Source organism: Xiphias gladius, chromosome 22 (genome assembly GCF_016859285.1).
Source record: "Xiphias gladius isolate SHS-SW01 ecotype Sanya breed wild chromosome 22, ASM1685928v1, whole genome shotgun sequence".
NCBI lineage: Eukaryota > Metazoa > Chordata > Actinopteri > Istiophoriformes > Xiphiidae > Xiphias > Xiphias gladius.
In genome coordinates, this window is record NC_053421.1 from 12,835,797 (window position 1) to 13,112,055 (window position 276,259).

General features: G+C 39.3%; 11 protein-coding genes across 20 annotated transcripts; 7 read left to right on the forward strand and 4 right to left on the reverse strand.

Annotated features, from left to right (window-relative positions):
- Positions 1-8,057: 8,057 nt before the first annotated feature.
- LOC120784690 (tumor necrosis factor receptor superfamily member 11B-like) lies at positions 8,058-28,496 on the forward strand. The gene is made up of 6 exons (XM_040118688.1): positions 8,058-8,131; positions 17,322-17,546; positions 19,054-19,198; positions 24,432-24,647; positions 26,795-27,019; positions 27,109-28,496. The coding sequence occupies exons 1-6, from the start codon at positions 8,084-8,086 to the stop codon at positions 27,501-27,503; spliced, it is 1,254 nt and encodes a 417-aa protein (XP_039974622.1). The 5' UTR covers positions 8,058-8,083; the 3' UTR covers positions 27,504-28,496.
- Positions 28,497-31,362: 2,866 nt separating this feature from the next.
- Positions 31,363-34,146, forward strand: LOC120783962 (tumor necrosis factor receptor superfamily member 6B-like). The gene is made up of 5 exons (XM_040117369.1): positions 31,363-31,380; positions 32,347-32,737; positions 32,982-33,161; positions 33,324-33,405; positions 33,561-34,146. The coding sequence occupies exons 1-5, from the start codon at positions 31,363-31,365 to the stop codon at positions 33,784-33,786; spliced, it is 897 nt and encodes a 298-aa protein (XP_039973303.1). The 3' UTR covers positions 33,787-34,146.
- A 2,373-nt stretch (positions 34,147-36,519) lies between these two features.
- Positions 36,520-105,761, forward strand: LOC120784309 (F-actin-uncapping protein LRRC16A-like). 2 transcript variants are annotated; one of them, XM_040118008.1, is made up of 38 exons: positions 36,520-36,998; positions 41,705-41,802; positions 63,355-63,405; positions 69,602-69,661; positions 71,614-71,735; positions 72,285-72,382; positions 72,632-72,702; positions 73,061-73,134; positions 73,341-73,416; positions 77,430-77,518; positions 78,344-78,438; positions 79,603-79,689; positions 81,340-81,443; positions 82,525-82,602; positions 83,209-83,285; positions 84,687-84,791; positions 85,209-85,278; positions 87,032-87,113; positions 87,277-87,376; positions 87,704-87,758; positions 91,566-91,738; positions 92,735-92,803; positions 94,519-94,612; positions 94,771-94,869; positions 95,270-95,398; positions 95,700-95,831; positions 96,168-96,343; positions 96,576-96,663; positions 97,091-97,231; positions 98,855-98,921; positions 99,159-99,385; positions 99,643-99,752; positions 99,920-100,165; positions 100,257-100,467; positions 103,269-103,305; positions 103,580-103,831; positions 104,142-104,291; positions 105,073-105,761. In XM_040118008.1, exons 1-38 carry the CDS (start codon positions 36,959-36,961, stop codon positions 105,243-105,245), a joined length of 4,206 nt encoding a protein of 1,401 aa, XP_039973942.1. In that variant the 5' UTR covers positions 36,520-36,958; the 3' UTR covers positions 105,246-105,761. The 2 variants fall into 2 exon arrangements, with proteins under 2 accessions (XP_039973942.1, XP_039973943.1); XM_040118009.1 differs by having other exon boundaries at positions 103,583-103,831.
- Positions 105,762-108,651: 2,890 nt separating this feature from the next.
- On the forward strand, positions 108,652-123,217 carry LOC120783698 (secretagogin-like). Its single transcript, XM_040116844.1, has 11 exons — positions 108,652-108,819; positions 109,170-109,240; positions 112,682-112,774; positions 116,287-116,376; positions 117,009-117,065; positions 117,497-117,574; positions 118,491-118,546; positions 119,189-119,234; positions 119,386-119,445; positions 120,588-120,656; positions 122,577-123,217. Exons 1-11 carry the CDS (start codon positions 108,750-108,752, stop codon positions 122,703-122,705), a joined length of 819 nt encoding a protein of 272 aa, XP_039972778.1. The 5' UTR covers positions 108,652-108,749; the 3' UTR covers positions 122,706-123,217.
- Positions 123,218-137,828: 14,611 nt separating this feature from the next.
- On the forward strand, positions 137,829-141,803 carry LOC120783626 (CCN family member 3-like). Its single transcript, XM_040116716.1, has 5 exons — positions 137,829-138,017; positions 138,530-138,758; positions 138,903-139,157; positions 139,552-139,781; positions 139,926-141,803. The coding sequence occupies exons 1-5, from the start codon at positions 137,961-137,963 to the stop codon at positions 140,217-140,219; spliced, it is 1,065 nt and encodes a 354-aa protein (XP_039972650.1). The 5' UTR covers positions 137,829-137,960; the 3' UTR covers positions 140,220-141,803.
- A 1,682-nt stretch (positions 141,804-143,485) lies between these two features.
- LOC120784668 (E3 ubiquitin-protein ligase TRIM21-like) lies at positions 143,486-147,119 on the reverse strand. The gene is made up of 2 exons (XM_040118645.1): positions 146,997-147,119; positions 143,486-146,769 (listed from the first exon to the last, which is right to left on the reverse strand). The coding sequence occupies exon 2, from the start codon at positions 146,765-146,767 to the stop codon at positions 144,965-144,967; it is 1,803 nt and encodes a 600-aa protein (XP_039974579.1). The 5' UTR covers positions 146,768-146,769; positions 146,997-147,119; the 3' UTR covers positions 143,486-144,964.
- Positions 147,120-153,537: 6,418 nt separating this feature from the next.
- On the forward strand, positions 153,538-185,594 carry sntb1 (syntrophin, basic 1). The gene is made up of 8 exons (XM_040118491.1): positions 153,538-154,150; positions 163,514-163,757; positions 171,151-171,268; positions 171,429-171,518; positions 175,809-175,945; positions 176,751-176,947; positions 182,390-182,619; positions 185,126-185,594. Exons 1-8 carry the CDS (start codon positions 153,604-153,606, stop codon positions 185,216-185,218), a joined length of 1,656 nt encoding a protein of 551 aa, XP_039974425.1. The 5' UTR covers positions 153,538-153,603; the 3' UTR covers positions 185,219-185,594.
- A 17,285-nt stretch (positions 185,595-202,879) lies between these two features.
- LOC120784641 (MDM2 binding protein) lies at positions 202,880-233,374 on the reverse strand. Its single transcript, XM_040118608.1, has 23 exons — positions 233,136-233,374; positions 232,773-232,856; positions 232,609-232,682; positions 231,242-231,390; positions 230,860-230,918; positions 229,895-230,039; positions 229,191-229,305; positions 225,648-225,764; positions 219,485-219,579; positions 219,059-219,125; positions 218,723-218,840; positions 217,961-218,140; positions 215,460-215,573; positions 213,614-213,772; positions 211,093-211,186; positions 210,828-210,986; positions 210,162-210,257; positions 209,739-210,002; positions 209,294-209,457; positions 208,013-208,125; positions 204,986-205,099; positions 203,616-203,681; positions 202,880-203,529 (listed from the first exon to the last, which is right to left on the reverse strand). Exons 1-23 carry the CDS (start codon positions 233,197-233,199, stop codon positions 203,491-203,493), a joined length of 2,649 nt encoding a protein of 882 aa, XP_039974542.1. The 5' UTR covers positions 233,200-233,374; the 3' UTR covers positions 202,880-203,490.
- Positions 233,375-234,065: 691 nt separating this feature from the next.
- Positions 234,066-247,203, reverse strand: LOC120784693 (zinc finger protein ZFAT-like). 4 transcript variants are annotated; one of them, XM_040118695.1, is made up of 25 exons: positions 247,112-247,203; positions 246,980-247,008; positions 245,567-245,725; positions 244,935-245,102; positions 244,285-244,413; positions 243,904-244,020; positions 243,434-243,556; positions 243,250-243,323; positions 242,549-242,637; positions 242,132-242,260; positions 241,704-241,852; positions 241,497-241,588; positions 240,959-241,107; positions 239,949-240,867; positions 239,359-239,485; positions 238,953-239,185; positions 238,381-238,462; positions 237,609-237,728; positions 236,543-236,716; positions 236,236-236,324; positions 235,575-235,713; positions 235,264-235,370; positions 234,870-234,957; positions 234,583-234,680; positions 234,066-234,505 (listed from the first exon to the last, which is right to left on the reverse strand). In XM_040118695.1, exons 2-25 carry the CDS (start codon positions 246,996-246,998, stop codon positions 234,305-234,307), a joined length of 3,774 nt encoding a protein of 1,257 aa, XP_039974629.1. In that variant the 5' UTR covers positions 246,999-247,008; positions 247,112-247,203; the 3' UTR covers positions 234,066-234,304. The 4 variants fall into 4 exon arrangements, with proteins under 4 accessions (XP_039974629.1, XP_039974628.1, XP_039974627.1 ...); XM_040118694.1 differs by having other exon boundaries at positions 234,066-234,499; positions 246,980-247,185; XM_040118693.1 differs by having other exon boundaries at positions 242,549-242,634; positions 246,980-247,184.
- A 1,607-nt stretch (positions 247,204-248,810) lies between these two features.
- Positions 248,811-258,780, reverse strand: LOC120784812 (protein tyrosine phosphatase type IVA 3). 4 transcript variants are annotated; one of them, XM_040118917.1, is made up of 8 exons: positions 258,423-258,780; positions 257,531-257,600; positions 254,965-255,465; positions 252,936-253,073; positions 252,717-252,809; positions 252,505-252,635; positions 252,253-252,327; positions 248,811-250,838 (listed from the first exon to the last, which is right to left on the reverse strand). In XM_040118917.1, exons 4-8 carry the CDS (start codon positions 253,029-253,031, stop codon positions 250,721-250,723), a joined length of 513 nt encoding a protein of 170 aa, XP_039974851.1. In that variant the 5' UTR covers positions 253,032-253,073; positions 254,965-255,465; positions 257,531-257,600; positions 258,423-258,780; the 3' UTR covers positions 248,811-250,720. The 4 variants fall into 4 exon arrangements, with proteins under 4 accessions (XP_039974851.1, XP_039974852.1, XP_039974850.1 ...); XM_040118918.1 differs by lacking the exon at positions 258,423-258,780 and adding an exon at positions 257,875-257,909; XM_040118916.1 differs by lacking the exon at positions 257,531-257,600.
- Positions 258,781-264,382: 5,602 nt separating this feature from the next.
- Positions 264,383-273,071, forward strand: LOC120784344 (protein NDRG1-like). 3 transcript variants are annotated; one of them, XM_040118082.1, is made up of 13 exons: positions 264,439-264,479; positions 267,869-267,921; positions 268,496-268,601; positions 269,077-269,197; positions 269,343-269,405; positions 269,548-269,608; positions 270,145-270,231; positions 270,489-270,545; positions 270,638-270,804; positions 271,116-271,215; positions 271,479-271,514; positions 271,621-271,672; positions 272,039-273,071. In XM_040118082.1, the coding sequence occupies exons 2-13, from the start codon at positions 267,871-267,873 to the stop codon at positions 272,269-272,271; spliced, it is 1,134 nt and encodes a 377-aa protein (XP_039974016.1). In that variant the 5' UTR covers positions 264,439-264,479; positions 267,869-267,870; the 3' UTR covers positions 272,272-273,071. The 3 variants fall into 3 exon arrangements, with proteins under 3 accessions (XP_039974017.1, XP_039974016.1, XP_039974015.1); XM_040118081.1 differs by lacking the exon at positions 264,439-264,479 and adding an exon at positions 265,421-265,473; XM_040118083.1 differs by lacking the exon at positions 267,869-267,921 and having other exon boundaries at positions 264,383-264,479.
- Positions 273,072-276,259: the final 3,188 nt, after the last annotated feature.

The window sequence follows — 276,259 nt, forward strand, 5'->3', positions numbered from 1 at the left end:
TATGTACTGTTTAACTATCTCCACCCCACCATCCTGTGTCCCATCATGTTCACAGTCATAGTGATTATAGGAATATTAAGCTTTGGATTGCTTTGTGCATAGCGCAATGTCATTATACTGTAATGTTTTCTCAGGGATTGTAAAGGGATGTTTAGGAATGCAGGAGTATGCAGTCCCTTCATTCAGTGAGCAAGACCTGTATGCAATTTTTTTTTAAATCTTTGACAAGAGGTGAAGGGTCAAAGAAAATACAAATGAGGGTTAAAAATGTGGGCTAAAGTCGCCTTCTCTGGCACACGTGCCCACCCGCACACTCCCCGACACACATTTCCTTGCAGACGGTCAGACAGGCAGGCAGGCCAATCCTTTGAGCAGAGCTAAGTGCTTGGTGCTGGGAAGGCCTAGTGGCCTGCATGCCAGTGGCATCCTGGTGAGAGAGCAGGAAAACATGCTGCTGTTTCAGAGGCCGCTGGCCTGTTTGTCATCTTTTCCAAGGTAACCAGAGACTGCAGGAGATTAGCCCAGTGGAAAATACTCACAGAGATAATGATGGAAAAAGACAACAAAGCGAAAATGTACGACTCAAGTGGAAACCCCGTTGTCAAGTCTTGATTATGTCATTTTTGAATAAGCCTACTTCACATATTGTGTAAAATAATGGGGTGATAGTAGGTCTGAGATAGCAAGAAAAAGAAAGCATAGCAAAAATGAAGAGTAAGACACATGGAAACCCCATCTTCAAATCAGGTCATTTTTAAATAAGCGTACATTTTTTTAGCACTGCTAGCGGCATGGTTCTAGGGCTGTAAATGCTGGTCCGTCAGTCGCTCGGTCAGGCTACCACTTTGGTCCAGACTGTTATATCTCAACAGCTACTTGATGGGTTGCCATGAAATTTGACACACATATTCAGAAACGCACAATTAACCTTGTTAATAAAGGTGCTATATCCTATTGTCACTTACTACTGGCTTAAGTAGTAAAGCTTCTTACAATTTATTAAGGCTCCAAAAATCCTCTACATATTTTTCCTCCCCCTGGGAATATCTGGTTTGGCTGTGGAGAATATTAAATATTTACTAATGAAACAGAAATATTTCAAAATTATGCGTGAGATTAGAGGCTTGAAGCCAAAATCTACTTCCTCTTTCTTTATAGTATCTGTTTTATTTTTACTCTGGCTATTTTATGGAGGTGTGACTGAGGTCACCAGGGGTGAAGCCCTTGTAAGCAGACAGTGTAAGTACAGTAGTTGCACAGTAAGCCTATCTTTACTTTGGGTCCCTGCCACTGTAGATTGTGGCTGGTGAGTAAGAACTTCTTTGCCACGCGCTCGTTTTGGGCGGTAAACATTAGGCACAAACACACACATTCAGCGCTACTCTCATGAAACAAATTTGACAAACAGGGAAGCAAGCTGCTGCATCTTGTCTGTTGACTTTCCCTGACCGTCACTTTTCCCTCCTGGTGGCAAAATAATTAAAATACTGTAAAATACGTCCTTGTAATTAAACTCTGAGTTTATTTGAGATTCACTTTACAATATCCCAGCAAGGAATTGTCTGTAAAATAATTAATTCATTCTTAAAAATGAAAACACTGCAGTCTTCTCTCAGTTCTTTCTGAAAACTGTAATGCTACAGTGCACCTGACTTTATGGACCCCATGAATATGACTGCTTTTAACTTGAATCGAAATTCCTCTTGGTGCATAGTCCACGGTCTAGTTCACAGCAAAGTTTATAATGGACAGGAGGAGATTCAATATCACATTTCCCATTTAAAACAATACATGTGTTGTTCCAGCAGCGTCAACTTCAAACTCCTCTAATCACGCAATCTCTTTCTCTCTCTGTATCTGTAGCTCTTTTGCCCGATAAGACGAGATTCTTAATAACACACTGTTGGCAATCAAATTGTTTAATATATTGCACTGCCAGAAAGCATTTATTAGCTTGTCAACCAGTGGCGGGAATGTGAAATATTTCTTATTTTGCACTTTACTTCAGTAAGGTACTGGAATGTCAAGGACAACTGGAAACAGCAGAAACACTGAACTGAAGTCCATTCATTTGAATATATGGTACACATGCAGCATTTAGTGGGAAGCCACTGCTAAACAGTAGGCATGTTTTTAACATGAAGATTATAGTTAACAGTAGTGTAAAGTTATAACTGCCTCCTTTTTATTTTTTAGGAGTTTTCCTTGTAGCAGTTATGGCAGCCTGATGCTGCTGAATTATATAAAGAGTCACTATGTTTCTGGATATGAATACAGATGCGCTGTCTCAAGTTACAATCTGCACATCAAGTGAAGCTAATTATTTGATCAATGTTAGCAGCAGTTAATTTATCATCGAATCCAAGGTAATTTAAATATATAGCCTTTGGATTGGTTTTAGGGGATCTGTCATACCGGACTTTCCAGTTTATTGATTGTGTTTGTTAAAATCACAAGGTGACGATCGGTACAGAAATATCACTTGTGATGATATTAAGGGGCAAACAAATACTTTCATTTCCAATAAATGATGAAGTGATCTTTCTGCTAATAAAAGAACACGACTAATAGCTTACAGCCATGCTAGCTACTCCCTGAGAAGGCAGCATAGCTTTATGTCAGATGCTAACATTAGCATTCTAACATGCTCACAATGACAATGCTAACATGCTGATGCCAAGCAGTTATAATGTTTACCATGTTCACCATCTTAGCTTAGTGTGTTACAGTGCTAGCATTTGCTAAGTATTTAGTATTTAGTCACAAACCAAAGTACTGAACAGATTAAATTTTGACCCAATGCTGGCACCAGAGGAAAACTCAGGCGGTCACCAAAGTCTTTAGGATTCATTGTTTTGGGAACATGAATGTCTTTACAAACTTGCATGGCAATCCATCCACTGCTTGAGATATTTTAGTAAAGCAAAGTGGTGGACTGACGACTTTGCTATTGCTATAGCCATGCTGCTAGTATGGTCGTAGGGAATGCTAATTTTCAACCACAAAGACGTTGTCTTGGTTCTGACTTATTTGGTACTTTAAAGACTAGCCCAAAATACAAAAATACCACACTATCTGCATGGAAGTAAGAAAGTATAATTTTTTTTCTTTTTTTGTTTTTGTTTTTTGGAGGCGCTTCTTTCTGTTGTTCCTTTTTTTGTTTTTTTGCACCTAAAACTAGTCCATAAACTCACATGCTGTAGCTTTTGGTTGGAATAAAAACCTCCATGCTGTAAACCTTACTGGATTAAGATGATCCTGAGCGTGCTCTGAAAACTTCTCTGTCAGACAAGCATGCAAACATCTCCTGTGAATGAGCCTTGTTGTATGCGTCACTCTCGACAACACGCAGTCCATAAGCCCCGAAGAGTTTCCTCTAAATCATTTTCAGAAACCTCACCAGAGAAAACAAGGTGACCACATTGGCTGCCGTGGAAGTCCAGGGATCCCTCTGCTGTTATTTCTTCTCTCAAGGTCATGAGTGACTCACTGCTTTGACTGGCAAGATTTCTAATGCTGGGCACAAGGTCCGCTGGATCCCTCACCGTTTTTTCATGCCTTCACTGTTTCTCTCTGCTACTGCTTCCCTTCCCCTCTTCACACTCTCTCAATGGCTTTTCACAGGTCTCCTTCAGATACACTCCTACATCATTCTCACTGTGTTTTTACTCCACCAATCTGCCTCCTTCCTCCATGCATCCACATTTCTTTCTAGGTATCTTTGCCCCACATTGATTATCTCAATATCCTGTTGAGGCTTTTTTCATCAGTTAGTAAAATAAAGACTTGTCCATTGTGATTTACATCTGAGGGGCCCGGGCAGTGCGAAATATAAAATATCCTGAAACAAGAACTCTGAGGCGGACCGCAGTAAGGCAGAGAGGAGAATATGAGAAGATCAAGAACCTTAACAAGGCAACATGTTTCTTCTCTGTCTGTAAAACAACATAGATTAAAGTGGCGTGGCCTTGGTTTCTTGTAAAACCTTTGGCACTAAGGTCACCTTACCCCACTGACTTACAGTAGATCTAAATGACCTTAAATAAAACAACACATGAAGTGTAGAGTTTATTCGGATAATGTCTGTTGCATGTCTGAACACCGCTGTTTCACAGTTGCCATTAGCATTAAACATTTAATATAGCCGATAAAGGAGATCAGAAGGCACAGCTGATATCATAAACCTGTGTTTAAGCTGAGTTTATTGGAGAAAGTTACAAAATAATGATTTTTATCAGCTCCTTACCAGATGTTGGCTGTGATACAGTTTTGTTGTTTACCAAGTGAAAAGAGGGCGAAGAAGAGATTTAGCTGGTTTACTGCTGACAGAGGTCTATAGAAAAACAACCTGAAAATGTTAGATGCAAATTATTTTCACATAAAAACTGTTTTGAAATGTATTCACTTTTATGTAACCAAAGTCTCAGTGTTCTAAAATATGAATATCATACAACACTCTCTGTCCTTAAACACTTAATATAGACAAGGAAAAAACCTCCACAGAAATAACCTTTATGACAGGCAAGGGATGGCAAAACCTCAAGCAGAGCAACAGCGAGAGGGTTCCTTTGAACAGACGTGCAATAGGTGCAAGGAAACGCTATATGTAACTTTAATCAACAATTCAAATGAAGCATGGTGCCTGATTAAGACGTAATAAAATGTGAATTGAAGCTTCTATGAGCTAAAAAAAATATGCTTCCACAAGCATTATGAACAATACAGAAGTGTGAAATCTTCCACGGTAACTGCACTAAAAAGGTTCAGGAATAGTGGCAACAGTAACCATTGACATTGATTAAAAATTAGACGTTTCAGTCATGTACCAAGGATGTAATGCAAATCAAGGTCTTTGCCACATCATTACTTGGAGATACACGGCAGTCAAAAGTCTTTCAGAACCAAATCCAACCTGATCGGGTCAGCGAACCATGGGGGGAACAACAAAACCTTTTTTAAACCTTTTACTTTTGAGCTGCTACTATAATATGATCGCCCTAATGAAGTACATTGCACAGGAAGTTTTTTTTTGGATGTTTGGACCAATATTTGTCCTGTTTTGTCTCCTTCTCTCTCTGAAGTTTACTTACAAATATACCATATTTGCATGAATAAGGTACAAGACAAGTTCAAAAAGTTATCTCTGTGTCTTTCACCTTTCATTGTCTCAGGTCACTATCAACACAGAAACAGTTATCAGTTCCCTTTTCCATATATTCGTTTTTTGAGATCTGTTATGGAAATGAGAGGAACTCAGATGGAACCAGACAACACTAAACACACACATACACAGAATTCTCCATGCATCTGAAAAATAATCGCATATGATAGTGGGAGATCTACTATTTGCCTGTAGTATGCAAACAAGATGGCAGAAGCACTACAAAGAAATAACCTCAGCATCTTTGCAGCTGAATTTAAATCAGAAATTATTTATCACACGTTTGCGCTCACCTTTGGAGTCCCTATGCTGTGACCGCATTACCATGTAATAAGTGGGGTATTGTGTTTAGGCTGCGGGGGCAAAACTTTAATACATTTTGACAGACTAAATAAGAAAGTAGTACAATTGTTGACAGGCCAAAACCAGCCAACAATTTATGGACATAAGGCATGTCAGCAAGTAGCTTTGTTTTGATTTAAATGCCAGCCTGTGTGTGTGTGTGTGTTTGTGTGTGGAATGGTCATACTGCAGTTGCATCTGGCTCACCTCGTAACACCCACGTTTATTCCTGCTCGTACACTACAGACCTCACCACCACCTAACACGTCAGGAGGGCTCGCTGTGAACGTGTTTTAAAGTGTATGTGTATTCTTCGGTGCTTTCGTATTTGTGTGTGTCTGTGTGTGTGTTCAGTCATCCTGTGGTGAGCTGTGACCTCACCACTAAGATTTCCCTCGCATGCCTCGGAGACTTGTCGGTGGGTGAGTGTGTATTTTCTGTATTTTCTCTGATTACGCCGAAACTTTGTGCTTCTACGTCATCGGGCTGTGACATTTTGTCATGCCTCTGTATGGGCTGGACAGTGGAAAAGCAGCTTTGTTTTTAGGACCTTTTGTGTCAAAGGTCTTGTATCAGCATCATGCGTTCAGATCACAGTGTGGGAGTGCCCTGTTGGGTTTACTACGTGAGTTGTCCGGTATCTATGATGTATTTTGGCCTCTGCGGGAGTTCTCCTCTTGGTTGAAACCTTGATGAAGCTATTTAAATCTCTTGCATGGAGCATGATTCATTTAAATGTCTTTGAAATACGTATCACTAAGATAATAAACAGACTACTGGAGACAAAGAAGACTGAAGTTTGAACAAGTTTCAAACCTGAAATTTCCGGTAAATGTTACTGGATTGCCTCACTGATATACATCTATCATAAGACTTCAGTATGTATAAATCAGTGTGTGTGTTTTTCTTTCAGAAAATGGAGAATGTTCTCTTGATTGAATTCATTTTACACAGAGCACACATATTTTTGTCCATTTGGAAAAGTTATTTTTAAGTCACTCAGTTACTGAGTCAATCGAGTCAGGTGTGAAAAGTTCATGACCCGGGAAAAACTCAAGGTCCACTTACTAGCTTTTTCAGGAGCTTTCAACCACATCTCCTGGTCACAATAAATAAATTTTCCCCGCTAGATGTGAAGAACAACTTTATGTTATCAATACAGTTTATTTAGCACATACACATTATTTTAAAAGTAATAAATTGGTCTAATGTAGAATGTTACATTCAACTGGCACAAGACACCCTGCTACATGCAGTTGTGCCATTAAGGTTTTGCTTGGTGCGCAAAAATATTCAAAGAAACATCTGTCAATGTTTTATTTTTCAGAATTGTCTCAATCTCTGGAGTGTGATTTTAAAAGGAATAAAACATTGTAGTGTGTCATTGTTACATTCTCCAAACAAAATGAATTTCCCCTCATGAGTCCAGCTTACAACACAGCAGAGGGGGGGGGGTGCTAATTCTGGTTGGGGAAAAGTGGCAGCTTCCAGATGTTAATGTGTGTAGCTGAAAAAATAGCCTGGCTCCGGGTGCAGCTTCCCTGGGTGATTAAACAGTTAAGAAAAATAGCGAGTGAAATAAGTTGATGGCTACATAATTCTAAAACATGCAGGAGAATTTTTGTTGGAATATTATAAAACACACCTGGAGCGTTTGTGGGCCACCTTACAGTTTTAAGACGGACAATATTTTGATCTTTGATTCTTAGATCTCAAGGCTTCAACAGCCCTTCTCTGCACATGTTGTCCATCCACACTGAGACAACATTTCCAAGGTCCTTCAGCGGATGTTCAAATAAGCAGAACCCATCTTATTAAATGACTTTGGCTAGTCCAAATAAACAGCTGTCAATCCCTGTATTTACATCCTGTCAAAGCAGGAGTCACAACATTTATCCTGGAGAACGTTTCTTTATTCACACTAGTTAAAGCACCTTTTTTTTTTTTTTTACTTTGACACACTAAATGTAATACAAGACTGGCTGTCATCTAAAAACCACCATTGTAGAATTAACATATGGAAAGAGTTACTTTCGACTTTCACTTCACCACCGCATTATTCTGTCACAGTGTTTCAGTAGTCAGGGAATACGCCAAGCAAATAAGTTATTGCCTTTCTTTTTCTTTAATGTTTTCTATACAAAACCTTTAAATTTGGGATTGATTTTCTTATTCCTAGACACTATTTGTGAGGGTAAGGGGTCACATGTTTGCATAGCCTAGACATGTGCCGGGTTTATTATGGATTTCTTTTGAAATGTTTGTGTTTGTAGTCGAGTCCATCTGATTTGATTCATGAATGAACGATGACCGCCGGGATCCGCTCTGGTGTCGCCAACAACACCACTCACTACTTTGCGTAATCGCACAGCCCAACTCCTGAGGATGCAACAATTTATTTTTAGGACTGACGGGAGAGAAGCAAACACACAATCCGGCAGAGAGAAGCTTTAACAGCGAGGTGGGTGGGCACATGCTTCTCTCTCTCTCTCTCTCTCTCTCTCTCTCTCTCTCTGAACTGTATAAGTAGATCTGTGATGGAGATCCCATCACACCGCAGTTCTCTTTTACGCAGTGGAGATGAGCGCCCGGATAGCGAACTCCAACCCGGCCATGAAACTGATAGTGGTGAGTAACCAGAGTCTCCGCTGCTCTTCTGCGCGGTTCGCTGGCCCGATCCGATCTGCTGGATGGCAGCGACACTTCTTACTGAAGGAATAACCGAACCTATACTTAAGTTCTGTCGTCCGGAGGGATAATTGCGACACATGGATTATTGTTGCGCTACGCTCGTTTTTCGCAGTTCGTTGTGTGAGTCAGTTGGGTACGGGCTGCCGCATTAGTCCAGATGTATTCGCGGTCAAGGATAATACAGGATAGGTGCTCTATAGGCATGTTGCCTCTGTACAGCGTGCGTCCGTGCAGGCGGTGTGATGGTGTCTCACTTACCCCAGGGGGCCAAAAAGTCGCGGTGCCCCCCTCCCCACCGAGCTGCAGTCTAGTTTTCTGAAATTTGACGTTCCGGTCGGCTGTCGACGTCACGGTCGGTCTCGTTTTACGCCATCGCTGGTTTTGAGGAGAGACGCGGTCCCTCGCAGTTTTAGACATGAAGCCACGTGAGCCTTCCTTGGGTCCGTACTCAGACAGCACGCGTTCTCCTTGCCCCAAAATGGCATGCACGCGTGACGCACCTAAAAGCTCAAGGTAACACTCCTCCACTGTAGTGGGCCACCGGATCTGTGTAGTAGCCTGTACTTGCATGACGCTCTCGCCGGGCGCAGGGGAAACCCTCTCTCGCCGGGGCAGATTTTCTGCTGTGAAACGCCAGCAGGGAATGGAGGGGGGGATATACACCGAAACCCAGTTGGCTGGGGCTGGCGGGAATCGTCGTGATGTAGGGCACGGGGACTGAAACAACACCTGGCAATATAATGCGGTTCCACGAAGCGGCCCTGCAATACGCACCGCCCGCGCACGTCATATCCAGCTGATGCTGAGGCCGTTTCAGAGACTCGGTTCAACTTTAACCGCTGAGGATGGGATGCGTCTAGCTGGTGCAAGAGCTTGTATAATATTCTAAGGTTTGCCTCTGTAGGCGTGTGGCACAAATGAGAGCAAGTGTCGAATGTAGAGTGTTTCTCAGTGTTTAATGGTTGTGAGATCTTTTCAAAGAAAATTCAGTGTTTGGAAATAAGTGGTGCTTTGTTTGTATTGGAGGTTGTTTGCCCTTTTATTCACTGCTGTGAACGCTCACCGACAAACAAGACCTCTGATTTAAGTCAATGAATGAACGTTTACTCTGGGTCACATTTCATTGTGTTTACTGCAGCATGTTTGAAATGAATGAAACTTTACGCTCTCAAAATAGAGTAATGTGGTGTGTTGCCAGCAGATGGTGTTTGCTGTAGGTCTGTCCTTACACTAATTCGTTCTGCCAAGCCTCTCAAGGGGTTTTTAAATGTGCGCCTCAGGGCTAGGAGCAGTTATTTCCTTTGGTGTGTTTTGCATGTTGTGCTGCATTGGGGCCTTTGCAGGTTTTGCATATGTTCACCTACAGATGCTTATCAGGGCAGAAAGAGATTATACATGGTAGATACAACACACTGGACCCACTATCTAGCCTGGACTGCATGTGTGCTTGTCTGTGTGTGAGTGAGAGGGAGAGAGATCCTATTTTGTGCCGCACATGGTTAGTTAGTAATGTGGGCAATAGATGTGTTTGGATAGTAGGTGTGCAAGGCAGTGAAATCTAAATGAGTGTGTGTGTGCACATGTACTTTCTCTCACCATTTAATGTGCTACCATCCGTACAAATTATTTCCTCTACCCCGCTGCAGTCGGCACTCTACAATTTACCTAAAATGGTCATATATTTCGTTGTTACATTTGTGACCTTGTGTTCATTCGTCCTTCAGTTAGTCAGGCAGTCATTTGGCCAGCCAGGCAAGCATCTATTCAGACAACGAGCGAGTCAGTCGTCCAACCACGTAGTCAGTCTTGACTGTCAACATCAATAAGTACATCAATAAGCCAATAAGTCAGTCTTCACCCCTCTGGATCCCCCATCCCTTTGCACCTCTTTTTCTGCCTGTCAAACACACACCAACTCAGTCTGTCTGTATGTAATTCTGCATTAAAGGGACACTGCGATTTTGTGTCCAAAATATTGTTTTGGCTCAGAAGTCCAGCGGAAAATGCACCTCGTACATGTGTGGGCTCTTCCTGTCCCCCTGCATGCTCCTGACACGTGGTTGTTCTGTCTGCTGAGAACACACACCTTTTTGTTTGGGTGGTCTCGCAGGACGATGTCAGTGGAACAGACATCTAAATTAGTAGTTGATGTGGCCGGTCTTTTTGTTTTTGCATAGACACATTTCATGCGATTTGTGGTGGAAAAGCGAGGCTCTGACGAACTTATGTTTTGTACTTCTCTACTTGTTTTGCCAGCCAATCTGACAGTTAGGTAGCCTGCCTGGCATCAGTCCATTATCTTTATGCCTCCTCTCCTTTACTCTCTGTGTTGGCCGTTGGCATCGGCCGCCAACTTCCCTAAACCTAGGGCCAAGTTCACATGCAGACAGGCGAAGCTACGGAGAGGTCACTTTCCCAAACCGGCTCAAAATGATTTCTTCTTTTTTTTTTTTTTTGTAGACAAACACTGGAGAAAAGAGGGTGTGTAAAGGTACAGGATCAACATGTTTTAAACAAACAAGTACAAACGTTTATTCAGAAAGCAATGATTACCTCTGGAAGTTGCTTCCGCACACATAACTTCCCCTTTTCCATCAACAGTAGTACTGATAGCAGACGTGTGTGTGGGCGTGTGTGTGTATGTGCGATTAAAAGACACAAAGAGTAGACAGAGATAGGCAAAAGAGATACAGCTGTTGTATTAATGTTGTGGGCAAACACCTTCCTTCATCTTTGCTTTATCTTACTCCTGTATGAGTCACATTAAAAAAAACATGACTGATGAGATGCAAATGTCCCAGGTGAAAGTTTATCTGAAACTAAGTATATCAGAACATGGGGAGAGTTTGATTTATTTTGATTTAAATTTATTTTGAAAGCCAGAAAATATGACTCTGAAGTCCTTCTTTTTAAATGTGTAAAGTATTCTGATAAGTGCAGCCACTGTTTTTTTTTCCATATCAATATCTGTTTGACAAATCAGTCCAAAATATCGTCCTGTATAGAAGTACTCAAATCCTTCACTTAAGTGAAAGTATCGAAAACATGCTGTAAAAATACTCCCATTATTACAAGTAAAAGTCCTGCATTTAAAATCTTACTTAAGTAAATGTACTGAAGCATTATCAGCTAATTGAAACTAAGTTTTCAAAAGTAAAAGTACTTGTTACACAGCAGAATGGCTCAGTTGTAGCTACTTTGAATGGCTTTATATACAGTTAGGTAGTTTGGGTTGTGGTTCCCAACCTGGGGGTTCGGGCCCCCTCCAGCGGGTCACAAGATAAATCTAAAGGGTCTGGGGATGATTAATGGTTCTGCCACACAAAGCCATATTCATTTTTGGATAGTTGCTTTTTTTTTAAACATTGGATAAGTTTTTTTCAGTGAAACCATCAAAGAAGTTTAAAGGTCAAATGTCTCTTTGGTGGAACTGCTAGCAACTCCTTCCATCTTCCAACTAGACGCTGCTTTTTTGTAAGGCATCACTCTGGCTTTCATCTTAAAGATTGCATTGTGTTTTATGAGCTTATCACGTTTTCTTCCTTTTTTTTAATCTTAATCTGTAAAGTAATTCATATATATAGCTGTCAAATAAATCTAGTGGAGTAAAAAGCATTTCCCACTGAAGTGTAGTGGAGTAGAAGTATAAAGTAGCATTGAATATACTTAAGTACAGTACTTGAGTTACATTCCACTAATGGTTATACTCATGTGACACTGGAGGATTTTTCTGTATTTGTTTCAAAAGAGTCATTGGTCTGAATCCCTGGTCCAAGGGAGAGGAACTAAAAAATCTTTCTGTTTATAAAAATCGAGGACTGAAACCCATGATTATTTTCTCTATTAAATTATCAATCATTTGTTGTATAAAATGTCAAGAAATATCAGGAACAAAACAAACAAAAGCCCAAATGGACATATTCAGATTGCTTGTTTTTTCCGACCAACAGCCCAAAACCCAAAGATATTCAGTTTAATATCTTAGAAAAGAAACAGAATGAGAAAATATCACATTTGAGTAATATTTAATCAATTTTTGCACTGATCGATTACTCAATTAATTGACGTTTTATCTCCAATGGACATGACATATACATTATACATGAGAAAACAGAATTGAAAAATGTGTTCACAGATTCAACTTCCTTTGCAATATACTGGCAGATTGTCTGGGTTTAGTTAAATTACCAAACAGTCATAAAACCTTTTTAATTTTCATTTTATGTTTCATGTTGTTCACACACATAAATTAGATTTTTGCAGCAAATTAAAAATGAGAAGCACTTTTGGTTTGAGGTAATGGGATGAGTCTATAGAGTGAACATTGCTTGGATTATTGATATAGTCAATGTTGAATTTCATCAAAGATTATCAATAACTGTGTGATAATAGACTTAACACGATATATCACGGCACCATGTCCCATAGTCTCTGACTGTCTCTGTATGAGTGAAAAAAGACCATATCCCATATTCACATGAACCAACGCACACACACACACACGCAGACACACACTTCCAAGAGTTGGAATCCCCCCTCAGACCACCTGCGTTCTACAGTTAACTGAAGCCATGTGCCTAGTGGATAAGCTGGTGTCCTGTGGTTTGGACCCTTTGTGCGATGGCTCTTCTCCTCATGCCATGAATTTAAAGCTGACCTCAGGCAAGCCAAACCGGGACTCTCTTCTGTCTTTAAATTTCAGTGTGCTTCACATTCAGTGTGTAACCCTGAGCCTTAACCCTGTCTGCTGGAAGTTAGTTAAATACTGTGGCTGATTTCCTCTGGATGCATTTTTCAATATTTCCACTGCTGACACAAGTGAGGGCATGTTTACTGTTTCAAAATGTAATTGTGATTTACTGAATTACAAAAAGTTGTTATATGCTATTTTTTGAGTTTTTTGCCGACTGCTAAACATCTGTATCATATTTATCTAATTACCATTTGTATCACATGAAAACAAATCAGAACGTGTTTGGCAAAGATAAGACACTGATATTATGCATTATTGAGCTGCCTGGCCTGTGGTTTTTAGCACAGTATTTAGTGTATCGTCAGCGCAAAGCTTCCAGTGAAAAACATTTCAGCTCCAATTTATATTTATTAATTAATTCAATGAGGTTTTGCAGATGTGTAAAATCAATAAGCACACTACCACCTACTATGTGTAGATGCTGCTCTCTTTACAAGCTCATATGGAAAGAATGTGTGATCATTCTTAAGGCTATTTTTGTCAGGTATCTGAACTCTGTAGTTATGCCGCTACCGCCCATCTGTCAGCATTATAAATCACTGCAGAGATTATATTGAACAAAAACCCTCCTGAGTCTTAAAAACCCTGTCTTGCGAAACCAGAGATATTAAATGTGTTGCTGGTCCAAGTATATTTATATAGATAGACACATACTGCAGAAGCAGTGGATTGGCTGGATTTCTCCGCGTCTCGCGTGTGTTGCCTGATGCGGGAAGCGTGGTCCATCTCCTTGTTCCAGAACCACACTTCCAGGCTGGAATACACTTGTGCTGTTGTTTGTTTCATTCAAGTGGATAACATCTGTGAAATAACACATGTTCTTTGTTAAAGAACTGGTAAAATGGTCTTTGCTCTGCAAAAGACACAAGGTTGTCCCTCAACTCGGCTCAAATGGGATTTACTGGCATAGATTACATAACCAAACTGTATCAGATGAAAATAAGGATGATTTAACCAGTATAAATATATAGTGTTTTTATTTTAACCATTATTTATCTGGGAAAAGGCAACTGAGTGAGCCTGCTTTTTCCAACAAACAGCTTTGCATCCAGATCTAATCAGTTACAATCATTTACATAACAGCTGCTGTGCCTTGCTCAAGGGCATCTTCACGGTAGTTGCTCAGGGAAGGTAAGACTGTATCTTTACCTTCATCCTTTTATCGATCCTTTCCTCTTCGTTGGCCGTGCTGCATGTAGGATATGCCTCTTGCAGAGCTTCTCTCTGATGATGCTAACAGTATAATTATGGCTGTCAGTGGCCCCTAGCTGCTTTGTAATTTGGGTTTCCAGCGGTCATCCATGCCATGTCGTCACATGGCAGCTTCTGAGGCGACAAGGAGGGTGAAAAGTTCGATATCTCTTTTAGCTGCTGAGAGATGGACTCTCACACACCACAGGACATCTTCCCACTAAGTTCATTCTTAAAAAGTTGACGGTTTCTCTTGTCCTCTGTTGCAGAAAGTTACTGTGCTGGCTGGTTTTGTAAAAGTGTGTTTCTGTGACATGACCAGATAACAAATAAATTCTACTTAAGAAATTAAACATTTCCCAGGTTTTTCAATGGAAATTTTCAACGTGTATGTCATATAACCTTAGATTTAAAATCTAGCTTGACCTGAGTTTGACTCGATCACCCAGTGTGGACAACAGAGCAGAAATTATTCACGTAAAAGCCTCTTGCTTGTCTCGATTATAAATGGGTTCAATTTCACTAGATGGGACATGTCAGTTGAATATCCTCCTAAGAGCTAGGTGTAGAATGTAGAGGCTAATTGATGCCAGACTACACTGGTATTCAGTGTGAGTCTTTTTTATTTTTATTTTAGCAGTGCACTACCTTTACTTTGTCGCACAGGTTTAACGGGGCATGAAATCAGAAAATATAAAAGAGTGAATAACAAGCAGCAAAGACTGTGCACTGGACATACTGTGTAATGTACGATGTGTGAGGGTGAGTTGAGCCATCGTGTGTTTTTCATTTTTTAAAAGGGATTTCTCAGATCTGATCATAAACATCCCTGAGCATGTATATGTGCTTTCATTTTTTAACTTACATTACTCTTACTTACTCTTTCCCTTAATTGCTTTGCTCTATATGTTGTAGCTGAAGTCAAGGCCAGACTACTGTGTTGTATGAAGGCTTTGAAAAATAATACGAACCTGACCACTTCCACATGTGCCCAGGCTCACTGGCTCTGGTGACAGAGGAGGATCCACTTCTGCCGGTAAACTCATCCTGATTCGAACTAAAACCCAGGTGACCCTCTGTCAGTCCCTCAGTGCGCTCCATCCTCCGGATGTTGCCGAACTGATTGGATGTGTACGGCTTAATAGGGTGTACATACACTTCTTAATTTGAAAAGCAAGACTATGATTATGCGTTTGATTCCTGCTGGGGCCACCCATGCTACAAACAAACATGCAGTCAGGGTACTGAACAGCGAGTCGCTGTGGATGAAAGCTTCAACCAAAAGTTGCGCTCAGAGGTCAATATGTTTTGCCGGGAAAACCGCTGCGCTCGCCAGGCTGTTTGAAGCTTGGGTTTCTATTATGGTGTGCAAAACCCATTCGTCTATTTTTACTATCTTTTTTTATGACCTCCATTGAAAACGGAAACAAAAAAAGAAGAACTCAAAGTAAACCTACACATTTTTTTCTTTTTGGTGTTTTTGAATCATTTCAGGCTGATAACTCCTTAAGAATGAACAGTGCTCAAAACAGGAATATATCAACATGGCAGACAGGGAAGACACAGCTGCACTGCACACTGTCTCTTCTACACACACACACACACACACACACACACACACACACACTCATATAAACACGCGTACATTTTGGATGAAATGTTTCGCAAACTCGTTCACATAATGTAGTAGATAGTGTTTTGTGGTTGCAAGTTATGTACTTTAAGGTAAATGGGATGAGCACAAATACACACAAGCAGGAAGGAGATAAAAGTTGTGCGGTAGGGGTAAACTGTAGAACAGAGTGGGTGAGTGTTTTGTATACTGGTGGTGAATTGGGAAAGCCCAGTAACCTCCAACAGTTCTCTTTATGAACAGCAGCCAGGAGAGGAGACCGCAGAGCACACAGATCAACACTGAGGAAGACGGTAATTGAACATGAACACAGACAAACATACACAAACACACATACACAGATGCAACAACACAGTCATTCTCGCATGCGTTTTGTATGGATTCATTTGTTTTTGAAGATGCACACACACAAACATGGTGGAAAGCAGAAAACCACATTCACACACACAAACACACACACACGAACACTCATACACATCGACAAAAAACAATGCAAGGACAGCCTATCGTTAGTTTGTTATCCTGGCCAACGGGAAAGTCCAGAGAATCAATCGCTGCGGGCCTTCAGATGGAAGGAGCCTGTTGTGTGACATCTGGTCTGCATGTGTCCTCGACCAGCTGCACGGCTGCATGTCAAACATGCCCACCAACTGATATCTTAGATTTTAGGTTTAGCCAAAGCTCTTCAGTTCCTGCTCAGGTGATGATACATTGGCTTGTTTTTGAGGGAAAGAGCTACATATGTCCATCTCAGAGGCCCTCTAGCTGCCACCCACTGTACAGCATGTCCATATGGATGGGTTGCTTTTGGAGGGGGGGGGTATATGGGTGTGGTGAGCTCTTGCCCCAGGGCGTTATTAAAGTGCTGTCTCGAATCAGCCTTGAATCACGTCAGATGCTTTTTCAACTACAAATCAGTCTATCTTGCAGAGCTGCTGACACTGGTGAGGTCAGAGAACACAGGGCTGCACAATTAATGTCTATAATCCGCTTTTTATTTTAATTTAATATGTGCAGAATGCTGGCACAACTGAAACATCTGAATTCAGTTAAAAGCTTTGGAAAACCATTAAAATGTCGAGAAAAGATGCCAAAAGTGGAAGAAAATAAATTTGAAACCCTAATCAGGTCTAATAAAATCATGGATAAAATCATGCTCACAGCTTTTTGCAAAGTAATCATTATGCTTTGAGGCAATAGAAAGGGTCGACATTGCCTCCAGCAAATTGTGCTGTCATTACTGTTTAAAAGGCTGGTCCTGTGCAGTTATCCGTGTCCGTGAAACTGCTGCTGAAATTCTCCTCTGATTTCCTGAACTGCTCTCTGTAAAGCAGAGGAAATCACTTTAGCACTGTGTGTCCACCAGAAGCTTTAACTTTAAAGTTCTGACCTTCCTTTCAACTCTTCCTTACTGGAAGCTTTGGGTTGGCGGGTGCTCCAAAATATAAAAATATCTGAACCTTTAGCCAAAGAAGAGCTGTGCACGAGATGGGCTTCATTAGAGATTTTGTCACTGCTGTTGACTCATTGCCGCGTTCTTTCTCTTGCAGCTCTTCACAGCCTCCCTATCATGGGCCTTCCAGCAGCAGGCCTTACCGCCAAAGTACCAGTACCGCGACCCTGTGACATCTGACCTCCTGTGTGACCAGTGCCCTCCGGGCACAGCGGTGAAACGACACTGCACCGCTGACGCACCCACAGAGTGCCAGCCCTGTCCTGAGAGGCATTTTGCTGAGAACTGGCACTGGGGGGATAAGTGCCAATACTGCACCTCGGTATGTATGAGGCAAACATTTTTACACATGATCTCAACACTTAGTTTTCTGTTTTTCTTTTTAATAGACCCCCCAAGCTGCACTTTTTTATTCAGGCACTTTGCCCACTAAGTAGTGAGACTGACACTACTTAATAGTTTTCATGAGAAACGCCTGTTTTTGTGTATCCACTCACACTTGAGTGAATCAACCAAATCTGAAGTCGCAGCACATCACGGTCAGGAACTCTGCTAAAGTTCAATATCCTTTTAATGTTTTTATCCTACTGCTTGTCCTTTATGCTACTCATCTGTGGGTTTTCTGGTGTCTTTTCCTTAGATGCATGACCATACTGTTTGTTTACATTTTAGTACGGCATCTGTCATTTTTTGAAACCAGTGGTTTCACTTCAGTTGTTGTTACTAAAAATAAAGTCTGAATGGGCTGATTTTGGTACAGTGATCTTCCCCCAGAGTTTAGATGTTTTCCTCTGTTTTTTCCACTCTGGATAAATGATGCAATATGACAACTGGTCAGCTCTATATGTTGCTATTTCCTGTTTTTTAATTCCTGTTATAGTAAGCCCCTCATATTATTTGTCAAGATACTATACACTACCGGTCACAAGCTTTAGAACACCCCCATTTTTCCAGTTTTTATTGAAATTTCAGCAGTTCAAGTCCGGTGAATAAACTGAAATGGTACAAATTTTTAGGTCACCAAAAACTGAAACAGGGATCATTCTTTCCGGGATTAAGGATTGGTGAATTTAGATCTTTCCTGCAGCAATGGAAGTAAATGTTGCAGTGTTGCAACAAACTGTGTGACTACACCCTCTGATGCATTATTAGGTCAATACTGTACTGCAGCAAGTAGTACTGTATATTGCTTTCAGAATGGTGAGAAAAAGGAAAGTAACAAAGGGAAGACAGACTGGTTGGTCAGGGGTTCATACTGCAGCAAGATAATGACCCAATACATTAGATGAAAAGAACCAGATGGTGGCTTCTCGTGATGGAAGACCAGCGTAGTCTCCAGACTTAAACCCCATGGGGCTGGTTTGGGATGAACTGGACAGGAGGTGAAAGCAAAGCAACCTAAAAGAGCAACACATTTATGGGAACTTCTGCAACAGTGTTGGGAAAAACTCTCATAACAATGTTTCATTTCCATCATAGAAATTCCACTTTTTTTTAAAATCTTTATTATTTAGTCTTTCCCTGCTTTAATTTCAGAAACACTGAAACACTGCACCATGTAAATTCCAGCCTCAACTGGATAAATAGAGGTGTTCTAAAACTTTTGATAGGCAGTGTTTGTATCCTAACTATGTGTTCAGGGAGACGACTTGTGAAGCAGCACCATAATACTCACCATGACCTGTTCCTTGTCTTACAAATCATTACCGTGCACGTTTGCTGTGCGTATATGTACATATTAATTGTGTGCTCTACCATATGTTCGGCACCCATCGGTGTTAATAGGTTTGTAGTGTGTGACAGTGCCCCTCTGTGTTTGTTGTGTTTAGGTGTGTAAGGAGAGGCAGCTAGTGAAGCAGCAGTGCAACAGCACTCACGACCAGCTGTGTGAGTGTGCTCCAGGGTTCCACCTAGTGGTGGAGTTCTGCATCACACACAGTACCTGTCCACCTGGCTACGGAGTGACAGCTTTAGGTAAGACTCCGATTAACATTATGATTATTAATAACAGATAAAGTCACGTGTGCTGGCAGACTGCATTCGTTTTACATAGGATATTTGATTCACAAGACACTCGGTTATTTTGTGGGTTTTCTGTCCATCTGGTCAGCATATAAATGAGAGTTCAGTCGGAAAGACCAATGAATAAAAGCAGGTACAGTATCTGTGCTGCACCAGAGAAAATTAGGAATTCAGTCAGCACACAGCCTGGGAGGAAGCACTGGTTTAGTTTGGTGAAAAAATGTCCCACTGCCTCATTGTTATGTCTTAAATGTGAAAAAGGGGCAGTGCAGGTGTGTGTTTGTGGGGATAAATGTGGATCTGTGAGAATGAGAGTTTGTGACCATATGTACACGTCTATATACAGTTCCATGTGTACTGTATTTGTTTTCAGTACTTTGAGTAGAAACCCAGCGTTGTTTGTTTTTTGTCTCTCCTTTAATCCTCTCATCTGCTTTACTCTTCCACTGTTTCAAGTCAGTTCAGTTCCAAATATGCTGGATTTATCTCACATTAAGCTGTCCTGTTCCTTGTATCACTGGAAGCCCTTCTGTCGCTTTCGCCTTCCTCTGTGAATCAGATCTGTTCCAAATGCTGACATCTCTGTTCCAACCCCGACTCTTTCTTAGAAAAGCAGAAAAGCTCTCTGTCTGCCAGCTAATAGTCTATTTTTTATTTGATCTACCCCCCAACACACATCCAGCATTTTCTAGCAGAAAAATCTTTTATGCATTTGCCTGATAAGAAGAAGCAACGAGATGGTGATTTTGAGTTTGTTTGTGTTTGTGAGAATGTTAAACACATGCATCCATTTCTTTATTGCGTTTCCACACCTGGCCTTCTCTGCGACAGGGCAGTTTTGCTTAAAAATTGTGTGACATACTATATATTCTAGCTCTAGACAAGCTCACTGGATGTGTAGTACTCAAGTACACTAGGTCCAGTTAAAGCTGTAATAGATGTTTTTCAGTTCTGTTGTGTCAAGTTCTATAAAGTGATGTAACGCCTCGCTTGATTTGTGATATTATGTCATTGGAACTGAGTTAGAGTACTGGGCATGATTCAGTGAGAGATAAATTAAATTTTAATGGGCTCTGAATGGACCTTGGTCCAAAGAGAAAAAAACTAGTTTGGAGGAAATGTTCAAAAAGTAATGAGTGATGTGAAGATGATATATCAACATGATGATGTAGGTAGGCTGAAAGGTGGGCTTCATGAAGTAGCTGTGGAAATAAAAAAGTCATCCTCCCGTTAGTCATGTATGGAGACCTCTTGATATTTTCCATGCCCTCGCAAATACACCCTTCCGTGTGTGTTAACTGTGTCATGTTAGTAATTGTAATGCAGCATCATTTAATTCCATTGAGGTACAACTTCTATTTTTGTAACAACCATGTGATGAATATTAGTCTGAGCTGGCTCAAACTCAGCACTCCCATGCTGTCATAGCTCCTCATATCATAAGGGCGCATATGCACACGGGACATTAATAATGAATTTTTTTTCACCTGTGTGTAATGTGTGTCCGATGAATTAGAATGATTTTATGTGTTGCTCCATTGACTCCGTTGAAGCCTTACTTCCTCATAGCACTGTACGTACGTGGGTTTATCTGTCGAACTTGAGTAAATCTCGTGTTTGATTTAAGGCGAGTTTATCTGAGTTAAGGAAGTTGACTAATTCTTATTTCTTTATATGGGATCTTTAAATAATGTACAGTTATATATTAGTAATGTGAGCGCAATTCACATCTGGCATAAATGTATTGACCACAATATCTTATTCTAATAAATCATAAATTGTGGGTTCTACCTGAGGTAATGCTAAATATCGGATATGTTCTGCAACAGTAAGATGTGTGTCAGCCTTAAATAAATGTAAACTCAATCCTGAAATTGTAAAATCCTTGGGAGAAGTTTAGCTTATCTTTAAAAGTCACGCTCAGTTCCCTTGAATTCTCAAGTTCCTGTCTGCAGGAGTATCAGTGATGGTGATATATACAGTGGAACAGGTGTTTGGCTATGATGTTATTCATTCATCAGTTGAAAGGGATGACCATCTGTCTAATCAATGTTAGCTGTTATAGAAATAGTGCTGTATAACTTGTTCCTCTTCATAAATCATTATGTATATTTTACAGCATAATTAAAGAGGAACCTTTAAAGACCCACATTATCAGTTTATTTTTTTGTCTCAATAAAATGACATAACCTTTCCCTTACATTCCTGAAGCTTCCTCTTAGATTTCACTGAAGCCAGGCTTAACCTGAACAGATTCGAATTTATTGTTTACCGGAAAGATTTCGTTGCAGTCATTTCGGGGAAAGATCTGTCATTGAGATCTCAGATCGCTGCAGATCCTTTTGAGCTATCTCATTTCAGTACTTTATTATCTGCATATACTGTATATACATTAAATGATTTTCTCTTTCTGAGAAAATTGAATTTAACCGACAAGAATATTTGAGTAATGTTTGTCATTTGTTGCATCCTGTGCAGGAATCAAAGGTTCTCTGTTGTGGTGTCAACGTCAACGTCAGTCATTACATTTTCCCCATTTTCCCTCACAATACATCACCAATTACTGTCTTAGCTAATTATTAAGCAAGGTGAAACAAAGGATGTCAATACCATGGTGGATATCTGAGCCGGTATTCCTTGCAGATTATCTCCTTGGTGGCATCACTAGTAACTGTGGGCAACATAAAGACAGGCTGATGCTGAATTTCAACATTCCAGTGAACAGAAGGATTTTTCTACTGGAACACGCAGCTTTTCCATGGATGCTGGTTATTATCTGACCCCTGTAGCGCTGACACCGCTCAGAGATGACACAACATTTTCCATAAATTCCTCTAACATGGATCTACAATCGGACTTGAAAGTCTAATGAGATTCTGCAGACATTAGACAGCATTTCAGGGGATTCCCCTCCTTGATGCTGAAGGACTTATTATGTAATGCCTTGAGTTGTGGTTAAGATCTTTAAACCACAGGATATTAGAAAACCCACGGTTCAGTCTTCCAATGACACATGCCATTTATGACGCGATTTCTTCATCTCCTAATTTGTCTTTTTCTAGTGTTGATCCTTGCTCTTTCTTGGTGCAGGACTTTAAGTCTTTCTAGCTGGTTTATCTTGTTTTTGGAAACTGTTTTTTTTTTTTTTTATTGAGCAGTAGCATAGACTGGTCTATTAAAAAATGCACATCAATACCCCCTATCAATACCCATGTAATCTTATTAAATAGCTTGTTTTGTCCAAGAAATCCAAAGATATTTATTTATTTATTTATTTATTATTATTATATATTTAATTTTTATTAGACAGGTTCAGCCCCATTAGGGTTGGACACCTGTTTTGAAAGGGATACCTGGAAAAGACGGCAGCACAAAAAGTTGCAGACAAAACAATACAAAATTAGACAACAGATGGAAGAAGACTAAAACAGATAATGATAATAAAGTAATACTAAAAGTAGGCAGAATTTGGCCAGGGATCTGGAGTCATCAGGTTTTCATTAAGTTTACTATTTCATAAAACAAAGAAACACAGCAAATCCCCACAGCTGAGAAGCTGAAAATGGGGTATTTTTAAAAAATAATTTTTGCTTAAAAAATTATTTACATGATTCATCAGTGAACAAAATAGATGCTAAATAACTTTCTTCAGTTGGCTAGTAGATTAATAGACTAAGCATTTCAACTCTTCTTTATATATGGATGTTTTTTAATCTATGCATCCAATTTAGTTAATTGATATACCCCTCATCATATAGGCAGTAGAGCAAGCGTCACTGCTTTTGATGACGTCTGAAGCTGTTTCTTCTTATAGTAAAGTGCTAGCATGCTGATTTTGTATAGACGGGGGAAATTCTAAGAAAGAAAACGAAAAAAAGGTTAGTGCCAGCATATGAAACTATGTCACCGGTACGCTGACACATTCTTAGACCTGTACTGTACATCCTTTCTCATCCCCGGGGAACAAAAAATTAGCACTTTGCTTTATGCATATCAGTTGGTGGTTTCATGTTCTAATGTTAAATGGTGAAATGTTTTCAAGAAAGAACACACTGCATCAAAATAGCGGAAACTATTCAAAGGTTAAATCTGAGATAAGCACAACTCCTCCTCCCACAACGCTTTCGCTTCAACACTTCTGAGATAAAAATAAAATGGGGATGTGACCCACTACATGGGTTGTCATATCATCATGCATGCTGTACATCATAAACCAGAAGTTCTTTTGGTTTACTGTAAATTCGTCATGGTCCCTACTGAATAATGGCGTAACTTGCGAAAATATTATATAGTATAGTATCATTTACTGGGTTAAAATCACATTATTACACCAGTTGGGAAGGATTTAGTGATGTTGAAATAAACAAAGGAAACTAATAATGAAAGATATATATAGTGAAATATATTACAGTAAATTCTTCTTATTTGATTCAGATATTATTTGTGAATAATATAACTTTATTACTACATATATTATGAAGTTAGTCATTAGAATGTGATAATGTTATACAATTATTCAAGATTTTTTCCTCTGAATCAATTTAGATTGACATTTAGCTTTCATATTTTAATGCCGTTATATTTTGATAAATTTGTACATATGTTATACATTATTGCACATAATATTCAAGCTAAAGGCCTGAGAAGTGTTTCACTTATTTTTTACCGTATTTTAAAGTAGGTATTTTTACAAAAAATTAATTAATTAATGTTGGGGGGTTTTGTTACTTTTCCTGTCAGTCAATCTAAAAATCTGCTGACAAATCACACTGCGGTGCGGTTTAAATTGCATGTCGTTAATAGTAACTGTACTCATGTTGCATGTGCTACATCAGCCAAGTTTGTGGTTTGAAAACAAGATATAGAAACTACAGAGGTTTAGTAGTGAGTAAGACCAATGCTAGTCATTCTCAGAATCACCAGTCTGATGGGTTGTCACGTTACCGTCATTATAGTTCTTGGAATCACATCGTCCTGTTTGATGAGCTAAATGTTGCATATCATGTTCACACACTGAAAAATGCTGAATTGTATAAGATGAAACTTTTGATAGTACAGATGAAAAAATTCTGCATTTTTTCATGCTTTAAAATATGACACAAAAAATTTTAAACTCTATTAATTCTTTCACAATCATATTTTCATTCATAAAATTAATAGACCGTCCTGTGGGTATCTCCTCCAGGTACACCAGTGAGTGACACGGTTTGTGAGCATTGTCCCGCTGGTCATTTCTCCGCCGGCGGCTCCTCCACCGAGCCATGTCGGCCCCACGGAAACTGTTCCGATTTGGGCCTGAAGACACTGAGATGGGGCACGTCCACTTCAGACAGCCTCTGTGGCAGTCAGGACAAGACGGCAGCACTGGAGTGCTCTCGGCATCACACTTCGTGTCACACTGGTGAGAACATACTATACTGTAGAGTACAACTTGCTGCGGTAGGGCTCAATCACTAATAGTAATCGTATGAGAGGTTTTAGGACCAAAGCACGCTGGAATCAGGGTAAAGAGAGAGTACAGTGTATACACAACACACACATACACACATGTGATAATGATTCCGAGGAAACCTCAATTGTCAACAACTTGAAATCAGTCAGAACTGAATTGTTTCAGACATGTGGTCATTTTCATTCTTGAAGGCAGGGGATTTCCTTGGTCAGGTTTGTTGTCCGGATTCAATTCTTTTCCAAATTCTTGCGTGCCTGAAAACCAACACAAGAGAGGAAAGCCAGACTAAAGGGTTGGACGGGGTGTTTATAGCACTACTGTCATAATGACCCATAATGGATCAATTACCCCTTTAACTGCCACATCCTCAAACTGCAATAATAGAGGAAACCGGGTCAAGCAGGAATGAGACGAGAGATGAGCTGGTTAGCCTTTGTTACTCAGGGCTTCACTATGACAAATGCTAGTGATTAATTTTAGAGGAGAAGCCTCATATGTGACACTGAATTCCCACGGTCTGAGCAACCACAGTCGCTGAAGGACACACACATACAGATGTACAGGCCCACGCACACTCATGCATATCGTATACCAAACTTAGAAGAAATCAAACAGAGCTGTTATCCCTCAGGGAGGGTGATGCTGTCCTCAAACATTCATTCACAAAATGTCTTCCTGCAGACTACACAACCACAGATTTTCTGCAGTAAATCATGGAACAGTTTAGCAGGCTTTATGAGCAAAAATACAAAAATTGAAAGCAGTTGGGAATCCCAAAGTTGCTACATGATTTGGAGTAACCACCAGAGTGTCAGTGTCGATTATAGACCAAGCCACACTTAAAACATCCAGACATCCGAGAAACAAGCCTAATATCCTCTTCGCATTAAACTCAATCATACTACACTACAACATCGGTTTTACTAACCTTTTTATTTCTTCATGTTTACTGGTGTCCCTCAGGTTCTGCAAGCCAATCAGAAAATATTTTCACACATGCATGAATACAGAAATGTTTTGTAATTGTATGATAGTTGCAGTTTCATCGTCTTCGGCTTTGAAAGTCCTGGAAATATAACTGATGTCAAGTTGGGATTGTCTATAATGAGAGCAGGTACGGCTAAGGTTTCCCCGATATCAAAAAAAGAAATAGAAAAGAAAACGGTGTTCTTCAAAAAAAAAAACTTTTAGCTTATAAGGAGGGCTCAGGAGATCTTGGCTTGCAGAGATCTTATACACGTAATCATGAAATGTTGTAGGCGTACGTTTGATGCAACTCGGCAGAAAAAAGCACAGCAAATTTCAGGGCAGCTCACTTCAGTTTGCTTCACGAGACCATGGTCTCGTTACAAGGCATCACGCTAAACATACACACAGACAACAAATCCAGACATATAATAGGCTGATGGGACTCTGTGGAGACCAAACCATGTAATCAGAATCTAGTCTAAAACCTGTGTCCCATGAAGGAAACCTGTCAAGAAAAATGTTTGATTGAATGGGTCATTGGTCCAATTGTATAATGTGCCCTCTGCTATGAAGCTACCATCCACTAAGCGTACCTTTAAGTTGAATAGAATAAACAGTAAAAGCACATTCACTTTTTCATCCCCGTTTTCCACTCATCCTCATGTACTAAGGCCACAGTCGGAAAAGATTGAAGTGAGACTCCGTAGCTTTTCCTTTACAGCAGTCACTGTGGCCACAGGTTACAAATGCTGGATAATGGTAAATGTATTGTCAGTGACACAGTAATATCTATTTAAAGTTTGCTATCATTAGCTGATGGTCATACCAGACCAAGTGAGAGTGTCTCAACAAAACCAGAGTGTGCTGAACTGACCAGAGTTGCATTTCATTGCTTACGAATTCAACTTTTTATTTGTAAGAGTAAGAATATTGTATGTTATCTTTTCTTGCTTTAAGCTGTCAGATGTCCAGCAGCTCCACCAGTTTGTTGCAACATTTTTTCATGGAATATGTATCGACATGATCATATTTTACTGTATGTTGTAATAATAAATGATAATAAAGTAAAAATCTAAAAATGTTTTTAAAGCCCACTCTCCCTGTCTGTCTCTTTCAATTTATTCCAGATGTTACACTGTGTGAGGAGGCAGTCTTCCAGTCTTTAGCCTCGCTGCGACTGTCCTCGGTGCCCCTGGAGCGACTGTTGGAGAGTCTTCCGGGCCGGAGGGTGGATCGTAAGAGCCTGGAGAGGCTGAAGAAGGCCTGCTCACCTCAGCAGCAGGTCCTTCACCTGCTGCGACTGTGGAGGGAGCAGAACAAAGACCAGGACAAACTCTACGGCATCATACAAGGTACAAACAAAATCTGCACTTTTTAGTTAAAGCCTGTTCTTGTTCAAGCGCCGCAATTGTGTATCAATGTTTGTATCCTGTCCCTCCAGGTGTGAACCACTGTGAAAGGAAGGTCTCCCGCTGCAATGGCCTGAAGAACCTGACCCTAGATGACCTCCTGAAGGTCACGGACAGCCTGCCAGGGGTGAAAGTTCAGCAGGAGGACATCCGGGCCGTGGTCTCTACCTGCCTGCCCAGGCAGTACATCCTGCAGCTTCTTCACCTCTGGAAGACAGCAAACTTCGAACTGGATCTAGTCAAAGGTCTGTCTCACAGTCTGAGGGTGCTGCGCAGTCAGGGGGCACCACGCTATCTGCTGAAAGGCCTGAAGAAGATCAGCCGCATCATAGGAACCACCTCCGCGCACAAGATGTATGAAAAGATGTTTGTCAGTATGCTTCAGGATGAGTTGTGTTTTAAAGCTCATAAGCCACTAAATGAGTAAGGAAATGGGAGGTACATTTGCATATTTGCAATCAAAAGCATAAACAGACACTAATGCTTTGTCAAATAGTGAACACACAAACACAAAAAGATACACACACAGTGAGCAGGAGGATAAATGTATGTGAAAGAGTAACAGACATGGGTCACATGATAATGTCAGGTCTTTACGATATCACCACATGATATCAAGCTATGCGCAATGTGCTTAGAGGTATTTTGTCATAAAGGCAAGATGGGAAGGTAAATTCCTCTTTCCATCTCTGATTTTCCATCAAGAACCTATGCCAAAATAAGGAGGTTAAAAGGGATGCTAACAGCTTCCCCCTGAGTGTACAGTATCTGTCTGCAGTTATGAATCTAATAAGCCTTAAAATAAAGAAAAACACCATCACCATCATATCTGTGTACTCCAGGCAGACCAAAAAAAAAATTAAGAAAAAAAAAAGTTTCCTGGAAACTTTTTGACCAGAGTCTGTGAAAAAAAAACTATTTAAGATGTAAATAGCACACTATTTTATGGATGATGGGCTGGCAGATTTTGTGTTTTTATTATTGTTGCTTTCTCGCTGTTTTGAGAGGAAGGATTTGGTTTCATAATGAAATACATGTATTTTCTACAGTTTTCCTTTGTTTGTTGGTTTGTTCTGGACTGCTGGCAAGTAAAGCTCATCCGATTTTTTTTTTTTTTTTTTTTTTTTTTTTTAAATTGTCAGCTTTATGAATGTACAAAGGAGTGCAATTGTTTTCTATTTAAAAAAGTTTTACTTTCTGAATATGTAAAGGCTTGTTTTTATTACTTCATCAGAAATACTGGATTCCAAATGCTGCAAGTTCATGAGGTGATATTTGTTTTATATTTTGTTTTATCACTTTTATATTATTAAATGTATGATCTGTATTGTATATATGCTCGACTGGTCCTCTTTAAGCTCGTGTAACTTGTGAACACTAATGTCAAATGATTTGATTTGATTAAAATCAGTTTGTAAAAGTGCATTGTCTTCATAAATTGGCAACTGGCAGACAGATGAATGGTTGACTTTGGTCTTTTTTTCCAAAAACCTGAACAAAAAAAGCTAAACAACTGAAATTTCCTTCTTTAATGTTTTAATTTTGTATTGTAATGTTGTTTCATGTTATAAACAATATCAGCTAAAAGGACTCTGGCACACTACCACCAGCCGCTTGTCAGGAACTAATAAATCTTTATCCACTTTACTAAACACTTCCATGTGTAACCACACGTCACTTGGAACTACTTTGTTCTTTCAAAAGACACATTTTTCTGAAAATATTTGAACAAGTTCCTGATGAATCAACAGTATCACCTGGTGGTCCGTTTAGTTTCGTCCTCTGATGGCGACTATCCTGAGATGGAGGGAAACCAACCTGCTGATTTGAATCAAAGGACTGACTCTTTGCATGAGTCATGAGTAGGGAGCTGTCAGAGTCACTCACAGGCAGTTTGACTGGGATACATCCATGGCTGCAGTACAGCGATGAAGACAGAAATGTTTCTGTTGCCACAGAAATGTGTTGTGCACTCCGCACCGTTTGAAACACTGAGACACATTTAATTTTAATGTTTGTATTATGTAAAAGAAAAAGTTACATCCATCATGTTGTTCAAAGTGACATACGAGATAAATTAACTTAAAACAGATTTTCAGACTCTTTTCTTGTCTTGCCAGAATATAAACATCTATTAATTACCCAACATGGGTGTGCCAATCGATTTTAAACACTTTCAGTCCGAGCATAATAAACACATAACACATAAAACATTCAACGATGCTTTGCTGAGCCGCTTTACCTCACACTGGTACAACTTTGCCAACATGTTAGTGTGTATTCCTTTCAAACAAAATCTCAGCAGCAGTCCATCTATCAGACCTTTATGGGAGAGTGGCTAGACAGACCTCACTTTGAGTAAATATGGCTGCATTTAAATGACTAAGATCATAAGTAAAAAGATACTCTGGTTTGATGAGACAAAAATTGAACCCCGTTGGGCAGAACTCCAAACACTATGTCTGGTGAACATCAGGCCCTGCTCATCACCTGACTATTACCCTCCCTACGGTGAAGCATGGGTGTGACAGACTTCTCAGCAGCAGGGACAGGGAGACTGGTCAGAACTGAGGGAAGGATGTATGCAGCCAAATCCAGAGACGTCCTTGATGAAAAGCTTCTCCAGGGTGCAGGAGATCTGAGACTGGGGCAGTGGTTCACCTTTGAGCTCAGCGGTGTCCCACAGCATACAACCACGAAAACGATGGACTTAAACCCCACAGGACGTATGTGGAGAGACCCGAAGATGGAAGTTCACAGGCGCTTCCCAAACGACCTGACAGAGCTTGAGAGGATCTGCCGGGAAGAATGAGAGAAACTGCCCAAATCCACGTGAGCAAAGTTTGTGGAGACTTACCCAAGAAGACTGGAAGCTTTAATTAAGGCCCAAGTGGATTCTATAAAGTCCTGAATTAAGGGTCTGAATACCTTTGTTCAAGCTTTTGATTTTTAATAGATTTTCAAATATTTCTACAAACATGTTTTCAATTTATCAATGTGGGTTTTTGAGTGTAGATTAATGGGCAAAAATGACAATTTTATCAATTTAAAGTTAAATCTACAACGCAAAAAAGTGAAGGGGTCTGAATACTTTCTGAAGCCACTATACTTCCTAATTTAAATAGTAATTTCTTATATTATACATTTAGTACTTATTACATATTTATTTTATTCAGGCAAAGTTCTTGTACAACTCCTTTCTGTGAAGAAGAAACTAAGCACTGATACATCTGAGAAGTTTGGATTATTTTCTTAGACAGACGAAGGGGTTTGGTAGAAAAACATTTTTGTATTCCTATTATGAAGAGTCAAAGTTTTGTTTTGCTATTGGTACCAAAAAGCATTGTTTAGACACCAGTATTGAAGAGTTTCAAACAATACCCATTTTACTCTAAACACACCCTAATATGATTGTATGATGTTCTCATATTCTGTGGAAACAGGAGGAAATGAGAGACATGTAGATACTTGTTTGACTCATAACAGTACTTTAAAACAATTCTCCTCGTTTGCTTAATCAGGACATAATCATAATGTACATAACCGTGAGTGACTCACTGACACCTATTTCACAAGAAGAAGGTGACTTTTTGGCCTGCTCATGCACTTTTTTAGGCTGTCTCACTGATGAGCACGGGGAAGGTCAGCAAATTTCGTATTTTGTGTTCTTCTCAATATCACCAATTGTAAAATCGTGACGAATAACATGCCAATGCAAATGGCAACCAAGAGATCTTCAATGGAAAGTTTTGAATGTCATTTTCAAGTGGTTGTGCAAAAAGAGACATTTCCCTAAAACATTTTTCATTAACTGTGTCAAAACTTCTGAGTCATGGGCCCTACTACATCACTATAGCATGGAACCGGGAAAGGCCTAGGAAAAGGATTGGTCTTACCAAAAGAAAACACATAAAGGGAAATGAAAACATTATCATAGACCATATACTGTGGCAATGATCTTCGGATTGTTATTTTTTGAAATCTTTTTTGAGGACATTTTTCCTTTTACTTGACAGTAAATAGTAGAGTGGGACAGAAAACGTCAGGAGAGAGAGCAAGAGGAAGAATTGTTGGATTTACATAGTTATAATTGAATTGTTAGACCTCTAAGCCACAACTTAGCCAGTTCAGGTTCCCTGTTTGAAGGAATTAAAACTGGACCTTTTCAATAGAGGCTTTCCTCCATCCTAAATCACACACGCCCACACATATGAACAGTTCCTGTACGAACACTATAAGAATGACACTGATCCTGTCATCAAACCATCTTCGACAGAAGTGACAACATGAACATCATCAACATGGTGAGTGTTCTGTATAACAGTATCTCTTTTTAAGCTTAAAATGATAAAGTCCAGCGAAGGCAGAGACAGATGTGACGATTAGTGATGCTTTCATTGATGTTTGATTTTTTTTTTTAAGCCAAATTATCATCACCTATAGAGGCAGTCAAGATTTTGAGCTCCATTTCTTAAGGGAATTTCTAATCAGAATAATATTAATAAGAAGAAAAGAATTGTAAAAGAATCTGAGGCTTTTTGTTTTATTGGAAATTACCAGATTGATCTAATGGGAAATGGACTAAAACATCATCAACCTAATCAGGGGCTGTTTTTAACGTATACAGATATAAAAGGTTAATCTTTTTAGGAATTTATTGGAATTTAGAGTCTAATTCAGTCGCCTTTGGCTGCAATAATATGTCCTTAAATAGATATATTTAGGTCTCCAGTGGACACTGAACAGTCACTTTGGGGGGCAAATATTTGAGTGAAAAAAAATCAGGCAGACGTATCACATGTGATAACAAGTCTAAACAGTGGCAACATCAATTATAAGACAAATTTTGCTGCTGTCAAATTATGTCCGCTTCAGGTAGGACAATAATAAATTACAGTGATGACGATCGAGGCAATTGCCATTAACTAAAATGAATTTTAAAAAATCACAAACACTTTTCAAGTGCACTCGTTTTTTATTTGCATGACATCGCTGAGATCCACCACCCCCCCCCCAAAAAAAAAAAAAAAAAAAAAAAGAATGTGTGAAATGTGACAGGGTAGTTACAGTAACACTGGACAAATAAGGTCTGACCAAAATATGTATCAAATGACAGCTACGAGGATGATGAGGCAGGAAAAAACTCAAAGTACTACAAGAAGATCAACTGGTCTGAGTGATGCCATGGTTTAATTTTGCAGTAGATGTAGTAATAGTAGTAGGAGTAGTAGTAATACTTGTAGGAGCAGTAACCGTGGTCCTTTCCTCAGCTCTACCCACCGGTGCTGTTCTTGCTCTCGGGCGCCGTCCGCGGTGCCTGGGCGACGGAGTCCGTTCCCACCTTTGAGCACGCAAATCCGTTCACGGGGGAAAACCTCACCTGCGCCAAGTGTCCCCCGGGCACGTACATGACCGCGCACTGCACCGCCACCGAGCCCACCCAGTGCTCGCAGTGCAGGGGTGACCATTACACGGAGCTGTGGAACTACCTGCCCCGGTGTCTGTACTGCGACAACTTCTGCGCCGAGAACCAGGAAGTGGAGAAGGAATGCTCGCCGTACAGCAACAGGGTCTGCCGGTGCAAAGAAGGCTTTTACGGGACCACCGACTTCTGTAGCAGACACGCAGAGTGCGAGCCCGGACGCGGTGTTCAAACGAAAGGTATGTATCTGGCCAAACAGCGTTTCTTCTTTTACTTTGAACTTTCTGTTGTTGCTGAAATTAACACGGTTCCGGGCAATGTTCTGATTTAGTAGGATTGATTTAATTTGACATGTTTGTCGTGCATATGCATCCTGGGCGCGCATCAGTGGACAAAACACTGTAGCGCGCACGATCACTTGAGCTCTCCAGCTGCGGCTTACGACATTATAATGACCCCGAGTGCATTGCTGTCTTATTATAGGCACGTCGCAAATGAACACTGTTTGTGAAACGTGTTCAGACGGCTACTTCTCCGGCTCCTCTTCTGCTCTGGAAACCTGCGTAAAACACCAGGAATGCGCAAGGGGACAGATTGAGCTCCTCCCCGGCACAATTACCCAGGACAAGTTGTGTGGCTCCTGCGGGGACCTTGCCAATGGAAGTGTGTATTTTTTCTTTTTTTTTACAGTTCATTTTTACTGCCAGACACTCATTTATGATATTTATGAAAGAATTTGGGGTCAGCAAGGTAATAAGGTAAATTTTGTGGTACGACTAAACAAATTGTATTTCAAACTCATGTCAAACTCACTTTGTTTCTTAGATGAGACGCTCAGGACAATCCTCTCAGGGTTCTTGGGTATGCACAGGATTCGTGTGTCAAAAATGAAGAAATTTGTCACCAGGTGAGCACACACTGTGTTTCCAAATCTCTCCAAAAGCCGCTTTTCTTTGGACTCCGCGCTTCCTTCTTTTGCCTTGCGCCTTTTCAACCACCCCATTCACCTCCCTAATTGACTGAACACACAGACAATACTAAACCATCATCTCCCTCTAACAGGTACATTAATAAGCCAGTCCCCAGACAGAGAGGTCCTCTCCTGCATCAAATCAGGGCGTGGCTGTCCCAGGCTACGGAGGAGCAGCTGAAAAAGCTGCCACAGATGCTGAAGGCTTCACAGCTCAACTCCATTGCAGAGAAACTAGACAGGAGACTTCTGGAGATTCAGCAGCTGAGCCACAACTGCAGCTTGCAACTCTCTGAGGTAGCTACTCTAAAAGACTGAGCGTCCATGGTACATGTAGGAGTATAACATATCTCTTTCTCTGGATTTACAATGTGATACAGTAGCAATTTTTTTTTTTGTGGCATTTTTTTCCATTTGAAAAATAGTTTTTATCATGATTTTCATTTGTCGGTTGATTTAGGAGAGCGTGTATTGCCTCAAAGGTTGACCTGGGGATGTTTCATAGAAATAATGTTTTTTTTTTTCATTGTTTTAAAAACTGTGAGATGTTAGGTATTTGGACGGGGACACCATTTTTGTAATTGTGTCTCCGTACACCACCACAGTGGATTTGAAATGAAGCCATCAGGATGTGACTGAAGAGTGGACTTTCAGCTTTAATTTAGGGGGGGGCAGTAACATTTTAGGAATTTCAGCCATTTTTATACATAGACCCTAATTTTCAGTGGCTCAAAGGTAATTGGACAATTGACTGACAGTCAGTTTCATGGCCAGGTGTTATTTCATGACAAATTAAGCAGATATGTGTGTTGACTTTGCATTTGTTAGCTGTTCATGGGAGCTCTCGATATTTGTACCAATGAGTTGTTGATGCAAATGAAGGAGGCCATCATTAGGCTGAAAAAACAAAACAAACCTATCAGACAGATGGCAGAAACTTGAGGAGTGGCCAAATCAACAATTTGGTACATTCTTAGAAGGAATGAACTGGAGAGCAACACCAAAAGGCCTGGAAAAATCAGATTACACTTTTTTTAGAAAACATCTAAAAAATCCTGCCCAGTTCTGGAACAAGGTTATTTGGAAAAAGATGAAAACAAGATGAACTTGTCCCAGGATGATGGGAAGAGAAGAGTATGGAGAAGGAAAGGAACGGTTCATGATCCAAAGCACCACATCATCTGTCAGACATGATGGAGGCAGTGGTACGGCATGGGCATGCCATAACACTGCCTCCACCATGTCTGTCTGTTTATTGATGATGTGACTGCTGATAGAAGTAGCAGGATGAATTCTGAAGTGTACAGGGCTAAACTATCTGCTCAGATTCAGCCAAATGCGGCAAAACTGATAGGATGGTGCTTCACAGTACAGATGGATAATGACCCAAAACATACTTCAAAAGAAACCCAAGACAAAGAAATGGAATATTCTTCAATTACCAACTCAGTCACCTGACCTCCAGCCAACTAAGCGTGCCTTTTCGCTTACTGAAGACAAATTGACCGCAAAAGATTTGCAGCCAAGTATTAAAAATAATCCTTATATTTATAAATATATTGGTTTGTCCGATTTGAGCCTCTGAAAATGAAGGACTATGTATAAAAATGGCTGTAATTTCTAAATGGTTAATGTGATATTTTTGTTGAACCCCTTGAATTAAAGATGAAAGTCTACATTTCCATCACATCTTGAAGGCTTCGTTTTGAATCCATTGTGCTGGCGCACATAGGTAAAATGATGACAAATGTGTCACTATCCAAATACTGATGTACCTACCTGTATATGAGAGACACGTGAGCAGCATGATGATGGACTGTTTATTGAAAATGAGCCATGAGTAAAGTAAGAGTCATTATAGAAATGTACAACATTCTGTAAAATTGTGACATCAAATTGAAACCCTTTTTACTGACAGGAGCAGCAGCTAAATAATGTTGTAATCTAAAATGTTTCTAACCATCGTGGCAGCCTGCAGTATTAATCAAGCCTGGCTGCAACTTAACCAAATCACCACAAGGTGTCGCCCACCTCCCATTTTAACTTTGGTCATTGTAGAGTAAAATATTTTAACACAGGATATTTACTGATTTTTTTTATTTTTTTTTTAAACATTTTTTAATATATACATATATATAAACCGTATCAGAGACGGTGAACTGAGTTATTGAAACATGTTGTCTTCAAAATGGCCTACTGTACGCACCATACCTGTCTCTCATTGACCCTTTGACTATTAGGACCAGATCGTGGTCCTGCTGTAGTTTTCTCAATAAAAGCATTTCAAAATAAAGAACAAGATTTTAAACATTTTTAAATGATGTGTTTATTTTGAATGTCCAGGGTTCCAAATAAATCCAAGGCCAGGCATGCCTTAGTTTAATAAGGCTGCTGGCAATCCTAACAAAATAAATAAATAAATAAAAATAAGATGTTATTTAATTGTCAGTTATGGTTTGGCTTTACAGGCTACATGTGTCTTTAATTTATAATGGAAGTGGAACGTCTTGATAAAACTTATTCTGAACACATTTCGTTCTGAAATTTTCTTAACTTTGTTAACAAAAGTGATTCTTCTAATATTCCTTCCAAGACTTACTTTTCTGATATTCAGTGCATTTGTGAGAGGGCATTTTGTCATTTTGTTTTTTGCTTTGTTTGTTTTTTTTGGAGTAGACCTCTTTGCAGACTCATAATAAAATTCTGATGATATTCCCTGAGTCATTTAGTCATTTAGAGTGTATTTCTACTCTTAGTGGTGACTTTATAGTGACCTTATTATGGGCTATAGTTATAATAGGCTATATTTGGGCTATATTATCTATCAGAAGTTGTGTTGGTAATATACTATTTAGGCACGTAGCGCCCTCTTCATAGGCTACTGGTGCAATACAAGAATGAGACTGGGACCCCGTGGGCCCCCCCTTAAGAACCGCTCGTTGTCCCCGGCTCGCAGCTTGGGCACCCCTGGTGCAGCCTGCTCATTAATTTCGGGCTGACACCACCGCCACCGCCCCCTCCTGCCACGCCACACCGCCCGGGCATCGCATCGTCTCCCAGGCTGCCGCATCACCGCGCGGGGAGGGGCCCCGGTTTCCACTATTGGCTGGTGCTGGATCACCGACAAGCTTTACGGTAGGGCCGCGGCCAGAGAGGATGTACGTGCGCGGTGGTCTTCTCATCTCCCCGAGGCGCAGACTGTGCTGAGTTTCAACATGATTTCAGCACGATCGTAGCGGGTTGTTCTTCGCCTCCAAAACCTCGTGCCGCTTAAACCGAAAAGAGATGCGCCCGGATAGACGCGGATACATTGTCCGGACACCGCGAGAGGAGGAGAGGAGCATGTAAACGGGAGAAACGCACCGGCGGCGGCGTCGGCGGCGGCACCACCTGACACTTCTCCCCCCAGCTCCCGGTTTCCTCAGTATTTGAGGCGTCTCGATGTGTTGACTGAACTCTTGTCGTTGTTTCGGATATTCTCTTCAGCAAAATGAGCGAGGAGGTGCCAGAGATCCCCAAAGAGCTTCTGGGTAAGAGCAGACACGGATCGGTTGTAGCCATGTGTCCAGTCTGGAACAATCACTGATCCTGCCTCTATCATAGTCCTCTGACCAACTCACAGTGTGCATGTGCTCCTCTCTGATCGCAAGTTTTGTTAGTTTGTTAGTGACCTGACTGTATCCATATAATATGTTACATTCCTGTAATACAAGCACAGGTATTGTGCTGACAAAACAATAATAGTGTTATTGTCGTAAGGATATTACCAATGTCCCACCGTTATCTCTAATGGGCCAGTTTTTATTGAGGTAATTAGTATCCCTGTCCTTTTTTTTTTTTTTTTTTAATAGGGTTTCCAAAACACATTTCTCCAAAACAGACTTTATGCCTGATACACATTCTGTAGATTAATTCTGCAGGCATCTTCACTGAGACTGTGAATGCCTCAGCTGCAGTAAAGCCTGAAGCTGTTTATACATGCAGCGCTAGTGTGGATAATCCAGGTGCAGTGAATGTAACGTGGACATTCAGGAAGAAAAGCCAAATAGTGTAGATGTGCGTGGTCAGCCTGTCAACCCTGAGCACATAACTTAGAGGATTATTTTCCCCACAGTGACCGTGGTCCACTCTCCCATCTCTAGCCCGGAGCTTCAACATGCCTGGTAGCCTCACCACCCCAGTCCCGTTGGCAAAAGTCTGCCATGTTTCTCTTGACTTACTGTATTTGTACAGATTGTGGACAAAGCTCACAGTCCTGCGGGCTGTTTGGCTGAAGCTCAGGGTCTCTTTGTTTGGCAATGTAGCTCGGTTTTTGACACCTCAGTGCAATGTTGGTCAAGCACAAGCTCTATCTCTCTCTTCATCCCTCGCACACGAGCGCGTATGTTCCTCTGGTTCCATTTCTCCCTTGTAAGAGATTTAAAGACCGTGCATTCAGTAGATGAGGCTCATAGGAAAATGTTGCTGGGTCATGTAGTCACTTGGTCAGGCAGGCATTTACTCACTGAGTCACAGAATATTTCAGCCAGGCAGTCACGCATTTTACCCTATCAAAGTGTCTGTGGTATAATTTATTTCGTTGCACACTCATTCAGCTATCATACGTTGGTTTCTGTGTTATCCAGTCTGTTTTTTGAGCTCTTATTGCAGTTAGGATTAGGAACAGAAGAGGACTAAAGTATGTCGGTTTTATGTAGGAATTTCCCCCCCTTGATGTTAAAGTGTAGCATAGTTTCATGCTTAACCTCTTAACATTCAGTTTCCACCCTTTTGGTCCCCCTTAAGTAGCTTAAGGGTGATTTTAAAATCATCTTATTCCACTATATCTGACGGTATCAGTATCATATAATGTATATTCTCCATCAGTTTGTTCCAGCTCTTCATTTAAGCTATGCAATGTTTACACACTGAAATATGCTAGATGTGTTGTGCATCATTACCCTAAAATTCAGCCTGACATATTTGATATCATTAGACATTTTGGGATCTGAACTAGAATTTAAAATGACAGTGGGAGTTTATAGGTTAATGTGGTAAGAATTGCCTGTCCTCCGACTGAGCCCTCTGTCTTCTGAAAAGTACTTTGGATGCGCACATCTTTTCTTTTTAATGGCTTTGTACAGACCATCTTGGTGGTCAGTGGAAACGCTTTTAGTCTCTATATAACAAATGATATAGATGATGGGGTGCCTAACGTGTTTCTCTTACCATAGAAAGATCATGATCTTTTCCAAGACAAGAAACGCAGATTTCTTGTAGTCCAACTTCCACTCAGGCCTCTAGTGACCAAGTTCTCTATCTTCCTCCCCTCTCTTCAAGAATTTTTCCTGATACTGCCTGACTCAGTTGCCCAACACTGCACACTTAACGTAAGGAATTTGGTTTGGCATGATCCTATTGTCATGTGGTGTTGTCTGGATGACTATATAACCAGACATTGTTTAAAATATTCCCTGGTGCTGGTGATTCACCATCATGCAACAAACAAACAAAACCAATCAAATAGCAGATTTCCAGGAACCAACATGGAGCATTGAGGTGCCCACATTCAGAAACTGTGTGCTAAAAGATATTTTACGGAAAAAAATGTGATATCTGAGAAACATTTTCCATTAGGTGACAAGGCAAAGAACTTAGGTTACCGATCAGAGTTAGTTTGCTTTTTCCTAGCGGTGAACTAGATTGTGTCTGTAAGAGAGATGGCTTAAAGCTAGAGGGACCTTTTGAGGAAAAGAGTGTCAGACAGAGGAAGAGGAGAGAGCAAAGCTGATACTACTGTTCAGTTTGTTCATCTCTGTGATGTTGGGAGTGCTTGTCATTGAGCTCTGACTTATGTACAAAAGAACAAGCAGATGTTAGCCACCGTTAAATGCAAAAACCCAGAATGTGTTTTCTATCAAAGTTTTTAAATTCTGTCTTGTTTTCTTTGCATACACACAGAGAAATATAAATTGATGCAGCTACATACAAAGGGGTCAATTACCTGGACAAAAGACCAAACTTATGTTTTGTCACGTATGTATTTATTGAAATGTATGTGTTGTAAATGGGATAGAATGGCAAAATAGACAAAAGCAACTTCCCAATTTCCTGTGATTTATAATGATTTATTTATCTGTATGATTAATATTCACCTCTATTTGTTCATATTTGTTGTACTTATCCCATAGTCTATGACAAATCATAATTTACATATTATTTCTCCAAAATGTTTGCCATGAACACCCTTCTATAGCGAAATCTAAAATCTAATCTGTGACACCATCAACATACAAATCTCCATAAGACGGAGAGTGACTTTATTGGCTTGTGTACTGTTTGTTTAAGCTTTTACGAGGCCGTAGGACTCCCGCTTCCCCGCCATACACACGAGTCCCTCACTGAAATGCAGCCTGGTGTGACCTCATGCACACGCCTTAACTGCCGAATATGAACCACAGGGCAGCCTGCTCGTAAAATGTGTGAATGAATCACAGTGTTAATGAATTTGCAGAAAAACCAAATGAGCAGAAAAGTGATGAGATACTCTCAGGAAGTTTTTCTGTCCGGGACCAAAATATGCCCAGGCCCGCTGAAACATAAAAGGTCTCTTTATGCGCAGAGACCCACCGGAGACATCTTTATTACTTATCGGGCTTTTACAAAATGCTGCAGTAGGAAATGCTGCACATTTTCAGTGGAGTGTTCTTAGCAAGCTCAAAGCTGGCAGATTAACCATTTTGCACTTTCCCTAATTATCAGTTTCACTTTGATGTGACGATGGTTCGAGGAGGCCTGTGGGCGAGGATACATGCGTGCCGAGACAGTTCTGATCTCTAAGCCAGTTCCCTGGCTGTGTGAACAATCAATCTGAACAGCGGAACACACAGTTAGCATTAATCTCATTTAAATGTACTGTGTATTTAGGTATATGTATATTTAAAGTTCTGAGTCCAGCTGTCTTTTATTTTATTGATTTATTGTGTGAATTATTTCAAATTAATTGTTTAGTAAAAAAAAAGTTTGAAAATAGGGAACAAGACCCTTAAGTCTGCAGCCATGCTAGCAGCTCTGTGGTGCTTTACTGTTGCAGTGTTTTGAGCTAATTTTAATTCCAACACCGGCTTGCTAACGTGTTCACAATGAGGCTGATGGGAATGCCATTCATTTTCATTACATTTCATAGCCATCAAATAGTTGTTGACATATGTCCCACAAATGTCAACCTCCTGGTGGCACTATAGGAAGTCAGGGAATCACCGTGAATTAGCAGGATTCATCCTCTGGTGACAGTGAATGTCTGTATAAAATTTCACGGCGATCCATCCAATAGTTCTTGAGATATTTAGTCCGGACCAAAGTGGTGGATCGAAAGACCAACCAGTCGACTAACGTTGCCCTCCCAGGAGTCATCCTGCTAGCATGGCGAAAAAAATTCCCATCACAGGCTCCCACAGCCTAAGATGACCTCATCAAATGATATGTTCTGTCTGTGGAACAGTACAAAACCCAGATATATATATTTAATGTACAATGATTAAAAAACTGAGAAAAGCAACAATTCCTCACATTTGAGAAGCTGGAACCAGCCACTGTTTGGCATTTTTGCCTGATAAACAATGTTACAATTCATCAGTGATCAAGATTGTTGTTGACTAATTTAGTGCTGATTTAACTCTTTCAGCACTGTTATGGACAAGTACTTAAGCAAGGACATGTGCACAGTTTATTTCAGTTTACTACTTTATCTGACTGTGCAAGTGTGTGTATTTCTTGTCAGCATTACCGGTGACAGTTTCACATCTCAGTCCTCAGAAAAGAGACTCATGATGATCACATTAAATGAAAAGTAGGAGAAAGATCTTTCCTTCCGTGTTGTGTTACAATTAGGCTTGATACATTTTTCACGAAAAAATATATATAATAAATAGGTTATTTCTAATCAGCAGATGTGGGGAGTTATTCCCCCTGAGGCAGGAGTGCACTGATCTCTGCTCTGCTGAGGAAGTCAAAATGTTGAAATTCTGACTCAACTTGAGCTTTTGATTTAGATTGGCTCTGTGTTAAGACTTTGTTGGAAAGAGCCTACAGTTAACAGAGTTAAAAAGACGCTTTTTGGAATGCATGATGGAAGCAGTTTGGCTTCTCTTCTGTTATATGAAATAACGATTTTTTTTATTCAGTGCACAGATATGCAAAATGTTCCATATTGGGGTTGGAATCTCTCCTGATTTTATCTCTTCTCCTCTCTGTGTAGAGAGTGTGAGGGATGCACTGGGGAGGAAGGTGAAGCTGTCGCTGAGGAAGAGAGTCAAACTGGAGATCAAAGGAGACAAGACGGAGAACAGAGTCTTGGTGAGTCAATTCCTGCTGCTCTCAAGCTACTTCTTCATTAAGGAGAATAAAATCTTTCTCTTCCTTTCTGTCATCCATTTCTCTGCCCAGTCTTCACATCAGAACGTCAAAACCTCCCTGCTTTTCTCTCTTGTCTTCAGCATTTGAAAGGCATTTTTTTTTTTTTTTTTTAACCTTCACAGTGAACATCACTCCACTGCACTGTCACTTTGTCCTTTCCGGACCGTTTGAGTTGGGTCAGTTGACGTGGGGGGGTCAGCTATGTAGTAATGTAGTAGTGGAGTCAGCATCATCTTAGATGCAGAGAAGTTTCTTCCAGCACTTGAATCTTTGCTCATTTATAAGACGTTTTTTTATGAATGATTGCAGGTATGAGACCCAGTATCTGGGTCTCATACCAAAGCTTTCAAGGCTCTCGTGTAAATTGCACAGGAAAGTGTGATCTGAATGACCAATGATATATCACAGTTTGGTGAATCGGACTCAAATGTGGAAATGAGAGACATGGATTTAGTGAAGTTATGAAGTTACTGTTGCTGTGGCTGCCCCCATAGTTTGAAATCCCCTGGTTAACACCCCCATTTTCAAAGGTCTTTATCTATCCTCAGTGAAAAGTCCTGCTAGAACAATAACAGCTGCAGCTAAAGTTAAACACATTGACTCAATGCTGAAGGAATATGTTCATCCAGTCATACCTGTGTAGCCACATCAGCCCTCAGTCTGTCTATTGGCCAGGTGGAAATAGCAGCTCAGTCTGTTAACTCTTGGCCATGGAGCTGTAAATCCACTGAATGCTAAATAATGAATACGTGGTAGATCATTAAACATGCATATTGGCTCTTTCTGTGCTTAAAGGGCAAAGAAGCTGAAGATTGTTGAGACAGAATAGTTCCCCCTGTAAATCAGTGTCTGAGTAGGGTCCGTAAGGTTTGATGGTTTAAACAGAAAGCTTTCAGTTGCTGTGAACGAATCCGCACAACGTTTAATAGTTCTGGCTAAGGGTGGAAATGACAGGAGCCTTTTAGTTATACAGCTCTCAGTGGAATAAGAAGCTTTTAGGTATAGAGCTCTGTGTGGACTAGAGAAAGACGTTAGGAAGATGAGGAAGTTTTGAAAGCTTTGTGAAGAGGCTTACAGCCAAGTTGTCTGCTTTAGCATGTGATATTGTCCCTTATTAACTCAACTATCAGCCACAACCCCTGGGCATGGTGACGCTTATGTATTTTTGATTTATTTTTATTTAACTTTAACATCCAGACACTTGTAGTTTAATTCTCTACTAGGGACGAGCTTCACTCTCAAACTTCCTGTTCTCGATAAATGATCTGGGACCACGCTGTGGTGGTAAACAGCGGGAGAGAGTGAATTTCGGGACACGTCATTACTACTGGAATCTGGACCCATCAGTGTTTCATCAGCAGGGAATATGGGCATGCAGTATGGAGATTGACAGCACCATTCATTTAAAGCTCTATGTGATGAGTTTTTTCCATAGTGAAATAAAGACTTATAATATTTACCAGTGTTCCTCAGTTCACTTCAGTTTAAACTAATATAATTTAAAAAAGCATTTATTTTGACCTCAAGGAAAATTCCAATATTTTTCAACTAGGGGGTTATTGTAAATGTCCCCTCTCTTTTAGAAAATTGGGAAATGGCAAAACAACCGATTTTAAATAACTTCCTTTCTGTCTCTATCACCCAAATTTGTGAAAAAACAAAAAGCAGAAAAGCAGAAAACTATTCTTTTATAATCTAATCCAGCCCAGTCAAGTGCGCAGTTTGAGGCTAACTCTCCAGCGTGTGACTATGACAACAATGTCAGCATGTGGGAGCCGGAGACAGAGGCTAGTAGTGCTCCGACCCACATACACACATATACACAAAACAATGTAGAGAAGTGGGAGTCAGTACTGGGGAGTGAGGAATTCCAGTAGAGTGGTTCTGGTATTTCATCCAGACACAGAGCATGAGAATGACTCGGTGAGTTTGTATCAACGCTCGGCTTGACCGGACTGAACAAATGAACCACTGTTTGTTATTCTGCGGAAAAACAGACTTGGAGAGACTGATTATGGAGGAAGTGGCTAAGAGAGAAAACAAACATGTTATGGAATTTCAGCCTGTGAGTGTTGTATTATCTAATGTTAGACATGGTGAAAGAACATTATATTTACAGGTTTATTTGAGATCGGATGTTGTAATCAAATTAAATGTAAATTGAAAGACAGTCGTCAGCGTTTCCGGAGAAGTGTACAAGTGATGCAGCAAATTATTAAAGTCCTTCTGGGATTTAAATTCTGGCAACTACGGACATTCGCTGAAAACCCCAGTTTAATTTAGTTGAAGTTATTTTCACAGTGAGAAATAAGAATTAAACACTGTATACAGAACACATCTGATCGTAGACCAAAGATAAATGGATTGGATAACAGAATGAGCATGACATAAGCATGGTGAGCAATGGTAGAACAAGAAGAAAAGGTGATTAAATAATGAAAATGAAGGCGTTACAAAAATGTGATTATGTAGGAAATGAAATTGCAGTTGAGTGTTTGTTAATGAGTCAGAAGGTGTAATACAGTAAGAGTGTGAGAAGAGAATGAGACAAGGTGGGCGGATGAATGTGTGTCAGAACTTCATAAACAGATGAAAATGCAGCTTAAACTAGTATAAACAGCACTGCTGTCTGTTACTGAGTAATCGACTCTGTGGAGTCTGTGTGACTGATAGGGGAAGAAAAGTGGCTAAATCAATTGGTTGATTAATCCTGCTGCCTGCTTCCTCTGGCTGAGACTCACCTGTGGGTGTGACATGTAACCACTAAACCTCAGACAACATTACTGTATTTAACACATTAGAGGTGTCTGTTAAAACCACAGAGTATCACTGTCTTGCCTCTGGAGTTTTTTGGATGTTCCATCAAAGCCAATTTTATTTCACACGTCCAGACCTATAAATCTTCATTTAAAAAAATACACTTTACAATAGTATGGGGATGTGTTTGTCAGACAGCTAAATGTGTAGATGGTCAAGAATAAGTTGTCTTCAATTTCATGTTAAGTTTGACATTTTGTTGTACTCCGATAAGGTGTATGTTGTTTTAAATCGCTATATAATGAATATTATTACGCATTACCATTATTACGCATTCAGCCATCTGATGTATAAGCTGTATGAAAATATACCCTGCCCAGTGTGGTTTTTCCAAGTATAAATCACCTGAACTGTCAAACACACAAGCAATATATCTTCACTGAGACTTACAGTCCAGATTTGATATTTTTTGTTGACATTTATTCAGCGTCCCCTGTCAGCTTACTGCGGCCACATACAGTACAGAACTTGATTTACTTCAGACAATGCAGGACATCTATCTAAAGTGTAAGGTACATAGATAATGAAGGGAGGAATATGGTTATTTCCACTATCATTGTGCTAGTCTGTCAAATACAGTACACACAAGGCTTTCCCCATTTTTTCCGCCGAGCTTCGCTCAGACTGGGAGTGGAGCACTCCAGTGCCCGAGGCGTCTCTTAAGCACACTAAAGCTTGATAGATACAGTCATCTCGCTCCTTTGAAGACGGAGGGATGAAGGAGGTAGGGATAATAACATCAGTCCATCAAACACAACTGGGGAAAGATGAGAGGGGAGAGGAGAGGAGGGAGGACGGCAAAGAAGGGGAGAGGAAAATGGGCAATGAGACATACCGCACAGGGCAGAGGGGATGGAGGGAGTGATGAAAAACAGAAAATTCATAAAGAAAAACAGCTCTGTGCTGAAAAACTCTAGCAGTTTGACAGACAGAGACCATCAGTCACTTTGGTCCAGACTCAAATGGACCAAAACAACTTTTGGGTGGATTATCATAGACTACACTACAGACATTCATGGTCCCCTGAGGAGGAATCCTAATAACTTTTTCTCTGGCACCATCAAGAGGTTGACATTTTTGTTTTTTAGTGAAATATCTCAACAACTATATGATGTTTTGCAATAAATTTGGTACAAATTTGGTACTTTCATGATCCTTTGACTCTTCCTCCAGCGCCGACAGCAGGTTAAAGTTTTTCACCTTTTCAGTGAAATATCTCCACATCTACAAGATGAATAGGTACAATAATTTTTACAGACATTCATGGTTTCCAGGTGATGAATCCTACTGACTTTGGTTATCCCCTGGATTTTCCTGTGGTTGACTTGTGGTTTGGAGTGAAATTTTTCAACAACTATTGGATGGATTGCGATGACAATTTAGTACAGACACCCATGATCCCTTCAGGATGAATTGTAATCACTTTGTTGATCCCTTGAGTTTTAATTCCCTTCATCCGGTCAAATTTTAAATTTCCTCTGCTTTGGGTTATGACCACATGCTTGCAAAACTAATGACATCCCCTTCAGCTTCAATTGTACATTGTGTTTAGATTTAATAAACAAATGTTAGTAAGCAAACATGCTAAACTAAGGAAGTGAACAAAGTAAGCATTATACTTGCTAAATATCACAATATTTAAAATATTTTTATTGTGTGTGTGTGTGTGTGTGTGTGTGTGTGTGTGTGTGTGTGTGTGTGTGTGTGTGTGTGTGTGTGTGTGTGTGTGTATATATATATATATATATATTAATATAATATAATATAATATAATATAAAAACTTTATTACTGAATGTAATCCAGTTCTGCAAAACTGACGAATATAAACCTTCTTGTCTGGTGGTAGGTTTTGAACAGCAGCAGGGTTTTTAGTCTGACTGAGCACATGTGAAAGGAGAACAGCTTGACTCCCATGACTCTGTCAGACCTAGAGATCACAGTGCTCTCTAATGTCCTGCTACATTAGTCATGTAGCAGTGTAACTCGTTCACAAATCCTTGGCTGCCACTACAACACTAGTGGGTTGGGGTATTGTCCAACTACCTCTTGAACTCCTGGTGTAAATAAAGGAGTGTATGGGGGTGTGTTTGTCCTAACCAGGGACTGTCACCAATAGTTAACTGTTTTATTGTATCTCATTGTTTGCTTTGTGTGTGGCATTGGCACCAACATAGCACAGAGGACACAGTGTGAAACAGAGCTGCGATACAATTAAATCTAGAGTGACACAGATTTGAATCTTATTTTACTGTGATGCGACACAAGTTACTAATCGGTGAAATTGAATTATAATCTGTTCTTCAGTCATTTTCTGTTGCACAAAATTAAGTCCTTGGGAATTTATCTGGGATCCACGATACAACATAATAAAACATGGTTTTATAACAGGACAACAGAAAGTGTGGCCATTTCAGAGTCTAACAAAATGATGGGAACCATGCTGCTAGTAAGAAACTGAGGAACACTCAAGTATTTCTAGAGCAATTCCACAAATATTGGGCAAAATTGGTTTCTCAGTATGAATTGCTATTTCTGGTCACTACAGTGACATTGATATACTGAGTCCCTTGGTGGAAATTGTTGAAGAAGAAGCCCTGATTTTACATTTGAGAGAGCCTATAAATTCTTGTCCAACTTGTTTTTCCCGCCATCCCTCTCTCCTAGTTTTAAACCTCGAGGTCTTTCATTAGGGACAGTAAGAAAATGGTGGTGACCCAATTCTGTACTCCCAGATGAACACCTGTATGCCCTCTCATGGGATCCTGCAGGCCTCCACTATCTTTTATTATTGGTACTAAAAACTCTTGCTTAAAGGCTGCAGAGCAAATATCCTCCACGCTTTAATTTCCTTTTGATAATAGACCATGGTATCCTATCTTTGCTGTAGGCTGTTGATGCTTTTGTGTCTAATTACTTTCTGTTTAGACAAGTTTTTTAAAAAATAGCCATGAGTATACAGTTCCTTTTACATTTTAGGGTATTTTTAGTTCTGGTTGGTTGGTCGCTATTCTGTATATTTTCCTGTGATCACAGAGTAATAATCTACAGTAAGTGCTAGAAAATAATAATTTGAGAGAGATATATCAGTATATTTTTATATTCATATGAAAGTTTATGATGGAAAATACTCCACCATAATATTTTAATATTTCTTTTGTATGAGATCAAATTAAAATTAGATAAACAAAAAGTAACAGCAATCCTTGTTAGACATGTGGGTCATTCCAAGTCAAATCAACAGAGGCCTCCTGACCGACCGTCTTGGATCTGCTTCATACTTCATGTAATTACTTTCGTTGTACCCAACAACTAGTGTGCAAAAATTCCTGCTTGTACCTTCTTTGGTTTCTGAGATATTAAGACTTTAAAAAAGGGGTCATGGCCCTAATTAAAGAGTGTTGCTAAAAAAAAAAAATTACAAAGTTTCATAATTCATTACTTTTGAAGTATTCATGCTACATGCTTGAGATTTTTCAGGGATTGTTCTACACCATTAGATGTCTTTAATTTCTAAATGGTTGGCCCACAGTTGCATATTGGCCTAGTTATGGAAAATTGTATTAAAAAAATTATCTTTTTGCTTTTGAGCTGACTATATCTTCACAGTGAACCACATCAGATCTTTTACGTTTTTACATGTATTACTCATGTTATATGACTTTCTTAGCAACTAGGTGCATGTCTGAAAGAAATCAAAGTTTCTGATTTATGAGGCATTAAAAATAAAAAAAATTATTTCACATCTATATTTCAAGGGCATAGAATCCCAGAAAATCTGTTGATTTGACGTGTAATTACCCATGTATGAAAATATGCAATATGTAGGGAGTTGACAAAATTCGAATTATCATGCAACATTCAAACCTGGTGATTTAGTAATGTCAAAGCTTAATTCTTTTACCATGGAGCATTTATGTTGTCTACTCCGCTGCAGTATATTTATCTACGTTTTAAAGACCTACAATGCAATGCATTGTTGTGTTTTCTCGTGATTAAAGAGAGCCTATATCATTACCGTTTCAGTGGATATCTAAGGTCACCATACTGTTGAGAGCAGTCATTTTGTGTCTCTGTTGTTGTAAGTATCGGGCAACCTCATGTGTCTTGATGCAGAGATGTAATATTCCTTTTGTTTTGCTTTTTATTTTTTATTTTTTTTTAATTCAGTTTTTTTATTCATTCAAGTTATTCAGTTGATGTTTGTGTTTGTGGTCGGAGCACGGAGTCTTGACTCAAACGGCAGTGACTTTAGAGGAGTCTTCCCTGCCTAAATAAATCTGTTTCTAGTTTTGCTGTCAGTTTTGAAGCTGGGAATCATTTTGTATATACAGTATGTGTTCGAACATTTGCTTGGTTGAGTGGATGTGAACATAGAAATAATGTTCTTTGTACTTTAACCGAGGCTCAGCCTGAGTTCAAACTGTTATAATGTTGTGAGGCACATAATCATTGTGTCTATTAAATAGTTAACTCTGCTTGAAGGTCCTATGTGTTTTCTGTCATAATGCTGTGGTGATTATTAACATAATTGGGGTGACATTCAGAGCTAACCAGGCAGAAAAAATGTGTCAAACAGGTCACCATCTCCCTGCTGAGTACACTGCAGTCACTGTATAATCCACTATAGTGTTGTCTTTAATGATTTGTGTTTGGTCAAATGGACTAGATTAGACTCTATATAAGCATTTTTAAGTGACAATTTAGCCTATAATGCTGAGGAAGGTTAAGCTGAAATGGAAAATTAACAAATTAATAATCATTCTTAAGTTTAACATTTCAGGTTTGCTCAGAACTGGTATGTAGACCAGAAAATAGGAGACAAAACATAGTCTATACTCAAAAAACAAAAGATACCTGTGACACTGACTGTGGTTTTACGCCAAAATTATTCATTTGGTTTTCTCTTAACCTGTAATTGATTTAAGAAAATGCCCTTGAAACTTTAAGAGCACAAGGTGTTGTGTTCAAATTTCATTTTGGGTCAGATCAGCAGGCCAAAACCCAAGAATGTTCAATATATTAAACAGGAGATAAGCTGATCCTCACATGTGAGAAGCTGGAAACAGTGAATCTCTGAAAACTGACTCAAACCCAATTAATCACTGATCAAAGTGGTTGCTAAAATAATCAACTAATTGTTTCAATTCTGCTAAAAGTTTTAAAACAGCCAACATTATTTCTGAAAACTAAAGAATCGTACTGAGAATTTTAATGATAATGCGTTTTTGCGTCTGGCTTGTGGATCACACTTTAATGTGCCACCACTTAGTCGGCCACTTACTCTTTCAAATGCAATTGCAGGGCAATTAGATTCCAGTTCACCTCACTTACAACGTGGGAGAGGATACACACTCCAGCACAGAAAGGTCCCAGTTGGATCTGGTGGGGTTTAAACCCATCTTGTTGTTGTGAGACATCAAATGGTTCCTCCCTCACATAGATATGGATATATTAAACATAAAGTGTTCCCAGTCTGGAATATTCTCTTCAGGTATACTTCTTTGCTTGTCATCGGACAGAGCAACACATTATCTCCTCATGCATTTCATTAGGATGAACGAACCTAAAACCCACTTACCAGTAATTCCTCTCAACTTGAAGCTGATTTGCTGTGTCATACTGTTACCAATTCAACCAGAGTAATCTGTCAGAATAGGCTGAATGCAGATGCTATTTTAGGGGTTAGTTGGGGAGACTAATTTTAGCTCTCTGTGTATCTACACCATGTTATCCGACCGTTTTTCCAACCTCTTTCTGAGTGGTTTAGTTTCTGTGAAAGTTCTGGAACAGATTCAGCTGAATGAGCAGGTTAATTATGCACGGGGGTTGGTTCTCTCTCTCTCTGTGTGTGTGTGTGTGTGTCTGTGCGTGTGTATGTGTCTGTGTGTGTGTGTAAGTGTTGGGTCTGACTCTGCGTTGTGTTGTATAGTGGGCAAGGACCACACTTTCTGTGACTGTCTTTCTTTATTGCAAAGCGACAGACATGGCAACATTGTAATCTGTGCCCTCCTGGGGAGAGTCAAGAATGAAAAGAGAGAATAATGCACAGTAAGAATGATAAGAATGTATGAAAATAAATACAACTTGGCCTCCAAAAAATAAAACTATCCGTATATCCAATGTGCACTTGCTTCAAATAACGTAGCGTCACATATATAAAAAAAGACAAAAGGTAAACAGTGTAAAGAAAATGCAAATCTTATCAGGGAAAGTTCAGAACAAGGAGGTAAGAGGACGTAAAGTTAGCAGAACTCCTTCTCCAAGTGTGTGATTGTCCCATCTTTGTCTGTGGGAGAGAACTTCCATTCCCTGTGTGGTCACTCTCAGAATAGATGGAAAGGTTGAACGTGCTCATTATGTCCTGTAGCCTGTTCACTCACTGTCACATTTTAGTGGCTGAGTATCTAACTGTCTCTGTGTTGTATTAGACCCCACCAGGCTGACTAGGGATTTTGTTATAGCATGTTTCCAGCCCACAGTGCCCTACAAAACCCTTCCCCGGAGAGACATTAACCAGCCACATGGCCCGGCTCCATGCAAGCCCCGCCCACAGTCATTCATCATCATTATCTGTGGTCAGGTTCGTTGTCACTCAGACAGTCTTCGTAATGTAATTGACCCTGCGTCTGGTCCTTGGCTTTATAGGTTTGTTTTTTCATAATCTCATACTATTGACTTCCAATATGTCTGGTTTCAACCTCAGGACCAAATGAGGCAAATGAGGTCTTGCTACTTTTTTGTCTCTTTTCCATTTTTAATTTTTGAGTTTGTTCAAAATATGCACATCTGAACCAACTGGTCCTGTCCCTTGTAAATCCTGCTCTGTCGTACTGTGGGAAGAGTGGCTATAGGGTGTTATGATGGAATGGCCTGGTTGCTACAGTATCAGTCTGCTCTTATTGGGTGTAACTGAACGGGGTTTGTAGGTCACAGTAACATACAACATTGATTGGATGGTAATGACATTTGTGGACCATGTCATAGTAAACAGCCACAGAACAACCAGGTCTAATCAATGTGACGTTTTCTATCAAACAATGAAGCCTGAATGATAAAAATGAGACAACCAGCATAATGTGTCTCTCCCAGAGAGGCTTACTTGTCATTTTCATTGCCTGTATAATCAGGGTTTGTCGTTAATTCTTATTTTAACCCAAGATTATTCAGTCCATGAGTTTCAAACCACCAGCACAGATCAAAAGAGACTGGAAGCATGTGTATGATATTGGAAAGTCTGCTGTCTCCGCCTTCAAGGACTCTGTCACAGACCTTTCGTGGCACACATGCAGCTGTTTCTCAGCAAACCACTGCACAGTGCCACATATGTCATATGCCTTTGCCGCATGGTTGGTTTTTATGGTGTACATGCAGTTTTTATCGTTGCCTTCTGCAAACTGCTAACCTTACCTTTTTCTTCCATTGTTCTATTTTATTTTATTTCATTTTGTTTTTTTATTTTATTTTTGACATTGTTACATTCAGTATACAGTGCTGATAGTTGTTTCGAATCCCATGTGGCAGACTTTGTAGAGGGAATAACTAACCTTTTACCCTCCCTGGTCACTGTGTTCTGGGTCTTTATGTGCAGTCATGTGTGTCCATGTTTCCGCATGTGAGTGTGCTCATCATGAGTGTAGATTCTGAAAGATCAGCAGTATGTTGTACTGTAGATTGATGTTTTATGACCCTAACTCTATGGTATATAATACTGAAACTCGGGATATAATTAGTGGCTGTCACAGTGCTTGAATATATAACCTGTTCTACTCAATTAATCTAGGAGAAGTGTTAATTCTTCCCTAAAATTATTATTATTTTTTTTTAATTTTACTATCAAGCATGAACCACCTAATTTATTATGTGCACTTTCCCAATTTTTAAGGTTTTTCTGTTGTTGTTTTTTTCCCTCTTAAATTGCATAAGTTCTCTTTAGAGTCCTTTACAGGAAAGCTATTATTAGTCTTACATTATCATCTTTTGATCATTTTTACTTTGATAACATAAACTTAATCTTCAGAGGGCCTTTGCTTAAATGCAGGGAAATGTAGTTCATGGTCTATTCCACACTAATTTTATTGTTTTGAATCAATGTACAGCACTGTGTGTGTGTGTGTGTGTGCGTGTGTGCGTGTGTGTGTGTGCGTGCGTGTGCGTGTGTGCGTGCGTGTGCGCGCGCATGTGCCTGCTTAGTGCCAACTGATGTTATCTACCCACTCCAGAGGGAAACCATGGGTAATGCCAACACCAGCCCTGAATGAAATCCCCCGTCCTTACACCCTCCTCCCCTCTCCTCACTCTGCCTTTGTCTCTGCCAGTCCTTTCTTCTCTACCTCACTCTCTCTTCGTCATACCTGTGTATTTCTCTCTCTCCTTGACAAAGCACTGACCTCAGTTTCAGGAGGTTTTCCACTTTGGTTTACTTTGTTATGCTTGAGCTGTAAAAATAACAACCTCTTCACCTCTTTTCTCTCGTTCTTACTCTCTGGTTTTCTCTGTCTTACTCTTTCATCTCTGTGGTCTGCAGTAATATCCCATTTACCCAAAAAACCTTGGCTCACCATCCCATAGCCACACACACACACACACACACACACACACACAGAAACCAATCTATTGTGTCTGGCTGCTATGCTGATGAATGAATGAACCCTTGTGATTATTCCTTATCTCTGTAACCTAACACATACATAAGGGGTCTTAGAGACACCATGCAGGCTGACACTGTTTTAAGAGGAACCCCCTCTATCAGTCCCATCAGTTTCTAAAAACCCTGACATCTCTCCAGTGTTAGAGGGCGTCTTGCCAACCAGGACTATAATCCTAATCTGAAAGCACAATCATTTAATCCCTCTGCTGTGGCCCTTTTGAATGCTCACTCAGCCTCATTTGTGTTGTGTAAGACAAGTTTGGGAGCTTGACTGAATATTTTAAGCTTGTTAGTGAGGTAATGATACACAGGCAGCGTATAGAGATGATGTACTGTATATGGTATCATGCATGAATGTACTGATGATTTTTGTACCCAATTCAATAAAAAAAGGATTTCTTTTCTCTTCTGTCCAAAGACTAATTGTCAGCTGCTACAAAGAATTTGTATTGCGTCTAAAAATATTTCCATATATTTAATAATCAGGCTTACGTTGTATATGTCTCATTTATTATTTAACACATCGTGCATGTTAGCTGACACTTTATATTCTGACTGAAAACAAAACCAGCAACAGCAGAAATAAAAAAAACAATTGAACTAAACCATGAAATGTAACATAATCAGACACCACATTTATTCATGCCTGAGCTCGATGCAGCTGTGGTCTGATGAGGCCAGCCAATCAAATTTGTTCAGGAAGTACCACTGTCAGCCGCCTTTGTTCCTCACCATGCTCATCTCCTCAGCAGTAAAACACATAATGATGAGCAGGGCAGAGATAAAAGAAAATTGATGTCTCTCTCCTAATGCTTTCCTTGGCTGCTGGCGCAGTGAGAGGAGGATATGCACTGCAAAGAATGGCTTTATCCATGATTTGAAAAAAAGTGGAATGTATCCTGACAAAGCTATTTGTAGCTTTGCTATCTGAGGACTCTTTTATAGAAAAATTGTGCATTATTAAGCATTTGTGTTTTTATCTTTAGGTGTTTTTTAAATTAGTAGTGTTTTGTAATGTTCCTATAAATTCTATAAATAATAAATCTTTACTTGTATTTGTGTTCTGTCTAATCTGAGACTGCAGAAAGAAGACCGGACTGTACGCATGTTAGCTGTTCTGTCACTGAACCATGCTGTGCTGTGAAAGAGTACTACATGCTCACATTGTGCTGTGGTTTTGGCGCATTGTGAGTCTGCAGGCATCACAGGACTAGACCTCAGCTGCACTGTCAGCAGCTTGTCTTGGCAGTGGAGAATCAATGTATTGTGAAACAAATGATTTTTCTGCCTGGGTTTAGAGCGGTTTGGGGGCTCTTTTCTGGAATCAGGTTAAATTTGAGATGGCCTCAGAACAGATCCCACCGTGATGATCTCTCCTGTTTTAGCCATACTGAGTATCTTTCTCAGTATTCCCACTCTCTCAGTGCAGATAAGTGGTTATCTTGGCTTCAGAGTCCATTTCCACTGTAGGAGTATGGCATGAAAATAGAGGAGTGTGCTTCCTCTGCAGCTGAGGGGATTAACCAGGTTTAAATGATGTTCTTCGGGGTCTTTTTCAGAATCCTTCTCAGGATGTTTTGACAGATTTAATGGCTATGTGTACGGTACAGTTTTGAGACTACAAGAGGTTAATTGGCATAATATAGTATCATCAGGGTTAAACTAACCCATGTCAGGAGTTTTAATGTCTGGAGAAGAAAAGGCATTTTATCAATGCCTTGCTGAAGAGGTCTTCGCAGAATGGTGGCCCAATCAGAATAGACCCGTAGTTAATTCGAGCTGATCCAACAGATCATGAAAGAGAGTCAACAGCATGATATGCTAGCAGTGACTATGACATATTGTACCACATGATCAGAACTGATACTGAATATACTCTGATCCATTCAGATCGACTCAAGTATTAAACATATTGAGATGTAGATCCAATCCTCCGTGGCAGTAAAATAAGACCCTACTCGACTGACTTTAGTTTGGACGTGGGACACATGAAGACCTCTATCTTGCAGATGGTACGGTACAGTGTTTTTGCCCTGTACAATTACTACTGTATATTGAACAGCAGCCTGGAGAGACTTGCTTCTCTATTACAGGGTTACACCATCCCTGATTATTCAAAGATAAAAACAGAGCTGTGTGTGTGTGTGTTTTTCTTCTTCTCCATTGTCCTTAGCTATACAAGTGCCTTCTTGTGTGAATACATTCAAACCCACACACACACACACACACACACACACACACATGCAGCACATACATATTCATATGTAGTGTATAGACAAAAAAATAGTAACAGGGAGAGGGCATGGAAAGAAACACTACAAGAAAGAAATGAAAAAAAAACCATTTCAGGTTAAGCTGTTCAATCTGGCAGTATGTCATGTGATGACTGTACCTCATTTATAGTAAACTGTTCCTCATGGTGCAGTCCAGCGGGCATCTAGTTAGAGATAAGGAAAACAGAGAGAGCAAGAACGCAGGAATGGAGAATGGATTTTTCTGTGCAGTGATGGCTCGATTATCCAATAGACATACATTTAACAGCACAAAGTCTCAGATATAGATTGCATACAGTTTTACCGGTGTAAAATGGGAATCGTGGTCCTTTTTTTTACCATCTGGAGCTTTCTGTAATCATATAGTGTAAATGTTTTCTTAGGCCATTGTTGAAAATACAGAGAGAGAAGATAGGACTAAATGAGGGTAAGGACGAAAAGAGTGGGAGGGAAAAGCAGGGAAGTGCAGGGCAATAAAAATCCACTGCATGGGATCCAGGTAGAGCTGATGGATTTCAGTGTATCAAAAGCTAAGACATCCCAGCACCACTGGTTTTGGCAGAGATGAAACGGCTTTTAAACACTTCCCTTCATTAAGTATCTTTGCCACTGATTGGATTTAAATATTCTCCTTATCAGCAAAACAGCACTTTGAGTCTATTAAGTCATTTCACTTGCTTTGCCCTTCCGCCTCTCCGTTCCTCACTGTTTCACTCTCTGTCTCCCTGGTGTCCACTCTGCTTGTCTCACTGGCTGATCTCTCTGTCTCTCTGTTCTTCTCAAAAAAATACTCTCATTTCCACTGTGCTGCATAGACAGATAAAGTTTGCAGCTAGCACATCATGACTCATTAATGTTACACACAGACATGCCTGCACTTGCAGGACATGCTGGCATTGATTATGCAATAAAGATTCTGTGTCTGCAGTGGTGTGGGGAGGAATTTAATTGGGGCTGTGTTTTGTTTTTTTTGATTAACTGAGAAAGTAATCTGCAGATTGATCAAGAATAAAAATAATAAATTCAATTTTCATGAATCTCGTTTCTTTTCTTTTTAAAATGTTGATTAGAAGTGACCTTTACAATTTCCCAGAGATCAGTTTGATGTCTTCATATTGCTTGTTTTGTCCGTTCCACAGTCAAAAACAAAAAGGTGGTCAATTTGTAATGATATAAAACACAGACAACCGGCAAATATTCACATTCGAGAAGCTAGAACCATAAACTGTTTAGCATTTTACCTAGATAAATGACTTAACAGAAAAATTTGATAATCCGTGATTCATTTAAGCGAGTAATCAACAGAGTGACCAGTCGTTCGACTGCTAAGTCATACTTTTTGTACATATTCAAACTGCATCTTTGTTGTTCAAATACATTACACTTTAACTAAATAGTTCGACATTTGCTTTAAATTTTTGGAAAATTATTATTACTTGGTCTTAAAGCTGGGAATTGAATGAGAAGATCAATACCACTCTCATGTCTTTCCTGTAATTATGGAGCTGCAACCAGGAGACGGCTATCTTAGTTTAGCATAAAGAGTGGGAATGGGAGCAAAATGCTAGCCTTGCTCTTTTTAGGGTGTAGAGTATAGTCCTGCACATAACACCCCAAAAATGCAAAATTTGTCATTTTTACAGTTCTGTTTTTGTACTGATTAAACAAATGGTGTGGTTGTAGAGGCGCTGGTAGGTGGATTTTGTCACTTTTGGACAGAGCCAGACTAGCTGTTTTCCCCCATGTTCATTCTTTATGCTTAGCTAAGCTAACCATCTCCTCACTAAGCTTCATATTTGACAGACAGATATGAGAGTGGAAGGGGAAGATCTAGACTCTCAGCACAGAGGGGGGCAAAGCATTCCGAGGGGCCAAATTCACAACTGTAAAATAGCTGATATATCCAATCCTATCCTATCCATAAACACAATTGTCACTTATTGAGCCAAGCAAGCCTATGTCTAAGAAAACTTACAGTGAAGCCACCCTCTCAGACAGGCTTGTTCTGAAGAACTAAAAAGAGAAATCAGGTTGCTAGTCACGTTCAAATGTTTCAGCACCGAGGACAGCATGCGGCGATGTACGTGCATCGAATGACGAATGGTTCAGCAGCAACGCCGATTGACAGCGACAGGCACACTGTCTCAGTACCATGCCTTTCTTGCACGGGAATAACTTAAACAAAAAATAGACAGGGCAGTCTGCAACACGAAAGGCCTATTCAAATATAAAATAGACACAGTGGTCTACGACACTTCAAGGCCTACTCACTTGCAAAGCAGACAGTCTACAACACCGTAGGCTGTGACACGGACAGGTGCCAAGATGCGGTAAAAATGGAGTTAACCATTGTGACTGATTTCTTCATAACCAAAATTTAAGTTAATAAAGCCTAATTATGTATGTTTCACTCACCATTGCTGTCTTTGCTCAGCCTGCTGTTGTTTAGTGTAGCCCATTTGTGTATTCCACCATCCTCCATAGAACAAAATAATCCTTACAGGTTAATGAATATTGTACATATCATGGTCCCATTTTAAAAATGAATCCTCCTCTCCTTCATGGTGGCAAACCTGCCAACCAGTTTGTTTTGGTCAGTCTTTATGTCCTGCTCAACACACAGCAAAGTGATGTTGAATAGTCTGGCCTCATCCAGCTACAAATGCAAATAGGTCTTAATGCGCCTCAGACAGCTGAAATTACCGTCAGTACTGGCACAGTCTCATCGTTAGCCTCTGTCAGGCTAGTAGTGCTAGCAGCAAGATTAGACTGATTTTTGTGGATGTGTTGAGAGGATAAGCAAGACGAGAACTAAGAGGAGCAAAGGATCCAATTAAACCTTTCCTACTCTCTCACTCCTTGCATTTTAATGCACCGGATTTGTACTTTTTCTCCATTTTACCTCAGGGTGGTCAAACATGTGAAGCCTTTGTAGCTAGCAATTTTTATTATGTTCGTTGGTGCCACCAGAGTTTTTAGAGTATTTTCACCCAAACAAACTAAACTAAAGGGGGTGAACACAAATTGGTGTGATAAATATAATGGACTGTGAGTGCACGCCAAGACATGATGGATAAATAAAGCATTTTTGGTGGGGTTAGATTTTTCTGTGGCTGAGTGCCGCCACAGCTGAATGACTGCAAATGAAACACTGCTCTGTATTGCTTCGGTTCCTACAGAGATTCAGTATAACTGTAGGCCAGTGTGAATGTTGTTTAAGGGGCTGAAAACTCATTGACATTCTCAAGTAAGGCTTGGCAATGCATTGTGCTGCTTTCATGTGTGAGTGAGTGTCTCATGTATGTGTTTGGGTGTGTGTGTGTGTCTGTGTCTGTGTCTGTACTCATAAATGCGTGTGTGCAGTATGGGCTAGCTGTTGCCATAGTAACGCAATATGTGTGACTCAGGGTTTGTGGGTTTGGGGTGGGTGACAGAGTGACAGAAAAAAGAAAATTTGGGAATGGTAATCCTGTAAATGGACTACACAGCAGACACACACAGGCACACACAGAGAAACATATAGGACATTGTCTACTTTCTCTCATATTGTGTGTGTAGGTGTGTGAAGCAGAAATTATCAATAGTGTGTGTTGAATATTCTGTTAAATAGCAATTAAACATGATTTTATTTACTCATAAAAAATGAAGAAAAATTGTATGAAAAAAGTCTGTGTCAAATTTTCATAATAAAATAGATTTGGCTCAGAAATTCCCCAGCAGAGCTCAGGGTTGGTGTGTGTGTGTGTGGAGGGGGTGGCATGTGACACAGGCCAAGGACGTAGGCCAATGGTGCTTTAGAGCCTGTGGCAGTTATCTTGTCTTTGAGCCACCAGTTTTTGTGTGTGTGTGTGTGTGTGTGTGTGTGTGTGTGTGTGTGTGTGTGTGTGTGTGTGTGTGTGTGTGTGTGTGTGTGTGTGTGTGTGTGTGTGTGTGTGTGTGTGTGTGTGTGTGTGTGTGTGTGTATGTGTGTGTGTGTGCAAGCAAGAGAGAGAGAGAGTAATAGCAGATGCTCTCTCTGGTCTTGTAGACATGCTCCAATGCTGCTGCCCTCTGGTTGGCTGAGTAGAGCTGAAGGCGGGATGGTGGTTGCTGTGAAATCATTGGTTGATGGGAACGCTCAAGGCTTTAAGTCCACTTAAGACAGAGAGCAGGAAGAGAGCGAGAGAGAGGTAGGAGGGCAGTTACAGGGAGGAGGGGGGTCGTGAAACGGGGGTGTTAAGGCTTTGTCCACTCAAAAGAGCAGATGGAGAAGGGCAGCACTGGGAAAGTGCAGGAGGGCAGTCATTCATTGACAGGAGGAGGATGGGTCGATGAAAAACTAAAAGAAAATCCAAGAGGCTGTGGCAACAGGAACCAGAGTATGTTTAAAGTATTTTAATTAGTTAGAAGGATCAGTCCCCAGAAGTGTCCTTCGGTCCCTTTGAAAGTATCCGGCTACTGTTGACTGATTGCTTTAAAGCCTTAATTGATTATCTAAGTACTTAACGATTTACTACACTCTCTTGCAAGACTGCACAGAAACGAAGAATCCTCAGTGGACAGTTAGTACGTCCCCTTCACTCAGAGTCAGCAGACTCTTGGTCATTGCTGGGTGTGATGGCAGCTCCTGGAAACCCACTGGTGTATACCATTCTTTCTTTAACTCCTGGTGTTTTTCACATGCACTGTTAGGAACTAAAATTATTACTCAGTGCCACCAGACACACACAACCAGGGCTCCATCCATGGAGAATTACAAAGGAGGAAGGATTCTTGTGCAGAAAACCTTTTTCTGTCACGCAGTTTTGAAGTTCTGCAGACAAACTCTTATGTCCACAAATTGCATTTTTAATTTTTTTTTTTTCACTTATGAGATCATACTGACGCCATCTTTTTACCTATTGACCATTCTTCTGCTGTTGCTCTGTATACTATAAAATGTGACTGGGGGATAATTTCCGTTCTTTACAACCTGCAAATTATGCTAAAAAGAAGTCTGACATTGAAAGACAGGGAAGTCAGAAGAGAATATAGTTTTAAAGGGCTATTCCGTCAATTCATTATTGCTCTTCTGAAAAGTTGGGGGACTCACAAGAGACAATCAAAATAAAGAATGGTCGAAATCTGTGTAGCAGAGGTCGTGGTTCAAATCTGATCGTAGTTTGCACACTCACCGTTTTCCTGTGCAATGATTATTACCGACATTTTGAGTGTGTTTGCCTTTAATTATACCTCCACTTAAAGTGGGTGATAATCTGGCTGATAACTGTTGGCTTGCTTTGCAACCTGTTTGATTGTCAGACCGATCAAGTTTCTAGCCTAGTTTGACATCATTTTTGCGATGACGCGATTATAAGTTACCATAACCAATAGAAACAATGGTCAAAGCTATGACAATGAGACTCAAGTAGTAGTAAACCGTGATTGTCATCTCATAAAAAACATTCACATCATCTCATGTAGATTTAGCTTTAAAAATGAAGCTAAAAGATTCCATCACCAGCCCTCCTGCAATGACACACAGTATGTATTATAGTTACCTTCTAGACAATAGAAAAACTGAAAGTCAGAGGGCGAGCTGAGCGTAGCAGTGGTGACTGGTGCTCTTTAGGAGAGGTTATCTGTGGTCACACAGGCCTGCCTGTCTGTCAACATCATATCAAGCCACACAGACCCTGCCTGTGGAGCTGAGCCACAGAGGGCTGGGAGATACTGTCATCCTTTTTACCCCGAACAGTATTTCCTTCTTTCTTTTTTCACGTCTTTCGAAAATATTGTGACTTTTCATATACTTTCCTTAATCTTATTTTCGCTAGTGCTCTCTTTTCACTTCCTTTCCTGCTTTCTTTCCCTCCCTGCCCTTCGTGCCAGTCATTGTTTATTTGGGACTTGTTAGTATGCTGTGCTCTTTCTCCCCCTTCCCTCCGTCTTTCATTTTATCTTCCGCTCCTCTGCTTTAGACCTCATCTCCAGTTTTCTCTCACCTTCTGATCAATCTTTCTGCTCCCTCTCGTCTAATCTCTGATGTCAGTCTCTCATTTCCTTTCTTTCCATGTCACTCTCCTTCTGTACATGTTTCATCTATTCTAACCCTAGCTCTTTTTTACTTCATTTTATTCAAATATTCTCTGCTTTTATCCATTGGCATTTGTTTTCTGTGGCTTCTAACCTAGATCTTTTTTTGTTGCATTCAAAAAAACAACAGGTTTAAGTCGCCTTTTTTCTGGGGCCTTAAAGCGTCTTACAAGCTTAGCCTCTAACCACAAAGATTATGAATATTTTTGTGCTGTTTTTTTAATATTTGTGACATCCGAGTTTTATTTGAGCATGCCATCAGTGCAGAGTGAAAGCAAAAAAGTAGGAGATGGCTTGCCACAAAGGTCATTGCAGCTCACTCTGCAGATTGAGCTGCAATGACCTTATTATCTAATTATTATCGTATTATCTAATTGGTAATAATTTTGAGAAAAGATTTTTTTTTTTAATTTTTAAGCAAAAAATTCAAAAAATAATATCACAGATTCTACTTCATAAAATGTGACTATTTGTTGGGGGTTTTTTAGTTGTCTACGATCTTTGGATTTTGGATTGTTGGTTGGACAAATCAAGCAAATTAAATATGCCTCTTTGACAATTTCCTATAGAAAAATAGGAGCATTTTTCTCAAATTTTAGAGATTGTTTTATAAAACGATTAATTGAGGAAAGTGATCTAATGAATCTAATGAAAACAACTGTTACTTGCTGCCCTTCTTGGTATGTGCCTTTGCTGACCAATCAGGGTATTCTCTCTTGAAAAGGGTAGACAGCAATGTCCCTTTTCAAAGGTCAGGCTTTAGTGTGTTGTGATATTTTTTGACAAGATCCAGTGTCATGACACCCAACTTCAGCTTGTAAACATGAATTTGTATTAGACATTGAGCTTGTTTTAGTTTTTTAAATCTAGAGTTTTTCCTTGTTTTGACCTTTGATCCTCTGAGGGATGTTTGTATGGTCCATAATAATAATTCACTTTTAGTACACCGAAATTGTTACCATAGATTTTTATATTATAATGTACAGTGATGTCATATAGAGACTCAGTGTTTGGATTGATCACTATGAAGCACTGGAATCTTTCCTAAAATTCGGTCTTTGTCAGGGTTAACACATTCTCAGTTACATGAATCGTGCAAGTCATTGCTATAACAACAGCACACTCTATGGCAGCCATCTCAACAAACCAAGGCTGTTTGTCTGGATAGGAATGTCAAGTTTTAGTGTATTCAGTTATACCTCCTCGAGCCTTGACTTTATTTCCATAGCTCAGCAACAGAAGCGAACTCAGTTCTCACCCTGTGCCCTAATAAACAGTGGCAGTTGGTGCCCAGTTTGCTCAGCAGGTAGAGGCAACACAAGCAAGAAATCAAGAAAAACCCACTGACCTATGATGGTCTCACTCAGACAGGGTGTATTCCAATAAAAACAAAGGTAACTTGGCTGAATGTAATATGCATCTCAGTTTGACGTGGTTGTTAAAATCAGGAACTTCTCTGAATGGTTCTTGGTCTTGGTCTCTGTAAATGGTCTGTTTATATGTTTGTTCTCAAGTAGAAAGGTGCATTTCTCCTTGTTGTCATTCCTCAGACAGAGATGTTTCAGAGTCACAAGCCTTTTCATCTTGATGAGTCACTTGGAGAATTCTCTGTGTTCTCTGTCATTTCCTTGTTCTTGTCATTCAGAGTGTATATTTACAGCTACATACTCATTATTCTCTCTGTTCTCTCTCTGTTTCAGGCTCTCGCGTCTCACCGAGCCTACCTCTTGACGGCACGCATTCCCACCAAAGTAAGAGCAGCAACTCAATTTTAAGTGTGTTTTGTGCAGCAGAGTCAGCATTTTGTTTCTAGGGACCAGAAATAAAAAAAATAATAGGGTAATAGTAATAAATAATGGAGTATTATGTCAGCAAATGTTGTAAAATGTTTGTTACTCACCTTTCTGACTGTAAATTAATCACAATAAATTGTCAAAAATGACCTTAGAAAAGTTTTGGGACATCTTGCGACAGCCCCAACACAATTGATTGGCACCACAGTTGCGCTGAACACGTAATCTCCTTATTCTGTCACTGTCAGATGAAAACCTTTTTATAAAACCAGTTTTGGTGATGCTCATGTTACAGGCTTTATCTTCATGGTTTAACTCTCCTCAGAATTCTGGTTCTGTTCTTTAAGTCTAACAGTGTTTTACTGATTAGCATCAATATGCATTTTGGTCCCTCCTTTATTCATTTTCCCAACTCAACCCTTTGTTTGTGTATGTACATGTTTACATATACACACGTATGTTTTGCATTGGCGATACAAAAGAACAAATTAAGGCTAAAGTAATAGCTCTGTGTGTGCCTGGTTATAGTAGAGTTATATAGCTGGTTGACAAGCCTGTGGTTTGTTTGTTTTTGTTTTTTTTTAACATGGAACCTCAGTGCCATAATGCAGTACAGATGGTGTCTGTTAGCACCATTACCAGCAATGAAACATCTGTCATTATCTTTACCAGCATCATTGTCACCACCACTACATAAAAACCAACAGTGGAGTAACAAAAAGCAGATGTTCACTCAAACTTCTAGCAGCACCAGTCAAATAACTGTTACAACTGCCATTATTGAACTTCATATCAGACTGCTTCTGTATTGTGACCCCATTAGCTGGGTCTGGCCTGTTAGCTTTTGAAAATGGGCCAACAGTAAATGTAAGTAACATCCCTTGCTGGGATTTGCTCCAGTACCTTGTGACCCTAACCTTGGATAAGTTAGTATAAAAATGAGAGGAAGACATTATCACATGTTCATAAAGAAATACCGGTTTGTAGCCATCTCTGTATATGCAGGTATCAGTGGTTACTGTACAAATCACTTTGCTTTAAGAGTTTCACAGTTAATTCTTGACCTTGGAAACAGCAGTTGGCAAAACAGTCTCACCTCACGGTCCATTTAGTAGTAGTTGCGGGACTTTCAGTCATATCGCATGATCTTCATCAGTAGATGGAACTTTTAACCAACAACTTTTAAGCCAACAGATGTGGTGAGGAGTCACATCTCTTGGAGTCAATGCAATAACTGAACATCTGCAATTCCACAATGAGCAAACTCCATCTGCTGATGATCATCTGATATGATCAAAAGCTCCAGAAATGCTGCTAAATGAACTGTGAGATGTGATAGTTATTTCAACTTTGCCATATCGTTTTTCCAACAAATGTGCAAACAACATATGTTATTTTAAATATGAAAGGGACACGCTACACTACTCAACTGAAATAAGTGGTAACTGTTCAAATTTGAATAGCATTTCTACAGTATTTATGCAAAGTGATCATAGGATATGGTTGCAGTTTATAACTCTGTTCAGCCTGTAGTATTGATTCCTTAATAAGTTGTAATTAACCAACAAAACATAAAACATCCTATAGTCAGACCAACACATTGACCAAAACACAAACTCACGAAACCAAACAGCGCGGTGATCGCATATGGAAACAGACTGTAAAACAATGTTCTTCCTCCATTATCCGGACCGACTATCCTCCTGCTAGGAAAGAGAGACACTTAACAGCATTTTCCCCAACCAATGAGAGCACATAACGTCATATCGTGTACCAGGTCCAGGAAATACTTAACAGTTGCCCTTCAAATAGATGCTTTCCACTCAATAAGATGCCTCCAGGGACAGTTTAGGTGATTGATTGGTTGCTTGAAAACTGATTTATAGGTTTATAGGTAGAAGAGGCCATAAAAAACATTCAAAGCTGACCCTTTTTCACATGACGTCATATGTCTCCGGTGTTATGAGCCGTTTATTTAGCCTGCTCTGCTGTTTTCTATCTATTTGCTCTCTTCTGACCTGAAGGGATTAGACACATACTAGCCCCTCTGCTCTCCTGTCTACTGTATGTCTCACCCCGTCTCTGTCTCTGTTTTTCCACTGTCTTTTTCTTGGTCTCATTTTCTATTCTTTTCTATTGTACTTTCTCTTCTCTACTTTGGATGTTACTCTTGTTGTTGTACCATTCGCCAATAAGAGTCGGTACTGTAAGAAGTCTTGCTGTGACTTTTAGTTGGCAGTATTGGCAGTCTTCCCATTGCTGCAAACCTCTATCCCCTTCTCCTCTCCCCTCTTAGTCAGATTACAGCCATAGACAACCTTTGCTCTCCTCTCCTTGTTTCCTTTAAGCCAATTCGTTGATGTTTCTCACTCTCATCCTTGCCTTTACCTTCTTTTACAGCAATCCAGATTATTTCCTTCTCTCTTCACCCTGTTCTCTCTCTCTGTCTCTTTCCCTTTATCTCTATGGTTTTCCCCCCCCACTCACCACTGTGCCAAAGGTCAGCAGGGAAAACCTACAAAATTTTAAATCCAGTTGAATCTGATGGTTTTTATTTCAAAAGTAACCAGTGCATGGTTTTCCCTCCAGGAACTCTCTGCGACTAAAGATAATTGTCGTTATCACTTAATCATTCAGTCAGCACAGAAAAGTCACAAATTCCAACGGCAAGAGCATGATGATTTGAATAGCTTTTTTGTTTTAAGCAGCCAGCATCAGATAATTCAGCAGATATTCAGGTGACATTGATAAAATAAGGGAGAAAGCATCAAATCCTCACATTTGAGAAGGTGGAACCAGGTAATGTGTGCCATTTTTCTTAATTAATATTTTAAGGAATTAATCGTCGTTACACTGGTCGATTAATTTTCTTTTAATCCAATAATCGTTTAATCGACGCATCATTTTGGCAGTAGCAAAAAGGTTTACGATCAATCCAACCCAATTTAAAACTTTATGCAAGTGCTGGGTGGGTTCTTGCTGCATACTGACTTTGTTAAAAGACAAATCCTGCTAACATCCATGAAAAGTGGACTGTTACATTAATTCTCCTCTTATTGATTTTTTTTTTTTTTTATGTGAAATCTATATCACAGTGGACATGAGTCAACTGCAAATGAAGATTAACTTTGCTCACTGTTCCAACACATGAACTATTGACTGTATGTATCCTTTGTAGATTGTTTTCCAGTTTTTTGCTTTTTTTTTTTTTTTTGACAGTTTGGGGCATTTATTTATCCTTCTGGCCATCTGAATGTATTGTAGGAAATGTATTTGATCTATCATGTGAAAGTGGAAACCTAAAGATGCATCTAAAACACAAGAGAACAATCTGTAGGTGGAGATTTTGTTAGTATTGTTCTTCCGAGCAGAGCCCAAGGCCTTAATATTTAAGTATTGTGTCGCAGTAGCCGTAAACCCTCACTTAAACACATACTGTGTATTCCTCTTCTCTCAGTGGTGGTTGTAATCCCTCTCTAGCTCTCATGCACATCTCAGTGGGTTTTGTGTGTGTGTGTGTGTGTGTGTGTCTGTGTGCGTGTGTGTCTGTGTGCGTGTGTGCGTGTCTGTGTGTCTCCAATTGATGGTTTGGCTCTGCCCGAGAAGCTGCAGAGCCTTACAGTCTGTCAGTGTCATCTACCAAACATCACTGATGCTCTTTCTCTCACACACACATACACACACACACATACACACACACACACACACACACACACACACACACACACACACACACACACACACACACACACACACATACACATACACATACACACACACACACATGCATACACACACTGTACATTTCATTCATCTCTCCCTCCTTTCCTCTCCTCTTTTTTTCCCCCTGTAGCCTCTTTTTGCCATATTTTTCACATACCAGTACACTCTTTATCTCTGTAACAAAAGATTACACTGAGCATACCTTTCATAACTTAGACACTCAAGACACAACTTAATGCAAAACATTTCATCCAATCTAATGTAAATTATAAAGAAACCTGAAGTAACATAAACAAGTAGCTGTCTAACATTCTGAACTGCTTCACACTAACAGACAAATGTTTATAAAGCCCAATAATCTCCCAATCTACAGTTTACGGTTATAACTGACTGTAACATTCCTAATGTTCACAATTATAATCAATCCCTGTACATCATTTTATTCTGTGTACAGAATACACGTTGAATTTTTTCATGAAAACAGAAAAAAAAAAAGAAAAAAAGAGAGTGGTTAAAGTGACAGACGGACAGATAATGAATGAGTGAAGGATGCAATTACTCAGGCATTTGGTTCCTTCCAACATCTCCCAGCATGATGCCTGCCATTGGCTAGAGCTCATATTTATCCGCACACTCACTCATCATTGGCTGTTGCTCAGTACAGTATGTATTGTATGCTGTCATGTCATTTGCTGGCTCTATGAAATGAACTGATTGACCCCTTTCTAGTAGGTTTAGACGCTGTTTACTGCACACAGATGATACTTTTCAATACACAAATCAACATAGTATATACTATAGGCCACTGTATCATTTGTAAACACACTATACTCTATATTGTGCTTACACGTAAACCCAGGTGTTTGCACATTGAATAGACAGGATTCGCTGTTTTCACATGAATCCATTCAATAACTTATGTGTGCTGACTTTCCTGTTATACTTGGGTGAGTTTGTAATGAGACATAAGTAATAAACTGTATTATAATTAGAAGCAATCTAAATATGATAAATTGTTCTGCAGTATAGTTTTCTAGATCTACAGTAAACAGTGAAAAAGACTCCTATATTGACCTGGAACTTTAAAATAATTGGTAAAGAATTACATGTGTAATTGACTCTAGCATATTCCAAAATTTATGAAAATTTTGCCCAGTACTTTGAAAAGAAACTCCAACTATTTTACCTGCTCTGTCTGTATTTCTTTTTTTCCATTCAGGGTGATATCTTACTGAGTTTTTAGGTTATTTATATTTCTAGGAATTATTTCTAGCTTGTAGAAGTGAGTAACCACAGGCATCACTGAAATACTGTACACACACACACACACACGCACACTGCATACTGTAGTCAGACAGTAGACAGACAGTCTGCTTATCCACTCCCACTTCTCATCTCTGAGCCAAGCCTCAGGAACACAGCGCCCACCTGGAATAGTCTGGCCGCGCTCCCTGGCCTGCCCTCAGGCACTGCACTGTTTGTCTATGTTTGTGAGAGAGAGACAAAAAGAAAGAGAGATGAAGAGACAGTGCAAGAAAACGGTGTGCTTTGTATATAGTTGAAGGAATTTGTATTCAAGGTTCCTCCTCTCACATAAAAAAATCTCTTTTGCTCCCCTGTTTAGGTATGGAAAGGCAAGCTTCTGCTGTTCTTTGTTTTCTTTGTCCTTAAATGCTCTCTTGAAACTGCGATAGGGATGATGATGAGACCTTTTTTGATTTACAGTATTTTCCATTTTCCATCAAAGCTGCACTCAACCCCTTCTCATTTCAAATAATTCAGGAAGCAAATTGTAAACACTGAAAAGGAAAAAATGCATATACGTTCTTTAGTGTCTTTCCTTTTTGTGACTGAAAATTGTTCAGAAAAAATACTTTCTTGCAAATGAGCAAGCATCCTTAAGTGGTATGCATTTTAAATGTATTTACAAAAATTAAGTGACTGTATCTCACCTCCCGATCTTTTCATTTGAACCTGCAAATTTGTTGACTGCTGCTTTGAAAGAAATGTGTAAATTTGTGAGTCAACATTTCTCAGTCAGTCACTGTACTACACTGTAGTTGTCAGCCACAGTTACTCTCACAGATACAGTACACTAACTGTAAGATCACATACAAGCACAAGAACAACACACTTGCACATTCATTCATTCAAACAATTGCCCCCATGTGTATACTAAAATATACAGTAAGTTCAGCTTTCAGTTCTCTGATAAATAAGTTAAATTAATGTTATGTTTAGTATAAGACTGTAATGCATGATTTTTTCTTAAAATGTGCCTTTAGTAACCATATAGTGCCTATTACCCCCTGATTTAATAGTGCAGTTTTTGCCCTTTTAAATATTGTTAGAAGCAACCTGTTGTTCAAAGCAGGTCAGAAAGAGAGTGGTATTTCAAATATTTTAATGGTGATTTCTGTGCTCTTTTTAGGTGGAACACTCCTTTAATTATCTGGAGATCCAGGGAGTTGCTTGTAACAAGCCTACACAGGTACTACAGAACCTTAGACCAAAATTAACAATGTCCACCACATATAGACCGGATAAATATTAAAGCAATATTTCAACATTTTTGGGAAATAAGCTTATTTGCTTCCTTCCCAATTGTTAGATGAAGAGATGGATGCCTCTCTCCTGTCGCTGCGCTAAGTATGGAGCTGGAGCCGGGAGGCGGTTAGCTTAGTTTAGCATAAAGACTGGAAGCAGGGGGAAATGGCTAGCCCTGCTCCCTCCAAAGTCCCCCCCCGTCAACACCACGTAACTCATCCTAAAGCCATGTCATCTTTACATTTATGTTAGTGTGCAGATTAAATAAATGAAATACAACGGCATATTCTGTAACTTTGGACAGAGCCAGGCTAGCTGTTTCCTGCTATTGCTTGTCTTTACGCTAAGCTAACAGCTAGCTAACTCGAGCGCCATACTTAGCATACAGACATGAGAGTGGTATCAGTCCTTTCACCTAACTCTCTAAAAATAAGCAGGTAAGTGTTTTTTTTTTTTGTAATTATGCCCTTTTATGCATTCAGGAGGATTGTTAAAGGATTGTTACAAAAACGCCACCGTTACATACGGTTCACCTTCACCTTGTGTGTCTTTTTCCTTTGCATTTTAAATTCAATATCATGGGTAGGGTTTGCTCCTGTTGAGTATCTGCATTAAACTAATTTATAATGACAGAAAAGCCAAGGCATGGCAGTGGCAGTGTTAATACAGACTAAACTTGATACTAAAATACTTATAGCTGAAACATCATACAGTAAAGGGTTATAATGTGATAACAGTGCAAATCAGTTCTTGAGTACCACATTTTTGTTATACTAACAAATCCAATTAGAAGGATTATCTCCAAGGTTATCAGGTGAACGCAGTGTACTACATTCAGCTCAAATCCCTACAATAAAAACAAGCAGATTTATATCAATGGTACATGGACCAACACTATTGCTTTCGTGCATTAACTTGTCTCCCGTGACATCAAAGGTCAGAGTCAGCTACAGGACAGATGCTCAGGATTCGGTTTTTTGTTTAGGGACACTAGAAAATGGATGTTTGCTGATATAGGTACTTGAGCCCAAGTCCTCAGGTTTAAGGACAGTGCCTGTAATCACAACAGATGCTTTAGTGAGTAGGAGACAAAAAATCATTAACATATGTGACAAAAATCATTAACATATGCGACATCAGAATCTGTTCAAGGACCCAGAAATGATAGCGCTGGGTTGGATTTATCCCATCTGGAGAGAGCTTCCATTTGGCTTTTTGACCAGAGCTGGCTGGCTGTCAGCCAGCAGGATCTACCTACAAAATATGATAATCTGTCACTAACCACACTGTTCCTGCAGTGAAACCTCTTTCCCACTCATTTTGAGAGACGTCAGTCCTCTTAATATCTTGACTGTTGGTCTCCTGCACTATCTAGGATTATGGTAATTTTGGCCTATGGAAGAGGCACGTATCACCTCACATCAGCATTTGCATACTTGTGGTGAATGCTGAAATGGTTAGCCAGTCTTGGTAAATGTCATTAAATCTTGACTTTTACTTCATGCAAAGATGTGGGATGTAGATGTGGCTGAGAGGATAGATGGTGATAATTTTGTTCTTGTTATTTGTATTGTAAATTTAGTACATAGATTCATGGGATTAGATGGACAGAAAAGTCTAATTATGAAATAAAAATGAATGGAGAGTAACAGGTACATATGTATATAGACAAATAATGCATTCAGGTCAAACCCTTTACTGCCAATAAACTATTCTTATGCAGTGGATTTTATTTTTTAAAATCAGACTGAGGCAGTGGATGGAATAGAGTAAAGAAAAGAGGGATGACTTATACTTATTTAGCTTGTAAAAAAAAAGATAAACAGTTGTTGAAAGCAGGTGAAGAAGAACCATGGGCGTTGGTATGAATCACTAATCCGTGATGTGTCCTTTTAGCTGCTGATAGAGTATGAGCGTGGCTCCTTCTCTCTGAGGCTGCTCTCTTCAGAGGAGGTTAATGAGGTGGTCGCTCACATAGGAAACTGCCTACTGAGGATATGTCCTGGTCTACCGCCTAGGTGAGTTCAGCCTCTATGTGTGTGTAACATAACAGTTTCTGCTCGTTTTCATGGAGTCATGTGTAGTGAAGCGATACTCATCTCATATTACTATTCTGTTGATTTTGCATGTCATATGTATCCCTGACTTCCGCACATGTCGCTTTGGTTGAGGGTAAACGCTACAGAAAAGTCTACTCACAGGCAGTGTAATGCGGATATGAATCTCGTTTTTTTTTTGATGAGAACAGGAAGAATGAATATATATGCAGAAATGAATGTAGATGTAAAACCATAAACTTCAATAGCCTCGGCATGTGAACAGGACAAAAGTCTTTGACTTGACTCAGAGGCTGATGTTTGGATTTTTGAACTGCAATCTAATTTAATGATGCCAATGCTCTTTTTTCTTATTTTTCATTAGACATTAAGTTGCGTAGTCTGGAAGTAGCCTGGAACGGCTTGATTGAAAATTTTTTAAGGGGAGCGGACACTATGTTTTTGAAAATGTCCCCAGCTACAGCATACAAATGGGATGACTAAACTATGTACTTATTTTTTACTTTTCAGTAAAGTGATGAAGAAGCTCTGCATGGAGCCTCCAGACAGGCTGATCTCTCTGCAGACTCTGTGGGAGAACAACAAGCCTGCTGAACCTGGACCCTGTGGTATGAAACCTGTGACTGTAATTACTTGGTGCTCTACATCCCATTGCTCTAATGATGTATGATGTGTGTGCATTTACAGTTATATAGTGAGTTAAGATCAGTGGTTTGGTAGTTTTACATGGTGATTTGTTTATTAAATTGATTGCAGTGTTAAATTACGTGCATTTTTGCACAATCCACATCTCACAGTTTTAGCCAAAGTTTCCTCTAATTTAAACTTTTGTGTTGCGTTTTCTCTCTCTTGTGCAGGTGGGTTTTCTCAAATGTACAGATGTGTTTGTGACTGGTTGGGGCTGCCTTACAGAGAAGAGGTGCAGTGGGTCAGTATTATTTACATTATTTTGTGCAGTTGCATAGGTTAGACATATCCCAGTTCAGCTGTGCTTCAGTGCTGAATGACTGCATGACTTAAAACTGCATAAAGCCCTTTGTTTAAAAGGATAGCCAAAACAGTATATGAATATATGACCCCTTACATCATATCTCTATATTTCTCAAGATCTTCTCCATGTTCTTGTTTCTTCTTGTCCAAAATGGAATGTCTTTTTCTCTGCTGTATATATTTCAACTTTTCGGTTCAATTTCTTGTTATATGACTCATTGAGAGCCAGCAGATACTTTTTTTTAATAACAGTCATGTTTGTTAACATCAGCTGTGATTAATTGTTTCCTTTCCAGGATGTAGACACTATCTATTTGACACAAGACACCAGAGAACTCAACCTGCAGGACTTCAGCCATCTGGAGAACAGGTGAGTCAAAATGTTACCATAGAACACCAACATAATACATAACACACATAAAGGCCGCGTGGCACAAAACAACAGAAAAGAGAGGTAGTGTAGGTGGGACATGATTTATTTTGTAACATAAAAATGCTGAAGTCACTATCTTGTCTGGGGTAGTACTGATGAAGAGGAATGTTTATTGCAGCTGTGACCTTTTCTCGCCTCCTCAGGGATCTGGTGGCCATAATAGCAGTCCTTGAGTTTAACCAGTGGTTCACTAAGCTCTCCACCAAGGACTACAAACTGGTCAGTTCTCATTTTCTCCATCCTCTTCTCATACTTCTCACTGTCCCCCAACTTGATTCCATGCTTGTTTCTTCTACCCACTGCCTCATTAACTCTGTCTTTTTAAACTAAAAGCACTGACGTCTCTATAATCGTATAAATAATAATAATAATATAAAGAAGTAGTGTGTCCCTCAACACCAAAGGCAAAAAATAGGTTTTATTACCTTTCATTTCCCATTCCAACAGTTCTTTCACAGTACACATATTATCACAATCTTTTAAATCATGCTGGATAAACGGTAAAATACTGTTAGTCTGCTGCAACAAAATGGCAAGATAATCCAGATTTAATCCCATCTCAGAGTTAAGTAGTGTGGAGAGTCACTGTGTTTGTCCCTGCCTATCTGTCATTTCTTCTCCGTTCCTGTCACTTTTGTAAAGGTCCTGCTTCTCACTTCCATATTTCGCTACTGCTGCACTGGTGCTCCAGCTCCAGTACAAGAGCTGCTGCAGTGGTTTCTGCTTTGTCTGCTTTCAAGCACTGTGTTATGGGACTTGTGAGTTCAGTAAGTAAAGGCCACGGCTGTCGCCCCGCTGGTCATCCAAAAGGCAGCCTACGTTATTTATCTGACATGTAGGGCTGCATCTTAAGTTTTTTTTAATTATTGATGAATCCACTGATTATTTTATCGATTAATGAATGAATCATTTAGTCTATAAAATATAAGAAAATGCCAAATTTCCCAGGACCCAAGTTCACTTACAGTATGGTATTAACATTGCTTGCTTTGTCATAAAACCAAACATATTCAAGTTGATATCATTGAAGACTAAGAAAACCAGCAAATATTCACATTTGAGAATCTAGAGCCAGTCATTTTTGGTATTTTGACTTAAAGATTATTAAAACAAATAATCGATTGTCAAAATTGCTGTTTATTGACTCATTGATTAAGCAACAAATTGTTTTTGCTGTACTGACACGTTTAACTTGTTTAAGCCTTATACTTTTGTTTTTTTCTCTCTTCTTATATTATATATTTATAGTATCTGTCTCCTCTATGTCTAATGTGTCCTTCTCCATCTGCTTCAACTTTTCCATGTATGTCTCTCCCTCTATTCTACCTTTGCCTAACTATGTAAATAGCTGTATGTATATGACTGTACAAAATATTTTCCCTTTTTTTTTTTTTTTTTCATCGTCTCTCCTGTCTGTTGACTGAGGATCAGTCCAATGTTCTCGTTTGATAACACTCTTAATCCAATCCATTGTCTCAGGCTGTTGCCCCCCTGCTGCACTCCATTACTAACTCTCTGTCTTGAGGCTTCGCTCAGTCTCACCAATTACCACACGCAGCTTCCTCAGTCCAAACAATTATCTCATGCCTCCATCACAGACAATTCTTTTGTATTGAATTTTAAAATCCTGCCCCTCCCCATGCCCTTTGCCTATTTAGTTGCAAATGCTCACACAAGCACATGTGCAGCGTGTGTCTAACGTGTGTTTTCTATCCCAGATTAGTGTGTATTATAACGGATCCATAGGGTTATGTGTTAGTAATGTTTGAGTGGATGTTTTTTCTGATCAGTGTATTTGGGTAATGTTAGCCATCGATGCTACTTCTTGTATTTGGACAGTGTTTGAATTGTGTTTGAGGCAGATGTGGGTTTGATTGCTTATTTGCTTAGCGTATAGTGTGACAGAGTCTGCTTTGGGTGTTTTTAAGGAAAATAAAGTTGTTGTTTTTTTTCCCTCCTCTCTACCCTGGTGCTAATCAAGAAAATGGAGAAACAAAGGCTGCAAGGATGTGCTCTGGAGCACGATTTTGAATTGTTTTTGATCCTGTGCCAATGGGAACAATAACAAGTTAGAAAGAAGAATGGAACACAAAGTGAAAGAGAGAAAGTGTTGACAGCAAACGGCAGTGAGACAATAACGTAAAGGTCAGCGTAAAGGTCAGTGGAAAGAGTGAGAGGGAGAGATGTCAAATAAATAAGGAAATTAGTTAGAAGGTATTTGGATATTAGAGATTTCAGATTTAAAGAGTGAAGGCAGAGTGGGAGACAGACAGGACAGGAACTAAACAAGCTCAGGAAACCAGTCTTTACTTTCCACAATCAGTAGTAAGTCAGTTTAAGTTCCTGCCAAATCTTTTGACATGCAAAACTTCAACTCAAGACTGCCCATCAGCCTGAACCATTGTATCTGTGCTGGTGAACCATACAGTTACATTAGGAATATCAAAAAAAAAAAAAAACGTGTGTGTATCATAAAGAAAAAGAAAAGAAAAGGTGAGGGAGAGGGAGATGTGGAACATTAAATGCACAAACCTCAGGCTTAAAATACAGTCTAAAAATCTCTACAATCAGATCAGGAATATCTCAGTGCAGTGGACTGGATAATATAACACACACACACACACACACACACACACACACACACACACACACACACACACACACACACACACACACACACACAGGCGACTTTCACAGTGAAAGATTATGCTGCTCGTCCTCAGTCCAATCAGGCTGTTTGTCTTGTGGTGTAATCAAGATGCCGCGGCGTAAATAAGAAAGGAGGAGAGGGAGAGAGGAAGACAGCAGTGATAAGAGGAATGCCTTCTGATTACCTCCATGATCACACAGCGTGTGTGTGTGTGTGTGTGTGTGTGTCCTGGTCTGTCTGTGTCTGAGTCTCTCTGTGTGTGTATCTGTGCCTGTGTAAAAGCTTGTGATATTTCAGCAGGACCTAGGGTCAGAGCAGCACGGCATGACAAGGCTGTTATTTATTGAGTGGTAAATGGTGCAGTACACATGCTGCCAGTGTCACCCAGCAGTTTTGTTGTGACTCTTGTGGAAAATACAGGTCTCTTTGTATGCTCTCTGCCTCTCTGCAAGGCTACAACTGACTGCTCTCTCCCCTCTTTTTCTCCATTTCATCCCTCACTACCCTCATATCTCCTTTTTGTGTAGAATGTCACCCCTCACTGCTGTACGTCATTCTTTTTCCTCTTCTGTAATACTCAGTGTCTTAGAGTAAACATGTGAACAACAGTCCCTTTCTTCTATCTTTCCCTCTTGTCTCTCTATCTCTCTCCTTTTCTCCCCTCTTTCTCTCCACTTCGCCATGGAGGTAACTGTCTGGGACAATGTTGCCAGTGTTTCGGCCACACTGAAGCAGCTGGCTGAGAGAAACAACCCCTTAGAGCAGGAATGTCAGTCACAAAGAATAACAGCAATACAATGATCCAGTAAAGTTATTTTATTATGATGGAAAATGTTTGTGTTGTGAGTCAGTGCAGATAATTAGAGCCTTACTGTAAAACTGTAGCAAAAACTGAATGTGTGGGTGTGCACGTTTGAGTATGACACAGCACACAGTGAACTGGGTCAGTGAACATCTGGGAAGGGCATGGAAATCCAACTGTTGAATTTTTCATTTTGATCTAAATATGAGTGCTTTTGCTCTCCCCTCTTGTGGTGCTGAGACCACAGAAGCGAGACATCTTTCTCCTTCTTAGGTGTCCAAAGTTGCTCTCACCAGTCTCTCCTTGTCACACATAAATGGTCTCCAAGTGGAAGAGAGAGAACTTACTTGTATGCTGCTTTTTTTTTTTTTTTGCTCTGTTCTACAGTACAGCTTGCGGGAAATCATGTGTCCCAAAAGTAAATTTCCGTGTTATTCCCATGACCTTGAATGTTTCAGTACAAGCTTTTCTGTTCCTGTTAAAATAGCATTTTAAGCCTCAGAGCTGGTTCAGTTAATTAGTATCTTTTTTTAATACTTTTGATTAAAAGTGATGAACAAAAGCACTAAATGGATCAGTGAGATAAGACTTCTGCTGTGCTGTTGTGCGGGACTTTTTTCACCTTTCATATCACTCATAATATCTACTGTTTTATAGAGCACTAACACAAAGACTGTAGTGAATTCTTTTTTTTTTAATCATACTACCTACAAATGTACAGTATGTATAACAAAAGTTTTAACTGACATCAGTTTCATGCATGTGCATGTGTGTCTTCAGTCTGCAGATGTGTGTGAACAGATCCTCCGGGTGGTGTCTCGATCCAGTCGACTGGAAGAGTTGGTTCTGGACAACGCAGGACTCAAAACGTAAGATGATGCAAAACTACTAAAAAGGCACTTCAATAATTGTACATGTCAAAGTCAACTAACTTGTAACGAGGAGTCCTACTCAGCCTGTCAGTCATGAAGGGTTCAATGGAAGACACTACATTGCATCACAGGAAATATAGGATCCAGGACTTCCTGGAGATTAACCCTTTCTAGCGGCTAAAAGTTTCATCAATCTGTCTATCCCCCTAACTTTGTGGAAATGCAATAGTAAATTGCAAGATTTTAAAATAAAATGTCAAACTATAGTCAAGTTAGATTTAGATTTAGTGTGAATTAATTTTAGACAATATTGAACATATTTCTAATAAAATGATTAATTATATGTCGAAGCAAGAGAAAACTCTGTTCATTTACCAAAGTAAATGTTACACATTTACAAATACACCGCTGTTGTTGAGATAACAAAGTTCAGACTTTAAAACCAATGTGAAGTTGAAAAGATAAAAATGTTCTGTACATTTACTGACAACTACAGCAACTTTATGGAGGGCTATTGACTTTTATCAGCTCTGAGGGAAAATGTTGTATATTACACTTCTGGGTCCAGTTTCTGTTTATTTTACTCTTCCACAAGATGTTAGTCTTGCAAAACACATTTTGTAGTGACCTTTGCAAAATATACATAAAAATTCTGTCTTTTGCAACAGTGCTAATGCAGCATTTTATTACACCTCTATTCAGGCCTGCTTTTGGGTATGGCTGGATAAGGATATTTATGTCACCAAAGCATTTTGATAGGTTGCACATGTACAGTACATTGGTCATGCAGACATAATGGATGCACTCTTTCAAATTCAACAGTGATTTTGCCCAGAAGCTAGCTGCTGCCCTGGCCCACAACCCCAGCTCAGGACTCACCACCATTAATCTTGCCAACAACCCACTGGAGGACAGAGGTATGATATCTGCACTGATCTAGTCCAATGTCCAATCTGTGGTCTATTGCATATAAATATATAGATAGAAAGGTATGTAGATATGTGTATATTTATATATGTAGATATGTATATGTGTATATGTATATGTATATATGTATGTATATATATGTGTGTGTATGTGTGTGTGTGTGTGTATGTGTGTATATATGTATATGTATGTGTGTATGTGTGTATATATGTATATGTATATATGTATGTGTATATGTGTATATGTATATATGTATGTGTATATGTGTATATGTATATATGTATGTGTATATGTGTATATGTATATATGTATGTGTATATATATGTGTGTATATATGTGTATGAGATAGATATAGATATATCTATAGACATATCTATATATGTATACATACATACAGTTTGCACTGTTCCCTTGTTACAGTGCAGTGAGTGCAATAAGTTTAATATTTCATCACCCGTATCCTAAGGCCTGTCCCTCTATCCAGGACACATAAATTAAAGATAAATTCCACCTAATATTCAGGCAGTCACATGTAAACATACGACAGATTTCTGGGGCTCACCAATCTCTGGATTATTTGTTCTCATGTAAAATTTACCACATGGATATGTTGAATGTTTTTTTAATTTAAATAGATCCCCCATATTTTCTGCCATTTTGGTTTTATGTCATTTTGCGTAGATAGACTTTCATTCATTAGCCTTTTTAGGTGTTTCTATAGAATGAAGTGTTTGTCCTGTTGACTAGTCACTGTGACTGATTACTTACTAAAGATATTGTTAATTGGAAAAGGAGGCTCTTTTTCCAAAAAAGACATGAGAAAATAATCTCAGCCGCATTGCTGTTTTCCTTCAGGAACTAAAGCAGGGTTTGTGAATGCTGAATCTCTACTGTGTTTGAAAAACCACTGATAATGCAGGCAACCTCTTTTAAAATGAAGGTGGATTTTAATGTAGAAGTGATGTTGGGTAATGACATACAGAACAGTTAAGCAGAGATGCAACACCTGAATAAAGGTGAAAAGTGGTTTTGTATTTAGTGGTTTTGAGATGAAAGGTGGATACAGTCAAACTGGCTGTGACTGGAAAGAAAGCTACAGCAGCCCCATAGGACAGAATTGACTGTCTCTCTCTGTTTTCCCTCTCTCATTGTAGGTATCTCCTGCCTGGGTGCTCAGTTTGCCAAACTTCATATGGGGCTAAAGCATTTAAACTTCTCCAAAACCTCACTATCACCCAAAGGTATGTGCTTCCTTCCCCTGTTACTTGTACAAATAAAGCTGCTAAAACTGGTGAATGGTGAATAGAAACTAAGGAACATTTGAGATCAAGTCGGTTGATATTCTTTAAAAAATAATATACATGCTGCTTTGTGATCAGCTGGCTTTTCTGATTTACATGCTCTCCTGTGATCTGATGCAATTCACATCTTCCACTAATCGGATCTCACCTACCACTGGGATGCTAATGACACTTAATGACGGCGTATTAACACTGTGAGTGAGAGAGGGAGAGAAAGAAAAATATGTATTTGTAATCTGTGAGTGTACGAAGAAAATCTGTAAACAGTATGCATGTTTTCTTTTGCATAAATGTTGCAATAGTGCTCATTATTGAAATGCTATGAAGGGGCTGATTGTGCAGAGGCTTTGCTGCAAAAAAAATTGCAGAGAATTTGTAGTTATTCTCATCGTAATTTCAAGATTAATTGTGGCTGTTGTCAGCAGTCACTTGCAGGTAAAATTTCCTCTTGGTTCTCATCCAAAGTAAATGTTCCAGCACCAGGAACCATCTGTGGGGACCCAGTGAAAACATGCTCTGCTCTTAGGCAATCAATAAAGAGCTATCATATTCCATAGTGTACTGTTGAGAGGCTAGGGTTAGCACTTCTTAAACTGAGCCCTGTTCATCTCGCTACAGGCCTGATCTGTGATCCAAACGCCCAAAAGCCCCCAGTGCGCAGAGCAAAAGTAGAGGATTGAGGACATTTTATTCTTTTTTTAACACTGAGTTTTTTTTTAATGTAGTTAATAAATCAGCTGATCAATCATTTGATCTTTTGTATTTTAGTATTTTGGTAGTATTTTGAATCCTTCACATCTAATGCAAAAATCTTGAATACCACAAATGTTCCTTTTCTTAATCATCTATATTATTTCCTGTTTGATTTTCTCATTTTTTTTCCTTTATCACACTATTCTTCATCTCTCTTCATCTGTCTTTCTTGGTCAAATCAGTCACTTGACAGTCACATCTTGATTTACTGCCATACAGAGTCAGAGCCAGGACAAGTGTAAGTTCACTTTGTCAGCCATAGATGTGACACGGGTCAACGGTTCTATGAACTGCATGTCAACTGTATGTCAAAACAGTATGTCAAAATCTATGCATGCAAAGACATGCATACATATACATTTTCTTCTTCTCAAATAAATACTCAAGTATTGAGGCTGTTTGGACCTTGAATTTAGATAATTGTTCATTATAGAATGATGCCTTTATTGACTTTTTTTTCATAAATTTTCTCATGAAATAAAAAAAAGGGAAAAGGATCATCCTCAACATAGCATGACAGACACAACCTTGAGAAGGCCTACTGTTTTCACTTTCCATGCATTCACTCTACATTCTGACCCTGTTCTTTCCTGTCTTCACCCACTTCTCATTTCCTCTGCTATTTCCTTCAATACACTGTCAAAACATCAAGGGGAGATTTGAGGGTTGAGATAATGCTGACACTGTTTGTGTGTGTGTGTGTGTGTGTGTGTGTGTGTGTGTGTGTGTGTGTGTGTGTGTGTGTGTGTGTGTGTGTGTGTGTGTGTGTGTGTGTGTGTGTGTGTGTGTGTGTGTGTGTGTGTGTGTGTGTGTGTGTGTATGTGTGTATTGTTTTAGGGGTGAACAGCCTTTGCCAGTCACTGAGTGCCAACCCGTCCATCCCCAGCAGCCTGGTCCATCTGGACCTCTCAGGGAATATCCTCAGAGGAGACGACATGCAGGTACGTACACACAAACACAGACAGTTATCCCCCTTAGAGCTGGTATTAATAACACCTATTTGATTGAAACAGTTCAGTGGTGCAGTTATGTGGAGTCCTTTTCAGACCGTTATAAAACCGTTAGCACGTCACTCTGGAGGAGAGCATTGACCTGGGACATTCGACATCTGTTCAGAGCAGAGATAAAGAGAAGTGGGAGAAACTCTTTACTGTTGGGTTACAAATCAGAATCCAGTCTAATAGACACAAATCATCATGTTGCCCAACATGATGACAGAAAGTAATCATTGACAGAAAATGACAGAAAGTAAAAGTGACAGTGACAGAAAGTAAAATTGGTTGGAAGGAATAGTTCGACATTTTGGGAATCATGCTTATTCACTTTCTTGCCAGAGTCAGATAAGAAGATCGATACCACTGGCCTACATGTAGCACAAAAGCTGGAAGCAGGGGGAAACAGCCAGCCTCTACAGCTCACTAACTAAAGGAGTGAGCTTTAGAGATGCTGGTAGGCAGACTTTGTTGCCTGACAGAGCAGGGCTAGCTATTTCCACTGCTAAGCTAACAGGCAGCATATTTACAGCACAGACATGCGAGTCATGTCTATTCATAGTCAACTATTCCTTTAATTTAAAGTCTGCAGGAGAACATTTACTCTTATTACTAGATCAAGCTAGATTTCCAAAAACAGAGATGAATAATGTTTTTTGTACTCCACTATACAGAATAAGCCAGTTTAGAATATGAATGGATGGGTATTTTTCCAAAACAAGAATTAAAGGCCATTATTGTTTTCATTTTAACTTGACTGAATAACAGAATCTCAATTATACTTTATGATCAGCATCCAACAACCGATTGGAGAGATATGGTGATGTATTTGCAAATGATTAGAGGTTTGATGTGGGAAATCAGAAAATGATCGAGCAGCAGGAAAATTATGAATGAAAATGGATGAGGAAGGAGAGGAAGACAAGAACACATCAGTCCTCTAACATACATTACAGATTAATGTTCAAATCCGTCTACATTCTCCTTTGTAACACTCTGTGCTGTGTTCTGTTTTATGCTCTGTTTCTAGCATTTCTGCCACTTCCTTGGTCAACCCAACAGCCTGGCAACCCTTGACCTCTCCAACACTGACTGCTCATTGGACCAGGTGAGTCGGGAGGCACACTGATATGATACCCTACCTGCTGCTTAGAGGAGCTACAGTATATAATAATGAGGCCCCACAAAATAAGAGATTTTTGTTTTTCCATGAATAAAAAATTTGCAATTAGACTTCTATCTCATTGTACAGCATCGTAAGATGAAAGTGCTAGCCATTAACGTCTGTGTTTCAGGGAATGTTTTATACACCCATTTAATCTGTGTTTCTGTCAGCTGCTTGTTTAGTGGTCTGAATACTGTATGTGATATATTGATGTGGGTCTGAGAGCCAAACACAGCCTATTGACTAGTCTGAGATGTAGCCAGCTGTCAGCGTGTCACTGAAGATATTGATTGGCTCTTAAATCATATTCTGTCTCTCTTGTGTGCAGCCAGATAAAAATACAGTTTCACACTTGTAAACACACAACAGGGTTAGAAGGTGCAAAGAAAAAGTGTTTGTGGTTATAAATAAATAAATAAATAAAGTCATTGACATTTAAAGCCCTTTTCCAAATAAAAGTTTTAAAATGTAATTGAAAATAACAAATCAAAAAATACTTCAGTTTGCACAGTTTAGATGTTTTAGCTACATATTGCGTGTGTATTACAGGTTTGCTCTGCTCTGCTGCGAGGTTCGGTCCAACACCTCTCTGTTCTCAACTTGTCAAAGAGTGTCTTCCCACACAGGTGAGAACCCATCAGGGTTTTACTAACTGCTACCTGACAATGAGGAGGCAAATTAATTTGTTGTTGTACTGTAGCCTCTTTCTTACAAGGTTTATTGATCAAGAGTGCATTTTCGTGATTTCCCAAATACTGCTGGAGGTACTGCACATGCTTCAGCTGAAGGTAGACAGTTGTACAATAGAGGATTAACAATAAAAAAGTCAGAAATGATTTTTAAAAAAAGTGTAATAAAAGAGGCAATTACAGTAAGAATTGGTTAAACAGCTACAAAAGCACGGTTGTGGTTATAATAGTGTATATAACAGTGAAGAGATTTAAGAAATAACAGCACAAGGCACCTCAGTGGAATCGAAGAAAATGCCAAACTGAAACTCATAATTAAACTGCAAAATACTTTATTTTAATTTTTAACAAGAAAAAACTCTTCATCCAAGTTGAGATGAAATCCATGGCTATCCACAACTTCCATTCGCATCTTTTTGTGAAATCCGGACCTGCACTATCTGTATCAGTTGAATTGCAAAGCTGTTTTAATATAAAATTTGTCAGGAATCTCTTGTGCATTGTCATCCATCAAGTACGTGATGTGAGATGACCTTTTTGTCCATAACCCATCAGAGTTTCTTAGTGTGTAGCACTTCATCAAGTTTCCTTTTGCCTCCAAATTCAGATCTGACAGGAAGTGACAGTTTCACCCATAAATTCAGTCTGTATGTTGGTGTGTGACACCTGCTGGTGACAAAGTGCTATTACAGGAAAGATGAAATACATGATGACACGTGTGTGCACAGACGTGCAAGATGCTGGTGTGTTTAAATTACTCTGTGTGTGTGTGTGTGTGTGTGTGTGTGTGTGTGTGTGTGTGTGTGTGTGTGTGTGTAACAGATGGGTGGTGGGTGGAGTTGTCTTCCCATTATTATCTCTTTCCAGTGTGTCTCAGGGGGGGCTTGGGGGCAGAGAATGGGGGAGAGGAGGGCAGGATGTGAGTGTAGTAGAAGTGAAGGGGAAAATAAAAGGAATGAAAAAGGGGAATGGAGGTCAAAAGAGGGTGTAGAGGAGGTGAGCAAATGAGCGTGCACACACTGGCAGAGGTGGGAGTTGGTTCCTGTATATCTGAGACTTTAAGTGATTCTGCCTCTCTGAATATCCCCTCTGTGTCCTTTTTGTGGAGTTAAAACAGTTCCTTGAAGAGAAGATAAAACCTAAAATGGGTCACAGGCTTTTAGGCCATGGCAAGAGTACTAAAAGCTTAATGTTGGCCTGAATCTCAGGTCACCTTAAGGAACTTCATCATTGAGCCTTATATGGTATTAGATCAAAAAAGCTGTAAAAATGACCTGTCAAGTCGGTCAACGGTGTATCTGTCTGGCATTATTTTATTTCCCTTCTCTCTCTCCGTAGGAAAGGCAAAGAGGTGCCTCCGTCATTCAAGCACTTCTTCAGCAGTGCCATGTCTCTCAGCTCCATCAACGTGTCAGGAACCAAGCTGCCACCAGAGGCCCTCAAGTGAGACACTGCTTCATTCACATTTAATGTGTCTGAGGAGCGGCTTCTTATGTCCCACATTCTCTGTGATTGTACACTTTGTTCTTGTTCCCCGTCTTACTTTGCTACCTATATCACCATTTAAAGCTTGTAAAGGTACAGTAAAAATGAACTTGTCTTCGTTAGCCTATACTGTATCACAGTGAGAGAACAGCATCTCATAACTAACTGGTGAACCGTGGTTTAATATTTTTTACTAAAAGTGGTATTACTGTTGTTCTGAGTTTGGATATTGACCGTGTTGCTCACAAACAGAGACAAGTTTGACAAGCAATCCACTCTACTCACATTTAGTTACACAATGAAAAACTGAATTATATCTCTTAATACCTTTCAATTTATTTTTAATTTCAACTGCCTGTAATAATATTGTTGCAGAGCGCTCTTGCTTGGTTTGGCCAGTAACCCCAATCTGAAGGATGTGTCACTAGACCTCAGCTGCTGTGAGGTGAGACCCACAGGGATACACTGCACATCATTTCCCTCAAAAATCATTTTATTAAAAGTCAAGATATCTTACAATGTGTACATTTGTACCTGGCTCATGAGGGATCATTGCCTTGTGGCTGCACTAGGGATTTTTACTTGTTGGCCAGGATTCATATTGAGGAGGTGGGGTTTCCAAAAATTCTTTGATCCGGATCAAAGTCATTCTAGTTTTGCAAATTAGCCTATCAATGTTATTCAAACCATGTTCAAAATGGATACTGTGTGATGTGTTTTATATTTGAATGATGTGAACACATTTGGAAAAATCCAATCTTAACGTGATGAGATAAAGCCCCTAACCTTCATTAGAGATGAGTTGTTTTAAATTTATCAGCGATTACAATGACTACTGTGTTTTCTTGATTGGTTGCAGAGGAGAGTAAACCTAGATGCCACAGCTGCAGTTAGATTCAAAGTACAGTGATGCTGATGATAATGCAGACAGGCCTGTCCAGCAATTAGGCTAAACATCTGAGGCACAGTGTTGCAAAATACAGTGAAAGCTATCTGGAGCCTGTCAAAAGACCAGTTGTAATCCAGTGGATTTTAGGGCGCCACTGGTTTTGTTTTCTCGATTTTATTCCTTTATCATTCCTGTTTCCAGTATTAGTAGCATTTCTATAAGTGCTCTTGTCGGCTAAAGTTTGGTAAGGGTGTTTTTTTTATAGTTTGGAGGTAACACTCATCCAATGCAGTCAGCTTTTTAGGATCCACTCCAAAACCATTTGACAGGTCAGTGACACTGTTAAGAGGCGGTATAATGGAATACTTGGCAGACGGCATGCAGGGGCGGAGGGGGAGAGATGAACAGAGGGAAGCAAGGGCGGGGGGGTGGGGATAGTTCACTTCCATCTCTAATTGTTTCATCACAACTCTCACACACATGCGCACACAATCTCCTCACCTTCATCCATGCTCAAACAGATGAACAGCTTGCTGCAGATTCAATGGGATTGCTCAAGATAACACATGAATCCAAATTATACAGGAAATCTAATTGCAGATTCCCATAGAAATCTTCTCAAACTGGAGCTGTGGGCGGAAACGATGTGTTCCGTCCTTTTTCAAAGCCTCAATGAACCATTTGGTGGAAGCAGTCCAAAACTGTGCTTTGAGTGGGTTGACAGCATGCAAACTAAGGACTCTGTATAACTCCCTGCTGAGTGTGTCGGTGAAATTCTGTGTGCCTACGATGTGTGTGTCTGAACAGAAGTATGTTCATTAAGCATCTGTGTGTTTTGTTGGTAATTGTCCGCTTGGCTCTGACCTGCTATTCTCTCCCCCTAATGCCTCGGTAAGCTTGGCCATTGTGTAAGTACCAATGTACTCGCTCTTGATAATTAACATGTTATTCTTCCTTGTGTTTATTTGCATGTGCGTTTTCTGCTGATCCTATTCTTCTACTTCTTGGTGTCCATTTGTTCCATCAGCATTTCACAAGAAATGAAATGATTACAAACACAAGCACCATCCAGCTGCAGTTGTTCTTGATGATCTGTGTTGTTATTTTAAACAGTGTTGTTTGGCACTACCATGTTAATCACTTTATGCCTCATACTCTTAATCTGTCCCACATGATTCCATCTTTAGTTGCATGTTTCATCTAAAGATTCTTGTGTATCTTTTAGTCTGAAAGCATCTGCTTTGTTGTTGTTACTGGTGCACACAGATTCATAGATCCTTGAATGTACTTTGTTGTACTGTCTTTACAGCTGCGGTCAGGAGGCTCTCAAATCCTCGAAGGTTGTATTGCTGAGATCCCAAACATCTCCAGCCTCGATATCTCTGACAATGGTGAGATGGCAGCTTCCAGGCATTTTTTTTACCATTTATTTTCTGAACTTTTCAACCCAAACCCAAAATCTTGGTTAATTAAAAGTGGTGGAAACCTATTTACCAAAATCAGCAGAGATCAGTCAACCTTATTATCATTTCTAAACTGTTTCTGTACCTCCAGGCCTGGACTCTGACCTGTCCACTCTGCTGGTGTGGTTGGCCAAGAACCGGTCCATCAGACACCTCTCTCTGGGCAAGAACTTCAACAACATCAAGTCAAAGTAAGAATACAGGGCAGGAGGAGAGGGCATGCAGTTGATGTGTACAGTATGTGGCTAAGAGAGAGAGCTTAGTGGGTTAGGCCTGGGATGGGTTTGGTTGTGGCTTAGTATGACATGGCTTGGTCTGTTGTGGATGACCAAAGACTACTCCATTACATGCCTGTCACTGGGCCAAAACATCAAACAATAAAATTCAGGAGATTTTGTATACTTGAGTACCTAACCTATACAGTGCAGTTTTCAAACAATTGTTCTCTCTGCGAAGATCATTTTCATGATGGGAATTTTCTTCAGTTTCTCCTCCTGTCTCTCTCCTACCTGACTTAGAAACCTTGGCCCGGTGCTGGACAGCCTGGTTCATATGATTCAAGAGGAGGAGTCGGTGAGTTTCTTATTTCTTTCCTTCGTAGGAAGTTTGGCTTTGTTAGGGGCTGTAGCCAAATCAGTTCCAAATCCTGCATCAGCAAGCATCCAATCGGCTGAAGCAAATTACTGAATCTCCAGCAGCTGCTCTACAGCTGACCTCTGACCTCTCCAGTGGAGGGTGGTGTGAATTGAACTTCCATATGTTGATCAAATTGAAGGGAAACCGTGTGGTTTATTAGAGTTGTACTCAGATATTGATGCTATTTCACTGATATAAACGATAAGGTGCATGGAAATGGATCAACACTTGGGTGTAACTTTTTGTTGAATCTAATGTAGATGTCATTTAGTTAGTTTCGAAATAGTAGTAAAAGTTAGTTGCGGCTGGGTTACTGCACTACAGAGGGAATTAACCACAGTACAGTACATCATGGAAACGACCCATGGGATTATGAGCCAGGTATTTAGACTAAGTACTGTAACCTTTTATTACCTTACATATTACTGGCTGCTCACGATAACCAACTCTACTGTGTCTATAATATCTAATGGGAAATTATAATGATATTAACAGATGCTGAGGAGCATTCATTTTCTTCAGTATCCCTTTCAGAAAACCCGCAGTGAAACAAACCGATCTTCTCAGGCTTTGAGTCATCTCCCCTCCTTCCTGTCCCTCAATCTATCTCGCTCCTTTTATCTCTCTCTCCATCGTGGGAGCTGTAACAAATTTTGCCCTGGTGTCTGCCTTTCTTCGTCTCCCACAGTGCTTGATGTGCTAGACTGATGGTGCTATTGAGCTGCTCAGTGCTGGATTGGTCTTCTGGTGCTTGTAGTCTATGGTCATGCGTGTGTGTGTGTGTTTGTGTGTCATTATGTGCATGAGAAGATGGCATATGTGTGTGTGTTAGTTATCGGGCTGTGCAGGTGGATGCTGGAACACAATGAAATGAAGGAAGGAGAAAGTTAATGGATGGGTACTGAAAAAGAGAAAGCAGGAGCTTTAAAGTGGTAGATGACAGGAGGTATAGATGGCAGATAGTGAGGAAATAAAAACTTAAGAAGGAACATGAAAGAAAGTAAAGTCTCTTGTAACACACACGGCACAGCTGATCTCAGAAGGTTATTGTTTATTTATTTTTTAACAAAACTCAAAGTACCGAGATTTCTTTTAGACCAGGGGCCTAGGGTCTTATATCTCTCAGGTGCAATGTGTGTATGCATGTGAGGTAGGTGAAGACCTGTAGAGATACTGTAAGTTTCAATTCTTTTCACACATACAGAGTGCGAGACACGGCTCCAGGCGGCACATTTACCTTGTTGTGTTTCCACGTCCTGGCGGGAGTCCAGACATTTAGCCTGGGATAGCTCCTAGCTGCCAGAACATAAACAGATACACAAACTCTATTCTATGTTTTATTAGTGCAAAGGTATCTAATCCACCAAGATTAATCTTTACAAATAAAAAAAAAACTAATAATTGAGAGCTCACAGAGCTCCTTAAAAGAATAAAACCTCTGGTCAAAATAGAGATATCAGATAGTAATTAACAATAACAGTGTCATCTACAGAGCCATTGGGACTGTAATGGAGAGACAGGATATTATATTGCTGAATACACACTGCAGAACAAATGAGTTTCATCACAATATTAAACATAATTCTGCATTTTATGGACAGACATTAAATAGGTTAATATGTCTCCAGTGAATGTCACTTTTATTTGTGCGTGTTGGGTTACAATTTCTCATGTTCTTGCTTTTACTAAACAAGACCTGTATGCATATCCCGGGTAATGATTTCATGACTTTTATTGATTAATAAGGGCTGAAAATATTAGCCACTGTAGCTGCTTTATTTTTGCTGGCAAAACATACAGATGTTGCCATTGTAGTCTTCCCTTCTTCTACATTTACTGCGACAACCAGATGTTAGAGGTGCACTGCATTCCTGTGCTCGTAGGACATGTTTTTATTCTTGTGTAGCTGTTAGAAACAGTGTGGGAACCCAGTGATAAGGATCTTGTTTCCTCTTTACAGTACTGGAGGCTGAATTAACTACTGTGGCTACTGGTGCATAAACTTGTACTTATTTAAATTTGCATGTTTAACGTCTGCTGTGCGCCCTACAGGAACACAGGCAGGCAATAAATATTTCTCTCTGCATCCTCAGACGAGACATAAAAATGGAATTTTCTGCCTATATAACCATGTTGACGCTGTCTTTCCACACACGCATCACCACACATACACTGCTGCCCAAGGTAACGTACCTCTATAAAAACCACAGAGCTTACTGGGAGGGTTTCTTGCATTGCTGTGTGCTTTTGCATCTGTGTGCACTGTCAGAACACGACATCCACTGCGTTAATCCATGTGGAGGCGAGAGGCTCCTACTCGGAATCACATTTAGACTTTGTTATGCAGGAAGCCATTATTTTCTTTTGACTTCCAGTTGATACAGGTCTTAAACATAAAGTGAGGTCAAGTTTTTTCATACTGGATTTTGTAAAATGAAATTTACATGTTACTGCAGTTGACATGTCATTGCATCAATAATAATAATAATAATCCAATAGTGTAATATATAATAATGTTACGCTGACAGAGCTAATTCTGTCTGCATAGTAAGTACTTTTACTTTGATACCTTACGTAGAGTTTTCCGCTAATACTTATGTATTTTTACTTAAGTAAGATTCTAAATGCATTATTTTCAAATTGCAGTATTGCTAAATTTTACCGACGTATAGTGTAGGGAATAAATGAGTGTGGCTCAACTGGGTGACTCGGCAGACGGTGAAATGACTTGCCTACAGAGGGCAGATCACAGGCGTCTCCAGCTGTGTAAATGGCAAGCATCACAGAGCAGCTCAAATCTGGTGAACAGACGGACGCTGTAGGGGATTTGTAAACCCTCGCATCACTCTCACATCAAAGAGAAATCCACTTGATCCAATGATCCAATGTTTCATTTTGCCCCATGGAATTTTGAATGATAGTATCGCTGACATTTTAGAGAAGTCTCTTGCAAGTCCACTTGATCCTCTGATAACTGTTTAACTGGGGTTTGCCCTTTTGAGTCACAAGCCCCTGCAGGAACATACAGTTGTACAAGTGGTGTAAATGCAAAACAGATAGTCTTAGTTGGATTTGATCAAACCTCTAGATTTATAGAAGAGGTAGTGTAACTAAAATTGTTGGCAGTGAATGAATCCTTAGGGCTTTTGATTATTGATAAAATATGCTTTTTATTGTTTTCACTACTTATTAAAAGCTTCAGAAACTTTTGTAGTGTTGTCAAAGTTGTTGTAAACTCTGACAGTCATGCCCGACTTCATGCTCACACTTTCTCCAGGGAAGTGCCAAAGATCACAGGGGTGGGTGAAGGAAACAAAGTCTGCATTGAGCCAAATAAACAAGGAAACCAAGCATCCACTGGCAGTGAATAAAATCAAGGACACTTTGACAGGAAAACAAGCTGGCAGTGCCTAAAAGAATATTAATGGTCTCAATGACATAAATTACAATAGCTTTTGTTAAAGTTGGCAGTGATGTAGAACAAGGGCCAAGAACGCTCCTTTTGAAAGCCAAAGCTGAATGAACACACAACTGGAGGGAAGCTCATCCATTCTGCCATTATTGAATAGCCTGCAGGTGGCAGATAAAGCCTCAGACTGTCCTGCTGTCTTAGAACACTGTCAGTGACACACCAGATAAAACCGTCACAGTATGATTATATATTTTTTTTTCATAACATAAACCCTCTCTCAACACTTATTTCTTCTCTCCTCCTCCTACCCTCCATGTGCCTTCCTTCCCCAGCCCCTCACCTCTCTGTCTCTAGCAGACTCCAGACTAAAGAGTGATCTGACCATCATTCTCAACGCCCTCGGCAGCAACTCCTCGCTCACCAGACTCGACATCAGCGGGAACGCCATGGGGGACATGGGAGCCAAGATGCTGGCCAAGGCGTTGCAGATCAACTCCAAACTCAGGTGAATATACACTATGTTCAGGGGTCACAGGGTATGCCCCGTGATTTTCAGTTATACTCTGGAAAAAATATAAACAATCATGTTACATCACTACTTGGCCTTCTACTGACCCCTGGATTTTGACGTCTGGAATACAGGTTTCAGATATGTTATGTTTATAATGCCTGCTATTAAAAGGACTCGGTACTTTACAGTGGATCCAATGTGTATACAATGACTGCAGGTAACTCCTGCAAGGCAAGACAACCTTTATTTGTATAGCACCTGTTCGACACAAAGGTAATTTAAAGTGCTTTATATAAGGTGAAGAAATGCCTCACAACATTTAAAAATACAATAAAAAGCAAAATAAAACCAATTTCAATATAATAAAAAGAAATGATTTAATCCTGCCCCTCTCTTAGCATTTAAAGACAGTATACAAACATTCAATAAATGGTTATTGTGCACGACACAGATATTTGCACATGTTTATTAATGTACAGTATTTGTCAACATTAAAAACTTCTTCTTTGTATGTGTATATATGTACACACACATTTATGTTTGTATGCGTGTATATGTGTGTGTATGTGCGTATATATGTATATGTCTGTATATGCGTGTATTTGTATGTATGTGTATGGATATGTGTATATGTGTATGTATGAATGTATGTATGTGTATGTGTGTGTGTATGTGTTTTCATAACTATGTATTTTTGACAAATTATCCCAGCAGATTATGCTTGGCCCAGGACAACTGACCCGGTGTTCCCCCCAATGTCCGCATACTGTATTAAACCAAGTTCCCTTACATTGTGAGGTCACAAAGCTTACCAGCATGTCGCTGACGTCATTGCCCCTAGCGACTACAGGCACTGAAACCCACACAAACGTCTTTTTTAAGGAATCATCATTTTGGTCACTTTAAAGAGGAACATTGGAAGAAATAACCCTCTAAATCTGCACTTCTGCTTGTCTCACATTGTGTGTGTGTTGTTTTTTATTTGTGCAGGACTGTGATCTGGGATAAGAACAACACCAGCCCTCAGGGTCTTCAGGATGTAGCAGCCGCTCTGGAGAAGTGAGTAGCACCATCTGTATTTAAGAATTTGTTAGTCCATGTATGTATATGTGGGTGTATGTTGACATTTGCCTGCTTTTGTATTTTAGTTTTACTGTGAAGGAAATGTAATAATGCTGCAGAATCTTAATCCTAACACTATACATGCAATACCGTTGCTCTGGTGTATTACATATGAAGTGATGGATGTGTGATTAGCTGTTGCAGCTCAGATGTCATTTTGCCTTGTGCTGAGCAGGAGGAAACCTGGAGGCATGTTTAGACAGGGAAAGAAGGAGAGAGGATGAGAGGCAGGAAGGGAGAGAGAGCGGAGAGAGTGACAAACACAGGGAATACATCAAAGAGACAACAACACAAGAAAAGATGAGAAAGGCAGAGGAAGCAGAGCAGATTAATAGAGACAAAAAGTATGAGTCAACACTGAAAAAATCTGATTTTTGTCTACTATATCTGATGTATGTGGATCTGAATGTTCAATATTCTGAGTGTGAAATGACATGTGCATCTAACTAAATTTGCTTCTGGGACACATCTGTACATCCACCTCTCTCATCTGTCTGTTTATCATATTCTCCCGGCAGAACATCTCCCAATTTCCCCCTTGAGTCTCTTATATTATTGTATTATTGAGTTTCTTGTTCTATTGAAATAAAAATGTTCTTTATTTCTCGCTCTTGATCTCCACTCTGTTAAGCAGTGCAATGGTGTGTGTATGTGTACAATTTTGTTACCTTCAATTTCCTCGTGTTCCGTGTTCTTGTTTTCTCTGCATTCTTTAAAGGTTTTTTTAGATGATCAATACTATAAAATAATGCTTTCTGCTTTTCATTCTACTCTTAACTTCATTTTTCTACTTTTTCTTTCTCCTTCCACTCCTCCATCATGATATGAATATTGAAACTGTGTGATGGCCGATATTTCAAAATCAGCAACCTCTCCCATAGTGCCAGTTCCTGCTTTGTAATAGACCAGTGTGATAGCAGCTGAGGGGTTGGGCCACACCTAATGCTATCTCAGCCTTGTTAAAAAACAAACACACACACAGGGCAATCAAGGGTTACTGTAGTTGTATTTCCTAAAAATTGGCCTTTATTTCCAAAGAGGCTACAGTGTCACTGATTGATTCACACCCATTACATGTAGTTTCTTTGATTCATCTATCAAGAGGCAAATACAATAAATTTAATTAATGCAGAAACCAGATCAAGACAGCAAATGTCACTTTAATTATGTGGTGACATAATTTTAGTAAAACTGTAGGGACGCTCGCCAGCTGTGAATCTATTTTAGCCACATGTCAAGACGCATCTTGTTTCACTTCAGAAGATGAGATTTCTCTGGTGCTGGATATGACTACAGGTGTAGTGTAGGAGTGTGCTTCCTTTTTTTCTTCTCCTGTCCTTGGTGAAAGTACAATACACTCTGTATTCCTTTGAATCACATATATGCTGTATATTTCATGGTTGAACAAACAAAATGAATGAGATCAGTGGATACATTTCACTGTTTTTTTAATTTTGTACTAATGAGTAAAATTACAAACTCTTAACTTTTTGATTTTACTAATTGTGTTCAAATGCATCCCTTTCCTTCATATTTTTGAAATACTGTGTCTGCCCATCTGTACATCAATAAACCTGTGTTTCTGTCTTTGTCCCTTCCTATATGATGTGAACTAACTGCAGAATAATGTCCCCTGGCTGTGTGTCCATTAGGAACTTCACCATTCGTTTCATGCCCATCCCCATTATTGATGCCTCCCAGGCTCTGAAGGCCAGCCCTGAGAAAACAGAGGACGCCTTGCTAAAGGTATAGCAGGAATTCTCCACCTCTATGATATGTTAATGCATTTTCACCAACAGTAGCTACAACTTTGAATCAAAATTAATGCATTTACTTATCACTATTTACATCATCACCACTGTGGTTTATTATCATGACAGTGGCTTTGTTTCCCCCTCCCCCAGATTGAGAATTATCTCTACAGGAACCATGAGACCAGGAAATACCTACAGGAACAGGCCTATCGGCTTCAGCAGGGCATTGTGACCACAACCACACAACAGGTTTGTACACAAACTGTGACACACACACACACACACACACACACACACACACACACACACACACACACACACACACACAAATGACTTCATATACACTGTAATTTGTGTAGACAAAACTATTTTCCATTTGCCAGAGCTGAAAAATATCTAGCCGCTATAGCTATTATGTACCTGTTGCTGGTAATCAGTTTGCCTCCAGTGTCATACAGATGAAGATAACTGGCCGTAGAACTGTAGTTGCTGTTAAATGCTACATATATTAGCATTAGTATTGAACTAATGTAACATTGAACCCATGAGTAACTGCGTCCCCAGTGATACTGAGTCAGGAAACCCACTAAACCTACTGGGCCTTTGACATATCACACACATTTCATGTCCTGTTGTTTTTATCTTCCAGATGATTGACAGGATTTGTGTGAAGGTGCAGGACCACCTGAACTCTCTGAGGAACTCAGAGACAGATGCCATCTTGGAGGATGTCAGGTCAGCAGAGAACCTCATCAAAGACGCCAGAAACTCTAAAACGGTGAGAGACACGTTTTCCAGGATTCTTAGTGGTGTATGTAAATTAAAACTATTTATCTACAAGCTCATTTGGCAATTCGTTTTGTAGTAGTTTCCTACATCCGTTTTATGATTCCTCTACCATTACCCTACTTATTTTGAGGTACAGACACTATAGATATGGTTTTAGTACTACAGGGAATTACATAGGATGCAGAATTATTATGCATTTATCATGTATTTTAAAATGAAATACGAGGCATTTTGTTTTTCTCCACTTAGTCTATAATTATCTCCTTGTTCTCCTCGCTGTGTTTCCCCAGCTGCTCCCTAACCTCTACCACCTTGGATCAGCTTCCAGAGAGGAGGTGAACAGCTCATCAGTAGGACCCATCCAGGAGAAACTGGAGTCTATGGCTGGGGAGGTGACAATTGTCATGGACCAACAATTGCAGGTAAGGTTATAACTTTTACAAGATATTTGTAGTAAGTGTTGTAAGTCATTATTTATGGCCAAAGACCTAAAATCAAAATCAAACTTCTATCAGCAGATATGGAACAGACATCACCATACATTTAACATATCGTATCATTACTATGCATACAGGTATTTTTGCTTTACAGGGTTTGTTTGTAATAAAGAGAAACAATTGGTAAATGGGTGCCAGCTAAGGACACTGAAAGTTAACCAACAAACAATCAAAGGAAAAGACTTTTATTAATTAGACACAAGTTAGTATTTGCACATACGTACATTTTGACCTCTAACCCCTTATCTTCACTCCTTCTAGACTCTGCTGGAGTCCATGGTGGACACAGCAGATTCTCTGTGTCCCCATGTGATGAAGAGGAGTAATCTTCGTCCAGAGCTGATGAAGGCCAGCTCAGCCAAGATGGTTGTACCCAAGAGCTTTGTCACCAAAACCCTCCTGGAGCAGTCTGGGGTGGATATTATCAACAAGATCAGGTGTGTGTCCGTGGGTTTTATATATATATATATATATATATATATATATATATATATATATATATATATATATATATATATATATATATATATATATATTTATATATATATATATATATGCACACTGGGATCTCTCTGCAGTTAGTTATTTTTACGTCAGTTGTGAACTTATCTTGCGTTTCCTCTCTGTCTTGCTTTGCCCTCTGACCATGACTCACTTTCTCTGTGTCAGTGAGGTGAAGCTGAGTCTAGCGTCCTTCCTGTCCGATCGCATTGTTGATGAGATTTTGGAGGCTCTTTCCACTTCACAACACACTCTGGTAAGATTACATTCATCTGAGCTCTCAAAGGGTTAAATGATCCATTCACAATGGCTGTTAATTTGAGCCCTCTAAATTGTTTGTAACATTTTCTGCTACAACCAGCTTCACTGAACCTTTTCAGATTCCTAGGTAATTGACAGATCGGAAATAACTGTCTTTTCACACAATAATTACATTGTCTATGCATTAAACCCTCCAACACAAAGGCCAGTCCAGCAGTTTTTAAGTTTTGTCACTTACTTAAGAGGCACTTTTTTCCTCCAACCAGACTTATTAAAGTGAAGCGTAAGCATTTCAAGTTTTGACCTCGCCTCTCCTCTCTGAAATCCCTCATTTCCTCCACTTAACAATCTTTTTCTCTCTGTTCACCTTCTTCCTTCATCACCTTTCCCTCCGTTTCCTCTCTTCTCTCTTGTCCTCCCAGGCAGACCATCTGGTACGTCGAGGTCGCCGTTTGGTGCAGCAGGAGTCGGTGGATTTGGACGTCCCTGAGGAGAAGATTCCTAAACGGGCATCAACTGAAATATTAGAGGCTGAGAGGCTGGAGGATCTGGAGACATGCATGGTAGGTTTGGGTGGGTTTGAAAGATCATTTATCAGTAACAGTTATGTGTATGACTTTTTTCCTCCCAGACTAAGAAGATGGAACTTGTTTCCTAACACCTTCACCTACGTCTGTTCAAGTGTATTTAATCTTTGTGAATATTGTATAGGTCTGAGATGATGGACGGTCCCTTATAGCTGCATGTTCTTCTGTCTGTGTCCCCCTCTGTATGTCTTGTCTCTTACTAAATACACCCGTTGTTTCCCCCTTTTCAACTTTTATCCTCTTCTCCACCTCCTCCTGTAAAAAGGCTACGCTTAGAGTTCTAAGCTGTCATGGCTGTCTTTCATTTTCCCTTTAAATGTGTTCGGGCTTACTATGTGCTGTCTTTCTTTCTCTTCAATCTTCTTTTCCTGTTCTCCCTTCTCTTTCTACCTTTGCTCCATGGAGACTTTGTGCTGCACCAGTGTAAGTAATCTTGGACTGTCCCTCTACGGTATACCCTCTCCTTTCTATCTTTCTTTAAATCTTACTCTTCTTTTTCTTTTCTGTCTCTCCTCACTGCACCTGCCTGCTATACACTTCTCTGTGCTGTTGTTTTTTCTATAGCACAGAGAACCTCCTGCATTGGGATATTTGTTTTCTTCGATTTACAAAATAGAGTAGAAAACAACAGTATGAGTGTAGTGGGACGCGTATAGTTACTTGTCTATCACTTTCTCATTCACTCTCCGAATTATATCTTAAACTGTTGAATGCTGATAATTGAAAAATTATACATTTTCAATGTACCCAGCCACATTGCACTGCTCCTCTCCACTCAATGCACTATATCTGTCATCACCATCCTGTAAATGTGGACCATAGCACAATACAATATGCAATGTGTTAGGGTGCTACTGTGTTCACTATCCACCAATGTATGAAGACAGTGGAATTAGTTGTGTGTTCCTTCATAAGCCCAACAGCTGTCACTTTACATTTTTGGATAAATAATGAGGAAAACATTGAGTTAACTCACTAGTGTGCCCTGTTAACCTCGTTTAAACATAAAAAGATACAGATGTCTGTGCTATTATTAAGTGGCCACATTAGCTACATTAGATATTATCTTGATACAATCTTCCCTGAAACCAACAGTGATAGTAAAGTGTTATTTTATAATTATTGACCAGTTATCAACATAGTATTTTTTAACCAACCAAGTACTAAACCACATATGGTAGTGAATTATATAGAGCTTTATAGAGAAAATGATTTGATAACCAGTATAGTTTGTTATGAAGAGACCTCAACTTAAATAGGTTTTGTTTATTAAATTATGTTTGGTCTTAGTGCAAACCGACAGTCAGTAACTGCCTTTATATTTACAAATAAACTCCCTGATGGTAATCCAGGATCCAACAGTAACAGACTTAGTTGTACTTGTCTACTATGAGTTTTTTATATATATATGATTTTATAATACTGCTTATCATTTTCTTCTCCAGGATATTACTTTTCTTTTTCTCTTGTACATGTACACACATTCTTACATGGCTTATCAAACGTCCAATACTCATTCAGTTGTCAATTGTAGAAATAACATTTTCAGTTTTTGTTTACAGTAACCACAAATGTCCACTGATCTGTTTCTCTCTTCAGATGACTCCTAAATCCAAGAGGAAAAGCATCCACAGCAGAATGCTTCGACCAGTGTCTCGTGCCTTTGGTAAGCATTTTATTTTATTTTTTTGTTTGTATTTTATATGAAATTGTACCATATAAGAATCCAGTGGTGTGTCATCTTTCTGGTTCATACTGTAAAAAAGCTTACTTCAGATGTTAGGGTGGCCGTTTTGAATCATTCTGTATTTTTTCTTTCAAATAATTCCTCAATATTGATGCAACTTAGGCTAGATGGAAGCACACTTGAATATTCAACATATTCTAATTAAAAAACCTACAGAGATGGAGTTTGACCTGGACAAGGCCCTGGAGGACGTGCCTATCCATGTGGAGGATGCTTCAACTTCATCTCAAACCCCGCCGACTCCATCTCAGGTTCTGCCCAAACTGGAGCAACGTCCGCCAGGAACGATGGTGGAGCTGCCATCTGAGGAGGAAAAAAAGCTGCAGCACTTCACCAAACTACGACCCCGGAGGAACAAAAAAACACATTCCAGCAAAGTACCTGTGAGTATAGCTTTGCAGGAAAATAAGTTCAAGACCGAATTACTTTCCAGATGAAATTAAACAGAAAAGTAAATGGTTTTCTTCTGTGAATTGATTATATGCAGCTAGTTTTTTCAAAACTTGATAGCTGCATTAGAGAACTTCACATCCATATCGTGGACTGTATACCAAATACTCACACATGACTGGAAGCAGTAGATCTACTGTTTGTCAGATGGTCCAGACATGATGTGAGATTCTTCAACTTTCTCTTTCAGCAAATCAACAGTGCTCCATCTCAGGATGGGGATCAAAACGGCCTCATGGGAAGGGTCGATGAGGGGGTAGACGAGTTCTTCTCTAAAAAAGTCACCAAGATGGATTCCAAGTAAGGACTGTGCTGTAACTGTATTTTCCTCAGTAAGGACTATAGTGTATTTGATTACTTCCCAGTAGATGTGTATTAAAGTGAACTTGTTACTAATATTTACTGTAATCATCTTTTAAATTTCATACACATTAAACATGTCTGACTTCCTTTCATTCTCTTCTCAGACGTTCCCTAAAGAGTTCAGAGTCTCAAGATGGAGAGAAAAAGAAGAGTAAAGGAGGATTCCTCAACCTCATCAAACGATCCTCCAAATCTGACAAATCAGATAAGTCAGAGAAAAATCAAGCGACCCCTCTATCCACTGCCATATCCTCAGCCTCTGTGGGCTCAGCGCCAGCTTCCACCATCCCTGAGGAGCCCTCTTCACCAAAGGTGGCAATGAAGAACCCAGCACCTGAGTCAAAGTCAAGGTATAGCTGAACAAGAATTAGCTACTCACTACGTCAGTCTGAATGTACCAGTCTGCCCCAGCTTCACTAGTAATTTCTGTCTCCACTGTAGAGATACCTCCAGTCGCTCGCAGCCCACAGACTACAGCAGCAGCTCAGACCGATCAGAAGAGCTGAGGACGCCGGACTCCATAGACGAGCCTTGGGAGAGTTCAGATGGCAGGGGCAGTCCTCAGGGAGGGAGGCGGTACCCGGGAGTGCAGATGATGGGAAGTGGCCTCCTGGCAGAGATGAAGGCCAAGCAGGAGAGGAGAGCATACAAGGTGTGAGGCAGGGTGATGTAAAAAGTAGCAGGAAAGATGGGAGACAGCAACGAGTGGCGAAGATTATGCCGACTCCCCACATTAGAGTTAATTGTGTATATCCTGTGGGGCTGCGACTGATGATTATTGTCATTAAATCGATTTAATTTGCCGATTATTTTTTCGATTAATCGTTGGTCGTCAAAAAAATTTGTGAAAGATGGCCATCACAACTTCAGAGCTGAATGTGATGTCTTCAGAGGTCTTGTTTTGTCAGACTAAAAGTCCAAATAAAGATTTGTAGTTTACAATGATCTATGACAAAGAAAAGCAGGAAATCCTCTCATATTTAGAGGCTGAAATCAGGACGTTTGGCATTCATTCACTATTTTTGCTGAAATATGACTGAAACGGTTAAGCGATTATCAAAATGGTTGCTGATTATTTTTCTGTTGATCAACTATTCGACGTATCGGCTCATCGTTTCAACTCGAATACCCTGTACCAACAGCATATTTGTCGGGACCTAATTTGTAAGGCTTTTTTTTTTTTTTTTTTAAACAGAAATTGTGACCATTCATTTTTGAACGTGGAAAAAGCAGATGACTAAAAAAATCTCAACTCAAGGTCCACTTCTTCGCTTTTTTGGGAGCAAATCATACAGTCATTTATGTCAACTTTTACATTAACATGGATGAGAAATTATAGAGGTGCTGAAAAACACTTATCATTTATAGTTTTAACATTTACAATTCCATAGCACCTAAGATAACTAGATCTGTGGATGAGGACCATGTGATTTGGTTGAAAGCCTCAGAACAAACGAGTAAAAGAAGCTTGGTTTGAGATTGTTTTATCAGTAACAAAGTGCATTTAGAATACTGTAAAAAAATAAATAAATAAATAAAAATACAGGAAGGATGGCATTAAAGAAGACCAACAAAAGACAGTGACAATAATAAAGTACCAAAAAAAAAAAAATCTTAATCTAACATGTTAAAATTAGGACAAAAATAATTGTTATCTTGCAAGAGAGTCAAAAGTTTAGTGGCTACCTAATATAAACACTCAAGCCTCGACTGCCATCCGTAGATCTGAGACTGTAAAAATGGTGTTTTGGTAAAAGACATTTCTATTAGAGCCTGACCGATATTGGCCTATCACAGATATATCCCTATCGGCATATATGTTGTCTGATATGCGCCGATATGACTACTTTTTTTACTGAACATAATGTGGAAAAAGATGTTAGGGGTAATTTGGAACTGGTGAAAATACGCTTTGTATCAGATTTAGCTACAAGCTAATTTCCATTTGTAGTTCCTGAACAGATGAACAGAAACACTGAGCAAAACCCAACATCTCCACTACAAACTGACCAACTAACTACCTACCTCTCTTATTTTACTCCTTAAAATCAGCATCGGCCCCCAAAATCATTTGGGCTCTAATTTCCTTTACTTAAAAATAAAGTGACAATTAAAGATTATCCAAACAAAACAAAAAAAAAGGTTTAGGTTTTTTTTATAGTGGTTTGTCAGTATTGAGACGAGCAGCAAGATACTGAGAGATGCTTGTTTAAATGGGGAGAGACGGTTTTGGGGAACAAAGCACTGTAGGTGTTCATCCTTCACTTGTCAAGACTGTTTTGTTTAACGCTCACTAAAAGGAGATTCTAGCAGGAAGAATACGTAAAAGCATTGACAAGCACACACACAAACGCTTAAACTGGTGTATATCTTCAGGCTAGTCATCATGCCTGTCAACATGTTGACATAAAAACACAAACAACCCAGATTTTCTGCCAGACGACAAGGTGAAAGGAGGAGGAGGAAGAAAATGCAGAGTGGAAAAGATGGAAGCATGAATAGCAAATGGACAGAATGAAGACAGGAAAGAGGGCTGAGATGCAAATTCTCTGTGATGATTCACTGTAGGGTGTAAATGTAAAGGGAATATTCACCTACTTTAAATTCCCAAATTCACAAAGATGCCTTAAACTAAAAATGCTCAGTTCCCATACTTTCTTTTCTCTCTTTCTTACATTCACTGGTTCATTTCTTCAAAAGCATAAAAAATTAGAAAGAAAATGTTTAAAATTTGAAATAAATCGTAGTGTGATTCAGCAGAATTAGAGGGACAACACATGTACCGAGAGATTAATAAGGGCAATTGGTTTGTGTGCTTCAGCATTTAAAATGTGAGTTGGTGTTGGCACCTGTATGTGTGTGTTCAATAGATGTATTATTGATCCCTAACTAGTCAGTGCACTGTGAACTGTATGTGTGCCTGTGTGTGCAGTAAGAGGTTTATGGTGTTTGCAGCATTAGGGTTTTTTTCCTGACCTTGTGTCAGTGGCACTAAAGCTTCTCCTGCCATCTGCTTGTTCTGGCTGGCTTCCAGGTGTGTGTGTGTGTGTGTGTGTGTGTGTGTGTGTGTGTGTGTGTGTGTGTGTGTGTGTGTGTGTGTGTGTGTGTGCATGCAGGTAAAGTGAAGGGAGCTTTTCAGGAGCCAGGTTATTAATACAAAGCTTGGGTGTGTGAGCTGTATCCTTTGCATTTTCTAACACAAAGGCGCCCCCTTCTGTTAAATTGTTGCTCAACAGTGTTACATGTACGCTTGGTATCACAGCACTGGACCAGAATAAGATCGTGATAAAAAAATATAAAATTAACTGAAAAGTGTAAAATATACCGAACTTAAAAATATGGTCTCAGCATTATGTTGTGTTTGTGTGAGGGTTATGTGTATGTACTAGGTTTCATGTTTCCTTTGGTCAAAAAACGGAGTAATCCAGTGTTCTGTCCTTGTGTTTCCTTCAGTCTTCCAGCCCTGATAGACCTGACAGCAGTGCAACAGGTGAGCTGTTTACCTGAATTTATTTTGTAAGTTTATTTATTCAATCTGTATTCAACTAAAGTAAAATTAATGTGAAAAAGAAAGAAAGGGACTACTTTAAATTAAAAATGAGGCTAACTGTTGATGGTTTATAAAGATTTACAGTTGGTCTTACTGTTTTGGATGAACATTTGGGTTATGTGATGCCAGTCTGGCTGTTCATGTTTTTGCATCTGTGTTCATACAAGTGTACAGAAAAAATTATTATGTATGACTTTCTTTTTATGTGTTTCAGCGGCCAAGCCCCAGCCCGCAGCTCCCAGTGGTTCCATTAGTAAACCAGACACTGGTTCTCCAGAAAAGACCCCACCGCGTGGTGAGGCCAAGCCTGAACCAGTCCCTCGTCTCAGAGCTACATCCTCCTCGAGTTCCCCCGGGGGAACAGTAAGTCCCAAACCACCGGTGCCGCAGGGAGCGAAGCCTGCCCTGGCTGCCCGCCCCACCATCCCACAGAAGCCTAGGACCACCAGTAGCAGCAGGAGCATAGGTATTGATCAAGCTATGTATTGATCTGAACAGGTTGTAAGACTGAGGGGATTGCTGCTCTAGTGATTCAGTTTTTCCCTGCTGAACCATATCTTTATTTGACATTTTGCTGAGTACAGTACGGTTTTAGATAATTGATCTGTTAGGAGTGCTATGTATTATTATTTTCTCTGCAATTTGTGCTGATTATTTTATTTTGTTCAAGGAATATACAAATTTAACGTGGTAACCCGATGCTACTGTGTTGAAATTGTATGACAGATGGTAAAATGTTTGATTTTACATGTTTTTCTTGGTCATCTTTCTGATAGATGAGGGCCCAGATTCCCCCAGCAGTGGTGGTGTGTCTCCCAAAGTCACAGTTCTCCCTCCCACACTGAAGAGGGCGTTGTCAGAGAAAGACAAGGAGGGCCAAACCAGTCTGCAGTCAGGAGGCTCTGCGAACAAAACCACTCAGGAAGGTAGGTCACAAAATCTGTCTGTCAAAATCTGAGTATCTCAAACGTAGCCCATTCACAACATGTTATGAAAGCCAATAATTTGTTTTTTAATCTGTTTGAAAGTCAAGTTGCTATTTTTTCTGGCTTTCTCCTTCATCTAAAACCTGTCCTTTGGCCAGAGCATATTTCCCCTTGACAGACTGGTAAATTTTTGATGTCAGTGTTGTTGACGTCCCCTATGGTCTCATATATTTGCATTGAAGGGGCATTGAAGCTGTTCTGGTGGCTCTTGGTGGCCAAACACCGTACTGGGACACTTAATGTTGGTTTTTCCCTTCAATTTGTCATTTGTCTGTATATATACATACATATGTAGGCGCACACACTACTAATTTCACATGGGAGTTCCCTGTATGTGTCTTATAGAGGTTGCAGATTAGTTATTCAGTCTAGTGGGGCTGTTCTTTGGATCCTCAATACTGGGATCTTCCTAAAACTGCAAAGTTACGGTGGGACTGAGGTGCTTTACACTTCTTCCTGTTTTAGTTTGTGTATTCCAACAGGCTGTGAGGTTGGCACTGGAAGATGAGCCACCTGTAGCAGTGTACTTAATAGCAACTACATGCATTAAAAAATATCAATCCAATTCTATTTTAAACAATAATTTATCATTTGATCGGTTCCCATCTCTTCCTCACCTTGTATTTTCTTGTCCCTCCCTCCTCTCCTCTGTCTCCTTTCCCCCCCCCTTGCATTGCCAACACTTACTGTCATTTTTATCTTCTCTCTCTCATGTTTTCAGCAAAGACGGCATCAGACTGTGTTCAACGACCCAGCCCTCTCCGTACCAGCTCTGAGGATCACGGACCTTTCAAGACCAAGGACCAATCTCAAAACCCGGACAAGGACAAGGCTGCGGGCAAGAAATCATCAGACTCTGGGGAGGAGGCAGACAAAGACTTTATTTTAATATGACTGAGACAAATTTACAACAAAACCTGTTGACAAGCCTCACATGTTTTCCTTTAAAAAAGAAACTAAGGGGGAATATAATCAATATGTTTTCATTTATGTTAGGGGTTGTACCCGTACCGTAGGTCCTTTCCGACCAAAAAGTACTCATCACATTTGGTTTGCAGGAAGACCTGCTGTAGTATCAGGTAACACACAGTTTCAGATTCAATTTAATTTGATAATCCATGAAGAAAATATTGATAGATATGGGAATATCCTCATTCAATTTTTCATTCACGTCATGTCTCCTAGTAAACCAAACTGTGCTAAATCTCTTACGAGCTTCCTTTTCACAAACACCCTTTTCTGAACCTACTCTATGCTGTCAGGTGAAAATCTAATTTCTCTAAAAGAATCAACTTTTTAGGATTTGAGGAAATGGGTCGTGGGATTGTCCATCTTGTTCAGCCAATGAATGACAAAACCTGAAACTGAGTATAAGTTTGTAAATCACTTAAAAAAAAAAAAAAAAAAAAAGTTGCTTACAAGAAACAGCAGACTTTTTCTGCAAAAGACAGTGAGAGAGAGAGACTGTGAATCTATGAGTGTACATTTAAAATGACTACCTAATAATCTAAAGTCTTTTTACGATTATTTGCAGTAGCTTGTCTCCCAGGGACCAAACACACAATATCAATACCACTGTACTGTACTTGAACTCAAGCATAAAACCAGACCAGGACCCAATGGCATTCTTTTCCTTCAATATATTTGTATAGATTTTTCTAGAGGCTATTTTCAGTATGTGCAAGTTACTTTTCTCCAGACTGAAATCCATTATGCAATTCATCTTTTTTTTTTTTTAAACAGGAAAATACAGGTTCAGCTGAGAATGTCAGCACAAAAATAAATCAGAAAAACAAATTTGATGTAGCTTGCCTGACAGTAAAACTATGGGTTTTTCAGAGGGGACCAAATGGACTCTTCACTGATGGACTGAAGGAAGGCTATATCAAACACTCCAGTGGACCCAAGTTTGGTTCATGTGTGAGAGAGTCGGAGTGACCATATGAAGTGTTTGTGCTTTGAGAGGACTGTGGTACACGTTAACTTCACTGACAACCAATCAATAAGGCTTCAGCACTGTTAAACACTCAACACTGTGGAAGAAACACATTCATCTTATTTTTACATTTAGCTGCTGAGGTCTTTTTTTAATGACTAACATATATGACATTTATTTATATTCCCCTGATGTGGGGATGGTCCAATGAAAGCAAAGAACTTACTCAGAAAGAGGAATAGCAAAGAGAATCTGCTTGAAGTTAACATGGGAGACACCAGTCACGTGTTTCCCGATTCAGTAGCTATTATGAGCCAGATTTTGACATTAACCTCTTCAGTTTGTTGTTTGTGTAAAAGCAGAACACTGAGGGAACCCCAGCCTTCAAACACTCTTCTTCCTCAGCATTTTTCTAGAGATACTTTCCTTCAGGACTTTCAAATTCAGCTCACTTTCACTTCGTTCCATGCAAGACAAGACACTTCTTCAAACTCACAGCGTCGTAATCACATTGCCTCTGTTAAATAATTGGGAATACAGTGCCTGAAGCACAAGTGAACTGAGGGTAGCTGTATTTGGACCACATGGACCTCTGGGTTGTTCTGTATACACCATTTTAAGGACCTGAATGCTTCACAACAACGACGACACAGGTCTCAGGATGATTCCTCTTATTTATCTCCATTAAGAGCAAGAAATGCCCTTTTCACACTGCTACACAGTCTGCAACCAGATTCTCTAAAGGATCTTGGCAATTCCTAACTTGATTTACAACCTGTAGCTTATTTGTTGATACGGAGTCAGGCAATTATCCTAATGTTGCATATATAACATTGGGCAGAAATTCAGCCTGTCAAACTAAGTATACACAGCATACTCTAAACATCTCCAAAGGAGACTGACTCTAATCTCCAGTACATTTATTTTGTCCACTGTTGTACTTCTTATGCTTTTGGCTGTCTTGTGCCAAGTTCTATAAAGCATTAATGACAGAGGTACAACCCACACAGTGCAGCAGACCTAAGTTCTTATGCATAATCAGTGTGAAAGGGGCAAAACTTGTATTTTATTGTACTGTTCAAGTCAAATTCAAGTCTGGGCCAAAGCTCTTACTGGTGCACCTTTTCCTATGGTGTCTATCGATGTCTTTTTGTATGGTTATAATTAGGTTTTAGCTTCTTTATCACTAATCATGGCTTGGAAATAACACTGTTCCTGCTGTATATAGTACTTCATGTCAACAACTTCTTTGATTTTTGGTCTCAGTCCCAAAATTAAACATCACTTTTTGTGTGGAAGATGTTCTAGGACACTGAAAAAAAAAAATAACAGTACTTTGCAATATGCTTAAAGCAAACACATGTGGCTGTCTGCTGGCATTTTTCAACCGTTTTAATGATGCAAGGAACCTACCTACTCTGTCCTTTACTGTTTTTGCTTTCTGCGTAGGATTTCAGAAGCAGCTGGCTTTGTTTCTGTCAAGTTGTGTGAAAGACTGACTATAAATTTCCAGTTCAATTCTGAAAAATGAGCATCCACTTCGTTTCTGTTGGTGCACAGAGTGGAGATAGTGAAAATAACCAGTAGCACTGAGTCTAGACTCCTGAGTCTACGTGTGTGTGTGACTGCATGATGTGGCTGTGAGTTGTACTGTATGTATATATGTGCTTTCATACATGAAGGTGTATGCGTGTGTGTATATATGTATGTGTAATATATGCACATGTAATATACACACTGTGGTATATTCACACGCCTTTGTGACCACAGCAAACCCTAAATTGTTTTGGTACTAAGTACACTACTATACTAGGGGTTTGTTTGTAAGTTATTTGGAATAAAAAAAGTGGCCAGTGATGTCTTGATCCTTCGTTTTTTCTGTCACTTGTAAATTGTGTTCATAAATGTAGAAATTCTTTATTAATTTGTTATTACGTGTAATCAATTTAATGTTACTTTCATCATGATTCAGAAAAGAAATGATGCAAAACAATGACTGTTTTTCTCAAGCTGGCATATATAGCATAAATACTAATGACATATTTGCTCATTTTTTCAGTGTTGATACATTATTTGTTCCATTTTTGTCATGGATCAGTGTGTTTCACAAAGTCAATGCTGGTGTTGGACATTTCTTCATGCAAATATTAATATTGATTAAATAATTTTACAGGCTGTAAAAATCTCTGAAGTGTCTCTTTTTTTGTAACTTTTGTTGAGCTGAAGACCTGTTTTGCAGTGTAACCATACAGCCACCAGATGGCAAATACAGTGCTTCACTGTGCTCTCTCTCTCTATCTCGCTTTCTCATATACACAGAGGAGGTGTGGTTTTTTACTAAGTCAGAGAGAGTATATGTCAACCAAGCGGGCAACTGAACAGTCCAACAACAGTTTGCCTCCTCAGTCTTCATTGCTTTTATGTGTAAAAGTTGACAGCTTACTTTGCTTTTCTTTATTAAAATGGACTGTGTATTTGATAACCTGGATGCAGCTGGTTTCCTGGAAATCTGGCAACACTTCGATGCAGACGGTAAGGACAGTTAATGACAGACACCTATTTCTTTTCCATAAATCCACCTAAGACAAGGAGCACAGTACTTTTTAATTTATCTTCCACTATTACACTTTTACTAGATATTGGAGAAAAAAAAGGCTGTCTTTATTAGTGATGGCAAATTTGGGAGTTTTGGTTGTAGCAACTACTTGAACTTCTTACTATCATGTTAAACATTCTTCTCATTACAAAAAAAAAAAACCCTCCTAATTTCCATAGTGACATCATTGTGAGTTCTAACACTATTTGAATTTTGAACAAAAAGCAAACATACTTCACTGGATTTAAAACCCATCGACTTTTTTTTTTTTCTTAAATTTGGACAGATAATGGCTACATTGAGGGCAAAGAACTTGATGACTTTTTCCATCACATGATGAAGCGACTGGGTACACAGGTAAGTCAGTTTTGTTTGGATGAATTCATCCATAACTAGTGATGAAAACTAGCAGTTCAATACATTTCAATACAGTGTGATGAAATACATGTCAAGGTCAGCTGAACAGACACACAGCCTCTAATTGGTACATCATTTCCATCTGATAATGGCAAATGCATGAGGTACTATATCTGTCGATCTACAGTATACGGCGTCAACAATGACACTACTAGAAGAGGTAACGTAAAATGCACGTCACTGTTTTCAAAATAAAATCATCTTGTGAATTAAGGCCTGCAAGTGTAAGTATTTGGTAAGCAAGTAGCAACTGAAAGTATTTGGCTAGTTACCAATTTTTTGTTCTTCAGGCTCTGTTTCAGCACGTTCAATTTGAAATAAAATAATGGATACTATATTGAATTGCCAAGTCTCAGCTTTAATTTGAGTAGGTGCACATCAGTATAGAAAGAACTGTGTGGGAGATAAAGCCCCTTTAACACATGGTGCCCAAATTGCAAGGTTTCATGGTAACTGGACACTTGGCTACTAAATGTATCTTGGGCAGCTGTGTGTTGTTTCAACATTAGTTCATCCACAAAAGAGCTCACACGTGACTCAGAGTTGATTGAGAGTGTCCCTTTAGATTGAGGTCGAGTTGCCTGTCAATATGCAAAAAAGCATCTCTATTTCTGATAGATTTTCCCAATCAGCATTCACACTGTAGCATATGTATTGTTAGCCTGCTGTTGTACGCTATCTGCATCTCATCCTTTTTTTGATGATACTGGAGTTAGCTTTCGATTCACAGCTTATTATTCAGCAGTCACTTACTGTTGCGAAAGGGTTTTATATATCCCAATTAAAACCTTAATGGTGTTAAAACCCACTTTCAGATTTGTGAAGCCTTTATTTATAAAAAAAAAAAAAAAAATCCTCTAATTACAGAGCCATAGACTAACACATATATTTGAAAGGTGAATTTTACAGGGAGGAACTTGTTAGTCTAGGGCGTGATCCCCATCTGACATACCAGCCATGTTACTGAAAAAGAACCGGTAGAGTTCTGTAACAAAGATCTATGAACTGATGAAACAAAAATCAATCTCTATCAGACTGATGGACAGAGGAAAGTATGGAGGAAAAAAAAAAAAGCAGCTCAAGACCCAAAGCATACCACCTCATCTGTCAAACATGGTGGTGGTTTTGTTATGGCCTGGGTATGTATGGCTGCCAATTTAACTGGCACACTGGCATTTATTGAGGATTTCACCGCTGACGGAAGCAACAGGATGAATGCAGAGGTACCTGATCTCAGTCCAACTGAGCAGCAGCCCATTTGGTGAAAACCAGACTAAATGCAGAGAGAGACCCCACAACACGCAAGAGCTGAAGGAGGCTGCAGTGAAGCTCTGGGAGAGCATCATCAGGGAAGATACAAAGCGTATGCTGAGGTCTGTGGGTCAGACTCTTCAGGCAGTCATTGACTGCAAAGGATTTTCTACAAAATATTAAAAGTATGATTTTGTTTGACTTCACTTGTATCTGTCCGGTTACTTTTGACTAAACTAAACTTTGCACACTGTATCTTAAAAGGGCTATATCTCCAACACAGATTCTTTCTATACTGATTTTAAAGATCTGGTCTGGGCTGTATATATCTTAGTAAATGTTATTTTATTTATAGTATTGCTTGTTATTGTACATGTTCTCCAAGTACAGTCATTTCTTTTGAAATTTGCCACTACAATCAAAGTTCACTATACAATGGTAATTCAATTTCTTATGTTTAGATTGATGAGTTTGTGGGAAATACAAATTGTCAAAATTAAAGCTTACATCAGCTTATAAGAAACACAATTAGGTTTGGACACAGACAAAGCAGCACTTGTGGTCTCTGCTGTGTGGGCAGCTGAACCTCTATGCAGTTATCTGGATGGGTGGGGTCACTGTAAGGATGTTAGACAACACAATTAAAAAGCTCTGTTCCCTGTCAAAGGAAAAGCTCTAAACTTGGTTACAAATTGACCTGGGGCAAAAAAAACAAACAAAAAAAAAAACACTGTATTTGAGTGTGTTTTTTGTGTGAATGTGAGACACGTCATGTTTACTGAGCAATGATAAATGCTGCTATGCTGACTGAGCCCTCTCCCTGACCAATTTTACAGGAAAACCAAAATGAATCTACAGTACAACTATTAGTACATGTTCTAGTGTGTGTGTGCGTTTGTGTGCGTACATGAATGGACTCCCTTGGATACTAATGGGGTTGTACTAATACGAACAGACCACCAACCACGTGTCACTCTAGTTGATGTTTGCTCTTTGATCAATGTCCCCAGGATGAGCACTGTTTGGTGTATTTCTCTCGAGTTACAAAAACACTGCACAGTCATTCTGTTATTTCCTATTAAGGCATTGAAGCATTGGGTAACATTAAAACTTCCTATCTATTCCTTGCAGTGCATCATACCTAACAATTATGCAGATTTTTCTTACATGAACTAATACATTTTTGAATCTGTTGCTCATGCAGCTTAATGAATTTTCAGGTGATATGCTGTAAGTTTCTTATATCAGTAAAACCAACAGGATACATGAGTTTGTTATGGAGCAGGGAAACAACATGCTTTTTTGAAATTAAGTGTGATCAATACATACATTAAGTTAAATATTAAGATGATTGCTTAAAAAAATTATGCCTCGCAACAGGGTATTGCTGGCGCCAAACATGAATGCCTGATGGAAAGTCGATGCTGAAGACAAAGTGTTTTCTATATTTAGTGAGCATGGGCCTGGCACCTTATAGTCTGCAGACTGTGTGCTCTTCGTTGCATGAAACAATGATTCAGACATCAGCACCATAGATCAACAGGTTTCTATAGTTACATTACAGTCATCGAGGGGTTTGCAAAGAGACACTGGAAGACTAGCTGATAAATATTTTTTAAAATAACTTGAACAGCTAAAAATATTCTCCTTCTACGCGTTCAGTTCCTTCACGGTCTTAACTCAGGTAACAATCAGACTGTATCTTTGCAGCTGTTGTATCAAAATTCATCTTTGGCTATAATCTGCAAGAATATGTTTTCCATATCCTTATATGCATCAAGTTTCATGAGTATAAGTGGTTTCCGATTCTTCCTTATGTACATCACAGTGGTGTAGACTGAACAAGTTACACTACATATTAGATAGGTTTCATATATTTCACTGAGGCATTTACGGTGAATTGCTTGCTGCAGTCAAAGGTAAGTTAAGTCACTGACTGACATGCTTAAAGGAATCAGTGTGATACAACAAATTGTTTTTTACTATACTTAACGATATATCACACTTCATTCTGTCCCATCATATACTCATCATCACTGTGTGTCCAGTTTAATACGCATAGTGGATCTGTAATGGTGGCTTTGGGGCAAGAAAATAAATGCTGCATTTTAATCTGCTGTGTCTCTACAGGAGAAAGTGACTGAAGAGCATGTTCAGAGACTGAAGCAGAGGTTTATGTCCGCCTATGATGTCACTGCTGACGGGAAACTACAAATTCAGGAGGTATAGTACAACTCAATTTCTGTGTCTAAAATTACTTCTATTCAATTGATTATTATTTCTATCATAAACTTAGGGTACTCTATAGTGAGTAAAAGTGCATTAGTTTTTCTCTTCATTAATTAGAATATATGTATTTTTGTTATCAATAAAGTCCTCCCCATCACTCTCGACACAGTGAAAACCTTTTATCTTTTTTCACTAACTTCCTCTTTATTCTAGATCTTCCTGCTTTTCTTCCTCCTCTATTCCACTCACCACCCTCTGTTTATCTACCAACCTCCCTCTGCTTCCGCTGCATTTCCTCTTCATATTTTATTTATCTCACGTGTCTATGACAATGACATAGCTTGTACCATATTCAAGAAGAACACAATCTCATTTCCAGGACTGCTGAGGGTCACCCTTAGTCATTCACTTGTAGTGACAAGAAGTCGAAGGAGGAGCACTCAAACCATTTATCTAAATCAAATACATAACAGTGTAGTGTATATAAGTAAGTGTAAAGAAAAATCTAATCTGAATGGCCTTTCAAAAATCAGATACAAATTGCTCTTTATTGATGAAGGTTGATTCTCAAATTACTTTCTAATTGAGTCAATTAATTTAATTAAATCAAACTTGACTGACAACTTAACAGGCTGTGGCTGTTTCCCAGAAATCTTAAGCCACATTTTGATGACATTGCTTTCTCAGTCTCCACTCTATGTAATTGATGCAGATCTTGGCACAGCAGCAGTGCTTCATCACAGCCGTGAAGTGCATTTACTTTATTTTGAAAAAGAGAAGCCATTCATTTGGCCAATCCCTTAATGTGTTGCACCCACAGACCTCCAAAGCTTTGGCTTTTATTCATAAAGCTGGAGGAAAAAAAAAAAAAAAATCAATACATGTATACAACAAGTGGCCTGTTGAAGATAATGATTTACTGAGGCTGATGCAGAGACTGTTGTCAAAGCTCTTTGTAGCTGTCGACCACCATCCCACTTTTTCTCTCCCGATACCGATTCTGGTAACTCAACCCAGAGTATCCGCACATTACCAAGTGATACCAATCCAATACCAGTGCTCTTCTTTTGCCAAATTTAAAATGTGTATACATCGCAGTATGGAACTCACTGAGAAAATTTTTATGTATCCTTTTTATGCAAAATAATATGAGGCCAGGGACTGCAAAATTTAGGTGGCTGCCCACCGTGACTGAATGATTGTAGCTGATAGCATAAACACGAAATTCAAAACTGTATTTAGTGTTGATGGGTCACATTTGGTTAATATCCCATCAACTCAATAAGGACAGTAACAGCATTGATACTGATCCAGCGAATCGGGTCAGTGCATCCCTCCCCCGAAGAGTAAGAATTTAGGTTTATACAGTAAATATAAACTCAGTTGCCAATTTATTAGATACAACTAGCTAAAACTACTGCATTCTAATACCACAAAAACTCCTCTGTATAATGACAGGAGACGACACCACAAACTACGTCCTCCAAAATGATCATAAAGTTGAACGCCTCTCTATAGCAGTTTATCGCTGGACTGCATTAATAACAAAATGTCAACTGGTTAATGTAAATATGCTAAATATGTCCCCAATGACCTTTTTTTTTTTATTTCTAATGCTATTTCCCCTTATACTGTTGTTTCTACTTCTTGGCACTAAAAAGAAAGTTAGCAAACTTATGTGAAAGCCACAGTATCCTGTGTGATAGATCAAACCTATGATACTGAACTTCATGCAGCTGACAGTGTTCACTTACTGCTGTTGCTATTTGGACTTTTGTTGTGACAAAAGAAGCAGTTTGCAGATATCATACTTTGGGAAATTGTGATGGAAATTTTGATGTTAATGTTAATGCTAATTTCCCGCATTTTGTAGAATACACGATTATTTAAAAAAAATCAACAGATAATAGATAATGAATTAGCTCTACTTCTCTTAATGATTTAATTGAGACATGTGGCAATGGCAAGACTTGTTTTTGTAAGTGTGTCGATCAGCATTCTATCCCTGAATGCCTGGCTCGTCTGCAGTTGGCATCACTGTTTGCGCATTGCGCTTGTTCTCTGAGCTGTACTTCAGCGTTGTGACCCAAATGGCTGCAGCATCATATAGTATTTCAATTAGACTGACAACGTTGGCCAGTTTAATCTGCTAATGGAGGGCGGATATTGTTAAAGAAGGACACACAAGAAGAGGGCAACATGAACTGGAAAAGAGCCAGAAGGACCTGGTGTAGGGATGGTTCATCCCAATGACAGTAAAATGTGAATCCCTACCGGTGTCTAGCCATGCAGATAGTTTAAGTTGGTAGAGGTTTTGAGATACAGTGCAGTATTTGTACAGTTACATATTTTTGTTCTTCAGGCCCCGAGTTCAGCAACATCAATTTGAAATAAAATGGATACTACATAAAGTCTCAACTTTAATTTGAGTAGGTTTACATCAATATAGAAAGAACTGTGTGAGAGATATTGAAGCTTTAACGCATTGTGCCCATATTCTAGGGGTTCAAAAGTAATTGGACACTTGGCTACTAAATGTTTCTTTGGCAGCTGTGTGTCGTTTCAACGTTAGGTCACGCTCAAAAACGCTCACATGTTGCCCAGAGTTGATTGAGAATTACCATTTAGATTCAGGTGGAGTTGTCTGTCAATATGAGGAGTGTAAAGGTGATTGTGCAAATGAAGAAAATAAATTAAAAAAAATAAAAAAACAAAAGCAAAAATCTGATAGATATCAAATGTAGTTGGTTTGACAAAATTAGCAGTCAGGCATGTTCTAAAAAAAAGCAGGTGCACACAGGAAAACTAGAAAAATAGCATTAAACGAAGTGGACCGGGGAGCACAAATCTTGTGGATGACCAGAAAATCAATTGCATGGTGAAGAAAAATCCCTTTATGACCGCACAGCAAGTCAGGAACATTCTCTAGGATGCAGGCTTATATGTTTCCTTGTCAACGATCAAGACAAGCATTCATGACCATAACCTTAGAAAATTCACCACAAGATGCAAACCACCGGTGCACCTCAAAAACAGAAAAGGCTGAGACTTGGCACTTTAATGTAGTATTTATTATATCATTTCAAACTGTATATGCTGAAGCTTAGAGCCTGAAGAACAAAAACAGTGCAATTGTCCTAATACTTACAGTCTGGAGGCTTCTCCTGCCAACTTAATACAATAGAGGTGAATGGAATTAAAAAATGTATTTGTAAAACTCAAAAGCAAAGTCTCAGTGTCCCAGTTTATCGTGATAATCCCAGGGCCTCACTACCAAGAGTGTCATCGGATCAATTTCTTCTGTAGAAAATAGTTAATAAAAACTGACTCCTCATGTGATCAAGATTGCAAGACTGTTTGTATGACTCCTATACACTTGGCAGTCACTGTTCTTCTCTCCAAGACTGAAATGGATAAGTCTTAAGTACTGTAGATGTAAAGCCTCATAAATCATCATCATCCACTGCTCTCTGATCTGACCTCTGCCCTCCATCCTGTTTTTCTAGTTGGCCAATATGATCCTCCCTGAAGACGAGAACTACCTGTTAATCTTCCGCAGAGAAGCTCCTCTGGACAACAGTGTTGACTTTATGAAGGTAAGATAACAGATCACGATACGTCAATGACAGGTAAAAGGAATAGAACTGATTATACAACAGCATTAAAACCACCACACTACAGAGGTGTCTTGGATGGCAAGTGGTATAACATATACCGTGTGCTGTGATGTTCATGGTTAAGCTGGGGACTGCTGCTGCATGTCAACACCTGATTAAATTAATGTCTAGGATTTCTTATTCCCTAGTTTTTTTTGTAGGGTACAGTTTATTGTAAGTTGGGACTTAAATTTGTCAATTTTCCATTATCCATACATGACAAGTATCAGGAATTAAAATCCAAGCACTTGTTTATTACATTTTCAAGCTAAAAATGCATCCAAGAATTTCAGCTGTATTGTTCAATTTTGCGCCTATACAATGGGAACTCTGAACTATGAACTACCTCAGAGGAATAAATTAACTTCGACAACAACTTTAACTATCTCAATTATATCTGTGCAATTTTGCATGTAATCTAGTTTGATATTTCACCAGTGAACTCAGTTCTCATTGTAAATGTCACTATAAAAACAGAAGTTTTACAAACTGTATCATATACATTAGCTGTACTCCTGCTACATTACATCGCATGTAACTATTTGCTGTTTTGCTCTCTCATCCCCCTGCAGATATGGAGGAAGTACGATGTTGACTGCAGTGGCTACATATCAGCTCAGGAGCTCAAGGTGAGGTTGTCAGCATGAACAAAATGCACACCCACTTCCACGTCTCTTCTCTGCTCAAGGAACTTCCAGGCGTCATGGCACTGGCAGAGAATGTCTGCAACCTTTGGCCACTATTTCATGTTTTGTCATACACTGAGATGTCTGTCCTTTTTCAGCATCTGACAACACCTTTTTACTTAGAATAAAGATTTTTGGTTCTACTTTTGATACTTAGTCAGTGGCTGATTTGAAAAGAGAAGATTAGCATGAGAGATTTCTTTATTGACATGAAGGTATATAAAATAAATACTGATAGGGAGAAATCATTTCATGACTTTGTGTTTTATTGTCAAATCCTCTTATTTTCGAACCCGCTCTTTCTCACTATATAATCCGCACAAATGAAGTGCCCTTTATTTTTTCTGATTATAACATAAACTGTTGTCCCTTAGGCTTTCCTGAAAGACCTGTTCCAGGAGCACCACAAGGAAGTGTCATCTGACAAGCTGGAGGAGTACACCGACGCAATGGTACAATTAAAACACACAAAAAACACACATTCCATAGTAAAACTCTCAAGTAAGACTTGCTTGGTATGCACATAATCATGCAAGGATACCTGTAGTGTATGTTTGTCTGTGCACAAATTCATACATAACTACTACCAGTTTGTCTGGCTTCAAAACTATAATAGGCAGTGTTTTAACTCATCATGTCATGGTGATCTGACTTGCAATCAGTCCGTGTTAAGATGTTTATGCCAAACCTTTTCCCTTCCTACCTCAGTGTGCAACTGGAGTCAGTTTCATCTACTTCATGAAATGGTTGTGTATAGCTGGTTTAAACAGTCACATCTTGCAATTTTCATGTATCTTGCATTTGCTAGTTAAGCTACTATAGCTATAATAATTGAAATGGGGGAAGAAAAAAAAAAGAAAAAAAGGAAAAAAACATAGGCAACAGCTGTCCTCAAGAAGTTATTTCTGATATATTTATTTTCACAAACAAAATCTGTAGAAGACTGAAAAGATTTAAGCAGATGCAATAAACTATTCTATTAAATAAAAAATAAAAAACTATTAAATGAGACCATTGTTCTTAAGAAGAGAACCAACATTTCTTCACAGGGACTTTTCATTTGTGATATTACTTTCTTGAGATCTTGTGTGCTGCTGCGGCTGTCAAAAGACAGAATGGCACAGAAAGCAGGCAATATATCTAATCGAGCCTCTCCCTAAGTTACTTCTAGCCTCAGACAGCACAGTCCGACTATTTTATAGATTTCAATTTAGAAAAGACTGATACACGCTCAGAGTCAAATCGAATGATGAGTAGGCTCTAGAGTTACAGGGGGTGTGAGGAAAAACCAGCAAGAGGACAGAAAGAGAAATTCACAGTGGCTAGAGGTATTTTCATGCTTCTCAATACATCCTTTTTTTCTTGCAGATGAAAATCTTTGACAAAAACAAAGATGGCCGTTTGGATTTGAACGACCTGGCCAGGTATTTTTCAAAGAGCAGGACGAAGAGCTATTCTCAGAAGTCTCTGCAATGTTAAAATGAATGTAACCTATGATTGTATTGGTTATGTATTACACAAACAACTGTTACCATGAACTCATCTTTGTGTCTCTGGTCAGATGCTTGCACAGCTACAAAAGAGCTATTTGATCAAATTTTGCTTAATGCTAACATCTCAAAAAATGACTGCTTTGGTTTGCCAGTTTTTATTTTGAGCAATCTTCAAAGTGAACATGAATAAGACATTCTGATATTAATGTGTTATTTTTATACAGGTTATGTTTAAGCTTGTGGTGCGTATCATAGGTTGATGTGGGTGAAGAGAGCGAGGAGCACATAGTTAGCAGAATCATCAGGATAGCTAGCTAGCTTAGAGAAACGACAAACTAAAAACCTGTTACTAAACTCTGACTGTTACAGTCAATGTACAAACCTGTGGTGAATTTCTAAAGAAATGTACATGAAAACATGGCGGAACAATCACCACCCCATTCCTTTAAAGTTTTATACTGTATCTTAAATTTCCCACAACAGAAAGGAAGTGACAATTCCACCACAAGGAATATTTATCTCTTTGATAACTCAAACACTCCTTGTAAAGTAATATATATCTTTTTCAATTAGGATTTTGGCTTTAGAAGAGAATTTCCTGCTCCAGTTCCAGATGGATGTAAGCGTATTGTTTATCTTGTTCTTTAACACTTTTGTCAGATGAAAACAGGAGGGTAAATCATGTTGAAACACCTTAATAAGTTGTCTATTATTTTTCATCTAATTTCTCACCATCCATCTTCTTGATTTTCCTCTCCTCTTTTTCCAAGGCCTGCAGTATGGAGGAGAGGAAGAAAGACTTTGCGAAGATCTTTGACCATTATGATGTTGTAAGTACAGTAATGCACTAGGAGACAGATGAGGTCTGCTATTTCATAATTTCATCATATCTAACCTAATTACTGTTGTTTGTCATGTTCCTGCAGGAAAAAATGTGAGAATGTAGACAGTGGGTAGTGTGGTTTTAGGAGCAACCTATGAAATATGATTATCCTTTTGGTATTTCCAGAGTAGGCTGCACTATGGCCAGTTGTACTACAAGTATTACTGCATGTGTTGTATCAGATTGTAACATGGAACGTTGCTTGAAGAGGCTCTTTTCATTTTGTTTATTATTTTTCCAAAACCACAGGGGGAGTAATTCTTTACACTGCACCAGAAATGGCATCTTTCCAGCCAAGGCAGACATCACTGCTCTTTACTTTCCCTTTCCCACTTAATTAACACACTCAAATTTGCATAATGTATGGCAGTGTTCATAACAGGAGTCAGAACAGTGACCATTAATCCAATTAGCTCGCTTACCTCTCATGTAAAATAATAGAATAAAGGACCCATTATTTTGTCAAGTCACTGTCTGGGATGATGATCATTCACGGTGCAGCACCACATAGGAGTCGGTAATTCCTATCAAGACTTGCTGTATACTTTTCTATAATGTCATATATGCATGTGTTAGGGTTGCAGTGGTATACCGGTTTCACAGTATACCATGGTATGATAATTGATGGCTATCATACCATGTACATTTGCTTATTACCAGTATTGGGGGGGGGGCTACCGAACAGAGGATCTCACCCATGTGTGCGCGTTTCCTTTCCTCCTCAACTGCCTGTCAGACTCGGTAACTGGCGCCAGACACACATGCAGCGGAGAAAAGCACAGCAAGAGGCATTTTTTTAAAAAGTTTTTGTTTAACACAGCACTGTGCGAGAATAGTGTGCATCAACGGCACATTCAAAAATCTGCCACAATTATATGCATACTGTCTGCTTGGACGGTGTATTATTCTGTTAATTTTCCATTGTGAACATACTAAAAACCTGCTTAGAATCAGTATGCAGGATGGATTTGGGAAGCAGCAACACATCCCAAATGCATGTTGGGATGTGGAAAACTAATGAATGACAGACTGAATAATGTGAGTGGAATGTAAGTTCTGAGAAGTACATTTTCTTTTTCTCTTGTTAAGAGTAAGACAGGAGCGCTCGAGGGTCCTGAGGTGGACGGCTTTGTCAAAGACATGATGGGGCTGGTCAGGGTAAGAGTCTGTGCTGTTGTCCTTTGTTCCAGCTATGCTTTGTACTGATCATGTTTTTTTTATGGTCAGATAACAGAGTGTTGCTTACCTAAAATGTTGCGATGTACATACAAAATATTCCTATTAAGAGGAACAATACTGCTTCTCTACTTCTCTCAACAACAATGGCTCAGTATCAAACCACCTGATCACATGTCCATAGAATCCTTTATCAGTATCGTCTGGGCTCTATTTTCGGGAACCCCTCATCATAGTTGGGCATGTTAGCGGTTTTGACAATCATGGCTTATCACGTTCACTACTTTCATCCCCTTTAAACTCAGGACTCTCCCCGAGTTTTTTCTCAGAGGAAATGTATTGTTGTCTAGGACGTACAGAGTTTCAAAATATGACAGCAGGTCAAATATACTGCCAGCAGCTGAGGATGACTTTTTTAAGAAGAATTGACTTTTGAATTCCAAAAGGTCTTATGATCAATCAGGTTATTGCAATGCCATTTTATCTGTCATGAAATAATCCATAACCATCTGCTGTTAAATAAAACCATATAGTGCCATATCTACAGTGAAAGAATTGAAAATGAAGCATAGTTTTTTTAAATGTTGTGTTTCTTTATATTGAAATTATTTTTAACATTTCAAGATTTGCCTGTTTTACATTGAAAAATGATTGCTAACAATCAGATAATAGAATAGCTGTCTGCATAAACACATTCCTGGTATGATCCACAAATAAATTAGGATTTTCAATCCAAATGTTCTTGTTTTTGGAAACACCAAAATTAAATGTAACCGCAACAGTCTCTATCACATCCCATTGGTGATCACAGTGACATGTCTACCTGCATTGTAATTAAAAATGCAAAGCACCAGGTGTTACTGACCAGCCACGTAAAAAGAAGATGGAGCACGCAGCCTCGCTTACCCAGTGTTTTAGATGGAGACACTTGGGGAGGAGGAAGGACCAGACAGCCTTGAGAGAATTATTAGCAGAGAGACAAGTTTTAACTGATCGAAGTTTTTTCATGAAACTGTGTGAACTGTTGTGTTCTGGTCTGATGCTGGTTGCACAAAATTTAACCTGCGGATCTGCCATGCGTAACTGTGGCTTGACAGTGTGCAACATCACTACTGTTAAGGACTGCAGATGGAACAGATACCTGCTGCAGAATCACCAAGGTTAAGGGAAGGTCTTGAGTACAAACTACCTACTAACTGTCATGAATTACAGAGCTGGTATGAATCGCTCAGTAATCATAAAATAAAACTGGAAAGATTAGCAAACCATGAACAAAAAGGGGTTGTGTCATTTTAGGGAGGTTTATATGGGTGTGATTTCACTGCGTAAAGTGACCAAAATACTATGAAACTAAGTACTCTAAGCAGTTGACCTGCCCTGAGCAGGCGAGCGGTGGACGGTGCAAAACGCACTTATTCTTGGAACCAAGATTGCCGCTTGCAATCTTGTGTGCCACTGGATTTGCTCCCACTGGGGCACACAGCAAGTCACCAAGATACCAAACGCTCATAGTCGAGGAATTAACCACGGTGCACCGCAGGAAAATACCAATTCAACGCTGCACCACTGCACTTTGTACCGTGGAGCCCTAAGTTGTGTTCAGGTCTTTTTCCTTACCAGATATTTACTCATCTAAATCTGAACATATCTCACTTTAATTTTAACAAGTATATCTTTCATCTCAAAGAGATTCTATTCTTTGGAACAGATGTTAATAGAGTTTGATGGGTGTGGACCTGTATAAACGCTTGCACAGTGTTGATATCTGACACTGATGATCCAAGTAATCCACAAACTACGTTAACAGATGGAAACAAGTTCATTAAAAGCTAAAAAGCATTTGTGCTACTTACAAACACCACATTTACAGAAAAATGCCTTCTTCTCCTCCCTCCTCTCCAGCCCAGTATCACAGGTCCTGAGCTGGACAAGCTGCGAGCCCTCCTACTGCATCATTGTGATCATAACAAGGACGGAAAGATCCAGAGAAATGAGCTAGCTCTATGTCTAGGAGTCAAGCCTAAATCTTAAAGATTTGTGTTATGACATTGTATAATGAAATACTCACTCTGTATTGCGAATAAGTGTTTCACTGTATGGTCAATAATGGTAGAATGCTGTGTTTTGATCCAGATCACTCTGAGGCTATTTAAGGTCAATATTCATCAAGTGTTATTTGATTCTGATTATGATAGAAACACAATTGGATACTCTGTACTAGGGCTTCAAATTGTGCATGTTTTAGGGCCAAAAGAAAATAATGAGATGTGAAGGGGGTTTTTTTGGCTAAAATGGTCTGGTGCTGTAAGATTTGTAGTATATTAATCGGTTTGTCAGTCAGTGAACATGTCAGTGTAGCTTTTGACAACATAGAATGTTTTTCATTGTAATATTAAGTTTTATTCTTTTAGTTTGGAGCTGGAGTACGTTGGCCATCACTGATGTTTGGCCACTTGCATGTTTTTCTGCCAATAAAAGAGGGAAGTACAGGATGCTTTTTTCTGTCATTTTAAAATAATGGGCTGTTGAGAAAATAAAACGATGACAAGTGCTGAACATGTTTCACATTCTTTTTACTACTGTAATGTAATGTAACAGCTTTTCTAAATAAATGTATAATTTAAGCTTTCATTAATTAAGTTAACTTACTTTTTAAGTTACTCACTAAGGAACGTAACATTTTGATCAGATGACATAATGGAAATACACAAAATTTAGTTTTATTTTACTAGTCATTATTGTAGGGTTTAAAAGTCTTTAAAACACTCCTTGATTATGAACTACTATCTACATATTCTAAATGTTGATAAGCTGTTGCATTACCTGGTACTTACTGTTTCATCAATAACTACATAGCAGAAATACTGTAGGAATTTTGAATGCTTCAAATCTAAAAGCTGTCTAGCCTTCATTGATGAGATATTGATAGCCTTTACAATCATTTTTCAAAAGGCATTCATTCACCCAATTTCATCACACTGTAAATGATGTCGGTCGGCTGCAAGGAATGAGTTATAATACATTTAAAATAAGCTTTGGATTTCATTCTTCATACAATGACTCCTTAACTATCACCTTCAAACACATTAATAGAGAATTTCTTCTGACGAGACTGATGAGTCAGTGAGAGAGAGGGACAGCATTCTTTATATGGATGACCTAGAGTATAAAAAGACAACTTTGTTGGCTGAACATTGACATAGATTAATCGCAAAGAAAGTAACTTTAACATCTCATAAATAAAAACATTAGTCCTACAAACTAATACATCTTGAGAGATGTAGAGGTTAGCTCAGGCCTAAACATTTGAAGTGAACAGTTTCATATCTAGCAGATACTCACAGTTCACTGTGAACCCTCTCCCGTGAGATGCAACCAGCTGACAGGGCGAGTCTTTGTTTGCTAAGTAGGAGACAGAGTGGAAACCAACATGGTTAAGTAGATGGAAACCCCTCTGGCCACTAAACAGCAGCTAATGATGCGGATCTAAAAGCTTTATTCTGCCTCAGATTGCCCTTTGTGTTCTTACAAAGCTGTAGTAAGTGGTTTGATATCATCTCTTTCTCAGTCTGTGTGTGTCTGTGTGTGTTCACTAAAGAGACAGGCATGGCTACAAACATCAAAAATGCGACTTAGGACAGTGTGTTTATAGACAGTAAATAGATATTCTTGTGTGAGTGTTTGCATGTGTATACTGTGTTGTACAGTTAAGGCCTTATGATTGTGTGCATTTGTGTGGACAGAGCAGCTGCCACACAGCTGCTGCAAAACAAAGAGTTTCCCACTTATGCTGAAAGCTTTGCTCCTCACTGTATCACAGGACTCATTTAAACTGCATGTTTAACAGTTATTCTGGTGCAGAAGCAAGGAATTTCCATGAAATACTATCTGATAATTATCATCATCAGTAATTGATTTGATGCCCTCTAATGGATGCAGAATTAATCATTTATTTTCTATAAATTGCAAAAAAAAAAATTCTTTTTCTATTATCTAAGTGAAAAGATGAATAGAAAAGCTGCTGTCTGTGATTGTATATATGAGGGCAAACAAATTTTCCAATCTGTACAGAAATAAGTTTTACCGGTTTTAGATTATTTTAAATTTCCTGTTGAATTAAGATCCATTTTAGATGAAAAACAGCACATTTGGACTGAATGTGGAAGATGTCACTTCAATTTCCTTTAGAAATAAAAACGACCTTTTTCTAAGGCATCAGTGAAAGTGATTATAATGTATAGACAGAAGCCTCTAATAACAAATAAAACCATTTATAGAAATGACAGCTGCATGTACAAAAAGGCCTTTTTAGCCATCCGTGTTTTTTCTTGTTCAAATCATTTCCAGGGTACAAAATTGTTTTTATTTACCCAGCAGTAATATGGCCCTGAACCAGCACCGCTCTGCCCTCCTAAACAGGTTATCAAGCAGTTAGGTGGGATGTAATTCTTAAGTAATGACCCAATTGGAAGCATTTATTTAGTGGTGTGTTCCACGGCTGTCACATTAACAAGTGCTTCACCTGGGGCTTTACAGATCAAGTGTGTGATCTGCTGTAGATGAAGCCAGGAACACAACACAAATGATGCAAAACCATGAAAAGTTAAAAGGGGAAGCTTGATATCCAGAATCAGGCCCAAAATTTTTACAATTGAATGTCATGATATTTTGTTTTTTCTTGCAATGACCTCCCTCTCTAGTCCTCATGTCATCCATATATGCTAAAAATGTTGGTGATTATCTACTCAAATTTTCTGTGTATGTATGTTTGTCTCAGTATGTCTTTAGCATTCAGCGTGCAATCAAACTACGCTTTGAAAAAGAAACAAGCACCCTACAACTGCCCCTGGTTTATTGCTGATAAATAAATAGATCACACTAACAAACTGAACAAACAAAAGCTTGAAGCAAATATGAGCATGAATTGCGCTTCAATCAGGGCCTTGAAATATCGACTGAGGAAAGAGAAAGACACATTTTATGAGTAGACTTGTGTGACTGAGATTTTACACCTGAACCTGGTGACAGGCCTTTAATCACAGACACAGACATGATAGTATAACGTAAACGACTGAAGGGATTGGTGTTTTCTGGCGGCACTTGTAATATTGTAGGGTACATCCGTTGAACTAAGATGTTTGTGTGTGAGCATGTGCGAGAAAGCAATTGTGAGTGAGTGAGGGAAAGAGCAAGACAGAGAGAGACTGAGCAAAAACCTCTCCCTTCCATACAGAACGTCATTTTAGGATTACACTGTGTAATGCTGCCCTCTAGTGGTTAGGATGAAGTGTTGCAGTCCTTGATTTAATTATTTGAGTAAAATTAACAATATTTTGGAGTACAATCAGAGGAAAACATATAAAGCAAGTTTTTATTTTAATATGCTACCGCTGCATATATTAAAACAAAAAAACGCTGCAGAACTATTTAAACCCTGTTTTTTTGCTCCTGTACAAGCATCATATAAATAAATTACAGAAAAAACAGTTGTGTTCTTCTGGAATTAATTTTAAGTCAAACAGTGTTAACTTGTTTTGCTCATATCTGTTATTAAAATATTGCTGCACCTTAACACTCAGAATGGGGCATTCACTTTTATCCCCAGAAGATGGTACTATACCTCTACACATTTCACAGCACAATACTCCTTTTCTGTAATTATTGACCCCAGGTGTATAATTTACTCGCACCTGGAGATTCAAATAAGCGTAATGGTTGTTGTAGAAAAAACAGAACATCATTTGTTTTGGTTATCCGTTAGTGCTGCCCAGACACAGGATGGCTGAGAGTCAGCCACAAAATGTTCCATGTTTCTAAAACTGTTTCATAACAGGCAAATTTCTACTCAATCTGAAACAGAAAATATGACCATGATGACATTTCATTTGAATTGGCCAAGCACAGCAATTTACTTTAAATTAACAGTTTACAGCCATTAAGAAAGATTAGATGGCTTGTTGCATTAAGGAGGTGTGTGCTTTGTTGAGCACACTAAGTAGTTAAATTTATAAAGGCCATGGCACCAGGATCCTCACAGGGACAGACCACTGACCCCCATTACCTTTTTCATGTGTTTTCTCTCTCTCTTTCTTTTCTTCTCAGCCTCCAAAGGTTGCTGACAAAGTAAACAACAAATAAGAACGGTGCTGTAAATTGTAACCCTTAAAAGTCTCCCTCCGCCTCTCTTTAAGGTTGCGTTTCTGTCCCTCTCCTAGGTGAAACCTAACGTTCCCATTCCCAATGGACAGAATGCCAGCGCCAAATGCAGTTCAGGGGACCTATAAGCTGAACTGTAAACATAATTCACAATGTATGGATCTGCCAGGTCACTAGTTGCCATGGTTTCACCTGAGCACCTCAAAGACCTTTACAACCGAAGGTCAGTCATAGGAAAAAAAATGTTTTTCGCATGAGAAAAAAAAAAAAAGAATTGTGTCAAGAATTTCAATTATTTTTCATCCAAAGTCAAGTTAAAATAGCATAGAGAGGGACATGAAAGTGAGACAGAGAAGTGTTGAGTTGGTGTATTACCAACCTTCTTACAAAAACTGCTATTATTATAATACAGTATAATATGATTTTGGAGTAAGTTTAAGAAATCCTTTATTATATCAATTTTGCTAATTGTCCTGAATTCACTTTTCTTGTTGAGGATTATGATGAACCTGATCGGAGAGAGCTGTTGATTAACCGTGATAGATTTTATTTCATTTAATTTAGAAACTGGGACAACCTGTAAACTGCATAAAAAGGTATTGTATTTAAAATGGTGTTGGGTAAACACCGCAAAATGTGTGCTCACTGTGTTTTATTAAGTGTGACGCAAGTCTCTTTGCTTCACTTCACCTCACATTCTTTAGAAACTAAACTGTCTTGTGTGGTTGACAAACACTCTAGATTTACATTCATTGCCCCAAACAAACCAGGTTACAGCAGTGAAAATGTGACAAAGCCAATGATTCAAACCATCTGGGTGATGAAATACTATGTTTTTGTGGTAACATTTTCAAACTGGCTATGAGAGCTGGACAATTATTTCAAATTGAGCACTAATTTTATTTGAAGCAATAAGCAACAAACCTTAAAATATGACAAATATGAGGAAAGTTATTCTGAAAGTGCTTTGTATGAATCAATTAAACCAAGTAAGTAATTAAGCCAACTAAAACTCATTGATAAATGTTAATCTTAACATAACATTAGACTCCAAAGTCTAAGTCCAAGCTGTGATCTCATCGACCATCCAGTTTGAAAAATTGTGTTTTGTCTCTCCAGTCAGGCCATGTTGGGCTTGTTCTGTTTTTGGTGCTCTCTGAACACTGCTAAAAATAATACCTATAAAAATGTGGCCATAAATTTGAATATTTTTGTTTGTTTTCATATGAGATCCCAAGTGGCAACCATGTGTTCAGGTCTTCAACCAAGAAGAAGTTAAAACAAACATCACCATGGAACAGACGCAGCTGGTCAGTGGCAGCAAACTGAATACTCAACAGGGAGTCCTGTCGGAGGTGTGAAGAGTAATTTGAGTGGCGATAAATGGGACATCATAAGTCTTTTGTTAGCCTGGGGCCACTGGCACCAGTAACAAATAAGTATTTGGAGAATACTTCCCTATATGTGACTTTGTTAGATGTTTCCACAGAGAAAGTAGAGAGTAGAATGAGTAGACACAGTTGAAGGTAGAGCTCTAATACCGATGTTGTAATTTCATACACACTGAGACTAAGCAACAATGTACAGAGCTGGCTGTCTTTCACACGGGCACACTGTTGGTTTTGAAGTTGAGTACTGTAATTTAAAGGACTTTGGGACACCACCTTACAACTAGCATGAAGCATTTTAGTCCAAAACTAATCTGACAATAGTTTTCATGGGCACAAACTGACAAAACAGCAGGAACAGCCTACAGTACTAGAATCCAGATAGGACAGACTTTTACTAAGCCTACATAATCTTGTCATGCTCCATTATCTGCCAATACTCCTTTCTTCGTCAATATAAAAAAAACATTTGTGATAAGGGTGTCCTAAAAATGTTGTTGTTTTTGTTTTGTTTTGTTTTTTTTTGTTTTTTTTAAGCGGGAACAGTGCTCTCTGGTGGAAAAACCATGTTATAAAGACACTGATTCTTAAGGACCCGACACATCTCTTTGGCATATCTGTAATGACAATTTCACATTACTTCTCGGCCAGCATACACAGATACCCACATACAGTACCTGCAATAAGCTAATATCGGCCGATATATCAGCCGATTTCCCAGTCTAAGTCTAATATATAATTTTTTATTATTCTTATAAATAGTTAATGAAAAAAATATTGAAAATTTTCAAAAACTAACTTTCCAAATTATTTTAAAAAGAGCTGCGTTGATTAGTCGAATAATCTTATAGTTAACTGACAAAAATAATCAAAATTAAAATTTTGATAAACAATGAATTTCTTAACTCTGTTTTCAGGCAAAATGGCAAAAAAATTGCTGTGTTCAGGCTCTGAAATATGAAAATTTCCAGTTTCGCTGCTTTTGTATCACTGTAAATTCAGTATCTATGGGTTATATATTATATACAGATTGCTGGTCAGACAAAACAAGAAGTCTGAAGACCTCACCGTGGGCTCTGAGAAACTGGGACCTTTTTCACAACTTTCTGACATTTTATAAATTAAAAGATTAATCAAAAAAATAATTGTTAGTTCCAGCCCTACTTTTCGATATTCCTGTAATGGACACCTACATAGACCTGAATCTGCACAAACAAACTTGTGCCTGCAGATTGTATGGTGTCCTGCTGACAAACAACAAAAAGACACACAAAGGGGAGCAAAATCATAACCACCCTAGCAGAGGTAATAATGCAATTCAGCAGTGATCCATTTCCATTACAATTTAAAACACTGTACAACAGAACCACAAACTAAAGTGTTGAATCAACTCCTCTCTGACAGAGTCTTAAGCTTCTCTAATAATTTCCACTCGTTGTCTCCTCTTCCACACAGGCTGCCATCAGGTCTCTGTGTCTGCTCTGACAGAAAATAAAGCCTTTGACATCCTCTTGTAATGCATCCTGAGATTTTTCCATTATACATGTTCTATTAGTGGAAGCTCCATATTGCGTCCATCCACTACCACCCACCATAAGACACATCTGCCTCAGTCCCAGTGTCTCAGCTCATGTACAGCATACAGCAAATAAACCATGAGCGAGAGATTTGTGGTGGCCTCCCAAGATGTTAAACCCACTGCCCTGCTGCCACTTGGTGAGCAAATTGAAATTATGAAGAGCACTCAACTTCATATTTGAGTCCGTGGAGGAAATAATGTAAACCGACAGCATGTGTGTGGGAGTGAGCAGGGGTAAAGAGATAGAAAGAGAGACAGGAAAAGACCTGAGTTTAGAGAACAAAACTGAATGACAAAGACGTTAAATGGCAGAGAGATTCTGACAGTAGCATATACTGTAACAACCAGCAGCTACAGCATGTGGTCCCTTGGCAAATGATCCTATTTGGGGGGCCACCAACCAGCCACTTTCTTCCGGACCTTTCAACTCTCCCTGAACCCAACCAGAAACTGAGATGAACTCCCAGTAAAAAATAAACTGTCTCCAAACAATCCCTGCAGCAACATCTGCAGTGCTTTAACTTACTGGCTGTATAGCCCATTAAGCAGGCATTTCCATTTTGTGTCTAGCAACACGGGCAAATCAACAGTGATTAAAATTCCTTAGTAGATGTCTTGTGTATGCCAATAACAGTGTGCTGTGGAGTTACATGCCTAAAGACTGGAAGCCAGTGTTGGAAAGAAAACAATATTTGGACTAAGGAAATGGTATTTTAGCCATGTGGAATTATTCAAGTTATTTGTCTGAGTTTCCTTTGGAAGAGCACTGATCAAACACACTCCAATCCCTGCTGCTTAAACTCCTCGACTTACTTCACACGTTTGTTTTGCACATTCAGTGCAAGATTGAGCATTTTGCGAAAGCATGTAAATCAATTAAATACGTTGTGGTATGTCTAAACACAGATGCCACAGAGACCGTTTACCCAAAATGAACTCTATATGTTCAGTTTCATTACTTTTTTGAAGGAACAGAGAAATATGCTGTCATGCAGGAAGTAAGTGTACAGTATGTAATGCTCACAGACAGATACTACAAACAACAATCTGTACCTGTAATTACATCACTGACCTACAATGAATCCAGTCATTGTTCAAAGCCAAATTATACTTCGTAACTGTTTGGATCCAAGTATGAGTAGTTCCAGATGGTTTTCAGGCTTTGTTAGATTCCTAAGAACAGTTAAGTCACCGTTAAATTATCAAACCAGTACTGGAATAAGACATTAAAATGACATTGTATGATGAAGAAGAGTAGGGAAAATAGCAAAAGACCTTTTAATAAAACAATGATAACTAAATTATTTCATGGAATAGAAAACCATCTCATTAACCAAATACTACCAAAAAACTGTTCAAGACAGGCTTCTCTGCCAAGATTTGATTCCACCCAAAAATATTTCAATTAAAGCTTTTCCAGCTGTTATCAGACTAAAGTGATGTTAATAGTCTGTTTACTTATTTAATAGCCCATTACGCCTGCTGAAACATGTCTGTCATTTCCTTGACATGCAACATTTAATGATGTTTTTGTTTTAAGGCGAGACACGGCAGGCAAGAACAGTTTTTTCATGCACTGGTCAATTACAAGACTTTGGGTTATTTAGCTTCCATTCCATGTCTTATTTCAGACTAGTGGAAAGAAAACATCCAAAATACACATTTATGTGTTTATTATACTAAAGTTTGTCTATTTGGGTCTTTAGATTTCTCCTAAATTCACCAAAAGTTAGAATTCTAACACAACATGCAGCACCATGATCGTTGCCTACACCACGTCATCACAGGTATCGTTGTAAGCTCTCTCTCTCTCTCTCTCCTGCACAATGTTACAGGGTCCAAACATGGTCATCTCCTTTGTATCAGCAACCAGTCATGAAAGTACAAGACTTACACCCCCAAAGCACAAAATCTCATTGGCTGGTGTCGATTTCTGATTTTTTTCGGATGCATCCCGTGACATGCTCTGGCACTCCCTGGTTTAGCTTTTCCTGGGACCTGTGTTACTGGTTCTGTTCAGTCAAAGGCCATACATGCTGTGTTATTCAGTTATCAGTTTTGATGTGTTTTACATGTTCTCTATTGTTGTTGCTATAGATTTGATCAGATATTTTGTCTGTAAATAGTGGTTCCCAATAAAAATGCATGGAATTTTACAATACATATCTTTAAAGGCCGTTTTCTCACAATGGCTTTTTTCTCATAGTGTGTTATTCCTATATATATTCTGAAGGTTTTTATAGAGGGGTTTTTTCATATATCATTCATAGCCTGATTTATATCACATTGTATTCCTAAAAACAAAAATGGCAAAAATTAATTTGTCATTGCTGTTTGACAATATTTCCTGATTTATAGAGTGATCATATCCAAAATCCCCATATGTAAAAAATCTTTGGCTCTAATATGTCAACAAAATTAAACAAGAATTCTGAACCTGGCTTTATCCATATTCATATTTCTGTTCTGTAAATTTAGGCAAATCAGTGCATATTTAATTAGATAATGAGTCGTTTGCAAATTTAAACCAAAAATATAGGAGACTTGTAATAAAAAAATAAATAAATGTCTGTCTTAATGTATGTAATCAAATGGGGAAAATTCACAGTGATATCTATTAAATAACATTTTTACCCTATTCACCTGTAGAGTCTTAATTTGTAAGGAGATGAGATTCTCATCCAAGTTTTAGTCAGTGATGGACTGCAACCATGAGATCTCAGACAGTGTTTTTTTGGGCTACCAAGAGTAACTAACCTTGCTTTAATGATAAATGGATAACTTAATCAGTGATATGATTTTGTCTGAATAGGTTTTGCTTCATCTGAATTCATCTGTTCCTGAACTAATACTGTGTCTGCAAGCAAGGATTCATAAATGATTATATGCCTCAGAGTGCCGGTAACAACAGTGAATGACTAAACCATACCTCCCAAAAATGCAAAGGGAATTTTTTCTTTCATCCAAATTAATGAATATTAATGCTATTGCTTTGAATTAATCGGGAAAAGGGTCCCAAAATGAATTTGGGGTCCCAAACTACAACTCAACCAAGCAGAATACTGACCATAAACTAAAAATATAAAAACAGCTTTAATATCTGCAACATAATATAATAAAATATAAGCTGCCTAGATGTGAACAGAACAACATGACATACGGAAAGGCACAAAGAAGAAGCTGAATCCTCGACCCACTGTGCCACACAGACTGTTGACCACAAATGTTACTGTATGATGTTTTGAAACTGTTGTCGGACTGTCCGTGTAAACTCTGGGCCAATCATGGTGAGCTCTCAGTGGCGGCGTCGACTGTGTGGCCTGACCACTTGGCAAAAGGCTTGAAGCCATACAGCAGGGTCCAACACCAAGAGCCAGCAGGCTGATAGACTGGATGTTAGTTGAAGGCTTTCATTGTGTGATCTGTCTTTATTTAGAAAGGACTGTGTCAAACCTCAATTTAAAGTGTTACTGAAACACTTCCTGCCACTGAACGATGAAGTGCATTTCGGGATAAGCAAAAGATAAATGTGATAATAATACAAAGTTTAAATCTCAACAAGTACTGGTGCTACCACAGACCCCCTCTATAATTAATGAGACCCCCCCTCTCATTAATCCATCTCCATTTCTGTCCCCGTCTCTTTTCTTCCATATGTTCCTTCTCTCCTCTCTGGAGTAGAGTGGAAATATTTCACAGATACCATGAATGTGCGTATGCAGACTTCCCACCTCGTTCCTGAGAGATGTCATACTTTGCCATACTGTGCCAAGCTTTCGCACAGCAAATAACCCTATTATTTCAAGTTTCCTAGGACGTATATTTGTATTTTTGTCTTTCGCTACTGTCCACAATGTCATCATTACTAACTTTCAAATCACCAGTCGAAAAGGGTACTCCTGTGAGAAATATAGAGAAACAAATTGAAATTGAAAATAGCAGTTTTAGATTACACTTTTTCCCTGCCAGTGAGTGACTATGGAAGAATTGTTTTGAGGGATAACAATCCTAGGAATTAAATACTTTTTAAAATAAAAAGAGAGATGAGAAGAGAAGCTTGAAATTGACTGAGGAGATAACCAAAGCAAATGTTTTGTTTACTTTAGCCCATCAACAGGCCTGTTTAGGTTAAGTGGGCGCTTGCCTAACGAGGAGTGGAAGTCTGCTGACCTGACTTACTACTACACTTAATTCATCTAATAATGAAAAGGTCAAAGCTGTGAGGGAGACAAAACTATGTAGAAAATAGAAATGAGGAGAAAATGGGGTTTTAAGTTACAGTCAGTGTAAGCCTTTTTACAAATTAAAGTCTCTTTTCAAATTTTGATATCAGCATCTCAGTAGGATAGTCAAAGCTGATCCATAGGGCCAGTCACTTTTTCAGTACTGTATCACTTTGATCCATATCATCTACAAAACCAAATCCATATGCAATTATGAGTTCAGCAGCTGTGAAAAACATGTCTGGTAGCATCTCCTGGATTGTCCCACTCTTCAGAGACACAATTTGCTAGAAAAAGATCGAAGTAGAAGCAGTAAAGGAGCATAAATCCAGAGAGTCTGCAAACACAGCCTTCCTGTGAAGTTTGACATTCTTCAACTTCCACTTGCAAACTGTTTGAACAACACTGAATCAAGATTTTGGCAGAGCCACCCCCCCCTTGCTGGAATCACAGGTTATTTAGAAAGCCATCCTTAACCTCACCTTCTGTCTCTTATTCACTAACTGGTTGAGGAACCCATATAGATAGACACATTGTGGATGGGCAGCAAGTCCCAACCAAGAGTTATTTGAGAAGTTGGGAGGTGAGATATTTCATTATTACAGCAAGAAAAATGGGGGAATTTAATTTCAAAACTTACTATAAATGATTTCCAAAACTCCAGGCCTGATGTGGTAGTTATTTCTAGGTCACATATTTTAGATATCTTTACTGAGTCCAACAAATTGCTATGGCAACAGTAAGTAAAAAACAAAACAAAAAAAACAAAAAAAATGGTAGCAGTGGGTGTAACCAAATGGTACAAGTCAAGTACCAAGAATAGAAAATGTTGAACACTGAACTCCTCCCACACATCAGCTTATAACACTCCTTATAATATAATGCCTACTCTCTGTATGGAATTTGATTTTGACAAACTATCTTTCAACAAATATCAGTTGCTCTGGATTTCTAACACTAATACCAAATACTATAATATCTTCACAGAAGCCCTACACCTGGTGTCTTTAATTCATTTTGGCTAATTTGACTTCTACTCAGCCTGAGTGGGCATGTCCACACAAGCAGCTGATCTAATCAGCCTGAATAACTTAAAAAAAACAAATAAACAAATAAATTAATGTGTACACAGACCTTAAACATTTTGAAACATAAATCACTATAAATGCTACCAAAAAAAAATAAATAAAAATCAAATGAGCCGCATTTGAGTAGCAAAGGAGACAACAACTAGCAACTATAAGCACACGACTAAATCACTGAGAAATCATAATAAAAATGCTAATAGCTATCAGTCTGCCTCCTCTATCAAACCAGGATTACAGCACATATTTGGCACAGTAGCAAAGCAAGCCGTCTTACCTTGGACCAGGTGTGTGTTGTCTGCCTCTGTCCTGTCCATAGAAGCATCCACCGTGACTCAAAACTCCGGGGCAATGGACAAAACCGGTCTAACTGTTGTATGATAAGGACCCAGATTGTTTTTTCATCCTTTAGATCAAACGTTCCAACTTGAAAAACTACGCACACGAAGATGAAATAGAGGCTGGTCAAATCAATAGCAGGCTATCCTTATGCTAGCAGTTAGCATTTAGCCTCATGTTATATCTGCTTCAGGAGCCTCCGCGTTGGTCCTTGTGTTCTTCTTCCAACTTGTCCGGACACCCTCCTCAGTCTCGCTGTTGTTTTTTCCATTAGCTTTTGGCTTTGGCAAAAATACATCCGTTCTGTCGCCCGTTTCCACCATCTTGGGTTTAATTAGTAGCTACATTCCGGCTTCGGTTTGCCCGCCATCTGAATTATGAGCCGCCGGAGTGAGGTCGGTGACCTTTGGGCGAATGTAAAAAGCATGAGTAGGTAGAACTCATAATTAAAACCATTTTGTGCAAATTTTTTCGTGTTTGTGGCATTTTTCTGATAGCATACGATTACTCTGATAGATTAACTTCTTGTTTAGTGGAAAGTTTTGACAGTCCTGAAATGAAACAAAAATGAGAGCAGTTGCCACAGCATCTTTTTCAAAACTACCAGTTGAGGGCACCGAAGTAGGACAGGGACCAGCTCTATGCATACTGTCCTGTATACACCTTTTAAAGTAAAATATTTTTACACACAACAGTTTGTTTGTTTGTTTGTTTGTTTGTTTGTTTGTTTGTGTTTTTGTAAATCAAACAATACCAAATTGGTAACTTTACTTTCAACTGAAAAATACTTTCACGTGAATACAACAGAAATTTTAAAACCACTCATGGCCACAACCTGCCATTTTAGCGCTTAAGCCATTGCTCATAATGTCTTCATACACTCAGTAACCACTTTATTAGGTACAACTAGCTATCACAAACTAATGCGGCCTAATACAATAATCTGACAGTTAAATCTGCCTTCACAAAGGTTTTAACATACATGTTTTTGTTGAAACTTATTTAGAGTGGTGATGATTGAACTTTGTGGAAAGTTTAAAGGTTGTAGTTTGCTGTGCTGTTGAGTATCTCGTTATACTGTGTGGTGTTTGTTTCTAATATTTAGTCTATCCTTACTGAGATATATGGGGCTGACAGAATACTAGAAACACTTCTTAGTATAACACACTATAATTCAACAGTTCTATAATTGTAGCTGCCTCTCTAAAACAGTTTAAATAAAAACCGAACATCATAACCTTCATGAAGGTAGGATTTATTGCAAGTCTGCTGTATTAGTTTTACATATATGTCCTCAATAAACTGGAAACTGGGTGTATTATGTGACATAATATCATAGGTTGATGTCTAACTTGAAATATGGATACACTTGCATTCACACAATACATACATTTACATTCACACTTATCTCATTCCTCAAATTACTATCGGCTTATTCTCGCACTCAGCTCTGCCACGAGTTCTTGTAGGGCCTTATTAATGTTTTTCCATACGTCATTGAATTGCTTTGTTCAACTGTTATTGTAACATTGTCTCTCTATGAACAAATGATATTTAATATAATCTACTCTTTATAAGTCTGTAAAGCACTGGTGTTTTTGTTTGTTTTTTCAGTGTTTTAGAATTAGTTTCTTATAGAGAAACACAATCTGCCATTCAAAAAGCTGTTTTGTGTTTTCAGTACTCCAAAAATTCAGAGCTGGAGTTGAGAGCTGAAATCCGTCCACATACCTCTGCTCAGAAGAAAGCATAACACATCTCTGACCAGATGTGTCGACCACATTGTCACCCCCCCACCACCACCACCACCACCACCAAAAATTCAGTTTCCAATGTGTTGCTATTTTAGGAAGCAGAAACGATTCTACGGGGAATAAGAGGGCTTTCCATTTTGACCTCCCAGCTGTGGTTTGGGGAGAGAGGTCAAAGGGTCAACCCCCAGTGTCAGTGGGAATAGTGTAAGGGATACCCCAGGCCCGTGTGTAGTAAAATGAACATCATGGACTGCAAAGGATACTTCAATAAGAAGAAATGACACGTGTGGAAAAAAATGAGTTAATTACTGACTGACTGATTAACAAATATACAAGTATATAATTTACAGTGATTAATTATAAAATAGGTTAGCATTTATATGTTATGCGTATATATTAAAAACAATAACGTTAGCAGAATGTTACATTGTAGAGTTTGAAATCTCTCTGTGTGTGTTTGTGGTACCCTCTTTGCCAGGATCTCACAATAAAATGTGACTCTCGTCTTCCTCCAGCACTCTGGGAGATCTCTCCAACATTCCTTCTTGTTTGTCGTCATGGTGCCAGCAGGACAGCCCCGCTATATAAGGTCCTCCTCTCCGGAGTCCTGAGCCAGAACGACAAAGAGAGTACAACCTTCTGCTACACCACAGCCAGAGAGGAGGAAACATTCAACCCGAACCAGTGGGCTCAGTTTAGCTCCTGTAAAGATAACTCAACACTTTCTTGACTGCAGATATTTTTGATTCTGCTCTACTAAACATGAAGATGTATAATCTTTTGGCGAGAGCTCTATTTGTCTTTTTTTTTACAGCACAGGTAGGCATTACAACCGTAACTGAATAGCCTGACTTTCATTTAGATAGTATTTTATATTGTGGTTCCAGGTTTAAAATAATGGCAACATTTTATTTCAATACAAAAATCTTTTCACCCTTGAAACTTTTAGATTACCTTCTAGCAAATAATTTTAAATCTAGTAGATATGAGGACAATGTTTCTTTTTTAATTTTTGCTGATTAAACTGACTTTAATCACAAAGCTTTAAACGATATACTAATTTGCTTCATTTGATTAATGGAAAAAAAGTTTTTAACCACTTTTTGCCCACATTAGATATGTAATAGTACACTACCCTACAAGATGTTTACCAGCTTTTGTATCCTGTGATTTGACCTGGATGATTGAGAATCTTCACAGATATCCTGTGATTTGGATTTTTTTTTCTTAATCCCAGTTGTCAATAATCAGTCATATTAATTGGTTTAAAGAGAGTGAGACTCACCAACATGTATGGTAAAACACTTAAATTCATTCTCTTTCCCACCCAGTTGTTTACAGTAGTCCGGTCCCAGGCGTGTCCACGGAGATGCCAGTGCCCTAAGGAGCCCCCCATGTGTCTCCCTGGGGTGCCCCTGATCCTGGACGACTGTGCCTGCTGCCTGGTGTGTGCCCGTCAGAAAGGACAGGCCTGCTCTGAAATGAACCCCTGTGACACACGTAAAGGGCTGCAGTGTGACTACACAGCTGACATCCACAAGAGGACTGGTATCTGTGCAGGTGAGTAGGCTGTTGACATCATTCGCAAATGTATACAGGCTGTCCAGTATATGGGAAATGCATTGTAAGTACATAAGTGGGTCCTGACATGAGCAATTAAAACTAAAACAAAACCATACTGCCTTCTTTCTCTCCTTCCACCAGCTCATGAGGGAGATGTGTGTGTTTTGGACGGTTCTGTCTACCAGAACGGCCAGACCTTCTTCCCCAGCTGCAAGTACCAGTGTATGTGTCGTGACGGACAGATCGCCTGCGTGCCGCGCTGCAACGTGGATGTGATGCTGCCTGGGCCAGACTGCCCAATGCCACGGAGGGTCCAGTTACCCGGAGACTGCTGCGAGACGTGGGTGTGTGAGCCCCAGGCTGAGGCCAGTGCACTGGGCGGCTTTGCCATGGCGGGTGAGTACACTGGAAGTGGGATGAAATGAGATGGTACATATGAGCAGACCATAGACACAGATAAACACATACAATCGCCTATTCCTCTTTGATGTTGGTGTCACTCCAGTGTGAGACATAAAGTTAAAAGGTTATGTACATTTCTCAGACCTGTTCAGGGTAAGGAAGCAGGACCCAAGGAAGAAAGGGAAGAGGAAAATAGAATATAAGGGATGAGAAAAGAGGAGGAAACACAGAGGAAAGAGACAGTATTGTTAATTCAGTCTGGAATGTGAAACAGTAATTTAATATTATTATAATATTCTTGGATTCGTTGCTAGCCAAACAGCTGTGTCTACTTCTTTGATTTCTTTCTCCACTCTAACCCACTCTGTCCCTCTGTGTGTTCCTTAAGCCTATCGTCAGGAAGAGACAGTGAGCTTTGACAGTTGGGACCCCAGCCTGAACTGCATTGAGCAGACCACAGAGTGGGGCGCCTGCTCTCGAACCTGTGGCATGGGGGTCTCCACCAGAGTAACCAACAAGAACCGTCGTTGTGAGATGATGAAGCAGAGCCGGCTGTGTATGGTGAGACCCTGTGATGACCTGCAGGATCAGACGCAGCTGACACAGCTTGCACCAAAGGTACTTTTTGGATAGTTCTTTGGAACAACATGAGTCAGTAATCAGTAACATGAGAATACATAAACTACTGTACTTTTTGTTCAGTACCAGGTGGACTTGGTTAAATAACATCCAGTCAGTAAATAGCTCTTTCTCTCCCCACAGAGAGGCAGTAAGTGCCAGAGGATGATAAGGAGCGACAAAGCCGTCCACCTCTCCTATAAGAACTGCACCAGTGCCCAGGCCTACAAGCCTCGTTATTGTGGCTCCTGCACAGATGGCCGTTGCTGTACCCCCCACAGAACCAAGACTGCCCTGGTGGAGTTCCAGTGTGCCAACGGCAAAACCACCAAGAGGCCGGTCATGGTGATCCTGACCTGTGCTTGCCACAGCCACTGCCCCCGTGACAATGCTGTGTGGCAGCCATCAGAGCTGGGATACAGTGGTATGAGGTTATAGGTCAGAGAGGCCCCTTAAAATAATAATTAATTTTTAATGAAGGGTAAATCCAGATTGTAGCTGAAGACTGTGTAAATCCAGGGATTCCTTGAGTTGGCTTCTTCCCAAACATGAGTTGCATTTACTCTAAATTTTAGACTGAAATAAGACTGTCTACAATATAATATATACAGTACAATAGTCCTAAAACTGCACAGTGTATAGGCCTATAACTTATAACATGCCCAAAGTGAAGTAATTTCTGCTAATTGTGATCAGAATCATTCTTGCATTCATACAATGAGAATCTTCTTTTGAGGATGAGATTGTAGAGAATAAAATATCTTTATATCTCTATATCTGGAGAGGGATTTAATTGTGTATCATCCTGTGAACAAATTAGTGTCATCTTCCCTATTGCTAAGTAAAGCACTTAAACCTTGTGACGAATTGATTCTCTCCACTTCTAGAGATCAGGTAGAGTATACTACCAGCCATTCACAACAGTGCTCTTACGTACTTGGAGGAGACTGTGGAGGTTTACTTTAAAAAGCCTCTATTCACGAGGTCAAACAGCATAAAGGTGAACAGTCACAGAGTCATGCAAGACATGCAGCAGTGTCATGGCTGCATGAAACTTCGCAACTTACTAGTTTGATTGACACTTGGGTTAGCTAGTCAGGCAGTATTTAGCATTTTTTTTAAGACAAGGAACATGAAACCCACAGTGTGTTTTGTTCAGCCTTAATTATCAGCACTGCCATGGAAATGTTCCAACTATGGAACACATTTTTGAAATAACTGGGCTGTGTACTTTGACCTGGTCCCAACCAAGGGCTCAAACTATGAAAGAGAGTTCACCGTGGTGGCTTAGTGTCATTTCTAACATCTGCCTAAAATCCTACTCCTGTTGCAAAATGCATAAAGTCTATGCTCTTATCATTAAATGCAAATTTATGTTTTTATTTTTCTTTTGGTCTAGAAAGGATATTATTACTCTTTTTTTTAAAGTAGTGCACATAAATAACAGCTATTTTTATAATGACAAAAGTTTTGTAAATACTTGCTGTATAGCTTGTTTGACTGAGTGTGTATCAAATACACAGCGTTAATCGGTAACAATGTAAACATGAATTGTATATATTGGTATGTGATTTTTTTTTTTTAATACTACTTGAATTATACGTCAAACTGCTTGTTTCTGTATCTGTCGGAACAATGCTACAAAAGTGTATTTTATGTATCAAGGTTTGAATCGTTTTATTGTCATTAAATAATAAAATATTTTTTTTATTGATTTTATTGCTGGTGATGGGAAAGGAACATTGCAAGTACATACAGTATATCATGTTGCTGTGTGGTGCAGTCAGTTGGGCTGATAAAAAGGGGGTGATGATTTGGGTGTAAATGAGTGGTAGCTTCAGGCTGAGTTTATTGCATGAAGTGAATCAAGAAGGAAGTAACTCATAGATATTAAACTGAAGGGGAGGGAGATAGGATGACGTAGCCTTAATGACAAGTGAATTCTCGTGCTGTGTGACAGGTGGCTGATCATTGCCCTACATCCCACTGTTATGTTATAAATGTAGTTTTCATGGATGTGTTATGTAGATTTTAGGTCAGTCAAATTTCAAGTATTACTTAATACTACAATATTTCTGCTTTACATTTATCAGTACTGGAGACTCGTCACCTTTCCCAAAAAGATCCAATATCTTTTGTCTCGGTATTTGAATAAAAAAAAAATATTACTATTATATTGTAGAATTATTGGTACTGATTAGATACATAATCCCTTTCACTAGAAATGGATGCACATCTTGAAAGTTTTCAGACATCTGCATTTGGGGTAGACCTCCTCCTGTGGATTCCCTTTCAACAGTCCAGGATGTTGGTGTCATCAAATGGGACCCAGGAGCTGCCAAACCCTCCAAGTCCCGCTGATAGTGGGTGGTGACCTTTGACCTCTCCCAGTAAACCCCACCTGTAGGGTCACAGTGGAAAAGCCTCTTATCCCCTGTAGAATTACTTCTGCTTCCTAAAATAGCTCCTCAGTGGAAACTTTAACTCATCAGTGGCTTGAATCAGTGGGGGGCCGACACAGTGGTTGACACATCTGGTTTCTGCTGAGCGCAGGTGTGTGGTAATTTTTAAGTTACGTGTTGGTTATGTTTGTGGATCTAGGATTTGAAGCTTGTTCTCGTGTTGAACTCACTGTAAATATGTTAAGGTTAAAGAGTCAGCTAAATGATGAAATAAAAGCAAATGATGAAAGACAGATGCTAGCGGCATGGCTTCAGGCAATGATGGTTTGTCTGTAAGTTGGTCTGTCCAACACTTTGTTCCAGACTTAGGTATTCCAACAATGGATGGATTGCCATGAAATTTTGTACAGACATCAAACAATATATCCGCTAAAAATCAGCATGTTAGCACTGTCATTGTGAGCTTTTTAGCATGCAGACATTAGCCTTCGGTTCAAAGCACCGCTGTGGCAAAGTACGGTCTCGCTGAGCTGCTAGTCTGGCTGTAGAATTCGGTCTTGTTAAATTTTACCTGTAATTGTGTTTAGATTTCTCTATAAATATGAGCATCTCACTAAATCCTTAAAATGCTAATTGCACCCAGATACCAAAGTCAACTTCATACTGTAGTGAGGTACAGTTTGGATAGTTTAACGCATTGCTCCTTTAAGCACTTTTCAGATTTTGAGAGGTAAAGTATCACAGAGCCTCAACCTTTGTGTTGTGAGTTATTTTATACTCCTCGGCTGGTTAGCCGATATTCTGGTTCAGTGAGTGGCCAAACAGTTGATTTTTCCAACTGAATGACAGGCTGACTGCTGACTGCCTGGATGATTAGTTTATTGATGGACTAACTGCTATCGACAGACTTATTTAATGGCCAGTGAAACAATCTGACCAGCTGAGCAACCACAATGCTGCAGCCCAAACTTCATGACTGACAAGTTTTTAGGCTACATTTCCCCTGTCTGAATTATTGGCTGGTGCAGAATATTGCTGAATACTGTGCAGCCCAGAACTGGCTGGTTCCCTGACACATTTTATAACTCTTAGTTCATCTATTGAATTACTATGGAAGAATGTTAAACCTGTTTTTTTAGGTACAAGTGGGATGACAGATGTGTTCAGATACTGGTCTGTAAAAGTTGACAGAAATAACCAGGTTTGCCAGTTATACCACAGAAACCCAATTGTTAGAAAAGATAGGAAACAATGTGATATTGGACTTGAAATTACTTTTTAATGATAATGTTCAATGTGCAATATTTTCTTCAAACTTAAAACTCAGACAGGTTCCATAAACACAGCTTTGAAACTTTATCATATTTGATGTCCAAACAATAGTTTATTTAGAAAAGAAAAGATGTAAAGTATGTGACCAGCTGACATGTGGTGTTTATCAGGTATAATGTTTACCATGTTCATCTTAGTCTAGCCTATTAATGTGGAACAATTTTCAAATTAGCAAGAAATAGTACAGCAAATGTTGATCTGATCGCGCAAGATGAAAAGTCAGATAAGTTCTTACAGTTAATCCTGAGGGGGATGTGAACAGAAAAGGAAGTGTTTGCTACAAAGTACACTACAATCTATCAGATATGTTCTTCTCTTACACTTGAAACTGTTTATAGTCTAATATATGTAATTATACAGTATGTAATTCTGCTGCAGCAATATATAACATAATGTATATAGTGTTAAACATATGGACAGACTTCTGTGTACATATAGTGCAGTTTCACTTTTCAGTCTAAAATAGTTTTTAACACAAACTTGTGATTTTAGTCTAAGACTGAGAGGAGTTAAGTAAAAAGCTTTAAGCATGACAATGACAATTCACATGACAATTCAAATAAAAGAGAAAAAACTACTAAAGAGTTCAAGATGGCAAATGTTAATAACATGTTTTATCTCTATATGCATTGCCTGGGGTAGTGACAGCTACTGTTCCTATGAAAGATAAGTAGATTGCTCCCTCTAGTGGTATATTAGAAGAGAGCCTGTGTCACCATCTCACTCAAGAGATCTTCAATCTGTAACATGGATGTAAAATCCATAAAATACCACTCTTCACCTTAGGTAGAGTAAACATAATGATTTCCCTAAATGTTCAGAGTGGTAGATGTGAAACGATACTATCATCATGTTTCATAGAAAAGGAAAACTTTATGTAAATTAATTTTGTGCATCAAACACAGAAAATTCAACACCAAATGAGAGAGCAAGTGAAAACAACTTCTAAAACATGTATTGTGACTTACAGACTTACTGTATATGAAACATTGTCATTTTGTTAGACATGATTAACTGACAGATGAGTTTTTGACTGGAAGGAGAGACTGGTTTTAACCCACCTTGTCTCTACCAGTACATCCACAACCGTAGCAAGCTTTTTAAGTTGCTGTAAAACACATTTTTATTTGATTTCTTTTTTTTTTTTTTTTTTAAAGGCTTGTCTTAATTGCACACGATTAATGTCATTACAAAAATACATGCTAAGGTACAGGTAAAAGATAAACCTGCAACATTATGTCCAACATAATATCAAAAAGCATGTACAGAGGAAGAAATTAATTATTTCCAGTTAAACTGAGCTCAGTCTACAGGTCTGTAGACTTGTTTGCATGGCTTGTTTGTTTTCCAGAATATTCAGGAACTGCGTTTATCATAATCAGATTTTACTAGATTCAGATTTCATCAGAATCTGTTTCAACTCTGCCCTTGTGAAAGAGGATGCAATGTTTAACTTATGGAAATCAAAACCAGAAAAATGAGAGTAATGATCAGGCCTAAAAACTCTGAACATTTTTCCCATGTGGTTGAGTTTTTAGCAGGTGAGAGGACTAGTGGGGCACAGTTTATACCATCCTCAGAAGGGCCGGGGCTAAAGAATGGGTAGATTTTCTCATTGAACATGCAGCCAGTAAAAGAGTAGATCAGAGTTGCAGTGTCCACATCATAAAAGGACACCAGTCTTTTCTCATAATCTACAAACACCCCAACCTTCTCAGGTTTCTTCATCAAGGAGAGCTTGACAGAAACATTATTTAAAGCTGTGCATTTGGTGTTGTTCCTCAATCTAATGATCCAGACTCCATTCCTGGGGCTTGGCGTGAAAGTCCTCTTCCCACGCATCGACTCTCTGACTACTCCTAAATCCCAGCCAGTCTTCCTTTTGGCCTGAACCTCATAGTAGAATCTCCCTTCAGAAAAGCCCTTTTTTCCAAGGACGTAGGCATATCTGTTGAATTTGTGCGGGCCTTCATTTGCAATCCACCAAATGTGAGAAGTTTGCACTTGTTTAAAATCCTCTGAAAATAGGAGCAGATCATTTGCAGTGCATGGGTCAAATGTCATGTCCACTGCATACTGCCTTCGGATTGTATCCAACTTGACGCCCTCAGGCAGGGTCTCTAGATTTGTGACTGGTTGTACCGTTTTTTTCACTATGTCAGTTTCTTCGGAAAGGATTTTACCACAGCACACACTGAATTCTTGACTAGCTCGCTCCATCTCTTTGGTGAGTGTCACCTGCAGCTTCACCATAGCGCTCTTCACCTCCTCCACACAGTGCTGACCACTGATACTGATGTCAGACCAGTTCTTGGTTTGTGAGGAGGAGGAGGAGAAGAAGGAGTGGAACATCTTGATGAGCTGGAGGTGGTCTTCAGTGTGTGAGATGTGCTCCAGCTTAGTGATTCTCCTCTGGAGCTCAGTGATTTCCCTCTCCAGCTCTTTGACCAGCACCTCAGCCTGTCTTTCTGCTGCTCTCTGTTTCTCTTCAATCACGCTCACCAGCCCAGCAAGGGTTCTTTCAATCGAGACTACCAAAGTACCGAAGACCTGAACACTATTTGCTATTGCTTCATCTTTGTCTTTCATCTTGTCGTCTGCTACTTCTTTTATCTCCTGAACCTTCTTTTTTCGCTCTTGTATCATCTCCTGTAATTCCACCTTTTTCTGCTCCAACTGAACCTTCTTCTCTTCATACTCGTCCTCTAAAGGGACTGTATCATGAGCACTATGTTCTGTACACAGGACACAAACACGAGTCAGGTCATTCCTGCAGAAGAGCTCTAAAATCCTGTTATGGTTCTTGCATACATTGTTCTCCAGGTTCTGCACAGGATCAGTCAGTGTGTGCCTCTTTAAGGCAGCAACTCTCTGATGAGGCTCTAAGTGTGTTTCGCAGTAGGAGGCCAAACACACCAAACAAGTTTTGGACGCTTTGAACTTTTTCCCAATGCAGCAGTCACATGGCACCTGGCCTGGTTTGACTAGGACATCATTTTTAGCTATGACGCGATGTTTCTTGAAATTCTCCACAACCTCCCTGAATCCAGTGTTGACACGGATTTTGAGTCCTTTGTTGAACTTCTCGTTGCACAGTGGACACTGACACTGGTCTTTGCCAGCCCAGTGCTTGGTGATACAGGCCTTGCAGAAGTTGTGTCCACATGGAATTGAGACGGGCTCGGTGAAGACATCCAGACAGATGGAGCACAGGAACTGATCTTCAGACAAGAAGCTATTGGCTGAGGCCATATCTAGTGGAGAGGAGGGGTTTTAAAGCTAAGAACCATCATTAATTTATTGATTTTTTTTGTCTCTGACTGTAAAATCTACAGGTGTGAGCCATTTTATACAGAAATCATGGCTGGCAAAGACAACACTATTCACTCGACAGTACATGAACAATTTCATTACACATAATATCTATGAATATCCAACAGTATCAAAGTATTGTTAGGTAAATGCAGGAGTTGCACTTCACCTTTGTCGACGCTCAGCTCTGCTGTCTCTCTTGGTACATGAATTGACAGACTGAACTGTGTTTACCAGTTGTTGAGTTTTGTTCAGAAACGCAATGTTAAGTTTCATTTCTCTTTAGATGATGCAGCGGTGCTCCTCCCCTCTTTAAAACTCCTCCCATCCGCTCTTCCTACATGACATTAACCCCTTCATACTTGCTCCTTGTCAAACAAATGATGACATTAAATTAAAATATGATTTTGAGCAATAATAAAGCTAATACAGAATCCTTAATTACTACTTGCTTTTGTCACTTAAGTCAGTTTTGGGTGTCACAGTGTAATTAAAAGATCCACTCGACTAAAACAACAGTGCGAGAATCTGTACCCCTAACTCAAACAGTAAAAGGAAATCCATCTCTGAATCAGGTCAGCTGGTACCAAATTGTCTGTCATATGTCCACTCTTAAAGTGTTAACGTCAAAAGAACGATATTACAGTGTTTTCGCCACTGAAAATGTAATGAATCACTCCACAAATATTCTCTCCCCAACAAAACAGCTGTTTAGTTTCAATGTTTCTACATTTAAGATAGAGTAGAAAGAAGTATGAATGTACCTCCACTGTTTTGGATTGTAACTACAGTCAGTTGATTTCTAATGTTGAGTGTTAGAGGTTATATAGTAAATCAGCTAAAAACTGATAATACCAAATTTCACCTGATGAATCAATGATGTAATCTGATTACTTTTGGTTAACATTGAATAAAACTCTTCTTACTGTAGTACACACACACACACACACACACACACACACACACACACACACACACACATATATATATATATATAAAGAGAGAGAGAGAGAGAGAGAGAGAGAGACTGGAGTTTCATAAAAAATATTTAATAGATACATTCAAAATGATTCACTTAAACAAATATAGTTAACAGCAACCAGGAAACTCTGCTTCTGGATTTATGAACATGGCAAAGTATATGAACAATTTCATTACGTATAATATCTAAAAAATATATTACAAAATCAAAGTATTGTGAAGTAATGTAAAAGCGTTTTTTGACTCAAGAACTACTGGAATTGGCCACATTAAACAACAAAACCCAAACAACAGCATCAACATCCAAAATCACAACAGATTGCATATCGGGTACTTTCATGGCAAAAACATCACAAAACGACCGGTGAGACTCTGGTGATGCTGCTAAAGCACCTTTATTGCCCCTACCTGCCGTCGTGTGTGTGTGTCTGACACCTTTGAACCGCGACAATGAGTTATAATTATTCAGCTAAAAATATATATAATTACAGCAACCAGTTGCCCCTGCATCTGGATTTATGAACAAAAGCTGTCAACTGCATGACATGGAATATTTACCGTAGCCATGACTATTCTCCAATATATACATTAACAGGGGAGTTGAACGTCAACCTCTTGGACGTGGACGCTCAGCTCTGCCATTGGTGCGCAAACGGAAAAAAACTGAACTCATTTATCGGTAAATGGTGCGGTTGTGCTCCTCCTCTACTGACTCATTCTCCTCGGTATGATCAGGCTGTGCCCATCCCTCTTCCCCTTGTTTTCTGCTGTGCTCCCCTCCCTTGAGTTTCCTGTTTGTCCCCAGTTTGCCTCTATGCGTGTGTGTGTGTGCGTGTGTGCGTGCGTGTGTGTGTGTGTGTGTGTGTGTGTGTGTGTGTGTGTGTGTCTGCTGGGCGTGGCATCCGGTTTTCTCCTGCTGCCAGTTCACCTGCACACCTGAGACCAATCCACCGATCACTGCGTGGGGGGTGTAAAGACCCCGGATCATGTCTTCGCCTAGTGGATCCAAGTTTGGTTTTCTCCTCGCGTTTGGCCGGTTCCTGCGCAACTCTCTGCTTACTTGTCCTCCAGCTCCTCGTTTGTCAGCCAGTTCTGCTGAAGATCCTTCCTGTCCCGCCTGCCCCTGCTCCACCGTTGGTTCTGGCTCCATCCCCACAACCTTTAATAAATCCCATTCACAATAAACCTTTTTTTTTTGAGCTGTTGAACACTTTGTCTCTGAGTTCTGTGTTTGACTCCTCCCTTCTGCTCTTCCTACATGACATTGATTTAATCTCTTTAGAAATTGTCTAATGAAATGCATGAAATATGATTTGGGTTCTGATAATGAAACGAATAAAGAATCCTTAATTACTACCCCCTGTTGTCACTTTAGTCAGTTTTGTGTAATTCCACTCATACACAACAACACCGACTAAAACCACAACAAGCTGCTCTTCCTTCCTCAAACATTAAAAGGCCTCTTCCAGTAGCTAGTGCTAAATGACTCAGAGGGTTAACCTCAAAGGAGTAGTAGTTCAGTATTCACTCAAATGAAATGAACCCTTACACAAATATTATTTCTTCTGCCGGCACATCTAACTCTATACATTTATATGTGTAATTGCGGTTCTTGAATTTTAAAACAGCTCGAACTTGATTTAGCCAAGGTTAGATGAATCAGCAAATGTAATCCTATTACTTTTAGTCATATATGACCTATTATGTAATGTGAAGCATTTCAGCCACTTCTTACTGTAGTGCTGCCAGAAAGGCCATGATACAGAAAGTGAAAAATTATGCTGATTTCAATGTCAAATACCACTTCACCACCAGTACACCATTTATATTAATTTCAAAATGTGCCTGTAATTTTTTGATTAGGATAACATCTTTGCATATTTTTTTTTCCTGTTGTCAGCCCGCCATTAGCTGATTCTCCTTGTGATTTCGGGTGAATGGATAGAAGGAAAACAGAAAGAAGAAGGCACAAGTGAGAAGGTTACATTCGAGTCTCAAAAATGTCTAGAGATGCAGCCTGTGGAGGTTGTTCACTTGTTTTACAAAGATTTCTTTGAGTGTAACCCCCCAACTGTAGTTACTGATAGTATGTGTTGTCTCTCTTTATTCAAAAGGATTCCGACTTATAAGATAATATATATTTGTTGACAGAGATAGTGTCCTAAACAAAGCTGGTTCATTTATTCCTATTTTCCACACCATCAGGTTCAGATGAAATCTTGAAACTACAACGAACCTCTTCTTTCATTTGGTTTAAACATGAAAGATTCAGAAGCTGCAAACAAATGTTTATTTTTATGGCTGACTTACTGATGCTTCAGCTCATGAATTTTGTTTTCTTTGCCTGTGAATGCAGACTTTAGGGCAACCTCGTGGCTTTAATATTAAAGGTACCCTGTGGAGTTTTTGACCGCAAGTAGAGATATGGAGCAATGTTTTTGTAAGTGGGTCCCCATTTTGTTTGTGTTGCAAATATATGTGAAAAAATCCGATTTGTAAATGTTTTATGAGGATGGAAATGCATTCATAACATTTAGTAGACCAGGAGGATGCATACAGTGTATTTCAGTGAGAAACGCTGAACGTCAACAAGACTTTACAATAAAATCCACAGGATACCTTTGAATCCTGCGAGAACAAATAATATGGTAGTTGGGAATATAGAAGAAAAACATTTCTCCAGCTTCATCTCTGAAAACTGACACCTTCTGAATCTGTCTAATCCGTAGCAAACATAAAAGGTTTTTTCTTAGTGTACTGGATGCTTGTGCCAGTGAAAAGCAATATGTGAAAAGTGTACTGCGGTAGTAGAGTGTAGGAAATGAGCAAAGACGCACTGATGAACAATGGGAAGGAACAAGAACAGCTAAAAGAAAGGCAGAAAGAAGAAAATGAGATGTTGTGGACGCAGAGAGAGAAACCAAAAGAGCGAAGCTAGATTAAAGATGATGGCTGAAGGTGGAAAGGAGTGGATGGAGGAAATATGGGAAGTGAAAAGAAAGGGTGGTAGGGAGAGAACATTATTAAATGAATAAACTTCGGCACTCTGTTTTTCTTCAACCAGAAAGAAATTGTTTCAAGAAATGTATTAGTTAATCAATCTCATATTCTATCTAAAAACCAGAGAGGAAGCTTGAATCCCCTCTTGCACCAGCACTGGAGTGCTCTTGAGCAGGACACTTGACTCTCTTAATTATTCCAGGAAGCCTGTTCATCATACAACAACAACACAAACCCCAGGTGTGATTGCGTGTTTGTGTGTAAACATACCTGTCTATGCAGCTGAGCCCTGTTGCAATGGAGAAAAAAAAAACAAATCAAAAAACTTTGCAATCAACGTACTGGCTGACTGAGGATTTATAGAAGATTCATTAACAACCTTTAAATACCATCACCTTTAATAAGATTGCATTCTCGGTTTGTTTGTTTGTTTGCTTTCAAGGTCATTACCACAACAAAGAATGTGCATTATATCTGATAGCTCATTTCCATATAAAAGTAAAAATCAATTATAGCTCCTACACCTCATTAAACTAAAATATTCTTACTATTTCTGTTTCTTTCTCAAAATAAATAAGCTAATCCCCTCTTCAGTGCAATTCAGTAGTAACGATCCAATGTGGTTCGGAAGGCAGGCATGTGAGGAAGCTCGGCTCATACTTTGTACAGCATTCCTGTAATATATATTCCCATGATTACACGATTTGATGAATAATTATACATACACAACATATATATATATATGAGATAATGCCTTTATTTCTCCTTTGACATAAGTTAGAATCTAGAGCAACTGTTGTTTTCAATCTTTTTAATTTAAATTAATAATAATAATAATTTAAAAAAAAAAATCTGAAATTCATAGAGCATAGAACAGAAGCTACTTTGTAAGAGTAAATATATAAATATTTTTTTCTGCACATTAGCATGTGGCCAAGTCACACATCCACACAATGAAATCAAGCATTAAGGAGGTGCACTATACATTCTGTACATATTTTGGTTTGCGTTGCCCCCTTCATATGTTGGACTCCCAAAAGTATAGATTCTGAGCCCTTTTCTTCACAAAAAAACCCTCCATGCATGCATATATGAAAGTGTTGATTCAAGGCTTCTTGATGAGAAACTTGGCAGTACAGTCAGTTTAATTTCAGCATGTTCATTTGAGTCCAACTTGTGAAATTTGAATCTTCTATGAAAAACCTTAAGCTGAGCATCTTTCTCAAAAAAATACAGCGAAACACTATTGTGCATTTAAATAAATTACAAAATGTTTTAGCGAATAAAGTATAAGATGAGTTAATGTTGTTTTTGGAGAATAGAATAGAATAATTTCCCCAGGGGCAGGACAGTTATCTTTGTAACACTAATAGGACACAAAAAATATCACTAATCACCATCGAAATAACTGCAAATTTGATACAAATCATGTAACTAAATACTCCCAGCAGGAGTTTTAGTGTAATGCCAGAAAGGTAAACATCAATTTACAGTGTCACCAGTAGGTGTCGTAGCTACATTTCTAACAGATCAGTGTGAGGCATGGTGGACCTCAGGTGTTTATTGAGCAACGATGCCATGTTTCAAAGTGAAAGCATGTATAGAGCCAAGTGTCGGTTCGTACAAAAAATACTTAGAGCCCTCACTGAAGGACTGGGGTTGCTGGGGGGGCTTTTTTCCCCCCCTCATACCACCGTGTACTGGGGGCTGAAGCTGCCTCTGTTTTCTCTCAGCCTCCCTGTCAGTCTCACACACACAGGGCTTGAACCTGTGAAGGACAGCCCGCCCGACCCCCGGGGCCCCCAGCGGCTCCAGGCGTGTTACTGATAACACTGGCTGCCCCCTCACGGTCCCAGTTCGCTCATTTGATCTCGAACGAGCCGGTGAGATTGACGGGGCATCAGGATGTCTCTTGGAATAATAATAATAATAATAATAATAATAATAATAATGATAATGATAATAATATGGATGGAGAGCAAAACCACAGAGGGGGGTCTTTCCATGTCAGAGCCTCCCAACAAAACGCTCGCACTCTTTCACTCATCAAAACCGGCACAGGCGCATTCCTGGACGCGCGTAACCGGTCTCACTTCTGCAAAGTGAACGCGGCTAAGTGCAGCAGAGTGGGGCTCAGTGGACATTTGGGGACGGGAAAGTCAGTGGTGGCGATATCTCGAATGACTCTGTTTACTTAAAATCATGTTTTAGAATAGCCACCGCAATGAAAATGTCCGCCTCTCTGTCACTTCTTCAGCTCCATGTGGCCAGATAAGGCACAATACAGAATTATGCTTTTATTCACGACTTCCTTATAAGGTCAGTATATACATCAATACACTTCAACGCCACAGTTTATACCATGGCAATGATTATCAACATGATGGAAGTGAAGCTGATAAAGTACTGGGTTTTTGTAAAGATGTTTTTCGGTTCTTGTGTCTGTCTCCGCATCACTTGTCATGTCTCACACGTTCTGGGGAAACGATGAAGACATTTTGTGCATGCAGGATCTGGAGATGGGATCGGCTGACGGCGGCGGCGGCGGCGGGAGCAAACTCCACCCAGCAGATAGGATCTCAGGCGGGCGGAGCGGAGGGCAGCCTGTGCCCAAAGGGGTCGGGCTGGTTGGTCGGGACGCTTGACAAGTCCCGCAGAAAAACTTCTGAGGGGCAAAGTCCAGCCTGAGCGTGGGGGTTGGGGTGGGGGGGGTGGGGGGGGGTCAAGGTGGAAGTTACAGTGTGAGAGCGTGCTGGGAAGTAAATCGCATGTCATTTTAAAGAAATGCTCCAAAGATGGCGGTGGTAGTAGCGACGGGAGTTTCGGGTGCCCCCGGAGTGCAAAAAAGTGGATTTGTGGAGGTTTTGGTACGGGAGCGTTGGCACAAAGTTTTGGTCAACTTGAACGAGGAAGCGCTCATGTTAAGCTGCGAGGAGAGCGGCGTCAACGGCAACATGAACGACAATGTCAACTCCAACGGCGTTTCCAACGGATCCTACCTTGACAACAACAACGCCAACTCCAACAACGGTCCCCAGACTGTGCGCACCGCGTTCACGGACCTTCCGGAGCGAGTGCCCGAGGCGATAGCCAACAGAAAGCGGTGCGTGCAGGTGACCAAGCAGGAGATCGGGGGTCTCGGGATCAGCATCAAAGGGGGGAAGGAGAATAAGATGCCCATCCTCATCAGTAAGATATTCAAGGGGCTCGCAGCGGACCAGACCCAGGCTCTGTACGTCGGCGACGCCATCCTGTCCGTGAACGGTACGAACTTGCGGGACGCGACCCACGACGAGGCAGTGCAGGCGCTGAAACGGGCCGGGAGAGAGGTGACGCTGGAAGGTATGCAGGCTGGACTGACTGTGTGTGAGAGGATGACAGAGACTGAGCAGAGTGAATGGGTCAGGGAATCCCAAACTTTTTTCATCCCACATGCATGCCCTCATCCATCCGGCGAACTCCCACGAGATACGTTCTTATTACAGGAAGCCCTTATGTGAGTGTTAGTGCTTTTATAGATATGTTTTGGTGAAGGATTGTACTGCATACCCGGTGAGGTAAGAGTAAAGTGGTAGATCTCAGTTTAGCCTAGCACATTCTGTGTTTGGAGGACATTTCAGAAACGCTGGTGAATTACAGTTTAATTTCTGAGGAGACCTAATGTAACCCCTCTCAGAGGTCCCCGAGGGAACTCTAGACCTTCCTTTGCATGGGAACCTCATCCTTCAGAGAAGGAAACGTGTTATGCAGAGTTGTGAGTTCTCACCCTACAGGGCTGTCTATTCCCTAGACGGGTGTTGGGTTTTTTTTTATGCATATCCTCCTGTAGGTCAGTGGCTCCCTCTCAGTCCTGGTCCTCAGCACACAAAGCAGGCTACTGCAAGTTTCCTATTCCACCCGCCAGTTGATTGCATTCACTTAATGTCCCAGGTAGAAGTCAGTCCCTGATTTTATGAACACAATGAAAAGCAACACGGCTCTGAGTGTGAAAACCTCTGCTGTAGGATGGGATTTATTTTCCACTACAGAAAGGAGCTACTGGTTAATAATAATATCTAAGAAAGGAGAGGTGGTGCTTTTCTTGCACCAGCTTTAATAATTCGTATCTTGTTTCATGATCAAGATTAATTTGTTTTCTTATTCATTTACAAAGTCACAGTTGGTTGTCACCATAAAGTCTCTCTCCCAGGGGATCAAAATTTTTTAAAGAAGTGAAACTTTTTTCTGGCATCTCAGCATTTTGTTTAATTTAAAGCAGAAGAAGGGGGAGACACTGTATTTAAAGGGTGTATGTAATGCAACTTTGCCGTCGGGACACATGCGTTATGCCATAGTTGGGAAACAGGAGGCTGGCTGCCTGCTTTTTGTACAAAAGAAGAGTTTGGATACCAATGGAAACAGTTTTTATGCAACCAGAAGTGCCATGGGAGAAACATGCAAGATCAAATTCATATCATCTCCCCTTACCTCCTCACTCAATTCTCTAAGCAAGGCCACTCAAACAAATCCAGCCTCAGATTTCCTCAAGCATCACACACACACACGCGCGCACGCGCGCACGCACGCACGCACGCACGCACACAAACACACACACAAACACAAACACACACACACAAACACACACTATACAATAGAATGCACACTTACTTTCAACTCACTCACATTAGCAGTGCAGCCAAGTCACTGTTTTGCAGTTGTTTTCAGCCAAAAGTGAAGATGAAAATTCAACTGATGGCAGGCAGAGATCCACTTTGAAGACTGAACATCGTTTTACACCCTTAACAACACACACACATACACACACTTGTGCACACACATGCACATATGCAGACACAAACACCATGCATTCACACACCGGAAAATGTGCCCAGGTTTTTCCTGGTCCTGTGAGGACTCTTGGAGATAGTAGGAACAAAGTCCCACATTTTTTTGACTCTCTCTCTCTCTTTCACACACACACACACACACACACACACACACACACACACACACACACACACACACACACACAACCTCTCTCTCTCTCTGTCTCATACACACACACACACACATGCAAACATGGTGATGAGCCTTCCCAGGGGGGCACAGAGGCTATACTGCAGAGGGAAAAGCGGGTCCCAGCTTAAAACTTACTGAGATAAGAAATAAGGAGAGCGGGAATGGAGCAGGCACGGAGGAAGAGAGAGGGAGGGAGAGAGAGAGAGAGAGAGAGAGAGAAGAGAGGGGGTGGAACTGAAATGTGAATTTAATGGGGAAAGTGCTGAGGGGGAGACAGATACAGTAGAGAGAGAGTGAAACAGAAGGAGAGCTAATGAGGGAGGCTAAGAGGCTGATATACAAAAGACAATACGGGTTAACTTATGGGTCACACAGTAGCAGCAGTTCACCATAACTGCACTCTTACTGACATCATTTGCATATGGGAAATCAGTGAAACGTAGAGGAAAAATACAAAATGACAAAATGCAGTTTCAATGGGTTTCATGGATCTTTATGGGCATGAAAGGTACTTAACACATAACCAAGCATGTAAGCTTTCATTTCATATAAAAATACTTTGCAGTGAGATATAAAGCCTAAAAACTCTTTTTTTTTTTTTTATTCCTGAGTGTAAGCCGCCTTCTAAGATGTGAGAGAAGCAGAATGTGTTCCATGAGGAAAGAGATCAGGAGGAAACATCTGATCCAACTGTTAGGAGATAGTACATGTCTCATGGGAGAGGAGTGTGTGTCTGTGTGCACGCGCGCTTACGGTGCACTATATTTTTCTGCATTTCCCGTAAGTTTGTGTGAAGCTCATTAGGAAGATGGAGGATGGAGTCCGCTAAAATAGACGGCAGCCGCTCGTTCCCACCCGTTGCTGGCTATGAAAGGGCAAATTGACCCAGTGTGTGGAAAACTGCTCTCCAACCAGAGCACCAGGGTTCAAGCCCCCATGTCAGAAAGCATCCACTTGGTTAAAGTGCCCCCCAAGTGACATGCCAACTCTCTGCTGGTTCTGTTCAGTGGCTCAGCGTGCAGTCTGACAAGCCAAAAGTGAATTTCCCTATGGGGATCAATCAAAGCTCTGCAGCTGAGTCACAGAGCTCTTGGCAGCCACAGCCGGTGCCATTAAGTGGTCCAGTGAAAGATTGGTTATGCACACATAATGCCATCAATTACATACTGATGGAAAATGATAAACACTGTAGTTACAAGTTTACAGCTGATTCCTTTTAAACCTGAACCCTGTAAAAGGAATCTTATGCACATCAAGGCTATATATGTGGTATCACATTGCTATAGCTGCATGTCCCAGGAAAAAATTCAGCATCTTCACCAGTTGAGGACCCACCTGTGACCCCAGAAAATAACATAGTTAGCTCTTTGGCCTAGGAAGTAACGCTGGAGAAGGTTAATGCTACTATAGGGCGTAAGCTAGTGGGCTGGACATGCTAATATCTGCAATGTATAGAGCAATGCAACACACTGTTTTTGCTCTTGTGTTTTTGGTTTTGGTAAGGCTACTTAAAAAACACACAACCCTCCAAAGTGCTCATACTGCAACCCAATGCACAACGCTTCAACATGTGGAGAATTCCTAAGCTTGACATCCCTGCTGTGCCTAGTTACGGTTGCTAAGCAATGTCAATTAACATCAATTTCAGGACCGTTTTTTTTTTTTTTAATAATGGAGATGATTTCGGTCAGAGTGGATAAATGTGATGGGAAATGGTGGGAGAAAACAGTCCAAGTTGAAGCTGGGAGGACAAAGGGAAATTTTACACCCGATGTATTTTAGTGCCGGCACACAGCATCAAACAGTATTATTTATAAGCATCAAGACAGGTCCAAATAGTCTAAACATGGAAGCCAAGGAAATTAAAGACAAAAAGTCAGAGTACAATAAAGATGAGGACATGAGTCAGTGTCCTCAAAGCTCTCCCGTCAAGCCCTTAACAAGCCGAACCTGTCATCACCTGACATCTGGATGGGTCTGTGTAAGTGTCTGTTTGTGTGTGTGTGTGTGTGTGTGTGTGTGTATGTGCTGCTGTCTGCAGTGTGACACAGAGTGTGTGTGTCTATGAGCATGTGCCCACTTGAGTATATTGATGTGTGTCATCAAGTTCAGTCACCAGTGTAGTCTAGACTGATGCCACAGTCAATATGTTGTTGATATTTTGTCGAGTGTGTGTGTGTGTGTGTGTGTGTTTGTATGAGTGAGAGAGAGAGTCTATGTGTCTACCTGCTGACTGTTTATGTCATTAGAGACGCTATCATCTCCTCCGCTACTGTTTGTCTGACTCACAGCGGATGATGGTGATGATAATAACAACAACTGTGGAGCTGCAGTGGTGATTGTCGTGGCGAAGATAATAGATTGAATCATTCATTCCTCTCCTCTGTGGATGTTTATACAGCCCAAACAAAAGCAGAGACCGGGAGCTAAGGCTCATCCGTTTTTTCCTGTCAGCTTTGTTTGAAGAGGACAAAAAACTCCTTTCCCCTCCAGGTGTAATCATTGTTTTTTTCTACATTTTGTGTGTTTTGTGCTAGTTTTCTTGCGATGGTCATCACAAAACTGAGCTCTTTTACAGTGGAGAAACACGTCAATGTCACCCTTCAGTTAGGAATTTCAAAAATATTTAATAGGATGACCACAAATGACCCAAAACATGAATTATGTTAGATGTTACGTTGCTTCACTGACTTCTGTTGAATCCATGACACTGTCTATGAGTCAACAGCGTACTGTAAAAACTACCATCTGCTCATACTTTCTGTGGTTGTGATTGTGGGTAAGTATGATAGTTTTTGTTACCATTTATGGAAGTAATGGAACATGTAACACACGGCTCTTTGGTTTAATGTCTGATGATCATGAAGATAGTTATCATGCCTTTCACGTTTTCCGCTTTTTTTTTTTGTACAAACATCCTTTTGGCATTAGGAAATGCTTCCTTGATAATGTTGTGTACAGTTAAATATGGATGAGAAAAGTTTTTGCTTTAAAGATGATGCACTTGCAGTTTTTGATGACATCTAGCGCATGTTCCTACAGAGGTTGAACAGTAATTGACCATTTTTTTAATCCCAGCCCCACTTAGCTGCGCCTGTCAAGCTTTGTGTTCTCACACCGCTTGAAATTCTTTGTAATTTTTTAAACAATGGGTCCCTAATTTCCCTGGATTAATTTATTAGGGAGGTTTTTGGTCTTTAATATTCAGGTTATTGTTTAGCGTAATGGAGTTTTCACATTTAACATGTCTTTATGAACACACTGTGTGGTGTAAACATCCACTGCATATTATATACTTTTTACTAGATTAGCATTGCAGTACATATACTAGCACACATATACTAATCGCCACATTCACATAGTCATGGCCCCATTTACAGCCAGAACAATATATGACAATATTCAGTACTTTATACAGAATATCTCTAACACTATGAATTTGCTTTAATATACCGTTTCCCAAATAGTGTGTCAGCTCACTTTTGCTGTCTCTTCAATCCAACATCAACAGCAATATCTTGAAATTATGTTAAAAAGAGAGAGAGAAAAAAGAGAAAGCAGCCTTCAAGCTTTTCTAAACTATGACATTTTAGCAGACATCTTCATCAGATCTAACCGTTCCCTTATGTAAACACATATTTCACACCTCTTCTTCTCTGCTTGTGGAAAGTTGTGTGCCTGCAGAGAGTTAGTAACTGTTTGACATGAAGTTCAGAGATCAGTGTCAGAGAGTAATTGTACCTACGCACATTTCAAATTTTCTTTGTCAAATTACTTTTTAAAAAGCTCTTCCTCCTTAGTTACTGTTCGTTGTTCAGTTAAGATGATATTTGAACCCTTTGAGATATTGGTCCAAACTTTACAAAAAGAAGCCCTGAGGCTGGATTTGTAAAGGCCTTTTGTGCTGCTGAGGTTTCCAGGCACCTGCGCAGGAGTTAAAGCCTTCATTCCGCAATCAGAGGAGCCAACTTCTGTCTTCCAACTTCTACCGATGTTAAACCTTCATTCTTCTCCAATAGGCCTCATGAAAGGAAGTTTCATTTTTCCTTTGGTTTATTTTCTCACCCAATAAAAAAAAAAACAGAAAAAAAAAAACACCAAATCCCCATTCGGAGCATACAGCAGAAAGTCCAGACCTCATTAAAAAATGTTAAGACCATTAAGTGTGGAAAAGACATAACAAAACAGATATAGTAATTACGCCTGATCTTATGGAGTGGAGTGCGTGTGTGTTTGTATGTGTGTCTGTGCATGTGTGTGTGTGTGTGTGTGTGTGTGAGAAGAGGGGTTAGCGCTGCACTGAGGAATGTGACTGATCAAGTGTGTGTTTGTGTGCATTCATTGTGAATGCGAGTTGTAGATACAACTGAAATCCATATCGGCTTCACTGTCAACACGGCAAACTCTAACACTTGTGAAGGGATGAACTGCCTCATTTGTAAAATGTGCAAGTGAATGGGGTTGAGGGCAATTTAGAAATAAGCAAATGGCTTTTGAATGTCATGAAGTGAAGTCAATGGGATTTTGATTGGGAAGTTTAACAGCTGGTCTTTGGTAGTACGCGGCCATTCATACATCTGCATAACAGCCACTGTAACGGCAACCTCTAAGTGAAATGGAGAGTGGGAAGTCACAATAAAAAAAGATTTAATTTTGTCTGTTTGTGGATGCTCTCCCTTTGTCGTTCACACGAGCCAGAAAAGTAAAAGTAAAATCAGACAGATGGTGGAGGGCAGCCCCTCATTTGGATGTTTTGGTTTAACTTATGTAACAAATAGCAAGAGCCCTATCCTCTCCAAGTTCTTATCGTGCTATTGAGGTTATTGTGCAGAGTTGGCTGTGTTGGAATAAAAACATGCCACAAGGGAATGCACACATATTTACTCACTTCCAGTGTAATGATCGCATGGACTCCACCCCCATTTGTTTTCCCCCTGCTGGAAACACTTGCAGCTCTGTCTCTGGGCACAGTGACGTTTGTCAGGGAGTTTACATTTCCTCCTTCCAGACTGTCTTTTTGAATGTTAAGAGAAAAAAAATGACCCACTAAATTGAAATTCCTGTTGTTTACGGTAATTTTCCCCCTATCCTTTTCTCCATTTGGGCTGCAACTAATGATTATTTTCATTGTTACTTCATTTGTCGATAATCTTTGAAATGAATTGTTTATCCCAAAAACTGTTGGAAAAAAATTAAATGTCTGTCACAGTATCAAAGACCCCAAGGAGACGTCTACAAACAGCTGGCTTTGTGCGACCAATAGTCCAAAACCAAAAATATTCAATTTACTATGATATAAGGCAAAGGAAAGCAGAAAATCCTAAAATTTTAGATTCTAAAACTTAAGAATATTAGGCATTTTTGCTCGATAGGTGACAAATAATGATAACAAATAACAATAGTTTTGTTTATTTGTAATTAATAGACTGATTAATAAATTGTTTCAGTGCCTTCCTTCCATTCACTTTTTCTTTGTCACATTCCTCATAGTATTAAATGAGGCCCTATAAAGTCTGAAGCCAGATTTATGGTTGGTGCAAGAGGTTAATGGGAGTTCTGGGAGTCATAGGTTTTGATTTATAGTGCAGCATCTGACTTCTCCTGTGGTTATCAGCCCTGCAACACTAGATGGATGTATTATACCTGATTAGATCTTATCGTGCTTTAAAATTACTCCCAACAGTTACTGTGTATACATGGTTTCATTAACTTTGGGGTAAGAAATGATGGTGGGAGGATGGTGTTTACATTGATAGTAAGCAGGGATCGGAGTAAGCATACAGTTTACAGTGGAGATGACTTTGCTAAATGTGTGTTACTGAAAAGGAGACAACTGAGCCTTTTTTCTGACTGACGTGGTACCTTTGCAGCCACCGAAGCCCTGACATGTGGTTACAGGTTTGGTGAGGAGCACGTCAGCTACTGCGTATGCTTCGTGGCTATGGTTGGCATTAGATTCCAAGACTCAGGAGTAGGTGGTCCCCAACAGTGTCTACTGTGTTTGAAGGGGGAACCGACCTTGACCAACTCTGACACACACACACACACACACACACACTCACACAAACACACACTCACTCACACACACACATACACACACACACACTCTTTGTTCTGATTCATTGTTTTAACAATTACATCAGCCGTTATTCAGTTTTTTTATTTGATCTGACTGTGTGGGTTATTCTACTGTGCAACTGAATCACGTCGTCTCTGTAGGTCCATTGAGGACACATCACCCATTTCCCTTCCTCTGTGTTATGTGTCAGCCTGTCATCTCTCCTCTACAGGTTTGCGGTTAGGCTTGTTACACAGTCTCATAGGGGTCTATAGTGCTTCTCCCAAGAATAGTTCACATACTGGATTGCAAATGCCACCAGCCATATGCCAATTATACGCAGCTCGTACAGTGGGATATGCCAATTAAACATCCAGGGCATACCAGGGATTCAGAACATTCAGGACATAGAGAGCGTGTTAAGTGTCCACTTTATCTCTGCCTCTCTATTTCCATCTTTCTCTGAAACATGTGTCCTGTCTTCACTTTTCTTCTCCCCATCTCAAACCTAAATACATGAAGAATTTAAAATAGTTATGAAGCCTCCAGTGATTCAGAGTTTGACTTTTACAAGTAAAGCTTTCTGTTTTACTGCTTGAAAAGTTTCTTAAGTGGCCTGGCAGCATCAGTTGTGACCATACTGTCTGGAAATATTGAGAGCTGTGGGGTTAGATTCAATGCTTTCGGTGCCTTAACTCTCTTCTTCATACTGCTTGCCTGTAGCAGCAGAGGCGAGGTTTGAATCATCATTCAAAATTTACATTTTAAGACATTAACTGAGAGGCGAAGAGACACCTGAGTCTGTTTTGGCTAATGGCACTTTGACATTTGCTGTGATCAATTCAAACTGGCAGCAGAGGGGGCCAACCGCTTCATTTGCAAACTATTCAGTAATAGAATAAAAACTTGTACATTAATTAATTCTGCTTCTTAACTTTAAGATTTAGGTTTACTTTAAAGAAAATCCATCCACCCTTTCATGCAAACCTGAACCAGTGGACAATCCAGTAGGATGATGCTGGTATTGAGCAGTCATAACCAAAAGTTTTTGTTACTAAAGAAGGAAATGACATGCTGGCAAGTTTCCACAAGCTACCCACACATCCTCCTGGGCCTTTGCACCAGCGTGCCAGCATCATTAATACACGGAGCTCTTGCTGTGAATTATCTTTCTCTCTGCTTCCTCATTTAAGTCTGTAAAACCAAATGCTTCAGTGGTAGCATAATTAAACAGTTTCTATTTCTGCTGTGTATCTGAACAGCTGTGGTATTGCCACATCCTTCCTCCGACCTGTAACAAAAAAAATACAACTACTTCAAAACAGCAAGATAAAATTTACGTATGGCTGCTCAATCAGATGTGGGTTTCATATCAAAAGATAGCTACAAATTCAAGCATAGATTCTACTCAGATTTAAATTGACTTTTAATTCACTTCTGTGTTTAATTAAGTTATGTCTTCAAAACTTAAATATTTAAAACATAAAAAGTTAATTTATTCAATAAGCATTTTATAAAACTAAGTTTAGAGCATACTGTTCAGTGTAAAAACAGGAAAGGGATGCAGTTTTTATTAAATCATGTCCCTGTTCGGACTAAACCATGGGTTACTGTGTACAGTAAATCTTTTTTTCTTCTCTCCTATCCAGTCAAGTACATGCGCGAGGCTACGCCATACGTGAAAAGGGGTTCTCCTGTGTCAGAGATCGGCTGGGAAACTCCCCCTCCTGAGTCTCCCCGCATTGGCTGCCATCCAATCACCGCGTTCTCCTCATCTGACCCTCCGAGCCCCCCTACTCTGCTCTCCCTGTCTCTGCAGGGCGACAGAAGGTGCATACCACTCAAGATGTGTTATGTAACCCGAGCCATGACCACACCAGACCCTGAGAACAGGTAGGTGACACACACACACACACACACACACACACACACACACACACACACACACACACACACACAAAAGCCCCTTTCACAATGGACAAAAAACCCACTAACACTCACTCACATCTGGCTTTTGTCTTCAGTGGGAAAGGGTACAATTGACATTCATTCCCGGGTCGAATGACTCTGCAGTAGTCACAGGTATTAATCGCTTCCAACTCTGATTGGCAGTGATGGAAAGATGACACCCAGGTGGACACAAATGTTTTGCCCCTTTTCCGGCGCAATGCTATGAAATGCGTCCAAATTCCGGACATTGCCGTGTAAATAGCCAGGAACATTTACTGTTTTTTACAGTCCATGGGAAGAATATGCAACGGCGACTTTGTTCTTCGTATGTAACACTGCATATGTTGAGTTTAATGAGACTGAAGAAAAGATATAAAAAAAAGTAACTGCTGTAACATAGTCACTGGCCTCCATGCTGCTTTCTACTGTTGACTAACCCTGCTTTGTGGCATGTTCAGGATGTCGAACATTAGACACCAGAAAAAAAACAAAAAAAACAGAAAGGCAAACTTGTCTACTGGCAATGGGAAAGGAGTAAATCGCCTTTTTTTTAGCGTATATACATACTAATTTTGGTGTAAAGAGGTAACATACACACACTCACACACACACACACTCACCCATTCTTGAGCAGACGACAGTTCTCTGGAGATGCTGCCGTCTTATCTGTCAGCTGCTCTTGTGCTTATTGTTTGTCATTTACAGACTAATTACTATGTTATTGATCAACTACTCACATAGTTCAGTTAGCCAATTTGCGTGTAATCGTTTTTAAAGATTTACATCTTTTGTAGGAGCAAATGGGCTTGGAGCTGAGTGCCACAGAAAGGGTTGGGATGTTGCGAAAATACTAAGAGATGTAACCCCAACAGGTTGTTGGTTTTGTGATTTCAGGACAATAAGAAATTGAACTGAAATGAAAATGATTTTTTGATTAGAAAAAATCAGTACATATATATCCTTGGTGGTCTGCTTCTTAGGTTACAGGGCTATCACTTGGCACGTCAGTAGTGCAACTTAAATGTTGACAGCGCTTCTTCTTGCAACACTGGCTCTCAAATGTCAGTCAACCACTTGAGAAGGAAACATATTATCATTATATTTTTATCACAAAAAGTGAAAATTCAAATTTCAGTCCAACTTTAAGCACACCACCATTTTGAAAAGGACTCACTTAAATGAAAATGGCCCAGTCAACAGAATGGGGGAAGAAAGTGATTTACTCTTTCAACTTTTTTGGTGTCACAGACAGTGAATGTGCGTTTTCTGCCCTAGTTGTCTCCCCCTCTGTTTCTATTTTACTGTGTTGTTTCCCTTCCTGCTTGTCATACTTTTTTTGGTCTTTGCTTTTTTCTGTCTTGAGTTTTTCAATCACTTGTTTGTGTTTTCCTGCTCCTTTTGTCTTCTCCCAGTCCTCTCCATTTCTTTTCTTTTATGATCTCTCTTGCTCTCTGTGTTCCCAGCTTTCTCTGTTATCTGTCGCTGTCTGAATCAGTTATCTACTATCTCCATCCTCTTCCCATTATTCTCTCTCTCTTGATTTATTTCTTTTTTCTTTCACTAATGACTCTTACACAGTTCCCTGTGTATCTCCCTCCTGCTGTCCCTCCATCTATTTGTGTCCCCCCCTGCATATGTATGATTTTAGAAGTGTGAGATAGCTGAACCTCACTGAACGTCAAAGTTTCAGATGATGGAAGAAACATCAAAGTCAAGTGGTAAGAGTGTGACTTCAAAGTTTTCTCTCTCTGTGTAGACTTTGTTAGATGGCTCAACGCTGACACTATACAATTTAAATGCTATAACACACACAACAATCAAGAAAACAAACAAGCAAAATGCAAAAGAAGAACATCTTAAATGGACAGAGCAGATGGTTCTCTGTTGGCTTGTTATTTTATTTACCACTGGAAAAAAAGATTCAAAAAAGTAAATTGCTCTTAACAGATGTAAATGCAATTGTCATGTTTCCTTGCTGGGAGTGTGCACAGTCTTTGTAGAGCAAGATATTGACAGAGTTGCCCGAGGCATTGTGAGCCTCATCATGACTCCTCAGGTCAGAGATGTGGGTTTGAGATCACTTCACATGCTGACAAGGATCTGAGGCCATACTCACACTGTGCAGATATAGATATATATATTTTCTAAAAAGGATCAAAAAGTAAATAATGTTTGTGTTGTGAGTATGTTTTGATAAATCTGCTAGGGGGGCTCAGGGTAAAAACTAGCTCCTGCATCGGCACCTACTAAGAGCCCCCTGGGTACAGTCATCCCCTGCTGGATTAAAGCATGACCCCAGGTTTGCTGAGAGTTAAATGAGAAGATCAACACCATTCATATATGTCTGTGAAATAACTATGGAGGTAGTGCCTGGAGGCAATAGGCTTAGCTAAGCATATAGACTGGACACAGTGGGAAACAGCTAGCTTGGCTCTGCGCAAGCACCTGTAATTCTCCTTTACTAAAATGTTATATCTCATTTACTTATACAATACACAAATACAAATAACAATTTTTTGTTTAAAGGGAGTTGCCTGCTAAAAGTACTTCTTCACAAACAACAGTTTATGCATCTGCCCAGGACTTTGCTGGTTGCCTGGTAACAAGAAAACAAACTGTCAATTTCACATTTCTATTTTTGTGTGGATTCAACAAACAAGAAATATCATTTCAGTTAGTACGCTACAGAGCCAGGCTAAAGCTAGATTTTGACACAAAGCAGCACCTTAAGATCAGGTAGTAAAGCAGGACCCACCTAAGACCCTCATCATGTCCGCTGATTCCCAAACAAAGTTGCAGTTGATTGCATAACCCCAAACCAACTGCCAAAAATTGCCGGTGAAGCTGGGGCCCTGAGGCTTGGGGACAGTCACCTGGTAATCCAGCTTTGGTCGCGAGCCAACATGCTGTAGCCTGTCATCCAATCCAGTTTGAGAAAATTGATCTCCCTTGTTTTCAGAAGTGTTGCTACACGACAGTTGAGAACTCAGGTGTGAGATTTGTCTTGCTCCATTTATGAGAATCTTGACTTGAAAAATAATGGAAACCTTCTTGGTGGAAACAGCTTTTAAAAAGTCACCTGAAAAGGTTACTTTGGATAGAAAAAGTTCAACTTTTAGAAGTTTGATAGATTCAAAGCTTTTACAGATATTTGCAAGGGTATGACTGGGGTTTACCTTTACTAAGCATAAGGCTGGTTTTGCACTGGTCAGTTGTTCCTAGATATGAATCTGTGTAACTAACAATGTTATTGCTTTTTATGAAAGTGGAAATATGTGTTTAGCAGATTTTCCCTTAAAAAATATGAAATCAAATTTATTCCTAACTTTCAAAATGCCCACCATCGGTTTCGTGAAACTTTAAACTGCACATTCACAAATCTCGGATGATGTATTAAAGATTTAAGAGCATAACAGGGTTGAACATTCACTTCCTTTGCCATAACTTTGACTTTATTGGTCAGCTAGTTATATAAGAGTCTCATCTCGTGACAAGGTGAGGTTTTACATTACACAGATAACAGACTGTTTTGTGGTTTGATAAAGCTGTAGGGAAGATTCACAAGCACAAATAAAGACCTCGGCCAAATTTACCTTGAGCAGCATGTTTTTTTTATGCAACTACTTCCTTACTCATTCAGCCAGGACAAACTCCCCTTTGACTCACTAGTAAATATTTAGTAAATGTTTGAATGGGAGGAAACCCGAGTTGAAATGTGGGCTGCTAGGTTTAATCCGTGTCCACGAAACTTAAAAAGGAATGCCACATTTCTCTACGTTAAGTGACAGTGAAATCCTGTTTATCTTTATTTATTTATATTTTACTGGACTCAGCGCAATGTTGCAGTGTTGCAATGTTGCATCCCTCTGAGGGTTTCTTGGTTCATTTCAGCAGATGTTGTTTAAACTGTGTTTAAGCCTGAGTGGACTGAATGATATGAGGAAAGGCGGGACACGTACAGTGATGAGAAAAGATGATAAAAAGACAAGGAAGGAGCAATGAGGGACTAGGGAGGGGGAAGACTTGAGAAGAGAAGAGAAGTACTATTGGACATCCTGAAGATGTTTTCCTCACCTTAAGATAAACTGTATATGAGGACATAAAGTCTAGCTTTCTGTGACATTTGTGGCAAATTTAAAAACTTATACAATTATACCCTTATCATTTACAGTGCAGATTAAAAAAGATATAAGGAGGTGTGGAGTGACAGGGTAAGAGGAAATGAGAAGGGGAGGAGGAGAAAAGGGGAAAGAAAGAAAGAAAGAAAGAAATTGTGAAAGAACAGGAAAAGCATTGATGAGCAAAGACAATGAAAAAGGGAAGAAAAATACAAAGGGACACGAGAAGAAAAAGGATTTAGCTCTTAAGATTAATGAAATACATCTCTTTCTTCTTTCAACATTAATCTTTGTCAATACTGAAGCAATAGACTTGAAATCTTCAATGTGAAGACTTGAAAGTCTACAGAAAACGTATGGCTGTGTAAAGAGGAAGAGATGACTCTTGGCAGAACCAGCAGGGCTCCTCACAGTATGACATTTTCTACAGTACAGTACTCCAGTTTAACCTTGACAAGTTTTTGAATGAAAAAAAAACACTTGCCGTACATGTTTTCTTCAATCCTCGATTTTCTTTCACTTTGGTCAGGTGTAGAAAGCAGGCAATTCACAGGGGCACTCCAACAGTTTCACACATCAATTTTTACAGGTCTGTTTACTCGTCAGTAGGAGTACTACACAACCTGTGAAAACAGTTGTAAAATGTTTTTTGTGGAACTGGAGGAAGCTTCGTGAAGTATGAAAAATTGTAACCCTGACGATGGCATCAGGGTTATCTCAGCTTGGGCCTAGAGACTTCAGATTTTGAAAAATATGGGTGTTTAGATGGCAGAGAGGGTGTTCAACGATTAAATTGAAGAGCTGTAAATCAGGATTATTTTCATTACTAATTAATCTGTTGATTGTTTTTGTTAGAGTAATCAATTATTTGTTCAATCTATAAAATGTACAGTTTCTTAGAGTGCTAGGTAAGGTCTTCAAGTACCTTGTTTTGTCTGACCTACAGTTCAAACCTCAAAGTTTAGTTCACTATCAGAATAGTTGATTACTTTTCTGGACTCAGCTAATCTTATATGTCATGTCATTTATAGTCAGAATTCAGACACCTGGCAGATCAGCAGCTGACTTGCAATTTTCTTATTAAGATTTAAGGACTTGGGTCTTGTTTGGACCCAAATCTTCAGACTTGATTTGTCCCAAAAGACTTAAAAGCCGCTCTGGTTGGCACTTGTCTGCGTTGCAGTGCAACAGTTAATCCATGTTGAGTCATCATCTGGGTTTAAGCAGATGTGGGGGTGGGCCAAAACAAACAATTGAACCAATCAATTGTGAAATCTTACTATGTTTTCTTGTTCTCTGTGACACACATTTAATATCTTAATTCCAGTAGGCTTATATTTTGTTTTACTCAGCTCAAGATGAGAATTTCCAGTGTTGTAAGCTATGTTATTGCTTTAAAATGATTAAAACCTGTCTTTCATGGAACTTTATGTATACATACAGATGCCATCAATGAATATTTAGAATAAAATTCATCCACATCTTTATGCTAGAACAGACCTACCAAGCTTGAATACATATTTGCTATAACTACTGATATTCCTGTGAGAACAACCACGCTTTGATGAGGTCAGAGGCTGATCTTCATACAAGCAGGACCCGACTTCTATGATTACACACATTAAAATCCATCTTCGGGTCATCCAGTTCATGTGCTGTTCTCCCAGTGATTCCCTATGATCCCTGTGCCTCTGTCATGCATGCAAGAGATCAGGTAACTTAGCCCCAAAGTCACGCCACATCTTGGCCACAAAATGGCAGATAAAGTCTAGTGTAACTCATGGGAGTCAGAATGACATCATCCTTGAAGGACCTCCTCAACCAAATGCACATCTGGTCTAGGAGTCTCCCCCTTTCCCGCCTTCTCGCCCCTGGCCTGCCCTTAATCAACTCGCCTTGTACAGGCACCAGTTCTATTTTTAACCCAGAGTAACACACCTGGAGGTGATCTACACAGTCTCTCCCGCCTCTGAGGGTTTGATGGAAGAGCAGATTCATCACATTCACTGGGGCTTTTCCTGGTCCCCAGTGTGTGTGAATAAAGAAAGCTGCAAAGAAAGCATGTTTGCAGAGTTGAAATCACCCTGGGTTTAGAGTAGGTTCTTTTATTTTAAACACCAGGAGCACCTGGACAGTGGAGTGCTGTTAACACAGAGGCTAGATTGTTTCTGAGTTGGTGGCAAACCCACCAGATCGAAAATGCATTTCCATTTGTGTTGTGAGTTGAAACTGAACCTGTACTCACAGAAATTTCCCCCGGGTGCTTCCTGCGCAAATTTTACTGACTGTACTGTTTCCCCATTTCATTCACTACACCACGGCCTCATGCTGATATGCTGTTTGAAATCTTACATCTCTATGGTAGGGTAAGGATATAAGGTTTTTTATAACAAATTATGACAAACACTCAAGTTCATATTCTTCAAACATGGCCAAATCTTAGCATGAGGCACACACTGAAGACTAGTTTACCATGTCTTGTCCATTAAACCTCTGACTCAGTCATAATTAATAGTTTGTGTGTTAATTGTAAGGTTGATTGTAATCTGTTTGTTTTTTTTCTTCCTGCAGAAAAGACAGTGTACATTTAAGCTTTGCTTTAGCATACCTGTTGAGAGTATTTTTATGTCTGGTTTTACTCCACCGACATGAACACTAACTGTATTATGCTACAATATGAAGCAGTATCATTCTAGAGCACATTATGCACCGTAAAGGCTGCCACATGTACCCTCTTAAAATTAATATTCACTGAGCGCACAATCAAAGAGCTGTTCAGCGAGATGGAGAAGCATCCTACAGATGGATTTCTCTAGGGGCCAGAAACACTCCCATATGATATAACCCGATTAGTTATGGAAATTTAGTGGGAGACAGTATTGTGTCATATGGCCCATAGAGAATGCAAGAGCAAAGACTGTTTCATGTTTTGAATTGACTTGAATAAACCCAAATTTCAGTGCACTTCATTATGTTTTTCTGACCGAGTGCCCATTCCCAAGGAGAAGAAACAACTGAGCATCTCTTGAAGCTGAACATTTGGCTTCTAAAACTATGAGTTAAGACTAAATTGAGGCAAATTGGATCTGCCTGATGAGGCTGGAAATACGTTTTCAATATTCATAAAGTCTAAGGTTGTGAACTACAAAAGTTTTAGAGCTCCACAAAGATAACAGAGAGGTTAAAGCTGTTTGAACTTTTCTTATCTTCTCTTCCAGACAACTGGAGCTACACTCCCCTGACGCCAGGCACACTGTGGTGCTGCGGTGCCCAGACCAACCGTCTGCCCTGTCCTGGTTCTCTGCCATGCACTCTGTCACATCCACACTGGCACAGGTCGGTCTTTGATTTCACTGATTTTAAAGGTGACTCTCAACATCAGTGTGAGCATTAGAACTAGATATTTCAATGGCCATGATTCAGCTCCTGCAGAGCTGCTTTGAATTTAATTTGTCCTGAACGATCATGTGTCCTAAAAACTGTCATCCCACCACAGAGGACACTGGCAGAGGTCATCCAGAACACAGCCAGGATGGGGATTTCTGGCAGCAAAGAGATACGACACCTGGGATGGCTGGCAGGGAAGGTAGGAGATGGTGTGTGTGTGTATGTGTGAGAAAGACAGGGAGTGTAAAATGCTTTACAATACCCAACTGTGCACTCATATAATAAGTGTGTGTGTGAGGTGTGTAACACCAATGCTTCTAGATATCTTACATTTTTAATGGGGTGCCTTCTCTCTTATTTCCATTTTGTGAATATGGTGTGTAGGTTTATTTTTGCATGTGTGTGCTTTTGTTCTACAATATAAGTGTTGCAAGTCAGAAGTGACATTTTTGGAAATTGAGAACTTGGTTCTCCCCTCTTCAAACCGATGTTCAAAGGTTAAGACTTGGTTGTGAAACATGAATAATGTGTGATATTTGCTTGTTTTGAGAGATACCGGTCATAATTTTGAGATAAGTAATTTGTTTCATTTCATTTGTATTGCATTTTATTTGTATATTGTCTATCAATCTCGTTTTTAGGCACATCAACATTTTAGTGGCTAGACAAGCTGCAGAGTTACACTATTGCCCTATTTAGATACAGTATGTTGTTGTGTGTAAGGGTCAGGTATGCCTGAAATTAATTAATTTTTATGATGTGTCATTTGAATACTTCCAAATAGCCATATTTGAAGGTGGAGTCAAAAGAAGGCATAATGGAGAGGGGGGAGGACGGCTAATCGTGTAAATACGGTGATAACATCACACAATTTCTTACGATTGTCAGCCAGTCTCCTTTGGTTAAAGTCACAACACTCTCCATGGTCAACCCTCTCACCAAGGGAAGCATGCCAGCAATCCAAACATGTAGCAATCCCTCTCTGCTCTCATACCCTTCTCTGCCTCCTCTGGTCTATGGATCAACACCTCCCTCACTCAGCCCCCTAGCTGAATGCAAGGCACCAAAAAGTGTAACATATAGCACTCCCACTACATGTCCCTCTCTGTCTCCCCAGGTCAATGGCGCAAAACTCCTGACTGGTAGCCATCCTACTCTAAGTGCGCTGGACCCTATTCCCACCAACCTCCTCCAAGCCATATCTTACCTCATTGTGCCCGCTATTACACATGATAAATGCTTCACTTGCTTCGGGAACATTTCCATCCGCATTCAAACAGGCTGGGGTAACACCTCTGCTCAAAATCCTTCACTCGACCCTACTCAAATTGAGAACTATCGACCAGTTGTGTTACTTACTTTCTTATCCAAGGCTATCAAAAGGGCAGTTTTCAAACAGGTCTCAGCATTCCTTTAATGGAACGCCCTCCTTGACCCAAATCAGTCTGGCTTTCTTAGCAGCCTTCGACCTGGTGAACCACCACATCCTGCTATCCGTGTTCTTCGACATGGGCATCTGAGGCAAAGAGCTTTCTTGGTTCGAATCCTATCTCACTGGGCGTTCCTGCAATGTGTCATGGCAAGGACATACATCCTTACCACATCCCCTGCCCACAGGAGTGCCCCATGGCTCGGTGCTGAGGCCTCTCCTCTTTGCAATATAAACCACCTCCTTGGTTCCAATTATCTGCTTGCTTGGCTTTTCATATCACTGCTACACAGATGACACCCAACTATACCTGTCATTCCTACCAGGTGACCCCACGGTTTCGGCATGGATCTCAGACATATCATCATCAACGAGGAAACGCCACCTTCAACTAAATCTCTCTAAGACTGAACTCCCAGCCAATCAACCTCTCCATCACAATATCAACATCAAAATCGACTCTTCGTCTCTCAGCCCAACAAAGGTCATTAGAAAACTGGGTGTTTCAGGAGATCCGTATTCCATGGAATACTGGCCAGTAGTTATTTTCTCATCCGTGTCTGGATCTTGCCCAGTGTAAGCTGCAACTACTCCTCTTGACTGTGACTTATCGCATCAGATGGGTACACTACCAAAACCATGGCATTTTCACACCATCTCTCTGTGTTTACCCCGGTAGCTCACTGCAGATGATAGTCTATGCTTGGAAAATGAAACTTCTTCCATAACCGGTGGGTAAACATGCAAGAACATCCTTGTTAGACAGCAAATGTTGTAAACATATTCTGTGTAGATCTTTACAACCATTCACCGAAAGAACAAAGCAGGCCTGCCTTGTTGCACAATCTCAATCATCGTCAAAACTTGCTATTTTCAGCGTGTAGGTTTGCTAGCTTGAAGGTTGTTGTTGTTTCCCGTAGTAAAGTGGATTTTGAAAACGGTAACACGCAGACAGCGGAAGGAGAAGGCCACGTGGCCAGTGGCAGTCTTCTACCTACAGTCTACATCCATTGAGTCAGACTAGGCATTTAGTTGTGACTGTTGAGGTTACAAGCTCAGAAATACGCTATGGTAATGAGGGTCATCATAAGTATAGAATTGCAAATGTGTGTGTGCACATGTACCTGTGTTTGCATGCATATTTTTGCTTTGTGCATATTTACTGTACACACAGATGCACACACTTTTGGAAATTCACACAAGCGAGTACACAGCTTAAGCTCCACTCTCTCTTTCACATAAAGACACACACACCTGTACAAACATATCCACACACACATACACATCCAAACCTATCTAATTTAGTCCTCATGAATTTGCCAATATTTGATCCTTCAAATGCACTACAATACTGTTACTTAGCAACATATTATCATTATGTTAAAAAGCCAACCCTTGACCCTCTTAATTCCATGGTATGATAGGCTGAGGCAGAACTTCAAAGAGCAGCTTAGGATTCCATGGCTGGGCCGCAGATAAGCTCTCATAATGAGAATAGTAATGGAGCATTGTAAAAGGAAATACCAGGTGGTGTGTATATATATGTGCGTGCGTGTGTCTGTATGTGTGTGTGTGTGTGTGTGCTCTAAATTAAGAGATTAACTATGTGTGTTTCTGAAGGGAAAGAGGGGGGTTTGCTCATTAGGAATGATAGGTGGGCTAGGGGGCACAGCGAAGCAAATGTGCTGAAGGCCTACCCACACCTGCACACCAGCCACCTTTATTTTTAGCTATTCCTTCCTTCAGTAACATTTTTGAGAATTTTGGAGTGAAATATTGAGCGAAAGAGGTACAGTCATAGATTAAGTTGAGAGATGAACTGAGATGGTTGACAGCTTCTAATATCTCGAACTCACACTGGACAATAAACGCAACTTCGACCGGCATACAAAAAAGGAGTCATCGGAGACTAACAGCCACCTGGAAAGTCAAAGGACTCTATGTTGCCCCCCATTTCCTCCCACAGTTGTACCAAAGTATTGTTAAACCCATCCTGCTATACTGCTCCACCTGCTTCTTCAACATACTCTCTGTCACAAACCGGGCCCAACTCACAAACATAATCAACACTGCTGCCAACATAATAGATTTCCCCACACCCAACCTCTCAGAGTTCAATTGTAAGGCCATCACACACATTGCAAATACAATAGCACAGTACATCACACGACCACTGAACCGCCATTTTACTGTACTGCCCTCTGGGTGCATGTACAGTTCCCTGAGGTGCAGAAGGGCTCGCTCTGGCAAAAGCCCGATACAGCAATAGCAGCCCTAAACATTGTGACTCACTGAGGGAACTAGGTGTCTTGTTTTCATGTTGTTTTGCCTGACACTGTTGTATGTTTCTGCCTGTCATTGTTGTGTGATGTGTGTAAAGTGTAATGCCGATTTTCCCTGTGATGTGCAGTGCTGTGAAAAAAGCATTTTCCCCCGGGGACAATAAAGTTTAACTGACTAACAAACTAACTAATCGGTCTACACCTACTGCTAAGTATACACACAGTCTTGTACATATTAAGTACACACGCCTTTTTTGACACCACATTTGTCCCATAACGTAACTCACTGCCACAAAACCATTGATATCCCTGATGAAATACCTGCTTTCATCTAAAAACCTGAGGACAATTTCAGTATTTGTGATAAATATAAGAGGGCATCAAATCCTGCAATTAATCAAGGTTATGCTTGATTTAAATTAAATTGAGCAACCTTGTGTGATTAACTGAAATTTTATTAGAATTTTTAATAATCACTTGTTTAACTTCAACTAAGTACCATCTTTTGTAACTTCATGAAGATCCGTTGATGTAATTATAAAAATTGCTACTCAATACCAGAGTAAAACTTAATACTCTGGCAGTCTGTGCACTTAAGAAAATTGTGAAATAATCCATTTAGAAAATAACTAACAATTGCAGTGAGCTTTGTTTTCTCTCCTTTTTTTCATTTGAGTAACGCAGTCCCACATGACCCTGCACAGGAAAAAGTGGGTATAGAAGATGGATAGATGTGGACAGCTATCCACACCGTATTGTTTATCTGTTTGTGCTGCAGACAGAGAGCGAGAAGCAATGCTGGAGGCCAGTGCTGGTGGTAGTGACTGAGAAAGACCTGCTGCTTTATGACAGTTTACCACGAGGCAAGGAAGCCTGGCAGAGCCCTGCACACATTTATCCACTTTTAGCAACACGGTAGGTTCACCATCATATGTACAGACGTCACCAACACACACAGTACAGTTGCACAATAATATATTTTATGAAATAAAGAAATAAACTTTAAATAAATCAATTTCATGGAGAATATTGCGTTATCACAGTAATTAAAATGATTTTTGATTTGAAAACCAATGAAATCTATGTCTATAAAAAAATATATTACTAAAATACCATGGAAAACAATAAGCTAAACTTGTGCTACAATACCACTCTATTTTTAGCCACTTTTAGCTACATAACATGGTAAACATTACCTGCTAAACACGAGAATGTTAACATCGTCATTACGAGCATATTGGCAATGCAATCGTTAACACTACCATTTTAACATTTATTTTGCCGTGACTGCTAAGGTTTAAAAACAAACTGCAACTTTTTATTCATCTTGATAATTTTTTTTCCTTACAATAAGCAATACAGCCTCGCAGAGCTGCTAGCATGGTGGTAGACTTGTAGTCTCTGTGCTGTTGCATTAAGTTTTGCACAGTGGTGTGACAGTGGTGTGACCTTTGAGTCTTCTCTTTTATTGGCACAGTGAACAAGATATTATTCTCCTTGATAATAGTTATGACCACCAATGTTTCCGAAACTAAAAAAAAGGCACAGTGAGAAGAAATATCTCATGATAAGAAAGTGTTATTGGAAAGTGTAAAGTTTCCTTTCTTATAGCAAGATGCTTTGTCATGACAAAATACTTTCTTAGTTATAATGATAAAAATGTCTTGTTCCTTCTCTATACAACATATATGACAGTGCATATGTGTCCGTTTTTATTTAGTCTGGTCCACTCTGGTCCTGACCGGGGGTCCCCTCACTCTGGCACGGAGCTGTACTTTGCCACTCGGACTGGCACACGACTTGGCATCGAGACTCAACTGTTCCGTGCTGAGACCACCAAGGATCTGTCCCTGTGGACCAGACACATAGTCAACGGATGTCACGCCTCAGCTGAGATGATCAAGGAAGTCACTACGAGTGAGTGCTGATAGAAAACACATGAACATTCAGATTCAGTAACACAGGCACCTTTAAAATGGGTGAAAACATATAGAAACATACACACTCATACCCCATAAACAGAGACAGGAACACGAATACAAACGTGTGGCTGTGGATAGAGTAGAGTGAGCTGTACAGGTCACTGTGCTGGATTCACTGATGCTTCGTCATTCGCGTTCAGGCTTGCTGCAGCAAAACATATTCAGAGAGATTTAAGAGGCTGTAAAGGTAAGTACTGCCTGAGGTCTTGCATGCCTAAAGTCTAAATCCAGTGCATAAAGCATAATGTATACATGCACAAACACAGACTCCCATGCCCATTGAGACAGAGGAGGATTAGTCATATAATTTGACAGCCATACGGAAGATGTGGACAAAGCACTTGCTATTTATAGAAAGGAATGCTATTCTAATGTGTGTGTGTGTGTGTGTGTGTGTGTGTGTGTGTGTGTGTGTGTGTGTGTGCGTGCGTGCGTGTGCTGTTTAGCGTTGGTTATTGGTCGTCCAGGGAATTCCAGCAGAGTGCACCCCCTCACTCTCTCTCTCTCTCTCTCGCTCCCTCTTTGCCTTCCTCCCCCTCCACACACAGAATGTCCTGGGAACTGCACTTCTCCCATGGGTCCTTCTCCTCTCTCCATCTATGATAACACCATGCCAAATTAAGTTTCACCTCAAACTCCCCTCATATATGAAACAGCATGTATCCAGGAGCCAATGCTGCTACCAGAGCTAAAAAGATAGCAGCTTTAATTTTGTACTGTAATGTTCATTTACGATACAGGTCAGTGACATATAGTCCAAAAGAATTAGAAAAATTAGAATGGTTTTGAATCTTTATTGCTCACTATTGAATTTCTGTCTCAAATGGATCCCATTACTTTTCTGGAACAGATTGACCAAGCCCTCCATACTTCTTACAGAGGTAGGAAAGTAATTTACACTTCCCCGAGAGGAAGGCTGATAATGCATACAAAGTGCATTTACTCATTTTTCAGCAGTTGCCCCTTGAGGAGCTGTTGCGCTGACCTTGCCAGTTTTTCATCTGTGTAACATTCTGATAAATCTTTGTGATGTTTTATTCACTGTCAGGGCTCGTGATAAAGATTTGCTCTGAAGATAGATTAACTCTCAGTCACTCACCGGGCAGCAAGCCATTCTTGGAGGGATTTTAAAGAGGAAAGTAATTCGTTCGGATCTGAAATCAAATTTCACTGGCACTTGGCCTGCTGTCATTTTTGTTATTATGTCCAAGGTAACTTAAACTTTTCAGAGGTTGTATTGATATTGAGAAATTAGCAGGATAAGATATGGGGAATCATGTAGTCACAGCATCAAGGTTAAAACCCTCCCTGGCTTCTATGCTTTTTTCACTTTACTGTCTTCATAAACTTAACAAAAATCTATAAGAAGCGGAGGCAGAACACCGACTGAGGTTGTGCAAGTGGAACAGGATTTATTGTAAAGGTAAAGAAAGTCGAGTTGGCTGGGATGAGGACTAGGAGATGAATGAGAGGCAGGCAGGTGATGAGTGGCAGAGCGGCTAAGCCAATAGCAGATGAAATAGGGCTGGGAGATGTAAAGCAGCAGGCAGGTAGTAAACCCACGTCTCCTTCTTTCTGTACTTTCACAGGCCTCTTATTAATGTTGTTCTGAAAGCTGACAGCTATAAAACTTCTTAAATTGTCTTAGAGATCGATTGGGTTCCCTTAATGACAGGTAAACAGCTCAATGACTTTGAGCCATTAAAAAAACAATTTTATCTCAGTGGTTGTGGAAAATTAATTTAGTAACCTGCTTTGACACTTGAAGTTGAGCGCAGTGTGATGCAGTTTCAAACTGTGAAGTACTTTACCTGCTGTTCATATTTGCAAGAAAAAAAAAATGACAGTGAAAACTGAGTTTCTGTCCTGTAATAACCTTTTAGCGTTTCCACTTGTTGTTATGGTAACAGAGTTAGTGTCTCCCTCCTCTCCCACTGCCTCTCTCTTGACCTCATTCATTCAGTTGCTCTCTCTGTCTCTCAGTGTTATCACTCTCTGTCCCTCCGTCCCTCTTTCTGTCTCATCGACTCACCGTCAGGCAGAAAGAAGGGCTTTTGTTGCAGCCTGAAAAGCCCCTTTCTCTCTCTCTCTCTCTGTGTGTGTGTGTGTGTGTGTGTGTGTGTGTGTGTGTGTGTGTGTGTGTGTGTGTGTGTGTGTGTGTGTGTGTGTGTGTGTGTGTGTGTCTATCCTGGTGGGAAACCCTGCTTGCCCCACTGATCAAGGCTCTCAGGTAATGGAATAGAGTTTCAGGTCTACTTTTCGGTCCTGAAAACAACAAAGACCCCACATTCTTTGCCCCATTTACAATAATATTACACACTATGAGACTCATTTTTCAACAAAAATGGGATTTCTTTAGGGTTCATAGGATATTACACCATATATTTGACTACCTATCTCATTTTTCTGTTTGATTCACGGTTTCTTTCTTATCAACAGTACTTCCCGAAGTTGTAATCAACACACCCCTGTTGTTTTAGTGTGTCTCACTGTTGATAAGGAGAGGATAGATTACTGGAATATACTGCTCCACTCCTGACACAAAAAAGAGTCTCAAACCCACACTAGCACATCTGGCCCAAAACCTCACCTGATCAATGTGGTTTGAAACCAATATTGCTTCTGCGGACTCACCATCTAAAAACACGTGGAATACTATATGTTACAATAAATTACTAATACAGTACAAAACAATACAGTGAATACAGCAACGAATGTTCAGTCAGAGACACTTGCATCAAGAAATTGACCATTTACAGCAAATAGTTGTACAGTTAGATTTAGCTGGAAAAGGCTCTGCTGTTTGAGGGAGCTCTTGAAGAAACTGAGCAGTGACATGGTTTCAGTGGAGAGAACTAATCACTACTTAACAGACACATGAACACTAATGTTCGCTAATCAACAATACTAAAAATATAGCATGTAAGCAGAAAGAAGAGATGGCAGAGAGAGCTGCAACTTAAACTGTTTGCGCGCTGTACACCTGCATGAACATGGTTGTATGTTACTAGTCAGCTGGTAGCCAAGCAGCTGATGGTGAAGCAGGGTTGAGAAGGCTGATGCCAGTCAGCTTCTGCAAACACAGCTTTAATGCTCTGCCTGAACTAAAGCTCCATTTATAATTTCTGAGGCTGCCCCTCCTTCACATAACAAAATAAATCTGCAGTTTTATTTTACCCATGTGCCTGCAATTTGGACTCTGACTATGGACAGTTAGTGAGGAAACTATTTTACACTTTCATACATGGGACAAATGTGTAAAACACAATGAGATGCCCAAAAAATAAAAATAAAATCACTTAAAATCAAAATTAATTTAGCGTGCATTTCTATGACTTGATTACATCGTTGTGCAGTACAACTCATCCAACTGCTACTCTGTTGAGGGTAAATAAAACTGAACTTGTGTTTGACCATAGTCAGATGTGTATGTGTGTTTCATAATTGCCTGGATAAAGAGCCGAACAAGCAAGGGATTTAGGTGTGTACAGGGCGATTAGCTTGGTTTGGCTGATATTGTGGTTAAGTAGACGGAGAAACGGCCTGTTGATAGTCAGATTAAAGAGACTAAAGCTGGTAACAGACAGCGACAGCACACACACACACACACAAATTCATACTGAATATGTAAACACACATGCATTGGTATTGTGTAGCCCACAGAGATAGAAGACACACACCCATATATGCATCTCAATTTCTCTTTCAAATATCTGTAAGATAGAAAATACACTCCCTATCCCTGCCAGCATAGAGGCATCACACACACACACACACACACACACACACACACACACACACACACACACACACACACACACACACACACACACACACTGTCATATGTACATACATTTAACACTCTCTCCTCTATACATGCAATACACACACAGATCCTGCTCAGGCTCTCAGCAAACAATGGAAAGATAACAACTCTCTGCTCGCTCGCCGTCTCTTTGTCACACAAACACACTTCCTGGTAGAAGAGATGTCGTCTATACTGTGAAGGTGCTGAAAAATAAGACTAAATGCAGCTAGATCACACTGTGTGGAGATGAGGCAGGTTTTTCATTAAAGCAGAGAAAAGTGATGCGTAAATTGGGAGAGTACATAAAGATAGAATACTCAGCTTTCAGCCAGATACATGCTGTGAAGAGAGAGGAGAGAGAGCAGGAAAGAAAGTGCTTAGAAATGCGGCAGAACAGATAAATTACACTCGTTGCTTTTAGCGGGATGTCCTCCATGTGAAGTGAAGAGTCTGTCACTGAAATTGTAGAGCGTTACCTACGTGAAGAGACATGGGACATAGATAGATAACTAATGTGTTAACATGGTGTCAGGAGCAGCATTAAAGATAGAACACTATTGACAGCAATAGTGGTAAAATATGTTTCAACAAGGAAAGCATCAAAATATACTGTGTTATGCATTCCTAGAGTTTATTAGGTACATCCAGCCAAAACCGATGCTGTCTCTAACATTTAATCTACCCTAATTGATACAAATGAGAAAAACCTCTGAACATTATTACGTTCATGAAGGTAGGATTTATTGCAGGCATTAGTTTTATCTCTGTGTACCTAATAAACAGTACGAGGGCATAAAACAGTATATTTTTATGATTGACTGAGAACAGAGTGGTAACAACATGTGGTAATAGGACAATGTCCTCTGAACAGTAAGAGCAAGACAAAATAGCCAAGAATGTCATCACCATATCAATTAATTATGCTTCATGAAAGAAAGAAAAATAAAAACAAGATTCAATGTTGTTATCCATGTTTTAAGTATTTTCTATAATCAAACCATGGTAAACTCAGGTCTATGGCGTCAATTGGAAGCACTAGTAAAGAGCAATATAAGGCTGGGCAATAATTCAACATTATTCAATACTCAATATTCAGAATATGTTTACTGACATTCAAAACTTTGTTGTCTAAATGAAATGCTTCTGAGCCAATTGTTAATGAGTTAGTAGTAATACGTAGTAAGTTAATGTTTGTTTGTTTTTTTACTTGTGCGATTAGCTGCCTCATGTAATGCAGACTTGGCACTAAAGCCATTAGACAACAGAAAATGTACAGTATATCCCCCTACAAGTAAGGAGGAGAGAGGATTTTCCAAGGACAGGGATGAAATACACAATATGCATTTGAAATTGCACTGCTACTTACATACACACCTGTGATTTAGAGTCTAACTTACATCTCATCGTAATTAATTATGCACTACGACTATGATTCACATTTCAACTTTAACACTTATTTCTGTCATCCTCATATTATTAATGCTGGGAAATATGGATTAAAACAAGAAGAATTCTTAACTATCTTGTTAACAATCAAAATGATCAATATCCTGTTTGTCTGTCGTCCAGGTTGTCTGTACCAGGGTCAGGAGTGCCGACTGGTGATTCACTACGAACAGGGCTTCTCTGTGCTGGCTGACCCCAAACTGGCAGATGGAGAGAATGGGGAGGAGAGAGGAGATCACACTCCTACAACGCCCAGAGTGCTCCTCTCCTACCCTTACGAAAAACTAAAGATGTCCTCGGACGACGGCATTCGCATGCTGTTCCTCGACTTTGGAGGGAAGGAGGGGGAGATTGTGAGTGTTTTCTGTTTCTAAAGCATTTTGCTTTGACACACAAAGTGTAACAAGACATGGTCTGACAGGAGCCCTGTTGTCCTCAATTGTTCATGGTACACTGAAAGCAAACAGGAGGAAAATTATGTTTCGATCAAAGTAAATATCCACGTCAGACTTTTCCTTTTACTATTAAAAACAACTGTAAGCGACATACATTCTTGGCTGTATTGTGCTGGAGAATGTTTTGTGTATAAATAGCTAAAAATAGATGATGTGAAGTGATATTGAGATATTTTTGGTTCAGCAACAAAATAGTTTAATAGAAAAAAATGTGAGTAGTAGAGGTCACTTTCTACCTTCAGCAATGTTAAACAAGCACAAGGGTAGAAAACCACCGTAGAAGAGGCTGATATGCTAGTTTTTGCCCCAGTAGAACCAGAATGCAATTGTGCAATTGCACACTTTGCAAATGTGGCACTGCACTGACATGTAACTTGTTGAATTCATTTTGTGTTTTGTGTTCATACCCACTCTGAGGTGGGTTGAGAAGGCATTCTGGAAAATGAAGCAAAACACAAACTGGAGTACAAGTATAGAAAATAGACAGAGGGAAAGTGGTACAGCAGAAAGTAAATTACAGCACTTGATCACAAAGTCTGAACTCCTGAAATAAAAGGAACTTAATACATATGCAGGTTTCCTAAGGTAAGAATGTTCAAGAGTGGATTTTTCTTTAAAAATAGCCTGTCACTTACTGTGAGAGGTTTTAATCTTTTTACACCACTCAGCAGCTCATTGTATGGAAGTCCAGATGGCTCGTGGTCCAAGGGCCACCCTTAAAGTAATCAGGACCAATGCAATGTTTATACCTGAAAGCAACCAAGTACAAACACTTCCACTACCCAATATGTTCATCATTTTCACTTTTTAGCCTCTTGGATCTTATTTGACAATGCTGATATGAATATTAATATGGATGTCAGGGGAATGAGCTCTAGCAGCTTTTATTTCCTTCGCCTGGCACTAATACAAACTGTTTTTACCCAGAAAAACAACATTGATGTTTCATCACTCATACAGACATAGCACTGTATGCTGGAAAGTAGAGTGACAATAAAAACTAAAATATTTACTTCTTTAGGCTTATGGGATTTAGAAATTGGAAACTGAGGCGCTTTGTATCAACGCCTCGATCAGTCTGTATGACAGTCCACATACACCTCCATATAAAACTTCTCTCAGATAAATTCATGTCTGACTGCTCAGTTTATGCTGAGGACAAATAAGCAAAGACTTGAAGGGTTTGATTCAAAACCCTCTGTTGGCTACCTTAGCAGAACGGATTTTGGTGTGTGTAGCGTTTCTGAATCCCAGCACAGTCACAGACAAGGCTTTATAAAAATCCCAAGGCACCTGAGGATGTGGCTGATGGCTCATTAGCTTAACATTTGAAAGTGGAATTAGCTGGGCTTTTTTTTCCCAAGTGTTGACTATCCTGTCATTACTTGGCAGGAATGGTGCGTGTCTAATTTTGTCACACCAGTTTACAGTTTACCCCCCCATAGAAAATGTATTATAAGATTAGATCGAGCCAAACCATTGATTGTGGCTTGGAAAGAAAAATTAAACACACACTTCTGCTCTAGTTGAACAGAAAGGCAAAGAAGAATCTACAGCAATGCTCACATACTCATAATGACATTGCTGACATGCTAATGTGAAGCACGTACTTTATATTTGCACTACCGTTAGCATGCTAGCATTTGATACTTATCAGTAAACGCTAAGTACAGCTGAGGCTGATAGGAATGTTAGTTAGTTTTGCAGATATTTGTTCATAAACCAAATTCCTTAGGGACCGATTGTCGGTGTGAAAAATTCATGGCAATCAGGCCAATAATCTCTTTAAATTTATTTCAATCTGGATGAAAGCAATAGGCCAACTCACTGACCAACATTGCCATCCCTAAAGTCAAACTGCCAGCGTAGCAATAAAAAAAAGAAACTCACTTAATCTAACTCAGCTCCGGACTTTTCAAATATTTGTGGACCAGTTATGGTGTAAAAGTCAACTCATGCTTCATTGTGCTGGGTTGCCTGGAGATGAGGTAGCCTCTGAAACTTCCTCAGTGTTAAAGTTGACCAACTAAACAGTAGTTTAAGTGTGAATTTATAGGTTAAATCTCTTTATAGGCCTTAGGACCAGGATATGAGTCATAGTACTGGTGAACTCACTCGCTGTTGATTCAGGCTATGAACAGAGCTTTGTTCACTGTGATGTGGTGTTTGTGTGTGTACAGTGCTTAGCTCCAGATAGGACTGTCTAATCCTTTCCTCATGGGGAACTGTTGACTGTGAAGTTAGTTGTGAATATATTTTTATGGTTTTATGTGCTCTATCAACTCTCTTTCTCTGCCCCCACCCCCCACCTCTTCCTCTGTTTGCCATCCCTTCTGCTTTAATGAATTCTCACATTTTTCAATCATATTCTCTCATATTCTGTTTTTTTCCCCTCTTCCTGCAGCAACTGGACCTCCACTCGTGTCCGAAGCCAATCGTCTTCATCCTCCACTCCTTCCTCTCTGCTAAGATCTCTCGCCTGGGTCTGGTGGCCTGACAGCCTCTAGAAAGGGACATTTCACCTCCTTTGAAAACAGAAATTCAATTTCTTTCTCCCCCTATCTGCAGCCTGCATGCAGTACACAATGTCAAACTCCTTCAGTCAGGGACCCAAGCTGAGTGAATGTAGCTTCTTTCTGGAAATTGGGCTTTTTTGTGTCTCTAACTCTAAATTAAAGAAACACTGGAGAAACCAATCCAGATTGGTTTTGCTTAGAGTGATATGGACAGATTTTTTTTTTTTAGTTTTTGGGACAAACCCCTCCTTTAAATGCCTCATGGACTGAAGTGTTGACTGAAGAACCTCAGAAGAAAACATGGACTGGAGTAGATGCAGAGGGATGATATATATATATATATATATATATATATATATATATATATATATATATATATATTTACTGATGTTTCTGTACACGAAGTGTAAGTTCATGGAAGTTTATGATTAGGATATAAGGATGTATATAATTCATTTATCCTTAATAGTGCCATAACCAAATAATGAGGTAACAATCAGAACGCTTAGGTAAACACATTTTGACAAACTAATAGTTTGATCGTACAGAGAAATACACTTTTCCAGTTTCTTGCTCAGAGTTAGATGACTGTCTGTTTGAAGCTACAGGCACTAGCATGTTAACTTAGCTTAGGTTGAAGACTGGCAACAGGGCAAAACAGTGAGCCTGGCTCGGTCCAGAGGTAACAAAATACACCTACCAGCACCTGAACAGCTCACGATTTAACGCATTCAGTCCCCTGCCAGTAGGCAGATTTAGTTAAATTTGGACAGCGCCTGGCTAGCTAGGGAAACAGCTAGCCAGGCCAGCTAGCCTGTAAACAGATACATCTGTAAACTTAACATAAGACGAGGTTTTGAGCCTCTCTCAAAGGTAATTCTTAACTTTGGAAACAGCAGTGGAGAAAACAATCTTACCACCCGTGGCCATGAAATAGTCCGGCATACAACCTGGGTATTGGTCTTCTCATCTACATCTCTGTAAGAAAGTGAAACATGTTCACCTATTCCTCTGAGGGTCTCAAGTCTGATCAGACATGATGATGCTGTCCAACTCTTTCTGCCTCTGTTTCAGGGTGGACTCTTCATCATTGTAAGCCTCATTTACCAACTGAAATCCTTCTATTGTACTCTTTGAAGAGCTCATCATGTTTACCTGGTTAATTGACAAATTCCAGTCATGTTCTACCCCATCCAGCAAATACCTGCCATGAGTAATTCTAGTAATTATTAATATTCATATTGAAAACTGAAACTCGATCAAACGGTGCCACAATTACTTAGTCTAGTATTATTTATATGTCATTAGAGCAAGGTAGCCATCATAGGAGTCTTCAAGCCTGCTCTAGTCCTGCAGCAGCCAGTGCGGGTCATTATTTTTTTTGGATGTTATGCAGCAGCGCAAATCTGTATACTGCACTGTGTCTGACATGGCTTGCTGCCAGGTCCTTCCTTGTGCCTTCAGATGACTGAGAAGAAAATAAACATTTGAATTTTGACAGAAATTAATCATAGAGATCACAGGATGAGTGTGGAGCCACATTGTGACTTCTTTGATGGCTACATTAGTTTTGGCACAACCAGCAGAAGCTTTTTGTTTGCTCTCTCCTTTATATCATAACACACATTCGCAGTGACCATTTACGCACACACTGTGAATAATGATTTAGACATTGCAATCCTGCTGCACTGTAGAAGAAACATCATCTGATCTGAAGATGCTAAAAGATAGTGGAGGCATTGTAACACACAAAGAATCCAGCACTTACTAATAACCAGTTCTCTCAAGTGGAGAGGGGCTCTTTGAGTAAAGGCTGCTTTGATAAGTAGAATAATCTGATGCCTTCGGCAGCTACTGTACTGTCACTCAGATTGATAAAGCTTAGTTTTTAACCCAAATGGTGCACATAAATCATGTATTTAACAAAAGTGACATTATGAGTCTGTTTTTTTTTGTCTTCACTCATGATTTATTCATTTCTCATCAACAGCAAGTACAAATCAACAGCAGCAGCCTGGAAAAAGTGGGCTGGGAAGAGTTTCATTTTCACTTCAACTATATTAAAATGTAAATGAAATCCACAATTTGTTAATGATACTGTTTCTTAATTATTTCTTTATATGATATTATTAGTATGATATTAGACTACTCCCTTCTTCTGCCCCAGCACTGAAATGAACTCAAACCTGCTGTAAATACACACATTCTCTGCAGTGAAATAAAAACAGGCAGTATTTTTATTTTGAGGACAGTTGAAAACATGAAAGGTTGTGTACTAATTTACTGCTTATTAGTGATAGTTCAGCTTGATTTGGGGTTTATTGACTAGCACACTCTCATACATACACACACAAACAGATGCACAGATGGATGGACGCATTCATGTTACTGAGGGTAAGAAGTTAAGACGCAAACACAGTCATAATTCCTTCACATTGCTCATTAGTTAACATTGTATACCAGCAAATTATCCCACCTTTTCCCACTTCTTTGCGTTTATCGCCATCTCCCTTCTGGTCAGGTCGTTATTTAGTCAGGTCAGACTCTCAGTGAGACACTTAATGTCTGCAGACAAACACTGAGAAATACAACAAATTCTCTCCAGGCCAACTTACCCACTGAGACAGACAGAAAACTGCGTTTGTCACATTTTGAAGATCTGAAAACACAGACCAATGGCCCCACACTGTTACTGTTAAAATTTTAACACACAACCACAACCACACAAACATGCAAGCTCCCTAATAGCTAGCTTTCTCATTGAGAGACTTGAGAGAGACAAAGTGAGAGAGAGAGAGTGAGTGAGAGAGAGAGAGAGAGAGAGAGAGACAGCTATGTTGACTGCTACTGTTAGCTTTTCCTTTTAACGGGCTGGAAAAGAGCCAGATCAATTAGCAATCAGCCATAAACTGTATGGCTGAGACTTTGTGTGTGTTTGTGTGAGCTAATAAATGTCCAGAGTTTTGTTCATGTGCATATAGTGGATTCTTGGACATGCAAATACTTTTTGCTAAAGTTTGCATGTGTGTGTGTGTGTATGTGTGTGTGTGTCTCTGTGGGCGTGCGTGCGTGTTTGTGCGCGTGTGTGTGCGTGTGTGTGTGTGTGTGCCTGTGTGATGGGCCTCTGATTCAACAGCTTTTGTCTGCCTCAGTCTCTTGTTGCATTCCTTGCCTGTGGCAGGTCCTAACAGGTTCTGGACTGCTTCTGTGTGTATGTGTGAAATCAAAATTGTGTAGGTAATGGGGGACAGGCAAGCAAAATGAAAAAGGAAGGGCGGGAGGTGGTCAGCAAGTGGAGTGGCTGAGCTAAACACACATTAAACATGATATGTTGGAAAGGGTAGTCAATTTCCAAATGTTAATTGCTCAAAAATCATGCACTTGGTTCAAACAGTACCTTTCTCTACAGTATTTATCCTCCCAACACATACCAGTACCAAGTTAGAAAGTGAGTTATACACACATACATACAAGTTGAAACAGGAATAAAACTTTACTTTATTTGGTACCTATTATTCATACTATACACTGAGCTCCACTACAAGGTAGAATACCCTGAGCCACCCAACCTGCGCCACAGTACTGGAGTGAATTCCGAATTCCAGCATGGCATGATGGAAATTATTCATTTCATTTCTGCAAAAACAGCTGCTACATGAGGTCTATGCGCTGTGTTCCGAATAGCAGTACACTGGGCCAAGGCACTCTGCTTTAGTTTATGGGTTGCTTCCTGTTTCATTGCTCTCTCTACAGGTAAGTCTCTGCAGGATAGAAGATTTTGTGTGATGCACAGTGCAGGTTTTTCTTACTCTCCTTCTCAGGCATCACACACAAATCCTTACACTGTACAGACTCATTTGAATTATCAAAGTCATCTTTCTCATTGTGGCCAAATTTCTTCAGTGCTTACACAAAGCTACAAGTCAAGGTACAATTAAAGTACTGCAACTATATAATGTATATATCTATCTATCTATAGATATATATATAGGTATATATATACACATATATACATATATGTGTATATATATGTGTGCGTGCGTGTGTGTGTGTGTGTAGCTAAACTAGCAAAACTGGTAACTGGTTTTCAATGTTGTGGCTGATAGGTTAGGGGTTAGGGTTGGGGTTAAAAAGTCATGCCTAAAAAGCTTTCACACTCTGGGCTGTTTATTCTACGCTGCATGGTGCCTCAGTCCCGTAGTTGGACTCTTTCAAGGTATAACAATGAGCATGAAACATGCATGAAGTCTCATCTCTCACTATGCTACACAATGAGCTAGTGAAGCACCTGTAGCGATCAGTTGACGGGGGCCAGGCTACGCATGGCATTTTTGCTTGACTAGTAGCCAATTGAGAAATGTGTTAAAGAGTATTCATTGATTTTGTTTTTTTGTCCTTTGGCCACTCATAGTCAGATAAAAACACAAAACTCACATATTATCACCATATAAAGTTGATATGGCAAGCATGTTAGCAGACAACAACATTTTGCCCACCCAACAAATGTAAGTCTAATATTCATTCTCTTTAATATTCACTCTTCTGTTTTGTTCTCCACCAACTCCTGAGGGAAATATCAGGCTCTTTAGCTGCTAAATGCTCCATTGTGTTCGTTGTTAACTTTATCTGTGTGCCATTTGGTGCTGGGCCGGTAGCAATGAGTCAGTTTATTAGTGCTTTTTTTCTTAAAAAAAATATTGATTAATGTAGCTTAAAGACAAAATGCAAAATTTAGAAAATTACTCATTCAGGTTAATAGGTTCCATTGGTCTGCCACAAAATGAACAATGTGAGTCAATATCAGATGCTGTAACAAATTAGCAAATTAGCTGCAAGATTCCCCAAGGTAGTAAGGTAAGCAGAGGAAACCTCAATATGTTTTTTAAAATAAATCCTTCCTCCAGGAATGTGTTTCTGTAAATCATAACTTGTACTTTACCATGAAATTCTTTTTATTCTCTCATTTCTATTCAAAATTGTGTTTCTCCTCAGTCCAAATTTGATTCCACCATGATCTGTAATTATGAAATGTGTTTTGGGAAATACGCTTATTCTGGCAGAGCGTTCAATGAGAAGATCTGGCTTGCTTGAGGTAAGAAACTCTACTGTTCTCTTTGATGTAGCAACATTTTGAGCTCCTAATATCCTCCAACTTACAAACAGAGGAAGAAAGAGGAGAGAAATTTACAATATTGACAGCTATTTAGTCAGTCAATAAAATTAGCTGTACCTGTTTCCCTTATTCTAAATTTAATTATTTAATGTATTTTTCTACACCACTGTGAAATATTAAAGAAACGTAGAGTTTTGCAATTTGTGAAAGTGTAAATGATATTTGCCAACTTATGTTGAAAATTAAGTCTCAAAAACCCGATTAGGTTGTTGATTGGGTTCCTATTTAGAAATGTGCTCAACCAGTATTCCCATAACACAAATAGCTATTCAGGAATATGCATCATGTAAGCACAATACTGTCTGAATAATCTTAAAAGTATATTTAGAAACAGGGCCCCTCTTTACGACAGGGCCTCAAGATTAATTACTACGACCCACTATAAAATCCATTATCATTTCAGTGGTGTAGTCCTTTACTGCTGCGTATTCTTAAACAAATGTAGGGACACTTTTTTTGATGAGACCTTAAACACTTGTCAGTTAAGTAGATTAAAGTATTTTAAAGTAATAAAATAATAAGTTGGCTTCTCTTTTATCCCCTTTTCAGTTTCAGCTGTGAGAAAATAAATACATCCATGGACAGTTCAAGTTCCTGTTCTTCATTGTCCCCTGAGCCCCGCCCCAAACCCTGGCTCCCAGTCCCCTGAAGTTGTAAACTCCTGGAATTTCTGGACAACGGTGGCTTTGGAAAAATGGCCAGATGTGTGAAGCAAGGCACTGACCAGGCTGTGGCTGTAAAGATTGCCAGGAACTACCACGATGTCTGCCAGGAGGTGGGACACTGTTGAGTTTGATTTTACAGCCGTGAAATATGCCCTATGGCTGTAGTAATAGTAATAGTGGAGAGGAACAGGCAGATTGGTATGGTGTCCCAGACCATAGATGGGACTGTGAAAAACCCTTTAAACTAAATACCAGTAGCATGTTTGAATTTCAGCCGTTTCCCAGCAGACTATGCCAGATGCTAGTTATATACCAGATGTCTACTGGAAAACTCTTTTTTTTTTTCAATTTTTTATCAAGTGTCTCAAAAGTTACCTTGTTTGCTTAATATTTCTGAGTAGAACTACTAGTAGTGATGACTGTTAATGTTCTTGAGGTTGTTTTGAGGAGGGCTAATTAGTCCTTGCGATCATAAACAAACTTGTCGTGTCTCCCCAGGCATCCATATTTATTGCATGTTGTAGCACTGCCATGAAAGGTGCAACAATGTTAAAGTTTCTTGTTATGACTGCAACAATAGAAAAGCTTCAAGACAAAAAGAGATAGGTGGCATTCCTATCGAGTATTTTGATGATGTGTTTTGTGTCCAGCTACGATTCATTATTGATCTCCTGGGTCCACTACCTCAATGCTGGGCAGAAATCCAGGGTGTTTTTCAAGAAAACCTGATTCTGATCAGTGGATACTCAAGGTACAATACTCATTCTTGGACTTTCCAATTGTTATTCATCTTTTTTCTACAGTTATTACACTTAATCAGTTAATTGTATTGAGATATACTTTATGTGTATGTTAAATACTTCTAACCCTCTTTTAGTCACCTGAAAAGTATTGTGGCCATGGCCAGGGATGGGCACCCCACGTGTTACCCCCCACAGCAACATGTTTTTGGGTTGCTAATTTTTTCTTTTGCAGAACCATTTCTCCACTGCCCCAACTCCACTGGGGTGCTTTTTAACAGTGCACTCAACTGGTTATACTGCCCCTCCCGCAACCACTGTGTGTTCATTTAACTCAAGACTGGGCACAGGAGTTTTGGGCCAGTCACCCCTCCTGACAATTGGAGGAGAATTCTGGTCTGGGTTCTTGGTCGGTACCGATGTTTGGTCCAGATTATCTGGTAATGTGAGGGGTTAACAGATCCAGGCTTAAACCTCCCGAACTGCTAGCAGACTCACTGGGGCCGTCCCGATAATCTCAAATATGTTTGACGTTTAGGAGTTAAAATCTGGACGACTACAATTATGATTACATCAGAACTTTACTTTTTTACTAGCTAAAAGTTAGCATTACAAGCTAATGTTAGCCCCAGACCAGCTGACGGAGTTGCCAGTCAACAGGAAACATTTTAGCCCTTGAGGATACCGTTAGCTAGCATCCTTCTGTTGACAGATATTAAAAATATTAAAATATTAAAATCTCACCTCCAGTTCTCGCTGAAGAACAGACAACCCATGCTGACATCGTCTCCCTAACCATTTTCTCAACCAGACTTGTCTTTTTCTCACTGCAAAGTATAACTAATGTTACAGCAAGTTGTTGCACCACAGTCTCTGTTTTGTTTACACCTGCTTCCCCATTAGATCCCGTGAGGTGCTGTATTACTCCCTGATTGCTCCCTATGGCACAATAATTGGCCACCCCTGGCTACCCCACACAGCACCATATTTGGGGTTGCTCATTCTTTCCTTTTGCAGAACCATTTCTCCACTGCTGCAACACGTTACTGCTGAGTTTTGCTGATGTTGGATAAAACCAAAGACACCCTGGCAGTATATTCACCAGAACGACTTTTTATTGGCAATAGTTTTAACTGTTTCATGAATGAGTGAACTACGATTTGAGCATATACAGCATGTATATAGGGATGACAATTAATTTGCCTTAAAACTATAAAACAGCCTGACTGTGTTTGCATAATGTCCTTACATTCCTCCCTGTCATCATTAAAACTAGTACACCTTAAAAAAGTGCTAAAAATATCTCATGGTTGATTCACAATAATAACCACCTGGTGTTTTGACAGTGAAATGCTTTTAATGTGAAGAAGCAGAGACAGGAAATGTTTGGTTGGCTTTAACTCTCCAGCATAAACAGCTACATTAGAACAGTGACCACTGTAACCAGTCAGACCCATTGTAATTAAGAGTGACAAGACTTTTTACTACAGGCCATAAGCTTTTCAATGTGTTTATATTGATAAGTTCCAGAGGCCGAAGATTACTGTCACTGAGGAGCAGTCTGTTTATTCCCTCTAGTGAGCTGCCATTGTTGACAGCTGGACTGGGTCTTTGTGCTTTGAGTTTCACCAACTTTTCTCTGTTACCAAGAGGATGTCGGACGAGGGCTTCAGGTGTTTTGCCACAAAAAGAGAGAGGGAATGAACCATCTGACTTGTAAGCTAGTTGTATCTTATTGCACACCAAAACTTATTTTTCTAATCCAGTGAATTTTAAAACAGTGGACACTCAAACTGTTAAGCACAGTGCTCATTTTAAAGTTGGGACGTATGAAGAATGAATGAATGAACTGAGCCTGAGAGCCAAAACAACAAGGAAATGTCCATCTCTGTCATATGGAAAATGATGAACAGGGGAAGAGGAGTAATAATCACCTGGTTTAAGGCTCAGCCTGACTGTGTGTTCATATTTATGGCTGGTTTGTTGTTGTTTTGGCAGGCTGGATCAATGATCAACAAATATCAGGTCCTGTTTAAGGTTTGGATGATCTCAGAGAAGCATTTAGGAGCTGTCAATCATAATTTGACAAAGTTTGATTGATGGCACAGCAGCAGCTTTGCACTGATGGATCGCTGGTGTTTACATGTTTTTAATGTTATGTTGCTCTTTGGTGTTTCCTACCAGTGAAAAATGGCTTATTCTACTTTCAGTCCTGCCCCGATACAACTTGGTGCATTGCAGTCAAATATGTGCAAGTTCTTTTTTTTTGCTGCATAAGTGCAGGATTTTCATGAAGCTGCAGGTATAAAAGGTTGGGTGTGTTGGTTCGTTGTGTGCAGTGTGTTTCTTTGCTTCATGGTATGGATAGTTAACTTTATGATCATCAGCAATTGTTGTTATGTGAATATGGACAGTAGAAATTGGTTTAGCTAGAAAATTTAGATAAACACTGTTTGTTAATAAGTAAACATCATAATCTAATCTCTGCACAGAGCCATACCACACGGAACAAACTTGGAGATACTCATTTCTGTGTCACCCCAAAGAGAGTACTGGCCTTGGTTAGCCATCCCTATGAAAATTGTCTGGCTTTGCCACTGTGCGGAAGAAAATGGGTCATCTCCTCATTCTGTGTCTGTTATTATCTGTTAATGGACAAGAAGAGGATGAATAACCTTCTCAGCACCATACACACACTTTACATAAACACGCACAGAAGGACTCACTGTTCCTCAACATTACATGACAGACAGAGGCATGTTTGTGAGATGATGTCGCTGCCATGACCCTCCCACTTAACGAGGGCTGTACTTCAAGCTCTGTTACTCTCAAAAACAGCCACCCACACGTAACCTATACACATACACAGCCTCAAATCATGAAACTATGTACTCCAATTGCCTGTACACAACCTAGCCTTTCACTGTCTTTGGCAGCGAAGGAGAAAAACTTTGTCTCCCCCCTTTTTTTCTCTGCCTCAAATACACAAATACAACGTAGCAGTCTCTGGGAACCTGATGATAAAAGAGATGTGGGGTGAGGAAAGGATGTGTCTTTTTGTGTGTGTGTTTGTGTGTGAGACAAAGGAATGTTCAGGATTCAATTGCCAAGTCCTACAGTACCCCTGAATGCACCCCTCTCTCTCTCTCTCTCTCTCTCTCACACACACACACACACACACACACACACACACACACACACACTCACACACAAACACACACTGTGACTGTTCTTTGTGTTATTCTCTGTTCCGTGAACATGTGCACAGAAGCACAGGGATAGATAAATGTGTAATAAATGTGTGTATGTGCTTTGCTTTCTTGCACGTGAGGACGGATCCCACAGGTATGGCCTGCTGTCATGACAATAGTACCAACGGGAGTTTGAGGCCGTGATCACTCTGTGTAATTTAAATACCACAGGAACATCATGCCATTACAAGATTATTTGATCATCTGAGCAGGATTTCAACTGGACCTCTGTGTTTGTCACAGGATAGCAACTGACAAGCAGGGACCAGGACCATGCGCAGCATTCATGTACAATACAGGGTATTCGCACATGTGAAGTACTCCGAGGAGATTTATTCTGCTCTATTTTCCTCTTTCATGATCAGTATTATAGTAAAAATTTGCATGCTAATAGCAAGTGGGGGTTGGGGGGGGGCAGACTTCATAAAAGGCAAAAAACCTCAGAGAGAGGAAACACACATGTAGGAGAAACACGACATAAAGAATACAAAGCAAATCATTACACTCTTATGGTGACGATGACAGGATGCACTACCCTAATATGCTCCAGATGGAGCTTTGGGGTACTTCACAGAAGTTAATGTGGAGACAACCCCTAAAGAAAGCAGACTGAATATTGATAAAGAAGAAGATAATTATATGAAGATAGGTCTAACAGCGTCAATGCGCTTTAGCATTGATTCCACAAGTCTCTGAACTCTACTGGAGGGATGAACATCATTCTTCCAAAAGATATTCCCTCGTTTAGTGTTTCGATGCTGGTGTTGGAGAGCACTGTCTAATATGTCAGTCCAATATCTCCCATAGGTGTTCCATTGGGTTGACATTCAAAGCTGATGATCCTTCTTAAATGATCAAATTAGAGGCCTGTTTGCCTGGTGTCAAAAACTGCACGTCACAAAATGTCCTACTCCTAAATTCAGATAAAAATGAGATGCAGGTCTTTGGCTTGGCTCGACATAGACACCAGTTTGATCAGATAAAAGAAATTCTTGACAACTGTGTGATTTCTCATAGTCTAACAACCAACAAGTTAGGTGTTACGTTTGATCCGACCCCTTCTTTTGATCAGCACATTAAAGCCATCACCAAGACCGCTTTTTTTCACCCAGACTTTTAGGTGTTTCTAAGGACATACAAATCCTAAAAAGGCAGGCCCTTCATACCTGTTTTTAAACCTTATTAGATCCCATGCTCTTGCTCTCAGAATGCAGGGCTCCTGTCTGTCTCCAGAACTAAAAAGAAGTCAGCTGGCTGCAGAGCCTTTTCCCATCGTGTGCACTTCCTGTAGAACAACCTATCTGCTGACATCAGACTCTGATGAGCCCTTTAAATCCAAAATTTAAAACTCATCTTTACACCTTAACTTTCAGTTAGTGGCTAATTTTTTGTTTACTTCAGGCTTTGTACCTGTTACCATTCTCCCACCAGCGGATTGGTCTCAATGACTATTAAACCTAGTATGCACAGTACAGTCCATGTTCTCTTGCCAACAGGATTACTGTAAGCTTTCTGAAAACCATTGCATCTATCTAACCCTCTGTTTGTTTATTACCTCAAGCACGTGAACATCCAGGCTGTGTGCCTCTCTCTCTCTCTCTGTCTCCCTCTCTCTCCCTCTCTCCCTACTTTCGCTACTCCGTCCTCTCTGGGTCAGTTAACTCCCTCCTCTCCTCAGCTTCTGTGGACTTATCTTGCTCCGAACTCATCTTGTTTAGAAAAAAATCCAAAAATCAAAAATCAAAAAGTCATCTTCCTTAATCATGAAAAGACAATCAACCAGTCAAATTCAGCATCTACCAACTCCTTAATGACCTACCATCTTAACCTAGTCCAGAAAATGGAGTAGCGCCTGTTGTCAAATAAGATAAGATGAGATAAGAGTCCATTAGATTTGCATAAAATGGAAATTTGTCTTCAGTAATCTGGCAATACAGTAGAAACAGAGATACATAAAATTCACAAAATATGTAAAATACAAAAAATACAAAAATACTTTTTGCAGCAGCAGTGCTCATGGGTTATGGGGGTGGGGTGTACGCTTTATTAGGTCCCTGTTTAGTATAGTTACAGCAGAGGGCACAAATGTTTTTATGTACCCATTTTTGCTGGCTAGTGGGACCTTGAGTCTCCTAGCCATTGGCAATAGTTGGAATGATGTGTGAAGGGGCTGGGTGGGGGTCATTATTGACATGGTTTGCCTTCTTGGTTATGGATCAGTTGTATAGGTCTTGGAGTTGCAGTTGTTTTTTCCCAGTGATCTTGCTGGCCTGGTTGACCACCTGGGTCAGGTTGTTCCTGTGCTCAACTGAGAGGTTCCCACGCCAGGACACGATGTTGAAGGTGAGGACACTCTCAGTGAGTGACCTGTAGACCATGGTCATGGTGTGTTTGCTGGGGTTGAAGATCCTCAGGTTCCTGAGGAGAGAGAGCCTCTGCCTTGCTTTTTAAAAAAAAAAAAAAAAAAAGTGGTCTACATTGGTCTGAAAATTGAGTTTATTGTCAATGATTGTTCCCAGATATTTAAAGTGAGTGACCTTCTCCACTTCCTGGCCTTTCATAACTGGCTTGAAGACAGTTCCTATGATGTCTGCTCCCATCCTCCCTCCCAGACACAGCTCCTTGGTCTCACCGACATTGAGGTCAAGGAAGCTACCGTCAGACCAAGTGACAAGGTGGTTGATGTGTGCAGAGTAGGACAGGCTGTTGCCGTCCTGCAGGCAGGCAACCAGGGCCATGTCATCAGCATACTTTATGAGTGAGATGCTTTTGCTGATTTTACCTCATCTGTGTATATGGAGAAATTGAGGGGGGAGATAATAAAAAAAACAAAAACACCCCCGTGCTGTCATTGTTCTCAAATACTGCAGAGGTGTAAAATACATGTATTTCTCAATGAATTTTATTTATTAAATGTAGTAAAATCTTGAAAGCTTTTATATTTATCTGAAGTGAGAGAATGTTAAAGATGAAAATTATGATTTAAAACTGTCAAAGAATGGATATTGTACCTTGAAAATCCATTGACTTAGAGCTGTCCTGTTGAAATACAGCTTTGATTTCCATCAGGCATTGATAAGACCCAGGAGATTGATGATGTATCAGAGCTGGAGACAAAACATAACATGACATCAAGATATTCAACTTATTTACTTATTTAAGAAAAGGAGCAAAAGTTACTTTGATGAAAGCTTAGTTAATAAATATGGCAACTTCATAATTAAATAGGTGCAGCAGTACTTAATCTATTAGGAATACAATGGAAAGACCTCAATGTGGAAGAAAAGTGTTAAATTAAATCAGGAACATAGTTGCATTTAGATAAAAAAGTACAAACGAATAAATGTCATAAGCTAAAAAATAGCAGCAGTACAAAGTTTTCATAGCAGTTAATCAACAAACAGTTCTAAAAGGTTTGGATAGGAAACACACACACACACACACACACACACACACACCCTATTCACCCTATTATTATAATTATTAGTTTTATTATAAGTCTCATTATTGTTACACGTCTTTATGTTATACGTCTACTGTGCTCTGTCCCTCTCTCTCCCTCAACCCAGCGGGTCGGGGCAGACGTCCGCCCACCATGAGCCGGGTTTTGTTCAAGGTTTCTACCTGTGAAAAGGGAGTTTTTCCTCGCCGCTGTCAACAAGTGATTGCTCATGTGGGAATGTTGGGTCTTTGTAAATATAGCTATAAAGAGTACAGTCTAGACCTGCTCTACATGAAAAGTGCCCTGAGATAGCCTCTGTTATAATTTGATGCTATATAAATAAAATTGAATTCAATTGAATTGAATTGATGGTTTTAGATCATCAAGTGCTGTGGCCAGCTGCAAGTAATAATAATGATAATAATAAATGTATTCATCTAAAGTCGTTGATCTTTTGTCCAGCAACATTTTACAACATATAACAAAATTATTATTATTATAATAGCTCAATAATAATAATTATTAAAATATTATTATTATTACGTAAAGCAAGTTACAAAGTTCTTAAAATCAAAAACAGAAATATGAGACAACTATAATAATAACATAGGTACAAAATTGGAAAAAGAATTCATAGCACTGACCACTGTTTAAAACACAGAGTTCAGTTTTGCCTTTGCCTTGTGTCCCAGTCCAAACTTTCGAGAACTGCTCCAAAGCCTCCCTCTCCAAGAACCCTCAGGACCTTGGGCTTTACGGGAGGGAGATGCAAGTCTTAAAGTTCAGGGTCAGAGGAAGATGACGGAGGTGAAGTATTTCCAATTTGGAAGTATTAAGTAAGTAAGTTGGTGGCATGCTGGTCCAATATTGTCTCTCAGAATATAGTTCTGCACAGATTGTGTGTGGCTGCGCAAGCTAGATGACAATCATGATTGTAATTTCATCAGGTCTCATAAAACATTTGTTGATGTGTAATTTTGCAATACTGTTTTTGTCACCAAAATGGGCACTGTCACACACTGATAAAAATCAGCCACCTACCCATACTGACACACAAAATGACACACACACACACACACACACACACGCACGCACGCACGCACGCATTCTGTGGCTTCCTATAGTCTGTTCAGCACTAATTACTGTTCTATAAAATGTACAAACGCAGCAGTCCATGTCAGCCTGTTTCTCTTGGGACTTCAGTTTCTTTTAACTTTCTGCTCATTACAGTTCCAGTAAATGCAGAGTATCAATCATTGTGCTAAAAGTGTTTTTCATACATGAGCTCAAACATCAACATGGCAGCCAAAAGACTACAGCAGGTCCTTCTATTTATAATGTAGGAGCGTCAGTGTCTGTACAAGTCTCTTATTGTTACATTCAGTCTGAGTACTGACTGTCACAATGCAGGCTACTTTTTTTTTTTTTTTTTATGTAACTGAAATTATGCACAATTATATTTAATATGGCCCCCATCTTTCCCAGGTCCCAGTCAGCTACGCCAGTTTTCACTGAAAAACACATTAACGGCACAACAAATATGACCACAGTCACACAATATGATGGTGTGGAGAAGACTTTGATTGACATAATGTAGGGAGATACAATTTACCGAAAACATAACTGAAAGATTAAATAAATAAGCAATTACAGAGAAATGTCAGCTTTCATTTGGAGTCGTGTTTCTGGCCACCTGGCAAACTTAAGTCCGATATTGACTCTGTTTTACTTCTGCCTTGGTCTCCACTCCATTCTCCACCAACTCTTGAAGGAAATATATGTGTCTTTAGCTGCTAAATGCTCTACTATGTTCACCAGCTAATTGCTGCGTCTGTTTGCCTTTTGGTGCTGAGCAGCTTGTGTGTGGGTTTTTTTAGAGCTTTTTTCACTGAGAACAGCTTCCTGCTGCGGCTGAGAACCACAGGACGAGAGCCGTGAGCATGAGCAGTAAAGTTTCGGGCCCGACATCTAAACAATGAGCTGAGACTCACTCTGTAAAGCAGAGGGGAGCTGTAAATTCAGGTGATTATTCTATGTAGGTTCACCACTACGAGCAATCGATCCATTTCACATTGTCATTTGATACATTATTATTGTAAAACGTCGCTTATAGCAGCTTCAAAATCCTGTCTACGCCCTGGTAAGTTGGATGGAGGTATACTGAAGTATAAATACAGATGAAACAAAATCCTGCAAACTTGTCAACGTTCACATTGTCCGTTTTAAGATCGTACATCTTACATGTTATTCTGTTGAAATTACTATCATTATTCGATGTCATTCCAAAAGAAATACATTCATTGCAGGACATTTTTTTATTTTCTAACAAAAAAGGACGATTGCCAGGGGAAGTAAAACTTTGTTTTGCTGATTTAAGGGTTGAGAGGATGCATAGTCGTAGTTACATTATCAGGAAACTACTTTGGCAACAATTGGGTTTACAACAAGGTGGATGACGACATAACAGCATTCTGTATGAATTAGTTCTTCAGTACACAATAATGATCTGAGGAACTACACTTACACACTGCATCATGCTTTTTATACCTGTTGTCATGAAAACATACTCAGCTGTTTTCCATACACTCACACAAGGATTGAAGCATTTCCTTTTCCTGTAAGTAACGGAGTAGTAACTGGGCTGAAACAGCTTACACCTTTAGTTTTTATAGTAAAACTGTTTAGACATTAGATAGAAGACTTTATTTTGATCTCTCATCCCTCTTCCCTCTTTAGTTGTATAAATCTGCTGCAAATGCTTCAGCCTATTTTTTCACATTGCGCATCTCTCTTCTTTCATCATCCCTCATCTTTCTCATCCCTCTATCAGTCAAAAGACAAACCTCAAGTCCCTGGAACAAGAACCTCCCCTGGCCATTAATATATTTTAGATGTTGCAATAAGCAGCAGTGACAGCAGATGGCCAGCTCATTTAATCTTTGCTGTCCTCATTTATTGGGCCCACAGAACAAGTCTGTAAATCATTTAGGGTCCAGAGACTAAAACCAATGAGATTAAAAGGAACCATATCTGCTACAACAACACAATCTGTTGTTCCACAGAAATCCTTCAGCTCTAGATTTGCGTTTTTGGTCACCCTTTGAAATTGATACCTATCTGACCTTGTCTTAAATGAGTACGTTTTTGTACCACAGTCAGCAAAGTTTTAAAAAGTTTCCATACTAGGAGTTTAGGCTAGGTTACCCTTATCTTATACTAAGAACTTGTGATAAGTGGCACCATTTGTTGCCTCCTTCTCTCCACAGCCACAATGTATTTTCCTTTTTGGGCCATTTCTTACTGAGGCGTCTGTGTGTGACGCAGATGTATGAGGTACAATGTTACTGTATTATCTCCTCTGTCGGTGGACTGCGATACCACTAACACATGCAGATAATAATAATAACGCTTTCATTATCTCACCCTAACGCTCAGTTGTGCTCCCACACACACACACACACACAAACACACACACACACACACACACACACACCGATGGATACACGCTCAGTCCATCCCCACAAAAACATGGCACACTAACAATGCCAGGTAAGTAATTTAATAAGTAATTCAATGTAATTTTATACTAACTTTTGGAAAAACAGACAATTTACTTGGTGCACTTGCAATTATCAGTTTCAAACTAATTGCAGTATGACCAGTCCATTAGTCAGTGAACAGCAAAAATAACTTAAATTCGTCTACAGGCAAGGATTCAAGTCAATAAATCTGGGGAATAAAGTTTCCAGTAATAAGTTGATATTTACTTGAGTTAAGGAAAATCCTATTTTCCCAGTAATTATTACCAAACTGCATAGTTCTTCCCAACAAAATTTCCTGAGAAATTATTAAGACATTAGGAAATAACAGACCTGTAAAATAGTGTTTCTGTACATTGTAATTAAAATAAAGTACCAAAACACACGAGTTATTCCTGTTCATAGAACAGTCGATCGGCTATCCAACCTCACAAAAAAGCAGATTGTCTGTTAATTTGGCATTGTCTTGGAGAAAAGCCCACATGTGCCAGTGGTAACACGACCCGCTCAGAGCGTTATATCTCATCACAGGGATGGAGAAATCTACCGAGGGCAAACTAATGCAAATAGGACAAATCTGACAGTCAGTGATAATCAGCGCCGCATAATGTGCTGCACTGCTCGCGGCTTTGTTTTCACTCTCTGAATAACAGTTAACATCCAGACTGGACTGGTAGCTGTCAGCACTGATAATGTAATATATATTTCTTCGAAACAACACACATTCACACATCTTTTCTCTGAACACACACACACATACACACACACACACACGCTTTAGTTATATTGGACACAAATAAGATTCAAGAACACTTTATTGCGTTACAGAGAATAAAATATGAAACACAAAGATAAAATATGCACATTTATAAAGCGATAAAAGTATTATTGTATTTAGAAAAAAAATGAACAAGTGGAAAAGAATTCAAAATCGTATCTGAAAACAGCTACAAAGACGAGACGACTGCAACCTGAAGCCAAAATCTCAGCCCTCGCAGCCTCTCACTGACTGCAGCCAGAGCAGATTGCACTATGTCAACTTGTCTCAGTGTTTTTCTGTTTCAAGACTCGAGAGCAGTGGGAGGAGATCAGGGTGGATGAGCGCACAACAACATACAAAAATAAAAGCTAAAAAAAAAAATAAACATCAGTATACATCAGAAAGAATATGTATACAGCCGTATGATCTCATTAGTGAGACAAGTAAATAAAATTATATAAAGGAATAAGTCATTTAAAACAGGGTTAATGCAACAATTTAAAAGAAACTGGAAAGGCTTAAAAAAAGCACTCTTGTGAATGTGTTGACGTGACCAAAAATGCACCTTAATTTAGGGTTGGAACATCCCTCACCTTAAAAAAACATAAAAAACAATTCAGTTGACCTAGCGCAGTTTTGGACAAAAATGTATTTTTTCCCCATCTTATCCTTCAAAGCCATCTTCACTTCTCTGAGGTCTTCTCCAGCACCCAGTCAATGACCTTCAGTAACAGAAAATATGTTTTTAACAGTGTGACTTTAGGGAAACTAAATCAAGTGGCGAACCACTGGGGTTTGGTGGCATTACCTGTTTGACATTGCTGCTGGCCGCCTTCTTCATCTCATCATGCAGGCCCCGAGATGTCTTAAGATCCTAGGATCAAACAACAGAAAATCACTCCTACTGAAACGCTAAGGCATTCGTATGGGCTTCACATCGAACAAATTGAACATTTTAAGTCACCATTGAACTCTTTTTAACTGAGGAGAAGATTTAGGTAGAAGGCAAGTGCATAGAGTATGTAGATGCTGTAGTCAGGCGGCAAATTAAGTATCACTGGCAGGCAGTGGTGGAAGGTAACTACGTACATTTACTCAAGTACTGTACTTAAGTACAGTTTTGAGATACTTGTATGTATTTTCATATTCTGATACTTTATACATCTTTCACTACATTTCAGAGACATTGTACTTTTTACTCCACTACATTTATCTGACAGCTATAGTTACTAGTTACTTTTTCAGATTGAGATTTAACAAACAAAACATATGATGAGTTTATAAAATACAAAGTGCAGTATTCTAGTAGATTTAATTACTTTTAGAGGCTATCTGCTCATAAAATCAAACAAACTTAAATCAACAGGACAACGATGCACCATAAGAATGAACCGTACGCAGGCAAAATAAGGCAATTGTCTCTTTGTTTTTCCGATTGGTTAATTTTTATCCTTGGCAAGCAAACACAACCATAGATCCTCCCAGATGCATTCTGGTCCTGAGGTGCCTGTCGTTCGGCCCAATTCTCACAAAACAAAAGGAAGACCTTGCAAAAGAAAATGTTATCTAAATAAAGAAAATAACTACATCAAATCAAACACTCAAAACACATTATAAATCATTCCTACACTACGAAACTGTGATTAAATGAGCTATAACATCAAAATACAGGCTAATGCATCAGTAATAATCTAACTATACAATATATGAAATAACAGTATGAAATGGGACTTTCTGCATGATAAGTACTTTTATTTTTGATATTTTAATTACATTTTGCTGTTAAAACTAATTAACTTATACTTAATTAGAGTCAGAGGGTAACTTGTTTACTTGTAACAGAGAACTTTTCCATTGAGGTATTGCTTGCGCAAAGCATCTGAGTACTTCTGCCACCACTGCTGTCAAGTTAGGGCAGTGTCTACATTTTTATATTTTAATCAAATAAAAACATCTCATTAGGATTCACAAGGATGCGCGGAAGAAATGAGATGAAAATGTGGGGATTGGAGAAATGGTTTCTTCCAACTGCTCCTATTATGGTATTAATTTGTTGTGAAGATTTATGACAAAACACAATGTATGTTCAAAACTGCGGTACATGTCCTGGATGCATAGAGGCATACAAACAAAGAAAATGACGGCGCTGACTGTGTGTGGGCAGTAAAAAAGACTAACCTTGAGATAGAATTTTGAGATATCAAACAGTCTTTTGCTGCAGGCGTCAAAGCACTCATGCTGAGCAGTGATCCCATGGTGTTTGAGTGTTTTAACTACTACCTCCTGCAACAGCTGAGGACACAAAAGACAGACACACACACACTTTTGTATTAGCACAACTGGGAAAACATTAAATATAGTTTTGTTTATTCCCACACCACCTAATGCTAAACTAATTTTAGCATGGCTCCCATTTTAAAAGGAAAGGATGTCAAAATGTCTCGACTTTGGTGGGACGTCCTTGCACAGAAATGCACGCCTCTACATTCACAGTGTGAGCTCACAGGTACAAACATACAAGTATTTCAGTGACAGCGTCGACAGGGAAAACACATTCCTGAAAATAAATAAATCCACCGTTAATCTTGTCACAGCAACTGCTCTTAGAAGACACGATAAATTATTGTGAGGAATCATTGGTGCCATTCAGTCTCACGAGGAGTAGAAAGGCAGCTTTTAATCTCTGTCCTGAATAAACTGCTATCATTATTTCTGAGTAGGGCCAACTGTTCTTTACTATACTTGGGTTTGGATGATAAGCCTGTTTGCATAGTTTTCAGAAATCAGAACAAGTCAAGGTCGGGATACAGATTGTGAGCTGTATGGGGGACAACGTGAAACAGTGTGTGTGTGTGTGTGTTTGGCTCCATACTTGTGCATGTGTCCACGGATGTATGTGTTTCTGTGTGCATATACTGTACATGTATATAAAAGATGAGACAGGAAAGTGTGTGTGTGTGTGTGTGTGTGTGTGTTTGTGTTTGTGTGTGTGTGTGTGTCAGCAGGTGATATGGGAATAGCGTAGTTGTTAAAGTGCTTCTGTCACAACATTATGATGCAACCAACACATTCACAGTGATCACATGCAAAACATTTATCTTTGGCGGGCTTTTAGAAAATTGTCACCTGTCACAGGAAGACTCCCACTGTGCATGTGTTTTGTTGTGCGTCTGTCTGCCACTGTGTCTGTGTTTAGGGTTGGTGGTGAGTGGGGAAATTAAAAATTCAGTTGTGTTCAGATTTTAGTACAAAAAGTTAAAGAATGTCTGTATTTAATTCATTGTTAAACAGGTGAAAATACAGGAGAACTGGTTTATTACAATTTCAGCTTTATTTTTCTAACTCCAGCCTCTACTACTGTCGGTTACGATAACATGGTACTTGCCAGAATAATTGCTAAGATCTTGGTTGAGTGAGGAACCCTCGCAAAAACTGTGCTAAATATAGGTCCAATGGAGTAAGGAATAAGTACAACATTTAACTAGATGTGTGCCCAAAGAACTGGTTGAACAATATAATGTGATGAAACATACTAAGGATAAAAATCCTGGCAGCAAATTATATTTCTGTCATCAGTGCTTTAGTAAGTAGTATTAGTAACTACTGTCGTTTTCAGAGGGCACCTTGATCACAGCCCAGCGCTCCTGCCTTCATTAGCAGCTTTATTTTGCTTGGCAACAAGGGAGCAACTTCAACCCGTCAAACAGAGGCAAGGTGAAAACAGCAGGCAAACAGACCAGGCTCCTTGTCTGTTTGGCTCCAGATACTGTGGAAATGGTGACCCCAGCTAGTTGACCTACCGGAGCGCAGTTAGTTTGAGGGTGTTGAGATGTAACGTTGACAGAGAGAGAGAGAGAGGGAGAGAGAGCGAGAAAGAGAGAGAGAGAGAGAGAGCGAGAGGGAGAGAGAGAGAGAGAGAGAGAGAGAGGAGAGAGAGAGAGAGAGGGGGAGAGAGGGAGAGAGAGAGAGAGAGAGGGAGAGAGAGAGAGAGAGAGAGAGGGGGAGAGAACACATGCTCTTTACATTATTCCTCACGCTGTTTAAACAGTTTTAGTTCTTTTGCAGAGTCCAACAAATTTGCACGATACCATTCACTTTTCAGTTTGTTACATCTCAAATCCAAGGCAAGTACAATGTGATTTTACCATGTTTCAACTGTTTTTTTTTTAGGAAAGGTTGATGAATATTTTGATTCTACAGTGTACCAGGATATGTTTGGCCACAATAACTGTAGCATGATAATTTGATGATAATCATAATGTTCAGGACCAATTTGTGATTTTGTTAGTCACCTGTAAGATAATCGTGACCTTTTGTTAGGCCCAGTGCCTAGTGTTCGAGTATTGCTGTTTTTGTGTATACAGATTTGTATTTTGAGTAAATAGATTAACTCACTTTGCTAGAAAAAAAACACTGCAGCTCTAGAGGTGAAGTGCCAATTACTTTTGAACTGTTTTCTCCTGTTCTGCTTTATCTTAGGGAGCCAGGTTTAGTCAATATCTTATGTTTTGTGTTTTTTGACCTAGAGTCAGTCAGCACTGTTTGGGGAGATAGTTTTCATTTGTTTATTGTTTTAGCCTTGACTCAACCTGAAGAGATTGCTTATAATCATTGTCACCTTTCTTTCAACTGTTGTAACAATAAATTGTCTCACTTTATTGATAAATCAGTGCTCTTACTTTGGTTTAGGGACTGGGGCAGGAGCCCCTTTTATACTTTTATTTTGCACTCGTACCCCGCTAATTTGGGACATAACAAAATCATTAGTTTTCCTTAAAGGAAACTTAGCTAACAAGGTGTAAATGTCATTTTTCGCCACACTGAAATTTTGTGAAACTGCCAACCTCAAGCAACTTAACCTCTGTGAAAAACGTTTATTGAAAAGCGACAAAAACCTGCAATAATACTGTACGATGTGTAATAATGTATAATGTATTTTTGTTGAGCATTAGATTATATGAAGCGAAACTGTTTTTTAAATTTAGTTCAGCTATGAACCAAAAAACCTTGTAACTATTTCTTAGAGGTCCACAGTAAGTGCTTTTAATTCTTCCTGTAAACCTAAACAATTATTCTGAGTTATTCTTGGTCATTTTAAAAAGCATGAATGAGAAACAAAAACAAAAACACTGTATATTTGGTAATTACATTAAGGTTAAAAAAACAAACAAAATTGCCATCTCTAAAAAAGACACACACACTCACCCTGTTGTGTTTCTGGGAGCGTGACTCTTTGGCAGGTCTGTCCTCTGTTTGTGCCTGATGTGTCTTCTGTTGTTGAGGTTTAGGTTTGTCAGCAGCGGGGAGAGTCACCAAACCTGAAGAGTAATGTCAGGAAAATTAACAATGACCCATTACAATCATGGAAACAAATAAAAGAAAGTTATATTAACAAAGTAAGACTAAATGATTAAAAAAAACCTCTCAAATTAAACAATATGGTGCTAAGTTTCCAGTAAAGGGTCATTATAGTCAGGTTCCTCGAATTTGTTAAAGCCCCCACACGTCAACCGACAGAGCTACTTTCACTTAATTGACCTAATTAGACCTCCTCTCAGGACTGACTGGGTGTATTCGGACTTAGTTTAACTGACATCTCTCCAACTCTCCTGTTAGCTTTGTTGCATCTGTCGCCTTTATCATTTTAGTTAGTACATGGTGTTTGGTCACCTCATGTAAATCCCAGCATAGCTCCGACCAACATCAAACTAAGCAGAGGTCGAACCAGCCAGAATAAATCAAAACATCTGTGTGAGTGTGCAGGCCATCTTCAGAGTTTTCAGGCTCATAAACTTCAGGGTCATGCAGTAAAACTGGAATAGGCCCTTTTCACAGCAGTCATTTTGACTTGTCATAGTAGAAAAGTACAGCTGTAACTAATAACATTTACAAGGGTTCCTTTCTGTTTAAGTGTCTCAGTTAGCCATGACAGTGTGATAAGGCACAACTTAATTAGTAGCTTTTGGATGTTATAATCACATTTCTGAAAGAAATTTCCCCTTCAAAATAATTTATTAAATTAACCGGAATCATATACTACTAGTTTATATTTCTATACATATCTGTGTGAGAGAAGAGTTGAGAGAGGGGTTTGGATGAATCCGCCATCATGCACCCTCTCCATAAACATGAAATAAGTTGCATTAAATTCATCAATATAAAGGAAGTCAATATAACCATATGGGCAGGAGCAGGGACAGACTAGTTTTCATTTTTATATATATATATATATATATATATATATATATATATATATATATATATATATATATATATATAGATATATATAGATATATATAGATATATATAGATATATATATATAGATATATATATAGATATATATAGATATAGATATAGATATATAGAGATATATAGAGATATATAGATATATATATATATAGAGATATAGATATAGAGAGAGATATCGATATAGACACACACACACACGTACACCTTCCATGTAAGGTTGAGTATTTTTGTTTTACCTGAAGATGTCCGTCGTGTGGCTGAAGAGGAAGAAGAGCTAATGGAGGCGGACGTGGACTGGGATCTGCTTGGCTGTTGTCTTAGAGACCTAATGACAGGGTGTGTCCCACTGCTGCCACTACTCTGAGAACAGAGGGAGTCGCTGCTTTCTGACTTCACCAGCCTGGATCATTCAGACAAACAGATGAAGACACAAACACAGGAAACATTACCAACAGTAAAATTACGGCATTTCATGTCAACCATGAGGCCAAGATCCACCAATCAATCAATCAATCATTCATCCACTTTCTTGCTTCTAACTGGGGGAGGAGTTTTAAAGATTTTTTTTCCTCAAGTCAGTCTTCTTCTTAAGCCCTTTCTTTATTAATCTAAATTATATCGACATCTGGGCTTAAAGAACTGACATACAACCAAACAAAAGAACATACACCATCATCATACCTCTTGCGAGGATAACCTCCAATAATATCCGTGTCCCAAGACCTGCGCTTGAGTCGAGCTACATCAGCGTTTTGCAGAGTCTCTCCGTCAGGCACACTTCCTGGTTCTGACATCACAGCAGGGGAGGGGGCGGGACTGAGGGCGAAGGGGAGAGCACACGGCTCTTTGGAGCAGGTGGTTTGGGTCTCATGCCGAATCAGACGGGACTGGAGCCGCACGAAGGTCTGGTCCCGATCCAAGGACCGCTGATTGTCCAGGCAGAATCTAGATGAATAAATAAAATGAATTTCAAATTTTTAATAATAATTAATACTTCTAGTTATAGCCTGAGCTTCTACCAATCATGATAAAAGTTTCATAGCTGTACTGTAAAATGCTAGTTACTGTGGCTGAATAGTTGCTGTACGCTTTATAGGAACTCACTCTATGCCGTGGTAATGCGAGGTGGAGGCCTTGCTGAAGGGCATCTGGCTGACTCTCCTGGGAGAGAGGTCTGGTGACAACTGAAACACATTATTACTGAGCAGACAGAGAGTGCGGGTAAGACAGACAGAATGGTGGTGGGGAATAGAGAAAGAGAGAAAGGGGGAGGAAAAAATGAATAAATAGTTTCTCAAAGAAAATGTTTTGTCTTGCTTCTTAATTTAATATTCTCTTCTTTAAACAACAGAAACTAATTTTACTAATTAAAAAACATACAATTTTGTCTGACAGAATTATTAGCACTACTGGATGACTGATCTGCTGCAGAATAATCTTTCTCTCTTTTTTATTTTTTTTAGCCAACTCAATAATTTTCCTGAGAAGATCTTTCTGTACGGAGTCATTTGTCTGGATTCATGTCAATCTCTGTTCATAAAATTGTCTTCTACTCTAGGGTCTATTGCACCCTTGTCTGTCTCTAATCCTTTCTGCGTGTGCATGTGGCTGCTTCTATCTATATGATTGTCTATTTGTGGCTGTCAGAGTGAAGCCCAAGTAACATGAATATTTCTCTGAGTTCAATTCAGTTAATGTAGCCAGCTGATATCTTTGATTGAATGTCAAGGTACTGCTCAGAATGGAGCCAGAGAAGAAGACTGAACCTACCCTCTAATGATAGCCAGTGGCTGTAGCTCCCCAGTAGGCAAACCTTCAGATGTGAAGTGTTTTAGAAGCTCTTTGGCGTCTAGTAAAGCAGAGGAGCCCTTTTGACTGTCCTTGGGACCCAGCAGGCTGTCACTGGAGCCTGGACCTAAAAGTCCAAATCTAAGAAACCAAAAATATTGTGATGATTAGATACATTACGAATTAATACTCTACTTGGGTCAGAATTAGCCAGACAAAGTCACTACCCAGAGTATATCCCACTTACCTCCTCTTTTGTCGTCTCCTCTGCAGGTTCTCTATGTTGTTGAGGACGCTTCTCTCAGGCCAGTCAGATGGCTGGTTGGAAATAGTCTGACAACCTACAATGACAAAACAACAAGGCTTACTCTGGCAGAATTAGAAAAGGCCTGTTTGCAGTGCTTAAACTCCAAATTCCATTCAACAAGAATGTGTTTCAAGAGCCATTCAAGTGGCATGAAAAGTTTTTGGTTGAGTGCAATGCAGTGATTGAAGTTATGACTAGTAGTTTAAAAATTGACTTATTGTGTCCCTCTCCTTCAGACCCTTAATTAGCTGATTTCCATTAGAACTGCAGGGACAGAGTGATTCACTTTATAAAGTTACTATGGAAACAAAAGTACACTGTCCAAATTAGTTTAATAACTAAAGGTGCCTTCAAGTTGACACGAACATGTCTAAAAATACCAAGTACTTGCCTCAGATGCTTTTATATGGTTTGGTACTACTGGACCCATAAACTCAAGCTCACAGCAGTTGATGTGATAATAGAGAAGAGGTGGGTGTTATAAATTATTTTAAAATGCTGATGGATGAGCATTTACAACACCTTCAGGGAAATAAAGTTCAGAACTGCTGGGAAAAATCCGTAAGACTTATACTGTGGGTGCTTTTATATTTTAGAACAGTGTAGAAACTACCCAGGCCATTTTAAGCATTTTCTAACAGCAACAGCAGAGCATGGTACAAGCATTGACAAACAAAGCTAAAGTGCCCTTTCTATCAGTAGACCCAATAATATAGGCACCAAGTACTGCATGATGGATGGCAAGAGTTATCCCAGCTTTCACTTCAGCCTGGTCAACATGCTGAACTCTTGGCAGACGGGACCCAGAACAGATGAAATCTCAGCGTCCAAAATATCAGCGTATCAGCCACTCTGCACTTATCTCGTGTTTGGGCAGGGAGATTGTATGTTATCTCCAGGACGACAGAAATCTGATAAATCTGTATACAGCAGGTTCGCTGATGAGATGAGGGTGAAACGGCCTGAAAATGTACGTATATTATATGAAGAGACTGTAGCTCTAAGCCAGTGGTTTGACAGCCCACACAAAGTCATTAACACCTTTAGGTGATACAAATACAAGAAAGCAAGACATTCCGTATGGATTGCAGAATCTGTTCATTGCTGTGTATTACATCTGTATACCAGAGGGTGGGCACAAATTACAGAAAAAATAACCTGATCTGCACCTTAGACTGTTAGGTGTAAACATGCACAGACAATCATTACTTCTGTTTTGGAAGCTTGCTGCCTCACCCCTTTCAAACTTCAAGCATATCCTTTGTTTGAGGTTCTGTACAGCTGATACACATAACTGGCACAGAATGTGAAATGAGGAGGATGCAGACATAGGCCATAATGTGGACTGTTTTGGAGACAAATGGCAGTTTTGCTCGTGAAGACACTGGTCTATTCTAATACTATCACACTCGCTTGTAGCATAGATAATTACGCAATAAACATTATGATGGACAATTTTGTGCGGAGACTGAGAAAATAATTGGCAAATCATGTCACAGCATTTATGACATGAAAACTGCAGGCCTATTAGCCCCCTAGCTATTCTTTTAAAAGCAACGTGGCTCTCAATGTGCACATGTAGCTTTAGCTTCAGGCCTGGGACTTGTTTTATAGCTAATAATTTATTTGCATATTATTAGCTGGCATTGTTTCCTAAAACTGCAATCCTATGAATGTGCATGTAGTGAATACTAATGCAGCGCTGTTTAACAATTCACGGGCAAGTCAGCATATGTGTTTTGGTAAATGTGTGAACCGACATCAGTTGTCTTGATGTCATGTGCAGATTTTTTCACACAGTATTGTAAGATTTCTATTATGATGTTCACTCTGTGTATATATCTTTAGATTGGCTGAATAATTTTGGGCCAATTAACATTTGTAAATCATCAGTTGGACTGTAATTACAAGCAGCCGATTTCCCACTTATCAACAAACTGTTGGTGAAATAATTACAAAAGCTATGAACGCTGGCAGTTACATCCTATTAAAAAAATCCTGTATTAACACGTATATCAGTTCAGCTATTTACAAAAGCGTATACTTCGTCTGTATTGGGTTGCACAAAGCTGCTCCACAGAAAATGTTGCTAATAATGACTATTTAAATGCATTGACAATAAGGCTATCAATGGCCGTAACCATCTTGGAATAAAATGTGAACACTCCCAAGCCAAAATAATGGCATAATGGCATGTGAATGCCGCATTTTCCAAGCAGGCATTAGATAATAAGAGTTTTTTTGGAGTCAATTTTATAAAAGTGACACTTTCAAAAATAACGTTAGAAAAGTTATTTACAACAAAGGAAGTGTTATTTAAGGGGTAAAAACAGAGAATAATTATCACAGGATGATTTACGAAAAGGTGGTCTCTGTGTTTTAGGTGCAGCCTACTGACAAATTTCTAGTGTAGCTTTGAATGGATGTGAAAATACTGTTTTTTTTTTGGTAGTTTTCCTACCTGAGTTCCTGGCAGTTTCCTGCTTGTATGTCAGACAGGTGGCAGCAGAAGGCAGACTGGAGTCAATAATCTTCAGATACTGCTCCCTGGCCAGACTCAGAATGAACTTCAAGTCATTGACAGGTATTGGAGTCGAGGCTGATGCTTCTTCTTTCTGTCCTGGACACACAGACAAAGGCTGGTTTTCATTTTGGCAACATTTTTGATTTAGTTTATGGCTCACTGGCAAACCTACAGCTGCTGGAAGATTTTGGCATCAGTGTTTATGGTACATAAAAAGTGGGTCGATGATTGATTCTCCTCCAAAACGGGAGTGTATTCTTTTAATTAGTTTTAGTTTTATTTTCAAGCTGCACTGGGTAATCACACATTGGTAGCCTCACATAACAGACATTCACAGGACTATTATGACATCACAAGGGGCAAAGGTGGGCAGGTGAAATGATAAGTGGACATTTTTATAATTTGTCTCGATTAAACAACAATTTGGCCTCATAATTTATGTAAGAGCTTCATTTAATGGAAACTTCATTACTCTCAGAATAACTATGTCAAAATGCGCTTTAGTCAAAAAGAGCCTTTTTTATCTGAAGTTTATTGTATCTAATTTTAATTAAGTAGTAAAATACTGTAGATATTGATTATTATTATTTCTAATGTGTCAACAAAATACGTGGACACATACACAAGTATGGACACAGACACACACAGACACGCACAGACACACACACACACACACACACACACACACACACACAGACACACACTTTACCTAATCAGAAAATCCTCCAACAGCACTTCTAACTCTTGCAACTTATGAGGATGTGCCTTTTCCCAATTTAATGCCAAGTCAGAATATATTGTGATGAATTTCATTACGGCCTGTGGTCTGTCAGGCCTCTTCATTCTGCTTGCAGCCTTTTCAAAGAGTAGCCCTATTGCTTTTCCGCAAGTTTGAAGATCTCACCCCACTTCCTTTAATCTGGCTCCACTCCACTAGTGTTCACTATCTTTGCCTGCCAAGGCGACATTATGTGGGTCAGTGAAATAATGATATTTCAACAGAGTCTTTCTATGCACCATTCTGCGCTGAGGGATGGAAAGAGTACCTAGTACAGACTGACGACAGATCAGGAAGCTTCAAGTATACAGTTGATACGTCTCTTCCGTCCATCTCTTATAGACTACTGATCTCAACTGAATTTATATTCAACAGGGCAATTCTACCTGTGGGTAACTGGATAAAACAGACATGTATTCTTAGTAATGCCAGCATATTAGCACATTGTCTTGCTTAATTAGTTTTATAGAAAATATTTTTAATTACTACATTATTACATGCAATCATAGATTTTATTTTTTTCAATAATAAATAAAGTCTAATTTCATATTGTGTTTATAATCACAATTTGAAAAGCAAAAAACAGCGAATATTTGGCATTTTGCTTAAAAAATAACTGAAAAGATGAATCAGTTATCTAAACAGTTTCCAGTTATCTTGTAGATTGTTTAAAAGATTGATCAACTTATCCTTTGAGCCCTAGTAACATTATAAAATGAGACTGAGTATTTTTGGAGTTTTTTTATTACCTTCTTTTGAAGAGATGAGCCATAAGGCAAATGGTTGAGGTCTTGTTTGTGGTCAATATGATACACTCACATGCAAGAATTTAAGAAAAGCACAACAGTAGCTCTAAAATACAACAAAAATTGTGACGAAATATATCTGGGTGGACAATGTGCAACCATTAGCTTTACTGTCTACACAATCCTTAGTTCTACACCTTTCATTTTTCATTTTTCAGTGATTTCTTTCCTATTTCAGAAGCTTAAATTTAGTACTTACTGAGATACTCTTTGAGTACCAGAGTCTGAACCCGGGTCACCTTCCTCTCTCTCTTCAGCAGGCTGTCTCCGTGGAGACAGGGCAGAGGGCGGAGGACATCATCTACAGCTCCTCCTGATTGAAAAGAGAGAAGTAGTGAGGGCGGGGGGCTGAATGACGAGATCATTTGCAAACCTCAACAGTGCTTTGTTTGGAGTTGGACTGGTTATTTTGATATTTCACTGGTGGAATCAGGGACAACGGAGAGTTTTAGGGGCACTACCGATTTAACACAAAAAGGTCACTTTACTTCAATATTTGACAGAGAGCCTGCATTTAAAACTCAGGGCATGGAGTTTAAAAGATGAAGGGATTTAACAGGCAAAGATGATCCATTGAAAGACACTACTGAGTTGTAGTTTGAGGGCTGAAGGATAACAAGCTTAAAGTTGAATCTTTGCCATTGTCATTGGTTTCACATAGCTGACAAACACTGATATTCTACTACCGTCTTTAATTTTCCTCCTCGTACTAAGACAGTACTCCTATATAAAATTTCTTCAATAGATTAGTACCACGGTTAGTATAGGAAAGAAAACAAAATACACTTCTACACAAAATGGCGCATTTTTTCTTCTGCAATTAGAAAATGCTTCATTTTAACATAAAGAGAATGGGAACCACTGGATTCATAAACAATAACAAAAAGGTAAACCTGTGAATACTGCTCTCATGGTTGATGATTTAAATTTGTCATCTCTTTGCTGCTAAAAAAAAAAAAAGACTTTAAACTCAGAAACCTTATGCTAGTACAGGAGAAAAGGTGTAATGAATATTTCATGTTTTTGTTCAGGTGCCCTTCAGTTTTGCATTTTAAGATTTTCATTTTCATTGAAAACTCTGACGTGTCATCGAGGCAGTTAGGGCACCTTTTAAAGTGTTGCTCTGCATTTAAAAATATTTCAAAAATGTCTCTTGAAGGTTGCATAAAATGTTAACAGCAAGAACTCTCAGGAGGAAAACCCCATGGTAGGTCTTATATACAGTATCATATAAAGCCAAAGAACAATAAAGGACCTAAATCAGAAAAGAAGCTTTGAGTTTAGGGAACAATACAAACAGTGTGATATTTGCATTTCCACAGACGTCCATCTATCCATCTAGTACCCTACAAACAGGAAAGTCCATACCAAACTTCAAAGTTTTGTTCAATAATCCATCCGGTCCATCACCCAACCATCAATACATTCACTCCATTCCTCCTCCTCACCTTTCCTCCTTCCTCCTTTCTCTGTTAACCTATCTATCCTATCAATACCCTTTCTCACTCCTTCGGTCTTTAATTGATTGTTCTTATTGTAGTTACAAAGATGGGGAAATCCTTAACAGAACAGTCACAACTTTCCACTGCTGTGAGAGAGGAGGGCAGAGAAAAAGTGGAGGAGGAGGAAGAGGTGGCAAAAAAAACAAGACATTTAGCACATATGATGAAAATCTCTGGATTCAGAAATGACCAACAGCATTGAATTGTGTATCAGTTTTTGTAACACAGGCTAGTCTGATGAACAATGACAGCCACTTGACTTCTGTCAATGATGCCAGAAGGGCTTCTACTCCAATCAAGCAAGAGGAGCAGCTTTAAGAGAATAGGATACTTGTGGCAGAAAACAAATGACTGCTAGTTGTTCCAAAGCCACCAAATGTTGATAAAAATACTAGTGGTCTTTAAATTTGATTACAGTACAACAGAGGTTTTCAAACTGTGAGGTGCAGAGGCAGAGACATGAGGCAAGGATACTGTGTGAGGTGGAAGAGAAGGGTGCATGCCGGTGTTCCAGAAACAACAGTAAGTTATTTATTGTAGTTTAGACTGCTGATTTGGCCCGCTCATCAATAAGGAGCGGCTGTGACACAGAGCTCATAGAGGCAATTAAGGTTTATACTCATATGAGTCATAACCTACTGAAATCTGAACACACAGACGTAATACATTTATTTTAGATTCAGCGTGACTTAGACTTTCCAAGGATACCATTATCTCGATGTCCATTGCTTATAAAAGTTCAATAAATACACTTAGAGATCATAGAAAAAGATGCTCAAGAACTCCCTTGGGAATCATTACGTTTCTAAGTTTTCTTCAGTTTAAAAGTAGTCCAGTGATAGTTGTCTGTACATCCATGGGTACATGGCCAACAGATACTGTTAATAACTAATTTGGCATACTTTTAATAGTGCTAATTTGCCAAAATGTAAATAAATATAAGCAAAAATATGTGCAAAGGTGTCTCAATTTTGGGCACTGTAAGCCTTTGCAAACCAACACAGTGCAACATCAGGACAAAAAGGGAGTTAGATAAAGGTTTTTTTTGTCAAAATCTTCCTCACTTTCTTAAACAGACTATCAGTTCCAAGATGCTGCGATTCAACAGGTAACAAATTAAAATGACACCAAAACATTCACAGTGACAGTGACACACACAGAAATACACACACGCACGCACACATAAACAACATAATACCTGTTGATGACAAACACTTCTCTCTCAGCAACCCGGAGACGGTTGCCATGGCAGCCGCTCCGTTAATTTGACTGTCTGAGTGCAACATCCTGACCATGCAGGCTCCACACCCAACATCGTCTGAGCCCTGGACCAACAGGAAGTAGTGAGCGCTTTCACCTTTAACCTCTACGTCAGGCACTACAGGGTGAGGCAGGGGGGACAGAGGTTACATCCAGAATTCATCAACAACAGAAAAATATTGTTATATAACTAATTTTGTAGTATAATAGATAGATAGATAGATAATAGTATCTGCTGCTCTCACTCTATAGTTTTTTAAAAAAAAAAATCTTATTTAGTCCTATTCTTTGCTGCTTTCTTGCTATACATTTCTACTTCTACTCCACTCAATCGGTGGTCAAGTTTATCATATACATAATCCCTGCTGTCCAGTTCTTTTTTTATTTTTTAACACTTGCTGCAGCAAACAAATTTCCTCAAAAGTACATTTACAGCAGTTGTATCTCGTATTATAAATTTTCCCCCCTGATTCTTCCAAGCAATTTTACAAATTGAGTCAGTCCCACTTCTGAGTCTGCTTCCCCAGTGGAAGACTTACTAACTACTCAATATCAGTATAGTCCTAGTTACCAATTTATTTCCAGACAGAGTACAATATGGCTTGTCTCTGTTGTTGCCAAACGGTCATCCATTCAATGAGGTAATGACAAGGGCTTGGGGGAAGATAAAAAAACAAAAACAAACAAAAAACTGTCTTACCAGGTAAGGACTTTGGTCTCCTGGCTATAGACTCCCTCCAGCACTGGGAGCTAAATTGGCTGGCAGCGGGCTGGGCGATGGAGGTGATTATACAGGACAAGCTGAACAACGCTCCAACCTGGAGACAGAAACACAGTCGATAAAACACACATGCCCCTCAGTCCCATGAATAACATACAAGATGAATCTTAAATGTATCTTCTATGTCCTATATACATTTGACAGGGGACTATGACAGCAGAACTCTTTAGAAATTTACTTCTTTGGTTCACTAGAAATTACAACTTTCTACAGCAGAAGTTTGTTTGTATAAGAGCACAGTGTAGGGGTAGATACCTGTCCACGCAGGGACCTCAGCTGGTCCAACAGAAGTTTAGCCTTCGCTGACTTTCCACACAGGCCTCTGGTCATTAGTAGTGAAGGAACGGTACAATATATACCAACTACATTCATTTTGAGACAGGAAAATTCATTGGGCTCATTTGTAGTTGCTTTTTAAAAAATATCAATATGTATAATGTGTATTAACAGTCAGGGCTATTTTATTATTATAACAATGTATTTTTTGATGCCCTTCTGGCATCAAAAAATAGTTTGCATGTTACATAATATTACGTGGTATTTATATCATAAACATCTGAAGATACTGTGTAGCTGTTTCACATTAGCAGGTCAATTTAAACGTGGATCGAAGTAGAAATGATGTTCCTTTAGTTTTCTTATTAAGCGTGAACCCACCCACACCCTCCGAAATGAGGATACAGTTCAAAGTGTGTGCTGGAAATCAGAAGACTAGGCAGGTCTGACAGATTAACCAGCTGAACCAAGTCTAAAACTGGTGCGTAGTAATGAAAGACCTGCAAACACAGGACAGTCAGAGAGAGAATGGGTGTGGAGAGAATGAAAGAGAAAATGAAATAAGAAAAGAAACAAACACAGAGAAGAGGATAAAGAAAAAAACAACAGGGTTATTTCACAGAACAGTATTTAAAAATAGAGGTGCCTCCAGACGTTGTCCAGGTGTGTGAGGAACGGAAGAGGAGGGTTTGAGGGAGAGAAAAGACAAGTTAGCAATAGAGATAGAGTGGCCTAGAGCTACAACTAACAATTATTTTCATTTTCAGTTAATCCATCAGATATTTTTCTGACTAATTGTTAGATTGATAAAATGTCAGAACAAGTTCCAACAACCAAAGGTGAGGTCTTCAGATGTTTTGTTTTGTCTAACCAACAGTATAAAGCACAAAGATAATCAATTTATAATGATATTAAACAGAGAAACAACTAAGAAAGGCAGAAAATTCTCACACTGGAAAAGCTAGAGCCAGAAATTTTTTTTTTTTCTCTGATAAATGATTAAAAATAGTTAATTAACTTTCGATTGACCAGCTAATCAATTAATTGACTTATTGTGTCAGCATTACTAAACAGCTCAACATCTAACCACCTAAATACACAGAATATCTTTTCTTTTCTGTTAGGAACCCATCAGAATTAGGTCTTTAACACACTGTAGCTAAAAATTTTTAAAAAGACCTACATTTCAACAGTCTGCAATTGTCCTACTTATCAAATGAGCTCATTATGTTATGAGGGAATCAATAATATATAAATCATTTGTCACATGGAAAAACAGGTCATTTGCATGTACAGAAAATTACACGAATAAAGAGTAAAGCCTGAAATCTCAATCTCATAATTTATTGAACGGGAACAAGAATGAAGTGCCGACCTATTTCTGATAGACTACTATAGATTAAGAGTAGATGAATATTTTAATGAACGCTAGTTGAATTCCAACTTTGGCTGGCAAGATGAGAAAGTTTTTCACTCCCTTGTCCAACCCAGTGAAGAGTCCGACTAATGCAGTGGCCTGAAGAGATGAGCCAAACACCATTAAGACCTCCAATATTTAATTGTCCTCATTACTTACAATCACTTGAAATGATCCTTTGTGATGGTTTTAAAAAACTCATATGCCTGTGGTTAAAATGTTTTTGCATGTTTAAACATCACTCAATATGCAATTACTGTAAAAGTGACTTCATTTAGATTGCTGTAGTGTTTTTTTCCTTGATAGAAAGAGGTAATGGTAAAACAGATTTGGCATCAACATGTAACTCTTCTGACCAACTGATGCATTACTTTTACCGCATGTGAAAGTGCTCAAGATTGGAGGAAGTATGAATGTTTTACTGCAGCTTTTCTGGTGAGAAGATTGTTTTAATCCAAAAGGAAAGGCAAGGTGAAGCTCTTTCCCTCCCTTGACGAATGGCGCTTTTAAAAAGGGCACTCCAAGAGACTAAATGTCACCATTTGAATATGCTGTAGGGCCGTTGGATCTGTGAGAGAACATTCACTATTAATAAAAAGTTTTTTTCTGATATACAGCTCCTGGGAGAATACATTTAGAGGAATAAAAAGGGTGACTGTGACTTGGTTCAGATGAATTTCCACCTTTATACTTTAAAATGTGTAAATGTGAAATGTAAAATTACCCTTTTAGTAACATTTCCCTTACTGTCCATTTTCATTTTTTCACTTGAACTCTTAAAGAGGCAAAATTTTCGGCCTCGTAACTGTTTGAATTACTGTAGAATAAAGACCTGTATCCCTAACAGGACCTAGTCTTTCAATATCCCTGGTTCTATTAGGCCATTGTGGGCAGTGCTGAAGATCAACGGACAGAGATGTTTTGCATCAATATTAACTTACAGGATCAATGTGATGAAGTACCTTAATTTGACAAGGATTTAATAAATTACATTAGCTTTAAACAGAGATTCTCATCTGGATATTTTGCCTGTAAATGTTGTCTTAATTTAATTTAATTCAAGATAAATATATATTGATATCACAACATAAGATTAAATATACTCATATTTTATATTATTATTTAATATTTAATAAAAATAAACAACAATATGACAAGCATGTGATATAATCATTCCTGTGCTTCACATTTGCCTGCATGCTATTCCTAAGGTGCAGCAGATTTCATAAATCTCACACGGAAAAAAACACTTCATGTTTGGTGCTCACACAGCACAGCGTGGCCTCTCTGCCCCATGAGGCTTAGTGTGTGTGTGCTTACAATTATCGTAACAGTTACTCCTGAGAGTGAGGAGGCCTAATAGTTTTTGTCTGAGCATAGTTTAGATTGTGTATGTGTCTGTGAGTGCGAGTCATTATAGAGTCAGTTATCCCAGCAGTGTGGAGTTTTGTTGTCCTCAGAGTGATTTTTTTTTATTGTGTGCCAAGACAATATTCGCCATCTGCTTCTCTGTACAGAGATCTGATGAGATCACACAACACACACATAAACATAGTAATGAGTAGTACACACAGACATACACACACCTTAACTATTGAACTCTGCTGTGTTAACTGAATAATGAGCACACACAAACAACGCAAACACATACTATCTGTTGCCAGAAAAAAAAACTCACAAAAGAAGACAATGGTTAAGAGAAACAACACACGTATCACTATTCTCGCCTGAAGAGCTAATGGTTCTTTTCAGCATTTCTCTTTATGTGTACAACAGACATCTTTTCAACCAAGTATCTTTAATGCTAATCTAATTAATGGTAGTAAAGGCTGCCTGTGTGTGTGTTTGTATACCTAATCTCAGGCCATAACTTCTTGAGCAAAGCTCTCGTGTGGTTTTATTGTCATGGATATTAATCTACATAAGAAAACTTATTACAGAATTATACTAACTGTTATAAAAGACCTTGTCTCATGGAGAGCCCTTTCTCTATACAAATACAAAGTTTTTACAATGCACATACCCGCCAACAACACACGAACATAAAACCAGAGTGTGTATCTTATTCACAGAAAAGAACACAATCGAATTATTAATGTTACATGCCAATACAGTGAGCTGTTTATTAAATCTACTTTTATAGGGTAAAAAGCTCTACAGATACCATTCATCTCTGAGTTGGTGGCTGTTGCAGTAGAAAAATGAAAGGTGGATAAATACTTAGTTAAAACTTTGACAGCAATTTAAAAAAGAAGGCAAACAATTAAAAAAACAAAACCAAAAAAAACAAAAAACACAAAAAAACAACCCCCCCCACTGTTATCTGAATAACAGCTAACTCTATGTTACAATATTTAGGGCTCAAACGATTACCTGATTCATTGATTAGTCAACAAAAACTATTTTGATTGTCATTTAAGTGATTTATCAAGCAAGAAGACCAAGAGTCTACAGCCCCACTAGCAGTTCTATGTGGCTGTACTTGGGCACAATGGTGGTTTGAGTGAGCCTGCTAACATGCTAATGTTTAGCAGGTACAGTATGTTTACCATTTATCACCAACTAACATCGTGACTTTGTTTAGCTTGTAAGCATGCTAACACTTGCTAATCAGCAGATAAAGTACAGCTCGGTCTGATGGGGACGCCATCAGTTTTGCTAATATTTGGTCAAAAATCAAAATACTGGAGAAATTAAAGTTTTTATCTGATGATGGCAATAGATAAAAGTTGTTGAGTTATTTCAGTCTGGAGCAAAATTGTGCACTGACCAACCGCCACTGCCATCCCTAGAGCCATGCCACAAAGTTCCCTAGTTCCAGCTCCTCCAATGTGAGGATTTGCAGATTTCATTTCATTGTAAACTGAATATCTTTGGCTGCTGGACAAGTGTAACAACTCTGGGAAACTCTTTTTTCACTGTTTTCTGGCATTTTATAGACCAAATGATTAATTAATTAACCAAAAAATTATTACGCATTATTTTATTAGAGTTTTTTATTAGAGTTCTGTTATCACTTATCACTTAATTAAAATTAAGAAAAGTGAAACATAAAAGTTAAAAAAAAATATGTATTGCAAACACAATATCTGACAATGTCATCCTGTTTTGATGAATAAGAGTTTAAAGGAGTAGTTTTGACACAAGGACACATGAGTCACTTAGTAACAATGTTGTTGATAAATGGACATTAACTGAGGCTACACACTGTGTGGAGGGAGATATCACAGCAAACTGACAGCTCACTCTAGTTTTCTTAGTACCAGTGAGTGACTAATATCATCTCAAGATAACTGAACCCCTCTATCAAAAAAACATGTGGAATACAAAAACTGAGAGAAAAAGGAAAAAGTTCCAAATTAAAGTGAGGAGTGCCCTATAAATTACATAAACCTTGGTGAATGATGATGGATGAAAGATGAGTGCAAACCCCACGGAAGTAACATATGACTGCAGCCTACAGATTTCCCTCCATTGAAACCTAGGGCATTGGCCTTCTCTTGATATGTTAAATCTATATTCCAATACTGTTTTCTGGCTACGAGGTCAACAGAAGTACCAGAGGTCGATGCTCATTTGGCAGATAAAATACATTTGATTTATCTGACTGATGGTCCTTCTGTCACAGGTTCCTCAGTGTGATTAAAGGGCAACCAGGAAGTGACCCTTTTGAACACACAATCTCCCGCCAGCCACCAGAAATTATTAAAAGATGGGAGTGCGAGCAGCTCATTCAACTCTTTAGCTAGGAGGTAAGATGTGGGTTCAACTGGGGTTAAAAGAACAGTTCAACCTCAAATGAAAATTCAGTCATTATCTACACATCCCGTCAATCAAATCTTCCCTGAAGTTTGTATGAACAGGAATACAAAGATATAATTTATTCATATTCCACTTTCAAGCTGCAGATTCTAAGAACTTTAAACACATTACATTACTCTTAATAAGATTTCTTCATTGACAACATTTGGATCAACTGCAGGCCCTACAGCATTCTGGCAGAAGATTTTTGCTTGCTACTGTCTTTGTCAGAGGGGTAAAAACAGGAAACAATGAGGCAAACAATTGGACTTTTGAAACAACCACTCAATTGTTTGGCAATAAAAAAAAAACACATTAAATTAGCTGCCTGTGGTGTTTGGACAAGTTAAATGAGATGCAGCTATGCCAAGCCTGGTTCCAGACCTCTGAATCGCTGCCCACATCAATGATAAGCTTAGTGATTCAAGTATGTCTGTTGTTGTTCCTACTGACAGCTTTTATCCGCAGCTGGAGAAACAATCAACCAATCAGGACGGATTAAGAATAGGGATATCTTCTTCCTACGTACTGGAGCTAGCTATTTAGCTACAACCATGAAAAATGGTGACAAAAAACAGCGACAAATATGGCAACGAATGTGGATGAGAATGATGCAGCTTGTGGTACCCTGGCAAACTGTCTTATAAGCAAACAAATCAAAAATAATGTTTTCATTCATCGTTTTTCACAAAAATGCAATTTGTTTATTCTTGAGGTCTAACGAAAATGTTGAATACATTTCTGTCCTCTAAACATTTGCAAAGCAGATTTTTTTAAATATTTGAAATCGGGCAGGAATCCCTACCTTTGTTGGCACATTCCTGCATTTGTTAGCATGTTACAACTACCAACTGTTGATCAGTGGAATAGTGTGAAACAAGCTGTAGGATGTGGATCACGACAGCCATGGGCTCATGCACCCACACGATAGAAGTGAAATGGGCACTGACTCCGTAACGCTGACAATAGTCAAAAATTCCACAGGGCACCTTTAAGCAACAGCTACAACATCTTCCATGTGGACTGGGAATGATGAGGGCAGGATGGAAACTTGGTACTGATTGGGTAAAGCAAAACAAAACAAAATATCCCAACTCGCAAACACAGCACACACTGAACCAAATGTGAGACTGAACGAATGAAGTGAGAAAAAATGGCGACTCAGTCTGATCATCAGGATAGCTATCACACTCTTGAGCATGAGAAAATAATCACATTCTCATTTCAGTGTGAGCTATTCCCGTTTGTTTGGCTCAGGTTGTCTGAGTTTTCAGGAGCTCAATTCAACAACAGAAAGATTTAAATTTGGGAATTAAAGATGTGAGAAATAGTGGAGAGCTCAGGACTCACCTCAGACTGTAGTTTGTGGTCTGTAGTGGTGTAGGGAACTTGCAAGAGGCTGGATGCTGAAATGTGGTCCACTGGAGAGCGCAGAGAAAAGCCATCAAAACGGAGCTCCGACACATACTGAAGCGCACACACACACACACACACACACACACAGAGGAGAGGTCACATAATAGTATATCGATCTTACTATCGCACACAAACTCCCTTAGTCAGTACTAGTTAGAAATTAGTACCTGTGTTAAGTATCACATACATATCATACAGCTATCAATTGTTTGTTCTCAAATTACAGAGAAAATAGTCATGGTTTGCTCTTACTCACATGGCTGTGCAGTTAGAAAAACACGTGCTCACACACACACACACACACACACACACACACACACACACACACACACACACACACACACACACACACACACACACACACACACAAACTAATTGTTATGCTATGTATTACACAGCTGTAAAGTGGTGGTGGTTGTTCTCAGACAGGCTTTTATTCCTGTGGGAATTCTCCTTTGTTCCACTGCTCTCCAACTGTGAAGCTTTTACTGACTGACTGCTGGAGCCCACTCACTTCTGAAGGCAGCAACTTAGCAAAGGTCACTACAGTGAAGGAGAAGCTGCAGGCTTGCCTCAGCATACTCCGAGTAAAGCAGACAGAGGAGAGACGACTGAAGAAAACTTTTGTCATACAGGATTTAAGTCACAGTGTGACCAATACTAGATTTTTGAGGCTGATAGCAATATCTGATCAGGATATATCCGCCTATATTTATCTTATTAGACATTTTTGATAAGGATCACTCAAATGTGTTTAAATTAGTTTGATTTGTAGCCAAGAAGTGTACTGATCAGGACATTTTACAGTTGAAAAATAAACTTGTCAGTGCTCTCTGGTGGACAAACTATTTAATGGAGACACTGTGTCTGAATTACCTTTAACATATCTTTAACATTTCTGCCATGTGGTACATGTATAACGCCTGCCAAAGAATTTGGATATTGTTATGATGGAAAATATATCAGTAATGTCAACGAAACTTGGATCAAACTGAGAACTGTGGTGATATGTGGCCTTTGCTATAGAAATGCATGTTTTATGAGCTTCATGGTTGTCATTTCCACAACAAAATAACAAAAGGTCTGTGTCAAAGAAGCATCCTGCCAGATATGTTCACTTGAATGAGAATGCTGCTTCAACATATCGATGCTTTGAGGTGACAGTTTCACTTCAACAGAAGGAATACAGGCTACTTAAGAACATGTCCAACCTCTCAGGCCTAAAACGATATGAAAACGTCATATTAAACAAGCACCATCAACAAGCAAAAAACAAGGCTGTTTGGCTCTTAAAAAATGTACATTTGAGAAATACTGGCCTCTAACAGCAACAATACGCTCATTGGACATTCTTTACAAAACACATATTTAAGGTAAAGATGTTACTCAGCTGTATATTTTCAGATATAAGCTGATCAACGTTTAAAATGAAAAAGTGAAAATCTCAGGTAGGTTAAAAAAACATCAACAGTATGAGACATAAAAAGAAACTCCACAGCAAAACAGATTGCTGATTCTCTCTAGAGGACGTGGAAGAATAGCTCAAAATTTGCCAATTCTGTCCAGAGACAGAAAACTACTGCACCTGCCAGAGCTTTCTTGTAATGAGAAGTACAAGTGGGAATGAAGTAATCTCCAGAGTAGGAATACTGTCAATTTACCTGGAGCTGGAAAGTGAGAAATAAAGGACAATACATGGCCAAAATTTGTGGACATCTGGTATTACACCCATGTGTGATTGTTATACCTCTTATTCCAAAATAATGGGCATTAATCTGCTGCTACAACGGCCTCAACTCTTGTGGAAAGGCGTTTCTCGAGATTTGGGAACCTGGCTGCAGGGATTTGATCCCATTCAGCCTCAAGAGCATGGGCTTGTGGTCTGGGCTTTGTGCAGGCAAGTCAAGTTCCTTCATACCAAACTGAGAAAATTATTTCTTTATGGACCTGCCTTTGTGTAAAGTGGTAATGTAATATTGGAACAGGAAAGGGCCCTCCCCAAATTGGTGCACTAAGCTGGAAGAACACTATTGCCTACAATATCATTGTACGCTATAGCATTAGGGTTTCCCTTAACTGAAAGTAAGGGGCTTAGCCAAAACCATGGAAATTGCTCCAGACCAAATAAATACAATAGTATGTAGACACAGGTGTCTACCATCTTTAGCCATTATTTTCATCTAAATGTACTTTTTACACTTTCAATTCCTACAAAAGTAGGAGAACAGCACTGTACCTCCATTTCAATAACACCAGCACTGTCCTTAAAATACAGACAGAACCTGCCCAGAGGTGTTCTTTAACATTTGTCCTTTGCCTAAGTCCCAACCAATAATTAACTGCAGCCAACTCCTCGGGGAGCGAGGTCGAGTCAGAGTGGGGCTGGGCAGGGGCGGACAGGCTCTGCCAGGGCAGTGCCAGCAAGGCAGAGCTATTTCCCATGACCCCTCAGTGACCTCCAGTGATTATTCTAGATTCATTCAGTAGCAGAGAAAGACTTACGCCCCATCGACTCAAAAACACTTCATTGAATATAAAAAGGAAATACATGAAAATTTACCCTTTGGCCTTGTTTGCAGTGCCTGAGTAATTTCGCACGAAAAAGATAGAGGAACACATACAGTGACATGAAATTGGGTTTCCAAACCACAATAAGCCCCACTACAGAAGGTTCTTAAAGAAAACACTGTTTTGTCTGCCTTTTCTCACTGAGACCAGCTAGCTGTGTGCTCCTGCCCACAGAAAGCACCATTTAAAACAAAAAGCCCTAGGCAAGCAACCTCATGAGTTCAGAAGCACACGGCTTTTTCTCATGCCCTCTACAGTACTTGTCCAGAACACACAAACTCACATGCAGACACAGAGTTGATAAGACGAAAGAAGTTATTTCCCTCAACAGCCAGTACCCCACAAATGCCTTTTTCCTTCATTGCTGCTTTTAAATGATCAATCACACCTGAAGTACTTCAAAACTTTTGAAACAAACACATGGATAAAAGCTCATGTATACATATTCATACTAGTATATACAAAGAGGTACAAAGAAATCTTAAAAGCTGACACCCACATACACATTTTTCTAAATGTCTTACCCTTTTTGTAACTGACGAACAGTTTCATCGTAGCACTGAGGCAAGCACACACTGTGATCACACAGAAATGCAACCCCTCTGAAAATCCTTACTCTTCCTCTCTGTAATAAGCTGGACTCTTTGACCCCCAAGAGTTCTGCATCACCAACACCCTCTCTGCAGTGTTTGTAACCATTACATAGTTTTTTTTAAACAAAAACTAAATACTGGTGGCCTTTTCTCACGGTTTATACTCAATAAGTTCAAGTGAGTTAACTTGTTCCCTCCACCTCCTTCGCCATCTTTTACAGTGAGTAAAGAGAAAAAATACAAAATAAATTCTGCAAAAACAACTGTATCCCCAATGTTTCTTCTCAAGGCTCACTCCATTTTCAGAGACCCGTACCTTCCTCTCTCTGACAACTAGGCCACCCCTCCATAGTTCCTTGTGGTTGATACAGCTGTCCAGGTCAGCAGGTTCCACCAGACCAGCACTCAGGTAGGATGCTACTTTCTGCCACCTAGGCAGGAAAAAACAAAGGATCACTCATGGCCAGCACTGGGGAACTTAGGGAACTTTTATTGCCGATTCCTGTAAATTAGGAATAAAAGTCCTGATTCAAGTTAATTCTCCCATTTAGGAAACTAAAGTAGCAATATAATGCTGAGGATTGAATGCAGTTATTCTGCCATTAACTAAAATGAGTGCTTCTGTTGAAATGTTGCTAAGACTATTCAACCCTTACTGTAAGTCAACGCTTGTGTACAGTATATTTACTCAACTAACTCCCCCTAGTGGTGAATTAGGAGCATTTCACCAAAAATCACAAACTGCAACTTCACACAATACTGCTCCTTTTCCTGTACTTTGCACCTTTGGAAACTTCTCATTACCCATTCACTTGTGCCTCGACCACACTGAACTACCTACTGACTTTGTATATGAGCATATGTTCATTTAGATTCTAATCATGCTGAACATGTGCCGTTAATTCAGTGACTTTAGCAGGGTTCTTGTAAATTATATTAGCTTGAAAGTGTCTTCATTATTTTTGTTGTCCAAGTCAAAAAAGAGGGAAAGTACTGTATGTGTATTTTCTGTGTCCTCACCCAGTCATGTGCTGTGTGACTATAATGATCTTAGCAGCATGCCAGCAGGACATGTGTTTGAGGGCTCCCAGCAGAGGCAGCAGGTCTTTAATAGGTGGGGATTGCTCAGCAGAGCCCAACACCAGCACATCCAACAGGGCTTTACCTGAGTGGGACAAATAGGACGAATCAAAGAGGAATTCATTAGATGTTTTCTTCCTTCTTGTTCTTCCTTAACAAAAGAGTCTCCAAATATTTCATGAGGGGACAATGACCTAAGCTAGTCGCTCCATTGACACCCTTTTCTCTGTTGGGAACTCTACATATCAAGACCTGTGGAAGAAGTGTTGGAAGCCAGCAGTGACTCCAGCTCCCCAGGGCAGCTAACAGTGCAGGGAGCCAAAGAGTGAATTATCACTTCAGGGGGAAGACTTGCTAAGAGGAAGTCAGTGTAGATGTATTCTATCTCTCCGGTGGTGACTGCATATGTACGAAGTAAAGTAGGATACCTTTTTTTTTACAAAGCTGCAGCAGGCAGCTTTACAAAATCTAATTGCTTGAAATTGGATTGGATCCTTGTCACACAGCTTAGGAGTTTGGAATCAGTAAAAAGGTTTTAATTCCTCACTATTGGCAGCTTTTGGCTAAGAGAAAATTCCCACTTGAGACCTTGTTTTATGAAGTAGACCAAATTTTTGCTCTGTTGCCCCATCAGGAAACTATATGATTGTTGTTCTCCTTGTTAACGCAAAATGAAGAAAGCTGGCGAGCTATGCTGTAAAAATAATCATAACAACCAAAATTATCTGAGAATTAATATGTGGAAGCATTTTGGATTCCACACCATGGATTAAAAAAAATTGTGCATTCAAATTAATTTGAATACATTTCATGTTAGTTCTCAATTGCACACAGTTAACATCAACAAAACGAGAGATACAAAATGATAACGTAACTCACAGCTGCCATGGATTGGTCAACTGTACCTGGAGGTGGTAGCTTGTCTGACAGTAGATGCAGTCCTTCTGCAGCCTCCTCTAACAACCTGTTCAGTAAAGACATTCAGATCAGATCAGATCAGATCAAGACTCGGAGGCCCACTGGCCAAAATGTAACACCAGGACTTTGATTCTTTGAGATCTTCACAAAAATTTCCATCTATTTATCTTTATATAAAATGTTGAATTGTTTAATAACTCTAAATGTTTGTAATTTAATACCTTCAGATAATATCAATATTATATAATATATTCAAATTATGTTAATGACTGCTCAGGTTGATATATTTGGCACAATCCTACAACACAGAGCAGAAAGAACAAACCTACTTATTTACATAAAGAAGAGAAAATATCATCTGTTACTCACTCTGTCAGTGCTGGCTGGTCAGCTGTTTGATCGGCTGCCTCCTGATTACTCAGAGAACTGAGACATGACTCCACAACAGTGGGCTTCTCCTCATCACTGTCAGTTTTCTTATGGCCTGTCCCCAACTCTTCCCAGTCCAAGCTGCAAAACTACAAAGCAGTTGATATACATTCAGAACTGATTATAATTACAGAATTGCAGCTCTTTTTCCTTTATGAATGTTTTCTTTTTTGTTATCATTTATCTGGGGATTATCTTTGCCTACTTCTGGTCCGTTGTTTATGGTTCTGTAATAATTAATTTTCTTCTTGGGATTAATAAAGTACCATCCTATCTTTAAATGTTAAAAAAGCTTTAAAAGGTTGCCGTTGTGTTACATATCACCCAATAACTGGAGTGGATTGGAGAAGGAAATCAGTTTAGCTGACCTGCATTCAAGTTGCATAGCCAATTTATTAGACTTAATGTACAGCAAGAGCGTCAGCTGGACCTCAAACAAAGATGTGATGGGGTACAGTACAACATATGTATGCTTCAACTGTAACTTAATTTTCTTTTTGTATACTGTGTGTTAAGTAATTTTGCTGACATTATGAAGTTTATCAACGATGTTGAGGCTTCTATGAAAAACATTTTATATTATCAGTTGATTTGTTGCTGTTCTGACAGTTCAGGACGAAGATGAAAAAACAGATGCTATTATACGTGTTTACAGTATTTCAGAATTACTGAGAACAACCACCACCACCACAAAAGCAGTAGTACATAGAGTGTTACTGTCAGTAAACCTGATAAGGTGTGGGAAAGATGAGCAGCATTACACATTTTCCTCCTGTTTTACATTTCTACGAAGGAATTTTTTTAAAGATGCTATGCCACCAAAGGGCTTGTGCAGGGGCACATCAGATGTGCATTTTAGGTTGATCATAGACTAGTGATTTCTTTTACATATTATACTAAATAGGAGGTAAGCTTCAGCCTCAGAAAGGCTTTGCAGTGAAAAGATTGATATGATACTCACATACTTTTTATGACAGGGGCTGATGATTAGAACCCAGAAATCACTACACAAGCTAGCTTACTGAGTGCTGAGGCACCAAAGTTTGTCGGTCCTTTACTTAACATTTTAACCGCATTTTCTGATTTAATTTAGTTAAGTAAGACATGCAACTCAGGTTGGCACTGGAGTCCAAAACCCTAAGTCAATATCCAGCCCCATAAAAGTCTTATTTCTGGGCAAAGGCTTTTACTGCCTCACAAACTTAAAAAAGGGACACAGATAGGTGCTTATGCTCAACTCCTTGCAATATATTATATAAACTATTGTGTATGACAATATAGTCTTGGCTCTCCTCTTAATGTCTTACCTGTGTTACTCCCTGGCAAGCCTGAACAGCAAAGTACCACCTCTGGCCTGATGGGCTGCCATTCAGAGAACAAGCTGGGAAAAAAAAACAAAAAATCATGCAGGTTTTCTGCATTGAAGTCAGGCAGGGTAAATGATGTACATAGAGCCTCAAAGTAACTGTACCTGGAAACACAGAGATCCCTTTCACTGATTCCTGAGTTGAATTGTCCACCAGCCTGTCATATATGCGCTTCACTGGCTCCAGATCTGTGAACAATGACAACTGAGCTGTCAGAATACATCGTAGCCAGACTATTGCTTTAGTTAGGATTAAAAACATACAAATTGAGCAATATTTAGATAATGTAATCTCAGAAAAATACACTATAAGTATATGGCTTTAAAAAGTCTTCTGACTAACCTAGCATTAGTAAAACGTATCCACTTACTTCCTGACACACTAGCTAACTAAACTATAGTTTGCTTAGCTGCGTCGACATTAGCAGAGTTAAGTACAATTTGTTTCAAACGGGAATTAAAACTTACGGTTATAGTCCGCCACGTCGGAATCACTTTGGCAAAAGGATATAGCCAACACGTACCGGTCCATCTCGTGTAAATATTAGTAAATTCAGGGTTAATGTTTTTATTTGGAGTGAAATATTGCTTAACTGTGAACAACGACCTTTCGCGCACTGTCAAATTTCCCACCAGCTCTTCTTCTTCTGCACAATGAATCGGCGGCAGGCAGCAGGACAAGAAGAGCGCCACCGCTGCCTACAGGACTGAGAGTGAAACAACGGATAAACCTGTCGAAACGTCGATGGTGTAAACCTGAAAATCTTTGGCCCCGTCTCATTTCATTCACTCTGTATTAGCCGCTTTCTTTTTTCCCCCCTCTCATAAAACGCACAGTGCTTTCAAAAATTACTGCGTGCTGTCAGCAGTAATCCCCATTTGGAGTGTGTGTTATATCTCTACCTTACCCACCTGCTGCCAGAAAATAAAATGCAAAATTTCTACTGTATCTGTAGTTTAGTAATTCAGTTAAGTAAATGTAGTGTAGTACCATTTGATAAAACATAAATCAACAGCGATTATGAATCCAGAACATGGATTGTTGTTAGATATTAACAGATTGTGATATCATTCTCCAACAATGCATCAGTAGACCATATTCAATATCCTACAAGAAGGCAAGGAGTATACTTTACAAATGTACTAGTTTGGAAGTACATTGCAAAGAGTCTGTGTTGTTTTATCTCATATTACACAGCATGAACACGTGTTCAAAGTGTGTCATAATGATGTTCATTAAAAAAATGTATAAGAACCAAGACAAAACATTTTGAGCATCAACTAAATGCAAATTAAATTGCATTTTGTAGGATTGTTTTTTTAGAAAATGAATCCACTCCAGTGCATCAAAGAGAGAAGGCCAGGAATTATATTTAAATATACTTTGTAAGTACAAAATATGCCACATATCGCACAATAAAGTATTGCACATATTTTTTGATAATTACCAAGTGACTGAAAAATAAGTCTGATTAAGAAAATTCATAATGATGACAAGGAAACATTTGCTAAATCCTGATTTTATTGCTTATCGGTACATTTTATTTTACTTTACTAATGTAAACTGATACTACTGATACTCACTGAACTTCTAAGCACTGATGGGTCAACAGTCTTATGTTAAAATGCCAGCATCACTAGTTGATTTCTACAGTGTGTTCCTGAACATAGACAATATAGTGGTGAGTGTTTTCTCCCTGAGCAAGGACTGTCAGAGCCTCCAGGCCTAGTGCATCCTCCACCACCATCACCTGGTCACCAGTTAGACCCCCCTCTGCGTTCACCACCATTAGCTGGTTGCTGCAGTTACCGACTTCCTGCTCGTCAGCCACCTGCAACTTCGGCCACAACTCAACATCAGCATTTTGTTGTAACCGCTCGTAATTTCCTGAGTAAGCAATGTGATGATGTTTACCTGTTGTACGACGGCAACTGTGCCCGGAGCCATGGCGACCATGGAGGTGACGGCGTCGTGAGTCTCTGAACTGAACTCCGTGATTTGCTGGATATTAACTGAGCACAAGAGACATTATGTTACCTAGGACATACACTAAAGCACATTGATAACAAACATAAATAGCAATGAACAGCCCTTCTCCAATTATCTTTGCAAGAAAAAAATTTTTAAAAAGGTGCCTGGTGTTCGCGGGGTTTGGCTGAGTCACTTATCTACTACATGTTTGTCACTGTTGCTGGTGTTACCGTTGTCGTGCAGGGCTGCTACAGGTGCTTCTGTCAGCTGCTCTTCATCCTCCACAGACACATACTGGGCCTCTATTGTCTCACCCACCTGGATATTTATATATATGGCAGATATTGTATTATCCAGAAAACTCTGGCTTTGACAAAAAAAAGGTTGATACAGTACTTATACTATATGACAATGTGATCAAGTTAGAAGGTTTTTCTCGCTTCTTATATTTTGGCAGCAGTTTTATAATTTCTAAATGAGAAATATCATTTTCAGTGACAACAAAGTCACAAAGTGATAATTTAAGGGATAATTTAAGTGATAGTTTTTCCCTGATTAAGGCTCAAGACAAAAAAGTGCTTTTTTTTCTTCTGTATCTACTCTGTGTATGTGTATACTGTTTACCTCCCAGGTGCCTTCCACCACTTTCAGGCTGTGTTTGCTCTTAAGATGGCGATTCAGCTCCCACTTGGTCCCATAAACAAATTCACATTCAGGACACTTCATTCCACCTAAACACAGACACACACAAAGGCTGAACACACTTTTTATTCTGTGTCTAGACTTTTCAAATAGATTCCTAGGCCTGATAATCCTAAACATAACGTAAACCATACTTTAAAATCTTTACACGGTACAAATGTCCTACAGTGGCAAAATGTTACTTTAAAGAACATAAGGTTCTGAAAATGGCAGTGGGAGAGCAAAGATCAGACCTTGCTGTTTCAGAGCATCAGGGTTTGGCAGGCCAGGTCCGGCATTCTCATATTTCTGATCTGGGTGTTTCAAATTGTAGTGTCGCTTCAGGGGACCAGCGATGTTACAGGAGTAGTGGCAGTGGGCACAACGAAATGGCTACAGGGATCGACAAAAACACACACAAGTAAATGAAATATCAGTTGGACAAGACTGAATTTGTCAACCATTTTGTCAAAAAAAAAGACTGATCATGGGTGGAACTTAGGTTAGCTTTCTGACCCATTTTATTGTTTAATTTTGGTTGAAAAAAGTGGAAATACAATAGCAAATGGATGACTAATCTTTAATATCCAGAGCAAAGAACGATATAAGTGAGACTCAATCCTTCATAGATAGAATAAATAAAATAAAATACTACTATTGGATCACATATGTAGCATTTGCATATTACAAAAAAACACTTTAAAAAATTTTAAAAAATAATAGTTAAATTAAAATAATTACAGATTTTACAGAATTCAAATTTAAAATTCCCTAACAAACAAGATGAATTAAGTTTTTAGGCAATTTCCTCCTACTGATATTTTACCATTAACAGAGATGTAGTACAGTATAATGGTAGTTCTATGTACTGAGGCTATAAGGTGTGTATGCGTCTGCTTGTGTGTGTATTCTGACCTTAAATTCAGCGTGTTGCTCCATATGTCTGAGCAAGGAAGGTTTAGACACCGAGGTGAAGTCACACTCCGAACACTGAAACCGCTTCCCTGAAAAAAGAGAATTATTGCCCTTATTTTTTTATCATCGCTTTGCACTTCCTCAAATTTCTGCAAATCTAGCAGAATACTTGCAACACACAGTACATAATCAACTATAAAATAGATCATAATAAATTGACAAATAAATAAATAACCAGTAAATTTGCAGTGAAAACAATGGGATAACAAAAAACATCATCATCAGTGACAGAGCAAAGTGTACGTACCTTCATCGGTGTGGCTCAGTCTGTGGCTTTTCAGCGTGACTTTAGATTTGAACTTTTTACCGCACAGATCACAGAGATGACGCCTCTCCGTGTTGTGTCGGTTCATATGAGTCTTCAGGTTACTCCTACTGCGGCCTGCGTAGTCGCACACACTACACACGTATGGCTTCAGACCTACACACATGGACACACGTGTACAAACATGCCCTTTAAAGATTAGCAGCAGCCCAGCAAAGACAAAAGAATAACAATATAGGGTAGTAGCAAAATAGTTTAAAAAAAAAAAAAACTTTTTATAGACTTAAGGGATAAAAAAGTGACAAGGACAGTGGCAGAAAGAAGCACGAAAACAAAGACAAGTAAACCTGCTGAAAAACACAATGAACATATGCGCTTCAGTAAATTGGCTGCAATCACTTCATCAACACCTGCTCTGGATTTATGTCTGCCAGGCACCACAGCCTCGTGACAGCTGTAACTTCAAGGTAAGCAGCTCATCGAGGTAGGTGAGTGTTAAAGCAGGGACTGAGGAGAAGAGGCCTCAGACTAACAGTTCACCTCCTCAAGACAAAACTCTTTACATTACAGCAGATGCTGCCATGATTTATGTATTAAACAATTTCAGCTGAGCAACCATAAAACATATGGTGGAACAGAAGTTACGTGTTTTGTAGAGACACACATTGCAAGACTAAAACAGCCGTTGAAACTGAAAAAGAAAAGCATGTCTCATAACTTTTGTCTAGCCTCTGCCAATCTTCATTGCCACATTTCTCATATTTACACCTTCGAGATAATGGCAGCAGCACACAAGCGAACAATTATGTTTGTTTGTGTTCTCATCATTTCACAAATTGACCAACAGGCCAATTTACACAACTGCAGTGTGTTTTCAGTCTACTCCATCCTCCTGGAGGGCAGCCAGGAGGAGGAGAGACAGATGGAAGTTCAGCTCACACAGTAATCAAACAGTGAAACACTGTGCATGGACAATTACGGGCCAGGATGTGTTACTCTAGACTCTGAATGGGTGTTTGTCTTTGTTAAAGGTAGACTGGTATCAGACCTTGGTGGGCCCAGATGTGCTGCTGAAAGTCACTGCTGTTCTTTAGGAAGTAGGAGTCACAGTAAGGGCACTTCTCTGCTCGCTGCACCATCAGTCCCTTTCCCTGCACGGGCAACGTATCTGTCCAACACATACATACACGCGTGAATACAAACACACACACACACACACACACACACACACACACACACACACACACACACACACACACACACACACACACACACACACACACACACACACACACACACACACACGATGAAATCACAAACTTGTAAAATTGCTTGTGACCATCAAAAGCATCTGACTGTTGACAACTAACCCTGCCTATGTCAAAGGCTATTTATGTCAGTCTGGTGTGACATCTGTGTTCTGTTCAAAGCCAAGAGAATGTTTCCACAGATAAAACAATATGAGACTCTTGTCCCATAAATAACGGGTGGTATTCCAGGTTGTAGTAAGCATGCAACAATGCCAAAATAGTATACTCTATCATTACAATGACTTGCCTAATAATTTAACCAGAAGATGACACACTTCAAAATTAGCGGCGTTCTTCCAACAACAGAGCAAGTAAAAATAGCCAAGCTCTCAGTTTCTGGCTCTGTGCAAAGGTTACACCCTAGAGTTTGGATTTGGCCGACAGTGGAGAGTGAACAAATGTGAATACTCACGGGCTTGAAATTGTTTCAGGATAAGCTACTGAGAGACATTAACAAGTTATTGTGTGTGTTTCTGTCTATGTCTATAGATGTATTCGTGTGTTCTTTACCAGGGTGGGATGTCTTAATGTGGTGTTTTAGTCTGTGCTCTGGATAGCTGTGCTGGCAGACAGGACAGGCCACACTCTTCCCCTGTAAAACAACAGCAAGACAAAGACATCAAGAGTTCATGTTTTCTTCCTTCACAGAAATAATGGGTAAAATAATTTTTCCCTCATTGAGGCTCAAATACATTGCATTTCCTTGCAAATGGATTAAAATGTCGATCAAACATTTGTAAATATATAAACTGTCATCTAATCTGAGTTGGAGTATTCTCCCAGGCCATGGTCAATGTCAAAGGACTATTGGTCCTCTGAAGTAGTGGAGGTGGGATTATGTACTCTAACCATGGTAGAAGAGGTGGATGGCAGGTCATGTGAGTTAATAAAACTTCAAACGTGCCACCTCTTGAGAATCTCAGTGTATCACAAAAAAATTGAAATGTTACTTAGATCAGGAGAATGCTTTCAAAAAGTTAGTTAGTTTCTCACTTATGTTAACTTGCAAGTGTACAAGAAGTCTATCAAAAAGGAATCCCTAATACTTCTCTGAATATTGAGAATCTGCTCAGGCTGCTTACCTGTTCCTGGTGCGTCCTCAGGTGGGCTTGTAGTTTGTATTTGTCAGGAGTGGTGTATTTACAGCCGGGGTTAGAACAAGGCAGCAGCAAGCCGCTGTGCTTCTGGATCTGGTGCCGTTTTAAAGAGCTTTTGGTGATGGAAGAGTAGCTACACTTTGTACAGTAATGTGAATGCTCCTTAGTGTGTGTGCGTACATGGACGTTATAGTGGACTTTGTACCAAAACAGTTTACCTGTGCAGCAGATTAAAAAAAAAACATGATTAGAAGCAGCAGACACTGTTTAGCGCACAAGTCAGATAGGGGAAAGGCTTAGTAATAACTAAGGAGATGTAATATTAAAAATAAATAAATCAAAAAAAATAACAGCACAAAACCAGCCTACTCAAGGGGGCCTATCATCTCACCACAGTATTGGCATTCCAGGTCTCCGTAAATTTTCCTGAGCTGCTGGAAAGTCTCCATATTAAGCCGAGTCTTCTGAAGAGATGAAAACACCTGCTGGAACGCACTCTGATGGAAAACCTCTGGCTCCTACCAGCAGAAAACAAAGAACGAGTCAAGAGAAAGTTTACTTCAGGAGAGGATGAGAAGATGATAGAAAGTATAGTTATGTAATTCAGACACATAAATGAATGAATACGTGAGATGTATTCTTATTAAATTATTCTAAATAGAGCATTACTAAAGTAATAGGATCAAGAATAGCACCAGTGTAAAAGAGTTTAAGCTAGTAGCCAATCATAGGAACTTTCTAAAACATCTTCACTTGGGCTAGTGGACATCAGCAAGTGGACTTATCAGTTACAGATCAAAACAACCTAATCTTCCATACAGTATATACAGAAGAATGTTACCTACTCTATGGATTATCAATAATTCAGATATATCTGTCTGCTAGTGTTTCATATCGATTAGTTGATTGATAGAAAATTTAGTTTGATAACTGATTAATCAGTTAATACTTGTAATAAGACAATACCTGTAATTCATTTACCTTATCTGAATGTGGAGTTTGACCCTCTTCCCCTGGAAGAGCTGATGACAAAGGTGTGTATACGCCCAAATCAGGTAAATTTGCATTTACTGATGAAAAAGTTTCCTGTGTTCTCCTGTCCTCCGGGAGAGGGCTGTGAGTGCTCTCCGGTAATAAAAGAGTCCGTGTGTTTTGTTCACATCTGCCTATATTTTCAGATGCAGGGGTGCAGGAGTCCGCTGTGTTGGCCTGTGACAGCTCCCCAGCTGCTGCTTCGTCCTTTCTGTCAGTGGGACTTGTGGTTTCTATAGAGATGGCTTCTTGGGAACCTTGCTGTGCACCTCCATTTTCTGCTTCTTCCTTTTTTCCTGTTTCTCCTTCTGTCACAAGCACTTCTTCGGCACTTTCACCCTGAGCTTTAGCTTCTTCCCTTGCTGCTACTTCCAGCTGCTCCACCTCCCCATCTGGCCACTCCTCCCCTCCGACACCATTTTTTCTACTCTCCTGTCTCATTCTCTCATCTTCACCCTCCTGCTCTATCCTGTGCTCTTCCTGCGTCCCTCTCTCTGTGTCCACCCTCCCCTCGTCCCCCCACATGTCTCCTCCAGGCTGTATGAGATAGTAGCTGTTATTGATAGAGTCGGTGAAGGCCCGCTCTTGGTCCAGTTCAGGGTGAGACTCTTTCAGGTGAATCTTCAGTCTCTGAGAGCTGACAAACTTCCCGTCACACACACGGCATACATACAGGAAGAGGTGTTTCCTGACATGAGCGGCGAGGGAACCCATCTTCGTTGCAGCGTGGTCACAGAGCAGGCAGGCGAAGGGACGCTGAGGCCCGTGGACCAACAGGTGGCGCTCACGCTCGAGCTGGTTCTTGAAGCGTCGGTTACAGGTGGGACAGTGGTACAGGAGCTGTCTGAGCCCTTGACGAGTCTTTAACCTAGAAAAGATAAATAAATTAGAAAGGCAGGTGAGTCAGTTGGTTAAACAGATACAGTTGAACATCATTTTCAAATACTGTAGATGTACACCTCAGTTGCTGGTAGCTCTGGTAGACTTCAGGGTCTTTCATGTTATGCCGTTTCTCTATGTGTTTCAGCAAGTTCTTCACGTCTGAGTACTTTTTGTCACAGAAGCTGCAGTGCTGCTTCACCTTCAAATGGACTCGCTCTATGTGGACCTGCATTACCAAAAACACAGAATTACAGATGCAACCAGAAAAACTGAGCAGCTTCATGCTCATAGAAATCCAATCCATCTGAATTTGGAGACCAGAATCAAAACAGAGAAAGTCTGTCTCAGTGTCCAAAAACCAAAGAACACAACCAAAAACACCAAACCACATGCATGAAAATGCACCCACTGACCTGTCACAATGAGATCTAAAAGTCAGTGGACTGCTGTATTGCAGTATGAAGAAAAGTGATAACATGCATTAACCCTGATAAAAGGAGTTCACATTGTATTTCAAAGTTTGTGTGTTAATTCTATTTATACTAAGAATGTGTACAACTACTACTACTAATAATAATAATATTAATAACATTAATAAAGGAATAATAACAACACCTTGAGGTGTCCTGGGCTGAGGCAGTTGAAAGGACAGTGCTGACAACTGAACTTCTCTCCTGTGTGCTTCCTCAGGTGAACATTCAGGTTGGCTTTGAAGGGGAAATCAAGTAAGTAAGTAGGTAAGCGAGCAGTTTTTACAGATTTATAAATAGTTTTTCTGGCAGGAATTTTTCCTTGCTTGTGTGCCAGTGAGCCTGGCTTTACCTTTGATGGCTGATGCGTAGTCACAGTGTGGACACTGGAACGGTTTCTCCTGGGTGTGTGTCCTGAGGTGGGCGATCAGTGAGTGTCTGAACTTAAAGATCTTATTACAGAACTCGCAGGCGAAGATCTTCAGCTGGCTCTGAAGTAAACTGGGAGACAGAGAGTAATAATATTACCTTTACCAGTTGACCAGTATTATCTGCTAGGTCTTCAACTGGGCTGCACAGATAACAACATGCCGATAAGCAAAAAAACAAAATAACTTTTAACTCCTCAGAAAATAGGACTACTAACTCTTTTCTGTTAGACTGTTTAATTAGAACCTGATTTATTCACAGCAGTATTTAGCTTGACCCCCAAATAAAGCTTCATCTACTATAAAATAAAATCAATGTTAATACATTCAATAAAAAATATTCAAACAGTACTTGGTAGCATCTTGCTTGATAGAATATTCCTGGAAGCCTCTGCTGGCTGCTGCTGCTGTTGTTGTTGTTGTTGTTGTTGCTGTTGTTGTTGTTGTTGTTGTTGTTGCTGCTGTGGAGGTTGGGTTAGAACTAGGAGTAGAAAACAAAGGGATCAGACTGCTGAGAGCAGATAACACTGATGATCAAACTACTACAAGCAGAAATTAAAAAAACAGCTCTAAAACATTATTTCTGCATGCAATTGATCAAATCTCAAGTTTGTTTCACTGTCATTAGTTTTTATCAAAGATAGTGAGATATGATGCTTTGTTGTCATTTATTCTATGTCAAGCTTACTGACAAATTGTTGTTTGGGCCATCAATTATGTATTACATTCAAAGAATTATAGGAAAGATGGACACGTTCCATTATATTACCTTGTCTCCTGGTCTGTTTTAGGGTTACTTTCACAGATGGTGGCTTCACTGGCAAGGTCTTGTGACAGACTCTGGAAGACTGCAGACTGCTGAATGACCAGAAAATTTTAGTAAATAAACCCACATAATATTGGGAATCACAGATAAACAAAATCAACTAAATATTAAATAATTATAAAAAATGATTAGAAGAAAAATGCAACATTTAATTGCAGAATCACCACATTTAAAATTCAGCCAAATCCTAAAATGCTAAAACAATGTACATTTTAGAAAAAAAAAGTTTTTATTATGCTTTTGGGCCAACATCCTTGTGTATCAGTGATCAGTGGGACCCCTACACAACAGCCTGACAACAGTCAGTTTTCATAAAGACTATTTCTGCAGTAGAGGGTAGTTTCAATAAAAAGTGTTCAGAATCATGTCTGTAGATTATCCGTAATAACTGAGACACTTTTTTTGCAAAGACGTGGTTGTTGAAAATTTTAAATTCCATGAGGACCATGGGCAAAACTGCCTTTACTTTCACTTTTTTAGGGTGGTGGGCCAGAAATCTTAAGAGATGAGTATGTTAAAGCCTGGGAAAATAAAACTAAAACCACTTGCTTAGCCACAAATGACTAGAGGTAGGAGCAAAAATAGATCTTTTTGTAATTTGGGTGAACCGACCCTTTAATGTTACTGTGTATTCCTAGACTTACCTGAGGCTGAGTCTTAATGGCTGTAGACTCTGATTCTGCTAAACGGTCCTCTACTGGAACCATTTTAGAAACACCTGTTGTAATAAAGGTAACACATTGTACATAAGCCATGCTGCCTATAGCAGTAGAGATGTTTGTCAGCTAAAATGTAAGAAGTAGCACATAACAGTTCTTTTAGACTTACCTGGAAGTGTTTCATCTTCGGTCAGAATAACGCTGATGACTGATTTTTTGTTTCCTGTTGCTGGGCCTCCTTCTTTGGAGATGCGGCTTCGGTTGGTTCTCGGGGGTCTAAAGCTGGCCACGTCTAAAAGCCAGCCAAAACAAGACAGGGTTAGACTGCTAGGACTATAAAACTAAACCTGAACCCTGATTAAAAAAATCCAGGAGTGCTCTGATAAAGACAATAACACTGTGTATTTATGCAGGTTAAATACCTGTAAAACATCTTTCAGCCACTGCCAACAGCGTAGTTAGGGCACACTACTAACCCTTGATCTGACCAGCTAACACTCAGTAGAGATTTTTTACTGTTTTCACATGATATACAGTAAATACCCATCACAGCATACATCCATCATTTCATTTGCTTTCAGACTTCAACACAAAAATATGAATTAATTTGAAGATACCATGTCCTGATCTTAAAGTTACCTTTTTCTCTACCTTTCTCTCCTGGCCTCACTGGGTTTTGATGCGTCTGGTTTGGATCAGCCCTCCCAGGTTCAAAACTCCCAGAACCCTCAACTTCTGCTCCAACACAGATGCTCCCTGAGAATGATTAATTATTCATCAGAATCACCTGAACTGCCAAGTACAACAAATGTATGTAAACCATATTTTTTTGTACTTTTTGCCAACATCTATAGTTAACACAGAGGTATTCAATAACCTATAATTATAGTAAGAATAAATCCTAACACGTTCCCTCACGTCACCCCAACTTACTGTTCTTTTCATGCATCTATGGATGAATTAACTTTTCTATTCCTGGTACTTATTTCAACTTTCTGCCTTTGTTGTTTCACTCCTCACCATTCTCCTCTTCATCCTCCTCCTCTTCCTCTTCTCTCAGACAGATGTGTTTGAGGATCTGTCGTCTGCTCCTGAACGAGCGATGGCAGTCTCTACATTCAAGTCCCAAAATCCCATCGTGGTTTTCACCTAGTGGAAGAAAAGAGTCAGAATGCAGAGTGCAGGAACCAAAGTTTGTTTAGCATGTTTACAAAAATCATTAAAAAAAACATATTTACTTGAAAAAAAATAACACTTTACACTTAAATGTCTAAAAAAAACAACTTAGTGACTGTTAGGCAAAGGTAGGCTTTTAACCAGACGAGGAAGGCAGAAGCCAGCTGCACAAAATATTTGTAATTCTATTTGTGAATACATAAAACTTGATATCTCATTTATGTCAGTTGGAGTGTGTGCCCATTCTCACTTGACCAGTAAGGTGACATTTACGACTGGAGTAATAGTGAGTAGCATAAGACTTTATTGTCCCAGAGGGAAATTTTCCTTTGAGACACAATGCTACTTTAATATTAGGTTGTCAGGTTTACTGACTGTAAACTTTATAAAATTAGCTATAAGCTCTAACAAGGCATCTTGCAGAGGGTAGTTATCCTGTCCTCTGCATGAAAAAGAAAGAATTATGGGATACATATAAATGGCAACAGTACAACCTTCTACTGAACTACATTGTAGGTCTCCCTCCTTCTTATTCCCTTCTCTTTGACTTTGAAAATTATCCTCTGGAGAACGGATGGAGTCAGCCTTGCATTCTGTCAAATCCGTGCGCAGCTTCTTCGTAGAGCCTTTTGGTCGTCCTCGCTTTCGCTTCACTGGGCTCTCTGGGGGCCAACAAGACAGCAGAAAACTGGGTTTTTTCATCTTTTCAATTTTACTAACAAATCCCCCTAGAAGACTGATCTACTGTAGCTTCCGCCTTGTGTCATATAACTCCACTGTCATCCCTTAAAGACAATGAAAAAAGATAAAAGCTATAGCTTTCCACATTCTTTTATTACTATGAACAGTATAGTACAGTGTATACTTTTCTTCATTCTTGTAGTTGGTCACATTTTGTATTTGCTTTGCATTTTAACTGTCTTATATATAACTTTGTACAATGAATTTGATAAGGATTTGAGTCAAGTTGTGGTAAGGCGTCCTTTACTAATGTTCTTGGACTGATAATTAAGTCAAAGTCCATTTCATCCATAAATTAGTGAATGTATTAATAATGATTATGACACGGAATGCATTTTTACATATTCTTGTACTAGTAGTCCTGGCAATGACACACTAATCTGACCTGCCAGTGTCTCCACGGGCTCTGTTGCAAGGGGCTGCAGTGCAATGATGATGTCATCAGGAGGCTCCTGCTGGGGGTGCAGCTGGGAGCAATGGCCCAGCAGCAGAGAGCGACTGGGAGAGAATAGGTTGCACAGCCGACACATAAACACAGAGCCAGCTAGAAAGACAGGGAGAAGGAAGGTGTCGGATTCAGAGGGCCAGAGAGGAAACAAACAGAGTCATTTTAAGTTGAGAGCCTGAGAAAAATGAGAGATATTGACATAATTTGCCTGCCTCAAAAAACAGTGGAGCAGACTTTGATTTTTGGGCCCATTGTACCAGTTTATCTCATATTTATATTCACAAGTTCTATCCTCTATCTATCTGCTACACCCTGCAAGGAAAGTGGTCTTTCTTTGACATTACAGACTCTAAGGGGCCAACAGATGAATGGATGACAACAGCTTTTGTGTCAGTACAGTACAATCTTAAGCATTAAAACAGCATAAACTCAAAATAAAATGATTTCTCAAAAAAGGGGGAAAAAACAAAATCTGCTCAAGTATTATAATTTTCCAATTATGGTTTATATGAGTTTTTCCCCCCTAAATAGTTCAAGAAATGTTAATATCACCAGCCAACATGACAGACGACATGGAAAGGCATTCAACAGTACAGATAGATCAAACCCAGAATTCAAAGAAATAGCTATTTAAAAGAGCTGTGATTACTTTATGGATTAATCGATTAATTGTTTAGGCTATAAAGTGTCAGAAAATATTTTTTAAAATGTCCACCCCAGTTTCCCAGAGCCCAAGCTGGCGACTTCAGATGTCTTTTTTTTTAATCAAACCAACAGTCAGTAGCCTGAAGATACTCAGTTTAATATGACATGAAACTTTGAAAAGCAGGAAATCTTCCTTTTAGAGAAGCTCAAGCAGCAATTTGTTGTCCTTTATGCATCATAAATTTATTCTAACGATTAATCGTTTATCGAAATAGTTTCAAATAATTTTTACGATCGAATACTTGATTAATCATTGCAGCGCAATAAAAAAAAATTTTTCAGCTCAGTGTAAATGGCTTGTTCAAATTGTGCTACTGTATGAGACTACTGCTGTTACAGTGAGGTCAGCATCATTCTTAAACAGTAATATCTGGCAGAAAAACAGGCAGTTCTTCAGTTTCTTCCAGTTCAACTTTAGTACAGGCTATAAACAGCTCTCCACAGTATTATACCAAACACTGCAGACCACCTGTACGTTTACAGAACAAGAGAGAGTCTGTAAATTGTTAACAGAAAATAGAAGACTCTGAAAATCAGCGCAGGGAAACGTTTGAAATGTACACGCGTTTGTTTATTTTGATTTGGCCCAAACTAAAATGAAGACCCGACAAACATATTCGAGTTGAAGCTAGCCCAAATTCTTACCTGCTTTTTGTCCATCCATTTCTCCAGCTCTTAAACAGCAAAATAACATTAATTTATCGATGGATTTGAGCCATCACATGACAAAATATAATCTCTGAATTTAGAGTTAGAGCCTAATTTCACATTACGTACGTAGAAATTTCTGTCGAATCTGCGACACAATTCCTTCCAGCCAGCGGAAGTGGACAGGACCAGGTGGTACTGCAGCAGATTGCGCCCTCTGTGGCAGGAGGACTGCAATGCGGCTGAGAGGGGCACGGCATTCTCATGAGTTGAGTCTTTCTCAAAGACACAGAGTTTAGCCCAGGATTTCTTTCAACATCATTTTAATTTGTTTTCAATTGTTTTACTTTGTACATTGTGTCAAGAGGTCTCAGCACTGTATTTGTAAACTTTTAGGACAAGTTGTGGGAGTCTCACAGAGTAATACCTGTTCTAATGTAACATTAACATTGGTGTAACAAATACAGGTCATATCAAATTATGGGTTACACCACATAAAGTAGGGGTAATGGGAAGCTACGGCTACGTCATGGCTGAGAAATGTTTGATACCTGAATACAGAAACAAGTTTCTGTTACTAAATGAACATTTATTTGACTGGAGGCTCCTTACATTATATAAAGAAGAGTGGCTTCTCCATTATTTGCGGAAATCCGTGGATGTTAAGAATACATGATAATGTTAAAGGCAAAAACAAAAATAATTGTATGGTCAATGGCTGATTTGGAAAAGTGCTGACAAAGTATTTTAATAAAAATAAATATTGTATAAAAATAAAATATAAAATGAGCAGGACACAGTTTTATGTTGCAGGCTACAAAGAAAGTTGGTCCTATTAACATTTACCTTAATTTACTTGACAGTGTCTTTAAAATGTTCTTGCATGAACAAATGTGAGACAGCTTGATTTTGATCACCTCTTATTAACTACAATAATTGTGGCGAAACTCAAATGTTTCAGAACATACAAACGCTAAGATGTCATAAGATTACCCTTTAAGGCCTCAGTCTTCCTTTCTATAAGGGTTCCAACAGCACAAGGTAATTAGTACCATTATCAAGAACTTGCAAGCCCTAATTGATGGTCAGCACAATCAAAGCTTGATTTGATGAAGAAACAAACATTTAAGTACAAATTAATGACATATGTGCATTTAAGGAAAGTTTCACTGTTAACACAAATAAATAAATGTTTGTTAATATGAGATTTTTAAAGTATGAAGTACAATTTATATAGTCATATTGGAATGTTAATCGAATGCCAAGGCCCATCCACTGCTCTCTAGTTGAAAGCTTTGGTTTTGTTATAATGCCACAGTAAATGGTTCTTCATCAAGATCATAGGTTGCCTTTACATACCTTTATATATCCATTATTAGTGACAATAGTGTTTTTTATTATAGAGCTAAAGAGGTAATAAACTCACTGAGAATTTAAACTCCTGTTTTCCACTGTTGCAATTTCTTTCAACAGCATATTTATTTTCAGCAACACAGTTTAACCAATTCCTTGGTTTTGTCTTGTTATTATGTGTTTTATAATTTCCAGCAAAATGGAACTTAATAAGGCCAAAAAACAGGGATCCACACAAACATTGTAAAACTGACGGAGGAACTGATGGACAACTATTAATATACAGGGACACTGACGAAAACTTTATTAAACAATGCAAGAATTTACAGACATACAAACATTTACAGCATTTGTTTTTACATTTAAAAAAAGTGTAAGCTCAGGCCCGTCCGAAGTACAACAAAAGCTAAAGGCTACCAAACACACACACACACACACACACACACACACACACACACACACACACACACACACACACACACACACACGCATCATATGAACAAGTGGATAAAACTGTAGCCAATTTGTTAAAAAAAAAAAAAAGCTGAGCTTTCAGGTAAAGATAATTCTCTACTGCTGCTTTGCTTCAAATTACATCCTCTGCTCTCATTCCTTTCTCACAAATTGTTCAGGATGAAGATGTTTTTCATAATACAGATGGTAAGGAGTCTTTTATATGCAAGTTACTAATAGATAAAAAGTGCATGCTCTATCGTCACCAAAAAACATGAATCAGTTTTGAATGACAAATGAAAGAAGTGTCCGAAGTTACATGCATGATTCAGAAACAATGCAAATGAATAAAATGAACAAATAAACTCCACCTCACAAGAAAATGTGTGCCAGATACTGTAAAAAAGTAACCAACAGTTCTGATGATGTACAGCAACATTTATGATAAGATTAGACCAATATTGCAATTTATCCACACACATATCAGGACAAAATTGGCCTGGGATTGAAACTGAGAGCTTGACTAATCAGTGTCATCAACTGCTGAAATAATAGACATTCCTTCCTGATCACATGATTATAAAAAATGTTTGTAATAGCAGCAATGATTTAATGTTCTTTGCAAATTTTTGTAGTCACTGAATGGGAGGAGTGGTTCACCCTGCGTGAAAGTAATAATTAGAGATCCCTCATTTAATATTATTTACATCTAGTCTACATCATTTTTGAATTTATGCAATGTAGGATTACAATAGATTTATTAACATTTCCTATTATATAAAACATATGTACTATGTAAACCTTGCTTGCAATCAGCTGCTGCTAACCAATAAGTTGCCTTCTGTGGGTGTCAGTAAACAGAGCGTAACATAATGCACACAGAGATATGTAAACACATTACTTGAGCACAGTGTATGATGTAATATTAAAACAGTTTCTGTGACAAAGCCAAATAAAAGCTTTATTTTTGCCAAAATAATTCATCTACTGTAGCATTATAGAAGTTGATTTTCATACTGATTGTAGATGAATGGAAGAAAATGGTGGGATGAAAATGAGCCCTTATTCTGTATATCCAGTTACACTGAGAACAGAAACCAACAGGAATATTGTAAGAGAGGGTCTACCTAGAGTATTAACACTAATTTACAGAAAAAAAAACACTGAGCTGCTAAGATGATTTTATTCTTGTTTTTCAGTGTTTTAAGTTTTAGTATCCCAAAATTGTTTAAAAAGCGTATCCAAAGGTTTTTTTATAACAAAAAACAATCTCAAAGATACACTTACAGAAACAGTGCATGTAATTACACATCCGTTGTGTTTAAGTTTAAACATGTTGAACATCTGTACAAGATCATGAAAAGTCAATGGTATTTTCACAAATTATCAGGGATGATTTAACGTTCTGAAGGTCAACACATCTGGTATACATAATAAATCAGCCCTGCACCAAATCTGTTCAGGTGTCCCGTGGGCGCATTCCATGGATTTGAATTGTTGAAAATTTGAATGTGATACATAAGTCTCAACACATTATCCCTGACTTAACTTTGTGTCTTTTCTAGAACTTTCTAACAAAGCAGATATGTTTCAGCAATTAGCTACAAAACATAATTTTTATGTGATTTTCCCATCTTTCTTCCCTGTAAACTACATAATGAAGCAAACATGCCAATAAAATAAACTTTAAAAGACAAGCAATCATTACAAACAAGAGAAAAAAAGATGGATTCTGATGAAATTACTGTAAAAACATTCACAAATTCCCAGGTTAACCAGGCTAATGATGCAGGTGAGACAAGACTTTTATGGTTGGATTCCTGAGGGTATTTGTTGAGGGGTCTGAGTGTGTGTGTGTGTGTGTGTGTGTGTGTGTGTGTGTGTGTGTGTGTGTGTGTGTGTGTGTGTGTGTGTGTGTGTGTGTGAGAGTGTTCACATGCTGCAACACTTGTTCTTGTGTGTGTGTGAGTCTTTGAAGCGAAGTCTCTGCTTGGATCGATATTTCTCCAGGTAGGTTAGCTGTTTGCTGTTGATAGCTCCGCGACGCTTCCTAGAATATACAAACACACGAATATTATAAGGTGGAATCCACTGGTGTTACCTTTTAAAATGCTGCTTTCAGTGTTTTTGTAAACACTGACTGCCAACAGCCTCTTTATAGCCAATCCCTTATTTTACAATCCGGTGTAAAGTTTTAAAAATCCTTGTCCTTCTCATTTCTTTGTCTGTATCTTGAGCTCCTCATGTGCATGTTATTGATTTTCATAGTACCAACTAACACTAAAAGAAAGAAATTTCCAATTTCTACGCTAAGTGCACCATAGTAACCTTACAGCTGGTTAACCATCATCAACGCTACCTAGTGCTTTTTAAGTTTTTTATGTATTTAAACTGCTTAAAAAGTTTTAGACAGCAGTTACCCAGCTATTTATGGGTAACACCTGGATTAAACAAGGTAAGTGTCGAGAAGAAAGACAGAGAGAAGAGGCAATGGAAAAGAGGATGAAAATGAGGAGAAGAATTGTACATTCTCACCATAAAATAGCCACACATTAGGGGTGGATGACCTGACGATTTTATATCGTGATTAATCCAGAATCCATGTCCAGAATTTGCTTTTCAAGCCAATCATTAGGATGGTGACTTTTTTTGACATTTACACTCGGTCTGCCCTAATAAAGTGTCTCTATCATTGGTTCTCTTTCATGTGTGATGTATTCGAAAAACAATTCAAGATGAGCTAGCAGCATGGTGGATGAGGAGCTGGTGCCAAAAAAGGACTCAACGTCAGTAGTGTGGCAGTGGTTCGGCTATGCACAGTCAGATATTTCTCAAAGCAAAGGTATGTGTAAATTTTGCTGGGCAACGGTCGGCACCTCAGGAAGTAATATGACAAATCTTTTCGACCACCTTAAAAGGAAGCATCCTAAGGAAGTGTTTCACTCAGGTCGGTACAGCCCCACTCATCTGGAACAAGATGACTGAGACGGTCCTATTCTATCTAGCTAAGGATATGGTGCCTTTCAAAGCCGTGGACAACATGGGATTAAGACACTAACGCACACTGTTGATGCACAGAATGATCTGCCAGTGTCTTCAATGTAATATTGTGTTTTAAATGGTGCGAACATTTAAGTCCATAGGCTGGTTTGAGTTGGTATTTCTCGACAGTATGTTTCAAAATTGGGAAGAAAGATCGTAATTCAGACTTTTTGGGAAGATTGCCCACTACTAGCATACATGTGTATAGATTGTGTTTGTTGTTGTCATATTATTGAAATAAGAAAATGACATTCATATACCGTTTCAGCTGTTCTAGGTGTGTATAATCATCACATTTTGTTGTATTATAAAATGCTTCATGCTAAATTACTTTAATACATATATTCATAAGCACAAATGTTCTTACTCAGTGATATGTTGCTTGGATAAATACACAGGATGCGGTATAGAAATGTACTTACTGCCTGATGAATTGAATAGCATCTTCATATTTCATCCCACTCTCTATCAGAGCCAGAGCAACCAGCACAGGAGCCCTGTATGCATGCATAAACGCACAAACACACTCTTCTTAATCCCTTCTGTGCATATACTGCTGTGTGTGTGTCAGTGTGTGTGTGTGTGTGTGTGTGTGTGTGTGTGTGTTCCTCTCTCTCTTTGAACTAAGTTCATACTTCCAGGTGTATGCATATGTTTTTTTGTTTGTATCTTACCGTCCCAGTCCGGCCACACAGTGGACAGCAATGCAGCATCCTGGATCCTCCTGAAACTTCTTCTTCAGCAGACCCAACCAATCATCAACGAGCTTGCTCGGAGGTGGGGCTCCATCATCAAAGGGCCAATCCTGAAAGTGAACAAGAACACTTACTACCTCTCACACTCCGATTTAGAGTGTCAATGGTGTGTTTGTGTGTTGTATCCTCACCACCACAGTAATGCCCTCTTTCTCAAGCGGTGTTTTGTCATAAGTGATGTCACAGACTCTTACCACAGTGGTGGCCCCATACCGCTTGAGGTCCTGGAGGGGACATCAGTGATAGAGGAAGATTTTCACAACAAAGCCAAAACGCATATGTACATGTGTATCTTATCTTGAATGAAGCTCTGCAGTGCACCAATGGCAGTCAAATGCATGTTTCCTTACCTCTATAAAGGAGCTGAGTGTGTTGTCTGTGGGGTTGTGTGTGATAAGGAATCTCATGTTCTTGTGGCACAGTTCCACTGGAGCTGGGCGGTTCATGGTGACCAGTGTGACCTTTGACCTCCCTGGACGACCTCTGACCTTTATGTATTAGCAGTCAGTTGAAAATAATTAGCACAATGTCAGGGAGAAATATATATATACTGTATATAACTTCAGATGAACACAATTTCAAATATGTGAGCTATATTTGGAGTGCATTTTAAAGCCTATCAGACATTGTTTTCACAGCAGTATTCAATACACGACAAAAATTCAAAAGCTATAACTACATGCAACAAAGTGTCATAATGTTAGTTAGCTCAAACATTAAACGTGTTTTACATGACTCTATAGTTACATCACATGCAAATTTACAGATTTGTCTTGATTGTTGCCCACAAAGTATCACCATCATCGAGTGTATCTTTGATTCCTTACTGACCCTGCCCAACCATCACAAGCTTTACTCCTCTAGGACAGTTTTCAAAATTTGACTAAACCTGTTACAGCATTAAAGGAACAGTTCAACATTTTGGGGGGGAAGAAACACTCATGTCTGTGTGCTAAATATAGATGTAGAGTTATCATGAAATTAGCTTAGCTTATCCTAGCCCTGCAAAAAGACTGGAAGGGACCTGTAAAACCACATGTTGTCATTTCCACATTTTGTTTTTTGTACGAATTAAAGAGGCAAGATACAACGTGATAATCAGTAAAAATTTAGAGGTGCCGGTAGGCAGATTATTTTAAGTCTGGACAGAGCAAGGCTGTTTCCCCCAGCTTCGAGTCTTTATGCTAAGCTAATCGGCTGCAGGCTCCAGCTTCGTATTCACCAGACAAACATGATCTCAGCAAGAAAGTTGATAAGGGTGTCCCCCAAAAATTAATTTGCATAATTATAATTATTTATATTTATTGGTCACAAAGGGATGCAATGCGGTAGGTAAATCCCCACCACCCCCATCGACCACCCCCACAGCTGTTTTCACGTATTTGCTTGACTAGATCTCTTCTCAGTACTATGTGACTGTGCACAGACTGTGCTTGATTGACATCTTCCTCATGACCCTGTTCCACCTGTTAAGGAGGGAAAAACAATATCTTTATCATTCTTATTCGTACGCTGAGGTTGGTGTTATTTCCCATCATAGCTCCACCCAAATTTAACCTGGGCTAATCAGTCAGTATGACTGAAAACACCTGCGTAGGGAAGAAACTTCAAGGGGAATACTAAATTCTGTTGTTATATCTGTCACTGATGTTGGACTGTTACGAATGGAGCTGTAAGCTTTTACTGATAAGGGTGCATTTTATAATTAAAATTCATTAATAATACACTTGCCGTGGTACACTGGATGTAAAACAAAAACAAACAAAACTATAGTTGTCAACGGAGCAGTTCTGCACTGCTCTTGCTCGCATTTCGATGAAGATAAGAAGGATGTGAATGTATTTTAGGATGGAATTTTAATTTCAATAATCTTAATACAGGCATGATTCACAGTCCCCAAGTCTTACACATCTACTATTTTGGCACTGATAAGAACTGTTTGGGTGATATCAGAGTCCTCACATGTAAGTTATCAAATGGGGAAGGCAACAAACTAAATGTGAATAAACTAGGCCAATGGGTTGGCCAGTGATGACTGCTCATTCATATCACAGTATAGAATAATACAGAAGTTTAGCAGCAACAGGTTTACATTTCCCAAGAATACAGAAGAGGCATACAGTATCTGGTCATGCCTGTTCCCACTATTACTGCCACTGGCTGTATTTACAAATACTAATGTTTCTGGTTGTGTCAATGTGAGAAGGGAGCTAAATGTCTTTGTCAAAGCATTATTTACAGATTTCAAAGAAGAACATTTCATCTTTGCTATTACTGTCACAACATCTCCTTAAAAAAAAACAAAAAAACATGAGTACAGGAGTCAAAACTTGTGCATCACTATATTCAGTCAAGCTCTGGTGACAAGTTACCCCTCACCTTTAGTTCCAGCTGTAGCAGTTAGCTGCTTTGTCTTCGACTTGTATCAGGTCTCCAGGTGATCCTGGACTTCCTGTCTGTTGTGGAACTTCCTGTTTATAGTCGTTTAAGTTATTTTCCCAATTCTGAGGTACTGCTGCCCTGACTCTTTTACGCCATCAGTTGATTGTATCCTATAGTCAAAGAGGCCACAATGTGTCAGTTCTCTTTGTGTCCCTCTCTTTGTTTTTATCTCTCCGATTGTCCAGTCCTCTTCTCTATCTCTCTTTGTCTCTTTCTCAGTAGCTCTCTTTTTCCTTCTCTCTCTCCAGTTAGCTTCCGGTGTGGGAGACTCCACCTGTTACCCCATGAGCTGGCTGGTTCAAAGGGCAATGTCCAATGGTCTGTCAGGGTTCAGGGCCCCAGGACAGCATCTTGCAGCTTCATCCCACATAGGGTCTAAATGTGTTGGGCGTGGCAGTAGTCACCACTCCGCCGCACAAACTCCATCAACCAGCGGTTCTAAAGTAATAAACACAAAGAAAAATGCACTGGTTAAGAATTCCACTTCCAGAGTAATTAAAACTGCTACAAATAAGATTTCAGTAAGTATCAGCTAAGTTGGACCATATTATGTTGGCAAATATACTAATTACAGCCATTATTAGTTGTGTAAAGACCAACCATCTAATTGGCTAATGTTCATAGATAAACACACATGAACATATACACATTTACAAATTTTAAATGCTTTTATTGAAGCAACTATATAGAACTATACAAGCTTTGCCCTGGGAAATTGTTAAGCAGAGACACCATGAACAAAAGACACAGCCATTACATATATGGGATTTGCTGGTTGAAACAGCAGCTCCACTATTATTACTGCTGATCATTTAATAGGAATGCTCTAATTCACAAGCCCAAGGCTGCCATATACAAGACCAGTAGCACATAAACATATTCAATACCAGTAATATTTGCAAGGAACTGATTCTGCTTTGTCTGAGCAGACTTATTCTGAATGATCTTGTGGGCAATATAAAAAAACTTGCCTAGAATGGACAAGAAAGCTGGGCAAGAGATGACAGATGCACCATGAGTTAGAAAATCTAATATCACAAAATATGGAAAATTGTATTAGATTATCCTGCACAATATCAACAAAATTAAATTTGGTCTGAGGACAAAAGGAGAACAAAATCTAAAAAGTAAATGTCTGTTTCCTCTAGTCTAGGTCGATTGTGTCTATGTGGCTGAAGGAACTTATTTTGCATTGTTTTGCCTTTTAAGCCACCTGAGCCCCAACTGCATGCCCTATTGGTTCAGTGCATTTGTAGAAAATTCACATCTGCTCCATTCATTACAGGGGGGATAGGTACTGCTGGGAAATTATAATCTCATTTCCTCAAAAGTGAATGAGATGTGTTATATACTCTTCTTGATAGGCCAGCAACATTATCATTTAGAATTCAAAATAAGGCATTACAGTATCTTGGCTAATAAGTTAGGATTTAATATCATGCAAGAAAGGACTAGCTGTAAATTAAAAGACACTCCAACAAAGTTCAGCTATGTTATTCCCTCATCATTGGCTGCAACACCATCTCTGCAAAAACGCACATTGCCACTGTAATTCAAGTTTATTTTTCTGTTTAGTAATAGAGAGATTGGAGATCCAATGTACAGTAGTTGTTCACATCCCGTTGGTGGAGGTTGAGCAGATGTAGTGAGGGAAATATGACGGAAGGTACTTAAATATGTAACACTTGGCAAGCTCACCTTCCCAAACAGTCAGACAAACAACCAGTGAAAGCCCAGAGGCAATCTGGGTAATCTGTGGTCACCTCTTCACCTCAGCTCTGACATGACACATACGTACGTACGTATGTGCATACACACACAAACTTACGTATGTACGTAGGTACACACGTACGTATGTGCGTACACACATACACACACACACACACACACACACACACACACACACACACACACACACACACACACACACACACACACACACACACACACACACACACACTTCATAATCACATGCCGACTTACTCACTCACTCTTCCAAAAGATTGTAGTCTATTCCAGGTTGCTGACTATCTATAATTAGGAATTTATCCTCTGTTAACACTAATCAGGATAGAGGTCAACTATTTCCCATCCAGTTAACTCAAAATGTAAAAAGAGCATTTATTTTCCTTTACTGAGTTTTATAGAGATGCCATTTCTGTTTATGACGCTTTGTGGGAAAGACACACAGGATAAAAACTAACTTGTATCACACAAGCAAAATGACTGCAAACACTGTCACAGACAACACAAAGCAGGGAGGTCACAGACACTCAGAGACAGACCAGGAATAAAATAGTTCTAAAGCATCTAAACACAGGTCAAATAAATATACTAACTCTTCACAAGTACTGTACTCACTTCAGGCATTTAGCTGACATATAAAGCAGAGTGACTTAATGTGACTAAAAACAACATACGGAAGCATAAAAGAGCATGGGTGACATGGCTAGACGGTAGCAGTAATTCCAATTAAAACTGTAAAGCCGATCTTCCCTGTTACCTTAGAGCGCAGTTTGGTTTGTAAAAACAGGTGCGTCCACAGTTGGTTGTCTGGCTGCCTGGCTGTTTCCCTAAGAAGTTAAAAATGGATCTCAATATTATTTTAGAGCCGCATTAGGTTGCCAAACAATCCTTACAGTAACTGCAAGGTAAGGCTGAATGAAACACAGTAAGCTTGTGGGTTAGTAGTAAAGACAGCAACAAGGCAGGTTAGTAGTAGCTTCAAATAGGTTCAATTCTGTAACAGTACATTCACCTCTACTGCCTTCCAGTTAACAATCTGTCCCTTTGGAAAAAGAACGTATGCTAAATAGTTCTGTAAACCGGTACAGCCTTCCCTCTTACCTCAGTGGACAAATTGGCTGCTGAACGGGGGAATCCACAAACCACTGACTGACAGTTCCACCAAAGCCCTGCAGAAGCAGCAGCAGCAGCAAATCTACAGCAGTTTGCGTACTGACATACAACCAGCTGACTGCCCGTTATAGTAAACCCCTGTAGACACTGAATACCTGCAGCTGTATTTATAGCTCTATCTATACTAGCAGCTGATTCTGTGACACATCGAATTTTTATGGAAACAGCGGTCTCCAGTGCTAGTGCACCCCTGTCGTCCTTCTGTGTGCCTGCTGCAGTGAAGTTCTGTGATTAGCTCGATTACTATCTCTAGCAACAGCTGTTGAAATGGAAATTCTCTACAACTGTGACTTAATTCATCATCTGTCACTCAAGTAATAATGCTCTCACAAGTTACTAAACCTGTTGTAGCAAGGCACCACACTGGCTGTGTGTCAGCATAAGGATTCTTTGCCAAATACTATTTAATTATGACATTTATATGTATATTAACAGCACTGAAACAAATGCATTATCTCTTGAAAGTGTGTTCTTACCGCTTAGATCATCAGTGTCATCTCCAAAGAAAGACTAAACATCAGTTCTTCTGCCTCTTTGCCACAGGGAAGTCCACCTGCTTTAAGCCTTTTTCTGCTGCTAGAAGCTGAAATATCTGGCCGCTAAGCTGCAACAACCTGTGGCTCTGCCCCACTGTCACACTAAACTATCCGCCTCGCCCTTGTCCCTCCTTGCCTCTCACTGCGACGTACAGTATGTGGCAGTTTGTAGCGCTACCTTGCCGTAGCAGTGCAATGTGCTGGGCTGAGGATCTGCTGTGAGCTGGTCTAATCAGGCTGAGCAGCCATCTGACCCTGACAGCCCTGTCACCACCAGAACACTCTACAGTTAATGCTCTTAGAGAGAGAGAGGAGAAGAGCCTCACTCCTCCTCCTCCTCCCCTTTCTCCTCTTCCTCCTCTTCATCCACACTCTTCCTTTCTCCCTCCCCTCTTCCAGCAGGCAGTTGGAGGTAAAGAAGAGGTGCCGTTGCCTTCTCCTCCACTCTTCTCACGTCTTCCTATAGGCTTATGATAACAAGGTTCAGTGAAGGGGGTCCATGGTTTTGCATATAATTCAGTTGACAAAATAAATGCAGATCAATGTTTGAGTTCATGTTCTTCTCAAATATAAGTGAAATAATTTGTTGCATTGCTGTTAAATAGGTTGCTCATAGACATTTCCTGCTATGACACGTCTGTCTGGACCTTCTCTTGTTTTCTTTGCCTCCCTCTCTCCCCCCTTCCCTTCCCTGAAAGACTAAATATAGAGGGTCTTTTGAGCTACCAGACAGATTGGACAAGTAAAACATTTGAGCCCCAGTTCATGGAATTAACTTTCTTCTCTAACTGACAATAGTACCAGTTTGTTTGTTTTCACTGCAGTCAAACTACTGTGTAAAGTCACAGGGCATCAGTCAATTTGTTCATTGAAAAATAAAATAAAAAGGGTGAAAATGCCAGGATGCATTTTCTAAACCAAATGTCACTGAGCTTTCAATAAATCCACACAGCTTTGGATTTTTGAGTTTTTAAGATTCGTGTCTAAGTTTTCTTTATCCAGTTTGCTTACAAGGTTGTGGTATAGATATGTGAGTCCAGAGAGTCACAAGGCAGTCATAAGCACAGACGTTTTAAAGTAGAACAAACTGGGGCCTCACCTGACCATCAATCACTTTGAGCAGTGGTTAACATGACTGTTCACCCATGCACAGAGCTTTAAAAACCACACCTGACTAGATAAAATTAGCTGCAGCACTATTTGAACGCTCTCCGGTTCATCACATTCAAATTTGACTGTTCAGGATCATGCATGCTGCTTATAGCTGAAGTAATTTTCTGTGTGTGTAGGTGTTGTCAGGGCTGGACATATGTTTGTTGTGTGCATTATGGCAGCAAATTTTTGGCTACTGTGTCATTGCCCGGTGTAAACCCCTCGGATTTTTGTTTTTATTCTGATAACAACCGTAAGTCTAGCCACAAGTGGGGATTAGTAGGCATTATATACAAAAAAAAGTTTACATTTTTAATTTTTCTTTTTTTCATCAGTTGAGACTATAAATATTGCCTGTGTTATAGATACAATCTGGGTAACGGAGGCTCACTGATTTCAAAGCAGTGTTTTTTACTCATAAAACAAACCATTACAAAGTATCATACAGGTTGAATGTGGTTTTTATTGCTTTCATGGGTTGAGTCAAATGTACAGTGGATGTCTATGAGAATTACTATAGAGGAAATGTATTGTACTGATTGAGAATTTCGAATTTACAGATTAATGATTTCGGCAGACTCAGACATGTATCAAATGTTTGTATGTATACAGTACATTTCACATTAAAACATTTATTATATTTGTGGTCTCATTTTTTTAAACATAGTTAAAAACTTTAAAACCATTTTTGTCACAGGTGTAAAAAAGTACTGAATCAATTCTGGCAGCATTTGAATTTGTCCCTTTGGAGCTACTGAAATGAACTGATTTAGAAAATTCTTTAAAAATACAAAGTGATAGACTTTGTAACTGACCATGGGTTACAGACAAACTTTCTTCACATATTCTTAAGAACATACTGGACTTCGTCGCAGCTTTGAAAATGTTTTTTAAAATAACAAACACAACCATTGTCCGACTCAGTCCAGACTTTTATAGTCAAATTTGAAGGCTATGAAAACTTTCTGCGCTATGGACAGTGGCTCATGACGTATCAGGAGAGGTGGTCTGCAACAATGCTTGGGACCCCTAAAAAGTATCTACTGTATATTCCAACTTATTTCCAACACTTGTAATTGCTCTTTGTGTTTCCAATGAAAAATACGCTAATATACGCCTGAGACGTCATCGCCACCTCTACTTGTCAGCATTGTTTCCCAGATCCACATACTCTTCCTCTCAAGGCTTGCCCTGTCTGATCCTCCTGAGATCCAGCCAGGTCCAGTGTGACCATCTGTTTTGATGCCACAAATGGCAGTGCACTGGCCTAAACAGGGTTGCTGCAATGGTTTCTGGAAATGTGAGCTGACACCCTGTAGGTCAACCTTCAGCTGGCAGTCTTGTGCTTTTTGAGGAGCCTAAAGGACACTTTGGGCTGTGGCCTCTCTCCCAGATTCATAAAAGCAATGGCCTGACCTGCAAAGACTTCAGCACTGAATCCCTTTACCACAGCTACAAGGAAATGCCAAAGAGGTGCTCAAGCCTTATTTTTATGAACCAAACATTGCTGATGGTGATGATCATGGCAATTTTTAATCATTATGCTTTGGCTTGCCTGCCAGAGTTGGACTAAAGCAGCAGCCATGGACAGAGATAATTTATTGCCTTGTTTTCTCATATCAAACCTTACAGCGTTACAACTCTTTAATCATAGTATCAGCGATAGCACAGCTAAATAATATAAATGTAGCACTTTACTTCACTTTATTTTGAGTCAAGCCAAACATATCATTCATTTCATATCTTGTCGTAGGCTTGTAGGCATTGGTTGGATTGGGTTTTTCAATTTAAAAGATAACGTTATGTCTTGCATTTAGACTTGCTGATAAAAGTCGAAACATTCGCTGTTGCATAGTCAAGAATGACAACTGATGGGAGCAGCCCGGCGTAGTAACATTTAAGTCATTCAATTATGAATAAATATCAGTGTTTTGACATAAAAGCCATGAGAAGTGGCAGAATACTGCTGCCAAAGTTTGAGTTGGTTGCTGGAGAAAAAATACAAAGACAGTTAATAAATAAATAGACATAAAACTGGTCACGCTGTCCCAAAGTTTTTGTGTTTTTCTTAGTGTATTTTTCCTCATAAGCTTGAGTATATGTTGTTGTAGAACTCGATTCTTCTCAGTAAGCTATTCTTGGCATTATGCAACGATTGGTGCTATTTAAACCTATCACCTTTATAGAGGATCACTAATCTGGCTCAGTACCTTCTTGTCTCACCCTGTTGTATTTGTGCCTGATGAATACAAATATAGCCTCTGGTAAAAAAATAAAAATAAAAAAAATGGCTGACCTACAGTGATATAACCAGAATACAGAGTATAAATCCCCAGTTTGTCAGCCAGCCTATTCAACAATGTTACTGGTGACTACAATTGCTATTACTACTGATACATGTAATCTTTCATAAACCCACCCTCTGACTACTGACTTCTATATAAGTTTGGTTCTATTTCATTCATTCTTGATGAATGACTAAAGTGGGAATGCAGGCGTATTTAACATTTACACTTATTTACCATGTCGATATAAACAATTACACAGTTCATCCCCTCCCCTGGAGGAGTTTGTAATTCTGTCCCTCAGGCACACTACTCATGCAGCAGTGTGAAATACTATGTAATTCCCTGAGCAACTAGGAAGAAACTGGATATGAAAAGGAAGCACAGTCACTCCCAACAGTTTTGTCTTTTACACTGCGAGCTGACACTCAGCATTTCACACATGACTCGTAAATGTTAACGACTTTTAAATGGCAGATAATCACACACTGGCAGATTTCAGTTTTATGCCTATGTTTAGAGGATGTGATGCAGCAACAGGTGCATCACTGGGCTGGAAAAACCCAAGCTTCTCGTCGGCCAGGACTGGACGGTGGAGAAGCCGCAGTGAGCTCTGTGGTGGATCAGGCAATCTTTCAGGGGCCTCCCGTTTTGAGCTGTGCTAGTATTTTCAAGTTCGACTAGATTACTCAAATAAATCAACGATATAGTGGGCCAAAGTTACACATCGGTTTACAGTTTTGGATCGTTTCAGTACATGTTGCTGCATTTCAGATGGAGTCTTTGATGTGTTGCGAAGCGGTTTAATCTATATAGTATGATACCGTACAATATTATACAACTCAATATGATTCAGTGCAAAGACATATATAATACATTTGGAATATTCTTTGCAGTAGTTCCCAACATGGGGCTTGGGACCCCCTAAGAGGATCAAAAGACAAATCTGAAGGTTTCCAAGAAGATTACGAGGAAATTAAATTTATTAAACAGAATGTTTGATACATTTCTATTTTATTTTTATTTTTTCACTTGTGAAAAACTGGATAGTTTTACCTTTTAGGGCTGCTAAAAATAATTCAAACAAACAGAGAAAAAATGTCTTTTTGGTTGACCTGGTCTTGACCCATACATATATTGCTTTTAAAAAACTGTCCAAGGAATCAAACTTTGAAGCCTTAACTCTGAAGCAGAACAGTGTGCCTAAATCTTCTGCTCTATTTCGTCTTTATTTGAGCCCGAAAGCGACAATATCAGCACATAGTCTTACACCCAAGATAATAATAAAGGAGTCATGGAAAGAACCTGTGTGTTTCTGCATGCACCCTCCAAAACATGCTTACAGAACAACTCACATACGTGCACGTACACAGAACGAGGTTCAGAGGAAAATCCTACACATACCTAGTAACAAACACACACACACACACACACACACACACACACACACACACACACACACACACACACACACACACACACACACACACACAATCGACGAAAGAGACACACACACAGACCCAAAAAACAACACAAACACACAGACACAAATAACAAAAACACAGACACACACAGACACAGTCAAGCATGTGGCGAGCGGCAGCAGCTGCTGTGTGTATAATTAGAATGTTTTGAAAGCTGAGAGTCAGACAGCAGGACTTTCACCTGCAGACTAGAGAGTTTCCATGACAACCAGCTGCCAGCATGACAATACAACCATACTATATATGAATATGTAAGCTTGTTGCCCTAAGGTGAAGAAATTACAGTAAGAGAATGGAAAAAGAAAGCAGACAAAGTGTGGGATACGTGCCCTCATGAAACCTGTTGTTACATAAGTAAATTAGATTCTTTCCGAGCCACAGCACAAAATGTTCCTAACACATGTGCAGTCGGTTGTATAGTAGGTTACATACCAATACTCCATCCCTTCTGTTTTGGAAAAACCACACCCACATGGGATTTCATGACAAAAAACAAAAAACAAAAACAAAAAAACCCCAAATGATTTCCTTCAATATCTTGTTACAATATATTTAATAACAAATTATATGTTATTCAATTATTAATAATATTAAATTCAAGCTATATATGTGAAAGCACAAAGCCCACAAATAAATGCTAATTTACCTAAATAATAGAACTACCCCTCTTTAGCTCATCTGAACAGTGTCTAAGTATGAATATTGACAAATGTGAAATATCTTGCAATTCTGTATCAGATTGAAGCTCATGTTACAACTTTAGCAAAGAATCTACATAGTTTAGTTAGTTGAAACACTTTTTGTGCACATAGCAGAAATAAAAGAACATCCAATAAACAGAAAAATTCTAATGCTAAACAAAAGTAATGTCAAAATCAAGGTTTATCAGGTGAAAAACAACACGGTGTGATGAAATTCCAAGCCTCAAGTTGCCTATTGCCAAGCTGCATCCAGAAAAGTCGACATAAAACTCCATCTAGTGGACTCAACTGGGAAATGACACAAATGTGCAGAGTGTGCTGCTGCGAGTTTGAGTGACACTGGAATCTGATTCTCTTCTGCAAACCAAACCAAAGGTTTGTCTTGCACAAACCAGAAACACAGAAAATTGAAAGTAACCTTTTAGATTAATTGCAGCTTCAAATGACTAATTTATGACTGCAGAGTTTTTAAATTTGTACATTTAGTACAAATAAGCTATTAGATTTGATTGTTATGACCAATGCTGCGTGTGCTTTGCATAATTTTTTAACTAGTAATGTCATATATGATACAGTGGAAGAGCTCAGCTGATATGTGATGTATATGAAATTATCCTAAGTGACAGCAGCTGTTAAATGAATCGTAGGTTTTCTGCTTACATTTTTGGTGAAATCAGGGGAATCGGTGCAAATTAAAGACGGTCACAAGATGACTTTTTCATAGGAGACATTTTGTCATGTCCCAGTAGGAAAATCCCAGGTGTAAACAATAAAATGAACGATGGATGAATTCCATTTAGTTGCTTCAGTTTCAGGGTCCTGGTGTTGTAATGCCAGCTCACTGTCTGGGACACTTGAATAGAACAGAGTCATTGTTAATGTTCTTAGCAACCCCTGTGCCCTTCCTGCTGTGACAAGTCAAAATGTCTGCTGTGAAAAATTGGCCTACCGTTTCCAGCATATATGGACACCTTACAGGCAATTCGTCCACATGCTCACATGACCAAGACATACCATTTTCAAGTGTCAAAATAAAATATTTTTTTTATTTTTTTTTTAATTTATTTTTTTTGAACTAGAGTACCTAATTTTTGTAACTTAACATGTGCCAAATGCTTCTCAGCTAATGACGAGTGACTTCAGAGCAGTATTCAGTTCAAAATATGACTATTAAGTAATAAACTTTTTGTATTTGAAGCCATTTTTTTTATCAAATCACCATTGTGCAGTAAACTCACATTCTGTTCCGTGTTGGAAAGATTAACTACTGACGCAAATGTGTTTCTTTTAGTTTCATCTGTTTCATGATCTTTGAATTGGCAGAAATTCAAGCTGCAGACATATCGAATATGGGTACAAATGATAAGAGGTAGGAGAATGATGAAAAAATTTTTGTTTGATGAGCTGTTTCACATTAGACAGGTATATGTATCAAAGTGATTTAATATGAAGTGGTGCACTGACACTGTAATACATATAGTCGAAAACTCAAAAGAAAATTGTAGAGCAAAATATAAGCAAGTAAAAAAACATGTATGGCTGTTGACTGCAGGCCAGAGTTTAGATGTTAAAATGACTTCAGACTGACGTGAGGCTGAGTAAGACCCATCTGCTGCCCTCTGCTCCTCAGCCACCACTAAATGGATTAAACCTGCTGCACACATAGATCTCTCATCAAGGCATTGACCGGCATTACAACTTAAAGAAGGTGGTCACAGCACAGTCTGCTGTGTTTCCGTTCATCCAGCTGTTACTGTCTGCTGCTTAGTCCACCTGCTACTGTCTGGGTCCCTCTTGCACATTCTAATTTATCAATCTAGGGAATATATTGTCAGTGACAATAACTGTTGTATAAGCAGTGTGGGTCTGCTGCTGATAGTTGCAGATATTCACAATGTGAAGGATTGAGTGTTTTGCTCAGGACTACATGATCGAGACGAGAGCACTGGTTCATTTACCCACCCTGATTTTCCGCAGCTAATCCATAAACCTTTAACCCTCCGCTGTCATGAGAGAAGGACCATTTCATTTAAGAACAACTAAATTACCTTCACTGCGATGCAATTTGCAGATGTGAAAATCCCTGTGCCACTTTTAAAAGCACCAAATTTAATACACATGTAAACTGAACTAATAGATGAAATAAAACCTCACCTCCTGCGTTCTGGCTTTCACCTCGCACTTAGTAACCCTGTTGAAACAACATATGTTATAAACTTGACACTTGACACATGACTTCCAGGATTGCCACTTAAAGGCATTACAGTACCAAAAAAATAATATACAGTGTGTAAGGAAGGAGGAATGAGGAAGTGTAACTGTTTGTGTCTGTGTGTTGGACAGACAGTCCCATCAATATGAAGCATTCACATGCACTCTGGCAAGGCATCATAGAAAAAGATTGATTTTAAACACTCTCGTAGTCACGTGACCTTCGTTTTTACCAATTTCCATTTTCTTGGATTTTGTACAAATACAATTTTAAACTGCAAATAATAAATGCACAGAAGTATTCACAGAATTGTGAGTTTGTCTATGCATCAACCATCACATTTAATCTTTTTTTATTTCCATTGAAGTATCACATCCGTTTTCATTTCATAGACTAGTGGTGGGCTGAATATCAGCAGTACTGAAAATAAAATAAGATGTGAATAAAAAGTATTGCTCCCAGACAAACCCTCGCATTGACTTAGGCTATGATGACTTTTTCAAGATTAGCATAAACTGAGTCTTTTGTTTTTGCAGAGACTTATAAAGACATATATATCCAATGGGAGTTCATTTTAGCTACAGTGCTGTGTAAGAACTACATAACATACAGGGAGTTCAGAGAAGTTGTCCAGATTAGGTTAATATACTTCGTTATCAGGAGGGTCAAGGTTACTGAACTGCAAGGAGAAGAATGTTTTGCTGTGACGAACAGATGGCACGCCGGGATTAGACTGCTGACCTGCTCATGGTCTGGCTGAAGGTGTTTTTTGATTCCCCTAATGCCTTGCAACAAATAACAAGCCTTACTTGTGAATTTTACTGAAGTTCTCAGGTAGCAAGGTTATTAAAGGACACATTTAATCAGATTTGTTTTCTATATAACAATAACAAGTCCAGTTACCTTCGCAGAATACCATAACCTGGATGACTTAGAATCTTCAAAAACATATACCTACATAACAATAGTTTGTTTGCTTTCCATACATTTCAGTTTTCATGCATAAGACCTAAGAATGCATTATTCAAAACCAATTTCAATTAAAGAAGAAGTGTAATAAATGCCTGGAAACTAATTTCATAATAACAACTATAGTATTGTTGGAGTCATTGCAGCATTAAGGTGCTTGAAAACGCCACAGTGAAGTTATGTTTTTTCAGTATATATGTTCTGGTTAATCCCCTGTAGAAAAATCCAGTGATGTCACCGTGGGAACGCAGCAGCCTGAGGTCAGATTAAAACAGGAAGAGGCCAGTTGGCCGCTTGTCAACCAGGTTGGAGTTAGGGCTTAGAGACAGATCAGTGTCAGAGGATATATAAACCAGCTCAAACTTATGGTCTGTCACGCACATACTGTACAGCACTGCCGACTGCATACTCACAGGACTGTGCAATGTCCAGAAATACAAATTAGGAGAAAAATTTATTTGCTTCAAAAATCTAAAGGAAGTTAAGGATCAAAGATCCACCTCACACACAGGACATCTGCACCTCTATCTACTGCACAACTCCGTTGTTTTTGTTTTTTTTTGTGGTCTACTCTGCATCATAGCCATGGTTCTGGAGGAGAACGAGTGCGACTCTGTCTTTGAGCCCCGAATCACTGTGAGTATCACAGAGAGCTTCAGTTAACCTTGAGGCTTGATTTACTGTTATAGCTCTAATCCCTTGTGCAAAGTTAAATGATTTTTACCTGGGTAACACAAGGTTTTTGTCTGCATTGCTATAGAGACCACTAGTGAGTCAGTTGTATGAAATGATCAGTATCTGGTTTCAGCTCACATGATCATGATCTAAACTGTGCAGTGAGAACACCGTGCCCTCGAAAGCTACTTCTGTTTTTTTGCATTTAAAACAATCTGCAATATTACCAACTCAAACTCAAATATCATTTAATTTGTACTTACGAAAAGGTAAAGTAGTTCATGTTGATACACTGATATGAATGCAGCGACTGTAACATGGTTCATGGTGAGTTGACATCATTGGTTTTGTGTGATACCAACAATTACCTGTCTACAATATATTACATATTTGTGCTATTCAGCAATTTGTAAATTTATATCTCCAGCTACAAACAAGGGGCAGAAATACAATGGCCAATGTCCAATGGGCAACACAAACTAGTAGCATGCCTGGATAATCTGAATGTGTGACTGAGTCTATGTTTTTGTTTTAGGAGGAGCACGTAGAGACCCAGTATGGGAACCTCCACTGCATCATGAAAGGGACTCCAAGGGCAAACCGCCCTGGTATCCTGACCTTTCATGATGTAGGACTGAACCGTAAGTTTTGCCTCTTAACCCCTCAATAATGCCTAGTGATAGTGTTTGCACGCAGAAATGATACAATATACCAATAAACAAGTGGTAAAAATCCCAAACCTTTCGGAAGATGCAGTGAATCCCCCGAGTAAAAGGTGAAGGTGTATGAATACCTTTACATCCAAGCTAACATTGTCATATCGTAGGTAACTGATTTAGTCTTATGGTACTTATGAGTGTATATCAGCTAACTCAAAAACTAGATTTCTAATGGTATTTGTGCATTTTACTGTATTTCAGACTTCACCTCCGTTTTCAATTATGTATATTCTAGACTTTCTATATCCTTGCAAGATAAATCTTGCTTGTTTTCGTATCTTCTTATGTTCTTGTATGTTTCATGTTTTAACACTTTATTTTTTTTGTCACCGAAACAAGACCTAATTCTGTTTGTTAATAGTTTAGTGATGCCGTTCTTGTTTTTCTCTTCCTGTAGACAAGACCTGTTTTGAGAGTCTGTTCAGCCACGAGGACATGCAGGAAATCATCAGACATTTACCTGTTTGTCACGTTGAAGCGCCGGGACAGCATGAAGGAGCCAAAACTCTCCCAACTGCGTAAGGAAACTGTCCTCATTACTCTGTCTCTTTTGCTACAGCAGTCTTACTCTCATTATAATTATAATTATATTTAATGCTGTAATTATACCATTATTTAATATAAGTTTGACAGTTATAATTGATAATTATTTTGACCCCCCAGGTATACCTACCCTTCCATGGACCAGCTGTCTGAGGCACTGCCCGCTGTCCTCAAACACTTTGGGTAAGACAGACATGAAACTCTTCAGGTCTCTTAAGAGTTAATCTGATATTTACCCTTAACACTTTTGTTTGGGCTCTCATTTAAATTAACCACTGACATTTGACCGATTATCCTTTTGACCTCTTGGCTGTGCGCTATGCAGGTTGCGTAGTGTGATTGGACTGGGAGTTGGAGCAGGAGCCTACATCCTGGCGCGATTCGCTGTGAGTTCAAATCTCTTCTGTAAATCCCATCTGAACATGAGACATTGAGAAACACAATCGGACACCTAGTCTGCAAAATATAAAGTTTGGATCTTTAGTCTTTTCAGCAGAGATCTTCACATGGTTGTAGTTCCTCCTTGTGTACACGGTCATATGTAAATCAGATCTATGCCAGAATTATTGATCAAATCAGATACAAATATACATGTTTCATACAGTAAGTCCCAGAGGTGGGGTGACACTCCTATCCAAAAGCCACTGATAACTGCTAACAGCTATTTTATCCCTAAAAAAATCTCTACATATGTTCCCTATCTAGAGATTTTTTAATGGATAAGATGGCTATTGTTAGAGATTGCAGAGACTAAAGACTGAAGACGGTATCCATTGTAGAAACTGATCAAAATCTAAGACTTTGGAAATCAAGACTGTGATCTGTCAGTCCAAGAGTAACATGGCAATATGTTGTTAACACACTCATAATTGTAAGAAAAAAAATAACGAGAGAACTGCTGTGTGTGCGCGTGTGTGTGTAGCTGAATCATCCCGATCTGGTGGACGGATTACTTCTGATCAACATCAACCCCAGCGCTGAGGGACTAATGGACACTGTCGCGAACAAGGTAAACAATATGTGGTATGTGAGTGTCCTGTGTGCTGAGTAAGATCAACATCTGTTTCAAATGTTATGTTATTTTCAATCTCTACAAGCTTCTGTATTGATAGATATTAGATTGGATTTGATAGATTGTGATACTTCAGCTGCTATGGAGGTGTTAAGTGATACCTGTATTTGTCCCAGTTTTAACAAAAAGAAGAGAAGTGAGAGTGTTTGTCTTCTCACTAAGGTAGCTGTGTGTGTCTTTTATGTGTTTTATAGATCACTGAATGGACCCACACTCTCCCAGACACAGTCATCTCACACTTGTTTGGAAAGGTAAGGTATCATACATGTCAAAAAACTTCGTCAAGTATCCAGTGAGTCTTGTCAAACACAGAATATCTCTATCTTACTTTCAAATTTTTCAGGAGGAGATCATGACCAACCTTGACCTCATTGCTACATACCGTCACTACATCACAACAACAATGAACCAGTCCAACGTGGGTCAGTTCCTCCGCTCCTACAACAGCCGCAATGTCCTGGAGGTGGAGAGGCCTGTTCCTGGAGGAAACATCAATGTCAGGACACTCAAGTTAGTAAAAAATAATCTGACGTTTTGTCACACATTCCAGGGATCCTTAATTGTTCATGGTTAAAAGTAGAAATGGTGCATTGCATTTGCTAAGGTTCCACTGTAAATCAAACCATTTAAGATGTGACCAGGTTGTGATGAAGAAGCCTGAGCTTAATCTACCAGGACTTACTCAGGACCAATTTGTCAGACAGTGCCAGCAAGTTCCAGCTTCGCAAATATAAAATACTGAACAATCTGTAATTTTTCAGTCTCAGACAAAACGAGTCTTACCCTCTGTGCCTAAAACACCTGTATCTGCTGTGTTGCAGGTGCTCCACTCTGTTGGTCGTAGGAGATAATTCTCCAGCTGTTGAGGCCGTGGTCGACTGCAACTCTAAACTCAACCCCACCAAGACCACACTGCTCAAGGTAACCGGACGACTGACTGATTCAAAAATTAAATAAACAAGCAAAGAATTATAAAAAAACACACACGTGCATCCATACACAATCTGATATATTTCTAAAACTGTATTCAGAGAGACAGCCACGGGTGTGGCCTGCCAGCATATAAAGAAACAATTTATACTCATCTGCTATTGTCAAGTATGAACGTATACTAAAGTGAAACAATTTCAATTTGTATCTGATTCAACTGAAAGTCCACACCTGTATTTGCCTTGCCCTTGTAGATGGCGGATTGTGGAGGCCTTCCTCAGGTGGATCAGGTAGGTTGTGACATTTTATTGACTATTCTGCTGACAACACTGTAGAATCTCCACTTCTGATTGGTTGAAAAACTTATTTAACACTTTTCATCTTTCCTCTCCACAGCCAGCCAAAGTGACTGAAGCCTTCAAATATTTCATCCAGGGCATGGGATACTGTAAGTAACTATAACTTAACCCAAAACTATTTTAATCTCAAATTCTCGAGTCTCTGCAGGTGGCACTTTGTTCAGTTATGGCAGCTACTCACAGTAACTACTCAGTTCAAGTCAATGTATTTCTAACAAATCACTGTTGAACATCACTTCCTGTGGTGTTTAGAACAGAAAATGTTAAAGGCATATTATTACTGTTAAGACCATTTACTGTAGGTTGAATCAATACTGGTCTATATCCAATTCGTTAATTGTTATATGTTATATAAAAGTTGTATTAATATGAAATGTCTTAAAAAGCAGAATAGACTCTGAAGACAATTAAGGCAGATTCAAAATAGTACAAACCTGTCTCTCCTCTGTCTCTAGTGTCCAGTGCCAGTATGACCAGACTTCGCTCACGGACAACCTCCAGCTCCAGCATCTCGTCCTTCGATGGCTCTCGAAGCCGCGCACACACCAACGAGTTGCACCGTGGCCGAACACACTCACACGGCACCGAGGAGAAGAGTGGGCGCTCGCACACGGATGTCCCAATGGAGATGATTTCCAACAGCAATATGGACCAGAGCATCTCAAAGTCCACCGAAGTGGCGTGCTAGAGCGTGCTCTGCCCTAAATCCCATGCGCTTAATTCAAATTATACCTCATTGTATCTATCCAGCTTTATCCTAGATTCTTTCTCTACTTTCCCCTCTCTACCCCTCTTCATTCAGTAATGCCCTTTCATCTGCACTGTCTCTAGCTGAAAGGTCACAGGTCATACCTCCATGTGACTTTCTTCCATCCCTCTTTTCTCCCTCTCCATCCCACTGTGTCTGTATCTATCCATTCACCCATTTAATTCTGTTTTCCTTACCACCTCAGTCACCTCCTCTCTTTAACCTGCCCTGAACTGGTACTATGTGTCTCTACCTCTTTATCCTCCTTTGCTGTGTTTTTTTCTCCCTGCCCCTGTTCACGTCGTTCTCTTTGTCCAGTCTCCTTTTTTTTCCCATCTCCCTTTCTCCCCTTTCACCCTGATCTGCAGGCTTCCTCATTCTCTGATAGTTATAATGATACATGCTGCATGTGGAAAACATAAAAGCTGAAATGTGTTCTTTGAAAACTGAGTCCTTAAGCTATCATTTGTTTATGTAAAACTCATATCTGTATTCATGTATAATGAGTATAATCAATATGTGAAGGTACAGTAATTCCTATTGTGAAAACTGGATGTTCATAACTGTAGGAATGTGTATTAATTTTATGCAACTGTGACAGCTGTGTATTATTAAATACAGGAATGTGTTATGGACATGAATTTTAATACACAAAATGTTTTAAATTGGACTTGCTTTGGGTGTTCTGTGTAAAACAAAGTTATAATATTATCGTGAAAATATGTTACATTCAATCCAATCTTTAAAACAGGTGACTTCATGTAAGTATTTCTCGTGCTATCAGTGATTAAATATTTCACTGGAGACAAGCATCTTGCAGCTTTCATTTATACTAACTGTGGATGAAAAACAGAACCACCTGACCTCCCTGGCGTTAACTGCTATTACAGAGGCCAAAATCCACAGCAAATATCAAGTATAATTGTAACTGTTACAGTAATAAAAACAGAGAAACATAATTCTATTTTTTAGAATAAAATATTATGAATTTGTCCACCCTCGCTGCTAAATTGTATCTCTATAGAAGTGATAGAAAGATACCATATAGATAGAGAGATACCAGTAGAAAATGGAATGCCTTGTTGTCCAACATGCTCAAGATGTTACATTAAAAGGGAAGAGAAGAGTTTTGAAGATTTATATAAAGCTTTGTGTGGCTCCAGAGGGAGCTGGGTAAAGTCCGATAAACTGCCTCAGAAGTGATGTCATTTGTCATTAGAAAGAAGTGACCAGTTACCAGACCTCTACAGCCCGCTCCTCAACTCTGCTTGAGGCTTAGAAGCTTGAGGCCACATTAGCTGCATAACACACCTGAATCTGTCGAGTTGCATTATGAGTAATGTAAGCCACCAGGTTGTGACAAGGAATTAAATGGGCAATACCTAATCTCCATCATGAGCCCGACAGTAACATAGGAGTGCAACTAAATCAGCGGAGTACTCCTTTCAGTGGCAGAGAAGACATTTGAGATTGAAGTTGTTGAGTTACAGGAATTATTTCTGATGGTATTTCTGTCAGCAGCAGTAGCCCAAACAAGATTAAATGTTCGAAGAATTTTTGAACTTTTGTTTTCAAAGACAAGGGAATCCAAGTGGTGTGCCAGACTAACTTTAATTGTCATGCCAAAGGTCACTCTTTTCTGTGATTCAGTTCACCACTTGCCAATTACTGCTGCTGTAATAAGACTACCACCTCAGACTGTCATGGTGTTGGAAGACTTCTCTGATTTTGCTGATGTAGGATTTCATTGTCATCATAATACAATGCTACTGTAGGTTCTCAAACACATAAGATGTGTTTATTACATCCTTAAAAACTTGTGATCATTAAGTATTTTGCAAGGTGAAGGTGATTTTCTGATGAAATTTTAGGCTGACATTTAACAGTGTAGTTTCAGATAAGTTAGAGTAGATAGATAGAGGGCTAGATAGCGTGCTTCTATGATTTTTCCACTAGATGGAGCTCTAGGATATGTAGCCAAAAAACACTCTATAGACACTGTACTCAATCCTAAATGATTGTAGTGTTTTAACAATTGCATTCAAATCACACTGAAATACAGCTTCTGTCCAGCATCTGCTAATTTTTTAATAACACTCTTCTAGCTCAGCATTATTGATCTTTTTAATATCACTTATGGGTCATTTTTAGCCTCATCCTTTTCCAGATGGGTGGAAGGGCATTGTATAAAGTTTGTTTCCGTCCCTGTGCATGGTCCCTGACATGCGGACTCATTTCCGATTTTTTTTTTGTTAGTTTGTTCGTTAATCCGCATCCTGCTTAAGCTATTTGACCATTTAATTACATGCCAAGCATGTGAAAATAACAGGTCAGGTGTAAAACAAGAAATTTGAGAGTTTTTGGCAAATAAATGTAGGAGTGTATGGACTGACAAAAATCAAAGTCCTTTAGAACAGGAACCATTCCAAATGACTTCAGTACTATAAACACACTCCCCCTTTTTAAACCTGGCAACAGATTTCAAAATGTTATCATATGTCTATGCCTCTATTTGGTCAAAGATTTTTTTCAGCTACTGTAAAATATCTAATTTGTCTTTCTAAATTTTCATTTTCCTCTGCAAAACAATTCCTCTGGCATCTGAAACAGCATTTTGACTATATTCATCACTGAATCCAATAAAATTCTATTAAGCAGATTTGCTGTTCAATCAGACACAGCGCTGAAGCCATTGCTCCTCATAAATTCAGCTGGGGAAATATATAAGTGACACACAACATCAACCTCTCTACCTACAGTATACAGTGGGATTTTACTGTGTAGAGTTTTGAGGGATCTGTGAGATGCAGCTGGCTGAAGGTTGATTTACCCTTTTTTTCCTCCAATGCTGTTTAATTAGATAGAACGGAATAATTTTACACTAAATATAATATGTTTTTCCCAACAGCTGCCAAGCTGTGTGACTGCCAAATGTGTAAATGTTGGGTATACTGGATAGAGGATACTATGTAACTATGATGTCATGGGCTTTAATCCACCTAAGTGTCACCCTCCCTCTTTTGTGTGGATAAAAATAATCTTTGAATTGATTGCGTGTGTCTGCATGCATGTGTGTGTGTGTATGTGTGTGTGTGTGTGTGTGTGTGTGTGGATATTAGCTGCATGCATGAATGTGTTGTGTGTGTGTAGGTGGGACTGTCAGTAGATGGATTGTTTTGGGCTGTGACTTTGAGACAGTGGAGACACAGAGATCCAAGACTGCATAATGGCAGTCAGCATCAAAGTCACAATAATTTTGTTTGTGTGCGTGAATGTGTGAATGTGTGTGTGTGTATGTTGGGGGTGCATCTTTATTTCAAAGCCTCTTTTGTTTGGCTTACATTATTATATTATGATGAATAATGCATGACAGAAATCTCATAAGATTTCATTTAAACATGAGACATCAGCTCTAGCACGACTATGGGTTCTTTCTTTTACCTGCATCTTCTGTTTCCAGTTACTTCACTGTGCTTTGGTGCATTGGGCTACACTATAAAAAAATTAAATCCTGCAAATTTCCATCTGCAATGGCAAAAATTTACAAGGTTGATTTGATGACTGCCCCACCAGCACAGTGATTACTTGCACAAAGTAAAATGGACAAAGTGGAGAGCACTTAAATTTCAGCTTCACCCCGCACTCCACCCAGAGTGTTGCCCGGGAAAATAATGACTGTTTTGTGCATAGGCATAAGTGCCCCCCGCCCCTTTTATCTCCTTACCTACACCAAGGCACTTTTGATCAGTACCTGCGACTCTGTTTAGACAACTTTTTATTCACTTCTGACACCAATGAGGCAAACAGCCATTATTATTGACAACATTGTCTATGATAGTTTGACAGGGCAATGGCAGTTTTACTTTGACAGTCTTGCCCTGGATCTAACATGAATAGTGTTATGTAAGGCCATGTAAGCTGAAGGGCA

What these genes read in the sequence shown, in the direction of transcription:
- LOC120784309 (XM_040118008.1), top strand. Translation starts at nt 36,959, where the DNA reads ATGAGCGAGGAGGTGCCAGAGATCCCCAAAGAGCTTCTGG. An exon ending in GTAGCAGCCGCTCTGGAGAA is followed by an intron (nt 92,804 to 94,518) that starts GTGAGTAGCACC and finishes TGTGTCCATTAG; the next exon opens with GAACTTCACCATTCGTTTCA. An exon ending in CCACTTCACAACACACTCTG is followed by an intron (nt 96,664 to 97,090) that starts GTAAGATTACAT and finishes TTGTCCTCCCAG; the next exon opens with GCAGACCATCTGGTACGTCG.
- LOC120784344 (XM_040118081.1), top strand. An exon ending in ATCAATGTCAGGACACTCAA is followed by an intron (nt 270,805 to 271,115) that starts GTTAGTAAAAAA and finishes GCTGTGTTGCAG; the next exon opens with GTGCTCCACTCTGTTGGTCG. An exon ending in CCAAGACCACACTGCTCAAG is followed by an intron (nt 271,216 to 271,478) that starts GTAACCGGACGA and finishes TTGCCCTTGTAG; the next exon opens with ATGGCGGATTGTGGAGGCCT.
- LOC120784693 (XM_040118692.1), bottom strand. Translation starts at nt 247,028, where the DNA reads ATGTTATTTTGCTGTTTAAGAGCTGGAGAAATGGATGGACAAAAAGCA. An exon ending in ACTGAGCCACACCGATGAAG is followed by an intron (nt 236,325 to 236,542) that starts GTACGTACACTT and finishes CTCTTTTTTCAG; the next exon opens with GGAAGCGGTTTCAGTGTTCG. An exon ending in TGGTGGAAGGCACCTGGGAG is followed by an intron (nt 234,958 to 235,263) that starts GTAAACAGTATA and finishes ATAAATATCCAG; the next exon opens with GTGGGTGAGACAATAGAGGC.
- LOC120783962 (XM_040117369.1), top strand. An exon ending in CGGGGACCTTGCCAATGGAA is followed by an intron (nt 33,162 to 33,323) that starts GTGTGTATTTTT and finishes TTTGTTTCTTAG; the next exon opens with ATGAGACGCTCAGGACAATC. An exon ending in ATGAAGAAATTTGTCACCAG is followed by an intron (nt 33,406 to 33,560) that starts GTGAGCACACAC and finishes TCCCTCTAACAG; the next exon opens with GTACATTAATAAGCCAGTCC.
- LOC120784812 (XM_040118916.1), bottom strand. Translation starts at nt 253,031, where the DNA reads ATGAACCGCCCAGCTCCAGTGGAACTGTGCCACAAGAACATGAGATTC. An exon ending in AAGAGGGCATTACTGTGGTG is followed by an intron (nt 252,636 to 252,716) that starts GTGAGGATACAA and finishes GTTCACTTTCAG; the next exon opens with GATTGGCCCTTTGATGATGG. An exon ending in GCTATTCAATTCATCAGGCA is followed by an intron (nt 250,839 to 252,252) that starts GTAAGTACATTT and finishes TGTATATTCTAG; the next exon opens with GAAGCGTCGCGGAGCTATCA.
- LOC120783626 (XM_040116716.1), top strand. Translation starts at nt 137,961, where the DNA reads ATGAAGATGTATAATCTTTTGGCGAGAGCTCTATTTGTCTTTTTTTTT. An exon ending in GAGGACTGGTATCTGTGCAG is followed by an intron (nt 138,759 to 138,902) that starts GTGAGTAGGCTG and finishes TCCTTCCACCAG; the next exon opens with CTCATGAGGGAGATGTGTGT. An exon ending in GGGCGGCTTTGCCATGGCGG is followed by an intron (nt 139,158 to 139,551) that starts GTGAGTACACTG and finishes GTGTTCCTTAAG; the next exon opens with CCTATCGTCAGGAAGAGACA.
- sntb1 (XM_040118491.1), top strand. Translation starts at nt 153,604, where the DNA reads ATGGCGGTGGTAGTAGCGACGGGAGTTTCGGGTGCCCCCGGAGTGCAA. An exon ending in TGGGATGGCTGGCAGGGAAG is followed by an intron (nt 171,519 to 175,808) that starts GTAGGAGATGGT and finishes TTTGTGCTGCAG; the next exon opens with ACAGAGAGCGAGAAGCAATG. An exon ending in TATCCACTTTTAGCAACACG is followed by an intron (nt 175,946 to 176,750) that starts GTAGGTTCACCA and finishes GTTTTTATTTAG; the next exon opens with TCTGGTCCACTCTGGTCCTG.
- LOC120784641 (XM_040118608.1), bottom strand. Translation starts at nt 233,199, where the DNA reads ATGGACCGGTACGTGTTGGCTATATCCTTTTGCCAAAGTGATTCCGAC. An exon ending in GACCAGCCAGCACTGACAGA is followed by an intron (nt 230,919 to 231,241) that starts GTGAGTAACAGA and finishes TTTACTGAACAG; the next exon opens with GTTGTTAGAGGAGGCTGCAG. An exon ending in CACACGACGGACATCTTCAG is followed by an intron (nt 208,126 to 209,293) that starts GTAAAACAAAAA and finishes ATTACTCTTCAG; the next exon opens with GTTTGGTGACTCTCCCCGCT.
- LOC120783698 (XM_040116844.1), top strand. Translation starts at nt 108,750, where the DNA reads ATGGACTGTGTATTTGATAACCTGGATGCAGCTGGTTTCCTGGAAATC. An exon ending in TGAAGCGACTGGGTACACAG is followed by an intron (nt 109,241 to 112,681) that starts GTAAGTCAGTTT and finishes GTGTCTCTACAG; the next exon opens with GAGAAAGTGACTGAAGAGCA. An exon ending in TGCTCCAGTTCCAGATGGAT is followed by an intron (nt 119,235 to 119,385) that starts GTAAGCGTATTG and finishes TCTTTTTCCAAG; the next exon opens with GCCTGCAGTATGGAGGAGAG.
- LOC120784668 (XM_040118645.1), bottom strand. Translation starts at nt 146,767, where the DNA reads ATGGCCTCAGCCAATAGCTTCTTGTCTGAAGATCAGTTCCTGTGCTCC.
- LOC120784690 (XM_040118688.1), top strand. Translation starts at nt 8,084, where the DNA reads ATGAGCGCCCGGATAGCGAACTCCAACCCGGCCATGAAACTGATAGTG. An exon ending in CGGCCATGAAACTGATAGTG is followed by an intron (nt 8,132 to 17,321) that starts GTGAGTAACCAG and finishes TTTCTCTTGCAG; the next exon opens with CTCTTCACAGCCTCCCTATC. An exon ending in AGTGCCAATACTGCACCTCG is followed by an intron (nt 17,547 to 19,053) that starts GTATGTATGAGG and finishes TGTTGTGTTTAG; the next exon opens with GTGTGTAAGGAGAGGCAGCT.